At 40.2% G+C, this 288,358-nt stretch overlaps 1 protein-coding gene and 1 long non-coding RNA gene across 3 annotated transcripts; one reads left to right on the top strand and one right to left on the bottom strand.

Annotated features, from left to right (window-relative positions):
* The first annotated feature begins 70,379 nt into the window (after positions 1 to 70,379).
* On the top strand, positions 70,380 to 71,275 carry LOC116718169 (uncharacterized). The gene is made up of 2 exons (XR_004338891.1): positions 70,380 to 70,773; positions 70,929 to 71,275. It is a non-coding gene; the product is annotated as an uncharacterized LOC116718169 (long non-coding RNA).
* Positions 71,276 to 111,503: 40,228 nt separating this feature from the next.
* cdh8 (cadherin 8) lies at positions 111,504 to 276,502 on the bottom strand. 2 transcript variants are annotated; one of them, XM_032560617.1, is made up of 12 exons: positions 276,093 to 276,502; positions 273,885 to 274,454; positions 204,182 to 204,476; positions 161,877 to 161,996; positions 151,303 to 151,470; positions 150,883 to 151,070; positions 141,455 to 141,702; positions 130,451 to 130,587; positions 124,152 to 124,273; positions 122,133 to 122,250; positions 116,647 to 116,898; positions 111,504 to 115,508 (listed from the first exon to the last, which is right to left on the bottom strand). In XM_032560617.1, exons 2-12 carry the CDS (start codon positions 274,143 to 274,145, stop codon positions 115,021 to 115,023), a joined length of 2,397 nt encoding a protein of 798 aa, XP_032416508.1. In that variant the 5' UTR covers positions 274,146 to 274,454; positions 276,093 to 276,502; the 3' UTR covers positions 111,504 to 115,020. The 2 variants fall into 2 exon arrangements, with proteins under 2 accessions (XP_032416508.1, XP_032416507.1); XM_032560616.1 differs by having other exon boundaries at positions 111,504 to 115,514; positions 276,093 to 276,501.
* Positions 276,503 to 288,358: the final 11,856 nt, after the last annotated feature.

The raw sequence follows: 288,358 nt of genomic DNA, 5'->3' as shown, positions 1-288,358 counted from the left end.
TTTGTCCCAGTCAGTTTGATTCTTTCATCATGTGGCCTCTTGTATGAGTCATTGTTGCACTATTGGAGTCATCTTGCTCAGTTACTGAAGGTAGAGTACTAACTACAGATTCTATTCAAGCGATTTGTTGACTCTAAAGGCCTGGTAAAAGTAAGACTGGAGGTTAACTTTCCAAGGAATGTTTTACTTGCAGTTAATTCATAAATTAGTGACGTGGTGACAGAATTGCTAAATTAGTTTTCCCTTATGTAATGAATGCATCATTTGGGACTGCATTTTGTATTCACTCTATTAGGAGTTACAAAATAGTACCTTAAGGGTAAAATAGTAAACACATGTTTAGCAGGGTAGGACTTTAACGTATTAATTTTGATTAATTAGGTAGAGTTTAGCGCATTAAAAATTTTAAAAGGTTCCAACTGGAACCTTTGTATTCACGTATTTCTGGTAGGTCCATGAATCTGACGCACAAGGGACATCCACAAACAACGACGAACGACAGAGACGCTACTCTTGGCCCACTGGGGGTTCACATCAAACATCAAATATCTTAGTTGTTGAACTTGTGAATTGAATTATTTAATCTGATCAATGCATTTACATTAAATCCATATTAACAGTTGCATAACTAATGTCACCCTTTTGTTACATTTTGAGATAAATAGATGGATGTCTTATCTATCCGTGTCGTTCCTTGTTTTTTCTAATTCCAGCCCAATAATGTACACCATATTTATGCGACAGATAATTGCAGTGGTGCTCATGTAATCTTGGCCGGAGGTGAATGCAGATTGGCTTGTCCCTGCATGTCCCTGGCTTACAGATCGGGTTTTTATCTGCAAGCCGTTTGCTCTTCCAGGATCTAATGAAGCTCCCTGAAAGGAGATTAAATGGCAGAGAGAGACAAAAACAATAACCATTACCAGTCACCTTCATTTTGTTTCAGCTGTTAACATCCCCGGAAGCCTTGCAGCAGCCACCGCTCACAATGCCTTGCACACATTAGTGTAAGAATGGAGCTGGCGAGCAAGTGGCACCGATAAAAAATTGACACGGAAATAAGAAATGGAGCGACACTACGGAGTAAATCCACGCGTAACCTTTATGCTGCTTGCGTTATTTACTCAGCACAAGACGCTGAAGAGGAAAGCGGAGTTGGTGGTGATGAAGACAAGTTTCCAATTGGAATGCGCCGCAAACATGTTGGAAACAGGTGTAGCAGATTTATTAGCGCTTTCAGTTGGAGCCTGATGCATCATCAATCATCATGCAGGGGGGTCCTGGGAAAAAAAATAGACATGGTCCCTTTACTACTGTCAACAGCTTTGACTTTGCTGTATGAGAGGAAACAAGGTGAACGCAGAAAACATTTACGTGACCAAGCAGTACTTCTTGGGCTTTTTCGCAGCAAAATATCATCTTAAGTAAAAACTTCAACCTTGAGTGAAAAAAGATTTACATCTAGTTTCTAATTATTCCCGTTTTCATTGGCCGTCTTCCAAAGCACTTAAGCGGAGATTAAAAGCACTGGGAGCAAACGTGTGACACAGTCTCATTAGGGATGAGCTTTTATTGTATCATTTATTGCGATACATTTCTTATCACAATAAGAATTTTGATTTATCTCTAAATTTCAAGTAACGATGTTTCATCCCTCAAAATGCCCGTATTGTAGGGATTGTCAATTTGATCATTTTCCCACTGTCTTTTCATTGAGTGTATCAATAAATATCACATAAATTTGAAAATATGATTAAAGGCGATTAGTGTGAGCAGGTTATTGATACAAATCCCACTTCTTGATGTGACTACCAAGAGCATTGTTTGTGTTGCTATGACTGTTGTACCATTCGCTCACCTAAAAAAGAAGAAATAAATGGTTCATATTGTCACTTTTTCACCATCACAAAATATCAATGCTTTAAGTCCATGTCGCCCTCCCCTGCATCACTCCTTTTAAGGCGACCATCTTGGTTTCCTAATTCACTCGGCTGCCCTGCTCCCTCTGAACATGTTCCCTTGAGGTAACAACGCGATCATTAAAATTATGCTAGCAGGTCATTTTGTGCCTAAACGAGGGCAAATGAGGTGTGTTATAATTAGGTTAATTTTCCTGAACTTTTAATGACTTTGAAATTACTTGCATTTATCTAATAACATTTGTAAAAAAAAAAAAAAAAAAACAAGATTTCCTTCAGCTTTAAAACTTGCATGATCCAATCTTAAGTACGCTTGGTAACTTTGTTTATTGCTGTAGCTACTGATACAGGATGTCATTTTATAGGCAAGGACAGCATTGCTGTTCTTCAGACACTAATTTAAGAAAGAGATTTAAGTTGACTTGCATAAGAACAATGAAAGAGAGGAAAGAGTCAAAAAGCGCTTCTATGAACGCGGTACCTTGTGTACCATGGGTTCCCCACCGAACATTACGGACAGCATTCCCCCAGGTTCCTCTGAAACATCACCCCCCCCCCAAATCAAAGCAGATGTCTTCAGCTTTCACAAGGCCTGGTTAATCAAACCAAGAGTGCTGGTCCAAAGAGACTTCTGAGCAGTGCTGCGTGTTTAACCTAGCCACTTCCCAATCAGTCCCCAAAGCATAGACATGCCTGAGGAAAGTGAAATACATGTACCCCCCCCCCCACAATCTGCCCCTAACTGGGTGTGATTGGTGACGAGAGGGTGAACAGTGTCCACTGTGCATTCAGTGGCTGAGATTTGGAATTGTTTAGCATTTTTTCAGGATGTTTCCCAAGGTTTGCTTTTCATTTCATGTGACATGAATTATTGAAAAAGTCAGAAAAGCAGTGCAACAGGAGTAAGTGCTGTGCTACATATGCTAGCTAATTCATTAGAAAAGGGGAGAAGGGTGAGTCTGACGTTTAAAAAAGGAGTTTATGAGAGATTCACATGTCAAACGGTGACACAGAGGATTTTTTTTAGAAATGTCACATCTGTCGAAAACTAAACTTCTACTAATTTTCAAAATATAATAAAAGGAGATACAGCAAGAGTGCAGACATGATCTAAATCTGAAAGCTGAGTTCATGTGAACTGAGTTCATGTAGAGTTCAAGATGGTCATTTAATTATCCTTAACTACACACTCTGGTGAAAATGCAGTTTGGGTTTATTTTGCCTAATCATTCCTGGGTCAAATATGGACCAATCCAGACCTGGGCAGATTGAACACAACAAGGTTTGGTTAACCGCAAGTCAACATAATAAAAAAAAAAATTAAACTGGGGTATTTTCTAAAGAAATACCCCAGAGAATCTCTGTAAGGAGTCATTTTTGTGAATACTAAATCCTAATCAAGGAGGAGGGTAGGAAATATGACATTAAAAATGATGGAAAGTAACAATATGTCAGATTTTATACATCTAATTGAGTATTTGTCTACAATGATGTAGAAAGATTCACAGAAGACCTTGCTAGGTATCTTATATTGTAATATTCAATTTAAACACCAGCTAATCCTGGCTGCCATAAATTTTTTGCCATGTCAAAAAATTCTGATATGAATTTCATGTGGGATTTGCTTCAGCATTGAACTTTAACCTCCAGATTGTCTGTTTATCTTTGAATATTCATCCCAATATACACGAACTATATAAAACATAAAAATAGTTCAAAGATGTGACAGACCACGATGATCCACAAAAGGCACTAAACCAAGATAATACACTTTCTGCTATATGCGGCCATACGTGCTAGCATAGAAAGCTATAGTAGCTTTAAGGTTTAGCTACAGCTCTTTCTTTGAAACCGTCAAGGATGGTTTACTTATGAGGAGATAAGCAAGCGAGTCCTTCATTTTGATGCATAGGCACAAACAATGGTTGTATATAGAGGTTACTGAGGTTGTAAGACTGATGTAGCCCATACTCTTGGTGACACAAGCTAGCTAACATACTGTTCTTGTTGGAAACTAGCTAGCTAGCTAACATGCTGTTCTTGTTAGAAACTAGCTAGCTAGCGTAATACTGTTCTTGTTAGAAACTAGCTAGCTAGCTAACATGCTGTTCTTGTTAGAAACTAGCTAGCTAGCTAACATACTGTTCTTGTTCGAAACTAGCTAGCTAGCGTAATACTGTTCTTGTTAGAAACTAGCTAGCTAGCTAACATACTGTTCTTGTTGGAAAAGAAGATTAAAAGACGAACAGCAACATTTTAGTCTGGAGGTAATTTTAATGGCATAATCCAACCAGTTATGTCTTTTTTTATATATATATATACAGTATAACTTTTGCTGCATCAAGATTCCAGGTCAACTGGTAAGAAGCGGCCGCCTGCTTGAAACCTCCTGAAAACATTTACACACACACCCCACCGTGTTCTGACTGCTTTAATAGGCACAAGCCCGACTGAGGTTTTGTGCAAATTTTTATAGGGCGCTTAACAATGATGGATAGGCATCATAAATTTTAACAAGGTGCTGATTTATTGTGCTGTGCTTTGATTTACTGTATTTTCTCTGCTTGTTAAAAGAACAATGTGGAACAATTACACCAAAAGAGACGGAGAAAACAAGCCACACCAAAATGCACTCTTTCCCCCAATCCAGAAGCAAATCACGGCTGTATCAGTTGGCTGGAGCTTTCAGGGGAAAACTGGCAACTTGAGCACCACTCAGCCAAACCGTTATTCTTCAACTCCAAATTCCATCAGGAAAACAACCACACCACTGCATGTTTATTTATTTATTTACTCAATTTGCTCTCTGACTTCGGAGATATATATTTGAAACAAATGTTGTATTCTTTGTTTCAAGCACATTGCTTCATGAGGCATAGCCTGTTCCATTACAGAAAAAACAATTTTTAATGTTTTGATGCTATTCTGAAATTTGGCACAAGTCGTCATTTAGCATAACTTATTCCTTCATATTTGTTCCGTTTTCTGAACTGTGTCTTTTGTCACCTTAATGAAGGCACTGTGCTTCTTTTACAAGGAAAAAAATAACTGAAAGGAAAATATATATGGTTTTCAGAGCTAAAAGACAATTATCCCTGATAGAGGATAGACTTTAAAGAAAGTTGTAAAGAAGAATCCACATTAATGTTTTTTGTTAAGTTTTCTGGCTTTTAGAAATAATTTCTGTAATTTTAGCTAACCAAAAACGAGAACATTTTGATCTGATTGAACTTTGTACACAGGGATAAAATTGTGTACATCTGTTTATTCTGGACAAGTAAATATCTGGTTTCAACTGTATGCGTTTGTCAATTATGAAATATGATTGGAGTCTGTAAATATTTACAGAATACATTTTGACTGATGGGTTTCTGCTGGTCATTTTAGAGGTTGAAATAAAAAAAAAAGAAATATTGAAATAATTTACCTGATTCATTTGTAAATAGTTTCTTTTTTAGATTTGTCATTTTCAATTTTTATTATCTTATTTTTTTCACTTTTTAAGTTGAATTGTATACATTTTTTTTTATTTCCAGTGCTGCTTCAACAGTTTCACTCAAACAACTTTTCAGTCTTCCAGCGTTCAAAACTTCAGGCAACAGTGATCATTTAATACAGATCATGAACAAGGAACAGCAAATGATCAATAAGTACTGCAACATCAGAAAGACTTTAAAAAAAAAAAAAAACAACAGATTTTACACAAACAAAATGACCCATATTCAGTTTTTTAACAGAATTTAAGATGTAGCTATTTCTCCTATAATAGATCAGACTTTTAATTCTCGGTCACACTGACCTGCGGAACTACGGTAGCCCATTACCACCATAAAAGAAAAAAAAGAAAAACCCGATGGGAAATCATAATTTTGAGTTTTAAAGTCATAAATATGAGATATAAAGTCATAATTTTTACTTTCACTCATAATTCTTAGATTCAGAGAGATAATTATGAGATAAAAAAAAATCATAATTTTGAGGCACAAAATTATAACCATTATCCAAGCGAGGCTGCCCACTCCCCCAAGAATATTACAGCATGTATTAATTGTAGGTGTTCACAGTTAATGTTATTGATTTTATTAGCCTGTTAAAGTAATACCAGATCCTGTAGTCAGCTGTTTCTGGCCCAAAGTTGTGACTGCTCTACTTTTCACTCTCTCTCAAACTAGGTATGTGGCAGATGTGATTGTTGTATATTTGTTTAGTGGGGGCAGAGACTTGTTTGAACGTTATCACTTTAATGTAAACACTGGATTTTAATAAGCTGAACTTAACTATTATTACATTTTAAGTAATAAAACGTAATATCTGGATGCACCAATCCAGCTTATTCACTTTTGATACCGACACCGATATCTGAGGCGTAGTATCGGCTAATAATGGTCCGATCCGATACAGAAAAATCAGTGAATTGAATTGTCTGTGCTTTTTTTAAGCACAGACATAAATGTATGGAATAAAATTTATTTGCTAACTCTGCATTAGTACAGCACGCTTAAATACACCAGTAGCTTCACAAGCTACTGTAGGTCAAACATGTAAAAATAACTTTAATCGTTTCAGTCATTGCAATTAGGAGTAGAACAGCCAATGGAAAACAAATAAAGAAAGTGAAACTGATAATAGGTTGTCTAACTTAGTCAAATAAACTGCAACAAACAGTTGCAAATGGTTCAGAAAGTGCAATGAGAAATTCTAAATATAATGGAAAATTAATTATAAAGCGTGACGTCACTCAGAGCACAAAGTGTAGAATTGGACTGAACAGATCTGCCCTTATGGATCGGGAATGTCGTCACAGAAACCCGATCCAGAATTATTTCAATATTGGGACCGATGCAGATATTAATATCAGGTCTCTAATTTTCAACATCGATAATAGTCGACTTCTCGGGCACGACATTTAGCAAATGTGAATTATGTTCTATTTTCTTTTAAGCATAGATCTGGTTTTCCTGTATTTTTGCAGATGTGCTCCATATGATGTAACAGGTATTGTAAACTCAACTTCAAACTGTATTATGTCCCCTTTTTACTTCTTCTTCTTTCTTTTTTTTGACTGAAGTTGTCCTGCAGTCCTTGCAGCCAATTTTATTCAAAGCTTAAAATTCAGAACATGCCAAGAGCTTGAGGTAATAATTCCACTCTGCATTACAATCCAGCAGCAGAAGCTACAGACCCAACCTGCTTCCTGTGAACACTCCAGGCTGCCGGTGGTTTTTGTGGGGGGATTTGGGAGAGGGGGCTGTCTCCTCTCTGCACCCGTTGGCCCTTTAAATATCAAGCAGGTATAGTTTGAATGCCACCACCTGTCTCATTACTGTTGCTGATCATGTGCATCTCCACAGTGCTGCCGTTTCACCTCGTTCAAACATCTGATTTCAACGCTGCGGTTGAACAAAACTGCCTTTAGATGCGATGTCGCCGGCCTCCCCAGGCACCAGATCTAAATCCAGCAGAACGACCCCCGCGGTGTGTTAGAACTGAAAGTTCCCAGCGTGAATCCACCACGGAAAGAATAAAAAAACAAAAAAAACAATCTGCTGCGTAGATTTGATGCTAGCATATCAACAGGGAGTGCGGTCTCCAAGGAGATTTTCTGCATTGTGTTTTGGAGAACAAAGGGAAGCCTCACAAGGAATTAGTATGTAGCCTTTTAAGTCGACTTGTAATTTATTATTGAATTTTTGCATGAATAACACATCAGAATCTGTCAGATTTTCTCTTTATTTTTTTTTTAACTACAACTCCATGTCGGGATCAGTTGCACCAAAGCCGTGGTTATTTAACCCAGCTAGTATCACCAGATCAGTATTTCCATTTTAAAATTGTTGCTATAACCACAACTTGCTGGCTTTTTTTTTGGTATTCTTTTTGTAATTGTTTGGTTATATTATTCCTTTTAACTTTATTCATCATGACACTGTAACTTCACAGCTGGAAGGTACGGAAAATTGAGTCAAATATCCTCAGCATAAAATGTAAAGTACTTCTATTACCATTTTTGAAATCTTTTGCTGGTGCAAAAGGTTTACATAAAGATTTTAAACCCTTGCATATTTTTTTTTCCCCAATTTTTGTAACAGAAGAACCACAACGTGATGTTGGATCTATGTTATTTGTGTTTTCCGTAACGGATCAACACAATATAGAGCATTTACTGTGTGTGGAATGACAGAAAAGGACGAAGGGCCCCAACTCAAAGTTGCTCAACTGCAAGCATCAAGATTTGAGTCAGTAATGGACATGTTGACTCGCTGGTGTTGTGCACACGTAGCCGGATATCTGGAAAAACAAACACATTTTTATGCTGCTTTGGCCTTTCATCCACATGAAGAGTCTGTTTTATATCACTAAAAATATTTATAAAAACTCTGACCAAAGTGGAGACTTGAGAAAACTAAGACTTAGACTCCTGCCATTACAGTCTGCAACAAATAATGCGTCAATAAATCTACATACTTGCCCAGCATGATTCATAATCAACATCATCTTGTAGCTGTATTCTAATACGCTCTCTAAAAGTAGTTCAACCTAAATATCTGTATAAATATTAAATATTTATATTTAATTAAATATCAAAGGAACTTCCTGGCACCAAGTTTAAAACCTCACAGGAAGTTGTAATTGTTTTGAAGCAATTTCATTGGCTGACGTAGGTTTTAGTTTTGTGCTGCACTGCCCCCTATGGGTCTGGCATGTTTACAAACAAGTTCAGAGACATTTCTTTGAAACTGACCCGTCGACGTGCCCAAAATATTCAAGGTCCTAATTATTGTTATTATTATTCCGTGAATAACTGTATCAAGAACTAGATAGAAAAGTGATTTTTTATTTTCTTTTTTGTGTTTTTTTTTTTCCAGGAAGAAAAAAACAATAATGACATAAACTGGGGCTAATTCTGAAGTGTAGTGTCAAAAAAAAAAAAAAGAAGAAGAAGAACAGAAACCCTCTCATGCTGCAGGGTGAGGGGCACACAGGAAGAATTTGAAAGACATCAAAACTTCCTGCTTCCACCGACAGACCAGAGGCCAATGAGATTACGGAGCAGGAAGGTTTGGAAAATATCAAATCTTTATTTCAATATTTTTCAAGTTCCTCTGCCAAATTATCACAAGAGAAGCAATAATGCCCCTGAGTCGGAAAACATGATTAAGACTTTTTTTCCTCCCCCATTTCAACAGAGAGCTCCTAAAATCTGATGCAGATTCTTCTCTTTTTTTTAATCAACACCACAGGAGGTGGGTTTTTTTCCATGTAGCTCCCTTAAAGTAGATAAGTATGCCAGGTTTGAGCATCCCCTCAACATAGTGTGGGGTTTTAATAACATACATGGCTTGGTCCTGGAACTGCCACATCTCATGAGAAGTGCATGAATACCAAGCATGGCGAGTCGTGTTGCCTATTTTTACACAACATTATTACATTTTTGCCGAATTTGCATGTCATTTTACGCCGCGCTCCACGCCGGAATAACATATGTAAATGTCAACGCGACGCCACAGTGTCGTCCTGGCGCCCGGCCGCCCAGGAAGGTAACCGGAAACGTCATCCTTCAAGCGGCAAAAAAAAAAAGAAAGAAAAGAAATTAAAATCACAGTATTTCTATTGTAGAGAAAGCAGCATTATGCCTGACAGTAAAACTAACCGCAAACATCACCACCTCCATGTTCACACGACTTACTTCAGTGCGTATTAAACACGCCGCTCCTGACACAGAAAGCGCGGCGCGTTTTCTGTGCGTTAATAAAAACACGGTGTACATCAGAACGGTACAGAGGAGAGACGGCAGAGCTGTCTCGTTCTATATAGAACTGAGTTTTTATCCCCCGTTGAGGTGCCCTCTCGTCTCTTTGTTATGTGTGTATTTTCTCTCTCCTTCTCTCGCTGTCACTCCTCACCCTCCCCTCCGCCGTCTTTCCCTGCATGGTGTGATATGTCTTTTTTTTTTTTTGTTCTTCTTCTTCTTTTCCTCCCCTCTCTGTCAGATAGGTGGTCTCTGGAGTTCAGAAATAGAGAGGAGTATCAGAAGTTCGCACCTCATTACTGACGGCAGATGAAAGTAAAACCGCCCGGATCAAAACCTCTCTTAATTGCATTAAAACGAGACAAACAATGGTATTTATTAGAGGCAGGAGCAGGTTGCTGGTGCCCTTCTGTATTTACACCCCCAACTCTGCTGTCAACAGGATGCAAGGATACAAAAAAAAAGAAGAAGAAGAAGAAAAAGCTTCTGTTCTTTGAGTCTTTTGTTTACTTTGCTTATGAAGGGAAGCGTGATTGGATTTTCTACAGCTTCTCGGTGGTAACAGAGGCAGACCGGGCCGCAGATATCTGGAGGATTATTGATGTTTCTGTACATAACAATCAAGCACATAATTCTTTAATCTGAGAGAGTTATTATCTAAACTCCAGTTATCATATTTTCAGAAGCTATACTCTGTTTGTTCCCTGCTTATTTATGCTAATTTGCTCGGCTCATTTTGTCTTCATTAGTAACCTTCTTTGGTATTTACATAATCAGTATGTAGGCAGTTTATGTGAGACTTCTACACTTCATAACTTGCTGCGAGGCGTTTAAAAGAACAGTTTAATAAGGTAAAATTAAACTTGAATTAAATTTTTAAGGTAAAAAAAAGAAAACAATTATCCTTTATAACAGGTTCTTCCAGAGTTCTCTTCAGCTGCTTCCTGGCATCGTACTCTCTTTTACTTGGCCTCTAGGTGGACGGCCATGTTTTTGTAGGTCTTTCCATTTCTGTGCCAGGGATTGGACTGAACATCTCTGTGAGATGCTAAAGCTTGGGATTTTGTTTTATGTCATAACCTGCCTATAAACTGACAGCGGCAAGCACAGACAACTATAAAAAGTTAGTTGTGCGACCCCTAAAGCACTAATCACAAACTTTAGTTCAACATTGTATTTGGTGGAAGCTAATGCTAAAGCACTAACCTTGGTGGTACCCACCACGTGTCAAATAGCTGCAATTCCATTAGCTATAAAATTGCGCAACTGTCATTAGGAAAATGAATTTGCTTAATGGAGATATGCTAATTTCGAAAAAGCAAGCAGAGGTTTCTCTATAGTCTGTACAAAGCAAAGCGTAGAACAAGGAGCCGGTGTTTACCAGGCTAGTTTTACAGACATTCTTTTGAAAATGTCTCAACAAATCAGCTTGAAATTTAGGAAACTCATCTTCACAAGGCTTTTCCAGTCTTCTACGGTGGGGATGGAGGCTCATCACTTCCCATGACTGGGTTCTCGAACATTATTATTATTCCTGAGTATCATTTAACTTATCCTTCAATTCATTCCAATCCACACTTACTAATTAATTTACTAAATGACATTGATAGAAAAACAGCGTCTTCAGTCAGAGGCTTCTTCAAATTGGTTTCAATACGAATTTTCCCGCTACAGGAGATCTCTCCCTCCCATGGCCGTCACCATCTACAAAAACTCTTTAATTAAATCAGCTGCAACAACATTTAATTTTCCCTTTGGGATATTGAAGTATTCTTGAATTGAATTTGAATTTTTATGATGGGTGAATCCTGTACCTGCTGAGCCACTGAGCTGTGTCCTCTGCAGAGGAAGGTGTAAATCTCTGTTTGACATTTTTCCAAGTCTTTCCTTGTGTTTGCACATGAAGATCATCTTTCTGCTGCATGATGTTTGATCCGGGAGCCTTCATCTGCTTGTTGGTGTCCCTGTGGGATGGGAAACTATGCGAGTGGGTGTGTGCGTGTGTGTGTGTGTGTGTGAGAGAGAGCAAGAGAGGTAGTTCATCTCAAAATTGTCAATTCTTGTTTGTTTCTTTCATTTCTGCCACAAAGGCGGAGGTAGTGATGTGTGATTTATGCAGCGGAAATGCTGCGTGCGTTTCAACGTATCGTTATACGTAATTGTGTTTCCTTGATCTCCATTCAATTCCGTTGAAATTAATTTAGCAAAACCAGATTAAAATGCTCTTTTAAACTGAATGTGCTGACTTTCTCTTGTGGTAATTTTATGTCATCATGTGTTCAAAAGCCGAGCCACTCTTTATAAAATCACAGTTTATTGTCAGGTGAACAACAAAACCAAGAGAAAGTGTGTTTTAGAACTTATTCTACATTTGTGCTATGAAGTGTTATTTATCCAGAACAGTTCAGCTGAAACAAATGTTAGGGAGAAAGCTCTGTCTAAAGATTTTTTTATTTGACACCGGATGAAGAAAATAAATCTGACAGCATGATGCTACAGCTAGCATTTTGTTTGTACCCTTCTCCTGACTGGTGCATTTGGTCAAAGTGTCATTTTAGGGGTCTGTTCACTTTTTCAGTTGCTGCTCCGTTTTTGAGCAGATTGTTTCAGTTGGATTTTATAGGATAATTGTCTTATTGCATGTGAAAAATAATAAATAATATGTATTGGTCTCATTTCGAACATAATATGGAGGACAGATCCAGACAAAATTGGCAATAAATCTAAAAATGAATAAATAGCTTACTAAAGTAACTAATATGTTAAATGTCAAAAATAAAAGATATCATGAGGAAAATAAAAAAGTAATGTATGTTTAAAAAAAATGACAGTAAATAAAAAATTTAGAGTACAGAATATGGGAAAAAATTAGAAAAAAAACCATATGAAATAAGATTAAAGTAAATAAAGAAATTATATTAAATAAATACCGAAATTAACATAAAAATTCAAAAAACAAAAAAATTTACTAAAACAATAGGGTTGGAAATAAAATGGGAAATTAAATGGTAGTAAAAATTAAAACTCTTAAATGATCATTTATGTTAGATTGTACAACCAAATTTGGTGGGAAAAAAATCTTATATTTTTATTTTTGGATGCAATATTTGGCACGTGAATTACTTTATGATCTGTCCTCCATGACCATGAACCATCCATTTCAACAGGAGTGTGTGGAGTTTACCGAGCCGACATGTGTTTTTTGTTTTCAAGTACAAACACTTAATTTAATCTAATCTAATTTTTTTGTTGTTGTTTCTGGTCTGACTCCATCCACAACGATTTCTCCCCAAGTAGAAGTTTCCTAATAGCTGACAATGAAACATTATCCTAACCGCAACGCAGTAGAAACTCTATTTAGCAATTTCTTAACAGAAAACATTCTCGAGAGTCAAATTTAGAAAAAAAAGAAAAGAAAAAGAACGGGATACAATACAGTAATACTAAACTTTAAACAAAGCATGCCCACAGAGGTCATTAGAAAGCAGCTCTTTTCTTGGCGTAATTACGAAACAGCAATTACAGTAACCGTGGAGGCCAAGGAAGAATGAGAAAAAGAACCGCCACAAAAAAAAAAAAAAAAAAAAAGGCAAATGAAAGCGCTCATCTGACTGCACAAGACCTTCAGGAGGATTCGGCAGACTCTGGAGTGCTGGCGCATTGTTCCGTCGTGCATCACATCTCTAAAAATGTGACCTTCAAAGAAGAAAAACACCAGAGGTGAAAAAAAAATCCATTAAATTAAGGTGGATGTATGTTTAAGCTAAAGGGGCTTTATAGAACATTTGTGGAAGAAGGCTATAGTGTGTTTAAAGAAAAGGAAAATTGGTTCAGAATTTCAATAAGTTTTTCAATAACTTATCGAAAAACATTTTTGTCTTCATCTACACAGAAAACAACTACGGCAGAAAATTGAATGAAGAATGCACATCAGCTGGAGTTTCGATTAAAGTTTTCATAAAGTCGGGTTCCAGTTGCCAGGATGGCTTTTCAATGTATTTTGGAACATTTCTTCACGACTCCAAGCATATTGTTTGGGGAACTTTGTGAGTTCACCCAAAACTTTTCCTGGGACTGTGCTGTAAATTACTCAATCCCAGTAATTTACCGTACCGGAATTTAGCGTTTTTGAAAAAAACAAGACCAAGAATATATTTTGCACTCAAAATACCACAGAAAGTGATTTTCAAACGACTGGAGCAGTTTTTCTCAAACTGTGGTGGTCCGCGGGCGCCCTCTAGTGGTCCGTAAACACCCAGTTGTTTGCCGTGACGTTGGCTCAAAGTGCGACGCTTACAGCTAGCTTACCAAAGGATTGACTTGAAAAATGATAATGGATAAGTGACTTAAAATCAGGTCACTGGGAGATATTAGTGGAAAAACAACGGCAGGAATAATTATATGATCGGAAGAATTTATGAATTTATGCAGTAATAATTTTCAGTCTTTCAGGGTGAATTGCAGAACTTTTGTTTCTACTGTGACAGAATGCCACCAGAACGCAGATCTACCCTTACCAAAAAGTAGTTAATTTAATAAGGGCATTAAGAAATTTCATTTCATTTCATGTCAGGTTGTAGATATTAAGATGATGTGTTATTGCGAGGGCAGTTTCAAGTTAAGTGGTCCGTGAGTCTTTGTTAAATGGGTAAAGTGGTCCTGCTCTAGGAGAACCTTAAAACAATGCTGTCACTCATAAAAGCTCTCGTTGTCTATGGATCCTGGTTGGAGGTTCATTGGGTTAAAAAGCTGGTATTGCTTCTTTTACTGCCTCTACATGCTGGCTAATAACGAGAAATTACAAATTCAATGTCTCCATACAGTCAGACGGACTCTTTTTTTTTTTTTTTTTTTCCAGTTTTTGCGGCGCTAGTGGCTCGCATTTTTTGAGACACTAGGCAGACAGGAAAGAGGGTGAGGAGAGGGTGGAGGACATGCGGCAAAGGTCGCTGGGACCTTTGCCGATATACAGTATATATATATATATATATATATATATATATATATATGTCCCAAATTGTGTATCAATGTATGAAGGCGTGTGTGTTTGTGAGGGTGACTTTAGTGTCAAGCGCTTTGAGTGATCAAAATGATTGGAAAAGCGCTGTGTAAGTTCACTCCATTTACAGCGAGCAATAAAGAAACAAATAATTAAGATGTTGTTTTGATGTTAAAAAGCTTCTTTGTTGGTTCCCAAGGTCACATCTCTCCAGCATAAAGCTACAGTATCATGTCTGCTCCTCTGCACAAAGGCCTGACGTCGTGAACATGTCAGCATGCTCCCCCAGGCTCCTACTAGGATTCAGATAGTAAAACACAACAACTTCGTAGTGAAAGTTTCCTCCATTCTCAAAACCACTGGGAGACTCTGGCTCTCCATTACTCATGATGGGGAACACAGCATGCTCTTGGGTTTATACAAAAGACCTCACCAAGAACCTGCAAAAACCATCCAGGTTCTTACTGGTTCTTTTATTTATTTATTTTTTTTTTTACCATTATAGAAGGTTCTTTCTACAGCATAAATTCCCCATAACTGGTGGGGGAAAAAATACCTGGATTTTCGGAAACGTCACACCAGGAGTTCACATATCAAAACTGATAAAGATGATGGTTCCTCCAATAAGACAAAAAAATATACAAAATGGATCAACCAGAGAAAACAGAGGATATCCTCATGATGTCACCTTTTTGCTTTACCTAAAATGTCACTAAAAACAACAACATTTGATCGGACATAACACACAATTTGTGAAAAACGTCCTGTTTCAAAGAGAAAAAAAATAAGCTCAAAGTTTTAATGATTTGCTCTTTTACAACAGCAAACAGGCAAACAGCTGTCTAATGTAATAAATCAGTTTAATCATCGGTTTGATTACCTTTGTATTACTGACTGGGTACGCTGTTTCCACCCTCGTGCAAATTGTGTTTTCTTATTAGCCTTTATAGTCTGTTAATGTCAATGACATTTTAAGCTGCAGAATGCATTAAACCGTGAAAACGTTCTAAAGTTTAAACAGCTTCAGCTCCTGTTTTCTAAACGCTCATCAGCCGCTAAACACTGAACTTTAATGAGCAGGTATGATCCTCGCCAGGCTGTATTTGTCTAAATGAGTCTGAAATCGGCGACTTGAGCTCGTTGTCAGAGACACCTTCAGAATTCGCCTGGTTACAAAATGGAGTCCGTTATGTGCAACTGATTTCAGAATAAATACAGATGTTTTGTAAAGGAAAAACCTTAGGCAGAGCTACGCAATAAAACAAAACCCCAAACTTTGAACATGTCAGGAATCAACGAAGAAGAAGAAGAAGACATACCACTGTATGAGCCAAGAGTTGATGTTGATGGCAGCATCATGCTGTGGGATTGATTTTCTTCAGCAGGAGCAGGGCAGTTGTTTGCAGTTGATGAAGTTGTTTTTCCAAACCTGTAGGGAACAGTCAGAACTGTAATGTAAACGCTTAGATCAAATCACATTAATGTGTTACAACAGTCTAGTTAAATAGTCACTTGAAAAACTGACACGCACACACACACGCCGACACACGCCATCCAATCTAACTGAGCCCAACTGGTTTGCAACTGCAATTACAGCACAGAGGGCTTTTAATTCAAATCCAAAGTTGTTTGCAAAAGAATCTAAAAACTGTACGCCATTTTTCTTCCTCTTCACTATCACACTACTTTTTGTGGATCTGTTGCATAAACTTGTGTAATGACGAACTATTTCGGTAGGTAGTGTATACTAGAAATAGTGTGTACTTTAAAGGGGCATTGTTGCGTGTTTTTCAGCCACCATGGCACCATTTCATAGTCCAATAAACTAACTACATCACTTTCAGATGTTAAAAAAATCTAATGCGACTTAAAAGAAATTTTATTTTGTAATTTAACATCTTGAAATTGGGCCTCTGTTGCTTTAAAAACTCCTGTTCTTTCTGAAACTCCGCCTTCAGGAAGTCATCCCAACATGGCTCCTCTATTAATCCTTTAACAACGTTTTTAATCAGCATTTCACTGTGAAGCAGCTCCTATAATGAGCTCAGCTGATGCGGAGTTTCGCCAGGTGTTGCTAATTACTGCTGGCTAGTCTGAAGGAGCTGCTCTGGGAGCCCTGGAACCTTGGAAACTGCAGCTAGGAGGAGGAGCTTCATCCTCAAAGGCGGAGCTAGGTCCACCCAGGCGTTTTACACAACTGATTGGTTGCCACGGGAAATTACAGGATTTCTCAAACAGGCATGAAAAAAATTAAAGCAACATTCCTGGTATGCTTTTGATGAGGGGATAACATAACATGAAGTAAAACAAAAAAAAATTCAATTTTACATGATATTGCCCTTAATTATTTTCTCCCTTTCTGATTCTGACTCTGCAGAACTTTCACCTTGGCTGCTGATGGAAAACCTTGGAAAACTCTACATTATGTCCAACATGCTATTAACTAAATCTTACAAAGAGCTTTTCTTTGTCTGCAAGACCAAAGAAAAGCCAAAATCAGCTGCAGACTTTGTTGGTTTGCACACAGCTGAGTTATACATAGCCCTCTAAAAATAAATGTGATGTGACTTGACCTTAGCTGCTGCTTTTCCTGGGGGTCACTCGCAGGATTTACTTAGCCTGAGTCACTGGCAAAGTCCCAACGATGACGTGCGCAAAAGTGTGTTTATGCATATTCATTATCTGCAGCAAAACATTCGAGCTGCGCAGCACAGCCGGCCGACGGCGAGCGCCCGCACGTAGCCGTGCTGCTCATCCCGCACAGACGTGAGCGCGAGCTTTCATTCGCCCACATCACAGAAGGAACGTTTTAAGATGTGTCTAAGGGAGAGCAGCTGTTTCTAACCGCACCGCTCCGGCGAAACCAATACCATCAGCGGGTAACATACGTGTCTGGTGTTTTCTGTTCCAGTTTTAATTACATGGTGTAATATCACTCTCATTACAGCAGAACAAATGTCACCTTCGTTTGAAGAAGAATTAATCTGATTTTCACATTTTGTTTTCTTCTGTGCTACAAACCATTTCTTTTTTGTTATTATTATTTTACTTAATTACTTAATCGAATTTATCTGTGTGACCAGTTTGCCTCCACCTGAGTCCCCTCCTACGCGCTTGTTTCTGAACAGGCTGCTCAGACAGGGGCAGCGGCTGCAGTGTGGTACAACCCTGTGGTGAATGAAAGCTCCGCATGCCGTTTTGACGCCTTGTCTTGTCATTTAGATGACTGGATGATCAGATAAGTGATCGGAGAATAACAGAAGGAAGTCTCGAGAAGCATTCAAGAACAGCTTGACTTGTGGCATCTTCCAGTGCTGTTGTAGAACATTTTTTGTTGTAGAACATTTTTTGTCTTCTGTCAGGGACAAAACAACAAATTTTCCCCCCCTTCTACCGTGTTGTCTATACTTAAGTGAATAATTTTTTTAACATTCACTTAAGTCTTATTATGTAAAAGTTATCTCAGTTACCTTACGTCTTTGTTAAACATTTCCTAGACTTCAGATGTTGCCGTTCTGTTTGTTCAATCAGGAGGACATAGTTCTTGTTATTTCTCCGAAGCCAGTTTTGTCTTTTCTGAGACTTGCTGCGCCTCCCTCCATCCAAATGTATATTATCTTTTGGCATCCCACAGGGTTCAATTTTAGGCTTTCTTTATATTGTTTCTGTATTTCCTCTCACTTTAGCCTGGCAAAAAGGGTCCAGAGCAGGCCTGGACTCTCGACTACTCAAACTACTGCTTGCTTGAGGCGCAGATTCTGAAGTCTTCAAATTTACTCAATCTCTAACATTTGGCCATGATCTGTGTAACGCCCCACCTCGATCGTGGAGGAAGCTACATTATGAAGTTCATCGGAAATTGCGTCCGCTGTAAAGAGAAGTGCCTAACTGAACAAGATGGCTGCTAATGAGAGAGGGGCATCAACATTTTTGCCAGAAATACAATTTCTTAAGCATTCCTTTTGCTCTGACTTTGATTTCTAACTATTGGGAAGCAAGAACTACAAAGGACAGCATCGTTGTGCTTCGGGGAGCTAACGCTAACTGATGTTTTGAGGTGAATTAGCAGAACTTCAAGGACAGCGGATGCTTTGTATTACAGAGGCGCCTCAGCCCTTTTCAGATGCTTTTCATAAGAACATTTCGAACAAGTATGTTTCACTTTTCTTTCATTTCACAATTTACAACTTTTTTTTTTTTTGCTATATTACATGCAATTTTTTAGAAAATATACTGAACACACACGTTAGATGTTAAAAACACAAACACAAAATGTTATAACAAACCCCTACAAGATTAAGATAAAACACTGATTGAGAAGAACTGATAATGATATTCAAAATTTCTAGCTAAAGACGAGCTTCAGTCGTAGTGCATTGAGGGCTCTGGGACTGCAAAAGGACAAACCGCTTATAAAAAATGGCAAAGATGGCACCGGAGGAATCTGGCCTTGGTCTGACGGCTGATTTTCTTCACCTCTAGTTAAATGAATAAAATATGTTTGCAGTAAACAGGCTAAAACCTTGGTTGGGAAGTTTAAGACAGAGATTGGGCCAACCTTCTCTTTTATTCCTCAGTGTTTTATTTTGTTTTGTTTTTTTTTCTGATGAATGAATCAGACACTGCAAACACTGCAATGGAATCTGGTCCGGTTGGTCTCCATGGATATGAACCTGGTGGGTTTTTCTTCCCCACCACAGGCCTTGTTTTTATTAAGGCTCACCTGGGCAACCAACAAAACGGTCGGTCATTGATTTTGCTGCCGAGTTAGGGATGTGGGAGTGTGAGGGAATAGGATGGATTTGGTTCTATGGACACCTGCCCTAAGTAATCGAGGTGAGAGGGACAGAGACTGGAGATGGACCGATTCAATATTAATATCTGTATCAGCCCCGATGTTGAAAAAAATGATCGTGACAAAGTGACCAATCTATAAGGGTAGCTCTATTGAGTCTAATTACATATTTTTGCTCTGAGCGATGTCATACATTAGTATTTGACATTATATTTATAATTCCTAATTGCACTTTCTGAACCATTTCACAGAAGGTTTGTTTCAGTTTACCTTTAAGTGTTTGACCAAGGTGGTGTACCAATTGTTTTTGTCAGTTTATTTTTTTTTTAATTTTCCATTGACTGTTCCAGTCCTAACTGCACTGACTGTACAAATTAAAGTTGTTTTTAAAAGTTTGACCAAGCTTGTGATGCTATTATTGCATTTAAGTGTGCTGTACTGATGCAGATGATAAAAAAAAGTATAATTCTGTACATTTAGCTTTAAAAAAAGAAACGAAACATTTTCAGTCAATTCAGCACCGATTTTCTGTATCAAATCGGTATCGGCCAAAGCTAAACCTCAGATATCTGTATCAGTATCGGAAGTGAAAAAAGTGGATAACCTTTGACCCTAATAAGGAAACGAAGTGAAAACTAACGTGTCACACTTAACCGCTGGCTTAGCATTCAAGTCAACTATTCTCCGTCTTTATCAAGTGACATCTACTTATGGAATTAACATCTCCTTCCACGTTCACCTCGGTCTTCATTAGGCTTTGTACTCTCCACCGACTTCGGGGCGCAGATCTCCCTCCCCTGAGATGCGAACGGGAGGGGATTTCTGTAGCGGCATTCATCGCCGAGGTGCCGGTGTCATTTGAAAAAGCACACGGCTCTGCCTCCGCCTGCCCTCTGAGAGGACCGGTACAGGTGGATCATCTCTGTTCTCCGCTCTCTCCGCCGGGACCCCGGCTGTCTGCTCCATGACTCGCTTTCACCGTCAAGCAGAACAGAATAATCCCTGCAGTAAAAGCCTTGCACCGAGAGTTCACGCTTTTCTCCTCTCACTTGATGCCTGCAATACAGCCCTGTTGAGTTCATTTTCTGGCTGTGGGGAGAAGAAAAAAAAAAGAAAAAAGGTGGGGAGGTTCAGGTGCATTCTGTTTTCATCACTGACTGTAACAAATGGAGGCAAAAGGCAGAGAAAAACAAAACAAAAGAAAAACTAGATAAGCCCAGCGGAGGAATATAAGTAGAAAGAATGTGTCAGTTGTTGGCAAACGGGGAGAAACAGATTGGCTTCTTTCTTTGGCAATAAAGGTAATACGTTAAAAGGGCCCATCTGTCTTATTAGGTTCCAAAGCACAAAACTCACACAAACTCACCCCAACACACACACACACACACGCAGTGTTAAATGTGAACGCACCAAAATGCGACATTTTCTGCTAAAGTTTCAGAAATGTCACTGTCAGTCTGCTTGGTGAAATTAATTATCATCAAACCGTCAAATAAATAAAATTCAACTGAATTTATTTAATTGATGACCCTACTTGTATTGTATAAATACTTGCATAATGAAACCATTGCAATTTAGTTTTTAGTGTCATAAAAATCTCCAAATCTTTTGTAATTATTTTATTGATTTAAAAAAATCTGGGAACATTTATTAGATCCTATTTACATTTCTAAGAAATTTCAGGTCATGGCAGAAAGGCCGACACAGAACACAGTGTGTCTAAGAAGACATGAAGTTAAGTTGAGACGATCAGACCAAGCAAACGGTGAAACAGCCGACAGGCTCAACAAACGTAGCATGAAAACACGGACGCTGTTTGGCCACACCAAACGGCATCAACATAATGACGGTTTCTTATGAAATTGCAGACTAACCACCAAAACTGTATCCCAAGATTCAACACCTTAGGCGCTGGTCAACCCAACACTGCTTTAGCTAAAATACTGCAGAAATGTTAAAAAATTACATTGAAAATGTCAAAATTTGTACAGAAACATAAAGATAGATAGAATCCTAAATAACCTATTTAGCCAGTTTATCAGCAAAGAAAGGATTTGGAGGAACACTGTGAGGAAAGGCTTTTCTAAAGTCCACAACTGCTTATATGTCAGAGATGTCAGATTCAGCAGGTTTGACCTCACTTTATTTACAATGGTCGCTTATGCAGGGAAAGTGCTATATGTAGCATTTTTTAAAATTTATTTATTTATTATTACTTTTTATAAACCTTTGCCACAAGCACTTGAATATGTGTATTTATGGTCACGCTTTTAGTTTTTCTGTGTACTTCGGCAGTCAAGCAACGATATTTCGTTGCCAAATTCAATGTTGTGTCTTTGTGTAGTGAAAATGCAGTAAGTCTGTAGATGCAGAGGTGGGAATGCTTGAGCTGTGGTGAGAAAGGAAGGTTTGATATGTTAGTGTGTGTAACAAATCGATATGAGTTTCATTTTCTGTGTTGAACCTTTTCATGCTATTTGACATACACACGTAAGGGGAAAAGCAGAGTTTTTGATGAGTCATTAACACAAAAGTATTACTTTTCGATTTCATACTGGCAAAAATTTATCTCGAATTGCCATAATGCAAAATGCAAAAAAATGAAATTGGTACTTCAGCCCCTCTGGTGGTGGAGAATAACAATTCATTTTTTTGTGTGTGCAATAATATCTCGTTTTTGCCGCTTGTGTCCAGGTCCCAGACTACTAAATGACATCATCTCCGGCCTCAAAGTCACCCAAGCCCGACGTCGCATCTGCTTTAATCCCGCCTGCCAATCCTGCATGCCACAATTATTTAGAATGTTTTTGCTTATTTCCATAATGAAGGGGTTAATTATGCTCATGAGACGCCCCAACGATCTTGTCTTGACTGTCGAGGACACAGCTGTAGGTCTGCGAGCTAAATCATGCGCTAAATGTGTCACGTAGAATTAGACCCATTTGGCCTGGTCTAACGGTGGGCTGTTTGCAGAGCAATGGGCCCGGGCAGCTGTCTGGCTGTGGTCAAGTCAGGTGGGAGTGGGGAGGGGGAGCGGATCTCAGTTTTCACCGATTGGGCTGAACGAGACGCAGCATCTCAAGCAGATTATCCACTGTATCTTCAGAATCAGGTGAATGGTAAAATTTTTGAGCAACCATAAATTTTATTGGAAGTACAATTATGAAAATCTGAGGCTTGCTGAGTTTTTTTTTCTTTTTGGCGTACCCATCTACATGAGAATGACACAGAAATCCCATGAAGGGCTTCCAGAATGACACAAAATAAAAGGGAAAAATTATCTCTATGCCTTTATAAACAATTTCTATATATTAAAGAGTACTTCAACTATATTTGCTTGCTAGGTACAGTGAATAAAATGGTTGTATATCTATGAAGGAGTGTTTCTCAAACAAATCATAAGCCTGAATGAAGTATAAACACATCCCTCATGGGTAGAAGATAACAACAATCAGCTTGCAAATGAAAGGTCAAACTACTGGAAATCAGAACACAATCAGATTTATCTTTACTGGTATAAACGTACTAGAAGTACAAACTTTTCCAAAAAACTAGAATACAAATGAATCCTGGCTCACACACCATGTTCATACTCTTCAAAGTTCTTGGGTATAAAACATTCACCCATGGCCCTTTTACACTAGCACCCAGCAACATGGATAGGGCCATCTCGACTCAATTCTTCACAGGTTGGGTGGTTTTCATTAACAGTAACCGCTCTAGTGGGTGGGGTCGTCATAAAGTCCAAAAAGTGGCGCAAAGTGAACCTCACTTCCAGTCAGCAGTACAGCACACGTTGGTGTGGTTCGGTACGCTATTTTGTCTGTTTCCATCATAAAAACTCCCCGTATGATCGCATACCACTGCACACTGCACCATTCCTGGGAAACCTTCATTTGTAGATCCATAAGACAACAGCAAAGTTAGAGTGGGGCTACTGTGTCACATAACACAGTCGTTGACAGCAGACAGAAAAACACTGTTTGCGTCAAACATGAGATACTAGTGCTTTATGTTTGTCATCGAAGTATGTTGGCATTTGGTTTTAACCCCGTCTGGCCAGTGAGAAGCTAACTAGTGGAAACTCTGTCCTGAATACACCGGACTGTAGAATAATACACTGAAATGCAACTTCTGCCGTACCGCTCGGTGGAAACTCAGCATCATTTACTCCAAAGGTTCTTTGTATCCAAGTGGCCAAAATGATCTCATGTCTGACCTTCAAGCATTTGCTCGAAGAAGTTGATTTTGGAGTACTGGGCTTTCTGTTTGTTAGTATGGTAATGTAAAACTGTAGAAGATGACAGTGGTATTCCAGCAGTATCCTCTTAATGGCGAGCTTAAACCTTGCTGCTTCCTTTAATTCAGGGGTGCCCAAAGTGGGTCCTCGAGGGCCGGCATCCTGCACGTTTTAGTTCTCTCCCTGGTGGTACCAACAACCTTTTCAGCATGTCAGCGTTCTTCTTAGGCCTCCTAACAAGCCATAATTTAATCCAGGTGCGTTAAACCAGGGAGAGAACTAAAACATGCAGGATGCCGGCCCTCCAGGACCGACTTTGGGCACCCCTGCTTTAATTCCTTCAAATTGGTTCAATAGTACGCTATCAACTCAACAAGAATTTAGATGTAGGTGCTTTCATTATAAATGTTCTTTCAAAGAAACATCATGAATTATTTTAGCTGTTGAAGGAAGGAGCTCTCGAAGTACTTCTGCAGAAGCGTCGAACAGAAAACACTCTGTTGCTGAGTTACGATGTTGTGAAGGGGATGCTCTGGGTTTCCCATTATGTTCTTCATTTCATCAAGCGTCCTTCTTTTTACAGTATGCTCCTGAGGTTCCAAAACACAACCAGATTCTAGCACTATGAACCGGTTCAGATTGTTTGAGTCAATGTCTCTGAGGTAAATATCCCAGCAGCTGACTGCAGATGAGATTTTTCACTCCACAACGGCTTTAGAGAAAATGTGCAAGATCTTTCTGCAAACACTGAAGGATCTAAGCTCCTTCTACAGTACAGTACAGGCTGCCCTGTCTACTCACATCAACAGCAATACTATTTTTGTGTCCCGGCTGTTGTCCACGTTAAACTCAGAGGTATTTACATCAATTTACTGCCTCCACTTCTACTTTCATGATAAAAATGGCATTGAACATATTCCTGCATCTCCAAAAATCCACGATAATCCCCTTTTGTCTTTTTCAAATTCAAGATAAGAGGATTGCTCCCACACAATGCCAAAATGTTCTCCTCCAGCTCTCTTTACTCAGTCTCTTGTCCATCTCTGAAACACTCGACAAGCACAGAGTCTTCTGAGTGCTTCTGCAGATGGCAGGAATCTGATTTGTACTGGAAATCTGAAGTGCACAGAGTAAAAAAAAACAAAAAAACAGAACAGAACAGCCCCCTGTAGTGCTCTCCTTGGCAAAAAAAATCATAGGCCAGGTTGTAAAACTTCAAAATTCCTTCTATGTACACTTTTTTGTAACCAATAAAGAAGGAATAAAATGTGCGGTTTAGCCAGGACTGTAGAAGACTTTCCCCAACTTCTGCAAATGTATCATTCCTTTTAGGTCTTAAGTGAATTCCCCACACTTAAGACTCAAAATTGGTCAAATCCAAGAACTTTCTTTTTTTTTTTTACAAGTTCTGCTGCTGCATTTCAGTCAAATTAAATGAATGAGCTGATAGTCTACAGGTGACAGGGCAGCTTTGCTATACAAAGAGGATATCTGGACAAGGTGTCCTAATCGCTTGATTGGCTTTAATAAATCAAGGTTGCATCTGGCATCAAAGTACACAGGTTGTATTAATAAAATATGAGCCTGCTGAATGACCTTCAGCAATTTGGATTAGTTGCATAGGTGTATGAGTGTAAATCTAAGTGTGTGGGGGTGTGTGTACTTGTTCAGCTATTTTTTAACCCCCATTTCTGGCATATTTACTAACCTTCTGAAGTGTGTCTTACGTGGACCAAAGTCCAGTCCTAATATGGTGAAACCCCTTTGTTTAGTTTTAGGGATGGTTTAGAGGTTTAGTGTGAATGAAGTTACAGTTCAGGCTATGAGTAGACTAGTACTAGGTGTGGCCTTGTATTTGTTGCATTGTAAGGACCACATTCCTAACACATACTTCGTTGTGGAGATCCAATGCTCTTTGTTTGGACCAGAGCTTGGTCTCCATGAGGAGGATTGGTGATTTTGGGTTAGGTTTTGGATTAAAGTAAGGCTTAGAGTTAGGTATGTACCGGTAATGATTAGGTGTAAGGTAAGGGTCAGGTTAAGGCTTTAGAAATGGAAAGTCTTTGTAAAGACAGTGACATGATTATGTTTATCCTTGTATTTGACACATTATTAGGACAATATTTCAAACACAAGCTACTTTGTGGGACCAACTGCTCCTTATGGGGGCTCCATAAAATCAAGTGCTGTTTTGGGTTGCGTTTAGGACTAAGGTATAAATGGAGTTTGGTAATAGTTAGGTTTAGGGTAAGAGTCAGGCGACAGAAATGAATGGCAGATGAATGGAAGTCAATGCAAAGTTCTTGTGAAGATAGAAAAACATACTGTATGTGTGTGTATGGAGAAGGCGTGCATGGAGTTGGTGTATGTTCAAGTTTGTCAACTGAAATTGCCAAGACGCTAAGAAAGCAATAAGAGAAGTAACCTTGCAGCACTCATCCCCAAGAGCAGCAAGGGGCCAAAAAGCCTCGATTCGCAGAAGCCATAGCAGCCCCAGGCAGACAGACACCAGGCTCCCCCACAGAGTATTCATTCGCCCAACATTGAGGCAGGTCGGGAGGGAAGCACAGGAGCAGCAGCCCCCAGGCCAGAGAGGCAGAGAGAGAGAAACCCCCATACCCAACACCACAACCCCAAAGGAAGGTCAAGCAATTTAGAAATACTTCCTCATTGAGTAAAATTCTGTTTGTTTATATGGTGGCAAATTACAAATGGCACCTTACAGGGAACATTAAAACATAAACAGATCCAGGTTGCATGCAGAACTATTTCAGCAAAATAATTCAGTCATGTAGACAGATTGGCATACTATTGGCTGGTATTTGCAAATCAGAATTTAGACTTTCCGTGGCACTGATTGGCTGAAGCGTGCAGGTAAGGAAAATTGGGATGTTAGCTTTTAGCCAAGATGGTTTCCACTGTCATATTAATGTGTATTAAGGTATATTTGGTATTTAAACTATAGAAATAAGCACTTGAGTTTTTCAAGGTGTCTCAAGTATTTGCAGATTATACAGATTCATGGGTGGTAGTGGTAGGAAATACTACTATAAATGAGGGATGCACGATATTGGCTTTTTGGTTGATATCCGATATACTAAAACTTATTTGGCTGATAACCAATACCAATACCAATACTTTTTCCTATACCTACTTACTGAAACTATATGGCTTCCTCTACTGTGGAATTAAAGTACTGCATTATTTTGTCAATTGAGCCTGCTATCAAATGCAAATGCTAAAAGAAAGACTGAAAATGATGCAACACTTTCAACTTGTATTATGTTTAATGTCAGGTTTATTCATGACATTTACTCTAAGACAATGACAACACTCAAACAATGCAAATTTGACATTGTGCTGCAGGCACAATTGTCACTGGTTTGTCATATAAACACAACAAATTTCATATCTGAGTTATATTGACGGAATGGCCGGTGTCCGATATAAAATTTTATAGCAAATATCGGCCAATACCGATACCATGCGGATAATATTATGTACAGCTAAATTAAATTTTGGAAAATCAATCTTCGAATGATCGCAGTTCTATAATTTATTTTCTTTCACCTCTTGAGCAAGAACAGTCTGTTTTCTTTAAAAAACATGACACTTATGTTGAGCATGAGTGTGTGAGTGACTGTAGACTTATTATTGCATCTGTATTCTAGGTTTTGTTCATCAGTCCAAAGGCTGTTTTATCATTTGGTTCAATCTAGGTGTATAAGTAAACCTCAAATTGGTGGTGTGTTTTTTTTTTGTTTGTTTGTTTAACCCCTCCAGGGGGTCTTTTTGTGGGCTCTAGAGTCCCTTTTCATGAAGTAGGCTGACAGGAAAGGGGGAAGGAGAGGGGGGAAGACATGCGGTAAACGTCGCTGGGTCCGGGAGTCGAACCCACAACAGCCGCATCGAGGACTTGAGGCCTCCAAATGTGGGTCGCGCTAACCCCTACGCCACCACGGCACGCCCCTGGTGGTGTGTTTTAAGGCTTATACTTTTGATACAGTCAGTTATAAATTTATAACTGAATTTATTCATAATAATAAAAAAACTTCCTTTGACTGCAATTTGAACTGCTGATAACAGAGATACAAGGAGATAAAAGGAGAACAACAACTAGTAACCTTGTCAAATTAATGAGACACAAATAGTAATGATGCTGTTGGAGAAGAAGGTGACTCTACAGAACAGAAAAAAAAGATAGATATACTGAATGTTATTTATTCTGTATTTTCAAATATGAACAAGATGACAGCAAATAAAGCAGCAGTGATGACTGGAATTGTTTCATTGGCAAGCCTTTGGAAAAAAAGGAAGTCATCCAAATGAGACATCGTTTCTGACAGTACAGGGAACAGCAGCACACTGTACTGCGGCGGTGTGTCTCCTATAGGTTTTAATTTTCATCTGTACTATCACATTTCTACAAAATGTAATTCATTTTGTCGGAGCAGAAAACATAAAGAGTCTTCATGCTCCATTTCTTGCAACTGTTAGGTGTTTTGATGCTATTACAGCAATTAATCAATTCCACTATTAGTGATAATTTCAGAGGATTAATTGGCTGTTTTGCTGAAAATACAGCTATATTTCTTTCCTTTAATCACAAATCTCATCTCTTTTTTTTTTTACATTCTAAATGTTGGAGGCTGGAAACAGAATTAACATTCCCTTCAGTTTCGAGTCCAAATACTCGAGTGAAGGTTCCTTATTTTGTTGTGCTGTTCTCTGTGCTGATGCAAATTGCCAAGAGATTTCCGTATGAAGATACAAGCTGATGACATATTAACCAGTTGACGCTCCAAGGTATAGTCTTACTTTTTGATCTGAATAAATATGTGAAAAGAAACGAGGAGCAAAGCATTTAACGCTGTTGTTTTCTGCCAAACACTCAAGCAGAGCAAAATCCCAAGCTGATTAAAACGAAATGAGAACAGGAAAAGACGACGCCCAGAGCCTGGTGCAAGTTAAATCACAACAGTTTCTCTGCCTTCGCCGCGAGTTTACTCTGCTAAACTGAGCGAACGCCTCATCATCAGGTGTGTGAGTTTAGAAGTATGTCCCTTCTGTCTCTCTGTCCACTCTGACATAAAGAGTTGCTGCTAGTTAAAGGGTTAATATATTATGTGCTTTCCAGCCTCACAGTATCGTTTTATAGCACAATCAACTACATATGCTACATTCAGTTGTAATAAAAATGTCGCAAATATCAAATATGACTTAGAAAAAATTTGACTTAAAATTGGGCCTCTGTCTCTTTAAGAAATTCTTGCTCTTTCTGAAACTCCACCTCCTCTACTAAACCTTTATCAGCATTTTTACTAGTGCACTGAGAAGTTGCTCCTATCATGAGCTCAGCAGTTCCACCTGCTATTTGCTAATTGCTGATGGCTAGTCTGAAGGAGCTGAGTGGGTCCACCCAGGCGGTTTGCACAGCCGTAAGGTTGCCACGGGAGATTTAAGGGATTTTTCAAACATGCATAAAAGAATGAAGTCAATACTGCAGGCATGTTTTGATGAGGAAATTATATTATAACATGGCGTTATAATATACAGACTACTGCCCCTTTAAACGGGAGGTAAAAGCTTTTCACCTAAACTTTGGTGTATAAAGTGCAAATATTTCCCAATATATAAGTGTTAATATACCTGGTGCGAAAATAAATGACACCTGAAGATGAAGCTGGGAAAAATGTATAGGTTTGAACCTGTATGTACAATTTCTGCAACATCAACTGTTGCAGAAATTGATGAAGTTAGGTAGGGAAGTACTACCTAACTTCCCTTTTTAAAGCTGAAAGCTTAATGTTTTAAAGACATTTTAATCTTCAATATGAGTTTATCCTGTTTTCTTTTAACAAAAGTCAGACATTGGTTCGGTTACCGATGCTACAATCTACCATCCCAACCTTGGACTTGTTTCCGTCTACAGTCTAATAGCTTGTTCATGAGGTTTTCTAAAGTGAGCGCTGTCTTCTGATGAGAATTAAAAAGTAGAAACTCCACAGACGCAGGCTGGAGGCCAAATGGGAGTCGTGATTTGGTCCACCTCTATCTGGATTCACCCAACAGACGCTTCTATTCATACTTACAAGTGACTCTCGAACCAATGAGTGGATCAGGACTAATGTGGGGCTCTGTGGCCGTCCCAAGAACACTTCAACATGCGGTTGCACTAAAGCCGGGAATTAAACCACCAATTTTCTGATTAGGGACAATCACTCTTTTGTCATCAGCTACAGCTGCCTAGCCAAGGTAAAACAGCAGATACACAAAACTCATATTATTATCATGAAGCCAGAAGACATATTTAGCCATGGTTCAGTACTTTCTAATGATAACGTAGTTAGCTGTTAATAATTCATTATGTTTAAAACGGTGATTAGTGCCGTTTCTTACATAAAAAAATAAAAAAGCTACTATGTGGTTGGTTAAAACTACATGCACCTTCTTGCCACTTTTTTAGATACAGCTGTTCAATTGCTTGTTCGCACAAACAGCCAATCACACGGAGACTTTTTATTCTCCTGCTATACTATGAGCAGGCTATTGAGACATGCACTGCTTGTCAAAATAAAGGCACTTCCTGTTCAGTTCATTCAGACATTGAATGTTCTCCCTCGTTTATGGTGTATGTTGCATCACACAATACAGCAATAGGACCTTTAACTGTGTTCACTATTTAGATGTGACAGCGCAAGTTATACATGGAAATGAAATAATTCAGATAATAATCCTCTGACTCAGGGAAGAGACAAAACAAAAAAACCTAACCTCTGTATGGAAGCGAATACATTGAACGAATGGACAATGTGAATATGGGGATCAAGAAATCAAAAAATAATATTAAGCTAAACAAAATATATAAATATCAACTAAATGGAAACATTTTTATTCATTTAGAAATTCATATCTGCAAATATAACTCTATAGATATCAGCGTTATCACTAGTAGATAAGACATAAAGCTGCTCTGCGGGTGGATTTAAATATTCTATGACTAAACGGTAATTGTTGTCAAATATTAAAATGAGCAGATTAAAAGATAACTGTTATACTTTAAAGCTGTAAATAAGGTCTAAGGATAAATAGTACCAGATTATGATTCAGAGCTCAAGGACAATGCAGCTTCTGATACTGCATGAGAAAATGTCTCACTGTTGGAGATTTGACCTGTGAACTCTGATGATTAAGACTAACAAACATTATTGGGTAACACTTTATTTGACGGGTTGTGAATAAGACCGTCGTGACACCGTCATAAACATGACATAACACCTGTCATGAACATGAGGAAGTCTTCATGAATTCGGTAAATCATGACACTTTTAATACAAAGTTGACATTATTCAAAATGTCTTTGTTTTGACAACTTGACATTTATCAAGAAATCATGCTCTGACTGATTACAGCTAAAGTTTAATCAGTAATACTGATAAGTATGACCAATTATTGTATAATTGCTAAGTCAAAACAAGTTAAGGCCATAATTATTTAGACCTCATTTTTTCAAACTTAAATGTACGTTCACAGTTTGAAACTGTTTTTATGGAATTGCCATTAGTGACAAAATTAAATGAGACCACTGTACTGAAGACCATTGAAAACCAGGTTATTCCACCAGATATGGATTTCTGAACTCTTCCTGAGTTGAAACATCAATATTGTTGCTTCTAAATGAATATGAACTTGATTTCTTTGCCTTCTTTGAGGTCTGAAAGCACGGCATCTTTTTTATTATTTTGACCATTTCTCATTTTCTGCAAATAAATACGAAATTTTTGCTTGGCATTTCAGAGACATGTTGTCAGTAGTTCATAGAATAAAATACCAATGTTAATTTTACTCAAACATATACACTGTACCTATAAAGATTAAAATCAGACAAACTGAGAATTTTAAGTGGTCTCTTTGTTCCCAGAGCTGTATATACTATTAGATACATACGTGTAAATCTCCCAATAATTAAATGCATCATAAAATTATTGAAAACATAATTAAATTTGCTGTGTTTGACAGTTTCAATTATTTAATCAGAGCCATGATTTTCTGCTTATTTCAGGAGCCATGGAATAAATAAATACACTGTGAAATAAATATAATTTTTAAAAAGGTCTTCTGAAATAGAATATTTATAATATTTAAGAACATTATTTAAAAAGGTGTATTTAATTACTTCATGGAACATTTAATTATTTAATTGCAAATTTCATGATTTCATAATATATTTATTGATGTATTTAAGAACGTAATGATATTTAATGTAAATTTAATTACTTAAATAATTTCATGATATATTGAATAATTTATTGATGTATTTGATAATGTAGTGATGCATTTAATTATTGAGTGGTAAATTTAGTTATGTAGATAATTTTATGATACATTTAATTAATTAATGGGATATTTACAGGCATGTATTTCATGGTATACTTATTTAATTTTGTCACCTCTAGCCCTCCATACGTTTAAACCAGAGAGAATCTGGGGAGGCATCTACAGATCAGGACTTTCCACCTCAATTATCTATATATCAAAATAAAAGCATCCAATCACATTGATTTTCTGCTTTTAAATAGTTCAGTAATCTTTTGTGGTTTCTTTTTACAAACAAACTTAAAAGAACTGAAATGTAAATTGGATAAGTTTGGGTTTAACTGGAGACAATATAATTAAAAATAAGATCTGAGAAACAAACAAAAGTAAAACCAGTTCTTCCTGGAAGAGCTCTGGGAGTAAAGAGTTCACCCTCACCCAGATTTTAAGGTTTGTTGTCCAACAACATTAATAGTCCTCAGGCAGAGCCACCTAACCTTGTTTCTGTCATTACCTTGACCAAGTTCCTGAAAAGTAGCAAAAAAGCTCGGCCACCTTCGTCCAGAAGTCAGCGACCGGACCACGGAAGCCGAGACAAGCTGGCTTTAAATTAAGATAAAGTGTCACAACCGAGCTCGGTGTTCCAGTTATAACCTCCCCGCAGGTCAGAGGTCACACCTGGACTATTCTTTCTCTGCTTCGCCTCAGCATCGCCTCTACTGTCGAGGTCGGTCCCAGAAGGGCACCGGCGTTCGCCCTCGTACGGTCACCCTGACCAGGAAAAAATCTGGCACTCAACGTTTCCTGGGAACCAGAAGAGGAACGCCTTAGCTGTCGAATCGTCTCGGAACGTGAAGGCTCTTTCACCGGCGCACTGATTTCAAAACTCTGTTATTTAATGAAACGTAGGATGTGCGAGCTCCTCTTTTTTTTCCGCTCCCGGGTGACATGTCAGACGTAGTCCGCCTTCTCGATATTCAGATGATGTTTTTAAATGACACACTTTAAGATATCCAGGACTTGTCAGTCTTCTTCAGTTTGCTTTAGAGACGCGTCTTTTGTGTCTGGAGAAAATCGGATGAAAGCGTCCAAGAAAAAAAGGAGAAGAATAAAAATAACTGTTTCAACAGTAAGTCAGAGACACTGAAAGGAGGCAGAGGATGACTAACCTATAATAATTAGCTCTTTATTCCTTAGCCTGTAGCTTTGTAGATTTAATTTAACCACTGAAATAACGAAATTAATTTACAAAAATTAACAGAGTGTCCTTAAATATTGGTAATAAGAGATGTATGATATTCCGGAGCAGAAATAAAGAGTTGAAGGAACTTAGATACAAAAAAATAAATAAATAAAAAATTATTTTTGGGTGTTCCCATTGATGAACAGTTGTCATGGAAATTTTATATGAACTATAGAAAAGTTAAAACAAATTCCAAAGCTTTGCTGATTTAAATAAAAAAAAGGAATTACTAAACCAAAAGGCCTGGTATATTTTGTAACTTACTGATTATTTCACATCTGACATATTGTGTGGAAGTGTTGGGTATTACCTGTAAAACATATTTGGATTAGATTTTTCTTCTACAGAAAACATCTGGTAGTCATAAGAGAAAGTGGCTACAGCGATCAGACAAAACCCAATATTCACACAGTTCAACTTATTGAAAATGTACAAGTTGATAGAATACAATCGATTCAGAAAGCAAAGTAAGCCAGGTGGAAAGTAAATTTCAGCCAAAAAAATAACTCTGACATTTTCGGGGAAACAAAAAGAACTTGGAAATTTCTGAATTTGAAAAGTCAAATATTTTTGACTTTTGGACATTTTCAGAGCTCCACGATTTTGGACTTTTGAAACTCAGAAATTTCCAAGTTTCAAAGTTAAAAAAGGGCACATTAAACAAGATCTTAAAACACTGTACAACAACATAGCAACAACCCCTATTAATCAAGAATCTAATTGGATCCTACTATATCATTGCCATCATGCGGGGAAATGCAAAGCAAATATAATCTATATTTTCCTCAACAGGTATAAAGTTTCTGTTTCTGCTGCTGACAGTCCTGGAGGGCTGAGCTGATCTGAGACTGTAGCTGTTAAACAGACCAGAGGAGAGAAGGTCAAAGGTTATAAAGTTATGAAATAAGCAAATTTGCTGCCATTTTACTAATTAATCCCTAATAATATCTATTTAACCTCTAGAATAACTTGGCTGCAGACTGATTTATAGATCCAAAAAGCTCAAAGGGGTAAACGCTATATAATTGTTTGATGTTAAACCTCTGAGATCCAGAATTATAAGACTGAGATATCAAGGCAAAGAAAACTCGGTAGCTGCTGGTCGGGGCCCTCCAGACCCCTACCAGCAATAACAGATAAAAGGGGCAGGGTCTCAAGCCCCCTTCGTTCCCCCCTCTGCACGTGCCTGAATGAAAAGAACATAAAATCAAGTGATTCTCTTTTTACAGCAGTGTTTGTATTTTAGTTTAAATAATGATGGTGAGCCACTGATATCAGCAGATGAGTTACTAAAAAACACTTCAGCGATGGAAAGAGAGGCAGAAAAGTGTTTGAGATACTTTAACAGATGAAACCTGGACAGTTCTTTCAGCCTGCAGGGTGCCTTGTTGCTGATAAGCCTTCTCTGACATGAGGGATTTCTCGCTTTACCGTCATGCATATAGAGTATTGTTTTGCAAAATGTGTGTGGGGGGGACACTAAAGAAATCTATTTCCCCTTCACTGCTGGGTGCCCAGCGTCGATGTGAGCTCCAAAGATACACGCATTATCGCAGAGAGGAAATGGATGAGTCGAAGTTGAAACAAGGAGCAAGCAGCGTGTCCTTCCCCCCGTCGATGTTTCCCGTAGCAATGCCTCCATTGCCCATCAGCCGACTTGCAATCTCCTTCTGCTCGGATGGGTCCCGCTGAGAGGGGCTGATGCATATGCATGCCAGTCGATATGTTCAAACCTGCCTTCTTGGCGGGTCATCCCGAATCATCTCGGTAAAAAAAGGACGTTACGGAAAGGCGAGGGGGAGAGCAGCCGGCTGTTTCGAAGTCACAGTCGATCGGCTAGCGGACAGCAGACACTGTGGCCACGCAAAGCAGCATGTGTTTTCCATCATTCTGGCCAGTAGTAGTAGAAGGTGTTGCTATTCGGCTTTTTTGTCAATGGTGGTTTAGTGAGAACAGGAGAGCGTAAGATACGACAACACCCATCAGGTCGAGCCACATTGTGAATGTGGAATGGAAAAGGGGCTTCAGGGAGTTTTCATACCTGATAGTCTGGTAGACTCTGTTCGATTGAGGGACCAGCTACAGATTAGGGTCTTCCATCTCAACGATTTATATCAATATCAATAAAAGCATTCAATCACATTAATCATCTGCTTTTAAATAGTTCAATCATCTTTTGTGATTTCCTATCCTACCTTTTAGAAACAAACTGCTTGGTTGAATTAAAACAACTGGAATGTAAATTGAATAAGTTTGACCTTATCTTTGGTAAATAACCAAACAAACTAAAGTGAATGTTTTGCCCTTAGCTACAAAGAACTCTGTTCCATCAAAAAATGTTGCAGAGGTATTGAAAATGCTATCTAGTATTTCTGTCAGAATCTGTATTGAGACTGAAATTTTACTATCATTTCAAGTTTATTCTCCAGAGCACAGAAGTGAAGGAGCAAATGATTTCTTTTTGCCGAAATTCAATCTGACCTCATCCCAGCTTTAAACTACTGTAATATGATGATGCCCTTTACAGCCACTGAGTGTCTAAATAAAAGAAGCGCTCTGTATTTTAGAAATAACTGGCTGCATGTGCAGTTTTTATGAGCTGAATGAAGGTCGCTTCTTTCATTGATTTATTTGAATCATTTTAGCCCGAGGATATACAACTACCCAGTGTCTCTCAACAGAGAACGGGAGACCCTATATGGCTCCACGCTTGAATACCGAATGTGACAGGGTTGCCGTAAATGAAAGGAATTGCTGGACACTTTCTCACTTGACGAGGGCTGAAAGAATCAAGTATTCTTAAATGCACTTTGCAGCCGTCGAATCTGGAGATTTCTATTTGGGTTTTAAAGTGAAAAAGCAAATGAAGACAACCTGAACTTATCCTGAATAATCCCATCACTGTGGTGTTATGTCAGCAGGGCAAGTTGTCAAAAAATACACACAAACTTAGTCATTTACATGTTTGCTTGTTTTCTTGTTCTTGAAGGTTTCAGACATGTTTACTATTCATCTATTTATCATTTCATTCTTGTTAGGATTTGACCAACAGGATCAGAATCCTTAAAGCTATAAGTGCAAAAAAGTGAAACTTTACAAATAGTATTAAACACATTGCTTTGCAAAATTCCTTTTTCACATTAAACTTTCTCACATTTTGTCAAGTTACAGCAACAAACTAGTGTGTTTCAAGGGGATTTTATGTCAGAGATGAAACAAGGACACAAGTGTGAAGTAGAAGGAAAGGATTCATGGTTTTTATTATATTTTTACTGTTAAAACTGAAAATGAATTTACTCTCTGTAAAAATTCATAATTTGTAAATAAATAAAGACCCTAATGAAGGCTGTGTGAAAGTTTAAATCAGGGTTATGTTATGATCCAAATCTAGTCACCAGGTCATGACTGGAGAAATGAAAGTTGTATTGTCTTTACATGCTTGACCAAGCTTGTGGCGCTATCGGTGTATTTAAACGTGCTGTACTGCTGAAGAGTTATCAAATTGATTTGGAATTCAATTCATTCATGTCTGTGTTTAAAAAACGAAACACTTTAAGTCAATTCAGTGACGCTTTTGTGTATTGAATCAGTTTTTGGCCGATACTAAACCTCAGATAACTGTATTGTATCGAAATTGAAAAAAACGTACACCTGTGCATCCCTAATATCTTGTTTGATAAAAATGTGTGTATATGTCAAGACAGTCATTTTAAATTCTTCATTCATTTCAAACCCAACAAGAAAACTACATCCTACGAAGCTTTGTTTGAAGACAAACCAGAAAAGCTGTTGCAGGCTATTCTGAATGAGAAACTGGTTTAGGTAAGTTCTTCTCTCCCTTTGGCTTCCTCTGAACACTTCATGTGGCGTCTTGTGTCGAGCCCCTTCTCCCCCCTTTAGTGTTTCAGGTTGCTCATATAGAAAGTGAAGCCCTGCTGCTGGTGCGCGAGGCAGAAGCCACTCTACCAATTTCAACCCCTCTCCCCCCCTCCGTACCCAGAGCTGCATCACCCAGCAGCTCCTCTGTGTGTGTGCTCCCCTTCCTTCCAGACTCCACTTTCAGCTCCCATCCCTCCTGGCCTTTCAACGCTGAAATGACCTTCCCCTCCTGCTCACCACTCCAAGGCTTGCATCATGTTCTTTTTACCACTACCTGACTCGCTTCGCTATAATTAACCAACATGACAAATTTGTGACTGAAGTGACAACAATCTTGACCAGGGATCAAAACCCGCCTCAGGATTTTCTCGTTCGTAAACACAAGTGCGCTGAAACTGCCGACACTATTTTGCCACACGTGCCTAAGCTAATATTGCCGGGTTCATGCGGCTGCAGTGACAGGTAAGCCAGCACTTGTGAAAGAAGTGGCTGATAAATTGCTTTTGCATTATCTGAACTGCTTCTGAAAAGGACACACAGAGTGACATTTTCATTAATGTGACACCGCTATCAGAGGGGGAAAATATCCGACTGCAATCTCTGGAGTAACGAAATAAACGTCTTTTACTTTATATTGTACCAAATCAAAAAATAAAGGTGATGCATTATTTTGAGCTGGCTCTGTGAGTTAGGCTATTGCATAAACTGTTGTGCTGCTAGTATGAGGATTTTATAAGTTAGTGCTCCAGTTGTTCTTAAGTTAATGTCTTACCGCTCTAAACTTAGATTTTGAGACGTTAGAACATCATGTAAAACCACATGTAATTAAAAACTTGTTGGTAATATGATACTATATATTTACATTAGCTTTTTTAACGGCAGGTTATGAGTACGTTTGTATTATGTTAACAAGGTTGTGTTTTTAGTCTTAGTAATCATTTTATATAGGTTTTTCATATTGTGTGCGACCCTGAATGGTATCCAATGGCCTAACCAGCTCAATATGAAAAATCAGAACAGGAAACGACATGAAAGCCTCTGAAGACGACGCTGGGAGCAACGTCCTTCTTCACAAAATGTAAACACAAATGGAAGGATGTCAGAATTTAGATGTAGTAAAGTATCATTTTTGTCGCTGGTTCAAGACCATGAGTCACTTCTCCCATAAGCACTAGACTCTGTCGTTTGTTTTGGTTAGATTTAACCCGATTCCCCTGCGCTATAGTCCACTTCCTGCTTTTGCAGCAGTCTCCAGTTCACTTGGAAGTCACATAGGCATTCAGACCTCATCAGGGTTCAGTTTAACCTGATTCGCGACCTAGGTTTGTAGGCTGGACTAGAGTTTACTGGTTTGGTCCGCATCAGAGTTCAATTGCACATTCACACCTCCCCAAATGAACCGGACTTTCAAAGCAAACAAATTAGTTTGATTGAAGCAGAATAGACAGGGATTGCGTGAATGCTCCCTAAACTGTAATGGATTAAAATCATACATTTTACACAATGTCCCTGTGGTAAAGCCAGCACAGGTCAGTGAGCATGAGTACAATGCCAAGATCACCAATCCAATGATGAAGCACTGAGGTGAAAACATCATGCTTTGAGGATATTTCTCTGCAAAGGGAACCACTGAGCCGGATTGATGATGGATGTATTCCTAAATTTTGGGCAACCACCTCCTTGCTAGGTCTTCCCATCAATGACCAAAAACACAGAGCATGCGTAACAAAGGAGTTTCTCTGTAAGCATTTCAAGGTCCTGGAGTGGCCCTGCTAGTCTCCAGACCTGAAACCAAGAGAACATTTTGGAGGGAGGTGGACGTCTATGTTGCCCAGCAACAGACCTGAAACATGAAAGATCTGGAGCAGATCTGTGTGAAGGAGAGGACCAACATCTCTGCTGCTTTGTGAGAATTTGGATAGAAGCTACAAGAAAAATCTGACCTCTGAAATTGCTAGCAAAGCTTTCCAAATATTAAGGTATATTAAATGCAATAAAAGGTGAATTATTTAAAAATCACACAGTGAGATTTTCTGGATTGTCTGTCACAGCTCAGGTGTAGCTATGACAAATTACAGACCTTCGTCCTTTTTAAGAGGACGAAGGTGAATCAAATACTTGTTTCCTACTCTATTTCACCTTGTCTTAAATTACGGGTTGTGCGTCATGAATCTACAATATCATGACCACATCTAAAATTACGGTGTCGATGATTGTAGGTGGGTTAGTTTCTCTGGAATTAAATTTAAAAAGGACAACTTCTTAAAGGGTAGTTGACAATATTTATGTCAGTCATGTATTTGTTCAATGGCTTCATACACTGGAGCATTAGCCATGTTAAGCTTTGACCGTTTATCAGTCAGTATTCATTTAAAAAGTTTGAACCATGACAGGAGGCATTATTCAGTTCTCTCCACACAGAGATCTTTCTTGTCAGGATTATATGGCTACAGAATGGCAATGCACCAGGCTACGCTATTATACCTATGAAGAACACTAATGATCTACCTCAGGGGCGAGCATACACCCGAGTAATTTATTGGAGCTGGCAGGACTCTACCGGTTAATACCCTCCATCAACGGTCCACATGGAAATGTAAAAAGGCTCGTTGTGCACACGTCACTCTCTTCCCTTTACTTACCTCTTTCTCATGGCGTTTCTAGTGATTGTTCCTTTTGTTGCCCCCCCTGCCCTTAAATACCACATGCCACTTGACAGGGCTGCAAATGATGTGTTGATGGGAGCTGAGGGTTCGTGTCAGTTCCTTGTTGGCTTCTTAGTAGGAAATGAGAGGTCTGCCTCGGGAGGCCGCCTTGGTAACAACCAGACACCTCCCCCTACCTGCCACCCCTCGCTTGTTAATTCCTCTCACTGCTGCGACGGACATACGCCGCACTCGGAGTGACGAGAAAAACCACCCCCCCAAAATACTGTCACCATCATCGCCTTACCCTTCCTTTCCTCCCTTTCCCTCTCTTCTGAGCCGCTGAGGTGACAGGTCATAAATCCCTACAGACATGGGCGTGGGCGTTTTAGCGAGCAGGATGGGGATGACGAAGATGATGGGGAGTAGAAAGAAAGGGAGAGAGGGGTTGGTAACTGCAACAGAAACCTGAAGGAGATTTCTCCTCATGCATAGAGAGCTGTTTCCCCCTCACCGAAAATGTCTCCCTTGGGGTTTCTAGTGCCAACTCACTGCATGCAAAGTAGTCTCCCGCTCTCTCTCCCTCTCTTGCTCTCGCCCTCTCCGTGGAAATGGGGGACGGGGTCTTAGGGAACTTTATGGCACAGGATAAAAACCGAGGAGCAGCATCTCATGGAATTCGCCACCCTCCCTATCATCCAGATGATCCCGAATGCCAATTACCCTCCCTCGACTCCGAGGGGAGCGGCCTGTCACTCAGGATGCGGCTCGTGCTTGTGGGGCATTGATAGGTTTTGCTACGGGAAGAGTCAAAACCTATAATATATCACTGCTGACTGCGGGGCTGTAGAAGAGACATGGCCATGATGGTTAAAGGCATGGACGGTCGGAAGGAAGAAAAAAAAAAACCACGCCTACACCTTTTTGCAGTCGTACATGCAAAGGCAGGTCAAAGACTGTCGCGGTTCCAACATTTAAAACTTTCCTTCATAACTGCATTTTAAAAATCATTGATAGGGGGAGAAAAAAAAACATTTTAATGTGAGTATTAAACAAAGTGTAGACAAATAAAATCGAGTGAGAGATACCAGAGGGGTTGACTGGGAAAAGAAAACCATAAAGGTCAAAAAATTTTAGAGCTGAATAAATTTGATTTGCATAACTTTGGAATCGGGCGTCGGGTCTCTGCTTAACCTCGAGGCATCAAATGATGATTTCATCTACATTCTTTTGCGAAAACCCGCTTAAATGACTTTGTAATTTGAAAGGGCTCCTGCATACATTGTCAATCATGACTGGGAATGGTTTTCACTCTAAAGAAACATAAATGCTTTGCAAAGATTGTACTTGATTAGCAAAGTCAAATAACTCGATCTTTTGGACGTTTCTCTTCAGCACACTGATTTTTGTCCTTTTTTTTGGATCAGAAAGCTCTGTGTACTTTCTTATGTTTCTTATTCACCTTTTCTCATGTTAAAACTGCCGATGTCAGTCTATGTTTACTTTGTTGAACCTTTTTTTGCTTGAAATAGAGCTGCAAGGCTTTTGAATAATGTCTCGCTTTGAGCATCTTGAGAGCTTTTGTTGGTTTTCTTGCTTAATAGCTCAAGCTCAGTATGATGAAGAGCGTCTGTGAGCAGACATTTTCAAGCCACAGATTCTCAGTTGGATTTAGATCAGAACTTTGACTGGGCCATTCAAACACCCAGGTACGCTTTCATCTAAACGTTTCCATTGTAGCTGTGGTTGTATGCTTAGGGTCGTGCTGGAAGTTCAATCCACGGTCTCAGATCATTTCCAGGCTCTTATCAAGTTTTCTTCAAGGTTTTGCCCTCATTTAGCTTCATCTCCCATGTTTTGGAGACGTCAAGAAAGTCAGTATAGATTAAAGTTTTTTGGCCACCTGGGGGCGCTCAGAACACTGACCGTTCATCCCCAGATGGTCAGATAGAGCCATCAAAACAAAAGTGGAGCAAACCTAAAGCAACTCACAAACCACAATGATGAGTCTGCAAACACTTGAGAACCCCTATAAAAACACTTCTAATTGCCTATTTTAATAGTTCTTACACCAAATTCTTATTTATTATTTATTTATTTATTAACAGTGCCTGTTTGCAATGCTAATATGTTTGTATGTTAGAGAACATTCAATACAATATATGAGAAAAAAAATAAATTAGCAGTACTTCATAATTCATATTGCAGTGGCCAGCATTAATAAATGATTTTGACGAAGTTTTTACACTATAAGTTCGAATGATTCTTAGCCCAGTGAACTAACTTTATAGAAGTAAAGCTCCCATAAACCTACGGATGCACAAGCTTGGAAGGTCAGCAGCTATTTAACTAGCTTATATTGAGTTGTAAAGGTTAGAGCTGGGAATGTCAGCCTCAGGCTAATTACCAAATATGACCTATATATGCTTATGCAGTAAATTTACACCACTGGTTTTTATCATAAGGCTAAGGTGCGACTTCATTAAATCACATTTCTCCTTTTTTGCTTAACAGTCATATTATTTAACCATTACTGTCTGTACATCAAACAAATCAGTCTCCCGTTTACTGAGAGGCATTTCAACCAGAACATCAACATAATGGGAGTTTTTCCACTGCAGAAGGTTTTGGGGAAATATGAGGTGGGAGGAACCTTTTCCAGCCATATCACCAACTATCCCAACATTCCTTCATGTTTGTTTGTGGATGATGACGGATGGATCCTGTGGTGCGTTAGTGCTGGAACTTAATATGTCGTTGTGCGTTAATATCCACAAAAAAAAACAGAGTCATTTTGGTTTTAGTGTCACCGTGTTTGCAAGGATTCACAAAAAACGAGAACGTTTGTAATAAATAATGTCACCAATAATATTCAAATTTAACAGCTGAACATTCTAGCTTTGGAAAATATTCATGAAAAAAATTGAGGCATAAGATTGTTTCACGAGCAGGGCAGCCATTAACGTCTTCAATGGTGGATCAAATTATTTAGGGGAGGAATTTGTTGAGTTAATGACTGTTGAGGAACATATGATGGAATTCCTTTAATTTGTGTTACATTAACAAATACCTGCAAATAGATCAGGAGTTAAACAGAGCACCTACAGACATTAACAAGCTCCTAAGCTGAATGAGTAACCAGCAATTAAAAGTAAATGGACTGAATTATATAAGGCTTTTCTAGTCAAACCAACAATCACAAGAGTCACATTCACCAAGCCTCACACACACTTACCAGCAAGTGTCCAAGTGATACACAGATCACTTGGACACTTGCCTTTTTGTGCCATGCCCAGGGGAACATCAACACATAAGGAAGCTGAGACTGAACAGCAACAATCTAGTCAGTGGGCTACTGTAGCGTAGGCTGCTCCAATACATGCTAACAGTGCAAAAAGGACACAAGAAGCAATATTTGCTGGACTTATCCAAAACGCCACTATCACATGTAGATGTGTTGCAGCTAAAAGATGCATGTATTCGTCTGACAGCTGAACATTTGTGATAGTTTTTGTTTGTTCATGATTCCATAAGTTTTTGTTCAACTGTAAAAAAAAAAAAAAAAAAAGCCCTTATAATTATATAATTTCATCTATTTTCAATGCAGACTTTGTGAGTTGGTGGAGTTCATGTCGTCAGGGATCACAAAGACAGAAAGTTAATCTGGTAAATAATGTACCGGTAACTTTGCGTCATGTCTGTGATTTATTACCGGTATTGTTTACCTTGATTTGATTTATTTATGTAAAGACTAAGCAGCGCTTCAGAGCCGTGATCCAGTCAGTGATTGTCTCCGGGCAGAACGCTCGGTCCCCAGCAGTCCTAAGCTGATTTAAACCTGCATTAATGAAATGAAATGTCACAAAAAGTTGTTTTTTTTCTCTATAAAATATCAGTACATTTCAAAAACTTTAAAAGGAATACATCAAAATGAAATTCATGCTTTCTTCTTTTTTTTTTTCCCCAGCACTGACATTTCGTTGCTCAAGCTGATGTCAGGCCGGCCTGTGTTATCCCTCTCCTTATCTTATTTTTCCCCCCCCCTACCCCTTTTTCTAAATTCAAACAGCACTTTTGTTATCAGTCATTTTTGTGCACAGATGCTACCCAGATCCCTCTATGTATTGCCATTTCGTCTTTATTGCCAGCCAGCTTATCCGCCACTGATGGAATTGTTAAAAAGCAGATATGAGCAAAATCTAGAAGGACCGGGCTTTGTCGGCGAGGCGCGTCCCCCAACCCCCCCACCCCATCAGATGAGAGCAGGCCGATAAGAATCTAAGCAACGCCTGCAGGTCGTGTCACTCTATGCATAACAATCTGCGGCTGTTTGGCTGGAGAGAAAAAAAAACCCAGAAAAGAGATGGGCGGCAAGGGCTCACAGGAAGGAAAAAAACAAAAAAGGGCGAGTGTTTTGGTGATAAATATGTATAAGGTGTCCTGCCTCTCCTTTTTGGCAAACCCGAATGATCAATATTGCACAGCACTCTGTTTGAAACAAAGAGACAAATCAAGGTCTTGTTTGTTCTGTTTGCAGATATTTGCAGGTTCAGAAGGGTTGGTGTGTGTGTGTGTGGGTGTGTGTGTATAGAGATGCTGCCCTCAGCTCAGAAAATGTGCATAACTTTACGTTTAGTTAAATTAAATGTGCAGGTGATATAGGTACTTGAATTGCCCGTTTATTTACAGTTTCCACCTCCACTTGTTTTGTTTTGATTTTATGTGACGGAACAACACAAAGTTGGAATGTGGAGAAGAAATCCACAGCTAGCGTTCACCGCGCTTCACTTTTTTCACGTTTTGTTGCACTATAGCATTTTTCCAAAAATTGCATTAAACAATCTCCTCAAAATTGGACACATACAGTAAATGCCCCATTATGACAATGTGGGAAATGTTTTTGGAGCTTTTTCCAAATCTGTTAGACACAGACAACCAAGAAATCACATTTACATAAATATTCACAGCCTTTCCTTAATACTGTGCTGATCCACCATGGCCTCAAGTCTTTTTCAATCTGCTGCCTTCAGTTCACCTGACTTTAGGGAGTCTGACCCGTTCTCCTCTTTGTTGTTCTTCTCCAGATCCATCTGGTCGGAGAAGTCTGTCAGCCATTTTCAGATTTCTCCAGAGACAGTTGGGTCCTGTGAAGGTCTTGGCCACTCCAGGACCTTCACACAGTGGTTCTGAAGTCTCTCTTTAGAGATCTTGGCCATGAGCTTTAGGGCGTGGTTCTCAAAAAAAAAAGGGTTCTGCTTCCACCGTGCTTCACTATAGGGACGGTGGAGCTTCCTCCAAACATGACGCCTGGCATTCACACCAAAGACTTCAATCTTGTCTCATCAGGCTAGAGAATCTTGTTCCTCCTGCTCTAAGAGTCCTTCAGGAGCTTTTAGGTAAACTCCAGATAGGCGGCCATGTTCCTCTTATTAAGGTGAGGCTTTCTGGTCGCTCTACCATCCAGGCCTGATTGGTGGATTGCTGAAGATGGTTGTCCTTCTGGAAGGTTCTCGCTCTTACAGAGTGACCATTGGTTTCCTCCTGGACTAAGACTCTTCTCCCGTCTAGTTTAGATGGCTAGCCAGCTCTAGGAAGAGTCCTGCTGGTTCCAAACTTCTTCAATTTACAATGGAAATGACTATCAATGAAAAACTACCATACCATACCAACTGAGTCCTACCATTAAAAAACAACTTTTAATTCCAAACTCCTAAATCACTGAGTTTGCTGGTCACAAAAAGCCCTAGAAGAACTCTAAAGATTCTGTTTTTGTTTTTAAGGGATGCTTTCAGAAGCAATTACATCTTCATTCATCACCTGTAGCTCTGCTGTGAATGAAATCTCTAAGAGACTCAACATGCAGAATATACTTTTTACTTAAGCAAAGAATCAACTGTCTCCTGATTCAGGGGTCAATAGTTGCTATTATCTCTATTTTAAAATCTTTGTATCCACTTTTATGACGATGATACAAACAACTACAAAGAAAACAGACCGTCAGTAAACTGTTCATTTACTGATAGAAATCAGTAAATGAACATAAGATTGAACATAAGAATCAATCTGGATTGTTACATGGATCATTACAGGGACTTTTCTGTTTTGTTATTCAAATGTAATTTTTTTTTTTCCCCAAAGCAGAAACTTGGAATTTGCCTAATCAGTTAAGTAAAAAAAAAAAATATATATATAATAGGCAACACAAACCCTAGCTTATTATGGTAATACAATTTAGTGATTGTATTACAATTTAGTGATTTGTCATTTGAGCAATCTGTGTGTTTTTAAGCGTGGCTGAGGTTTCCTGTTCCCCGACTTAGAAATTAAATACTTAACAGCAGTGTGTTGGACTCCACTCATAATACGCAACATATAACAGAATAACCATTTTCCATCAACTCTGCTGGTTTCACTTTTAACACAAACATTCTCTTAACTATCTAAAAGGAGGTGTTTGTAAAATAATGTAATTTTTCAGAAACCATTGATTTTCTCTCTAAAAAAAAAGATGAACGTGGGTATGATCTTCATTTTTATGACAGCAGGTAAAAAAAAAACTACTGCTTTGCTCAGTTTTACCAAAGCCTGTGAATCAGCAAATAAAAGTGGAACCTGAATGGTTTTAGAACATTATGACTTCAAATTAAGTCAAAACTGCATTACATTATTAACAAATTAATTAATACATCAGATGATTCATCTGAACCCAATCCGTGCAGTTAGATTAAACATATGGTTCTGTCTCAAATTAAAGTAAGGGTTTAATTAGACTTGCATATTATTATGTTAGAATGGTGGCGTTCGGGTCATTAATTCTGAACCGTTCTGGCCTGCTGTTAAATCAGGAACGTGGGCACATCTTTCAAAAGAAAAGACCTGCTAAGAATAGGAGAGTTTCTCTACGTACAGGACGTTTTAATCTTGTGCCTTTCACAATGTATGAAAAGTTTCCTGTAGCAAAACAATGCCTGGGTATAAGAGGATAGACTCCCTATAAAACCAAGTTAAATGCATCACCTAAAATAACACACATTCAGTCCTGTCTACTTCAAACTTATAAACCACTAAGCATCCAGCCTAAAAACAAATGTATGTAATAATAAGGACCGGGGATGTTGCATGTTTATTTCGAATAGATTGTAACATGTTAAGAGTTTTAGCAGAATTAAATGTCTTTTTTCTTCCTTCCTTTTAAGTTTTGAGGTTGAAAATGTCTTTTCACATTCACATGTTTCTGGTACGTACGTAAATCTGTCCCACAGGTGACATCTGCAAACGACAGAGATGGACAACAAAGCCGCTTCTCTCGGCCCACCGCGATTAGGTTTTGCTTCTTAAAACAATCTGAAGCAACTCATTCAAAACAGCCGTGGTCACTCCGCTTTCTTTTAACTTGCGTTTGTTTTTGCCTAGAAAGTCTGATTCGTTTGGGAAGATGTGAATTCGTAATCAAACTCTGATGCGGACCAAAAAACTGAGCTCTACAAACCTCCGTCTCGGTTTGTGTGTATGCCAAGAGGACTGAAGCTCGCTCCAAAGACAGGAAGTGGACTGTAGAGCAGAGCATTCTGGGTAAATACACCCAAAACAAACACACATGCCTCAAACTAGAAAGAGAAATGGCTTGTGGTCTTTGGTAAAGAGAAATCCTACAAGCGTTAAAATCTGACCCCACTCCATTTCTTACATTTCGTGATGAAGCAAGTTGCGCTGAGTGTCTTCTTCAGAGGTTTTCATATTGTGGTTTCTGGTGCAACGCCACCGCAGGGCGGAACAGGTTTCCCAAAAGGTTTGGATTGTTTGCCACAGAGCAGTGTGAACGAGAACCGCACCAGATGGAAATGTAACAAATGTTGCAATTTTGTCCCCAATCGAAACGAGTCAACCAGACTATCAGGTGTGTAAAGTAAATTACAAATTATGAAGCATTTCTATTTTAGGAGGATGAGGCAAAATCCTAAAGTTCAATGATTTCCTTTCAATGATGGAACATCTCATGGAAACATTTATCAACACTTAATTGCTGATGTCTGATTTTGGAGAAAAAGAAGGGAAAGCAAAAGGAAAACGTTACAAAATGATGTGTTTATGTTTATGTACATGTCAAGGAATCAGGGCACTATAGTTTGCCTTTGGCATTCATTTAGAGGAAATGAATGCCATTTCCTCTAAAGTTTGTTTCTTCCTCTGCGGTCACTCAAGACACATTTGCTGTCTGACTCTGGAAATGCCTGCTGTATGCAACCAAAGGGAAAATGCGCCACCTACGTAAAAAAATACTTGTTTTCTTGGCTGCTGCTGCTGAACATCTGAAAGCCAGTTGCTTTGACCTTTGGCTCGCGTCACCACACCGTCCTCCAGCGCGCTCAGGTAGAGTTCCGTCAGGGAGGAAGATAGGAGCTGGCATGCTGAACAGCCTCGAACAAAACGGGCCTTTAATGGCACGGAGCAACGCAAGCATTTGATCAATAGAGACAGTTGCCTGTAAAGGTCAGAGAGGACTGTTGGTAAACACGCTGAAGTGAAATTTGTGATGAAGCTTGACTTTCCAACTTGATCCACGCTCGGCACCCTCCTGGCGCTTTGTGCCTGGGGAGCCGATCTGTGAAAAAGTTTGTGCCCCTTTGTAGATTTCTTCTTTTTGGCTTTTTTTTTTTTTTTTTGTCACACGTAAAACATGGTCTATGCATTTTATGTTGCTTTGTATGTTTGGAATGCCTGGCTGACCCTTCTGTTTGGTGAAATCTCAAAACCGGGAATTTTGATTTGCAGTTCAGATTTATGGATGTTAACGATGTTGTTTCTAATCTATTTTGAGGAAAAATCTGTTGCTTTGAGACGTTTCAACCTGCTTCATGTCAGACAAATTCTGTTTAGCTGATTTCTTCATCTAACAGGCCCAGCATAAATCAGGTCTAGCTTGAAAAGTCTGATTAAACCCCATGAATTCATGATTTGACGAGAGATATTAAGCCACGATGTTTGGTGTTCTTAAACACTGAAGTGAGACAAAACCAGGAGAAATCAGTGAGGAGAAACACACTGTCATTGCACTGCATGTCGGCTCTGCTGCTGTGCAGCTTTGTTCCAACACAACTGAGGAGCAAACACACGAAATGTCAAGAAACAAAGACAAGATTAATCAGTTTGACTTTGACACACCTCCAGTGTCTTAGCAGGAAGAAAAACACTCCGACTGTCTGTTAAATGACAGAATTAATGTCTGGCAGAATGACGTTTGACCTACATTTGGCCTAATTATAATCTGTTCCTCTTACTTTATTTATGCTCTTAGATGCTTGGTTGCATAAGATGTTAGCGACCTAGCTAAAGAACATAAAAGTATTTATTGGTAATTAGAAAAAGCAGCAAATTTATTTTGTTAAACGTCGCTGTTATATTATAGCTTAAAGTTTAAATGCGTCTTGTGATATTTTCCAATATATTTGTGATTGCAGTTGCTTTAAGAATTTTGTTCCTCAGTTTAATAACTGAGGAGGTTAATATCTTTACTTGGCTGCATTATATCAATTGCCGTCTTCTTTGGTGTATAGCTCTTGAGAAAATACAGTTGAGAAAATATGTTTACATGCACAACATAAAAACATGTTTTAAAAAAAAGCTGATTCAGTTAATGGAAACGGTGATTTTCCTTTCCTCAGGTGAAGCCGCCCAGATGGCTTTTGCTTTCGAGTCTTGAAAATGTGCAGCTATGAGAGCAGAGCAGAAATGGTCAACCTTGCATTAGAAAATGTAGCTCAAAAATGAGTTAAAATGGCCATAATTGAGGTCATTTCTGCTGTGGGTTGCAACATCCTGGAGTAAAAAATAAAAAAAAGTCCAACCCAGGTGTGACTAATGCTCAAAACAGATTGGAAACTTGGAGAAGTTGGCGTTTAAGTAGTTCGTCTTCTGCTGCACACAGAGGACTCCCGTTGAGATCTAAAAGGAGAGTGTTTGACTTGGTTATTATCAGCAAGTTTGTTAGAAATGTAAAGAAAAACAACTATAACCCTCAGCTTTAGCTAGTTTAGATTATAACCAGCTTTCCAATGACTGCATCAGCGCAGACTTTCAAAGCAAAGTCTGCAAATCGTTCATCTGTTGTGTATTTAATTCCACACATATTTGCTGAAGAAAATATTGTCTTATTTCTCCAACATAGTCAGGAGCCACAGATAAATACCAGATCCCTGGATTTTCCCTCAGATATTGAGATGAGAACGACACCAACAACATAAACCGAAGACATTTTCTTCACATACATGCATTCCAAAAAAAGGAAAAACTATGCTTCACCTTCACAAAGCGGGTTTCTTGGAGTTGTACTGACTTCTGAGAAACTCTCTTGTAAGAAAGATCACTCCATTCAAAGAATAAGTTATTGAGGGAAAAGCTGAAAACGTAGCACTCTTGGGACTTTTCAAAGTGGGTAAATAAAACGCATAAAAAATGAATCATCCAAATCAAGTCTAAGGTCAGGAAAGACACATCTTTAGTGTTTCCAGTTCTTATCTCGTTTTCACATTACAAAGAGCTGAGTGTTTAAGCCAAAATGTCTCAAAAGTAGAATTTTGTTCAAGTGTGTGTTTTAATTGGTCTGATTAAGACTACCATAGAAACAGGGTCGTAATGGAAACTGACAAATTCAGCGACCCCGGGATTCCACACATAGAAATCAAAGCTGTTTAGTCCTCAGGTAACGAACACACCAAACGAAGTCTTTGACGGATTCATTTCCTCTCTCACTGATCCAGACTGATTCTAAAGTTCAGCAGTCAGACCTTTTGGGCTGTGGAAGTCCTTCGTTAGATCTCCTATTGAGTGCTTGAATCACGCAACCAAAAGTTGTTTTTTTTTAACAGTATTTTCAGGTTGAATCTTCTGTGTTTTTTAGCTGAGAAATCACACTGTGTGAAATAAACTTAAAATGTTAGTTTGGATATTGTGAAGTTGGGTTCTGGAAGTCATTACCTTACCTGGTGCGGAAAGATGTCCAACTACCTTCACTTTATTGGAAAACTAAATCTATTCCTGAAGCGATGAAAAGCTAACTAAATAACCATTTGCAAATCAACATTGAAAGGTTGTCGGGAACTTTTTTTGAATAAATGAGACCTAGAAACAACACAAACACACAATTTTTCTGGCACAGCTAGCAGTCTGACGCAAAATCTTAGTCTACTGCCTTCTTGGTAGAGCAAGAGAAGCAGATTCTGCGGATTGAACAGGGTCAAAGGAAACAGCAGCAAATTTAACAACGCCCTCTTGTGAAATTGTAGACTCAATACGAAATGAAAGCGTTCTATCCCTCTGATATGAACATTTTCAATTGGACTATATTGTTTGCTTGCACCACTCCCAGGAATAATTTACTTTTTAATAAGCTGATGGCAATCTTACATCTTTCTACAACAGTTGAGGGAACTATTACAGAGAATACCTTCACAGAACCGCACATCAAAACATTTCAGTCTAACCTTTAACGGCAGATTTAGAGATGAATAAAGAAGAAAAAAAACTTGGGTTATTCTTCTTTTAATGCTGCCGTTTATGCTATGCTGGCAGTCCATACCTGTTTCTTTATTACTGCCATCATTAGAATTTAACATGGTGACCATATTCCCATCATCCTAATGTGTCATAAAGAGAGAATCACTTTAGATTTAATAAGCTGTTAAGAAAAAACTGCTAAATATTCATAGAAACCGTCACCACAGGACTCTTTGTCTTTATTTCTCATCGACAATTTATGTCACATGACTGTAACTGACATGTAGAGGTACAAAACAGTGAAGGACAACATATACAATGTCATAGATGTAACAGGTTTAAATGTCGTTTAAATTGTAGGTATTTCACTTTTGTTGCAGAGGCCTTACCAATTCTCCATTTTCTTTTTGCTTTTGCTTCTTTTTGACTGAGACAGATTTGATTTTCTCCCAATGAAAGAAAAATCTAAAGCTGATATCCAAAGTACAGGCTGACTCTCTGATCTTAAGACGGCTTGCGCTAAAATGATCTGATAATTTCAACAGCAACTGTCTTGTAGTTGGTTTAATCCAACAATAAAAACCCCCACATATACCAACTCTACAGTTTTCAGTGTAAATAGGTTAATTTCATAATGTTTCTCTAAACTAAACACCATGTAAGTAAGTGTATTTTATGTATATATCACATTTAACAGGTCGGAAAGCCACAAAGGGCTTTATGATAAAAACAAACATTAAATGCCAAGAAGATAAAAATATAAAATATTTAATAGTTTACCTTTTTGTTCATTTCATTTTACCATTACTTCTACGCTATTCACCTCTTTCTGTTTATAAGTCTTTATTTTCTTAAATTGCTTCATCTGATGAAGTTCCATATCTAAACCCTGACCACTGTAGGTTCCAGCCTATGTTCGTGGTTTAAAATGGCAGTGAAGGACAGATCACTCTGGAAATTATAGTTTGTAAAAGAGTGTGATGCTTACATGAAAAATGTGTAGTAGTCTTTCAGTTAACTTTTTTTTTTTTTTTTATGTTTTAGGCAAGTGATCGTAATGTAACGCCTGATCGGTATTCTCCTGTGTGAAAATATAAAATGCACAGACTTCCCAGCAGAAATCAACACAGAAATGATTTTAAGAAAAGAAAACTCAATGGTCAATAGTCACATTTCCTTCTTTTTTTTTGTAGAACGCTTTGTGAGCCGACATAATGAACTACTGAGCAGGCATTGTGTGGCTCAAATTTCATGAGGAGACATTTAAAGGTGAGAGAACAGTGTGGAACCCTGCCAACACTTTCGTCAAGGTGGAGCCCTCTACTTAAAAGGCAGCGGACTGCGAGACATTACCACATGACGCCCTCCACCATATGCAAGAAGTTTCCTCTAAGAACAGATGCAGGTCGACAGCCGAGCATATGTATTACTCCTTCATTAATGATGTATAATCATGGAAGTAATGGCGGAAGCACTGAAATCGCCATGTGAACCGCAACAACATAATTCTAAATTAGGTGCACATGCATAAAAGATGTACCGGATGCCTTCCCTCACATGCTCCTGTGAGTCTGTGAGCAACACGGCGGTGATTTATGTATGTGCCTATAATCGGTAACGCTTTTCAAGGGTAGACTAAGTGACAACTTTATGGTAAAGCCCTCACTTTTCAGAGACTTGGTGAAATGTTCGAGACCCTAAAATCTGCCTTAATGGAAATAACAGTGCAATGTGGCAGCCAGTATTTGTTCTGACAAAGTCTGACTCAACCTCCCTAACCGCCCCATCCCAGCGTAGCGATCACTTTCCCTCAACACAAACTAAATGTCAACTCATAAAGCCCTACCTACAGCGGCTGGGAGATTATATTTCTTAGAGTTACTTAGAGTCAGAGTGAAACGACTTAAGTCTGATTTGTGCTGTAGCGTAATGATGTCATGCAGATTTACGGCAACCTTTAGCGAAGGGAGAGATCTTCAGTGCAGTCGGGAGTTAAGGATGCTGTGCAAGTTACATTTATTCCGTCTCAGTTTTGTTTCTCATTTTAATCTTGCAACAATCTTCCTTCATATGTAGGTGAATGCTTTTTCACTGCACTCAATTAAGTGCTAGAAAGTGTTTGCTAAGATGATTGTTTTATTTTATCAACTGACTCTCTTTGACGATAAAGTCCGATGAAGGGCAAGCAACACTGGTTAATGTTCAGACCTTTCATTAAAGACTATGCTACAATATCAAAGAACAGAACATTGATATACTTTACTACCTCCCCATTTGGGGCTGGTAGAACAAGAGAGTGTATGCAGAAAACTTCTGTATATATAGATGTGACTGTGTTTCTGTCATTAGGGTGAACATGAAAAACAGTGAAACACATTTGCCGAAAAAGTTCTGATGTAGAAAACTTTCCCATCCAGTGGTGGGTTTGTTCCTCATCAGAGGCATGAAACGGGGGAAATTTTCCAGTCCAACCTTCCAGCATGAAGGAAGAGGACTGACGGACTGAGGTGGCCGTTGAGAGACACTCCAGGTGGGGATGGGAGTGGTGGTAAGATCCCATCCAATGGTAGAGCTGTGCTTTAACAAAAATATGAAATTTCAAAGTCTAAACCTCTAGCTTGTAGTAGAAGACTCTCTCTAATTTTCTGAGATGTGTGGTCCATGCTAGTTCACAACCTCTACATGTTGTTTATTACAGCTATACAGTATGTAGAGTCAACATTCTCACAAAATTCCCTCTTTGTGAAGCTTGGTTGATTCACTCCAAACCAAAGTTTGCTCAAAATTTAAATGACAATTGTATGAAAACAGATAATACGCTCCGCCTGTGTGGCTTGGTCATAAATACTTCAAGCAGTGCTTGCATGCCCATATGGTAACCTGGCTGAAAGAATGGTTGCAATGCATTTCACTGCCACAATGTCACCTTTCATACCTGCCGGCAGAGCTATGCTCAGGCTCCTTGCACAAACTTCCTGTGGTTTGTCAGAAATCAGTCTAGGTCAGTTTAGGTGCTGGGACAGACTGGCGACCTGTCCAGGGTGACCCCGCCTCTCGCCCGGAACATTAGCTGAAGACACCAGCACCTCCCGACCCCACTAGGGACAAGGGTGTTAGAAAATGGATGGATGGATGGATGGATGGATGGACAGCCTAGGTGCAATTTGGAGGTGTGTGCCCTGTTCTTAATTAGTCAGCCGTATGAGTAGGAACAGTACGTACAAGTACCGCTCAAAAAACTTGAATATTATGTAAAAATTCAATTGCAATTTTCGGCATTCATTCGAGTGAAATTCAGATTTTGCATCCATTTTATCACCTTCCTAAAATAATGGCCTATGTCATTTTATTGCCAAGAGTTTTTTTTTTTTTTCTAGTTTTTTTTGCCCAAATCATCTTTTGGAAAAAAAAAATGACAAGAGATAATTTTAGAAAAATTGTCTATACCCGCTTATCCTTGCAGGATCAGTGGGGGGCCGGTGTCTATAACCAGCGGTCACTAGGCAAGACGCAGGATATACATTTCCATTTTAGGTCACATTCAGCTTGTGTGCCTGGATAACAATCTCCTCCATGTTTACAGTGACTAAGTAGTCTGTGTAGAGCCCAAAATGCCCGTAATTCTTTTCAGTTCTAAAACTACTCGCTCAGATGTGATAACTAGGGGGGTATAACTGTGTTAGTGTGACCTGAAGCACAGTTCCTGATGTCTTCCAAAAGAACCACGCTTGCCCTCAGCCCAGTGTGGTGAAATACTGTCCGAACATTGCAGGGATGTCCTGGGATTGATGATTATCTCCACACTGTAGGAGGTTTTCCATAGTTGCTGTTTATCCAACCTCATTTTGGAAGGTATGTTCTTGGTCATGTGGGAGCAGTCTATCTGACTTGAAATGCTGAAAACCAATCACATTGTGGCCCAAAGACACTTTTTTTTTTGCCATTGTTGTTTTCACTACTCATTGTAAGGTTTTCTGTTCTTTACAAGGACAGCACACAGATAAAGACAGACAACAAAATGTATTACTAGAAATACTCCATTCAAAGGAGTTTGTAATAAATATACAAATACCAGAATTTACAGTGGGAATCAGCTGAATAAGCAAGTAAATACTGGCCTTTATCAAATAACTCATTTGTAATGAAAATGCCTATTGAACAAAAACACATTCCTGTCTTCATACTTGAACTATTACCCAGTATTGCTTTAATTTTACTGCACCGGCAGAAAGGTATCGATGATCAGACAAAATTTATCAAGATCTCACAAGCTCTGTTGTTCCCCAAGTTATTGTTAGCAGCATCAGGCTGATACGAACCTCAAGCTTTAAAAATATATTACACATTTGTCCTGACAAATTGGGAGCAGTTTCTTAGTATTCTGAAAATTGGAATAACTAATACTCATTAAAGCATTATGATGGAAGAGAGCAGAGGTAGTTCTGTTCGCAGAAATAAACAACAATGGTAGTAATGTTTTTTTTAGAAACCTAATTTCCTTCTATCGCATGTCATGAAAAGCTTCAGCATTTGCATATTCACTAAAACTTGACTAGTGTAGCTTTACATTAAAACCTTTTCAGACCTCAACATAAAAACAGCTCAGTAGAAAAGGTAATTTAAAAATCAGATTAATGCTGGAGATAAACATCAATAAATCTGAGGAAGTAAGAGAGACTCAAGGCTGGTAGTTTAACCTCAAGAGGTGCAAATTTATTGTTAATTAAATTAAGAAATTTATCTTTCACCAAAACATCGAAGGAAATCAGGGTCAATTATTGATTAGTGGTTGGTCTGCTCCCCATCCAATCTTTACGCCGGCTTTATCCACCTCATGCTAAGTTCACACAGCAAGATGTTTATGACAATTTCTGTCCCGATTTTCCTGTTTCGACAATCTTAAAGACACCCTGATTATCGAGATGACTATTTCCATATGTGGTGAGCTAAGAGTGTTCTTGTCCTCTTGGTAGGACTTTGGGACGTCTCCGATCTAAAACTCAGGGATTTTTTAAATATTGGATTTTTTTGTCTAATGTTGTAGCTTGAGTGGTATTCCCTGAGCCAGAAAGTGACAGAAATACAGAGAGGAATTACAGATAAAGAAGGCAAAACAAATGCCAGTGTGGCTCAGAAAGTCCAAGAGATATTTTTTTTCTATTGTTATTTGTCTGTTAAACATTGTTCGCAAACTGTGTGTTGCTCATGCTGTGTGGCTCAACACCATACAACCAAACTTGTTGTACCAAAGATTGTTGGGTGGGGTGGGGGGTGGGGGGTGGGGGGTGGGGGGGGGGGGGGGGGGGGGGGGGGTATCGTAATGTGTGTAGTCTCAGCTTTTGAAAAATTGGTTCACAATTTTAAAATCTTGCTGTCTGAACCAGACCTTAAGGGTACGGCTTGAACTTGGTCAACATTGATCCACCATTGTTAATGTTCTAAAAGACAAGTAAAGAAATGACAGCCTTCTGTATGGACTAGCTGGCTTCACGGTTTGAGGGTGGAATTCCACTATAACAAAAACACACTGGTACTAACACAAGAATCATCTATCTATTGTCTAAGCGATTTTCCTTGCTTTTCCCTGATTTTTAGATGGGAGAAGTCCAAGAGTCACAGGGAGGTTGGTGTCTTTCTTTATCAGTCATTGGGTACACCCTGGACAACTCATACAAGTTCACCTTAGGCACCTTCAGAAAAAATAAGGACACCCTACTGAGTTCCACTCAATGTCTTCTTTCATCATTCGCAAAACCCCATTGAGTCTTTCAGTGACTTCTGAAAGAAGCTACTGACTTATGATTAATAAATTATGACATATGATTTATAATTCATATAGGACATATACATACTGAGACAGATACCAAGTTAGATAGCTGAATATCTAGAGGACCTATTGAAGTTCCTTACCCTGTGGGATATGGCCAACACAAGGGACATGGGAAAGGAAGAAATTTTAGCAAACCAGGGTACACTATCCCTGAACTGCTAAACTAATATGTTTTTCTGTTATTTATTGGTTCTTTTCAATGGCATGCAGCAACCCAACAGTGTCTCGGTGAAACCTCGGTGGGATTAAGAGGCAACGGATGCGACTGCCGCTTGATTTGTGACAAAGTGATCACCATTGTTAACAAGCTCCAGATCCTGGAGTTCCGCTCCCTCATTGGCTACATAAAAAATGCAACAGTCGCCGAGGTGTGTTGCACATGTTGCATGTTGTACGTAGTTATTTTCTGCTACTGATCTCGGCGAGCAGGAGGGGGAAAAGAACAGAGGAGGCTTGAAAAACAGCCATGGGGGGTCCCGCCCTTCCCTGCCGAGAATGTTATGAACTTGTCTGGGAGACGGAGATGTAGGTCCCATGGCTAATACAATATTTATTATTCTCGTCGCTCCAGCTGTAGACACAAACAATGTATAATGGATCAAATATCTTTCCTAAACAAGCCTCTCATAACCTTCACCTCAAGGGTGCATGCTATCTGTTCCTTTTCGAGCACTTCCTTAATTGCGTGTGCATGTCGCCAGACAGAAGTTGGGGATCAAAACGGTCAAAAGGTCCCGGTTACCATTCTGCTGCGAATGCATTAATGCGGCAGTGAGTGAGAGCACATCTGACAACGGGTGCATCTTGTCTTCCATTCCCACGTTTGCCTGGAGTAAGAGCACATCTTCAAAGGCATGGAGAGCTTGTTTTGAACTACAAGCAGGTTTGCCTTCTCCCATTCTTTGTTCTGCTAATCATCCCTTGGGCACACACCTTCCATAATAAAGGATGGAACAACAAGCCGTTATCTTGTGAGGAAACAGGAAAATAGATATCCCCAATGTGCATAATTTAGTGCTGCTCTCATTTTTATTTAGCAGTCATCCGAGGGAATCAGGCTGCTCGTTTTTAGGAGGGCGGAGACCGAGCCAGGGTCGGGTTTGAACGGGGTGTAGACGGGACGCAAAAACGGCTCATTCTTTTCTATGTCTTTATTATGTAGCACGACAGGTAAGCCAATTTTTGTTTTATGCTCGCCGTGCCAAACCATGACGCCTCATGTCATCATTAGTTACTAGAAACTTAAGCTGCCAGGCAGGAGCCGGGACGCTGCGAGATTTACCAGCGTAAATACAAAACACATCAAGTGATTTCATACTGCGGGAGCAGACGCCGTGCTTCCAGAAATCCATGCAGATTCATTAGGCATGTTGTGGTGTTTTTCGCAGGCTGGCATGATTCAGATAAGGATGCCCCAACATTTGTGGGGGTGTGCGGGTGTGTGTGTCTGCGTGAAGGAGAGCGAGAGAGAGAGATTAAGAACGAGAAAGGGAGTCACTACCAGTGCAAGTGATAGAGATTGAGTCAGACTTGGCTTACCTGTGGCAGACTGCTGCACATTGACTTACTGGGAGGGCAAAGCCGCCACGCTCAGCCGCTAAGCCACACACTAGCTGTCTCTCACATGTGCCCGCACACACTCACATTCAAACCTACACACACTCACTCACTCCTCTCCCAAACTCCACATGCTGAAGACAGCTCCACAGCTGGGCAAAACAGCCCTGAGACATAAAGGAAGGAAGAAAAAAAAAAAAAACCTACCTGAAACAAGACGCTGCACACATGATTCTGCTCTGACTTTTCACACTGTGTACAGAACATGTCTACATTGGGTGAACACACAGATGTGTGCCTTTTGAACAAGCTTCAACTGGCAAGAGGATGTGATTTAAAGGCATCTGCTAACATTGATTTAAAATGAACAAGCTGAAAAAATATCCACAATTAAGTTTTCATATATATATATATATATATATATATATATATATATATACACAGTACAGACCAAAAGTTTGGACACACTTTCTCATTGAATTCAATGAGAAAGTGTGTCCAAACATTTGGTCTGAACTGATTACAGAACAAAAGTTTGGACACAAAGTTGTGTCCAAACATTTGGTCTGTACTGTATATATGTAGGCGCGTTGAGCCTAAGTATACACTTATTAATACATAGTTTCACTCTTAATATTTATGAATAAATACTACTGCTGGGACATTAATTTTGATTACATAACTAACTCACTAAAATGTTTTGTACAACTAATTACATTATTATTTTTTAAACACTCAGATCGGAAATTTCCAAAGAAGGATTTTTTTGTGTTAGGGATTTTCATGCAACAACAAAGTGTTTTCAGTCAGGGGTTTCTTTAGAGCCGCTGTAATACTGTCCTCAACAGGAGATCATTCCTTCACACAGTATCTACAACAGATCTTTGAAGACACGTGTAGACGTTGCAGCAACATTTCATTTCCATAAGGGATTAATAAAGTGTTTTGGAATATAATTAAATTTGAATTGAATTGAGTATCTTTTCATTTCTGGTGATTCAATCTAAACATGTTCTTGTTGTTCTGAGAAAGAGAATTTGATGGTTATTCCTTAAGTATAATTTAATTTGCTAAAAAAAACACAACTTTTATTTAATTTCATTTTACAGCGCTACAAGATTAAAGCGTTTGAAGTGCTTAATAGCAGCGAGCTGAAGCTAAAAATTGCCCATCACACCGCATCTCATTTAACACTTTGCCATCAACTAAATCACCCCCCAAAAAACTCTGCCTCTGAAAATTCCCTTTGCGAGAATGTCAATTTGCAAACTCACTTTCAATTGAACTCTCAATGTCAAGGCACTACCGTTTTGAGTTGTAAATAGTGACAGGATTCTAATAAACAATCTGCCATGCTTCACCCTTTGTTAATAACCAACTTTCAGCTGGTGTCAATCTTAATACAAAACCCCAATTATCCAGGCCCTTACTGGAGTGGAAAGAATTAGCTTTTCCATACTGGCTGAGTTGGAGGAGCCTCACTCCTCGGCTGGAGTCATGTGAAGAGTGTTTTCTATTTGTTTCACTAAAGCTGCGTTGCTGCTTATTCACATGTATTCACATCTCTGTGGTTCGCCTCATTGTTAAATCCTGAATTTTTCTGGATTCACGTGGGGGAGTTTGAGTGAAATTTGTGTTCTCATATGCAAGGTGCAACTTAAATTCAGATATCGGTGCAAAGGCTGCATCACTGGGAGTGATTGTGTCAAAAAAAAACAACAGCTGATTATTCATAAATGAATGTATTATTGAGAGGGGAATGTTATGTATTGTCCAGGCACATAGTGCCATTTTATAGCACAATCAAGTAACTATGTTGCCTTCAGTTGTTATAAAAATGATAAATATATCAAAAGTAACTTAAATTATTTGACTTTGCAGTTTGCCCTTTTGAAATTCACCTGTCTCATGAGAGCCCTTAATGTGTTAAACAGAGTTGAAAACCTAAACAACAGATTAAAAACAGATATATTTATTCAATCATTTAGCCGAAAAAGAGGTTTTGATTTGAAAGAGGTTGCTCATTTGTTGTTGTATAGTTTGATTAAAATGCTGTTAATTTCAATTAATTAGAGAACCTGCAATTAAATACAAAAAAGTTTTTTAATCGAATCCCACCATTAAAAATAACCTTATGGTTATGACCAAAGCTAACTTCTATCTTAAGTCAAAGGAAATCTAAAAAATGTTAGAAAACTTGATGCAAATTGGTATTTTAAAAATCCTAAAAAGATTGTTAAAAATGTATTAGATGGTTATTTATAGAGAAGCCATTCATTAGTTAAACAGAAAATGCAGCTGTTGTGTTTGAAACAGACTGGAATCTGCAAGGCATTTCCAGTTCATATCACTTGACCATCTGATACACAAAAGCAGTGTAAAAAAAATTAAAGAAATATTATAGAGCTTCAAGCGTACACCATTTTATAATTGAATTTTAAACTGCCTTACTTTTCTGTGAGGTAGTTAGCCTGACCAGAAACTCTTTTCAGGTTCTGTTCTCAGCAGATGTTCCACATAGGAAGATCACTGATGAAGCTCTGCCTTCAACCCTCTTTTTCCCATGTAAATATTCATCGGGTACTGTGTAAATAAAAACTCAATGTGAAAAAGTTGGCATTTTAACTCGCTCATAAAATAGCATTAGCATGAATTGCTGTGTTGTTGAAACTGGACTTGGATTAATATAGCATAAGTCCCTTTGGGTTGTGGCCCCTGTCAGAATGGTTGTTGCAGGACCAACTAATCTGGATTTATTTTAAATAAGGTAGATAAAAGGATTCATATCTATGAAAGATACTTAATGCAGGTAACTCTTCATAACCTTTTAACAGAACCATACAGAACAAGCAGCAAGAAAGAAAACACACAAAAAAAGGTTTGGTCAATCATTCTTGTATGTAGACATATAGTACTGACATTTAAAATCAGCTGAACATTCTTCATCCCTCACCCAACCCAACATCAGAATGGAGAGAAAGAAGAATTTAAGTGACATTAAACATAACAGAACCTCCTGCTGATCTACTGCGATTTGAACAGGGGACCGTCTCTAAGTTTTATAACTGATGGCCAGAAACCAGAGAAAATATCTAGTGAGTGGCACTTGGGTAGATCAGAATGCCTGGTTGATTGTAAGGTTAGAAAAGAATGGACAGAGTGGTTTGGGTAGAGGTAATTGTAGCTCAAATAACAACTTGTTACAACTGAGGTATGTAGAATACTGTGATTGGATGGTGCCTCTCCTGTTAGAACGGGCAACTGAATGTCACACAGAAACACCAAAACTGGACAATATGCCTGGAAAACTGTTGGTCAAATGAGATGGTAGAGTTAACATTTGGGATAAATTTGGTAAAAAGTATCTATTCTGCTTTCTATCAGAGATCCAGGCTGGCGTTAGAGGTGGCATGGTGCGAGAGGACACTTTGGTCCTCTGAGTACCAAATTAAAATTTGTAAATGCCACAGCCTACCTCAGTATTGTTGCTTATCACAATCCCTTCGGCAACCACACCAATTCATCTACCAGTTGCTAGGTGTAATAGGATAATGCGCCATGTTTCAAGAATCAAAATGGTTTCAATGAGTTCTCTGGTCCCCATTGGACTGCACAGTCAGTGCTGCAAAAAGTGGGTATGTAGGGTAAGCCATGCATAGGGGCACTGGGCTAGAGTGGGCGCCAAAACGTTGGCGGAAAAAGTATTCCTATATGGCAATTTCTGTATTTAACTGCTGTTAGTGCATGACTAAATGATATGATCGATACCTCCGCTCCTTCACCTCCCCTTCACTCGTGACTCCCTTACACACACAAAGGTTCTGCAATTTTATTCATTTATATTGTGTTGTCATGGTCAGCATGTGTGTGCAGCAGACAAAGCAGCTGTACGACGCGATCCTGTCAATATGGACGTAATCTTTGATCAAAGGCATTCACACAACTGCTGTACACACTGAACATCTCCACTGATATAACACAGCCCAGGGCGCACACAGGTTATTTTCCGCTATTTTGTTTTTTACAGCAGAGTTGATTAGGCCATGAACGGGCACTGCATAATTTCTTCAAGTGTTTTGAAAAATTACTTACAACACTTCTCAGTAAGTATGAATTAATGTGGAAAACTTTAAGAGAATTAGAGAGTATTATGAGTAAGGACCTCTCTCTTCTAAATGAAGGCCATTTTCCCGCATTTAAGAATCAAATGCTTCATTCGTGATGAACCCATTTCAATCACAACCATATTCTTCGCTCTACAAACCGCTTTAATGACATCAATACAAAGAACACTGCTCTACTTTCGGTGAGGACAAGTGCATCTGTGAGGGCTGTGCATGTGAATGACGGGCTTCATTTAGGTATGTGAAGAGGACGTGGGCATTAGTTCTCTTAGCAAACTAAATATTGTAAAGCCACCACAGAAGATTCCCCTTGGATTAAATCACAAAACACTGAATGCCAAGACTTTTTTCCCCATTTCTCTACTGCATTGTGACAGCAGATAAAGATTTCATGAAGGAGGCGAGGTTTGGAAAGTGTCAATGTCACAAGAATCTTGCCAACTATTGGAATCATGAATACAAAGCACTGTCTCCTTTTATTAGCAGACAGACCAGTGAACATGCTTCTATGGCATGTTTGGTCATTTTTTTAAAGATCAGGTGTAAATAATTAGCTCTTTTTGTAAGATGAGAAAGGGAAGACAAATGTCAAAGAGATTTATTGCTAAAAGACAAAGAAATAAAATATATGACCTTGCTCGCTGTTGTAAAAGGGAGCAAAGGACATTCTCTCCCTTGTCCAGAAACATAAGAGTATAAGGCTTTGGGCTGTTTACTGGCTTCCTGCCGTTGCCATTGCAAAGGTGCAGCTGCCTCCTGAGATATTCCACACATGACATTTATCCAGGGGAGGGCAGTGACAGATGCTTCAAAGCAGCTTTGTGGAAGGGCCAAGAAATGCCCCTCGTCACGTTAGATAAGGCTGCAGACTTATCTTATTAACCTAGGTGGGGCTGCTGCCGTGTTGAATAGCACATAGCAGCGGCCAGCTCACACCTGCCTGGCCGGCGGGGAGCTGCCTCACAGCACACGGCGCCCAGACGAGGAAGGAAAATAAGACGGCGCGTGACAAAGACCGTCCATGTGAATCCGTGCGATCATGTGTTGACGCGGACATCTTGCTTTGTACGTCCTGAATAATGTTTGGGAAAGCCTGGGAAGCTGCAATCCTGGAAGGGTAGAAAAGCATCATATGCTTGATGATGCAATCTTTGCAGCGTGGAAAAACCACATGTTCTCATACACTTTTTTTTTTCCCACCTCACTGTCTGAATCAGTCTGGAGTTTTCTTGTCTTAGGTCAGTTTGATTTACCAAACTAATTTTTCTTTGCTATAAGACAGAATAATGAGATTCATTATCTGGTGTCTCTGCCTCCAAACTGCTTTAACTGAAGTTGTTTTTGATACATTGCTTCAGTGTTTCCACCAGTTCTTTCTTATGAAACACACCAGTGTCTCCTACAACAAGACACACCCACAACAAAAAGCTGCCACTACCTCAATTCACAAATCGGGATAATGTTCTCAGAAATGTCAGCTTACCTTTTCTTATCCAAAAATAACAATAGCCACTATGGCCAAACCACAGAAAGCAGAACGTGTCAAAAAATTTAAGTCTTAGTCCTTGTACTCACTTGCTCTTTCCCTACAGGCCAGCTAGCATGGACACCAGTGTAGACAAACATTAGGTTGCTTCTTCACCAATAGCATAGCTGCAGAAAATTGGCAAATGTCAGCTTGTGCGTACTGTGTGAGCAGCACATACACGAGAATGATTAGCAGCACTAAGACCCTCCTCCTGGCTCTGATTGGTTGTTCCTAACTGGCTGCAATGTATTTCTAGAAATGACATGATGGTCACAAACGGAAGGCAGAGAAGCTCAATATTTTCCTAGATTATCTGTCTCATATTCTACTGACAGGACATAGTGACAGTTTTAATAAATATGAAAACAAATACATTTTTTATAAAAGTTCCCTACTGCAACTTTCTAACCTTTCTAATACAGGAATATAAAGTTTTCTGAGCTTTCCCCAATTTATCTAAAGTCATAGGCAACTTACATTGTGTAAAAAACCTGAGTTTATACAAGAAAAAAAATCTCAATCTGTAATTTAGCATTTTTGATAAATGTTGATTAACTTACCAACCAAAAACTTAGTCTGATCTAATGTCAGAGTGCTGGTCGGTCTGTTGTGTCAGCAGTAAATGCTGCATAAACAGAACATGGACCTTGGAAAGCCTCCAAAGGTAAGTCAAACTATTCCACAAGCTGAAGGATAAAATCATTGCAGCCTTAAAAATCTCCCATGTCAAAAATCTGAAAGTATTTGGACTGATGAAATTTCGTCTGAAGGATGAGAAAGTGATTTGCTGACACATTTGTTATATCTAATATCAGCCTCAGAAAGGAAAAAAAACTATGTGCTCTACAAAACAACGAAAAAGACGGCTTTGCAAGTATTTCTCTGACAGCTAAATAAAAAAATAAAAGGAAATCATACATCTGCTTCTCCTTGATTAATGCCGTGCAATAAACAGTGATTATTCTCCCAGGTTCCTCTGGGAAAGCCACGATGTGCTGCGAATGCACAATGCGCCGTGATTGATAACTGTGAATAGAAGCAAAGAAAGAAAACTAATCAAACAGCAAATAATGTTGTCTGTCTCCCTGATCTCCCTCATGCGCTCGCCTTCACGGCGCAGTCAGTACCTCTGAGGATCTGATGCGTTTATTCAGCTACAAACCAACTCATTCTCCACAGTAGCTCCTCCAAGTTTTTTGAAAATCAATTTCAAACAATTTCATTTCACAAACGACATCAGAGGTAGTGGCTGAGCTACGGAGCAAACCGGCTCGCCGGACGCGTTTGAGACGAGTTGAGCTCCTGATGAACTTCATGCATTTCAGTTTATTGATCAACAAAATTTGGCTTTTTTTTTTTTTTTTACCAAATACGTACAAAACAAAAACTCCGTAAACGTCAGTGTGACAACTGAATTTTCTAAAAATAATGCAAATGAAATAAAAATATTTAACATAAAAGAAGTGACTGCATAAATATTCACCCCCTCTAAGTCAGTATCCTTTGGCTGCAATCACAGCACAGAGTCTGTGCGGATAGGTCCCAATCAGGACGCTCATCTGGACGCTGCCATTTAAAAAGCTTGTCTGTGTAGCTTTAGCTGGATGCTTCGGATCGTTTTCTTGTTTTCCAAAGTCGCAGTTCTCTTGTTAGGGTGAACTGAACTCCGTGAGATGCTCCCGGCCTTAGAGAATTTCTGTGTCCATCTCCTCACTTCTACTTTTCAATAACCTTCTCTCTGATTGGTTGGAGTGTTCTTGACTCTTCCTGCTATAATGGTAGCCAGGAATGCTGATTCATCAGTGAATGAACCTTCCAGACACAGGAGTCTTTGTCTGAGACGCACCATCTAACTGTACACAGGTGATTTCCATTGCTCTCATTGTGAAACTGCTAGCACCTCTCTTGAATTAAGTCACATTTAAAGAGGTGAATAATTATGCAATCTCTTGTTTTATGGTAAACATTTTTCATTTAGAATTTAATAGAATTTTAATTAGTTTGAAGAAAAGGTTAAAGTTCTCTAAGCTAGTTACTTGAACACATTAGCAGTCCTTGCTCTTTTGTTTAGTGTACCGCCACTTTGTTTACTTCTAGCACATCCACCATCTTGGCTTTTATCTACCAAGTCCCTTCTCTGACCTCATGTTATTTTGTCCACCATTTTCTCAGTGACATCTAGCACACATATCTTGTTTACCACCTTGTCTCTCAGCTAAAACACAGATATTCTGTTTTTGTTACTAAATGTCTTTTTGCTTCAGTAGTTTTAGTTGAAAATTACTGGTTTAGCGATAGTCACATAAGCCATAATAATTTCCCTTCACTTCACACTTATGCTTTGTTTTGATCTATCATATTAAATCCTAGAAAGCCACATTAAAACTTGTGGTAATAACATGACAAAATGTCAGGAATTTCAAACGGCATCAGTCCTTTTGCAAGGACTGCAATAGGAGTCACAAATCTAATGTCAGCCGCAAAAATCTGCTTCCCGTTTATTTTGGTTTAATGCCTAATTAAGATTCTGGGCTGAAATATCTAAGGTTGTTGAAAACCCCATGATTTGCTTTTGAAGTGAGCATTCCCGAATGTCCTTTCTGTGACATCTCAAAAAAAATGGTGACTGATGATTTTCAGGTTGAGCTAGCAAAAAAAAAAAGAAAAAAGCCTCAAACCTCCAAAGACTCAATCTGTGACCTGTTAAATCTGATTAATATTCACCAGTAAATGTGCCTTGGGAAAATAATTTGATATGAATATTGACAGGGTTTTTCTAGGAGAGGTCATGAAAATGTCTAATTTTCTGTCTCATTTAACCATTGCTCTCTCTTGAAATGCGCCAACTGAGAGCATTTTGGTGAATTTATTCTCTCACACAGTTGTGGAGGAATTTGGGCCAAACAGTCTCAAAACATGACTTCAGTTCATTTATATTTGGGAGATTTACCATCATTCTCAAAAGAATCTGTCATAGCATTTTGGTCAAGGTGATGCCTGAATGGGTCTTTTTTTATTTTTTACACATTCACACCAGACCTGCTAAGTCCATTTTAATCCAAAGTCTCAAAAGTCTGGTTTATCTGAGGAGAAGCAAACTCTGGTCCATCTAAAAACCTCTGTCTTAGTTTGGTTGAAGTGAACTCTAGTGCGGTTCCAATGCATATGTGAACACCAAGTGGACCAGAGACCGCTCCAAAAGAAGGAATCAAGCTATGTGCATGGCATTCTGGGTAAATACCACCAAAACAAACATGCGAGTCTAGCGCTAATGGGAGAAATGTCTCTTGGTTAAAGAAGAAGACGGAAGTTGCGCTCAATGTCTTCTTCTGAGATTTTTGTGTCGTTTTTGGCACAACGCCGCCACAGACCGAGGGTAAACAAGTTGCTCAAAGGATTTTGTTTGTTTGACACAGTGCAACATGAAATCAAATCGAACCAGCTGAAAATTTATCAAATGTTGCAATTTTGCAACACAGTGTAGCAGACTATCAGGTGTGAAAACATCCTTAATGCACATTTGAAGCTGTGTTTTGGATTGTTGTCCTGCATATAATCTTGTATTAATGCATATCAGTTGTATTAATGGCTTCACATTTGACTCCAGATAGTTGACATGATAAGTCCAAATCATGATCCCTCCACCACTGTACCTTACAGTGAGTGCATATAGAAGGAGTGACTATAGCAGATGACTCTACCTTTTTCTGCATTAGCAGGGCCGGGCCATGGCACAGGCAGTATAAGCAAATGCTAAGGGCACCAGGAGTACAGGGGACGCCATTCAAACAGGATACAAACAAAAACACTTTTTTGAAAACATTGGTAGTAGTATAATTTCTTTATATGAAAGAGTCTACACCATTTTAACTGCCTTGCATTAAATAATCTAATAATTTAATTAAATTTAATAATAATCATACTTTGCCTAACTGTCCACTGCCCCTTCTTCTCCAATAGTTGTTTAGTTCTGTAACTCACCCTACTTATCAGGTGAGTTACAAAGACAATAGAAGTGGTAAAAAAGAAGAAAATCTGACAGAAGCAGGTTTAGTTATTTAGGAGAGTGTGGCGTTATCTTGCTGTTGTTAGCAGCTAGGCTAGCTAGTGGAACAAAAAGCCACTAGCTAGCCTAGCTGGTAATCAAATTGAGACTTGCTAGTTCCAACTTTACCTAACTTGTTTGGTTGCTTTTGTCTTTCTTGTTCAGTGGGTGTTACCAGTACATTTATTTCTACATTTTCACTTTGTTAGTTAATGTCTGCCCCTCACAATTATGTTAGCCTATATCCAGAACAAACTTAGAAAGTATCATCTAATTAACAATCCTGAACAAGAACCAAACATAGAGAACCAACATTTAGCTTTATGTTGCACAAATTAACCCAGAACAACTGGAACTAACATTTAGTTTCATACTTACTAATAAAATCAAACATGGAGAACCAACATCTAGTTTTATCAGAACAAGAATCTAGAGAAACTCCTATTACTTTATAAATTATGGACCACTTATTGTTATTCTTATTAAACATGGGGAACCAATATGTAGTTATACTTTTAACTTTTTGTCTTTCTTTTGGTTTGTTGTTTTCTTTGCATTTCCTTCTAATTCATGTAAAGCACTTTGAACTGCCTTGTTGCTGAAAATGGGCTATATAAAAAAATGACCTAACCTAGCTTAGATCTTTGCTAACTTCTGTTACCAGGTGTGGAAACTAACCAGTTCCATTTACTCCGGTTACTTTAAGTTTAGTTTGTGGCTGCAAATAAAATCTCGCCTCGGGCGCCAAAGTGGTCTTGGCCGGGGCCGGGGTTGGGTTAGCATTGTATTCGTGAGATCCCACACGGAGACAGAAGGCTAGGTGGGAGGGGATAAGGAGACAGAAAGAGCAATTTGTACTTCTCCGCCCACAGCGCTGCCAGCTCGGTGATGTGGAGGTCAGCGTGTGACTAACCTATGAGCTGTGGCCGGGCTGCCCTTTCTGTCTCACTGCACCTGTTTCACCACATTAAACACTTCACATGTTCCTCAGGGTCCCGGCTCCACGGCGGCCTCAGAAACACGCTTACGCATACGCAGAAAAACTCGCTCTCAGAAAAAACCGCAGACGAATACGGGACTGCTGGCAAACTGGGCAGGAATGGAGGTTGGCCAGAACAAAGATGATTTATTGAGTAAAGGTTATTCTGTCTCCAAGATGCTAATTGTTCTGTCAAGAATATTCATCTGCTAGGAGCTGGAAAGGGCAAGCATTCATTTTGTTTGCTAGAAGACGAGTTCTCTTGCAGTGTATTACAGTAGTTACTCTATGTGAATACGGTGCTGCCTTCAATTTTGTGAATGTAAAGTTTTCTGTATTTCAGCAAGAATGTGAGCCTAAAAAAAGTACACATTTACCAAGAGGAACTAACTCCAGTTAAATAAAAACACAACTTTTCAACTTCAAACATGCTACTCTATGGTTTAGTAATTAAAAATGAGGAAAAAAAATTAAGTACAAACTTTTTTTTTCTTTTTTAAGGAAGGCATTTTTGCTTTGTGGTTTGAAATGAATGAGTCGAAATTCAAATTAGCTTAGATTTTTTTAAAATAAAAACAACATTTCAACCAAAGTGACATAAAAAAAATATTTACATTTCTGCTCACCCATTTACAAAAGACAAGAACATCAGTTATTTCATATTTAAAGTTATTTTTTAGCTTAAAAGAATAATCAAATACTTTGTTTCCTAAATGTTTCTGTTGAAAACATCCGATACCGACGTTCGCATTGATCATAGTATTGGAAAAAGAAAAGAAGCTACTTATTTTTATTTATTTATTTTTTTTAAATCAGAGCATCAATCTCATGACCCACTTTCTCTGGGAATTCTTTGGAAATAAAAATGTCTAATATAAGCTACTGTAATTTTGAATTCCTTGTTCCAGCAGAATAATAAATTGACAAAACAAGCAAAGTAAAAGAATCCGGCCCAACAGGAAGACCCCATGCTGTGATGTTTTTTAGACAAATTTTATGCCCGTTTTTTTGGCACATGAAGATTTGCAAGTGTAACCAGGATCATTTTCTATATTAGATTTAGTTTATTTATTTTATTTTCCATTTTGTTAGATTTATTTTTTAAAGGGTTACTTAAACATTTTTTCCTCTTCCCCTTAATTTATTTAACACCAACCAGGCGAGAACAATAGTGTTCTCGCGTGGCTCTGACGTCATGTGACAGCTGCACATCAGCGTCCTAAATTGACAGCACAGTTTATATGGCTGCAAATCGCAGCTTAGGCAGGAAACGCTGCGGGACTCTGATGTGCAGGTAGGCTTCTGGTCTGTTCCCGACGAGGTTTTCAGATCTCTATTGTCTGTTTTTCAATCGTGTATGTCTGTTAACTTGCAGCCGGGTGATTACTCAACCAAACGTTGCAAGAATCACGATTAGTCAAGAGGGAACTGGTGAGTGTTTGGTAGGGAGCTAGTATGCTAGCACTAGTCTTCCAGCCTGTTGTGATTGTATATTGATTTGTTGCGTAACAATATTGGTTGCATAAGTTATATTTACTTATGAAACGTCTGCACATGTAACTGATTAATTAGGTCTGTTTATACAGGCCAGGTGCGTTGCAGATCCCTCGCGCAAGGAGTGGCTGGAGGGATCTTGACAATAGCAAGGATTGTCTGGTTTCACTGACCAGACTGGCGAGCTAAAATAAGCAGGATACCGAAACACAAGACTTATCATCTGGGAATATTCTTCCGACCTAATTGGAGGATCAGCTCAAGTCCCCATTGAAGGAAGTGGATTATTTTGGGGGTTTTTTTCATCATCAACAAAGACTGGTGGACGTCCTTGGTATAAGGAACTTTAACTTGTTTTTCCTTTACACTATGGACTAATGTGTATATATATTGTATATATATTGTAAATACTAAATACAACTCACCAATTTGCACCATCTTACTGTCTCTGTGCTTTACAAATTGCCATCTCCTCCAGTAGCCGAACCTAGCTAGACTTTAAGAACTGTTTGGATAAATTTTAATTCGGATTATTTAAAATCTTGTTAATCCTTGAACGCAATGTGGGTTACACAAGATTGTGATTTTTTTCTTTTTCCTCTTTTACACAACTGCTGTCTCTTGTCCTTCAAGAGCTGATTAATCAAAATCCTTCTCTGTGATAAAAATGCATATTTTTAGGGGTGTTTTGGGGGGATTTTAAAGACTCGTGAAAAAGCTCACCTGATCAGGCATCAGAACATTGTATTTTGCTGGCCAAGGCTAAAAAATGGAAATAAAAGAGAAATGATGAAGAACCTTTTCACCTGCTAACTGATGTTAAGGTCATGAGAGAAAGATTAATTTCTGGCCAGGCTTTTAATTATCATTATTTGACCCTGCTTTCATGATCTCCATATAATTGTGAAACTGTTCATTTTTTTTAAGACAGCCTTTTCACTTGAGACTTTCTCCTTCCACTGCTGCAGAATGGTCCCCTAATGGCCGACAATCAGCAAAGTAAGAGAAGCGTTCACTGTAGTTAAGAGGCACAGTCTACAAAAACAGTCCGACTAACTGAACTGGTTCAGAGAGAACTCTAAAGACCAGATATTGTCTTGGACTGAAACAAAGCTAGATTTTGGAGTCAAGGTTTCAGATTTTCAGTTCAGTTGTTGGGAAACTTAAAAAATATTTTTTTAAAAAGATTAAATCATGTTTGCCATCGAATTCGTGCAGAAGACAATAGATTTTGCAATTTGATCTGTCATTGCGTGTTTTCAAATGCCCTTGGATTTTGCAAAGGATGAAGTTTTCCCATTTTCTTGCTAATGAATCCAATGAATAAACATTTCTCTTTCACGTTTCAGAAAGAATCACTCGGCGGTGTCACTGATATTTTATTCATCATTTTCCGATTTATACTGATGCTAATGTTTCCACAATACAGTGGACTGTAGACGTATTCATCGCCCTGTGCCTTTTTCCATGTCTTTGTAATGTTTCAACAAAGTTCAATGTATTTCACTGGGATCTTCCGTGATAGACAAAATTGCACTTTGTTTTGATGCTGAAGAAAAACATCAAAATGTGTGGCAGAGAGCTAACTGAGCATCTTTCATTTGTAAGGTCTGAGCAAGACGAGTCAAAGTGTTGGGTGTCCCTGGCTTCTATTTGTAAAAAAGCTTAAGAGTAAGACATAAGGTTGATTCTTGGGTTTGGCAGCCGACTGTTCGGGGGGCCGGCTGGAATAAATGGCTCTCAGTGGGAACAGTAGGTTGGTCCCTTTGCCACAGGCTGGCTCTCAGTTAAAGAGACAACTCTGTCAGAATGTGTGGCCAGTAATGAGGGCCACACAGCTCACACTTACACCGTTAAGCCTTAAGGTTAAATGATATGACGGTCTCTAACTAAGTCTCTTTTTTTTTTTTTTGCCTTAAAGGTCAGCTGAATATTTTATTGCCAGCCAGGCTCGACAGTGTATTGAAATGGTAATGTTAATACCACTATAGGACAGCCTCAGTGAGGGAGGTCTATGGAAAGGTCAGCCAGTCTCCCAACAACTCCCCCCTCTCACACATGTACACACACCTTCATAACAACTAACTCAGACACGTGCGGCAGGAGCATAACAACACATTGAATCACGCCGGTGTAACTGCCTGCACTTTCATCACTCTGGCCCTTTTCTTTTCTAACTTACTCCGTGTTACACTCCAATCCCCAGTTTCATTTCGCACCATCATTAGAGCTCAAGACAATTTCCTAGCCGGAGTCCCGCTCACGGACGTGGAATGAAAATCGCTGCGTGATTGCAGCGGAGGATGTGAGCTGAAGGGTAATATCTGGAGTTGTGACAAGTTAAGGCATATTTCTGCTTTAATGCGGGAGGCTGGTCGGCGAAAAGTGACCCTGAAAGCCACGTTTCATTGTCGAGCGAATTTTTTTTTTTAGAGCAAATGTATTGCAAACACAGAAATGACTTGAACGGAGGAATTTCTGCGGCATTCTGTCATCTCTACGATAATTGGCCGAGTTTGTATCAGCAAATTTTCTCAGATGGGAAAAAGGACGCATAAGTTAATAATGTTAAAAAAGGGGAACGTTTTGTTCAATAATCTTGAATAAACAATATTAATTTGACAGCGAAATTCCTTATTTTCACTTTCACATGTTAAGCTGCCGTCTCACAAACTTTTGCTCAAAAACTCTAAAAAGTTCTGTTTGCTTTACAAATTGGCCCAAAAACATGACTTTGGAGTCATATTTCACACTTTTTGCACAAGTGCTTCTTGCTACATTTCAAATCTTCTTGATTGCCTGAACTCTCTGAACACAACAGGCAAGAACCCAAAGAAGGCAGTGATATCAACCTAATGGGTTTGATACACGGGGAGCGACGAACGATAACCAAAGGCCAAAGTTTTCCGCCACTTGAGGTGAACTCAACACATGGGATGCCATGGCGATAGCAGCGACAAAAGTTCCTTGCCAGCCGTTGTGCCTACAACTTACATGTACAAGCTCGAAATTTCACATGCAGAAATTTCTTTGGTCACTTGGCTGGAGGAGGGAAAGTGATTGTTGCCTCATTGCCCAACTTCCATAGGAAATGAATAGAGGGAGAGCAACGTCGCCTCCTGTGTGTCGAGCCCATAACGTCTGTTCCCTTCTGTTAGCACTTCTTTCAAATGCACAAGCATCATTAAATCTGAGCACAGAATGCTCAGAACATGCTTTTGAAGCAAACACAATGTTTTTCAGTCAGAGAGTTTTGCGTGAGGGCAGCATGACTATTCCGTGTCTATGTTAATGTCCGTTTTGTCAGTTGTAAATGTGTTTGGTTTTTTTTGTTAAAGAAACATTTAAGCATTGGTAGTGTACTTTTTTTCCCCCCACCAACCCAGTTCCATTCCACAAAATGTTTGTTCTGTATTTCTAGCAAATTTCTTTCAGAAATTTCCACGCTCTGCCTCTGAAAAACGGACTGTACCTTGGTTCCAACTGTGAGCTGGACAAGATTAAAGAAGCACTTTCATCAGGAGCCGGACTCACGGTTATTAAGATCAAAGATCAGCTATAAAACATAACACTAGCATTAATAAATAGTCAGACCATACTAACAATAAAGTAAAGCAAGCCAATCATCTTTTCTTTTCCCACTCTTTATTTTCATAACCCCAAAGAGTCACCGCTCTGCATAAAGCTGTGCTTACAGCCACTATTTTCTGCTGAATCTATAAACAACATTGAATTAAGCTGGTGATATGGAGGCATCTGCTTGTATAGATCCTGAGGTAAATAATGGGATTTGTGTGATAAATTATCTTCTTGCACTATGATCCTCCTCAAATATTTGCTATAAAACAGACAGGGCAATGTGTTGATGCGTTTATAGTGACATGACGGTGTGGCTCATGGCCGCTTCTCTGGGCGTCTTCCATAAAACCAGTTCAGACTTGAGCCTAGCACCAACCCGGGTGCTTGACTCAACTTCAGTGCAACAATCCTAAAATAACATAGTTCCTCACTACATGCCCTGCTTATCATTTATTGGGTAAAACTAAATTTGAATTAGCGCCTGTTTTTTTTTTTTTTTTTTTTTCAACAGCAACCCAACAAAATTTTGTGACAATCTCACGCGAGGTTTTTTTTTCTTTTGTTTTTTTTTATATATAATTTGATTTAACATGAGAGATAGGTTGAACAAATAACTACCATCAAACAGGACTGCTAGTCGCAGCAGAAAATCACCCTGATGAAGACCAAGCTTGGTCTCCATGTGCTGATCAGTATTGATTGTTTTTATGGCAATATAAAATAAAGGTAATTGAAGGACATTTCGACTGCTCCTCAGTGTACCTCTGGTCATTGTTATGGCCGCTTGCTCTGTTCACCCTTTTCCAAAAGTAAGAAACCTCATGCATGACCTATTACGAATTTTTGGCTCTGCTTTTGAGAACTTACAGTACATCTGTGCTAATTGAACAAGAAAGTCAGAAGACAATTGGAACAGAATTCAGTAGCAACTTCATGTTTCATATCAATATCGTGTAGTTGCTACCCGGATATCAAAATCATAGTAAATCTAAAACTCGGAGAAAGGATTTCTGTTTGACTTTTTAAGAGAAAGATTTTTTTTTTTGCTTAATTAAAAATAAGCAGTAAGTTCAATTGATTTTAATATCTAAAGTAAAAGCAAATTTTGGTGCACCAGCATGTGCTTTTGAGTGAAGCCACAGTTAACAGAAGCGGTCCTGTTAACTATGAAATGAAAGGGAATACAGAAAGTGTGCTTATTAAAAGATAAATACTTTGTTTTGTAACAAACATTTTCCATTTTAAGAAGAAGTTAAAAAAAAAAGAGATTTTGTCAGCAATAATTTTAAAATGAACAAGTCTCTTTCTGCATTAATTGCCTGTGCTAGGAGTGGGGAAAAAAAAAAAAAAAGGATTCAGTCCCTGGTCGCAAATCCACACTTTGGGCACTATTTCTTTACACTTAATCTGTTACAATGAAAATGGGGATGAAACAGTGTCCTGTTTTTGTGGCTACGAGGAAGGATTTTTGGTCTCATAATTCATCATCTCCAAAAACTAACTCAACTCTGGGACTACATTCAGGGATTCTTCAGTTTGAAGTCATTCCATTTGGTGAGCTGCTCAGATTTGCGGGGGATTTGTAAGTCACAAAACAATCTTAGAACAGAATTATTCTCCAGCCACTCCATATTTATGTCTCTGTATTCATTCCAACAAACTTCCAATCATGATCCAGCCGTTCTGTGTACCCCCAAAGACGAGTGTAGAAACTATTTCTGCATTAGCTCTTAGTTTGGCTGCACAACCAGCACAATAATTGACATAATTTAATTAAGAGCGTTAGAAAGTTTGGCTAAAAACCTTCCAGATAAAAATGAATACATCGGCAGTACAGCAGCGCAATATTACAAAAAGAAACCTGTAAATATGAGTAAAATGTTAGAGAAGCAAAGTTATTCTTAGACAAAACACATGAAGCTATCGTTTGACTTCTGATAAGAACTTCTGAGCTTTACAATGGCTACTCATCGTACCACCAAAACTGCTACGACTAAGTCATAAAATAACTCCATTCTGAAAAATTATTCTAAGTATAACCGTATGTACAGCTCAGGATGTTTGAAATCTGACACTGTTAAATGATTATTGGTAAATATCTTACCTGCAGTAGATAAAACACTTGGAAACTTCAGTTAGTATCAATCTAGATAAGTTGATCCAGGAGGCTAAAGCTAACGGCTAATCCATCTACAGTCTAATCCCAACACATCATAGAAATTTATCTGAAAACTCTATGATCAACATTTTACACCAGTGTCACATTCACACTGGACACTTGTTTAAAGACAAGCTAATGATTACTAGCATAAGGAAGTTGTTCGATCATAGATATAACTCATTAACAAGAAATCAACGATTAAACCGATAACTTACAAGACCCGTTAGAGTTGACCAGAAAGGTTGTAAACTAGAACTTCATTTCCTCTTGGCTTCAGCGGAAATGACCACCAAACACTAAAATAACAACGGTAGAAAGGGGTCCTAAAGTAGGGTTTACTTAAACTGCTACGATGCTTCTGATGACCAAATTGTTTTAGAAGATGAAGTTCAGTTTAATTTGGGCATTGACTTAATGAGCTAATGTTGATTTATACAAAATGAAGATGGTAAAATGGTTATTATCATGTCAGATCATTTCTGCTCCTCACCTCAAAAGTCCAGAAATGTTACTTCAACAGGTCAAGTCTCAACACGCCTGAAGATTAGTTATGTTATTTTTTTTAGGCTGCAGTCGCCTTTATTGAGCAGGAAATAGGGAGAAGAAGACAAATGAAACCCAGGACAACTCTGTCGAGGTCCACAGCCACTCAACGCCCAGGATTAGTGGAATTTTTGTAGAATATGTAAAGTATTTTAGAACAGGATCACAGTTTTTGTTTGGAAAAGATGTAATCCAGTCACTTATATTTTGATGCACACTGGTGGCGGTTGTTACAAGATTAAGCTATTTTTCCACCCATTCAATAAAAATAAATGTATTCATAATTCATATTGGATTTGACGTGTCTGTTCAATTTCAGTTTTATGCCTCTACAGTCTTAGGTGTTTCTAAAACTAAAAAAGAAAGGCTCTTTCCCCACAAAATGTTTTATCTAGAATTTTTTGTCTTTCCTTTTATGTTTTTTGGTAGAGTGGTTGCTTAAGTGTACCTGTTCCTTCCTTCCTTCCTTCCTTCCTTCCTTCCTTCCATCCATCCATCCATCCATCCATCCATCCATCCATCCATCCATCCATCCATCCATCCATCCATCCATCCATCCATCCATCCATCCATCCATCCATCCATCCATCCATCCATCCATCCATCCATCCATCCATCCATCCATCCATCCATCCATCTCTGTTTATTTACACAGTACAAATTCACAAGGCACTTTTCAAAAAACGTGAATTCAATCCAATCAGACAGACATTCCAATTGATTGTCGTCAAAAATCAATGCAGTCAAGTTCTGTTTATTATTCAAATTGGTTTAAAAGGTTTTCTATTTAAGGAAACTCAGCAGATTATGTCAAGTCATTGCCTTGTAGCGTCACTCTTGGACGAGAACATAGCAACAGTCAAAGATCGCTAGCCTTGTGTCGTACTTGGCAGCAATCTTTCATACCGAGCGCGCACTGTAACGCATCTGTAAATAAAAATGTTACAAATGATTGAAATGACGAAATAAATACTAAAACTACTATAGCAAGCACTGGTCCAGTTGAGCTAAAGGTTCCTTCTGCCAGAATCCGCAGGGTTCCCATAGAGTGACTCAGTGGGTAGAAGCCATTTTGGTGAGCGGTGGATCTTTCACCGTTGACGTTTGCCAGCATTTATGCTAAAGAAAGATTCTGCGGTATTATAAAGAAGAATAAAACATTCTCTAAATTTTCAATTTCTGCCCAAGCTGCTGCTGTATTGCTTGGGACGTACAATATTTCCTCTGTAATGTGAGCTATGGGGAAGATAAATAAACAGTAGACAGTCATTGTTTGGTCAATAGGCAGGGAATCATTAAACTTTTATGGCCATGTTTTAATCCCCTTGAAAATTGCAGATTTCACCCACTCAAAACGTGCGCACACACACACACACACACTCTCCATCCCTCTCTTCATCCCTCACCTCCCTCCATTTGATTTTGTCTGGGGTCAGCAAAGCTTCCTTTGCTCTCTTCCTCATGGATGCGTTCCAGGCTGAGTTTTCACATATGCTAGGTGGTGGGGAAAGTTGCTGACGCTCGTGTAACAATGTGGAGCCCCGTAGAGCACATCTGTGATTTCAGCCCTCAATGAGACCATGCTGAGCAGCAGAAATTAACCTACTCTTATACACACTGGTGGAACGCTAGATTTAGAAGTCTATTTGTCATGAATACCACCAAGCTTATTCTTTCTTTAGCTCCACAAACAGGAAGATACATTTGTGTAAAACTTTAGGGTTGCAGAAGGAAATCTGGAGAGATACTCCCTTCGCTCAACGACGGAGTTGGATTTACTTTATCCAGCCACGTTGAAGTGTGCTATAAACAAGCCAGGTCAGCGAATATCTGAAGTAAAGCAGTCAATAATTGCCCGAGCCACAAAGCAAGGCAGCAATTACGTTTTCACTGCATCTTTTCATGTCAATGATGCTTTTATGTGTCTAAGTAAAACAAAGACCATCTGGAGAGGGACGCACTACTCATAAAGTTTAATATCATGGCATTATGGCTCCTTAATGTCTTGATAGGGTGATATGGCTTATTTTGTAAAAGTGTACCCATCATAAAATTGCAAATACATTCAATGTTAATATTTTTTATTTATTTATTTATTTTTAAAGAACAATCAGTTGTTTCACAGTTTGTGGCACCACTGGCAAAAATGCATTAAAAAATATCTATAGAATTCAGTTGTACTTTTTTTTTAAGTTAAAATACATGATGACTTTCTGTTTTAAATGGTTTAAACATAATGCACTTATCTAAAACCCATATTGGTGCTCTTTTAGTTATTTAGCATTGATGATAAAAAATTTTAAAAAATGTATTTTTGTGATTCGCTTTAGACAGCTCAGGTTAAGACTGAGCTTTTAGGTAACAAATACTTTGGGTCGGTTTATTATGCAACAAAATATAAAAAATGTGGCAAAAGAATTGGGTTATCCGGATGCAATATCGGAAATCGGCCAGTAAAACGAGTATCAAATTATATCAGCCTGCATCTCAAAACTCTGTAAGAACTTCGCTCCAGCATTTAGTCCGCCCCAGCAATTCTATCCAGCACAGCTTGTATCCCACATACTGTACATGTACATTGATTAATAATAAATGGGTCAGTTGTTCCCATACCTTTTGCTGTTGACTACTGTTCTCTGTGCGAATTATATCACTTGATCAAGCCTTTCTGACATTCCACACTACAAAACAAGCAACAAAACTATCCATGATTTATACTGATGTCATATCGCATCAGTCCATTATTTGTCTTTCTGTATGCTTCACCCTGTTAGGATGTTATAGAAGACTACAGTCCTATTGGGGAATACACAAGCTACTTATGCCAGAGATACGTGTATATGCTGCTTCTAACTTTAAGATTATTTCTTAAAGTCTTCTTCTTATACTTCTGAATTTTTGTTTTTAACTACTGTATGAGTGTTCTCACAGGTTGAAGTTTTCTAAAACTGTCAGTGTGCCACTGTAAAAAACCAATGAATTTTTCCGAAAACATTTTTTTATCTTCACAAGAGTGCCAGTAACTGTTGCAATTATTGTTCAATAAAAAAATGTTTGACCAACATTCCAAAATACCTTGAGATTCCCTTCATTTTACACATTGCTAATTCAGGACTTGTATGCATTCGGGCCTTCAACATGGCTCTACAGCAGCGTTTGTTGCCCTTGCTTTTGAGCTGATGCAAACAATAAGAGTGCCACAAAAGTACACACCATAATTTTCATTCAAAGTGACAAGCTTAGTCTACAGCAAGCAGATCTTGCTTGTTCTTCCCAGAAACACACACAATTCGCAGACTGTGACGTGCCACACGGGGCAACAAGTCACGAAAAAAAAAAGAAAAAAAACAGAACGCGCTGACCAGTCTGCAAGACAGCTGGCGGCTCACTCTTCAATCCTGCTGCATGGGCTGACATCTGCCGTCCAGTCAGAAATAATGAACTAGTCTAATTGTCTCATTAAGTCGCGACTGTCAGAAATTGTTGTCCAACACAGCCTGCAGAAAGCAGTGCATTGTCATCGCCTCCTGTCACATCATGTTGTGATTGTTTACGGGAACGTCGCCCCAGATAAAATGGTAAGTTACTAGAGATGACTCTAGTCCTGCATTTGTCCATTTAAAGACACATTTATAGAGCTAGATATTAATAGAAGAAAATGTAGGTATCCAAAAATAGTATTGGAAATGACATGAAACGTCACTTGACTTTATGACAATGACTGGTGAAAGTTGACTCACCTTTATTTTTTGGGTTTCCAACCAAACAGTTGGGTTTCCCACAGAGATGTATGCAAGCCTAGACAAATAACGGGAGTACGCTCATTTGCAATAATCAAGAAAAACTGTTTAATTTTGGCTCCAGTGGAAGGGTTTTTTCTCAGCCTTTATGAGGAATGATTCTTTTAATGCCTTATTGTGACGCATTATGTACATCACAGTCAAACCTTAGTGACTTGGTAAAATCAGATCCAATCATTTCAAACTTCAACAGAGTCCACGCCTCCAGCTAGCTATTATTTCTAAATAGCCAAGGGTAGAGACCCTTTGTACGAATCAAACAGTAGAAAAAAAAAAAGTTCGGATTCTACCAGGCTAACTACACAGTAGATAGAAATCCTTCACACCACATACAAACTCAGGGTTTTATGGAAGCGTTTTGACTTTCATTTCTAGGTCAAAGGACTTAAAATTTATCACAGTATAGAACCAATATGGGGTTCTTGTCCAAGGACAGAGGCCTAAAGGTGCCCTGGAGTTTGTTACCAGCAGCATTGCAGGGACAAAGTGTTTTACAATGTGTTTGGACGCAATTTATCATGCCCACTTGTATGTAGGAATGTGCCTACCATTTTAACTACTGAACTTTAGTGCAGACAAAAATAGCCAAGGACACATTCACATTTTAATATGGAAATATTTGGCTTTAGTAGCCAAATATTTTCATTTATGAATACATTCTCATCTGCGTGACAAAATGTGCTCCTGAATCCGGTAAACGTGGCACCCAAAAGTTCCTCCACACCAGCACTGCGGCCACACATATTCAGATCAATAAGACAAATAGGGCCAGCCTGAAAACAATGAGATTGCAGCCCAAGAACTCCATGAACCTATTTATAACCAAGGCTTTGTCCATCGGAATAATGATCCCACAGCAAGGCTGAGACATCTCCCCAGGCTGGGATCCATATCCGTGTTAAGACTGCCACTGCTGCAGCCAAACACATGCCAGGAGCTGGAAAATAACCCCCGGCAGGGGCTTTTGTCGTGTCTTACACATTATTCAAACATGCGCGGTGGGTTTCATCAATCTTCAGAGTGCCGCAAAGGTTACTGGTTGCTTCAAAACTCCAAAAACCTTGACTTCATTAAATCTGATAAGCTTTTATCTTCGAGTATGTTGCAGATAGGATCAGAGTCGACGGGGACGTGGTTATTACAGGAATAAATTCCACATATCTAATTCATGGAGGCTAAGCAAAGTAAAAAGGAGAATACACTTCAGAGGAATAGTTCGACATAAGTGTTTCATTTATGCGCGGAGTAATGTGGTTTTCTGGGAAGACGAGGCACTTAAATATTAGTAAATTCGATAGATGGTCTCATCCACTGTGGTCTCTATGAGAAACCAAACACAGAAAATTGAATTATATACTGTTGGTTTTGTCTTTATTTCCATAATGTAGACCTTTAATGGAATTACTTCACTAAGAGCAGAATTTTCATTTATCATTTGAAATTCAGATGGGTGCATCATGGGGAAAGTTGCTGACAAAATTGAAACACATAAAAGTGAAACACAAGGCTGTTTCAGCCCATTTAATTAGAGGCGGCAGAGGGGGACAGGAAGAGAGCGGGCCCATAAAGACATACAGAATTCCCACAGAACAATATTAATAATTACTGGGGAAGGGGAGGGGTTTCTTCCAAACAATGATGTGGAAGATTAAGGCTAAATGTTTGGCTTGATTACTATTATGTCTGTATTTTTCTTATAGGGACAAATACAGGGTGACAGACAGAGCTATTGGATTTATAATGCATCACGCTAATATACTCGCACAGCCCGATCATTGGAGCCACGGCCAAAGCTCTGACATATCGATCAAACAAGGATAACTCAGGGTTAATGTGTCTTTTTCTTCCTCTCCCTGCTCTGTATGGATAGATGGTATGATGTTTAACTTGCTGCAAATTAGTTTCTTTCATTTCCTCAGAGGGTATACTGCAAACAAGATTCAAACCGTATTTATGTTGCCGAAGAGACCATAGGGGGATACATTGATGGTATTTTTACAGCCCGTTTCGTTTTCATTTGAAGAAAGGATTTCTACAAAGTTTAAGTCGCACAGTGCTTTACCAAAGTGTTTACACGCCTTGAACTTTTCATCATATTTAATCAAATTACAAAGGAGATCGACCAGCGGGAGCTGGCACATCATTGTGAAGTGGCTGGTAAACGGACTATGGTTTACAAAAGTTATGACGTACAAGTGGGCTTCTGCCGGTTTGTCCAGCGAAACGACGGGAGAACGCAGACACGACAGAGACAGGTGAACAGCGGTGAGACGATTCCATAAGGAAAACATGAGCAATTTACAGACTTGACACCAATACCAGAGAGAGAGCAACACAAGAATCCAGCAACGGACAATGACGACGTAAACCTGGTGAGTACAATCAACAGAATGAATGGCAGCTGAAAGGAGCCGAGGAGAGATAAATAATAAAACGCAGAATGATCATTGAAGGGGCTGAATCAAAAGGACATAAAGATCTACTACAAAAAAAACTCTAAACAGAAAACAAAACACAAGAAAGAACCTTGAATCTCACAAGAAATATTAATAATGGATGAATCTGAAAAAAATCCAAAAATACAAGGACAAGTGGTACCCAAAAACACAAACACCTCTGGATCACGACACACAGACACTTCTACTTTTATAAAAATAAAACCACTCATGAGCTCTGATCATCATTGTGTTTTTAGGGTTGTTGTCCAGATGGAAGGTGAACCTCTTCCCAAGTCTCAGACCTGGATTGCACTGCTTCGCTGAACCAATCATCTCATTAACTCTGACCAGCCTTCCCCTCTCTATACGGTGTTGGTTTACAATTAGTGTGCAGTACAAAAAGATTTTAGCCTGGACTTTGCCTTCCTACATAATCCCGCTCGTTTCTCATCTCCCTACAGTGCTCCGTCTGGGCTTTCTCCCACTGAAATGAATTTCTCCGGTATAAAGTCAGTCAGAACAGAAGGAAATGTTCTGAACGATGTTTTTCTGCACTACATTTTAGAATTGCAGTTTACCTGTGGTTTAATAAATGGTGACGTTAGAAGCTAACAAAGCTGATCAGTTCGTATTGACCATGCTATTAAATACTGGATTAGCATTAGCAGCCACAGCGTCCAGACAAGCATTTCTCTCTTTCCAGTGGAGAATGGTTGTTTGCAGCACACACAATTTCCGGTAAGGTTCTTCGCGTCAAACTGGCAAACACTAGCAATTGGGTAAAATTTTAAATTTCAACAGAGTCCACGCCTTCAGCAAGCAATCATTTCTCAATAGCTGGGAACCCATAGAACAAGGGACTGGTTTTCACCAGGCTAAAAAAATATATATACATTTTTGTCTAAAAATTAGCTCCAACATTGGCCTTATGGCTGCTTGTGTTTACCTTTCTCAGTCTGTCAGTTCAGGTGTATCGATCCTGGGAAAAATAAATACAAATTGAGGCTTATCAGCTCATATAATAAATAAATTATATAAATTAAAAGACCTACTAGATAGTTTTATATTTAACAAATGATAAAAAAAATAATAATTTAGAACAGCTAGATCAAAATCAAGATCTAGAATTAATTTCTAACATTCTAGATCTATTATAAGCAGGGGGAAAAAACGTAGTCTGAGTGTAATTCCTGCTTCAGTTTTTGTTATTGTGAAAGGTTTTGGTCTATTTTTTTCCTACATTTTTCCCCTTAAAATTACTTTAGGATTTACTTCAACTTTTTCAGCAATTTTTTGAGTTGAGTTGGGATCATGTGGAAGGTTTCTAGGTGATTCCAAAGCAAGCCCAATGTGTTATCCTTCCACCACTCTGCTTGACGATTGGTCGATTGGACATTCTTCTTAAAAGCTGATTTTTGGTTTTACCAAAGTATGTCTAAAATAGAGGGAATAGCTCAATTTGGTCTAAACTATCTGCAGACTGTGTGAGTTTTGCAGCTCAGTTGTAAATCTGCCAACCTTAATCATGACTCTTTTTTTCCCTTGACAGGCCTGATAAACAAGCCCAACTTGTACAGTCTTTTTTCTAACTGTGCCATCTTGAACTTTTAAATTTCACCAGTGAAGGTTTGTGGAACCCGAGATGCGGCTCCTGCGGTTTTCTTGGCTCTCTCTCTCTGTGAGTTTTGCAGTTTGACCTTGGAGTGAACTTGCTGGAACATTCACTCCTGAGAGGACTGGCAACAGTCTTGAATGTTTTCCAATTGCACATAATCTTTCTCACTGTGGAGTGATGGACCATAAATTGCTTGGAAATGGCCTCATGCACCTTCCCAGACTGACATACAGCAACATCGCCTCTCTGACATAATTGCTGTTGCCTCTACACCTTTTTACTGCGTTAACACACACTCGACTGCTTCACACCATTGCTGATGATCAGTAATTGAACTGCATTTGATTAGAGGGATTGGCTGCTTCTTCTGCTCCTAATTTATACGAAGGATTAAAGAATGACTGTAGTTTTTTTGTGTTTCCTCCCTCTGCCCCCCCCCAACATGCATTTTAGCTTAGTTTCTACTGAAACAGAGAATGAGGACATGGTAATATGGTACATAATTCTAATACATGTTGGTGTAGTGTTAACACTAAAATTGGGAGTCCAAACCAAATACACAAACATCTGAATAGAAGGATACTCAACAGAAAGTACTTACCCTGTATAGAGCACAGTAAGTGTCAATAATGAAGAACCCAAACTATTAAGAAGAAAACAAAAAACCAAAACACACTCATGGATCATGACTCCATTTATGCTATGACTATACTGGAAAATTCAAATTTTACTCTCAGTAGGCCATAAGAGCATAATGCAACAACAATGTCTCTGTACATAAAATAATTTTAGCGAGGCAGTCACTTTGACCAGCCTGCGTTGTCATTAGTACAACTGTTACATAATAGTTGGGATCTATGCAAGGCGTTGGTTCATGTTTCCTCTCTGAGCAGTGCTTTGTTCTAATTAAATGCATTACGTCTGGGCTGCAACAACAGAATCATTGAACATACAGACTAATTTCGGTCGCTCATTAGTCCCGTTTTCTGTCCGTCCGCGGATGGCCTCTTTAGACAAACAATATGGAAAATCTTTTAGATGAATTCAGCCGTGAATGAAAAACAAATATTCGCCGCCGGTCCCACTGCCACAGAGCAGAGGAGCTTGGGTTTCACAGACACAAGAGTTACGGAGATCTGTTTTCAGGATGTTGTTGCCGTGTCGTGTATTTAATGAGCTGAATCTAGTTGTTGCCTACTTTATCAACAGGGGACTGGTGACACGCCTTTACAATGATGGAAGGCATAATTTAGACATAAGCAATACCCAAATTCACCATTATTTGGTCAAAGCTTGGTGATCTGGCATCATCACATGTATTAATTGCAGGCTTATAACCTGGTTCATGTCAGACGATGCTATAAGTAGGGGTGGGAGATGTCGCCAAGAAACAATATCACGGTATATTTATTTAAGTACCTTGATAACGATATCAAGGTACTTGACAGATTCAACTTAAATTGGCAGAAAATGACAATATTTTACATTTTCTGCTTTTTTTTTCACTTTCTACTTTTATTGGATTTAGCCAAATGTGTAACTTAAAAACAGTGATTTTCTTTCTAGTTTCATTTATAAAACAGTCACCTGAATCAAAAATAGTATATTCATATATCCTTGGAATATTTTCAAAAATCTCAGAGCATGTTTAATGCACCAAAGAAAATACAATATATAAATAAATGTAAATATTTAATTCATTAAACTTTCACATATCTGTTTTGTATCCCCAGCAGTCACCATTTGGATTTCGTTTCCAATAATGAGTGACTTCTATCAAATATTTTCTTTAAGAAATATCTGATACGGGACAGAGCAATAAGCACCTACAACTCTCACTTCTACCGACTGTTTTACATGTTCAAAATTTAGCAGACGTAGCCGCAGCTAGCTCGCTTCTGCCATGTTTCTGAGTAATCGCCTTATTCTTGCTTTTTTGGTGCTGTTGAAACGGACAGAAAATGTTTCTCCTGTTTCATGCAACTCTGTGGCTTTGAACCTTGCGCTAAGCTTCGAGTTACTTACTTTTTTGGGAATACGTCTGCACAGGTCAGGCTTGGTAAAATGACATCATTTAATATTGCGATGTAAAATTTTTCACCGGTGTTGCCGTAAACGAGACGATACGGCACAGGCCTAAATGTTAGCCAAACTATTTCAAAAGTACCGACTGATATGGTAAAACAAACTGAGTCTGAACTATTTCACAAGCACACACAGTCATATTCAATACACTAGAATATACAGTATGTGTACAGTCATATTCAATACACTAGAATATATGTGCTGGTAAACTGAATATAAAAAAAATCTATATTCCGTTTGCATAACTCTGTACATGGAATTAATTCAAACTTAAGTGTCCATTTCCTGTTTTTATAAGTCCTTCAAATTGTATGCTGTGTAATACTGTGCAGTGGGAAAAGAGCAGTTTAGCTGAATCACTAAAAACCCAAACTTACCATGACACTGATGGCCTTGAGGAATGCATGAGGATTTCTGACTGCAGCCATAAATGTTTTGCAAATACAAATCTATATTTTTCTCTCAGTCTCCAAATCATCTGATAGAAAGGTAACACAACGGGGCGGCTTTTCTAACCCCCCCTTCCAACACAACGTGTTCCAAATCTTAAAATTCAACAGAGGCCCTTTTTGTTTTTCCAAGCTGTCACAAATTCTGAAACGGATGATTTATTTTTCACACGATTACATGAAAAAAAAAACAAAAAAAAAAAACTCGCACCCGGTGCAAGGTACAAGCTCCTGAGTTTGAACCATCATCAGAAGAGCATTTACAAGTTGTGACAGGTAAAAAAAAAAAAGATCCCAGATTTGGAGTTATCAGGTTGTGGTGATGCAGTTTCTTTCTTCTTTTTTTTTTTGCTGCCATAATCCATATTACCTATTTAATGATTTAAAAAGAAAAACCATTTGTGGAACATCTTTGGTTAATCTTCAACAGGATAGTAATAAGACTGCACGTATGAAAGGAATGCCACAGCATTTTATTTTTTTCCCCCCCATTTCTTCATTTTAGAAAATTAGTTTTGTTGACACTAAATAACACAAAATGTGTGAAACTTAAGACGTAGCGAACACAAATTGAAGCGGGTTCAGAAAGGTAGTGTGCACGAAGCGCAGAAGGCTACAAACACACCAGCATACTTAGCCAATCAGACGACGTCTTCTTCCTTTCTACTCTGCAGCCCGTTACCCCAATTCATGGCACATTCATCTCAGCAATCAGTTTGCACCTTCTACTCTCTCCAAGAGTTGCATTTGAGAAAGGCAGAAAAAGAAAATCTGTCTTAACCCAGAAGAACACAATTAAAACTGAAGAGGGACTCCGATATTATGATGTTTTCTTCTGTATCTCTCATCCCTTTGTAGAGATCACAAGGATGAATCTTGTAATCTAGTTTGAAAATTGATCCCTGCAGTTGTGTTTTTGTCCTGAATAAAATTCGTTTTCGCAAAAGAAATCATGCAGAGCACACGGTGTACTGGACACACATCAGGCACAACATTATGACTAGTGACGAATAACATAGGATATCTCCGTAACATGGCATTTGTTAGTGGGTAGTATACATTATCCCCAAAGTTGATGTGGTCTGACCCAAGAAGAAGGGAAGAAGGGTGTTTTGTTTTAAAAGTCAGAGATCTAAACTGGAAATGACATCACATCCAAGCTAGCTAGAGGTTTGGTAACGCATTGCACTCATAGTGGACCAGTCCAAGATAAGCACTAGACATCTAATAGTTTCCACCAAGAGAAATGAAATGTGTGAATTACTGAATACTGAACACATTATTGGATAGCTCCAGAAGAAAAGCAATTAAAAGCAGACTTTGTTTACAAATATTGAAAAGAAATTAGCCAGAAAAATATAGATCTCTTTCTCGCTTTAAAAAAAAAGAAGAAAAAAAAGGAACACGTGAGTTCAGTTCCTTAGCGATGTTGCCGCCCGTGTAGTGCTGTGTATCGTATCTTACTTTTTGGATTGCGAAACGTAGGCACTGGGGAATGACGTCCCGGCTGGCCACACTGTTTACACCCCGTCCACATGGGCGCGGCATGACGTCACTGCTGACGAAACCAGAGTCACCAGAAAACCAATCTGAGTAAAGAGCAGAGAGTAAATCACTCCGTCTCTGTTCAATCAATATGAGACATCATATCATAGTGCAATACCATGAAATGCAATCAGCAGTGATTAACTGTGGATTATTTTTTAGTGTTGAGGCAAAAATACACACAACTTAAAATACAACGCATAACTTAGAAATTAGTCAAAATTGTCAGAATTTATTATAAATCAGGCATCTTAAAACATTTTACCTTTTCAGTTTCTTCCAATAGTTCCAATTAATGAATGAACATTTATTATTTAAACCAAAATCCGCCTATATAAACCTTAACATAGCAACTATGAACGGTATGTACTGTATTTGTACTGAATAAATATGTGTAAAAAGCACCCTCAGTCATTGTAGAGCTAATTTCTAGCATTTTAAATGACATAATAGACCTTTAGCATTAGCAACCCTGGCTAGCATTAGCACCCTTAGCATTTTTATACTTACACTACACCGATTTAAAACACACCAAAGCATTTAAAACACATTAGGAGAAAGTGCGATAAACTTTTGTATATAGATGTGTCCCGTTGTCTGGCAGGTTACAGTGTAGCTTAAGTTAAGTGAATTAAGTGAACTCAGCTGAGTTATTCACTCCACAAGTGCTCACCGCTGTCCTGTGTACTTGGGTCAGTGTAGAAAATAGCATCCCTCAGTCAGAATATGGGGATAAAGACTAACCACACTTGTTAAGCTCAAGTAAGTAAAAACGATGAGCGTCCCCTACTGGACACCCCAGATATTACAACTTATATTACAGGTAGGTATTTAGTAGCCCTACGTTTTTGCCAACCGAAAAGAAAAAAAAGAAGTAGCTCAACGTTTCATGTGGGTGCTAGCTGCTTTCAGCAAAAAGACTAATTAAAAGGTATTTCTTTCTGTTTCATTTAAAACTTAAGAAACACATTCACAGATATATAGCACTTTGCTAGCCACTGGTTCTTCAAGACACAAAATCATCAAGTCAAGAAAAGTTTATTTGCAAAGCACCTTTCAGCAACAAGGCAGTTCAGAGTGTTTTATATAATAAAAATGTTATACAGTCATCACTTACAAACAAACATTATATTTTGACAAATATCAAAGTCATCAAGAAAATACACGTCAAATATATTGATCACCACTTACTGCTAATCAAAGGTAATTCGGAAGAGGTGGATTTTAAGCCTCAATTTAAAGGAACTCAGTGTTTCAGCTGTTTTGCGGTTTTCTGGAGGTTTGTTCCAGATTTGTGGTGCATAGAATCTGAATGCCGCTTTGTCCATGTTTGATTATGGTTCTGGCTCAGACGTTTTATGCAGTTTCTGTGTTTTCACTGTGTTGGTTTTTTTTCTTCTGCATAGCAGCCATGTTGGACATTAAAGTCGGGGCTGCTCTCTAGACTTCACTCCAGTGGAAATTCTGGCTTCAGGCGAGGCTTTTGTTGTGAATCCAACTGGAAGCTCAAAAAATATCTGACTTCCAAAATCAAACAGACCAAATCATAAGATCCTGAGATCTGGCTTGGAAACGTTCTTCATCTCTGTACTTCGTCTGTTTGATGTTTACATTACTGCCACCTTCTGGCACAAAAGGGAGAATTAAAAAAAAGTATCTAAACCGATCTACTCCAGTTTGAAACGTACACCTGCTTCTGTGTTCCCAAAAACCTGATCTAAATATGTTATATTCCATGTTTTACATTGTTATTGTATGCGATAGTTTTATTTATATTCAGCCATATTTTTTTATGGTTTTTTTTGTGATTAAGGTTTTTGTTTATCTGTATAAATAGATTGTACTCGCTTTAACTACCAAGTCCGTACCACAATCATCTCACCAATATATCGTTTACTGCTTTTGCACAATCGAGTTACATTTTAATAAAAAGTGGAACAACGTTTTTTTTTCTTTCCTTTAAAAACTCTCTAAACCTCATTCATCAAACCTGAATCCAAGTGTTTTTTTTATTTTTTTTAATGAAAGTAGAACACAGTTTATATCCCTAGAGGTGTCGTGTTTGCTCTCTCGCTGATCACCATCGCACTCCCATTACTCATAGCAGCATGCCAGACTGGCATCTGTTGAGTAGGAGCCCCACTTCTACAAGTTTAGAGGGGCCTGTTTGCCTTTATAGTGGCCTTGAACTGTAAAGCAGAGAGCATGTTTTATTCAGATTTCAGACTGACTTGGAATCGGGTTCCCTTTACGTCCATCTGCAGCAGAGAGATAGCCAGCGATTGATGCACAATCAAGGGAGAAGGGTTTCAGTGAAGTGGAAATCATTTCTCTTTCTCTACCTGTCTGTCTTTTGGTCTCTTTTCCTTCTGCTTTATTGCTAAAAAAAAAAAAATCTGTTATGCTTCACCCAATTGTCTGCCTGGCCTTATCTCTGTTTCACTTTCTCATGCACACGACTGTGGACGGTTCAGGATGATTTGGGTTACTTAAGGAAAGCCCACTGAAGGGAAAAAAAGATATCTAGTGAGTCTGTTACCGAAGAAAGAGACAGAATTAAAGTGGAGGTAGTAGGGCAGTCGAATGGAAAAGGGAAGAATCGGTAGAGATGGTTAAGGTTCTGTACAAAGAGCAGAAGAGAAGTGCAGTTGTCCCTAGGGACATAATTAGGCCTAAGAAGGGTAATCATTGGACATGAAATACAACCCCTCTCTGAATTAACACATAACCTCATCCCTTCCCTGCCTGGAGGACAGAGGACCCTGTAATCATTTCTGTGGCGTCACATCACCTCTAAAGAGCTCGTGGAGAGGCATCGGACAGAGACACCATGAGGTAAAAATCCACACGGTTTCTGTCAGTGTCTTTCTGAGATGCGCTGAGCTTGAGGCAAGGGAGAAATTGATAAGCAAGAGAGGTAGAGGAACTGTGGTTGAGACGGAATCAGAACACTATATGTCTACATAGATACAATTATTACGGGCATGAATGTTGGACCAAGTTTTTAACTCCAGTGATTTCAACTGAAGCTGTCTTTCTTTAGGGTGGAATAATTATACAAACAAATCTCTTGTAGAACATGGCACAGAAGTTACAAGTTATTGTGATTTTTCAGGAATCAAAACAGGGTCACAATATCACATACAGTATAGTGAATTATATCAGACCCAGAGCTCATACCATGCCTCTGGTTTATGGTGTGCCTCTCATACCATAAACAAGTTTTATTATTTCTTCTCTGGGTCGGCATTCAGGTCAGAGTCCAGGAGAGGTGGTTTCAAAACTCTTTGGAGACTTCACCTTGACGATCTAGAACCCTGCAAGATGTAGTAGTTGAGGATTTGAGGGTTCTATTACCAGGGATTTCTTCACCCACAGGACCATATTGAGGGTAATACTCTATATACGGGGCATCGTGTTGCGCTGTGGTTAGAGCAGACGCCCCCTGTAGGCTTCAGACCTTGACAAAGTCATGCAAAGTTTGACTCCAGTCCTTTATTCCTTTGCCACATGTCTTTCCCCCATTCTCTCTAACCTCTTTCCTGTCGCATTACGCTCAAGTAAAGGTAACTAGTGCCAAAAAGATTCTAAGAATAAAAAAAAAAAACACTGGGAATAAAGACATCACAGAGCAGGGCAGTCCAATGATCGCCTTTCACCATTGGAAAGTAAGAGGAGAGTCCAGCTACATGAAGCAGAGTTCAACAGGTTTTACATCAAGATGCTGTTCTAGGCTTGAATAGCTTTAGTGATAGGCTCCTTTTAGCACAAATTGCTCACAACAATGCTCTTTTCCAACGTCCCACCAGATCGTTTTATGACCTCCAGTAGGCCGAGTGAGGCAGTTTTGTCATCCTGTTGTGTGCGGATGCTACTTGTGCGTCAGATTTATGGCCGTACCGGAAACACGGTTTCAAGGACAAGGATTCTGGTCGGAACTTATGTTTGTAAAACAAAATGTGTTACAATTATCAGCGTGTTAAAATCTATGTAATTAATAAATAAACTTAACACCTTAAAGTTCCGTCCCTACTACTTACATGCACCCAGAACAGCCGACAGCCTTGTCTGGGCCCTGAACAAGACTGTCGGCTGTCGGCCATTCTGTAAGTAATAGAAAATTAATTATATTTATAATTTACTGTAGATCCCTCTTCTATCTATTCCACACTTCTAACTTTTTTCGTTTCTGTAGTTTAGAACAGGATTTAGATAGCATTCCTGTCATAAATAAGTCCATCATGTGCATCTGATTCTTTGTTTAAACTAAAACAGGTCTGTAAACATATGACCTTCATATAGAGCAGGCTTCATCTCCTGCCTGCCTATGATTGAGATTGGGTCCCAGTGTCCCCCTGCTGTTTCCTTGCGTGTCGTTTGCCAACTCACCAGGACTGTTTTTGGACATGCTCTTCATGGCCATGTTGGAAATTGTGCAATCTCTTAGCGAGAGTGCATATTTGTGATGATGTGCAACCATTAAAACATGCATCAGATTGAAAAATAAAAATATGTGTTCCTTTAAATTAAACTTCAGTTCTCCTTGAGGAGATCGCATGGCTTTAATGATGCATGGATCTGAGATTAGCCCGTAAGGTATCTGAAACAAGCTGCTGGTGACCTGAATAGTGTATGTTTTTAGGGTCAACGCAGCAGGGAATGTGTAAACTCGACAGAAATTCGGCTCAACCGGTGTTCTGTGTCTCTTGACGCCAAGATTTGGCCTGCAGTAACCAAAGCCCTCTTTCTTTCTTTTTTATCTTCCCCCTACTATCGCTCCATCTCCATGTCTTTGCTTCTTTGTCTCCATCTTCAAATGCCTCTCTTTCTGCCAGTCCCTCCTGCTATCTTGCCCAGCCCACCCCCCCTACCCGCCCGCTGACTTGGCGTCCCTCGGCTCCATCGCATCTTTCTCTCCTCTTCTCGTAAAATACAATATTTATCTCAGTCTGTTTGAGTTCACTCACCCTTATCATTGGGTGTGCTCCCAGTGGCTCTGAGGTGGATTAGTCCAGGACTCATTGACATTACATTGGCCATGAAATATGCATATCACGATCAAAGGTGGTGACAAGAGAGGCGGCATCTCTACAAGAGCCCGCAACCTGGAGCTGACGGGCTCCTTGAAGCTAAGTGTCTGTGAATCACACCGCGCCAAAGCCCAAACATTAAAAATAAATCACACATATACAGCATTATTCAACGGTGATTTGTGGACATGGGAGAGTTTGTGTGTGGGGGTGTACGTGTGTGTGTGTGTGTGTGTGTGAGAAAGCCTCTAAATGTATCTTTCTCTCTCACACAGCCACAGAATACTTTGATTTGGAGTGGAATTTAATGGTATTGATCGTTTATAACGGAGCTCTGCAGGGGATAAGTAGCAGACATCTTCTTTTTTTTTTAACCTGAGGCTCCAGATGAGATGCCTGGCAGCTCATTCAGGCCCCACATCAAAACACCTAAGCAAATGCATAATACATTTTGAGGAGCTTCAGGGGGATATTAGTCTAAAACCAGCAGGATTACAAACCAAACAACAAGCAAACATACACAATGTCTGAAAATACAGCCCCGTTTGAAGTGAAATGTTATGAGAAATGGCTGGTGATCTTTTCCCCATGACAAAACAGAACTCCTACAGCTGCTAAAATCTGATGCTACTCCATTTTTGTTTATATTTTGTGAAGTCGCTCACATCTTCTTCTGATGTTTTGTGTGGCTTCCTTCACTGGTGCAGCGCCACCACAGGCCAGGAGGTGAACAGGTTTTTCAAATTGTTTGGTTGGTTTGCCACAGTGCAGGGTGAAAGCAAACCGCAGAAGCTCAAAATCTAACAAATTTTGCAACTTTGTCCCCAGTCAAAGCATGTTTACTGGACTATCAGGAGTGAAAACACCCTAAAGGGTGGGTAATTAAAATCTTACTATTTTTATTTTACAAAACGTTTTGAAAACCTCCATCCATCCATGGTCTATTAACCTAAAATCCTCAAAATGCCTACAAGTTTGTGGTCAAACTAAGAAGATCTGAAAAAGTAAAGTGGTTGTAAAAACTCCTGCAAGGCACTGAGTTTTAAATGGATTTAAAGCTAATTTTTTAATGAAGGAACTTGGAGCCTTGTTAAGAAAAATTTATCATGAAGGGGTTTTATTATTTAAACGTCTCTAATAAGCCAAGTTTATTCTGTAGAAGGAGTTGAAGCCAAAGGCATGCCAGATGGGGATTAAAGGGAATGTCTGTTTTTACATGGCACAAACTGTTGCCCATCACTCATATGACTGGTTTGTCTTCACATCTTGTGCGCATAGACTTCTGTTTAAACAGGAAAGGAGGGTCTAAAGTAAAGTTAGAGTGCTTTAGATACGTAGAGACAGAGGTGGATTAAACGGTAGATGAAGGAAATACTCTGAACAACTCAACTTTTTTGCATAGTATAGGGAAAACTGACAGTCACATCACCCCGATAGAAAACTTTGTCATTAGCTAAACAAGCCAACAATGACTAAGCATGAGTCACAGCTTTAAGCAAACTCCTGGCAGCATCTTTGGGATTTATACAACTAAGCTCACTCTTGAAATACTTTTGAGTCAAGATTTTTATAAGTGGTACAGTATAAAATGCAACATTAAATTTGCCTGAAAAAGATGAGTGGATACAACTTGACTTTGGTCAAGGATTTGCTAAAATGTCATTGAAGTAGCTCAAGAACGTTTGGGTGCATTATGAAGTCACAATGTTGGCTTTGAATGAATTTAGTGGATTTAATTATGTTTTCCAAGCCACTTAGTTTATATAGATTTATATAGATTGAGGGCCTTTTGAGATAAAAAAAACATTTTAAAAATTAATAGTTCATAGTTAATTAGTGTGTTGTGTGATATTGGAGATCAGCCAGGAAGGTATCCACTACCTTCAGCAGGAAGTGGAGAAGGTGAGAGAAAGTTTTTGTTTTTTGAAACAACTATTTGATCTGTCACAAAAAAATAAAAGCTTCATCCAAAGGTGGGTGGTAACTAATTATATTTACTCAAGTAACGTTTTGGAAAAATGTAACTTTTAGGAGTAGTTTTATGACTTTTTACCAGCTGTCATTTTCTGCTGCCTGTCATTTTCTGCTAAGCCCTAATTGTTAGGACTTAAAATTAGACATAATGTGTTGTTTTATATACGTTTGTTATGGATATGTACCAGAATATAAAATGTATATTTTGTGGGAATTTTTATTCATTAAGTTATTCTTCAACGTTTTTAGAAACTATAAAATGTGTTGCCAAATTTGTGGGCCCACTTGGAGAGATATCGGGTCTGCTTGTATCAACCTCAGAACAAAGGACTGTCTTTAAAGAAATAATTTTCTTATAGTGTTTACATCAAACTATCCATATTTGGATAAGTCTAAATGGGTTAGACATTTTCAAATGAGCTATTTCTACCTAATGTAGAGCATACTTGACAATAAAAAACACAAATAATCTTTTTTGTATTGTATTTGTAAGTAAATTCAGGAAGGTGACCTTAGACAACATATTTCAAGAATGATTTAGAATGAATTTGACGTTGTCTTCTCTTTTACAAATGCTATATATTTCTTTTTTTTTTTAGCAAATCACCATTGCAATCTTTTGTTAAACACTTAAATTCGTCCAAGCTGCTTTTTTTATTTCCTTAGTGCTGCATTTTCTTTTTGTTGTTTTGCTTCTTTAGTTTAAATTTGGTTGTCATATAAGCTACCACAATGGGGAGGCTTTTTTGATTGACTTTCCTTTGATTTGTCTAAACTTGCACTGACTCAGGCAGCTAGCGCCCATAGCAAACTGCATCCATCTGTCACATAAGTAAGTTTAACTGGAAACAAAAGGCAGTTCTAAATAGTTCTCTGCCAAAGATCCATACACAAACAGACACTACAAACATAGTACTCCACGCTTTGAAATGACAGTATGGTTAGAAGTCTCTTCATCCTGATTTTAGTGTCTCCAGAAAGGCAGTTTTTTTTATTTCTGTGGAAACTTCTCATGCTGTGGCAGTGCGTGGCTCTGTTGGATGATTGGTAAAAGTCAGTGCCCCTTGAACTTCTCATTATTTTTGTCACATTTCAGCCACAAACTGGGATTTTGTGTGAAAGATCAACACAAAGTAGTTCATTGCTGTGAACTAAGAGGGAAAAGGATATTTGGTTTTCGGGTTTCATGATAAACCCCTTCAAGTCTTGCCACAGTTTTGAAATTGACTGCGGTTTCATTTAGATCTGGACTTTAACTGGGCCATTTTGGTTTGTGGAATAACTACAATAAATTCACAAAGCACTGTATCTGATTTACAGTTGACTTACAGATTTAAACCTTTCTTTCTAACCTTCACACTTTAAATATTGACCATTGATTGCAACTAATGGATTGCTCATAAGTACATCTAAATCAGCTACTAAATGGACTATAGCCAGTTGCAAATCAATTAGGTTTCTTTGTGGTCTCTGTGAAGTTAAGCAGCCGTCTCATAGATCATCAGCACTGAGAAAACATCATTATCTTCTGATTACCTTCCCTCCCTTTTAGACTTTTCTGCCCTCTAAGGGAGCCTTCAGACTGAAACGTAGCAGAACATAGTTTTACGGTCCTGTTTTCGATAGTGTCTGGGTTTCTGACCTGACTGCATGGGGACCATTTATATATTTCACATTCTGCGAGATCTTACTTATTAGAGGCCAAGTTGTTCATCGCAGTTCGAGGTCAAAGTAAAGAGGGAGAAGGGGGACAGACTGGATAGAGTAAATAAGCTGTTTGCGTGATGCAGACACTTCATCAGAATTAGTACATCACAAATGGACTTGGGTAGAAATTTAGACATAAGGGGAAATCAGACTTTGGAGAAAGTAAGCTGACTGTGGTCATTTAAAATATATGGGTTAGTATTGCATTTTTCCACATATTTGATTTGGTTTCACTGGTTTAGCATAAAGCTAAGGGACTGAAGTCAAGATGTACATACAAACAGGCAGTGGTGGACACACTTATGCTAATCCGCTAATGTGCAAACAGCATAGCCAATTGTTCATTTAGCACTTAGCTGTTTTGCCAGCTTTGAAAACATTTAGCGCACTTAACACCCCCTAAATTAATTTTTCTAGTTAAATTCTAAACTGCATTTTGTTTGGCTGTTTTGTAAACTTTTAGTGCCAAAGTTTTGGTTATTGACCTCTAAGAATTATTCAAGTAGTTAGCCGTTTATATTCATTAATTATTAATTATAGAACATGTACAAGTTATGATGTCAAAATTAAATTAATGCTCCAGGGTTGTAGTCTTTCAATAGCAAATATAATTTGAATTAAGGTTAGCGCTTTAGCATTAGCTTCCACTAAATACCCTTTTGTAGTCAGTGATGGTATAGTTACTTTGAAAAAGTAACTTTAATCAGATTACTGATTACTCCTTCAAAAAGTAACTTAGAGTACTGATTAGTTGATTTGGAAAGTAACTAAGTTACCCTAAAAGTAATTAATGATCTCACACTCTGGTGAATTTCACTATGACATTTCTTTAAACAAAAATGAAGCCAACATGCAGATGGAGTGTGAAAAGTAAAGCTTCATGTAATAATTTGAAGAGCCAGCAGCAATAACTGAATTGTGTTATGTTTCAGTGAGTACAACATTTTTACCTTATACACTGCCACATGTTGAACTCTTGATTTGCTTCAAACCACAGTAATATTGACATGTTTTCATCCATGCGCTGAACACGGTTTATTCCATAGAAGAAGAAAGAAAAACAAAAAGCAGCCCCAGTATGGCAGGTTGTTTCCATAAAGTAACGGGGCTTTAATAACTTCCAACAGAGCATTGTCAAACAAAGATAATCCAAACAGAGCCTTGTGCATCTGCTCATGAGACCCAGCAGGACCACGTTGCTTTTCTAACACAAACAGCTGCAGAGGGGAAGGGAGGGTGGAGGAGTGGAGGCAGAGCGGTTCAGTTCAGGAACACATTCAGTTCCAGGCAGCTTGTTGGATGAACCTGAGACAGTGGCGCACTGCAAAAACAGCAAGACATTTGTGGCACAGGTCTGCTGGCTGCACTGTCTACCAACAGAGGTGCTAATTAATGATAATTGCAAAAGGGGGTCAATTAAACTCTCCACGGTGCCTGATTAGAGCCAGTGTGTTAGCGACCAGCGAATCAAAACAGCAGCCATCATCCCCCCTCTGCTGAAACCACGGCTCAGATTCGGTGCTGCTGTTTCAGATTTGTGGCTAACAGTGCCTTGCTGAAGTATTCTTGTCCCTTAGATTTCAAGTTTTTTTCACCTCAGCATCAAAGTATTTCATTAAGGTTTCAGTTGACAGACAAGCTCAGCGTAGATTAAAGCCGTAAAGTAGAGGAAAAATGATACATTTAAAAATATTTTTCAAATAAAACCCTGAAAAGTGCTTTTTTGGTGCCCCCCCCCACCCCCTCTTTTACTGCTACATTCTCAAGAAAATAATGCAATGAGTTGTCTTCAGAGTGAATAGTACATCTGTGTGTAATTTGATCTCATTATAAATCCAGCTAGTCTGTGGTTAGAGAACATTTGGGAACAAACAGCATCATGAAGAGATGCTGGGTTCCTCCTCATGCTTCCACCTGGACAACAACGTTGACCATGTAGCCAGAGATACAATGAAATGGCTTAGATCCATTTAGATCCAAGCATATTAATAAGATGGAATGACCCAGTCAAAGTCCAGACCTAAATCTAATAAACTGGGTACCTGAAGGTTTCAAATTTAAGAATTTTAAAGACTTCTTTAATGCTAAATTAAAGACCAAAATGGCTTAGGGGATGGTATTATCCTTGATGGTGTACTACCATCAAAGACAATATGTGAGTCACACCATGAGACACCTTCAGGTTTAGTTTTTGTCTGTGTTGTTGAACATAGAGTGATAAAAGTGCTCTGTTGTTCAATAGCTGTTTAAAACTGAAAACAGGGATCTATTGAATGCGATGCCACAGGATCAAAACTGTAAGATTTTGCTTGTGGCTCTTAGCAGCAACTTTGTGCTAAGAGATCTTAAACATTTTTTACCCTAACCCTCACACCTCACCTCATATGGGTTGGCAACAGAAGTGAGCCAGTGGCAAAAACGAACGTCGTCCAGCCGACTGCCGATAAAAATCCACTTAACCATAGAAGCACCAAAGCTAGTTAGCAAATGTATAATAGCAGCTAGTTGCCGTTAGCCTCTGCTTACAACTCAAACTTTTACCTGATAGAAATGTCTACTGAATAAACACACAACACACAAGTAATTAAGAGATTAAATCAAATTCAAATTTAAAAATACTTTATTGATCCCAAAGGGAAATTAAATGTTGTAACTCAATTCCTAGTCTTCAAAGAGTCGTAGACGGTGATGACTGATGACTCGTAGCGGTCTGCTTTACAGTGTATTACAAATAGTCCTGACTCGACAAAATGTAAGACGTGTGAAGACATATTGCTTACAATATGGCAAATGTAAGTTGCCGTATTTAAGGGCAACTTACATTTTTAAAAACACCTTAAGACAATTTAAAGCTTTAATCTTAGATACATGAATTTTAGACTTTTTAATAGGGCTGCACAGATTTTTGGCCGATCCTCGATTGCCGATCTTTAAAAAGCCTGACCTGCCTGCCGATTCTGATTTTGGCCGATAATTTTTGTTTTTTTTAGTCTGACGTGTTGCTTAATATCGAAAAAAAAGTTGCTGAGTTGGCAAAAATGTCTTCATGTTTGTTAACTGCAAACATGCAGACATGACCTGGTGGGCCAGTCTGTGAGTCAAACCTCTCTCACAGTGAGAGCAGAAAAGGACAGTGGCTGATTTTTATCTTTGCTGAGCTAAATAAGATCAGTGGATACGATCGGCTTCACATGTAAATATTGGCCGATCTTCCAAAATTAAGGAAACTGGCGCCGATGAATTGGTGCAAACCTATTTTTTAAGGATATGCAGACACTTTGATATTGAAAACGTTGCAAGAAATTCAAATGAATGTTGCTGAAAAATGTCCAGCTAATACGACTAAGATGTTATTGTCTAATTCTCTTTACAGACATATTAGTCTGTACAGTAGAAGTGGAAAGCTGGTCGTGACATACCACAAAATAATCTCCACAACACAATTATGCTGTATTTTGTGCCGTTAGAGCAAAATTCCAAGAAAATTCGCTGCAGGTTGTGGCAGTAATGGAACAAAAATGTGAAAAAGTTTAAGAAGCTTCAATGATCTTGAAAGGTACTGAATATTTTTTTTTTTAACATTTTGAACACAATACTCTAAGATTGTCTTGCTCATGTCTCTGTGTATATAATATCCACCTACACTGCAGGTAAGGATGCTGGCAAACAAAACAAAGCAGTATGGATTGTTTTTTTTGGCATTGTTGGGATTCAGCGAGAAAGCCTAACGATAACTGTGGAGAAAGAAAACGGTTGTTTTGTGGCTGTATTTACAGGCAACCGTGGGTCAAGCAAAAGCAGAGGGGGGAAAAAAAAAGAGTTTTGTCTTCACTGGATGTCAAAGTTTGCTGAATTAGCGTTGGTCCTGCAGTTCTTCCTGTCAACACAAAAAAACAGCTAACAGAATGAATTAGAAAAGCAGCAGAGACCACATGGTGTTTATGTGGTTTGATGGTTCAGCAACCAATGGCGAAAACACAAGATTGGTTAGACCATTAGTTTGATTTCTTTCCCTGCTCTGAACTTTTAGTGGCCCCCGCAAAATCCTCTGCCCTTCCCTAAAATAAACATCAACACTGCCTGCCTTTAATCTTGCTGGATATCTATTTGAATTTTGCTTAAAAAAAATAAAAATAAAAAATCCACATATTTCACTATATGCACCTGCATGCTGTTTGCTTTGATTTTCTTTTGTAATGATGTTGTGGAGCATTTTGTGCAGCAACTTCAGGAGATCAAAGTCGACTAAATTAAACATGTAAACACTGTTTGATGGAATATAATTAAAAAGTTAAGGTTATCCTGTCTGAATAAGTTCAATCGTAATTAGGTGATAGATTCATATAATAAAAGAAATTGGTTTATTTGTTAATTCCATTGGGACGTTGTTACTGCAGGAAAGGTGAAGAATTCATTTGTCAAAGAGAAACCGCGCACATCTTCCTCTTAAATGTATGGGCGCTTTGGGCTAATGAAAAAGTACAAAGCATCTCTGAGCAGGGCTGTGAATTACATTATAAAAATATAGTTCATCAACCTCATTACTAAATTCTGAAATAGCAACTTGCAGGGATTCAAAGAGCCTAAAAATACCTGGGGCTGCTAAATAAGATTACACACCTAATGAACGGCTTTTTTTTTTTTTTTTTTTTTTTTTGTGGCTTTTCCTTCAAGCTAGTTTTTTTAGGTTTGGACATCAACGTTTTTTTTATTTTATTTTTTGCCTATTCTTTGTAAAAAGCTCAATCTTAATTAACCTGACACACCTGCAGGTTTCATGGTTAGTGTGACATATTAAGAACCGCCGAATAGATGGTAAAAGCAACGGCGAAATATTTATTTGATTAACATCTTACTGATTGTCTTTTATGAGCGGCGCTGTCTATGTGGGGTGCTGATGTATTTTCCTTCTGTCAATTGCATCCTCATCAGTTTGTCTAAAAATGTATCATCAATACCGAGTTTTGTTTCATTTAACTGCTTGCTAAATTAAACAATATAACAATATAATTTGGCATGCAGCCAAATTATATACAATATTTCAGAAAAGAAGTCCTCAAATTGACTTGGTGGTGGTTGTGTGGTGCAGTGTTAGCAGTTCTTCACACACTGCAGTGTGAGTGCGGGTCGGGAACTTCTTCCATGTTCACCATCTCCCCCCGTTTATGTCTAGTAAACTTTAAATGATGCTGCCTGTCACTCAACCAAAAGACACATTTGCGGAGAACATGGCTAACAGTTGCCTCATCCACAGAATATTCCACATCAGTTGTTGATCTCTGCAAAAACAAAGTTGACTCAAGCTACCCAATGCTAATCAATGCTACTCAGTGTTTCTCAATGTTACTGTAACGTGCTTCGGGCACATTATGATTATTTTTGCTTATTTTTTTCTTTCTAGATTGTTTTGTACCGACTTTAGTTGAGTGACTTTTGTTTAATATACTTTGGTGTTTGGATAATTCCTTTTTGTAATGTAATTGGTCTTGTTAATTTGTGGCGCTGTTGGACCGCCTATAAATAGGCTGGGTTTCGACATGTTTGGAGTCGGCTCTTCTGCTCGCTCCACCACCACCACCTAGGATGCGTCCTGACGCGTTGCGCTCATGTCCCCCAGTAGCTGTCGGCCGCAGCTGACGTCTCCAGCCTGCCATGCGATATTTTTGTTAGCCTTTGTTTGTTTGCCGTTTTTCGTTGTGATTTTGGCCTGGTGGGACCGCTTGTCCTGTTTTTGATTCTTTCTTTTGCAGTAGATTCCTGTTTGCCATAGTCCTGTACTAGCAGGGGCTTCCACGGCCCTGTATAGGGTTGGCCCCCTGCCGTACCGTTTTGTTCTTTTTGATCGGCTCACCAGGTCCACCTTTCTGTTAATACTTCTGGGGATTTTTCTTTGTTCCTTTCTTTGTTTTGGGACACGGGGAACTGAGGACGTTTAATTCTCTCTCTTTCCTCCACAGAGAAGTAAAGCAGCTGAACCAAAAGAAAAGTTCAATAGAGATTTAAAATAAAATAATTTTTTGAACCCTCAGTTTTGCCTATGTGTCCTCAAATATGTTGTGACCTTGTTGGACGTAACAGCTGCCCAATGCTACCTTCTGGCCGACTTTTATGGTTTCGTCAGACTGAGATCTTCAAGTTTTGTTTGAAAATTTCCCTTCCACTAAATTAAGCAGAACCTATTGAGCCTATGCCATAATGAAGGTTGTTCCTACCTACATTTGCACATCATTTATATTTAAAGAGACAGTTACAAAAAAAAGATAAAACATTTTTTTTTTGTACTGACTGTGGCAGCACCCAATTTTGGGTTGAGAGGTGTTACGGGCTATTTGGCAAAAACTAAAACTGAAGATGTATAAGTAATTTTTAGTCTCGTTTTATTGGCCACACCAAGTTCTGATTGCTGCCAGACATAGAAACTTACTTGCATGCAAACCGGTCATACAACAGGCAGTAGGATGAAAGATTTAAAACACCAACACATCATGTTGTAAAGAAATTCATGAACACATCATCAATCTTTAAAGGGTTCCAAAGCTATTTGCAATCCATTAATGACAAATGGAGAAGACAAGAGAGCTTACTGGTCGAAGCTTGCCTACAAAATTACTCCAGAAGGACATCAACTCATCTAGGAGGTCACAAAGAAGCCAAAACGTCTGATGCACTGCAGGCCCTTCTTGCAGCAGGTAAAGTCAGTGTTCAACAAGAAGAACGACATCAGCGAGAGGTTCAAGGTGAAAACCACAGCTGACCTCGGAGAACATAAAGGCCTGTCTTACATTTACCAAAAACTCATCTTGATGATTCCAAAGACTTCTGGGAAAATATTCCGAGGTCTGACGAGACAAAAGTGGACCAAGTGTGCGTCTTAGTACTTCTGATTTAAAGGCAACAATTTTTCAGAAAACAAGTCATCAAATTTTTGATTTTGATTTTTGCTGATCTGCTTCTTCAGGATTTGGATAACTTGACCTAATTGATGAAATCACTAATTCTGCTTTCTGACACAAAAATCTCAAAAAAGAATATCTGGTCATCAACTAGTCACCTTATGCCTCAAGTTATGCAGTAAGACAAATTATCCACAGCACTCCTATTGTTCAAACATAATGTGAAAGAAGCTGTTCACACTTGAAAAACTACTGGTTGAATAATAACTCTGTTTGAATCATTGTCTAATATTATAAATGTTTGACAGAAGCATTTGATGGACCAGTAATTTACTTTTTAACAAAAAGCCTGGTTCTTACATTTACTTACTTACTGTACATTTCCTTACTTTTAGTCCATTTTAAAAAAAATAATCATTTAAAAACTGCTTTTCGTAATTACTCAACTTAAGACTTAAGACAAGACTTGTGGGATTGTAAAGTCAGGAAGTTTTACAACCTAAATTCTAACAGCTAAGACTGAGAGTTTAAGAGAGGAGCTAGCAAATTCTTACACTTTAGTTTTTATCTCTTGGCATTTGGAGATAATCTAACCCTTAAGTGGTCCAGTGGTACTAAGAGACACACACAAGAGAAGAGGAGGCAAGCGGGTAGACACGGAGGGAACACTGCAGCCATTTCTCTGAATTCGGAACGCAGAACAGCTTTCTTAATTTGCATTCACCAAAGTTTGTTTGTAATTGAGGGCATCTCTGGGAGGCAACAGTAATTATACTTGCTGCGCCGCACGAGCCGGAGCCACAGGCCCGCTATAAAAAATCTGGCACATATCAGCCGGGAACAACGAGCACAAGGTTGTCACCCAAGGGACATTTCCATTACGTGACAAAAGTGTGTAGGTAATTTGATTTACTGTTTAGTTTCGCAACCCCTGTCAGACCCGCAGCCATACGCAGCAGTGGGAGTGCATGAAGATTGACTACAAATGAGAGAACTGACCTGCCAGGGCTGCACATTTCCAAAAAACAATTTGAGCTATCATTTAGCTAGAGATTAGTTGGTAAAATGTGTTTCATGGCTGATTTCTGACTAACGTACCAGGTGTATGAAGATAATAGCCTCTGGGTTTGACTTTACCTCCAGCGCCAGAGGGCAAAGGCATCTTGAATGCCACCTTGGCTCGTGTTTTGGCAAGTCTTGGGAAAGAAGAGGACAACGTCTGCTGCAATGTGGAATCTAATGATAAGACTTCATTTTTACCATTAAATCGATTTAATAACTTCTGCATTCCTTTATTTGCAACCAGTGTTAACTATACACATAGTTGTGTGAGCGTACTACGATCAAAGACTCCTGCATGGATTAAAACCCGTTTGAAGACTTTCAGTAATTAGTACAACACCGAGCTTTTATTTGTAAAACTCCTCAAGATGAGAAGAAGTTAAAGGATACTAATCTTTATCGAGACTGACAAAAATGAGACTGTGCCGAAAGAAAAATGGAAATAGTTTAAAAAGGCAGAGAAAAAAAAAACTAACAAAAAAAAAACACCCTAGTACTTTCCAGGGGAGGCCGGATGAAGGTTCTGAGTTACCACTGCAGATGTTCTGAAGATTTCAAAAATAACCTCATATTCTCAGAGCCAGTGGTAGCCAGGAAGAGCAAAGAAAAGACGGCAACCACAACCGAGAACGAGCAGAGCGTGACCGGTCCTAAAGAGTTGGCCTTTCAATAAATACATTCGTCCAGTCAAGGGAAAGATGGAACCAGAGGTCGCGCTAGACTTTTTTATTCTCCGTCATTTTGACTGACAGCATTAAAAAAAATTGGTCATGTTCTATTTTTACCCGTCAAATTATAATCATATTAACATTAGGCTATTTAGCCACATTTTTATACGGTTTAGTTAATATTCACCTAGTTGAACCGTGAATCCAGATTCTATCTCACATAAAGCAGGTGAACTCATCTAACATTTTCTCCATAGTGACAAAAACACTGACTGTGGCCCCAATAACTTATAATAAATTAAATGAAATGACTCCACTTAAATGACCAGCACTTCACCTGCTGCGGTCTGAACCCACAGCCTCACAAATTCCTCCTGGTCACATATGCAGAAAAATCTGCGCTGGTTCATCGGTCAGTTGGATCCGTCTGATCCAAACCGATCATTTGAACTCTGCGAGCTTTTTAGCCTGTGCGCCGTCCGGACGTTGCGCTTTTACGGGGATTTTTTTTTTTTTTTTTTTTTTGCGTGGTTTCGATTCCCCGAAACGGACAGATGCGCAGGAGGGTCACGTCTTCCAGCTCCATTTGTTAAAACCGCAGGATGAGTTCAGTTTAATTCTTTGCAGCGGAAAAGCCCCGTCCTCATTGGTTGTGCAGCGGACTACGCATAGCTAACTGACACACCTTTATTTATTTCCTCAAGATAAAGTGGCTCCTCTGTTTAGACTATAAATGGATTAACACAACGTTGAAAACTCTTTATTTTTCTCTGTTCTGTATGTACTGGAGACTGGAATTAAACGAGCCATTTTAACCAAAAGTTTGGAACGCGCTTCTGGACTGGACGCTCCAAAGCCCATGTGCACCAGTCAAGGGTTTGAATTATAACCTGTCAAATGACGGACGGGCTTCAAATTTTCCCGTCGTTTAAAAAAATAACCGGTCAAATACGGAAAATATTCAGTTAACGCGACCTCTGGATGGAACCCACTTGTATCGAGGCAAGAGTGATCCTAAAATAAATAGAAGTGGAATAAATGAAGGATAGATTAAATATTCTGAAAATGATGGGTGATAATTAGATTGAATTTATTTAGTTTTTAGTCTACTCGAAGCTCTCAATGACCTCACAAACCGATACGTAGGTTGGTAGGCAATCGGTGGTTAAATGCCTTGACCAGAGGCATATCAACATGTGGCAGGAAGAAAATAGTATTGAACAGACAACTTTCAGATTGCAAGTCCACCAGCCTTTCCACTGAGTAAACCAAAAGTAAAGCAAAAGTAGGGAGTCAACGAGTAGATATTGTCAGAACCAATAGAAAGAATAAAATTGCAAAGATCCTGGTATGTATCAGGGTAATGGGCCCTAACAATGAAATTCAGTTTGAATGCCTCAGGCAACAATGTTGAAGAAGAAGAAGAAGAAGAAGAAGAAGAAGGGAAAAAAGATCACCATGGAAGGTTAAGCCACTGCATGGCATGCGACATAATCAGAAGAAAAACATGGCTGATTTTAGAAATCCCGCCAACAATTAGAGAAGGCTCCATTGAGGGCCAGCGCCGCAACGCTAATTACGGCAGTCTAAGTACAAGCAGTTCCAAGGCACAGCCAGAGCATGATGGGAAGCGCTAAAATGGTGGCAGACAAAGTGTAACGCCATTATTAAATGGCTGCGTAGGCTTGAACTCTCAAAGGTTTGGTGGGATCCGTCACATGGATGGTCCACGTTGACTGTACTAAAATTTTGTGGGACAGAAAAAGGCAGTGATATCCTAAGCAACTGAAACATCAAGTAACACGAGAAGGTTATAGATGCATTAAGGACTCAAAGACAAAATGAAGAAAGTGTGAAATGTTAAGGACCCAGTGTCCTTACAGCACCAGGGCCTGTGAGAACCTCAGTCTCCTGCTGCAGTACAGGCAGTGAGTACAGTAAACAAATGAAACTATCTTTGGTGGTGACAAAAAGTCCCTAGAATAGTCATTAAATTTGCTGCACTTCCTCATCAGTGTGACCCCAATTTATCTTGAACAATTCTGGCAATTTAATGTCACCAGTAGACCTAAAGGACATGTTTTTGGAAGGCAGGAAGAAAACCAGATTACCCAGAGAAAACCTACATAGGTAGAGGTGAAAAAACCCCAATTGGGATTTGAACCCAGGACCTTCTTGCTGTAAACCAGCAGTGCTACAAACCACCTCCCCACAGCCGGCAGTTTAGGCTGACATAGCCAAACAACTTTCAGCCAAGCTGTGTTCAAAGCTGCTTTCTTTTAGTAGTTTTTAATTTACTGTATCTTTTCAATTAACAGATAAAGCAAATCCTTGATACAGCAAGTTTTCAGAGCAAGTAAACAACTTCAATAAAACAAAATAAAACATAGGCTTGAAAACCTCAGTTTCAAATGAGAAGGTGCCGGAACAAGGAAAAGAAACGTTGAGAGCTTACGTGCCGCTTTCTTTCCTCCAGGGTTCCCAGTGAAAAGTCTTGATGCTTTTGAGATGCAGATTAGCATTAGAGCAGATAACCTGTTACAGTTTTAAAGTTGGTTAGATATCTAAGCTTGACAAAATCTGTTAAAGCAGTGGACAGGCAACATACATGGAGTCTAATGCAACTGCTTTTGTTTTTTCCCACAGACTCTAACAATGCTTTTGCACACCAGAGAGTTTATGTGGCACACAGGCCACTTTGATAGAATAGTGGAGGTAAATTAATACTGTTTTGTGTTTTTGTGTGTGTGTGTGTGTGTGCTATTTACTAGTTGTACTAGTGTGTGTCTGACGTGGTTGCTGAGGGTCAACATCACTCCGCTGTTGCAAGGTGACGACGGTTGTGGAACGGATGTTTGTGTGCTTTATTTTCTAACGGCTGTGTAGCGATACAGCTAACTGAGTTACAATTATTAAATTAAAATGTTGTGGACTCAATCACAATATCTCGTTTGATTGTTTGCCACCGTTACATTTACAGATCACATTAATCAATGATAGCCTCTGCTATTAATCTTGCAGTATGCCGGTCACATAGGTCACAGGTGTCAAACTCCAGTCCTCGAGGGCCGCTGTCCTGCAGTTTTTAGATGTGCCACAGGTACAAAACACTGGAATGAAATGGCTTAATTTCCTCCTCCTTGTGTAGATCAGTTCTCCAGAGTCTTAATGACCTAATTATTCTACTCAGGTGTGGTGCAGCAGAGGCACATCTAAACGTTGCAGGACGCCGGCCCTTCAGGACTGGAGTTTGACACTCCTGGGCTAGGTGGAAGGGAATACTAGCATTTTAAAGGCCTTTGCCTTTATAGTTAAAACAAATTGTACACCAAATTAAATTGGTAATCTATGACAAACTACCCAATACTTAGTCCTACTTTTTTCCCAAAGCCGCCCTAATCTGTTTGCTAGATCCCTAAAGGTGCAATGTGCTTCCTCTTCTTCTTCTTTGTCATATTGGTGGTTGGCAAACAACTGAAGGATCACATGACAAAAACCCCACAAAAATTTAAAATTAAATCCTTTTATACAACTTACACTGTTTTATAAAAGTAAAACATAGCCTGATATCCTCTATTTCACAAATCTTTCTGCAATAAATCAACAGTGTCCAATTTCATTTTCATATCACTCATCTTCTCCACAAACACATTTTCCCTTCTGAGCTATTCAGTCCAGTGGGCCCAATTCTAAGGTGTATTTTTTTTGCATATGTTGGCCAGGCTATACGGAGGAGATTCTTTTTAAGTCCTTAATCTTGTGAAGTGGGGCTTATTTTGTCAAACTAACAGATATTCAACTAAATTGAGTTGTGGAGAATTTGGAGGCCAAGTCAACTTCTCAAAATTGCTGTTAAATGTCACCTTACAGAAATAAACCCCAGCTACCACTGGCTCTATTAAAATGTGTTCATGATCTGCAGCAGTGCTTCGGTAGCTGGTATATGCCAAAGTAACATCCAAATGGATCTCAGGACCCAAGAGTTTTCCCAGGCAAAAACATTACATTGCCACTGCCAGCTTACCTTGTTCCCACAGTGGATACTTGTGCCATATGTTTTCCAGGTAAAGAGTGCACCTGCACCTGTCCAACCATGTGTTGTAAAATTTAATCACACCAGGCCACCTTCTTCCGTTGCTCTGTGGTACAGCTCTGATAATCACGCTCCCAGCGGTGGACACTGCTAATTAAAGTTAGCTGTGCTAACCCTAAAGCAATTATCATAAACATTTGTCCCACCAACACAGTATTTAGCAGAGGCTAATACTAAAGTGCTAACTTCAATTCAAATTGTACCTACTTTTGAAAGAGTACAACCCTTGACATTATTTAAAAATAGACATAATGTCTATTTTGACATTATGATGCCCTTAGACATTGTATTTAAGTTTATAACTTGTTCTCTTCTGTCTGTGTTTTATTTTTTTTTTCTCTGTTTCTGGTTTCAGATACATTCTGAGCGGAAAAAGATAATGAGACAGGAAGCAGAAGTGCTGCATAAACTGTTTTCACTCACTTCAAAATAAGGGAATAAATATAAAGTCTAACTACTTGGAACATTTTTAACAGTTGGTCCAACTTTACTCAACTGAAAATTTACAAAATTATTTAACAAAATGATCGCTTTAGAATTTATCTAGAAAAATGAATATAGGCAAACCTAAGTATGTTAAACGTTTTGAAAGCTATCTAAAGCGCTAACCAAAAAATTAGCTTTGCTGTTAGCGGATTAGAGGAGATGTACCTATCACTGCATTTGTAAGATGACTTTTTTAAGGTTATACACCCCCATATGCAACAAACCACAGTATACTGTGTATCTGATTTCATTTGATCAAAACCAGCATTGAATTCCTAAGCAATCTGAGCCACAGTAGCTCAAAACAAAGCAGCAATACGTTCACTTTCCTACCCACTAACAGCTGGCATGATGAAGTGGTAATTACATACTATCCTATCATGTCGGATCAGAGTGGAGACTCTCAAGATTCAATCAGTCCAGGCATGCCGACTTTGTTCAACAGTCATGAAGTTGTCAAGACTCACCGTGATGACTGCTCATTATTGGTGACCATTAACTGAAACTGAAGGGCAATAAAAAAAAGATGAAGAATCCAACACATTCAGCAATATTTATAAAAATATATTTCACAAAGTAGGAAACAATACAGGGTGTCTTAGATTACAGTACAGGGAGTAAATAATTGAACATACACATTTATAAGCATTAAAGCACAGTAGAAAATATGATCTGCATGTAGAACTATCCCATATATATTGTTTCGTCTACTAAGAACTGCCAGAATACTGTATCAGTACAAACTGAGTATGCACGCAGCTGCAGTGCCATTGAAATTGTCATTATGTGCAAGAGCTAACGTGCAGAGACAAAACCTACCACCTCATCGAAAGCTAATGACGTTAGCAGTAACTCTATGTACAGAACAAGACTTTTTTTTTTAATTGGTATCATACAGTGTGAGCACAATATGCACATAATCTCAATCAGTGTTTTCATTTTTCTTGGGCTAATGTGATCTGCATTTGCTAAATGAGGTTTGATGTTTGAAGAAAGTCACACACCTGGGTCCTAATTGGACTGTTGTGCTCAGAGGCTCACTTGTTGTACCCTTGGACGTGGCTTGGGTTGCATTTTATTCTCAATCAGCATATGTCAGAAATATCATAGTACCATCTTACTATTATTAATCACTATCAGTAAGTTCCTCTGTTTTGTTTGAGCAACCTTAAAGCTCGAGTGTGCCTGTTTACATCTAGTCTGTGTCATCACTAGGCATGGGCCGGTATGAGAATCTCGATACGATAACTTTGAGTAAAATACTGATGGTTTCATTGTATAGCACTAGACATGTTTTGCTGTATGAGAGTGGAAACAATAAGAACACATCAACATCTTAACTCAGTAAATCTAATGGAACTACTGACATTAAAGTTTCATCAGTCGTGGGCAACAAAGAAAGCATCATCGATAGGCAAAAGAAGGTGAATACGATGGATGAACATTCATCCATCCATTGTCCAACTTCAGTTGCAGTTGGGCGAGAGGCTAAAGAAAACCAGGAACAGGTTGCCAGTCCATCACAGGCCAATGTAGACACACACACACACGGATACCTTAGAAGAATTTAGTAAGGCCAATTAATCTACCAGTCATGTGTTTGGATTGGATGGAAAAGTATATTATGGTAATGAAAGCTTTATGATGTCTCTTTTATGGCAAAAGTAGCTGCATGTGTTGCTCAGGTGTCATTTTGACCCTTACTTTCACACAGACCATTTTCAACTTTCAAGCGAATGCATGAAGATGCATTCGCTTGGATGTTTCATTATATTTCTAAAGGGATTCAAGTTGAATGATTGACTAGGTGATTCTTGTACTTTCTCTAAAACTAATTCAGCTTCTTTGGCCATATGTTGTTTAAAAATCCACTCTCATTTCATCTTCACTTTCTGGCACATTTCTCTGTTGAGCCTCCCATTAAATATTTGACTTCCGACAATGCCATATGCTAAACGAAGGCGGCGTTCCCACCTCCAGACTTCACTGTTGGTTTGGTTTTGTTTAGGATTTGTACAGGACCCATTTCTTTTCCAAAACGCGGACTGTGCAAAGACATCCACAGATTATAAAGTTGGTCTCAAAATACTAAGGCTATATTCTTCATTTACTTCATCAGTTCATTTACTTCAAAAGTAGCAAACTTTTGAAGTGACTTTCAGCAGGTTTTTCTTACACAAAGCATGGCGGTTTCAGTTCTCTTTCCTGATTGTTTTTTTTTTCCCCATTCCTCCATAATAAATATAGCCAAGAGCACCAGGTTGAGGCTGATTTATGGTTCTGTATTTACTGTTCCTTACACTGTAGCATTATTGCCACAATGCTACTTGGAGGAGCATTTATATCCTTAGAAATATATCTGTAACCAATGCCATTAGCATGTTTTGTACTAATAGCATAGGTTAGTCTTAGCCTGGCAATTGAAACCAGTCGTTTCTCAATAGTCGAGTGTCCAGACCTTCTGTACAAAGTAAAGCAGTAAAACATAAAATAAGGGGCTAGTATTTTAGCCATTTTGATCTTTGGCAACAGGGCAGTAGGAGACCTTTAGAAAAGCCATAAATTTGCGCTACAAACAGTTTATATCGATTTGCTATTAAGTGCTAACAGATTTTATATAATTTCCTGGATTTGTGTCTTTTTGCAGCTTTTTCATGGTTAACTTCTCCTCTGTCATGTCGTGATATTGTACAATTAAATTCATGGATTAAGTGTGTGGATGTTGTTACTGACATCTGGTCTGAATTTCACGTCAGTAGGCCTACCAGAAATAAAAGTACAGAGGAAAAACATTGATGTGTTCAATGCATCAAAGGAGACGAAGGTCTTTCAGCCAGCTGACGGGCAGCGCATGTTGAAATGTGGGAAAGAGGCAGCATTGCATTACTCAATGCTCCGCACAGTCAAAGGAAACCTTCAGATCCAATAGACTTTCAAGCTACAGAACTTCGGCGTACGTTTGTTAAAAAGCCCATGCCTAATCATCACCTGCAAGAATTCACGATATGATTTGGCTGCTATTAAACTGTGATCAAGTGTTTCGGAAAAACAAAAACATGTATGTGAAATCATCTAAACACACTCATTTCAAATAGCACAGGGGGGAGAAGGGGAGAAATGAAGACTTAAGAACAGATATACAAAAACCGATAGAACAGGAATGAAGAATCAACAAGTCTCTTGTCAAAAAACAGTAGATTACAATTGTATTTAATGTTGCTTCTGTAAAAAGAAGGCCTCAAAAGTTTCTACATTTCTGTTTTTTGTCTTTATGTCAGTCTTTTATAGGCTAGTAACACTTGCGACCCACACCTGTAGCATGTAAATACAAAGAGTTGTATAAAGCGAGCCTCCCGGGGCTTTCGGATAGTCTAGAAATGTAGTCACCGGAGAACATATCAAATTATGACAATTTCACCTTAAAGCCAATCCTTTGTTAGTCCTTTTGCTTGATTTCCAAACCACATATACATTCATCATTGTTATGTAGTCCAGGTATTGCTTTTTCATTTGTCAGCCCCTTCATCTCTCCGGTAGGGGGCCGTTGGGAGACTCAGAAGGTCCCACTGCAGCTTCTGTAGTCCAGCTCGGTGTCCAGGGAGAACAGGGTAACGGTGACCGGTCGGTCGATCTTCGCGGAACCAACCGTCGGTTTGGTAACTACCAGAAATGCCAGGGTTTTGTCTGCTACCTGCAGTCACAGCAAATGACAAACACCCGAAGTACTGCTAGACACTCCACACTGAATCTAAGGTACACTCCACAAGAATCTCCTAATAAAGACATTGTTTGGCTCGACAAGTACATTGCGCTTGACATAGTGGATGACGACTGCTAAACCTCACTCTAAAAAGAATACAAAAAGGTGGCCGCTCTTTATTAATGTTTTTTTTTGTTGTTGTTGATTTTTATTTTTATTTTGAAACACGTTTCTATGAGCCAGCAAACCCTAGCGTTTAATACACAAATATGTCGAAAGCAAAAAAAAGAAGAAAAGAAGAAAAACTTAGAAAGGTCTTTTTTTTTCTTTCCTTTTTTTCCCTAACAGACCAAAGGTCAGGTTTCGCGGTCGCTTTCGCCCACAGAGTAGAGCTCCCCGAGTCTTCTGAAGCGCGGGCCCCACTCTCTGAGATAGTCATAGTTCTGGTCCGAGTCCGACGACGCCGTCTCCAGCGAGCTGAGGGAGCCGGCGACCGACCCCCGGCCCTCGTACCCGTAGATCTGGATGGAGTCGTACGGCGGGGCCGTCGGGTCGTTGTCGGCTTCGTGAAGACGCACATTGATGAACTCGTCCACATCCACGCCGTTCGGGCCCGAGTGCTGCCCCGCCCGGGGCATGAACTGCAGGTCCGGCTTGATGTCCTTGCGCGGCAGGTAGCCGTTGATGCCGTCTGGGTTCTGCAGCGTGGCGATGTCGAACGCCTCGGTGTCCTCCTCGCCGCCGCCTTCGTCGTCGTAGCGGATAATGTTCTCCCTCACGTCTTCGTCGTCCTTGATGATCAGGGGTTCGTTCTTGTGTCTCCTCAAGGTCACAAATAGTACTACTATTACTGTCCGAAAAAGAAGGTGGAATGGAATAAGAGAACGGAAGAAGGAAACGAAGAAATCTCGGTCAAGCTTTACCAAACACAAAATCTGAACATTTATGTAAGACACAGAGCCTTGTAAAGTACCAATGTCTTCTGAAATTCATAAAACTCACTGAATGAATTCTATTGGGATTTTATGTGATGGACCAACACAATGACTTTTTTTCCCACTGTGAAGTGTAAAAAAAAGATTAAAATGATGAAAAGCATGGCGTTTAGTTGTATTCAGCCTCTCTTACTCTGATACCCGTAAAGGGACAGTGTAAGAGAACAGAATCATTTTGTTGCACAATAAAGGAACTATGTTAACTTCAGTTGTTATAAAATGCAATATATATCAAATATGACAAAATAAATTTCACTTAATAATTTTACACCTTGAAATTAGGTGACTGTCTCTTTAAAAAATTCCTGCTCTTTCTGAAACTCCGCCTTCAGGAAGTCATCACAACATGGCTTCTCTATTAACCCTTTAACAATGTTTTTACCAGAACTGGACTGAGAAGTAGATCACATAATGAGCTCCACTGATGTGAAGTTCCACCAGGTGTTTGCTAATTGTTGCTGGCTAGTCTGAAGGAGCTGAGTGCGGTAGGGCTGCTCTGTGAGGTGGAAGCCTGGAAAAGCCTCAAAGGCGGGGCTAGGTCCACCGAGGCATTTTGCACAGCCGAATGGTTGCCAACGGAGACTAAAGAATTTCTCAAACATGCATGAAAGAACCATGCATGTTTCTTTCATGCATGGTTCATGAGCTAAGAAAAACAATGATTTAAATTATACTGCCCCTTTAAGAAATGCTGTCCATCAAATCTGAATTTGCTTTTTTGCAAAGAAGGAATATGAAAAACATCAGTCTGTGTATGTACAAAGCTTATAGAGGTATACTCCAGATGATGATAGGATGTGTGGCTGAGTATGTAAGCATGTCCTAATCTTCTGAATTTTTTTAAAATTTTAACTACTAATATTAAAAAGAAACACCTTAAAATAGAACAGAGTTTGTGGGTATGACATGACAAAGGAGAGAGCTCAATTTCAGTGGGATGGCGAAAATGTAAATCAACGTCACTTTATAAAAACAGAAATAGATCACCTAGCAAGAGTATGATGCAAGCCAAGATGGCGATGAGCGCCCCCATACTGAGACCGATGGGAAGGACGTAGGCCTCCACGTTGCAGGACTGGACCACTAAATCTCTACTGCACCCACAGACCCGGATGGTCAAGGTGTTGGTGCTGCTCATCGGCGGATGGCCTTGGTCCGACACAACAATCGGCAGGAAGTAGATCTCCTGCTTCTGTCGCCGGAAGCCATCATGCTTGGCGACGACGCTGATCGAGTTGTCTGTCAAAGAGAGAAAGAGAGAGGAAACGGGTGAATTTAAAAATTCATTTTCAGAGAAGGACGTGTGAAAATCCCAGACTCCAATCCCACCTCAGATCAGAATCAGTGGCGAGTGAGGGTAAACTAATTTCACATCCACCATCACCAGGCTTTTAAGAATGTCTCACATTTTATTGCGCCATTCTTCTTCTTTGTTCTCGCTTCTTGTTTGAGGAATTGTCTGAAATTCAATCGAAGGAAGGCGGCGCCGGAGCTCGCTGCTCCTCCTGCACTCCGAAAACCGGCGGCGGCGATTGCGGGACGGCGGCGGGCGACGCCGGCAGAGAGGAGACAGTGGCACATGTCGACCCAGAAAGGTGCCAGCTGCTCTTTGATGACACTCCTGTGAAGCTGTCTGCTCATTAGCTGGCACTTCTTACCCGGCTCACATTATCAAGCACTTGCATTCCCACAAGAATCCACTCCTGGCAATCTTATTGAAAACCTACAAGATGTCTGATAGTCTAACCTTTGCCTCGTCGCTCGAGGGCGTGCCGAAGAAGGAGGATGGAAATCACAGGGACTCGTCATGTAGAGGAGAGGAAAAAAGCCCAGAGCCGTTTTGCATTGAAGTTTTGCATTGACAGAGAGAACTCAATCAAAGACGGAACGCTTCATGATAGCATCACTTGCTTTTGCACAATCTGTAATTGATGTGAACATATGTTCGGATTTATTTTCTTACAAGTGCTGCCACTAAGTGGTACACTCTGCTTTGTGAGCGCCAGCATGCCCTACTTCATTTGAATCGCTCCGCACTCCACACACAGCAGGCAAGGGTAAACTATATCCTGTAAACTGTTAGGGTATGTCCCAGTATACAGGTCATCCCCATCGCCTTTCTTAAATACTGTTGGCAAAAATAGAACAAAGCATCTCCTGCCTGTCAGCTCAGCCGCAGACAGAGTTGTGTAGGTTACCTTCAAAACACAATGTACTGACAAGAACGCTGCTTTTCAGTCTTCTTTCACATAAAAGGCCACAAAAACGGTGTTCATTCTCCAAGCACATTAGGTTCAAATGAACACGGCGCACCTTGAAAGTTAAAAGCAGAGCTCCGTTCAGATTAGGATTTCAGCTATAAAAAGCTCAATGTGACAGCAAAAGTGCTGTCACAAAAGTACAAGTAAAAATATCCAACACAATACATCATGCAATGATGTATTGTATGCAACAAAAAAAGAAAAGAAAAAAAAAAGAACGACTTAATTGGATTACAAATTTAAGAAAACGGAGAGTGGGGAAAGATTTATATTTAAATCTAATTTTGACTTTGAAGCACTTCCATACTTTTGCTTAAAGGTCACAAGGGGTTACGCTTTTTTGTCCCAGTTAATTCACAAGAGGTCAATTCATACAAATTACATGAAATTGTGAAAAAGAAAGTATGCTAAAGCAACAAGAAGTCAAATACTCTCAATAGAAATCAAAATTTGACTTAAAATATAACAAATAGTTATTTAACATGGGTTTGTATACAACTATTGCCTGTTGGTGCATATTTTACACATAATGAGATACATCGGGGGTAGTTTAGTGTCAACTAGAGGTCAGTCTATAACTAATTATGCAACAATTCATATTTCTATTACATGCTAAATGTAAAATAATAATCTCTGCTTCATTTAGAACCTGTTTAATTGCAAAAACCCACATTTTCGTAATATGTATAACTGTAAATAAATCAAGGAAGTAAGGGACAAAAATTCATGATATTGTGTATTTAAAAAAATCATCCGCTGTCTAATAAAATAAAAAGCAAATATTTAAGACTAAATTTTTGTCTTCCGCTCCAAAAAAGATGTTTTCCTTTTGAATTTTACTATTAACTCACTTAGAGATAACATTTGATTCAATGTAGAGTTTTTTTGGTTCTAAAAGTTTGATTTTCAGTTCAAAATGAAAAAGAGTGCTGTACCTTCCAGTCCCCCAGTGTGCTGCTTCCACCGCTCAATTAAAGGAAAGCTAACACTACAGGTACAGGAACTATTAGTGCTTTAAATTAAAATACTATACCTTCAATTGGTTAAACTACAGAATGTCTTAAATTCCTGCTTGCAAATGTCTCTACAGAACTACTGTTTATTGAAATGTTCAGGGATACATCTAAAACCCTCAACAATTGGCTATCTTGTCTTATAAATTTGAATTTTTTGCAGCCTTGCCTTTTTCTTGAGGGTTTTTTGCCGTTTCTGTTTCTTATAACGGCATGTTGTTGAGTTCTTTCTTAACTAGAGAACGCCGTCTCAGAGTATACAGCATCTTGTTTTCAGCTAGTCGGAATCTTAGCCGTTTTCCTGTTGGCTGACAACCCTTAACCTCTTCACTGTGTAAACCCTACAATTAGATTCATCATCGCAAACAAAAGCCACGTACAGAGGCTGACAGAGGCCCTGATGCTCTTCACTCAAGTGTCTCCCACAGCTGCCTGTTCAGATAGAAATAGCCACTGGAGTGCAGGGGGATACGGTGCAACGGGCTCCTTTTCTCTGTTTGGAATTAACAATATTATATACAAGTGGCAGGTGTAGTGTGGTGTGGTGTGTTGATGCGCTGCATTGAGTTGAAGCGCAACACAACACATTTACTGTGGCTTTAGAAAAGTCAGAGGGGGGGGAAATGAAGGCGTTTTGTTGTTCGGTCTAATGCACGCCTGTTCTTTCGTTTGCGGCGGGGAAACATTTTTTATGGACTACACCGCTTTGAAAAATATTCATGCGCCTTGAAATTGTTGCTCGTCATAGCGGAAGCCACAGAGATCGAGAGCTGTAATGGGATTTCATGTGATGGATCAACACAAAGTAGTGCATAATTGTGGAAGTGGAAGGAAAATGACGCATGTTTTTCAGGGGGTTTTTTTCTCCCCACATAAAAAAACATAAAAGTGTGTGGTGTGCCCTTGGATTCAACACATCAGAGTCAAAACTTTGTTAAATCACATTTCACTGCAATCCCAACTACGAGTTGTTTTGGGGTATGTCTCTGTAAGCGTCGAGATCTAGGGATGGAAATCGTTGTAAAAGATTATAAGCTCAGTCAGATTGAATGGAGAGCAGTAGGTGAACATCACTTTTCAAGTTTTGCCTCAGATTCTGCCAGTGGATTCAGGTCTGGGCTTTGACTGGGCTAAATGATTTGTCATAAACTGTTCCAAAGCTCTGGTTAGGGTCATTGCCGTCCGCTAAAGCGAAGATTGTTAAAGCCTCCAACAGGTTTTGATTGTCCTGTAGCTCCTTGAGAGTTACTGACTGTCTCTTTGCTGCTTCTCCGGCCTGTCTATTGAGGTGGACAGCCAGGTATGGGTAGGCTTCTAGTTGGGCAATAGATGGAGACATTGGTTCAGAAGCTAGTCTTACTTCAAATCTCTCCATGACTTTCTCCCTGACATGAACTGCTGTGTTCCTTGGACTCTATAGACCCGTCTCCATGTCTCACTCTAGCCTGCTAATGTCTGGTTCAATTCCAGCCAAACTGGTTGAGTCTCCATTGGTCTGAAGTGAGTCTTTCACACCATGTGAGTGGTCCAGGAGATGTGGTCAACGCTCTATGGATGTCATCTTGCTGCTTGTATCCTTGGGTGTGCATGTTCTCTGAAATCTCTTTATATTTATTCATGGTGAGTTGCCCCATTCAGTGGACGCTGTTTGCACTCTTCCATCACAAAAACGTTTGGATCTTAAGGTCTGACCATGAAATTATCTTTGTGTAGTTTGCCATCTTGCCATCTATTACGGCCTTGTCACAAATTGAAATTGAAGATGGCGGACGGGATGTATTTATTGACGTAAATCCAATCAATGAATGCCGTTTGCTGCGACTCGAATCGCTGGCGCTCAACACCCCGTTAGGTCCGGCCAGCACCATCCCTGACGTGGTTCCAAAAGACGTGGGAGAACCGCTCAGCATCTGGAAATGCAGACGAATCCGGCCGGGAATGACTGGGGAAGATTGGGTTGGAGCCATGCCCTAGGGAGGTAGTTTATGATGCAGGTTGTTCTCTAACAAAACTTCTGAGGTTTTCCCAAAACAGCTGACTTTCAATTACAACCATGTTACCTCCAGTTACTACTTAGGTGAGGTCTGAGGGGAATTAGTTACACTGGAATTTAATTAGAAGCATTAGAGTAATAGGTCTTGAATATAAATGCTTCTTACACTTTTATTTGCGAAAGCTACTTCAGAATTGCTCACTACTTTGATTTAGTCTGTCACATAAAATCCTAACTATTAGAATATATTGAAGTTTGCGATTGAAACATGATAAAATGCTAAAACAAACAATTAATTGGTGAGAAACTATAAAAGATCAGAAATGATTGCACTTCAAACACAACCTGCGACCCTTTCTGTTTTATTCACAGCAGAACTCAAGTCTTTATTTCAGGATATTTGCACACATGACAAGAAAAATGGATTTGGTTTGTGCCTCACTTTAGTTGTCTCTGCTTGATATGCTAGAAAAAGAGTGATATACTTTTCCCTGGCTATTTTTATGCTTCCTGTGATTACCCTGATGCCATGCTCCTGCCCGCTGAGTACCTATTACAAAGTAAGAGGTTTTTATTTCGGACAGAAGACAGTGAGTCCACTTTATGACCTGATTTCTATGTACTTTCCACCATCTGAGAGAGGTTGCTGTAAGTTAGCCTGCAGCTTCTGCAACCAAACAGAAGGCTAGTACCATATGAGGAGGGGTTTTTTTTTTTGCCCCGAGCTGAAACATTACACGTCATTTGGAACACAGCCTGTTCAGAGCCAGTAGTGGAAGAAAAAAAAAAAAAAAAAACGAAAGCAGAAAAAGGAGGAATGGAATTAAGACAAGAGAAAATGGCACATAAAGCAATCAGAATATTTAGCAAATAAATGTAGCACCATCTGCTGCGAAACGGCTCCTAGGATGTCACCCTACATTGAGCTGCAAGACTGCCACGGAAAGCCATTTGGATCCCACTCATTTAGTTTGCCTCAAAATGCACTGGGGAGTGAACGAGAAGCTGGTGTCCAAACAATTTCACATCTGCTAATTGTGAGCTACACTGATCCACCAGATTTCATCTGTGGTACGGTTAATACGCCGTGGGCAAGAGACAAGACTTGGAGACGGGAGATGGGGGCGGGGGGTTCACTCAGAGACACTTCGGTCGTTCTCCCACGGAAACAGCTGATTTCCAGGAGACTGATTTGGTTTTCCTCACCTTGGTTGTGTTTGATGGTGAAGTTGGGGTTGCTCTGCGCCTCTTGGACCAGGCGGTAGTCGAATCTGTGACCCTGGCTCGGGTCGTCTTTGTCGACGGCGCTGACGGTGTGAATCACCTGTGTTGAAAACAAGACGAGAGGATACACAAAGCAGACAGGGCAAAGCCATTAGAGACCACAGCCTGCTCATTCTGTCTTTACCTCTGGATCACATAATTGGAACCAATTACACTATATAAAAAGACAAATAAACCTGTTTAACACACGGCATCATAAGAAAAGGAACGTCATGAGGAAGTATTGTAGCAACATCTTAAGAAACCAGGAAGGACATTAAAATTTGGAAGCAAAAAATATCTTCCAAACATGATGGATGTGAGAAAAACTATTTGCCAGGTGTATAAGGATGACAAAGACCATCACAAAGACCTGATATCAGTTCCTTAGAATATTAAAGGGTAGAGCTGGACCCCCTTTCCTTTCAATTCACTATCAAATACAGGCCACTAGAACCAATAAAACCTTTAAAAAAGACCATCTATGTCAGGAGGAATGGGCCAAGCATCCAAGAAAACTATTAGAAGATTGTGAAGGGATACCCAAAAATGTCTTATGCAGCTTAAAAAGAAATATCTACCAAATACTAAAGAAATGTTTGCAAAGTTAGACATTAAAAGTATTAAAAAATTCCCTAAAACTATAAATTTATTCCAAGAAGACCGGGTCATTGTTGAAAATGTACATAAACTAAACAATGAAGTCACAGCAAAAGTAATAAAAAAACATTTTGCACCCTTGATCACAATATAAATGCACAATTCAGAACTGGAGCAGCTCAAACCTGAACGTGCTAATGTCAAAAAAGACAAAACAATTTCACAACTGCGGTGTTTGACTTAAATAAGAAACGCAACTAAAATCAGACATGAATAAGTTTGTATTAAAAAACATGCCTCCTCCATCATTCTCCAATCACTTCCTTTTGTCATCTTCTTTGTGGTTTGTTCCAGTGGCAACGCCTGCTTGTTGATTATGTGAATTGTTTGTTGCTAAAAAAAGTTTCCATTGCAGTTTTGCAAAAAAAAACAAAAAAGAACCCACCTCATCATAGCGCCAAAACCTTTTTCAAATTTATTTTGTAAACGTCAAATTGCTCAACAATATGGTGAACTAAAACTCAGCCATAGTTTGCAGACATCAAGTGACGTTTCCACAACACCTCCTACATTTTCTCACATTTACCTCCGCATAATTCATTTTTATTTTTTAATATGCCAGCCTACGTGGCAAAACAGAAAACAGGGATTAGCTTTTGGTTTTTCCCCGGCCCCAGAAATATTTCACAAATCCCACTCGGTGAACCCGATGTTGTCTTCTCTCGTGAGCTGAATGCATCGCTGCACTCCTACTGCTTATTCCTGATGTTTATGAGTATTATCAGTGAGCTCCTTTCCAGCTTGACACACTTTCAGGCTCCTGGACCTATCTGTTAATCTGTCCTCACGGGTCTTCCCAGGTTGCCCGTCCCGATGATTGATTGGAAATTTAAATTCGGGACCTGCAGGACAGTTTCTCTTTTTCTCCGCTTCCTTTTTTCCCCCCCACTCTTCCCCCTTTGAATAAAGCTCCCTATTGTACGCACACAGTTGCCCTGAATGAGGGCGATTGATGAGAAGGAGAATACTAAGTACTTGTCCAGGATTTTTTTTTTTTTTTGGCTAGGGAAAGCATTGTGCCATCTGGAGGCAGACATGAAAGACAGTCTTGAATTATGATCCCCTCTGATCAATCCTGACTGCGCTCATTTTCCGTTCGCTCGGTGCGCGCCGTGTGGAGGGAGGCCCGTTTCAGAGAGAAAAGGTCTGTACTCCCACCTCTGTGGTTTCCCAGCGAAATAAATAGGCTGTAATTCATTGGGCCCAATCATTACAGGGGAGGAGAGGGAGAAAAGGAAAAAGGACAGAGAGTAAGAAAGTGATAGATCGCTGCTTTGATGAATGAGTCATTTCTTTCCTTACCTGTCCAGGTTTCCCATTTTCGCACAGATAGGCCTCGTATTCAGTGGCAAACTCAGGGGCATTGTCGTTAATGTCCATTACTCTGATGGCCACAATTGCTCTTGATATCTGACTGTGGTTTCCTATTATGGTTCAATAGACAGATGGATGGGATGAAAAGAGGGAGAGAGTAGAGGAAAAGTAGCAATGAATAAGCAGGAATCAGAAAAAAGACGCTTCAATTTCGGCTGCATGCATTCTGCGACCTGGTCTTAATTTGTTTATTATTTGCTTTATCTTCGTTTGTCCTTTTTTCCCGGCTTCTGGGAGAACGGAGGACGAGACAACCGTTTCAGCAAATACAAAAAGCAAAAAAAGTAAAGAAAAAAAAAAACATGCGGGCATCAGATTTTAAAATGGTTTTAGAGAATCCCCCGTACACTATGATGTTTAAAACATGAGGAGTAAAATCATGCATATTAAGGAGCCATTTGTAACTCAAGTCTGGAGAAGAAGAAAAAAGAAACAAGAAAAGGCCATTTAATCAGGTGAGGTTTGGAGAGAAAATATTCATCACTGATAACTGACAGTCACGTTCAAGAGGCCATGTGAATTTATTTATTCATCAGTGGAGCAATTGGCAACTTTTCAAGCAGTTAATTATTCCTTTAACCCCCAAAGAAAACTTCCCCCACTGGAGCCAATGAAACTTTTTTGAGTTCAATTATTTTATTTTATCTTTTTTTACCCTTTTGTCTGAATTAATGTTTGTACACAGAAGTTATTACAATTGACTTACATAAACGTAGTTGCTAGGCTGATTTTTTTAATTTAAAGTTTCAGCAATTTTTACCCATACCACAAAAAGCCCCACAAAAAAACCCAAACAAAACAAAATAGACAAAAAACCAAGCTTGCTAAAGGACACTGAAATATCGAAGGTTTTCAGAGGCAAATTATATTGGACTATGGATGTAAAACTTGCTGAGGACAAACTATTTTATTAGAGTACATTAAGTAGACCCGTGTGGATGTAAAACTATCCTTTTTGTTTAACGTTGCTCTGTTCTGTCAATGATATGAGGTTTCAAGTGACGAGTTGGAAGTTATTTTGCTTTTCCAAGTGTTTTCACAAATGCGTTAACTTTGTCTGCAGTTAAGATTGTATCCTGCATTGGCATACATCGCTGGAATCTCAAGAATCTTAGATTTTTAGTAAAATACAACATATACAGTATATAATACAATATATGTACATAGAAAGAGCATTGCAAAAAAAATAAAAAAAAATCTCCCTCCCTCCTCCCTTCCTCAATAACACAGCTAATGTTCTTAAGTCCCACTCATGGGCCATAAGTATGCTAATGTCTATTTTTAATTAATGCAATATTTAAACTAACAAACATTTTGAAGATCCTTGATAAACATTCTAGTTACTGGAATCCAATGTTTTTTAGCTTGCCCAGTGCAGTTTTCTAACTGCTAACCAGAAAAACTAACCAGAAACTAAAAAATGCTATCTTTGTCTCATTAGCTTATACAGCTAAGTGCTACCACGTTAAGCTAGCCCACAACCCTGTTTAATGTGGAGGTTGCTACTTCAGGAAGACTCAAATTGAGCTATTTTCAGTACCAGTAGGGTGTTTAAAACAGTAAAGCTTTCCTTTAAAAGGAAACTGTTTTTCTTTCCACATAGCGGTCTAGCTGGTTATTCATCCTGCTTGATATTAGCAGGTACTCGTCACGTTGCACCTTTGCTTTTTCTTTTTGGATGTTTTTGGTGTGAAAAAGAACCGTCTGCCACACATCACCTATTTGTACCCACTCTTGGGATGTTTTGTTAATTCGATGAAGGAGCTAATTGATCCTGGGCGCAATTCCATAGATGCTAGCCAAGCTAAACCTCTAACATTGATTTGATTTTTTTTTTTTTTTGTTCCTTTCAACCTCTCCCTGTTATAGAAAGTAGAGCTTTAGAAAAGCTGGCAGTACTTTGGAAATCTTTGAGTGTACATGTGTCCTCTTTGAGGAATAAAGCTATCAGGCTAATCACAAATTCAAGACGCTAAAAGACAGTTTCAAATGTCAACTCTGAATCATGTCGTCTGCCTCACAGCGACTGCTCCCTCACATACACAGTCAGACATCGTCTCTGCTTCTTAAATAAAAAATTAATGACCTCTTAGCAAGGCTGGATAAAAGATGTCGAGCGCTGTTTAATTATAGCTCTTAAGCAGAAATTGGAATCAGCAGTTAGAAGCTTTACAGAAACCGGAGATCAGAAATCGACCAACTACCTCGGCGCATCTCTCTCTCTTTTTATTTATTTTTTTAAAAACTGGGTGAATTTGAACAAACTGTTGAGTTTAAAAAAGCCGGTATATTTTACTACTATAATATTTTATCCTACAGTATTATTAGGATGCTGCTGGTGCATCAGTTCACTATAGCAGAGAATTTCACATGGTAACAATAGACTGCATTACCAGGACCTGACAGGGTTTGATAGTTACACACCATGAGAGGAGTACAAATGTCACAGTGGGCATAGACGAGAGTCTATAGAACAGATTATTGTCACCAAGACGGATCACACCGAGGGAGGACTATCATATCGCCGAGCATTACAGAACCTGATGACATCTCTGTCTGCCATGCAGACACAGGTACAGGTACCCCAAAGGAAACTTATCAAATGGAAATCATTTGGTACACAGGCAGACCACCTATGGCTCTGGAAATGATTCGGTTTGGCAGGTTTATAACTGGCAACACACACAGGTGGAGGCATCATGGATGGTTTTTTTCCTGCCTAATCAAGTTTGGTATAAACTAGAAGAGCGGTTCCAAAATTGTACGTCAGCAGCAGTAATTGTTAACATAGGGAAAAAAAAGTGTTCTAAGTATATTAAAAAACACTTCTACAAAAACTACACAGCCTGCATCTACCTGAAATACTGCCATGCTGTAGAGCCATATTTGGAACATTTAACACTCCTTTTTATCACTGCTTTTGTTTTTTTCTTTTTCATTTCTTTAGCTCTTACATATGGATGGTTACACATAATGACCTGCACTGTAAGTACAGTAGACCCCCCGCCTATTCATGGTTCAGTATTCATAGATTCACCTATTCACAGATTTTCTGACAGTAACTTTAAACTGTTTGTGAAAATCTCACCTATTTGTAGGTTTTTGTGCATGTTCTCCAAAGTACTTAAAAGAAAATACAACTAACGGAGCTGAAATTTCTAGGCGCAATACTTCACACACTATTGGCTGGCATTTGGTAGGCAGCCAATCCAGGAGGGCCATTCGTTTTTCTCAATGCCGATTGGCTGTATCCCCAAGAGTGGAAGTAAGAAAGACTGTAGATATTAGCTTCTGTGGAGCTACTAATTACCACAAACATCTCTTTTTTTTTTTTTTTTTGTTTGCTAACATCACTTTTGGCAAAAAAAAAAAGAATTACGCCATTATTTTAGGAAGGTGAATATATAAAATCATCGCGATACTGTGAAACTGTGTTTAGCGCCATAGCATGAGAATCTCATTCTGACTCATAGATCATAGTAATAAAGTCATAGCACATTTTCTGAACTCATTTGGTTTTTGAAGGCAACAACGGTCGCATTCTTTTGTCGTAACATGAACATGTTGCCACACATACTGCATTAATACAACTGCAGTTGGTAGGAATCCTGGGATTAGTCGATTTGATCTGCATTTCTTGTCTTTCAACAAACGAATGAAACCAAAGATAAGATAAGATAAGATTTATTTGTCATTGTCATCAACAGATTACAATGAGATTGAGATTTGCAAAGCGGAGAGCGGGGGCCCTTGAAAGTCGAGGCCCTCCGCCTATCTAAAAGGCAAGTTGAAAAAGAGGTAAACAGCAAGGTGAGTAGAAACTGACAGTCGGATAGACAGTGATAGATGGATTAAAGTGGAGAGAGAGGAGGGGACCCAATCCTCACCAGCCCCCTCTCCACCCTCCCCCAAGCAGACAGGGAATAGAATCTGATTAGTCAGACGTCAACTGGTGCGAGGCGGCAGAACGATCCTCAGTTTGGGTGGCAAATGGCACCAGGATAGAGCCGGGGAAACACATCTATTCCCTTTCACGCCAGAGGAGACACCGCCTTCTACTCTCCGAGCGTGAAGAATAGCAAAAACCGCTGTATTCATTTTGGCAAATTCCTATTAGGTGCTTTTAGAGATGCCACTATCTCAAGCCACAGTTACTTTGCCAAGGGGCAGGAAGACATGCCTGCAGTGTACGGAGGGGCGGGGGCTTACGACGTGACAAGGCGACGGGGGCTTATCGAGTGAAACACATTCGGCTCGCTCGAAAAGGGGACGCCGCGTCGATTGCGGGGAATTCGTCTTTAACTCCACGGCCAAAAACATTGTGACAGTGTTTGGGGCTTTGATTTATTCCAACAATTAACGAGTGTTTCCTTTGATTAAAGGAAGAACGGGACGGGACCAGAACGAGAAGCAAGGGAGAGACACGGCAGAAGCAGACAGAAAAGTTACAAGCTGAGTCAATTTCTATCCCAATAGCTTAAAGGGGTACATTAAGCTTTATCACATCATACAGCCCCCCTGAAACAATCTGTATGCAAATAAAGCTTTGCGTACGGTTGAAGCTGTTTGTAGCTCTGCCGGCAAGATTTTCTACATCGTCAGTGACTTTTTTTGTGCTTCGCAGATGTTCTTTAATCTGTAATGGATGCCTGGCGTTTGGAGCAATCCACTCCGGAGCATGTCTTTAAAACAGTCTATTTGATATGTCTTAATGTTATTGCACTTCCACAAATTGAGCGCTGGGCCGTTTAATTCAATCAAAACTCAGCAAATTAACGCGTTTAATGCCTCTGCGGAGTCACGGGCTAATTGTTTGTGCCGTGCTCCCGGAGCGGTTAAACTGTTTAACGGAGGATTTCCAGCAGTAGGTCAGCGATTCCTTTAACTGAGAGGAGTTCCAAAAATAAAAAATAAAAAAAAGAGGAGAGAACATGTTCCGTCTGTCTGTTTTTTGTTTTTTTTTAATCTTGCATGCCGATGAGTGTCTAATTGATGACTTGCAGAACCGCATAGGACAATGGGATGAGAAACACTTTTAGCTCGTTTTTACAAAATAATTAGGAACATAGAGTAGAATATTCTCCTACTTTACATTACATACATTAAGTGTTTACAAATAAACACTTAAAGTATGCTTTGGATATGTTCACCTTCAAAGAGTAACTAATTCAAAATGAACCCTAAACTTAAAAACTAATTCTTGTTTCATTGCCTTAAATAATAAGGTCTTCTTGTATTCATTTATTTGCCCATTGATTTTTCATTACTCTTTACTTTAGATTTGATGCAGTACTTCATCCCCCACTGACTTTATTGTCAACCTTTTGCTGTTGGACCTTTCAATCAGTGAAAAACTCTGATCATCATTTGTGGTTTATTATGTATGATAATTGTAACTGAATATAAGATACTCATTTTTCAGTAAGACAACTTTTTCCGTAGAGGTACATCGAGTCAGTTAGTATTTGATACAAATGGATATTTTTTTATATAAAGTCTATGCTAATGTTAGACAGTAGGATATAATTTTTTGAAAAGAAAAGCAGATTAAACATACAGCTCTGCTTTCGTAGTGCGGTTCCGTGAAGTTATCAGTAATAGTTTTTTAATGCAGTAAAAAAGCTTTTAGCCAATGCAAATGCGTCCTCAAAGTGGTGGAAAGCTAACAAGCTAAGAACGTGTACACAGCATCAAACTGCCTCATGAGCTAATTTGAATAAAACCTTGGCTGATTTGGACTTCGGTCCCATCCACAGGACAAGGTTTTCTTTCTTTTTTTAACTGTAAAGTTTTAGTTTTTTCTCCACGTCTTTTTAAATGGGTTCCAAAGGGAAAATTTAATAATGTGGACTAATGTGGCCGGTGAACATGGTCAGGTTAGCTCAACCTCTAACCGATAACCTCAAATGTGTATGACATTTTTTTCTCTCTCTTTAGACTGTTACAGTGTTGTCTTGTATTCTCTCTACTGTTCTTACTCTGATGCAGCTGATCTGGTGGATTAACTCTTCATCCTCTTCCTACATGTAAAACTATATCCTAAGATAATTTCACATAACTTCCCTTAAAAAAACCCCTTTAAATATCCCTTTAATTGGGATCTGTAAATTTGCAGAACATTTTCCTCAGCTATTATTTCAAAGTGTTTGGAAGTACACAGCCCTCCTTCAGCAGCTAAGTAACAGCTTTGTGTGGCACCAGGACTCGCCCCGCCCGCCCCTACTTACTGACTTCTGTAGCGGTTACTGTGATGTTGTGCCACATATCCGTCTCCCGGTCCAGCGGCTTGGCCAGCGTGATGTTCCCGTCGTCCACATTGATGTTGAACTGCCTCTCCAGATCCGTGTGCCGATCGATGAAGTACCTGAGAAGAAACGCAAACATCAGAAATTCGAGCCGGACCGCTGGAGCGAGCAGCTCCACTCGAGCATCTTCTGAGGTCCCTCCGGTTGCCGCGGCCGACGGGGAACCCCGCTCATCGAGAGGAACCTGTAGATCAGTGGGCATGTAAAACGCCGACAAATCAATAATTATCATCTGAGGAATAATTATGGCCTTCACATGAGCAGCACGGCAGCCTAATGACGTCTCTGAAGCGCTCCATTTCCAATCACACACACACACGCACGCACACACACAAAACAAAGCAACCATTAGCACATCTGAGTGTGTGTCAGGGTAAGAGATGTGCTGCTGTTAACCCTGTTTGGCATCTCCCAACACTCAATGGCTCCCAAAGGCTTTGAATTAATGAGTTAGGACAGCAAAGTGTCACACACAACACAACAGGGTGGGTGTGTGTGTGTCAGGGTGTGGGGGTGAGCGATAATGGATAGAATTGAGATTAACCAATGGCCTGTGTGTTAAGAGTGTTCTTGTTTGGATTTTAGCAGCAATGTGTTGATGTTAGCCAGGGGCCATTATGGGATTCTCACAGTTTGAGAAGCTTAACTGAAAACAAAATCCAGGTTTCAAGGTAGTAAACAAAGGTTTTCAATCAAATATGCCATATTATGTAAAAACCACAAAAAGCAACACCTCTGAAGGCTGCAGCTGGAATAACACAGCCTGTAAGAGTCTAGTATGTCAGATTTTTTTGTGGTGTTGATACACAACTACAGCCAAAAATACAGAATACTCATTTAGTTGTTTTTTTGTTGTTGTTGTTTTTGTTTTTTAGCATATTATAAAGTAAAGCAACCTACTTCTGCTTACTGCTTGGCAATAAGACAACTATTCCAGTGGTGGGCATACTTCCGCTAATTGTGAAGCTAAGTATGTGGTTCCCGCTTTAGCGGTTTTACTAACTTTGAATGTATTTAGCACATACACCTTCCCCTAAAATCACTCTTGTGGATAAATTTAAAGAATTCATCAACATTAGAAATGACCAAAGTCAAGCATGGACTTGGATAGAAATTTGGACCTAATGCCAATCAGCAGGTTTACTCAGCGAACAAACTTCAGGGAAATTAAAGTGTCTGTGGTATTTAAAATACATGGTTAGGTGTTGTATTTATATGTATTTGATTTTGTTTCACTGGTTTAGCTTGAGGCTAGATCTAAAAGCTGCACTGAGGTACTGAACTGCAGATGCACATACAGCTGACAGTGGTGGGCAGCTAATTACTCAGCTAACGTCAAAAAACACTTCATGCACTTGGCTTCCACCAAATTCATGTTTCCAGATCATTTCTAATCCGCTAATTTACTTGGCTGTTCTGTAACCTTTCAGTTGAATAAAGTTTGACATCAGTGTTGACGTTTTGCTTAGCTGTTAGCGATTCTACAAGCACTTGGATGTTTAAGTTAAAGAAAATTTATTGAGTAAGTTACAGGTACAGCAAAAAAACCCGAACGAAGTAAACAGAAAAATACAAACAACCAGAGGTGTTATTAAACAAAAGCATGCAAACATTTTCCATATCAATTGTTTTAAGAGCTTTTCTGTTTGTACTGCTCACGTCCTCCACTGTGATGCAGTGCAGCAAATTACATTTATTTTGTACCCAGAATGCATCGCTGCAGAACAGTAAGCAGTTTAAACTCCACTGATGTCCTGGGATACTTTCTGACCAAAGCCCTATGGTGGGTATCAACAACGCTGAATTTAGCGCTTTAGCAGTAGCTTCTGCTGAATACCACCTTGGTATAGCCCTTTAGTGTTAGCGGGAGTAATGTTGATGACTAGCGCTGTAGGGTTAGCACAGCTAATGTTTTAGTTAGCGGTGCCCACCACTGTAGAAATCTGACAGGAAATATTTTCATCTATGTAGAGCTGTTACTCTTATGTCTATACTGTTTTAAAACTACAGTTAGCAAGCTAGAACTAGCATTTCTGCTACAACTCAACACAACCCGAGTAACCAAGCAGCTAGCCCAACAAAATAACCAGCTCATATGATTTTACTCCAACTGTTGGACCGTAGCTACTGCATAATGGAAAAAAATGGGTTATTTGCTCTGTTGATGGGAACATTTTTATTCTCAGGTGGACATTTTTCCAACAATTTGGATCTGTGACCCACTGATTTATTTTTCCGAAATGTTTACGACTTTGACGCAAGGGCTGGTAGAATTTATAAACTCTGCAAAGAAACACTAAAGCAGAGGGTATGTAATTGGAATGCACAAAAAACAAAAAAAGAAAAAAGAAGGATTCTTCCGGAGCTACTTGAAGGTGTGAAATTGCTCTTTCATGTTGGAGCGCGCATGGCCGCCAATTCCCGGGACAAGCCCACACAAAAACTGCCTCGAAAGGAATCTGTCATTATGGGTCATCTTTGGTTTCCACACGTCGCGCTCGCCATTGTGCGCGGCTGTCACAAACAGCCTACTTGCCACTGGAAAAACCCCCCCCAAAAAACAACCAAAGAACAAAAATACACACACACACGCATGTAGCCGCAGTGATTCACGTGAGCTAATTACACCGTGTACCGCACAACTGTTTCCAAACCCCCCGATTCCCCAGCCTCCCTCCAGGGGGACACGCTGTCTCCGTTCATCTCGCGCCGTCTCACTCTCATGTCCTCCTTCACAGTCGACACCTTTTTTTTTTTTTTCTGTTCAATCCAGATGGGTCTCGCGCTCTTCCCATTCACACACACACCCTTTCTAACACTTGCACCCTGCTGCCCCCTGTTTTCATTCTTTTTCCTCCCTCAACCTGGGTTTCATACCATCTCACATTGGAGCTGATTATATCAGCGCAGACCTGTTGGCAGGAGCTCGGCTGTATTTTACTTGAAGAAATAAAAAAAAGAGGGGGTGAAAGAGGACAGAGGCGAAAAGAAAAAAAAAAGAAAAAAAAATGGAGAAAGAACACCAGACAAACTCTCAACAACTGTTTATGTGAAGGAGGGTGCTGCTTATTCAAGAATGGCAGGGAATGAAATAAATAAACCACTGGCCCAGATTCCAATTGTTGGGGAGATGTACCGAGGCGTGACATTTCCATTTTTGAGATGAAATGGTGTAAAATCCTCCAGACGGCAGGGCTGGTAGAGGTCCATGAGGATCCTCCCCCTCACCCCCCAACCCGCATCCCCTCTGTCTGTGCCCCAACACTTCCCAACCCCTCCAGCCTTACGCCCTGCAGACGCAGAGCACTTTCAAGACAGGCAGACAGCAGCAAGCCACCTGGGAGCAGCCGCTCTCCTGCAGACTGAGTGGATCCCAGTCAGGCTCTGACAGCCTCACGTGGAGGCAAGGAGACAGACCCTGAAATGTTCTGCCACCTGCCACTCACGCTGACAACGTGACGTGCAAAGAATTAAAAGCAAAAAAAAAAAAAAAAAAAACATAAAAAAAAAAAAAAATCATTTCCGACTTTTACAGACTCTGCTGGCGTGCGTTGTTGCCTCGTTTTTCTCTCTCTCTCTCTCTCTGGACAGAGTCATTAAAAGCCGATCGGCGAACATGCTAAACGTAACGGCCGGGCAACTGAGCCCAAATATTCAAAACATTTGGGCTCAGTTGCCCGGCCGTTACGTTTAGCATGTTCACTGTTTTGAATATTTGGGCTCAGTTGAATGACTCGGCTAAGATCTATTCAGCTTCCTCCCATCTTAGGGAAATCAGAAAGCTTGGTATAAAAGCTGCTCTTTTTTGTAACCGTGGAGATGGTTATTTGTTTTATTTACATTTCAATGCACAGCTTTCCTCCCAGACTACTTGTCAGTTAAACAGGACATCTCTCTCTGTTGGAGCTTCTGCGGGTTGCAGTCTTTAAGCCTCATTAACTATGCTGCCTGTCAGCAACTCACTTAGATTTCCATCAAAGCTTCCTTGTTATAAAACACTTCTACTCTGTCTGTAAAAATAAGTAATTTCACAGGCAAAAAAATTGCATCCCATATTAAAGAGCGTACAACAAAGGTGTTGCATTGAATTCTACATTTAATTCAAATTCAGTTAAAAAAAACTTTACTCGAAAGGGAAATGTTACTGTCTCTGGTAACAGTCAGTCGCGCAGCACGTCTGAAGAGGCCTCTGACTGAAGAATGTTGCTGTATGACAGTTTCATGACTATAAAATAATGATATGCGTGGAGCTCAGGCAGGTTCTGATGATATTTCACAGTGAAGTCCTGGATGACATCATCAGTTGGCTAGCACGGCTAATCCACCTCATTTGCTTTTGCCGCGCCTCTTTAACATAAGATAATAAGATAAGATCATTTTATTAGTCTCCCATAGGAGAAATTTGTCTTGGAAGCAGGGGCAAAACTGCGATAAAACAATAAAAGCTCATCCAAAAGGACAATAACCATAAATAAATACATAAAACAAAAAATACATAAAAGCACTAATGTCAGATCGGCAGTACATCCCCATAACCATTTCCATTCACATATAATACATCTTCTACATGCTACTCTTGGTCACCGTCTGGACCTCCTATTACTCTGTCCAGGCGCCGCCAGTCTGTCATTTGCCAGGTTAATGGAAAGTGGTACAAATGAATGTTTCAGATAGTCATATTTGCACAGAGGGATCCTGAACCTTCTCCCTGAATTCATGAGGACATATTCTGATGCGAGCACATGTGACCCATCAGACAAGATGTTCTGAGCTCGCCTGATGGTCGCCTGCTCAAACAGGTGCTGTGGAGAAGATGGATCCAGAGTGTTGATGATCTTACTCGCCATCTTCACCAGACTTTGAATTTGAGTTTTTAATTTAACAGTAACATTTCTAAACCAATAGCCCTATAACAGAACAACATTATGATTTTAGAAACGCCACACAATCAAAGTCGTCTAAGAAAATAGAGATGCTGGTGAACCTTGGCGCATGTGAGTGCCGACTCAGATCGCCATCTATGTACACACCTAAATATTTGAAAGATGTGACCTGTTTGATGGAGGAGCCATGTCTGGCTATGGGACTCCAGTCACTGATTGATTTAGGATCCAGAAATAAATCAACAGTTTTTGAGGTGTTTATCTGTAGCTTATGAGAGTCACACCAAAAAACAAACTTATCTCCGGCAGCTTTATGACTGTCAGGATTGTCTAAGACTCAAAATAACAGTATCATCTGAAAATGTTATAATATACTGATTGGGTTGAGAACTGACACATTCATTTGTGTACAAAATAAAAAGGTAAGGCGAACTGACGCAACCTTGGGGGGCCCCGGTGCTACTTAACTTGGAATCAGAGAGAACTGAATTGTATTTTACTTGTGGAGATCTTTTTTGATAAAAATAGAGTAAAGAGTAATAGATTGTTTGAACTTCCTCATTCTCTCTAATGCTAATCAGCTGACGACTCAGTCGCAGTCGGTTATAAAGTAATGAACTAAGTAGTTATTCATCTTTATCAGTTAAACAACAGTTATTTAAGTATGCTATTGGATACAAAACACAGAAGTGTCCTGCTCTATATTTCCGTTTGCGCTGCAAGTTTAAGCAGGTAGGAGAACATCTGTGTGTGCCTTTGAGGTTTAGGTCTTTAGACTATGAATATATATTATTGTTTGCGTCCCAGTGGTCATACAATTTGGAGGAGGAGGGGGGGAAAGATCAAGCCTATTTTTTTTATTTTTTGTCCATAGAGAACAAAATGCCCGTGACATTTCCTGCTTGCTATTAGGCCAGTAATTCCTCCGGGAGGATCACAGATGTAGGACTAATTTAGCCGTAGCCTGAATGCTGACCATTTATGTTTGTACACCGTATTTTATTCAGGTTGGCTCCCAAGCCAGAGGGAGGGTCCAAACTAATCTATATAGAACATAAGAAAAAATATGAAAAAATATTATCAAAAAGGAATGTACCAGTGGGAGAGAATAAAAAAAAAGCCAACATTGAATATCTTTTTCTTTTTTCAAACCTGGCTCATGTACTTGTAATACCATATGCTGCGTGTCAGCTGTCCACTAACATAGCCTAGAAACAAGCTATTATGTTCCTAGAAATCCACGCAGACACAGGGAGGGGATGAGGGTCGGGGGGGAAGAAATGAATAAAAAACAGAGCGGAAAAAAATACCTGTATGGTCGATAGTTTTGGTGGAAATTAAACTCACGGTTTCTTCTTTAAAACCCAGAAGTTTCTTTCAGACAGTCCTAGAGACTGCCAGATGTCACATTGCTTTTTATCTGTTATCAGTCAGGTAGAAAACGAAAGAGCACAGGCTCTGGGGAGAAACAGCTCTGGGGGAGTATTTCATGAGAGCACCTGAAAGGTTATTGGTTGGATGCATTAAGTACAGCTGAGGGGTTGTTTGTCTCCTGAGTGGAATGAGGACATGGCAGCCCACCAGAGCACTCGCCCCCAAGTGTTTTAGATTCAGTCTGGCTTGGCCTGGTCCGGGCGGAGGGGTGGGGGGGATTAAGACAGCGAGCGATTCTAATCAGAGGGGGTCGAGTCGAGAGCTATCGCGAATGATAGCTGGACGGCATCAACAGTAATGCTGGTATATTTTCTTGGTGCTTTTCATGAACAGGTCAGTCTTTACAAACTACTCTCACTGTCCAGGAGACAGAAAAATATGTTGTCTTAATAGTCTGGTATAGATTTTTTTTAAAAAGTAAATTGTTTGCCGTTTTTATTTTTTGAAAGTTTTTAATCGAGTGCAAAAGTATCTCTACCCCATGAACTTTTCAACTTTTTTGTTTTCTATATTACAAATTTAAGCTTCTGTATATTTTACTGGGATTTTGTTTGATAGACCAACCTATAGTTGTTTATAATTGTGAAGAGGAATGAAAATAATGCACAGTTCCTTACATTTTTGACATACAAAAATTAGGGACAGGACTTTAAATGAATTTCAATTAATTAATTACATCAATTTCAATGGGTAAAATTTGACCCTTTGTATGTAAAGGTTCCAGCTCGGGACCTTTACATACAAAGATCCAGAGCTGGAACCTTTGCATTCAGGTGTTTCTGGTACACCCGTATATCTGACGGACAAGCGACATCTGCGAACAGCAATAGACAACAAAGCTGCTTATCTTGGCCCAGTGGGGTTCATTTTTGCTTTAAAAAAATGATCTGATGGGAAGCTATTGTTCAAGCAAAGCTATTCAATTCCTAATACAGCATCTCAATGCTAAACATGTAGCAGCAACACAGACGTCCCCAATGCTAACGTCAGCGTCCACAGCTCATATTTCTATGAAAGTTTCATGAGTGGTCAGGGGTTTTCTGAAACACTGGAGAGCTGAATGGTTAGAATAACACTTTACTCCAATCTGACTAATCTAAATGACAGATTAAAAACAAAAAATATCTTTTTTTTTGGTTTTGTTAAGCTCATATGTCTATTTATTCAATAGCAAAAAGAGGTTTTGAATTGAGAAAGTTCAGTCAAAACTTTCAAGAACTTCCATTCGTTGCAGTAACAACTTCAAGTCTTTTGGGATTATGGGAATGTGGGCATAAACCCGCCGACAGACACTCACACCCTGGGCTCCCCTATGAGCAGCCGCTGGAAGTTTAAAACTCTAACATGGTGAGTACATCCAGAAAAAGAAAAAAATCTCTTTAGCTGACAAGTCAAACAGCAAAGCAGTCGGAAGGACTTTGCCTACCAGGCACTTGGACAGGAAAAAAAGGGAATGCAGAAGGAAGCCACATGCTAGCTGCTGTAATGCTACAAGCTAAAGCTACGGCACTGATGTTTGAGAGCAACTGAAAAATGTGGGCAAAGCTCCTATATCAACGGCGAAGTAGTAAACCTCTGTCTACACCAGCTTTACAGACGCAGATGGGAAAATGCTACTCAGCTGACGACTCAAGTCGGTTACTAAATAGTGAAGAAACAAAACAAACCAGTCTAAGCTACTCTACTGCTGTAGTTGATCACAAAAACATAATATACAAAATTACCAGAAACAAAATGGTACAGTACAGCTGCTAAATACATCTACATTGATCATATTCTTGTTTACAAGAATCTGTGGATTAAAAAAAAGTTTTTTTTTAATGGTTGGTTTGAAACAACTTATTTTAGAACAGAATGGTCTTTTTTTTGTCCCTCTGCAGTTAAAAGTAGTTTTACTCCTTAGAGAGGAAACTGACTGGTAAATGGAAGCAAAAACTGAAGATAAGAAGATGTATTAAAATAAAATATTTGCACAAGTGACTCAGAAGGTGAAGAACTCCATTAGAACAGAACAGAAATGTCCTTTAATGTCCACAGTGGGGAAAATCAAGTGTACCAGCAGCAAGTAGATTTTTGTTGTCTTCACTTTGTGTTTGTCACGTAAAATACGCCACAGCTGGTAGCTCTGACATGAAAACGTGAAAAAGTTGAATGGTTATAAATACATTTCTACATATCTTGTAGATCAATCTATATCTTTGTCCGGAATAGATAACCTGTTTGATTGTCACTTTTGGAAACTGAGCATATTTGCATAAATCTGACGAACAGAAGAAATCCGAACAAATGTAGGCGTACTGTTACTTACCCTGAATGTAATGTAATTCAATTGTAAAGGCGAGCCTGGCGTCAGAGCACATGCTAAAATATTCACTGTTGTTTCTCATATTTAGTTTAAATTTTTTTTTTCTTAGGTTTTATGGAAAAAATATTAGATCTGAATACATAAAAGCCCGTGAAGACAAAAACATCATAACCGAACAGGCGTATTTATCCTCCTTACAGAATCATATCTAATAATGGCAGAGCCAAAGTTTGAGTTTTGGCTTGTTATCTGGCGAGGGTTTCCCCCCCCGCCCTCAGGCTGTTCATTATTAAGAAACACCTGTGATGTTATAAAAAGGCTTCGCTGAGGGTACGGCTCTCTTTCAGCCAGTATATTTTGTAGGATTAAAATCTCCCGGCCCTGTAATCATTTTATCAGCGCGGCGCTCAGACTTACAGGCTAATACAAAGCGTGACTGGAAGTACAATCAAACTGTCTTTGAGGTTTAGGCTGATGCATCGTCTCAGGGCCTCCGCACGACAATACTTTGTCTCATCTCACCCCCCGTCGACAGCCCCAAAGAAAACACTCAACATCTGTGATGGATGCTCTCGAAATCATCCGCCTGAGGGCGGAGGTAGCAAGCGAAACGCACACTTTTAAATTACGTTTAAGCGTGCCAACGTACGTTTCTGTACACAAAACGAGTAGCGAGCCAAAATGGGAAATATGTTAGTGAAAAATATGTTAGTGAAAAATATGTTAGTGAAAGTGGAATCTTAACAGGGAGATCTTGCTAAGCGAACATCGGATTAACTGACCGTTTGTGAGCGTGACCAACTTTTTAAGTGACGTCAAAGCGGCCTGCGTGTGTTTTAAAGCAATCCCAAGGATGAAAGACACCTGCAGGCTGCCCATCAGTGTGGGAAGGCTTTCGAGTCCACCACTCCAGGTGAGAAAGAGTATACACAATTAAAAAGTGAACATTTAAGAAAGTTTGAGATCTTTGAAGGTGTAGAGATCCCAGACAAACCACTCCAAAGTTAGAGCTCGCATTTTTGTTTTCGGGTTTCGGATCGTTTTCAGGTCAGATTGGTAATCGGTCAAAAAATGCATTTGTAACCTTTTTCAGATTAATAGACATTGACTGATAAAATACTTTTTCATGCCACTTTTAAAATAAGTTTAAAATATTTCGGCAGAGTCAGGACTAAAAAATCAAAAGTTTCAGTATTTTAAGGCCTTAATTCTATTCAGGCAACCCTGTCTATAAGGATGGCAGCACATGACCCAGTTTAAGCTGTTTATATGCGGGCAGATTTATAGCTGCAAATGCACAAAAACTTCTCAGCAGCAGGGTGATGCCATCTGCAGTCACACTCATTCATTATTTAATCACTTCCTCCTTCAATAGGAACGGGGGAAAAAAACCAAAATCAAAAAACAGAGCATGTTTGTTGAACTTTGTGAAGCACCGAATTTGATATAAAGTAAATTTTTTGTAAAGAATACATTTGTTTTCCTCCTTTAGATACATCTACAACACAAACATCTAGGAATGTATGTGTTGAACTTTGAGAAAAGATTCTAAAGATGTTGTATCACAGAGAGGAGAAGGCGTGCTGCCACCTGAGGGCTGGATTCCTCCATGTGGCAATTTCATCTCTATACATGAGAATGCTGCCAGAAATGCGAAAGAGGAGGGGAAAAAACAGGAAAAAAGAAGCAAAAGTAGAATGGACCAGTCCTGCTCTATAGCATCAACCAATCTCTGAAACCCAGCCTGCTCTCTGCTCGCCAGGCAATTACACACAACCTGTTGAGTGTTGTACCGGGAATGCGGTCAGCAAGTCACTGGAGAATTAATGAAATGCCAAAGTGGAGGGAGAGAAATTGCCTGTATAACCTGTCCTCAAGGTGCCCTTGTGGTATTTCCAAGAATAAGTCACACAAGAGGAGAAGGTACTCTGTTCCGGCACACTGGAAGAGAAAGTTGGGTTTTCTTTCACTCGTAATCGACTACTTCTTTTTTCTTTTTCTTTTGTCTTCCCTCCATCATCCCTGGAAATGACCGCAATCACGGAGGTCGCTTCCTCACCACCTGAGACACTTCCACGTTTTCCAAAGGTCAGGGAAGCGAAGAACTTTTATTGGATGCCTCGGTGTCAACCCCTTTATTAAAACAAGTCATTATAGCCCGAGAAAGACCTTCCTCCGGTTTTTACTAAAAGCGATATTAAAGAGCTTTTTCTTTCACAGGTTGCCATGGCAAGGCAGTGGCAGACGGTCCGGCGGTGAAAGCTAAGGGCTCAGTCGTTAGCTAGCGGTTGGCGGCGGCCTTACCTGACGAGGCTCCCGGAGGAGTCCGGATCCCTGGCGGCTACCCTCCCGATCACCGTGGCGACGGGGGCATTCTCCTTCACTTCCAGTAGGTACATGGGCTTGGAGAAGACCGGAGGCTCGTCGGCATCCTCCACCACTATCTTGATCGTGGCCGTGTCCTTGAAGGGCCCGCCGCTGCCGGGCTCCGAGCGGACGTTGGTGGCCTCCACCTTCAGTGTGTAGGCTTTCTTGCTCTCATAGTCCAGAGGCTGGAAGGAGAACACGGAGACAGAGGGTCAAAGAGACGCTCGTCCTCAACTCACATCAGTCCCACGGTAAAATGTATAAGACGGGGACTTCTCTGGTTATCGAACAGAGTAGGTGTTTAAATGTGATGTCACTGTCTTAATCTGTTGTTGTTTGGACTTTTTAATTTAATTTGCTTTCCTTTCCTTTTTTCATCATTTCTTTGCTTATTTTTGTTTTTGCTTAGCTTTTGTCATTTTAATTATTTCTTGTGTTCATCTACTCTTCCTTCGACTAGTGTTTCTTTCTGCTTAGATACTCACACTCCACCCTTTTGTTCTTTGACCACTGACGGGTTTCAGTGTGTAATGTATCCCAATTCTCCGGAATGATCTTTCGCCCCGCTCCCCTCATCCACACTTGGGCTGAGCCTGCATCCAGGCCGAACTTCGGGTCCCTTTTATTTTCATATCCTACATAAATTCAATTGTCTTTTGAAGTAATAAAATGACTAATGTGTCCACATGTGTAAATACAGCTGTTCTTAGAAGGCTTCAGATTCTGTTAGAGAAGATCACTGAATAAACATCATCGTGAAAACCAAAAAACACAGGAAAACAATCAATGGGAACGACGTAGCTAAGTTTAGTTCAGGTTAGGTTTTTGAACAATATTCCAAGCTTTGGGGCAAGCTCACCAACACAACTATTAGTTTGGTTATCTTACATTTTCTTTCAGGTTTTCTCTCCATATAAGCTACATTTAGTCTGGAGGAGGGAGTGTTTAGTTGCTACCAACAACTAAACGTTCTCCCCCTCCTCCTACTAACTTTCTACTTTTCATTAACATAGATAGTTCTCCTGGCTACAGGTCAGTGACTTAAACCCAATGTTTTTGGCTAGTTCTAAGCAAAATTTGTAGTAAAAATCAGAAAAGATTTTTTGGGGGAATCTGCTGATTTTGTATGAATTTGGTAGATTTGTGGAAAACTGGAGGGACTGACTGATGTAATTTGGAGTTTGAGAGTCAAACTCAAGGCCCCCTGAGCCTTGAGTTTGACACACGTACCCTACAATACTGTAAAAAGTTAAAAATGTTGGTCCAATGCTAGCTGCTGGATGTATTCATTTAGAAGAGTTGGACAACACATTCTATGTGATAAAGAGAATTGTGTGACTCCAGTCTTGACTTTGATCAGACAGTAACATCCGTTTTCAAAGCTGCAAACGCTGAAAATAAACAGCAATTCTGAACAACTTGAAGGAAGAAAGTTTCTGCTCACGCTTACAGCGACAGTAAATTAACAGTTTCATACTGCTGTCAACCAGCCCACACACACGCGCGCGCGCACACTCCCACGCACGCAAACACACAGACATCTGCTAATTTTAGACCATCAAGAAACAGTGTAATTTACCAAAGAGAAAATAATTTACTGCACTGGTGATGTAAGCGCGTCTGACACATCTGTTTAATTCCTTCCTCCAACTGATGTTCAGTATTTTCTTTACTGATGGCTCGTCATTAATATTTAAAAAGGGAGAGGAGAGATTTTTAGCCCCCTGGCATATCCGAGGACTGTTACAATTTCATTCTGAATCACCTCTGGTCAGTTTTATACTAGTAGAATAATGGGATCAAGTCACTTCCACACTCCATAACCAGGATTTATAGGGAAATCAAAACGGGTCTTGCCGCTTGAGGGGAACGGGGGCGGGAGGGAAGAGGAGAATTGAACAAAACGAGAAATGCTGGAGCAGTTGGGATCGTCCCCCAGGTGGAGGATGGGGGGGCCAGGTCGCTTGCTGCAACAGAGGAGGGGGGCAGGTGGGCGGATGTGGAGGTGAGGTCGGGGGAAAGCTGACAGCGACCCGGGGCTTCGACTTCCACGCTGCTTCAGCTCTGACATCAGGGCCGTCGTAAAGAGACCAAAGCCCCCAAAGCCTCTCCAAGCCCCACTCCTCCACGGTCGGAGGAGTTCCTTGGAACTCCCTCATTATTAACCTCCCCCTGCACCGCACCTCATCACACTCCTTTTCTCTCGCCCGGTCTCCTCTTCTGTCCTTCCCTTTCTTTCCCTCAAATCCTACAGTGTGTGTGCAGAGAGAGAGAAAAAAAAAACAACTAGCGAGAAGTAGAATCCAGGGATGAAAGCATAAGCATGTGCATGGATGACACCTGATAGAAAGGTTTTATAGCTTTGATTGTCTATACACACACCTTGTGTTGCAATTTCAGGGTTTCTCCAGCACTCACTGACTCAATGTAGTTTTTAAGACTTTAAGATCATCATGAACATTGCTAGCTAGCTTTTGTGATAGCTAGCTAGTGTATAGATATAAACACATGTATATACAAGTCAATAAATGCCCGAGCTATGCAATAAGTGCATAGCTCTGGAAAAAATGAAGACACCACTGCACTGAACCCCTTTGAAAACCTCGTGGCTTTTCCACCAAATATTGATTTCTGAATTCTTCCTGAGTTCAAACATTGGTATTGTTGTTTCTAAATGAATATGAACTTGTTTTCTTTGCATTATTTGAGGTCTGAAAGCACTGCACCTTTTTCGTTATTTTGACAATTTCTCATTTTCTGCTTGGAATTTCAGGGACATGTTGTCTGTAGTTCATAGAATAAAAGAACAATGTTCATTTTATTCAAACATATACATATAAAAAGTCAAGTCAGAGAACTGATCATTTTAAGTGGTCTTTTAATTTTTTCCAGAGCTGTATATACGTTTATATGAATGTATACTATGGCCTCCAAAACTATAGGGGTGCATCAATAAATGGGCGATCGGCCGATATTTACATGTGAGACAGGTCTGATGTAGCTCTGCAAAGGTATGAAAATCAGCTGCTGTTCTCTTTTGTACTGCCCAGACAGAGCTGACTGTAGCCTACTGTTATATTTAGCCACTTTTCAGGCAAAAACAGTCGTTATTGGCCAAAATCTTAATTGGCAGATTGGGCTTTTCAAAGGTCAGTAATCGGGCATTGGCCAATTAAGCTGCAATTGCAGGTGTAAAAGGCGGCTTTATGGATGCAGAACAGGACCAAAGAGAGAAGTTCAAACTGTCCCATCCATCGATCATAGCGGCCTTGGATCGTTTCCACGACCATCTGTCTCTCTGCTTGGCTTTCTATCCATACAGTCAGACAGAGAGTCAAAAAGGAGCGGTGAAAGCGAATGAGGTGGATTAGCAGTGCTTGTCAACGACTGCAGGACGTGTTACTGTGAAATATACTGAGCTGTTAGCATGTCATGAGACTGCTACGTCATAAAGCAACAGTCCTCAGAGTCTTTGTAGGCTTTTTTGATCCTTCCTGCCATCACCATCCACATTGATTCTTTGAAGATACTGAACTGAACTGTGCTGTAATATGTAGAAACAACAACTGTAACACTACCCTGATCCAGTTTATTTTAGGTTAAAGTGGACCCACCCTTAGAGGCAGAGACCCCCATGCATTACTCTAAGCAGACATAGCTGCTGTGGACTCAGCGATTATACATTTAGTGTTTTTAAGAATTTCATTTGAGTAGTAATGGAGCGTTTGTGTGAACTGCTTGTCATCAAAGCAAAAAAAAAAACAAAAAAACAACCAAGCTTCAAATTGATTCAGTTAAAGCGCCACGCCATGCTTAGCTTCCCCGGTATGAAAGCCGCGCGCCGATGTTCTCACATGACAACATGTGGAAACAACTCATTACGTTGGTTTGGACGGAGTAGCAGAGAGCTGGAAGGGAGACGAAGAGAGGGAGGGCAGTTCTTTCACTGTTGCTGGCAAATTTAATTATACCATATTCACTTTAAAAGAAAACACGGTGGTAAACAGCTTCTTTAATTACCCCAGCTACTTTAATTAAAAATAATTTTCACTATCAATTACCAAATCAAATAAAGCATCTGTACAAGCTGCGTTTTGCGCCGCGCCGCATAATATCCTGTTCGCCGAGTCAGAACAGAAAGTCCTATTTTGACCTTGTGAAAATTATTAATTCATTAAACAAACACTGGCAGGGCTGAATAATCCGGGGAGGTTATATTGTTATTAGCATGCATGGTGCTGCTGTCACACTGCTGCTGCTGATTATTAAGAGATTCACAAGTGCAAAAGGAGCAAAGTACAGTTATCAGACGTGCTGCTGTGAAAGCCGTGTTTCTGTAGACCCTCACACTGTGTCGGCTAAACAGGCATTTAACTGCGTGAATTAACTGGCATACAAAGAACAAATATTAAATATGTTTTCTGAATTTCTAACCCCTTTATTGGTGGAATGAGAGACAAAAGTCTGTTTGTTTGTTTTTTTTTTGGAAAATAATAGAGTTGGGATGTGAAAAAGACAACCAAAATTTATTTGCTATTGTTTTTTTGCCAGGAATTTTATTAATAATTTTACTTCTTTTTCTGGCAAAAAGAAGTAGCAAAATAAAATGGGTTCTCTGAACAGTTTTTTTTGTTGTTGACAGTTTTAAAGACTGTCAAAAGAACCTATTTTTTTTATCATAATTTTATTTTAAAAATTGTGATTTTCTGGAGAGGGTTTCTTTTTCTGAGTCTGGGAGTGTCAACAACTTCACGCTGATCAGAGTTTGTATTTTCACCATTCCAAATATGAAACTTGGTAAACTGATAGTTAATAGTATTTAGAAACTATAGGGTAAGGCTTTCATCAAGAAGAAGAAAATTATTTTTAAAAAGTTTTTAAAAAAAACTGGTAATCAAATTGCAATGTTATTTTTTTAAATGTATTTTAAATAGGAGGAAGTGGAAATGTCCCAAAGGATACGCCCTGCAGTTTGCATCAACACAGCCAAACTTATTACTGAATGCATAAAAAACATACAAATTATATCTAAGGACCTAATTATCACATTCAAAAGGCAGAAAATATAGTTATGACATTCTGTTGTAAAAACTATGTTGTCAGTGCAGACTGTTCATTGTCTAAAGTAAACAGTCTGATGTTAAACCTCACCTTGACCTTTGACACAGTTGACCATCTGATCTTACTTGGCAGGTTGAGGCAGTGGCCCGATGGATCAGGATCTTCTTTACTGTTTTGTTCATATCTTTCTTTGCTTAATCTGTGTTGCTTTGCTATAGGCTTTCCTTAAGCCACCGTCACTTTGGTGTACCTCAGGGTTCTGTTTTGGTGCCCTGTTTCTAGTTTACTTGCTCTCTCTTCAGAAACCTTTGAGTACTTTTCAAAATGTCTCACATCACTGATACGCAGAGGATATTCAATTGTATGTCTACTTTAGGGCTTATGAGGTACAAACATGCTTTAGATCACAGGTGTCAAACTCCAGTCCTCAAGGGCCGGCGTCCTGCAACTTTTAGATGTGCCTCTGCTGCACCACACCTGAATAGAATAATTAGGTCATTATCAAGGCTCTGGAGAACTGATCTACACAAGGAGGAGGTCATTAAGCCATTTCATTCCAGTGTTTTGTACCTGTGGCACATCTAAAAACTGCAGGACAGCAGCCCTTGAGGTCTGGAGTTTGCATAAAGCATGGGTGCTTTATACAGTCTAAGGCAGGGATGTCAAACTGCTTTAGACTGTATAAAGACTAAAAATGTTCCCAAATTAAATGAAGACAAAACTGAAGGTCTTGTATGCCTTCCAGAAAAACATCTCTAATAATGAAAACTCTTCGTACTTTGACCTTTTATGCCAAGATTTCTATCAGGAACTTTTGGGTAATTGTGACTCTGGCTTTACTTTCATCATGTTCAGTCTCTGATTTGGCTCATGTGTTTATCACTTACAAAATATATCTTATCCCCAGCAGGTACCTTGAATCATGTGATCAAGGTGTTTGGTCGTGCTGAAGACTGAGGACGACAGAACGTTTTCAGCAGTAGCTCCAGAACTCTGGACCGTTCTGTCCTCTAGTGACGGGTCGGTGGACTCTGTTGAGCCTTTTAAATAACAACTAAAAACTCATTGTTTTACAATGGCTTTTAATTTAATTATTCAACGCTCTTATGATTTAATGCTTTTAGCGTTTTTATGCACTGCATTTTACGGTCTATGTCTTTAAAATGCTATACCAATAAGGTTTTACTTACTTACCTACTTAACAATGTGAATTAACTTCTTGTTTCTTAAGAGGAAGCGAGTCACGTAGTGACAGAGACACATTCTTGTCGCCACTGAGCAAACATCCCCCATGCATGTTACCCGACAACCCCACTGTGTCTTTCTTTGGCCTCAGTCAAGCGTTAGCATCAAATCAGCATGTACACGCAGGCCATTTAGAGACTTGAAAGTTCACCGCTGGCTGCAGGGGTGAAAGCTCAGCATGCCTCTAACATCCCCCGACAGGCCTGGGGGCTAGCAGATAAAAAGCTTAGAACTCATACAGAAAAGGATTTCTGCCCCGCTCTCGCCCATCTCTGCTCTTAGATCAATAAGATTTCATCTCGCCATAAATACCTTAAATAATTGAAATGTTGATTTAGATGGAAGTTACAGTTACAGCTACTGGAGAATATTTCCTCCTGTCCAGGGCTAAAACAAAAATCTATACCTTTCCTTTTGGTTTTAGGTATTCATACCCCTCGAACATTTTCACATTTTTACTGTTACACTAGCTGCGTTTCCATTGACGATATAATTGCGCAATTTGACATTTCGAGGAGAAATTTGCTTAATTAAAATGGGGCAATTTAAAAATAAAAACCTGTTCTTTGATTAGACGTTTTGGCGCTAGGATGAGGTGTTTCATTGTTTGTTTATTTCATAAAATTGCAATGGAAGCGCGTTTGTTGTATCACACAAGTCACATGATCAACAACCGGATGTTGCCGCTGGCGCAAAAACACAAAGAAGACGACGCCCGGAAGTTGTTGGAGGAGGATGTTTTCCAATGACTTATCGCGTGAACAAAACTTATCCACATTTGAATTGCATTTCTTACTTAATGTAAATGCCATTTGTGAAACTGTGTTTTTTTGACATAAGGGGAAGATGAACAAAGTTGTAAACAAACTGTTGACACACCTGTAACAGACAGAGAGCACCACGTTTAGCAAAGATTTGCATCAAGACTTTGACTGGGTCGTTCTAACACATGAATGTGATTCATCTAAATCGTTCCATTTTAGCTCTGCCAGAGTGTTTATTTTTGCTGCCTTACTGGAAGGTGAATCTCACAGCAAGTCTAAAGTTTTTTAGTTTATTGTATCTCCACTGAACTGAGCAGGTTCCCCTTTGCTGCTGACGCCCTCTTGCATGCTGCCACTACCATCGGCCACAGTGGGATCGATCTGATAGGGGTGATGCACTGTTTTGTCTACCAGACACGGCAAACACAGATCAAAACGTTCAGTTTCAGTCTCATCTCACCAGACCACCAAAGCAAACGCAGGAAATGTTTGCAGTGTCCCGTACATGCCTCGTGGCAAACTGCAACTGGAAGCCCATATGGCTCTGCTGGGGTAATGAACAGGCATTGTACGCAGGCATCAAACTCAGAGGCCAACAAAGACGAAGCAGAGCCGGCCCCGAAAAAGTCTCTCTTTCTGCAGAACATGATTCCAGAAACAACAAGGAGATGTGACATTTGCTTTGTCGACAGTTGGAGATCTCATGATTTTAGTGTCACATTTGTTTTGCAGAGCTCATATTGTCTGCAGTGGCATTGTGTTGTTGTCCCGGAAGATTGCCTTAACTCTTATACCTCCCACCTCCTACGCGGTTCATTGTTCACACGTCCACAAAGTCGCTCGACATGTCCTTGGGGTAATGTTGTTGTATGTGACAACACAATGCCATTCCAGATTTGAGTGATGCTCAGCTGCTCTTAGCAGACACTGAAGCAGCTCTGACTCAGGACCTTAGGTCTCGTATCCATCTGTCATGCATACCGCACACAGGCATGCATATAGAATTTAAACACTCAAAAATGTGTTTTATTTACAAGAAATATCAGTCAAGACCAGCTATTTTCTTACAATCTGACAAGGTATTACCATTTTAAGCTTTAGTTCTGTGCATAATACAAAATTATTTTTTTAGTTAGCCACTGATAAGCGATAACATCTGAAGCTCTTGGCCTGAAGGAAAAACTTCTTCTTCTTTAGTGTAATTTTATAACTGCTAGTGTTACATAATCTTGTAGCATGATGGCTGGCAATATTAAATGTCACGATATTTCTTGTCAAGGTGACGTTTGCCTAGCGAAGCGCTAACTAACCCATCGGTTGAAGTAAGCACCATCTTTATATATGGACATTACAGATATAAAGAACACGGAACAGATTTTTAAATACACATGTTGTGATTTTGTAAAACGTTCATTCTATTTGTGAAACCTCAAAAAGGGAATTTCAAATCCTTTCTAGGCCCAAGAAAACTTAAGGAAAATGGTGAATCTAAAGATAATGCTAAATTCTTGTCACTTTCTCATGAAACCCAGTATTGTTTATAGTCTCGTCTTTATGTAATGAAGCACATTCTGCAGTAAAAATAACATCAGTTCTTTATGGGGATTTTTGACCTTTCTTCCAAAACTGTTTGTGAGGTCAAACACTGATGTTGGATGAACATGCATGATTCTCTATCTCTGTTCTAACAGATCCCATAGGTGTTCTGTTGAGTTGGGGTCAAGTTCCACCACACCCAATTCTCCAATCAGTTGAATTAAGGGGTTGAAAGCAACTTCTATAAAAAAAAAACTGTTCAACACCTTACACCACTTTGAACCAACCTCTACATTTGATGCAATGCATCCAGACAAATGCTGGTCTCCTGGTGACTGCCAAACCCAGTCCAAGAGACAAGAGTCTTCACTCCAAACAGGACGTTTCTACTGCTTTTGCTTGCGATGAATTCCATTGGACTTAGTGATGTAAGGCTTGAATGTAGTTACTTATCCACGTGAACCCGTTTCATAATTTTTTTATGCAGTAATTTTATGGACAAGTCTAAAGTCCAAAGGTCTGTTGCTATTGAATCGGCTGAAATATGGTAGCCTTGGTGCACTACTTAGGGTGCAAGCTGTTGGATTTTATACCTCATTGGCTAAGAAAGTGACTGGAACAATTTTGATGGGATGAACAAATATTTTTGACAGTTAAAAAAAAAAATTACACTACTCAGAGACACTTGAGTAGTTTTTGAAATAACATGACCTATCCAAAATATCCAGAGAGAAGAAGGTTTTAACTTTTGTTTCTTACCTTTCTTAGCCTAAGAATCCCGTCTTGCGTTTGTGCGTCGGTGATGATCTCGAACGTGCCCTGGTCATCTCCCTCTATGATGTTGTACGTTGACTTTGCGTTCTCGCCGATGTCTCGATCGGTCGCCTTCACCTTGCCGCCTGTCTTCCCTATCGGAAGGTCCTCAGGGATCCCAAACTCGTACAAGCCTACAGAGGAAAATGAATAGCCACTGGGTTTTCCAGAAACCCTAATGAAATTACCAAAATTACACAGACGTGGGCACATTGTGATATATTACAGCAGTTAGCACAATTGCCTTCCAAGGAGTTGCTTGATGACATTGCCTAGGAAGCATTTATTTTGCCTAATTATAAGAAATACGCACATGGAGCATCTTTTTATTGGATTTGTGTCTTTGGAGAATGTAAAGTGCCTTACTTTTGGAGAACTTGGGTGGATTGTCGTTTATGTCTGTAAGCATGATGGTCACTGTGGTCGTCCCGGACAAGCCGCCCATATGACCCCCCATGTCTTTAGCCTGGATGACCACAAAGTACTCCTCTTTCACCTCCCGATCCATCCCATGGAGAGCGATTTTTATGGTAGCTGGAGGAGGAAACAGTTCATAACACACAATTAACAACATGACTGATATACTCTGCACATGAAATTAATGACGCTCAAGGAAGCGAAGGGCGAAGATTAAAGCCCAGCGGTAACCTTCGCTACCATCCGGGGTTATGCTGGGTCTCGACGGCGAAAAGCAAAGAAGTCACACTAAGCAGGGAGACCGAATTCTCCGCCAGTCCTCGTCGTTTTCTAAAGAGTGTCGCCTGCGAGCGCGTAGAAAGGTTGGTCGTGACTGATCCGGTCCCAGTCCTGAGAATCAGCTGTTTGTTTTCCAATGAGTTGTTCCCGCCGTCTGCAGTCATTTGTATTCTGATTGAGTGTGAATTATGCTGTCTGTCTTGTATAATCTTGAATATTGTATGCAGAACGGACCTTATTGACTCTGCCGCAGTGCTGAATATAAAAAGGGCTCAGCACCGGCATATATGGATAATCCACTCAGGAAACAGAGTCCTGCAAGATCATCAAATGAATATAAAACCCCTCATAAAAGCCCGGCTTTGGCATGACACCCTGCCTTGGTCTTCAGCTCCCCCAGACAATGATAATATGCTTGGCTATGATGAGAAACATGGGAGGGGTTAGGCAGTTGCCTGCTTGTTTTCCCCATAGATAGCTGGGGGGGTTTTCTGCCTCTCTCTTTTTCGCTCAGAAAGGTAACACAATTCAAGGGCACTTTTATTTTGGAGGTCAAACACAAAAGCGATTTTCTAAATAAATGCAGAGGTGAGGAATATGAATTGCAATATGACTGCACTGGAGGAATGGGTAATTCATGGTAAACTTCTTCCAGTCTTGGTGGGTTGTTGGATCAACACAACTCTTCTTTATTTATTTCAAATATTTTGCTCTTAGACGTCTAACTAGTATTTTTTTTAAAAGTTTTAACCATTTACAGTTCCTTGGAAAGGTTTTTAGACCTACTTTATATAAATATGAACACAATTTGTAAAACATTTCAATGGGATTTTATACAATGAATAGAACAGAATAGAAATATCTTTTAATGCCTCACTCAGATGGAAATTCAGATGTAAAAGCAACATTGAAGTATGTAGGTTAAAAAAGTGTTCAAAATATATATTAAAAAACAAAGAATAAAAATAATAATAATGAACTATTTACCAGTGTATTGCAACTTTTACAGTAACAATATACTGTACCAGATTATGACATAGCATTTTCCGATCCAAGGGATGTGGAACTGAATATGATTACTTATTTTTTTAAAACACATGCATTTACAAATGAAAAATAAAAAATGTGCAATAACAGAAATGATTTTTGGCTTTGGTCTGGACATTCGTATGAATATTTTCTAGAGCAACAGCTTCCACAAAAACCCCACAGTGGTTTTTAAACATATATTTTAAAAGTTAAAGAAAGAATTGGAAAACTAAATGAACCACCTTCCTACAATATTTTTAGCCTATATATACGTATATATATATATATATATATATATATATATATATATATATATATATAGTACAGACCAAAAGTTTGGACACACCTTCTCATTGAATTCAATGAGAAAGTGTGTCCAAACTTTTGGTATATATATATATATATATATATATATATATATATATATATATATATATATATATACAGTATATATATAAAGAAAACCAGATGTACCTGGAAATATTCTTTTATTTGGTGACTAAAATCTTCAATTATTTCATGTGGGGAAAAATGAAACCTGTTGTGACTATTTTTTAAACAAAATATGGCATGTAAAGTAATAAAGAAAATACTTTTGTATTTTATTTTTTTTAAAAGCCAGACCTTTTAATATTATAAAACGTTTTTCTCTGAGTGTTGTCTAGTTTTTCCAACTTATAAGCAGAAATGATGTTTTTTTTTTTTTTTGTGTGTTGGTTTATGAGTTCCTTAACATGACATTCTGGTCCTTCAGAAATAAAATACCGGCACATATCTAGGCTACCTAACCTCATCAGTCAATATTGTCTGTAAACATAACAGGCAAATCTCATCTTGTTTGATATCATCAACCAATCAGAATCCAACTGCCAGCTAAATCTGACATTTACAGTTTATTAATGTTTATCTTCTCATTTTAAATGAATTGTAAGCAGTTTAAAAAAAAGTGTATCCACTCAAAACTCAGCTATGTAGACCTAATGAAAAATATGTTATTCTCAGATGACCAGAGACCGTCATGGAACTATTTCAAAGAAGGAAGATGAATTCTGATTCAACATTCAGAGGAGAAATTCTACCATTTATGTGAACACAGCTCACATAAATAGCTGTGAAAAGTTGGTAAAAGAAAAAGACCAAAAGCTATGCGAATGCTTTTACTTATTAACCACTCCTATCAACACAATGGCTCCGTTGCACAAGTAGATCTGATAATTAAAAATTGTGTTATTATGTATAATTGCTCTGTTTCCCAACATGATATTGTCAAAGCGCAGGAGAATGTTTTCATCTTTCAAAAACAGCCCAGCTGTTGTTTTCCACTGAACAAGGCTAAAAATGACTCACTGCAGCGAGTGGCTTCATCAAAAGTCTTCGTTTGTTGCCTTTCATTGGGCATCTAAAATCCACAATTATGAGTATTTTTATTTTTTTCCACGTTACTTCCAGTCTAATACATTGTGTATGATTAATGTAACATGAGTATGGAGCTGGATTTGACTCAGTCTCAGGGTTCCAACATGAATCCGTGAATTACATAAAGTCCCATGCAAAAGTATTTGTTTCACAACCTGAATCTTTAATATCTGTTGTTAGGATTTTTTGTTTGAAAGTGGAGCGCCGGGCGTGCCGTGGTGGCGGCGGGGTTAGCGCGACCCACATTCAGGCAAAACGTAGCCTCGACGCGGCTGTCGCGGGTTCAACTCCCGGACCCGACAACATTTACCGCATGTCTTCCCCTCTCTCTCCTTCCCCCTTTCCTGTCAGCCTACTTTGAAAAAGGGACACTAGAGCCCACAAAAAAAAAAAAACCCTTGCGGGGCGATAAAAAAAAAAAAAAAAAGAAAGTGGAGCGCCATTGTGAATTAATAGGTGAAGTTATACGTGGTTTTCAAAGTTACACCACAGATCACTTGAATTCCAACACTTGCTGCCTTGACAATCTGCCAACAGGTTGTTTTTTTTTTTTTAAGTGTTGCACTTTGTATGGCTTTAGAACTTTTAGTAAATACATCGTTGCTTTCAAGTATCTTCAGTGCCTAAAGCGTGTGATTCAGTCACTTGAAGGAAAAAGAAAAGTCTAGACAGGTCACTTCTGAGGAGCTATAGGCCTGTATCAAACCTACCGTTTATCATACAGAATGATATTTTTCAACTGTATTTTCTCCAGATGCTAATGATGTTTGCACACCTGATAGTTTGGTGGACTCGGTTCAATCGAACCAGATTTGCTGCGTTTGTTACATTTTCAGCTGCACTGTGTCAAACCAACCAAACCCTTAGAAAAACTTGTTCCCCTCCTCGCCTGTGGTGGCGCTGCACCAAGAACCACTGAAGGAAGTGACACAAAAGAACTCTGAAGACGACACTCTACACAATGTATTTCTTCGAGAAATGTAATCAAAAAAGACATGGCGCCATTTTTTAGCGGTTGTAGGATTTCTCTTTTGCCTTTGGGAAAAGACCAAGAGACATTTCTGGCGCTGGACTCGCATGTTTGCTTCTGGTTGTATTTACCCAGAATGCCCTGTGCTGTAGTAAACTGCCTGCTTTTGGAGCGGTCTCCGACATTCACATATGAATTCGAACCACATAAGAGTTCATTTCAACCGAGGTTTGTCGACGGACCAGAGTTTGTTCCACATCAGACTTTTATTCCAATCACACCTCTCAAAATGAACCGGACTTTCTAGCCAAACGAACCAGAGTTCTCAGGCGTTTGATTTGTGCGACAGAAAATGTTTCATTGCTGAGAAGTGACTTTCTAATTGCTCACGCTTGTATATTTTTTAGGACACTGGTTGCAGCTGTTGATCTCTTATCACTGAATCAAACCTTCACCAAAACACCGCAGGATTTCCACTTTACGCTCCCACAACGATGTGTTGTGAAGACCAGCTTCGTAATGCTGAATAAAACCTGAAGACTCCTCCCTAAGCCACTAATCCGTCTTCGTAGCACCGCTCAAAACCGTGCTCCTCCTTGGCTCTCGGGTCTATTCCCTTTTCAAAGCGTCTCCTGTTGAAACATTTCTGTCATTCTTATCAAGAGGTTTTTTGTTGGTCTGCCACAGGCCTTTTCTTTACATGCCAAATGACAAGCAAAGAGGCCACACCTGTATAACGGTTAATCCCTTTTGATCCGGTGAACACAAGGACACTGTCTTAAATAAAGCTGTTCTTCTCACAATATTTTTAAGCCTCTTAAGTTAAACCTTAAATTCTACTCCAGATTGGGTGTTTCATTTCACGTACATTGTTTATGTTCAACGCAGATTTAACACAATGGCACAAAGCAATAAAAGCCCAGTGTTTTGTTTCTCTTCAAGTCAAGGTTTCGCCTGTAAAGTAGGAGATTTTACACAAAAAGACGCAGTTTAATCATTGACTTTAAAAGAAAAAATTACTTTCAAATTCAACCATTTAAGTAAACATGGCCTTTTTATGCATTCTGGGTCTTTGTTTTGTGTAATGTTGAATGTTGGGTTCTTGAAAAAGAATTTCAGTGCGTTAGTATTAGTCATTTAACAAACGTGCCGACCCTTACGTAAAACTAAATGTTTAATTAGTTCCAAATCTAATCAGTTTGTATTGATTTGGATTTAACTTTAATAATAAAAGGCAAAACCCAACTAAAAATCATCTCCAAATGTGAAAATCACAACAAGGAAAAAGTTAATAAAAAGTTGAACACTTAACAAAGTGACAGGGTTTGAAAGGCAGGTGACACTTTCTAAACACCTGATGTATTTATTTCGTCCAGATTTGGCAACGCATTGCAGAGTGGTAATAAAAGTGAAAAAAATAGTGTAAAAAGCATGTCACCTCCAGCCGTTCTTGCATTGCTTTGGTGTGGAGTGCTGACGTATTCTTATTCAGATTCCATACACTCTGACATCTGTACCATATGTGCAGACGGTACATATGGTACAATTTTCTTCTAATGTATTCTATTTATATCCAAATTAGAAAATGCACAAGCAACATTGTAGTACACTTACTCACACTCAAGAATAAGAAGGTAGGCCAGCCTCCCTTCTGTGAAGAGCAACACAAACAAGACACTTAGTGTCTCTCTCATACACACACACACACACACCCTCAGACTTCCTACAAGCAGCAACACTCTCATCACTGTTGATCATCATTAATTATTCAAATTAATTCCTAATCACCGAGAAGGGAAGACAGACAAACACTCATTTCCATAGATATTTTCCTCAACTTTTCCTTATTTTCTTCTTTTTTTTTCTTTCTTACTTCATCGACCATTAACCAAGTGATGAATTGAGGGTGTGATGTTTGTTTATTTATTGAACCCATTTCATTTCCGACGTGTCGCTGCGAGTGTCAAACGCATTCTAATGGTTGTTTTCTTCTTACCTTTTATTTCCCATTAACATTTATCAAAACATCTGGCTCACTTGAATGAGCCATCTGCGACGGCAACAAAACGTGAATGCTAATCGTCAGGAACGTCCATTCAGCGCGCTTCCGCACCGCCGCAGCTCTGGGACGGCCACACCTACTGAACGCCGGGGTTCCAATTCCCTCTGTTGATGCCAGCGCTCCTTCTGATTATGTACATAAATCCGGAAGCTGCCTTTCGTCAAAGTTGTTTATTGTGTTCTGTTTTTCCAAAGTTACGAGCCGTCATTTTCCATCTCATCCCTTATTAATGTGATTCCGCCGTCATTTAATCACATTGCTTACAGACACGTGCTTAAAAAGTCGGCTGAGAAAGCAATTAGAGATCCAATCTGGAATCTGTTTTGAGTTAGGTTTATGAACCGTGATGTGTCGGAGTTTGTGAAAGGGAGAAGTAATTATTAATATTACTTTTGGAATTCATCACAGTGACGTTACAGAACACAGCGCCGTGTGAGAGCCGGCCCGTTTGGAGTTTAGGATGAGCAGTCAGCTGAAGGAAGCTCCGCTTTCACACGTCCTGTTGACGGACCACATATTACTAATGAGTACATGCTGAGCTGGATGACTCGGATGTTATGTCATTCGTGTAGCTTAGTGTCACAGAATGAGCTGGTGAGCAGAATCTGGTGATTTTCAGCTCGACTGGGCTTGAGCAGTGACCAGCTGGTCTGAAACTTAAACTGACAAAAAAAATCTATTTTAGTATGTTTTCTTTTTATGGTCTGTGAATGCCCCATTAAGGCCCCATCGACATGTTTTGTTTTTTTTTTCTAAAACGTGCAGTCGCTTTCCAAAACTCCCATTGGAAGTGACCGTTTCCAGGAATGTTTTCGTTCACATGGAAACACAGAAAACGACTCCGGATGCTATTTTTGCTTCCCCAGAGCCTGAAAGTCGTCATGCGCACACGTAAGGTTAGCGGTGAACACAGCAAGAAAACTACAGGATTTTCAGTTTTTTGTAAACCTTCTCATTTCAGTCAGATAGAACAGCCTACAGACGATTTCTTGACGTTAATAAATGAGGTTTTGCTGCTGGATCAGAGCCACGACCATGTAATCCGCTGTTGTTGTTGCTCTGTATGTCGAGTTTGGGGTAAAAGGTCGGGTTAGAGGTTGGGTGTTAAGATGTCAACATTTTCATAAAAAAAGGTGTTTTTACTTTTTTTTTCATGATTTTAAAATGGTGAAAAACTTTGCCATTTTAGAAATAAACTTTCCCACACAAACAGGCCTTTGCTTCATCAAATAAGCTGCTGTAGTCAATTTCCATTCATCAGTCAGTCTGTCTAGAAAAATTATTACCCAGTAAAAAATTTTTTATCTCCCAACTTTTCTGATGAGAAAATGACTATTTTTCTACTATGTTATCTTTACATTTTGTGACAAAATGTGTCATGTGTCAAAATGTGACACATCCGCTGTGTGTCTTCTTCAGATGGTTTTATATTGTTTCCTTCAGTGGTTCTTGTTGCAGCGCCACCACAGGCGAGGGGATGAACAGCTTTTCAAAGAGTTTGGTTTCTTTGACACACTGCAGTGTGAAAGCAGGGTTTCCCCCAGAAACTTGCGAAGCCCGGTGGGACGCTCGGCAGTCATTCATTCAGCAGCCCGCCGAGTTTTTGAGTTAAACAATGTTTAAAGTTGACAGGAAATTTGAAAATATCACTTAATAGTAATGTGTTATTGAAAGACTATAAGATTAATACCTGAACACCAACTATCTAGTCTTAAAAAGGCACTGAATAACCCCCCCCCCCAAAAAAAACCCAAAATTAAATAAACAATGCTAAGCCTGGTGGGGGCACAAGTAAAGCCTGGTGGCCCGCCAGGCTTATAAAGCACTGGGGGAAACCCTGGAACGTGAATGGTAGCAGCTGAACATGTAACAAATGTTAGCCTACCAGACTGCGAGGTGTGAAAACTAACTTCCATTCAAAATGCTGGATGAACCGTTTGCTGTTCATGATTAACCAGTCTTAAATCTTCATGTCTTCTATTTGTCTTTCATCATAGTCAATTTTAATTTTTTATTTTCTTTTTAAATCACAACAGTGACACATTATTTTTCTGCGGCGCCTCCAGTTCGGCCCAGCTGCCCCAGTAACAGTGATGTCTGCCCCAGCATAAGGGCTTATGTTCTGAAGCGTGCTTGAGTGAGCAGCTGGAGCGGGAAGCCATAGACGAAGGGAGGGGGGAGGCAGTGAGGGGGGGAGGGGGGCTGGTTGCGCCTGGCAGCCTGAGTTAGCGCCAGCCCCACGCAGCGATAATCTATAAGCGTTTCACGAAACAGATGGGCCGAGTTACCTGCAGTCCTGTTGTTGTTGCACAACTTTTCAAGCAATAAACCAACACTGTCAGCTCCCCCTTTAGCACGCATTTGATAATGTCGTCCCTTATGGGCCCGCTGAACGCTGCTCCTGCCAAACAACCATGTAGGAATGGCGGCGAACAACATGTTGGTCGATGCACAAGCCATCAAAGAAGTGGTTTGTCATGGATTTTTTTCTCTCTTTTTTTTTTTTATAGAACGAATACACTTTTAATGTAATTGGGGAGGGGAATCATCATCTTTGGGCCAGAAGGCGAGGAAGCTGTTGGGTTTCCACCTGCTGATGGTCTGCAACCTGTAGAACCCAGAGACGTGTAGCTTTAACTCAGGTTCTTTCACCCTGTGGTTCTTGCAGTTTATACGTACTGTATTAAATATATATATATACAGTATATACTGTATATATATGCTCCCCAGGAAATGTCCTCAGTTTTTGATATTTTTGATGCACGTTTGAGATAATCAAACTAATTTGAATATCGGACAGATGTAATAGGAGTACATACAAAATGCAGATGTCAAATGATTGGGAAAACAAGCCCTTTTCAAATCAACCTGACCCTATTGCAATAAATAAATGCCTCCTCATTCTAATAACTGGTTGTGTCTTTTAAACCAAATTTTGACCCAATGTTCTTTGTAGAATTGTTTTAATTCAGCCAAATTCGAAGACTTTTAAACCTGAATCGCCTGCTGCAGGAAAAGAAATACTTTGTACACCTGCAGCTTTACAGCATTGACTCAGAGGGGCTAAATATGAATGGAAAACATATGAGACTAGGGTGGAGGTTCACCATTAAGCATTCGAATTTACAATTACCTTCTAGTTTGTGTTTGTCTGCAGCATGAATCGAAATACAATGACGTTTGTAGTGGTAAAGTCACATGTAAAAACTTTCAAAACTATTTCTATTGCAATGGTTTAAATTGGTTCCACCTTACATATATATCACTGTTTAGAACACACTGTCTGCAATGCGATTACAATGAAAAAACAGCCTTGTTTGTTCTCTTAGTTCATTTGTCTAGAAAGTCCGGTTCGTTTGGGGAGATGTGAATGCAAAATCAAACTGAACGAAAACATGAACTCTTGTTCACCTACAAACCTCGGTCTCGGTTTGGTTGAAGCGAACTTTGGCGCCATTCAGATGTGGACGTCAAGTGAACCAGAGACCACTCCAAAACAAGGAAGTGGGCTATAGGCCAGGGCATTCTGGGTAAATAAAACCAAAATAGCACTAAGAAGAGAAATGCCTCATGGCCTTTCACCAAAAGAGAGAGAAATCCTCCAACCACTGAAATGTGATGGAACTTTCATTTACATTTTGTAAAGGCCTGTAAATGCTCAGTGTCTTCTTCAGAGGTTTATCCTACAGTCCATTCCAGCAGCGCCACCACAGGTAAGGGGGGGGACAGGTTTTTCAAAGAATGTGATTGGTTTTACTCAGTTCAGTGTGAAAGTGAACAGCAGCAGCTGAAAATGGAACAAATATTGCGGTTTTGGTCCCCAATAGAACGAGTCTACCGGACTACCAGGTGGGAAAACACCCTTAACCTCAGGAAGTGAGGTTGCAAATCCCTTAAAATCTTAAAACGGACTAAATTACTCTTACGAGATGTCATAAGCCAGGCAAAGTGTATGCTAATACCGTTTACAGCTCACTTATTACAGGAAGGCTTCTCATCCAAACCTGCTACCTGCCTTCTTGTTTTGAAATCTTAGGAGAAACTTTTCCGAACCAGTAAAAACTCACCCTTTGACCTTAAATGACCTTATTGGCTCATACAGCAAAAAGGAAGCAGCTAATATGTTTGCATACTGAAATGTGCAGGAAGATTTTCCCCAGCAAGAGTGTTAAAAAGAAAGACTATTGAAATAATCCTGAGATGTAATCAGGATCTCACTGTGAAAGCCTGTTTCTTTCTTTCTTTCTCTTTTTTTTTTTGCTCCCATTATGGGTGTGGCTTTTATTCATTACGTTTTGTACGACATTACACTCCCCATTGGTTAGAAACTGACAAAGGACCTCCACACTCTATTAGAAGCTCCCATTAAGTCAAATGAAACAACATTTCTGTCTCTCAGAGATTTTCGCGCGGCCTTACCAAGCCAGGCATAACAGCATAAAGAGCTGGTTCCATGGAGGTATCCTCCTTTATGCCGTCCTTTCAGCAGCCGCAGTGATTAAAGTGGGCTTCGTGCTTAAGGTACAGGCATATAATTCACTGCATAGTGCTTGTGATGAATTTGAAATGGCAGTCTCACTGGAGGAAAGCGAAGTACTCCAAAAACCCTGGTTACGGCAAATACACGAAAACCCCACGATTTAAAAAGGGTGTACTTTCTTTTTATCTGGACTGCAGGTGGAATAGAAACCCCACTGACATCGTCAGCGCCCAGACAATCGAGATTAAGCTTTCAAAAACACCCAACAAGCAGAAAAGTGAACTCACCAGAGTTTGGGTCCACGGAGAAGTACGGCTGTCCGTCCAGTATGCTGTAGACCAGCTTGGCGCTGTTCCCGTACACCGGATCGTCGGCATCCGTGGCCGTTACCCTGGTAACCGGGGTACCTGCGGCGCGGGAGAATGGAGTTATGCGGACAGCTGCTCTACAAGCAATCAGGTTCTGTACATTGAGACGTGGTTGTGCTGAGCCAATCAGGATGAGACGATTGGACCCAACGTGGGGTTGATTGGTTCAAATGTCAGGACCCTTTTTATTTATTTTTATTTTTTGCAATGTGCTTCAAGTGAAGAAGTAAACTCTACGGCTTAGTTTTTAGGTAAAAAAAAAATGCAAATAAATAAAAACATCTGGATTTATCATCCAATCATGACTGAAAAGAACAACGTGGTCAAAAGTGAAGGAGATTGGTTTGTGTTGATCCCTTTCAGTGCCAGGCTTTTAAGGATACAGTAACTGTGGTTAATCAACATGATTTGTCAGAATAATAAGCAGTGCTTTTTTATAATTCTTCTAAAGCTTTTATGCAAATGTGCAATTTGAATTCCTTAAAACCCATCAAAGAGGTCACATCATTTGGTTTAACTTAATTCATTGTGGTGAACATCATACATTACACAACATGATAATTATTTCGAAACAATTATAATTTTATGTATTTATTTCTTAGGTTTACTTGACAGGGACAAACACACAATAACACAGACAAACTGAATGAAACAACAGCCCATGTCTGCAGAATGGCAACTATTTGGATACGGCTGAAAAACCACCTCATCCTCGTGCAAAAACTTTTTACCTCTAAAGGTTTTTTTTTTTTTTTACTTTTCATTGAGCAGGTTTATTTTAGTAATTTCAAGTTGCACAATTTTATGGTTAATGGAAACGCAGCTGTTGATATTGAGAAGCCACGATGACAGTCCTAGTTGGCCGAGATGTTTGGACAAGCAGAGTACAAATATCAGCAACACCTAGAATATTTGGAAGATGAGCTTCATTTCATTTCGCTTCAATGGAGAAACAGTAGAACAGATGATGAGGGTACCAGGTAACCAGACTTCTTTTAAGTTTGATATATGCAGGATTTTTACAACAGAATGCAACATTTGCTTGATTGTGCTATAAAATGGTACTATGTTCCTACATTTAAATATATAAAAATGCATTAGATTGTAGCACCTCTTCTTCATTGTTCACTCATGCATTTTTGTATGATACATAATTATAAGACGCACTATTGTCCGTGTTGTTTTTGTCTTTACAAATACAATGGCTACAGATATTATCCATTTCCCTTACACAACCGATTCTCAGCAGCGGAAATCAGGTTCTTTAATACAATGGCTTTATTATATTTGTCGAAAATATATGCGAGGACCTTGATCAGTATTCCGTCTCCACCAAGTGCTCAAGGCAAATCAGGGAAGAGATTAGTGCCAATTCAGTCCACCTTTCAGAGCTGCATTATCCGCTGTGCGGAGACAAAAAGCCCCTCAGAATCTGAATTTAAATATATTATTAACCCAATTAAACCCAGCCAGTTCTGGATTCGTGCTGACCCACCTCCCCAGCGTTCGGCGCAAGGATGTGAGCGCGTGACAAGAAAGAGAGAAACAGGAAGCTGGCGGCATGATGGCGGGCGACACGCTGGCAGGAATGCTGCAGACGGTATGGTAATTGTTTCCCTGAAAGATGTTTAGAGGGGTCCTGACAACAAAGGGAGATGTCCCTCAACGCGGGCGGCCCGGGTCCTGCCACAGGCGGCTGAATCTGCCAGCTGCAGATGAGGTGTCTTGTATAGACTCGTGCCAGGTATGGGGTTTGGTTCCAGCGCTTTGAGTCAACGAGTTTAAATATGGATTTTTAAAAAAAAGAGAGGAGAGAATGATTGCTAAATGGAAGTCTCTCTGAAGATTAGAATTACGTTGTAAAAATGGATTCCTAACAGATTTTTTTTTTTAAATAATAAATGTCAGCCTACTATAAAATAAGTTTATGTACCGTACAGTGTAAAAACTCGATACTTGGCTGAGGCTCCTTTCACATAAATTACTGCGTCAATGTGGCATTGTGACATGGAGGCCATCAGCATGAGGCTCTGCTGAGGTGTTCAGGAAACCCTGTTATTCTGGCCTTCCTAAGCAATTCCTCTCAATTCTCATCTCCCGTCAGGGATTTCTCCCATTGACGGGGATTTCACAGGTAGAATTTCCAATGGGCCAATCAGCAAACAGAAGGAGAAATTGTGAACGATGACGTAGATTTTCTGCACTGTTTTCGATTTGTAGTCTGCCTGTAGATTTAGTAACGGCAGTGGATGAGGGGAACGAAGTTGCTCAGTCCATGTTGGCCACGCCTCCACATATTAAATCAATATTGACATCGGCCTCGTTTGGCTTGGCAAACCTCTCTTTGCTTTGGGGCATCGTTGTTTATTAGACTTCATAGCTTTGAACTGCTGCATTACAAATGTCGCGACCAAACGTTAGCGTAGGGCTGGACGATATGACCGAAAAACTTATCATGATATAAATAAAAAGAGTGAGTCAGTGACTGTCTGGGCCAAAAATAACATTTCTGTATCAAAATATGTCTAGTGGCATCAAGTAATACTTACATTTTCTGAGCAACTGAATTTGAGAAGACATAATCTTTCAAATCTATAGAAATAAAAGCTTGAAATACGTGTATCTATATAATTGTCCAGTTCCTTAATTGAATTGCTGAAAACAATTATCTTTGTATTCAAATGTACTGGACCATAAATGTATTCTGATGACAAAGTTTGAGCCAGCTTCAGTAGGCAACATTAAAACTTTTACATCTAACATCCTAATGAAACTATTTAATCACAGGTAAAACAAAAATGCTCCTATCCTCAGCTTAAAAACACAAAGGATCATTTCCACATCCATGCCCGAGTTTTTCCCCCACTTACATACACAATCGGTTTCCTGTGCCGTCAGCTACACGCGTCAAGGATTGATTAATAGTCACCGCCGTGTCTGCGGTATTGTAACAGCAAAACAGAGCAAAAGCCACCTTTGCACTCTAACTGGAGTAGCAGTTTCACTGTTGCAACCCAATTATTTCACAGTGAGGGAGCCTCAAGTGGTCCTCTGAGACAGAGGTGTTCCAGTAATTCATAGTCTTATGATGACCCACGCTGTTGTGTTGCCAAAGCTTACCGTGTAGATTTCGCGGCGCTTGTCATACGCCGTGCCTTTTGCAGTGTTTTAGATCAGCGCAGATCAATGTGCTGTTTTTCCCTCTTTGCTTCTTCTTGCTGCACTACAGCGTTGGCGAAAATAAGAAAAATACATTACGGCGTATCAGCTGCTGAGTTTTTCTTCTCTGCTCCAAGGAAGATGACTTACCCTGCTTTACAAACAAGGTGGCTTCATCTATTATCAACAAAAGCAGGACGTTTGTTATCCAAAAATATCACGGATTTAAATTTAAACTTCTGAAAGTAAGACGTTCGTGTTTACAATCTCCTGGTTTGCATTCGAAGCTTGAATAAATAAAAGTTCATGGTTATCAGCTGAGTTTCCACGACATTGTGCGCAGAAATCTGCGATATTCTGCTAATGTAAAAAACAAAACAAAAATAAAACAAAAATTCACGACTGCAAAGCTTGCTGTCTGAAGCTGTTAAAATTATGTGTTTCATAATTATTACACTTGTTTTCTGGAGGAAGGCTTATTTTGTGTTTTTTACCCAATTCTTCCCAGTAACATGTTGTAGGTCAAAAGCGAACAACTTTTTGTTGTATATTATTAACTTTACAATACCACTATGAATTCTTTTATGGAAACTACACACTTATGGGATTTAGTTTGCAGCCTACTGACAAAAAATGGCGTTTTTCCATTTGTGTCAAACAATTTTTCCATCAATGTTTTTTTTATTTATGTGCATTTGGAAGTGTTTTCGCGTTACAAAAGGTTGGTGGCAATGACAAAATTCAAATTGATGTCCGCTATTTCACAAAAAGGTTTTTACGCTCGCCTGAGGTAGTTTTCAGGCTTTTCAGAAAAAGAGTTAATGCACTAAAAGGAAGAAGAAGACGCATTTACCGAATAAGTTCCAATGTAACAAACTTATTTGTTATGTTTTAAAGAATAAGCATAACTTATGCAGCAAAGCGCAAGTGACCAGCAAAACTTTGCTGATCACTTTGCATGAAACTTGGAAAAAAATGTCCACATGTAAATCTCCAGCACAGATTTTTCTGAGATGTGTTCTATGCTAGTTTTTGACAGTCTATTTTCGGTTTATTACAACTGTCCGTAGCATCGACATCTGAAAAAATGCATAGCCTGGATGATTCGTTCCAAACCAGAAAATGTAAACCCACTTAATTCGCATTTTCTTTTTCGGGACATTTTAAAAGTTCGCTCAAAATTCACATGACAGGTGGATGAAACACAGCTACTCATTTGTGGTGTCTCTGTACAGATACCTATTGAATCAAATTATACAGCCCACAGGACGGGAAGTTTATTTTTGCGTTAGTCAAGCTGAGGTCATTAAAATAGTTATCCACTACTTATAAAGCACGACTTGTAACCAATCCACAAAACCTTGCTTAAAAAAAAGAAATCCAGTCATTCTCACACCTGACATGTTATCCTAAAGTTTCCTCCAGATGTGTTTATTTAGTTGGTAAACTGTACTCTCAGCCGTTTAAGAGAACGTAAGATACGTTGTCGTTATCTGAATCCCACGAAATGTGTGCTTTAATCCAAATTGGAGACTTCGTGTTGCATTTTGGAGAAGCAAATAATATCCTTGGTGTCGTATGTGTTTGCCAGTTGTCAAATGAATCGACAGCCAAGGAAATTGCACCGCCCCAGTTTCAGAGATACAGAGTCTAATCTGCTTCAAAGTTAAATTGCTGCTACTACAGAGAAAAGAGGAGAGCCATCTACGCCTTCCTAATTATGAAAAGCACTTTAGTCCTTATATAGTGTGTTGGAATACAGCATACTGGCTTAATAAATTTAGTTACACTATGGATTGAAGTACAGAAAGAGGGGGTTCAGAATAAAAGAAAAGTCTTCATAAAAACAGTAGAATCAGCGAAGCATGAAATAACTCCCTCTTTCTTTCCCTCCCACAGGGGTAAAATGTTCTTCACTGCCCCTGATAACAAATAAAAAAGAAGGATTAGGAAAGCCAGTGTTTTGGTCCTATTTCAAATCAGCTCAGATTAGCTCGTCTTTCCCCCTGATGATCCATAGAAATTTCAGGGACACTGCTGAGATGGATGTAGCTGTAGGGGACGCGGCGGGCACACAAACCGGACCGTAGGAGGAATATTGTCTCTGGCTTTTATTTGGAGCCTGTAGCGCCGTGGCGATTACCACAATAGCGACACAACACCTACCATATAAACTTCCAGGGATGGAAAGCTGAATGGGTGTTTAAAACAAAAAAAACGGTGCAGGAAAGAAGTAGCTCTGTGCGGCGCCTGAAGAAAAGTGCGACGTGAATGAAAACACGGTTCATGTTTAAGGAAGCATTCACACCAGCCCTGTTTGGTCTGCTTTAATAGAACTCTGGTTCGTTTGTCCGGGAAGTACGTTTTGTTTGGGGAGGTGTGAATGTAACCAAACTCTGATGCGGATCAAATAAACGGATTCTGGTCCGTCTAAAAACCAAGGTTTCCGTTTGGTTGAAGTGAACTCTGGTGCGGTTCAAATGCATACGTGAACTCCAAGTGGATCAAAGACCGCTCCAAGAGCGGGACGCGGACTAGCTCGATAAAAACCAGAACCTTGTTTTATGCTTCCCTTCGCACAGAGAGCCGAGACCCTTAGCTATTCAGAAACATTTGCTTGCTGGAGGCGTGGAATCTGTTGAAGTTAAAAATTGTACCCAATCACTAACGCTTGAGCATGACGTATGAAATCCACTAGTTTGATCCTATGAAACTTGCCGGTAATTGCCTGTGCTGTAAGCAACCAGCTACCACCACTGGCAACAGAGAAGTGCTGAACAAAACAACTTTTAATGTTAATTCCATTCCACATTGGAATTGTGACCAATGTGGACAACAGGCAGACTGCATTTCTAAAACGGCGCAGAAAATTAACATCGTCGTTCACAACTTCTGCATCTATTCGCTGATTGGTCAGGTAGACATTTAATTCAGTGGGAGAAAGCCCAGGCTGTGCTGTGTAGCAAGATTTGAATCGAGCGGAACAGCCTAAGAAGGCAACGGCCAGGCTACAAGGCTACTATAGTGCAGGAAATTCTGGGTAAATACAACCAAAACCAATGTGCTAGCGGGAGAAATGTCTCGTGGTCTTTTACCAAAGATGGAAGAGAAATCCTACAACCGCTAAAACCTGATGCCACACCATTTCTGTTTGCATTTCATGAAGAAGGAAGTTGCTCTCAGCGTCTTCTTCAGAGGTTCTCATGTCGTTTCCTTTAGTAGTTCTTGGTGTAGTTCCACCACAGGCGAAGAGGGGAATTGTTTTTCAAAGGGCTTGGTTTGGTTGACAGAGTGCAGCGTGAAAGAAAACCGCATCAGCTGAAAATGTAAAATGTTGCAACGTTGGTTCCCAATCAAACTGAGCCTAATGGACAAACAGATGGGAAACGACCCAGATGAGTGAAATTATGCAGTGCTAAGAGATTTATTCTTTATTTCCTTTTGCATTTAGATCATCAAGCTAATTTTATTGTTCACTAAATATTACATGAGTCAATACAAACACTAATTTTCAAATTATTATTTAATTCATTAAGAGAAATAAAGCTTTTCCAAACCAACCAGGCCCTCTGGGAAAATGTATCTCTGCGCTTGGTTAAATTATGAGTCAACTGTAGTTAATCTACATTTTTTGAGCTCAGTTTCACAAGCTAAACCCAGGCATGATTATTTTCTGACCTGCAGATGTAATAAATACTTTAAATATAACCTGTCTGGTGGCTAGACCATATGAGAAACCAACAGATTATTGAAAAAAAATACAAAATTGTTAGAAAAAGAAAGTCATTAACATCTACCAGTACAAAGACAATTAGTACAAAGACATTTTTAAACCTTTTGGGGTGTCTAAAACAAAGTGGTGATCCTACACAGGAGACCAAACGAGTCCAAGTTTATATTAATTATTCAACCAAAAGGTCACGGAACAACCCAGACCAACTAAGGTCAAAGTTCATGATTTAGCAATAAAGACACTGGGAGAGATTTGCCAAAAGAAATCTTGACGATCCGCAAGGCTTGATGGAATATTCTGTGAAGTGATGAGAGGAACCTTCTGGACACGTTTGAGTAAGGCTAACTTCCTGAACATTTCAGAAACAGACCATGATTCTGTCAGTCAAACAAGATAGTGGAAGCGTTACAATCTAAAACACAAAAGCTTACCATGTGTTTTGTATAGTTTCTACTGCAAATATCTTAGCTCACTTCAAAAAGGACCAAACTAACTTACAAGTAACTTTTCAGCAGGATGTAGGAGCTTGTTTTAAGTTAATAATTCCTTAATATTGATTAAAAAAGTAGTAGTTCCACTGGGAGATTATTTCACTTTTAACATGGGAAAATAGCTTGTTCTAAGTGAAATCATTTTCCAGTGGAACTGGTACTTTAATTGATTTTTTAAATCAATATTAAGGAATCACCTGTTTAAGATAAGCAGCTGCTGTACCTTGCTGAAAAGTTACTTCTAAGTTAGTTTTGTCCTATTTCAAGTGTACTAAGATATTTGCACTAGAAGCTACACAAAAATACTTAAAATTTGTGCTTTTGAAGTGTACAAAATGAACCAATCAGAAGTAAGGTACCTGAGCCCCTCCAGCGTGCTGCCACCATTAGTGTCCCAAATTTCAAAGCTCCATTTGATATTTATTATCACTATTTAGAGAACTGCACAGTGGTGCAGTTGGTAGCACTGTTGCCTTGCAGCAAGAAGGTCCTGGGTTTGATGCTTTCGGGGTCTTTCTGCATGGAGTTTGCATGTTCTCCCTGTGCATGCGTGGGTTCTCTCCGGGTACTCCAGCTTCCTCCCACAGTCCAAAAACATGACTGTCAGGTTAATTGGTCTCTCTAAATTCTCCCTAGGTGTGAGTGTGTGTGTGTGTGCATAGTTGTTTGCGACAGACTGGTGACCTGTCCAGGGTGACCCCGCCTCTCGCCTGGAAAGTAGCTGGAGACAGACACCGGTAATCCTCCCGGCCCCATTAGGGACAAAGGGTGAACAGAAAATGGATGGATGGATGGAGAAATAGATGGATATTTAGAGAACACTGATATTTATTTAGATAATATCAATAGTTTAATTCATGTACAGTTGAACCATGTATCTTTTTTCTTCCATTTCAAAAGTGTTCGCTGCTTTTGTGTTGGTCTACAACATGAAATCCCAATAAAAACATTGAGGTATTTCCAGTTCCGACATGAACAAACGTGGGTAAAAGTTCAAGCGGCATGAATAATTTGGACTCCAAGTTCACTTAGAACAAGTCTCTCTCTCTGTCGGATTTGGACCACGCCCCCCCTCACCCCACCGGGTGACACACGTTGGGCATTTGTGGAAATTACAGCCTGCCGTTCTGGTTGTTTACCCGCGCTAAGTGTAACGCCATTAATCATGTGCTGAAGTTCCCAGGATTTAACGCCACGGCAATAATTTAAACACGCATCATTTTCAAAGGACACCATTACTGTACATAAACCATTTACATCAAATTTACAGCTGCTGTTCCACTGCTTCAAGGGCATTCGGTGGCTAAAGGGCCTTCGTAATAAAGACACGGAGGACTGGGGGGGGGGGGGGGGGGGGGGGGGAGAATCTAGACTTATGTTTTATCAACCGGCAGAAATAATAGCGCCAACGCTTCCCATTTACTCTTACACTGGCTGGGTGAAAGGAAATCAATAGGTATCTTTCCCGAACCGGAGAGGGTGTAAATTGGGAGGGTAGGCAGCTCCGTGTGACGCACAACGGCCGAGGAAGGACACTGCAGCTTGTTTCTGGAGCCACGGTTTCATCCGCTCACTTCCTGCGGTGGTATAGCAGGGATAATCAAACAGGAAGTCATAAAGACTTGGCTTTGAGCCATCAGGATGCTCGTTTGCAAACACTTACTTTACACTGCGGGGCGGCACAAAAGGGAAATGAACTCGCTAATTAGGCAGAGTAGTTGTCGGCATCTTCATCGCCAAATTCAGATTTTCATTATGTTTCCACAACGTTTTTTTCTTTTTTCTTATTATTATTTTCATATATGTTAATATGAATGACAGGCTTAGAGAATTTTTTATTTTTATTTTGAAATTGCTAGATTAAAGGCATAATGTTAACAGCATAAAGACACAATGTCACCACGAGAAAGTTGTAAAATTACTAGAAAAAAAAGTCATTTTGATGAGAGGATGGCGAAGTTATCAAGATGTGATGCGACCAACTGGTCCAGTCTGTGATTCCTTCTGAGAACATATCATCTGCTCAGCCCTACTGATAATTTGATGCCGATATGTTAAATGATTAAATACGTCCTATTTGTAAAACCAATACCAGAGTAAACTTCACAAGATGTTTAACGTTCCTCATTTTAGTTTGTTTGTATTGAATTTTTGGTGAGGATCATATAATTACTACTTTATTCTCCTAATGTTGCGACTTTTTTCAGGTAATATTATGAGTTCATTTTCATATTATTTCAACTTCATTGTCATACGACTTTTTTTCTTTTGATAACTGAGACTTTATTATGGTAATATGACCGATTTTGTATCATATTTTTTCTCATCTTATTACAGCTTTATTCTCATATAAATTTTGTCATGCAACTATTTCTATAATATTACAACTTTTTTCTTGTGTTATCATGACTTTATTCTTGTAACATGAGTTTATTCTCATATTATTATAATGACCTTTTACTTGTAATTTTTTTTCTTAGTCTGGTGCTAAGACTCCGTCGTAGATATTACTATGACTTTATACTCATAACATTAAGAGTCAATTCTCGTGCGACTTTTTTTCCCACAATATTATGACTATTTCTTGTATTTAGTTTATTATCTTAGCTTTACCCTAATTCTCAGTCGTACAATATAGACAGCACAGACAATAAAACAAAATCTCTATCTCTGTTTAGATAAAATTGTGCTCTAGGGATTTCTTTACGTGATTTAAAATCTTTACATTTCGTTATGATTCCACAATGTCAGTTTCGGTGTCGACAAAGCAAAAGGTGATGCTTTTAAAACGTTTTAGAAGCGTGTCAGCTCTCTTCTCTTTCGACTAGAGAACATAAGATGTTCTCTTTCCATCCAATCTGCTCAGAATTTGCTTAAACAAGTCAGCAAAGTGAACCACAGGGAAGAACTCCCAGCTCAAGCAGCGGCCTACTCAAATCACTCCAAACAACGTGTCATTACAGTTCATTTGCTAGCGCCGGGTTGCAACATCTCTCCTTCAGAGCCTTCTGTGTAGCTAGCTAGCGCGGCTCCAGCTAGCGGCGCTCCCCTCGGCCCCGGACCCGGCTCCGAGGCGTGAAGGACGGCAGACAGGAGGGAGCGGAGGAGGCATTCATATGTATGCAGGCACTGAGCCATAGAGGAAGGGTATCACTGAGGCATGAGCGGGGCTGTGGGCTGCCTGAGACGTGGGGCTAACGGTTCCCCACTGCGAGACCTACCTGGATAAAACAATACTGTTCATGTCTGACTGGCTTTACGCTGCAGGGGTTGCAGGAGAGAGGGAGAAACACGGGATAAATAGGCGCAGAGGGCAGAGGTGTACAGTCATGAGCAAAAAAAAAAAAAAAATGTTTTATTTTTTACATGCCAGAAGAAAAAGGACCATATTTATATTAAAATATGTTATTTTTAATGAAAAAATGCTGAAAGTGGTTTCTACCTCTTATGTTTCTATTCTAACTAATCACAGAAGCTTGGAGTAAGTTTTACTCCTCTTACAATTATTTTTCCTGCTGAAACAAAATGATTTTTTTGTAGTTTCCACAAGCTTCCTTATTAGCATTGTAATGTTAAACACAAGTCTGCTACTGTTGAAAGGGTTCTGGACCCTCCTCATGACAAAGCGTTTGATAATTAACTCGACTTTATTTTTACACAACAACCAGAAAAGAACACAGAGCTTTTCCATAAGAGGAGATGCTAGGCGCTAAAAATGAGTCATCCACTTATTGCTCCTTCTCAAGGACAACTGGAAGTGTTTTTTAGCTAATGTCATTTGAAAGATAATCACAAAATATGCTTGTAGAATGTTCAAGAAAAATGTTACTTTAAACACAAAACACTGAAGAAATGTGTTTTCGTCGTTTTCCGGAACATCGCCCTCGAACATTGTGTGTGATTTATGCTGGAAGAAGGTCTCCCAACATTTCTTCATGTACTAACAAGGCTTCATCTTCCATTTAATAAGCAATCTGACAGCACAGAACTCGCCATGAACAGAGGATGGAGGTGAACTGTAACTCCGCCTCCTGAAGTCATCCCACCTTGGCTTTTGTTGCCAAAAACAAAGTATTTAAGTTTTAGAGAAATGTACCCCTGGAATGTTTTGTAGAAGTGCTTCACGAAGTGCTATTAATGTATTATATTTTGGAGCTTTAAATTCAGCTCTCCTTTAGCATAAGGGCTAATGTTAGCAATGAAGCACAGCTGGGCCCTGCAGGAAGTAGCAAAAGTAGATTTTCTAAACTCAAAAGGTTCTGTCATGGAAACATTAGTAAGGGAGCTTAATTTTGGAATTTTTGACACTTTACTGTATAACCTTCTATATGAATGAAAAAATATATTTACCTCCTCCTCCAAAGCAGAGTTTCCTTTAATTAGCATTTTGCATTCTGTGTTTTGACCAGCAGGGGAAACCTTCTGTAAATGTGGTCCAAACTGACATGATAGCGTCACACAGTTGTAGCAGATTTGTTGGTTTCCTGTTGGTTTTGTTGGTTGTTGTTCTAAAACAGGAACAGTGACTTGACTTGTTCAATAAACCAGTTTGAAATCAACACAATTGTATTTTCTTCTTTTTTTATTTTTACCCCAATGTGAAGATTTTCTGTTTTGTAGAAATTTGAAAATGTTTTATTTTGCATGAATTTTGAATATTTTCCTGACTTCAATAAACTGTACATAAAACTTAATGTTTCTCATTTACACTCACTTAAATAATTTATATTAAAAGAATGAACACTGTAAAATTGTAAAAAAAAAAAAAAGTTGATTTAACTTAGAAATGAGATAAAAAGTTATAAAAAAAATTTAACATTTTATGTTAAGTCACCTTAATGTAATAATGTAAAAACTAAATAATATATATTGGGGCAACTTTTTAAGAATTTTATCTGAACAAATAATTTTTCAATTAATCTAATTGCTAGTTGATATTTGGATTGATTTAATTGAAATTGTATCAATAGTTTTTCTTAAATATTTTGGACTATACAGTTGAAGCAACAAGGAAACTGGACAGAAAAGGTGAGTCAGCAAAAAAAATGTTTTACAGTGTAGGCATCTGAAGTTATGGTAACTGAGGGCATTAATATCAGCAGCAATACTCAGATTCACTGTGGCATTTAAATGGTGCTCAGTTTGTGACATGGAGCCAAAAATGTGTCAAGATAGACCCGACACCTCTTCACCACTTCCACCAACCAGAACCAATGATGGAAGACAGGATGGATTCTTGCTGTGTTGTCGTTTACTGATTCTCACCCGACCATCTGGCATCTCAAACTTCCTCTGGCTGACAGTGTGATCATGTGCTTTCCTTCGACTATTCTGTTCAAGCTGTGCTAAAAGGAGTTAGCCAATGAGTGAAGCTATTTAAGCCTAATATAGCATCTCAATGCTAAACATGTAGCAGCAGCGAAACGTCCTCCATGCTAATGTCTGTCACAGCACGTTTCTAAAAGAGTTTTTGTTTTTTTTTCCAAAGAGGTTCCTGAAACACATGAAAGCCGAATGGGTAAAATAACACTTTACAGCAATTTGATGGTTTTATAACATAAATGACAGATTAATAACAATAAATATCTTTGTTGCTGAGCTCATGTCTTTTTACTCAATAATTTAGCAGCAAAAAGGTTGTTTTTTTAGTCAAAATGCTCCTTATTTTGTTGATATATCATTTAAAATGCAATTAATGGGTGCTGTGGTGGCGCAGGGGCAAAGCATAACCCACGTTGAGGCCTTAGTCCTTGTAGCGGTGGTCGTAGGTTCGATTCCCGGCCTGGCGACATTTGCCGCATGTCTTCCCCCTTTCTGATTACCCTGTTTCCTGTCAAACTACTTTCAAATAAAGGCCACTAGAGCCAACAAAACCTTTAAAAAAATAAAATAAAAAAATAAAAATAAATAAAATGCAATTAATTGCAATGAATTCATTAGAGACCTTGTCGTTAACTCCATTGAAAGTTTTTATCAAGCCCTGCCACTACAGAACAGAACAAACTAAACAGCCATATCTTTACTCTCACATGAATCTGAATCAGTTTCCTCTATTTTTATTTTACAAAATATTTGTTTTCATTGCTTCAAGTGAAACGTTCAGGAATTGTTCTTTTTGTCAGAAATCATATCACAATTCTTGACCGTCAGCAGAGTTTGTGTTTTATTTATCAGTGTTACAGAGAATGGCAGAACACATGGACCCAGATGCTGTCGTCCCTCCTCCAGCATGCCACTGGACAGCCTAACTGGACCGCGCTGCTTCGCTTCACTTCAATGAGTTTGCAACATTTCTTTTTCCAACAACAAAAAAAAGAAGGAAACCCAAACATTTAAGCTAGGAAAGGATTTTTTGCTTCTTTCTTCCAGCAGGTGCGGGAACTTTATCTAATGAATCCTAGTGTAGTTAAAAAAAAAAAGCATGACGGTAACTGCTTGGACACGTCCAACCCTTAATCTCTCTTCTGCCTTTCTAGGTCAGAAAGACGGCATGCCAAACTCCAAACTCCCTCTTTTTTTTTTTCTCTCCCTCCTAACGTGGCTGGTCTGTGGCGCTGGACTGTCCCCAGACAGCGCCACTGCGGTGACAGGAAAGTGATTATGTATCGATCATGATCACATAGACACTGGTGTGGCTCCCTCTTTGGCTGCAGGGCTGAGAGGATAATAGCTCAGACGTGAAGACTGACAGCCAATCTCTCCAGGCTGAGCCGCCAGCTCTATTTTTGGACGGTCCCACCTATGTGATTGAAATGCGTGCGCACGGATCGGAGGGTTGGGGGGGGGGGGCGACGTTTGAATTAAGAGACGATTAGCCGAGGAGAGAAAGAGAGAATCGTCGGACATGAACTGCAGCGCAGTGCCGGAGGAGAAAACTCTGAACGACGAAGAAAACAGTTGTAGCAAGGTGGAGGAAACAAGCGTATCCATCTGTCCGTCTGTCTGTCCATCCCTCCCTTTCAGTTCTCACACAGCAGAAGATGACACACTTGGAGCGCCGCCGGCTGATTCTCTCACCACACTCCACGCCAGTATCGGATTCCTTGGCTTGCAGATGGGCATTAATAGCAACAGTGCAGTTGGGCATTAAGGAAAACCCTCAAACAAATGAGCACGCTCATAAACAACTGGCAAACTTTCATTGTTTGTGCCAGCCCAGCCCGAAGCCTCCCTCCCCCTTTATGTGGAACAATTTCCTGCTGACGTTTCTATAGAGCTCAGCCGGTGAATGAAACTACACTGCTTTGATAAGATATTCATACCAGACTTTATTTTATTATTATTATTTTACAGCGTTTTGTCATGTTTCAGTCACAAACTTCCATGTGTTTTAGTTGGATTTAATGCTGGTAGAGGTGGGATTAAAGCTTTATCACGGTATTTTGTGGTGCTACTGTGATAACAATGAAAGTGGCGATAAGAACTGATTATTACTTCTGTTTTTAGGTAACTCTGACTCTAACTCAATCATAGTCCCACAAACACAAACACCCTTGTTGGGAAACATAACCATGTGTAACACACTTCTTTAGGACAGCAGTCACACAAAGTAGTGTGATTTGTATCATTAAACTGCAATGATAAATCTAAATCCTTATCATGACAGGAAATTTATCCCGATACGTGATAAACGATACAATAAATGATCAACCCAAAGTGGAGCATAAATGTGACATAAAAAGATTAAAAAAAATTTTTTTTTTTTTATCAAATACAAGCCTTAAAAGTGGGACGTGCCTTTTTTATTCACCCGCCCTGGTTTCAAACCATGAAATAACATAGTTGTTAATTATTACCTCCTGCCTCGCTCCAAAACAAGGTATAAAAAAATAACTTGAGTCATACAGCATCTGTCAGAAACGGTGCTTCAAAAATGCCAACAATGCATAAAGCAGAAGACAAAGATCTGTTTTCAAATGGCTTTTATATGAAACCAAAGTCCAGCCATCTCAGGTCCAAAGCAAGAGTTCCAGAGTCTGGGGGCCACTGAACAGAACGCTCCGTCTCCTTTTGTCATCATCCTAATATGAGGAACCATCAGCAGACCCAGATCACAGGACATGGAGGACCTGCCAGGGACATGTGGCTGCTGAAGCCCTCTGATATCTTAGTCAATAAAAGAATCTTAAATTGCAATAAAACAACCCGGAAGCCAACGTAGCAACAAGATTGGAGTCCTGTGAAAATTTCGCTTAGAGGCCTGGCAGCTGCATTTTAAATCATTTGCAGCCGTTCTAAGGAGGCATTGCTAAGCCCTGTGTTTAGTGCATCGCAATAACCTCATAGTAATAAAACAAAATCATGCATATTTAATTCCAGTTCATTATGTGAGACAATGAAACTTAGTTTGGCAATATTTTTCAGATGTTAAAAGCAGGAATGCACCAAAGACATTTACTGTACGTCTACAGTAAAACCACAATCAAAGGCTATGTTATGGCTTTTTAAGAAGCCATAACAGCCATAAAGAAGATTTTGCCAAAGAAGCAAGAGCTCCAACTGTCTCTTTTATCCCAGATACGTATTTTTGTGGTACTCTGATAAATGTTTAAGTTTTGTCCTCATTTAGCTGAAGAAAATTGCCACCATTTAACAGAGTCTATACACATAAACAAGCTGTGTAGTTTATACATCTCATTTAGGTGTACAACTGAATATCATCTGCATAGCAGTGACAACAGATGACTTTAAAGGTTGACAGAATCTGACCAAGGGGGAGCAAACACAACAAAAACAGCAGAGGCCTCAACACAGGACCTCGGGGTACACCATAACGGACTGGGTAAGGAGAAGAAACCATAAGTGAAAGACATGTTTGTTAGCATTAGCTTCTGCTAATTATTAGGTTGGTATAGTGCTTTAGCGTTAGCAGAGTTTGGGTATTATTAGTTTTTGAGCTAACAAAACTCAAAATACTCAAAATCTGAAACCATGATTGAAAGGTTTGTTCTTTAGAATTACCTTTTGCTAATTACTATGTTGGTATAGTGTTTTAGCGTTAGCAGAGCTAATGTTTATGATTAGTGCCTTAGGATTCGTGCAGCTAACTTTTTAGCTAGTGGTACTCACCACTGCCAATCCAATAGATTAAGGTGTTAGGTTTCCTATGTGTGCATACTTCAGCAAAGACCTCTATCTATAACTCACATGGTGACAAACTAGATCTCCACACTATATCAGCATGTGTTGCAGAAAACAGGAAGTCAGGGTAACTAATCCAAGGTAGGCGAGACAAGGGAGAAAAAACCCATCATGCTCCTCCTAAGACCATCAGTTTTCATAACTGGACTAATGCATACTCATGCTAAAATGCATGTTTCAGCAGGCCTGCAGAACGCAGCTGAGGAATGGGGTGGTGGGAGAAATGAATGAATAAGTAACACCCTGCAGAGGCTGAGAAGATAAGAAAATATGTTTATATCAGCTGCTAACACACTTTTAAAAATTAGACTTGGGCAAATCCAGCATGGGGCCAGCGTGGAGGGCTTCCAACAACAATAATAATAATAATAATAATAATAATAATAATAATAATAATAATAATAATAAACGTATACTACATCTTCAAGATAAGATATGGTTGTCAGCATCCAAGAAATAATTCCCCAGAGGCAGCGATGGATAAGGGACAGCGCACTTTTGATAAGTAAGAGGATCGTCACACTTAAGCACTTACATTGCCATTGTTGTAGTACAATTACTAGTCTTTTATAAGACAGAGAGGGAGCCGTCACAGAGAAGCCGGGAATGGTGTTGGCGTGTAGGGGTGTGTGTGTGTGAGTTTTGAGCACTGCATGTGTCTGCTGTGTGCATGACATCCTCCTTTCAAACCGTCAGCTACCGCCTTGACAAGCCATTTGCAGGAACGGCAGGAACAAAATAATTAAGAGGGTCTTTTGTTCCCCGCTGATGGCCGTGACATGCGGCGCCATTTTTAAAGGGTTGTGTCATTGATTTGCTTTAATTAGTTCATAGGCAATGTGTGCAACATGCAGATAGGGTTCAGGACTGGAAGTCGAGAACGGAAAATTGGGCCCTTCACATGTTTAATTGCTCCCAAGGCGTTCGCAATGGCAAGGTAATAACAAAGAGTAAGGCAAAGTATATTGTCTAATGAACAACTTTATCATGGGTAAATGAACAAAATGTTGCTTAATTTGAGAACTTTGCCACAGGGGCAAAGGCGTTTAATGTGAATTATGCTTTCTCCACACACACAAAAAAGAGAGGAAACCATTTCAGCACAATTCAAAACAGCGAGGCGGACTGAATGTGCAGTTAGAAGTGGTACGGCGCAGGATCAGTCGCAACCTTAAACAACCTTAAAAAATAATGTTTTGACATTGTAACCAGAAACTATAATGTATTTTATCAAGACTTAAAGTTTCAACTCAAAATAGAACATTCAATAGGCAGACATGGTAACCCTCAAGAATCTGCACCGCATGGTTTAAAAAAGAGAAAATATGCTAGCACGGGGTTTTTAAAGTGTTTGGTGTGCCTCCCATAGGGGGCGCCAGAGTTTTTCAGGAAAAACAATGACCCAGACAAAGTGTCTGCGAACATTTATACAACTTCACCAAGCCTATGCCAGAGACAAAACGGAGAGATTTTTAGTACCAAAAGCTAAGGCGAGTAAAATTAAATTCACAGTTCACGAATTAAACCGCGTGTTTAATTCACCCCATTGCGCTGAAAACGGTCATCACTTTAGCAAGTTATGGCATGTTTTACACTGCTGGTGCAGCAAACAACTACAATAAAAAGAATTAAAAGTGCGTAGGCAAGTATGGTCGGTAACCATTTAGCATCACAAATAGTTTGGAGTAATCAAAAAATGGCAAAGAAACACAATAAATGTGCAGCTTTACTTCTTTTAATCAAAACTTAATGCTGAAAGTTCTGACAACTTTAGGATGGGTCAAGTCAAAGGCCGCCGAGAGGGGCAGTGTGACTGGATGTGGGCGAGTAACACAAGTCCAGCAATGTAAATCGGGAAATTCTTTATTTTTATAACATTTAAAGGAATAATTGGGCTGCTCTTGTTGTGCAGCACCAGGCATTTTTCAGAGAGACATATTATTCCTCTACTCTGGTGTAAATAGATTCATTGATTCATTCAACCACTGCGGATCAGTCTGGCCTGCTGTTGCATATGGTGTGCACATATCATATTTCACTACAACAGCCATGCTAAGAACAGGAGGAGTTCTAGCCAATTAAGTTAAGAGAGGTTTCTATTTTTACACCATGTAGGGAGTCTTAATACTCTAGTACCAGATTACTGCTGTGATTGGACGATGAGCAACATGAGGAAATAATTTGTCTCTCAAAGATAATGAACTGTATGGCAGAGGTGGGGAAAAAAACTGTTTTTTTTCCCCCAAGATGGTTGAACAAGTTAAGTAAAATTAGCGAACGCTTTGTTTTGCAGAGAGATTCTAAGGGTTAAAAAGGATCTCAGTGTACAAAGTTATCAGTCAAGAAGAGGCTGCAAAAAGCACATATCAACAAAATCACTAGTTTTGGAACGACTGACGGATTTTGAACACCTGGCACTCTGAAGATGGCTGCAGATGTCCTCACAGTCTGGCAGATTTGGATGATTTTTTCCTAACAGAGTGGTGAAATACAAACAAGTCAAGACGACCCTTCCAAAGAACACTGCATTTACAGTAAAAAAGAAAAAAAAAACTATTAGCTTGAGGACGTCCACACAGCTAGTTCAGTTTTACCAGACCATGTCAGCAGGTGTGTGAAAGTTACTGAAGGACAAAGTGACTTCTGAAATACGCTCTTTTGGGCAAATGAGGTGAAATTCAAGATGTTTTGAGATTATTCTCATAAAAGCTGCTAAGCATGGTGGGAAAATTGAGATTATTTGCACCTAAAGTTACCATGAAATCCTCTGAATTTCAAAGTATCTTAGCATCAAACACAAACTTGAACCCCCGAGTGGGTCCAAACCGATTCCTAGAGAAAACCGACAACAACCGAGCGGCTGGAAGGGAGAAGAATCAAATCTAGCTATCAGGCTATAGGAGAATATTATTACTAAAACAAATCTCTGAAGAAATACTGTAAAGGTTGTCTCAGATTCTGACTCACTGATGTATGAAGCAAATAAGGTCAAATAGAAGGCGATTACTTCAAGTTATTGCTGCTAAAGGTGGTCAAACAAGACTTTTTTTTCATTACCGTAATTCTACATATGATAGATCAGTTCTTTATTGGCTTGTTATTGCAGCACAGTAAGAAAATATACCCAATTTAATATAATACAACTGAATATTAATAAAACTACAGACAAAAGAAAACAAGAGGAAATAAAAACGTCATCATTTTTTGACAGCATTTATTTTTCCTTTGAGATAAATCTTGTCTCGAGATCTTGAGAAAATGATGCTGCTCTGTCTTCTCAGTTCAAAAATACTTGATTACTGTGATATATACAGTATATATATATATATATATATATATATATATATATATATATATATATATATACACACACACACACGCCCACACACATTGGGTTCTGCCCTCCTAAACATTCTGCTTGAGAATGGTCTAAGCACACACTGTGCAGTTTCCCTATTGATCTATCAAGTTGGAGCTACACGCAGTGCGATAGGATCAAATCTTCCTGCCAACCATCAGGCCACATCAGTAGGGAGAAAAAGAACAGAAGATAACTCAGCGATGTACCTGTGAAACTCAGACAGAAAGAGAAAGGAAAAACGAGCTGGCTCCAAGCAGACTGGCAGAAAGCTTGCTGATTCAACACGGGAGACGAACACTACAGATCCAATCCACAGAGCCGAGGCTTTTGCGTCAGATCAGACTCAGTAGACTCAGCCACGACTTTAAAAGTCTTGGAAGCGCATTTTAAATCAACTTCCTGCTGCTAGTTTAAAGACAAGAATAAAAGCTACATTTTATTCTATTCACTTCTCTTTTTTTCCCCTGTTTGAAACATTTTTTTTTTAATCAGTGTTTCAAGCTAGTGAGCAGAGTCTGTTAGCATGCTGCTTCATACCATTTATTGTTCGCTCATGTTCATTGGAGAAGCAATACTGTCACGGTTGGAGCAATTTTCTGGATCTTTACCCTTCATTTCAAAAGCCCATTTCTGAGGTCAGACACTGATGTTGGACAAGAAGCTCTTCTTTTTAATTCCACCCAAACGGGCTCTATGAGGTTGCGGTCACATGTACTCAAACCAAACTCACTCATTCATGTCTTTAAAGCCATTGCTTTCTGCACCAGAGCTCAAGTGTGTTACAACAGGAATATACCGTCACTAAACTGTTCCCAAATGGTTGTTGGAAGGAAATGGTGCAAAACATGTTCATAGTGTCACAATTCATCACTCCAAATATCATCCAATGCTTTGAAATGTTCTTGGTTTGGATGCTAGTCAGACATTGAGACCCGTCCCATGAAGCTCTTCATACACTAGAGCTAATCTAAAGGTAGGTTACTTGGCCGCCACTTCCAATTGCTTCTAGATTGTTATATTATCACTAACTGTTATATTACATTACTAACTGTTCACTGTAGAAGATTAAGTACTGAGGAAATTTAATCTCTAGACCTACTGTAGTTGTAGAGGCAGCTGCTTCTACAAACCTCCTTTCACAAAGGTTTGTAGAGGCAGCTTACATACCTAGGTGTTGGACATTGCACACCAGTTGCCATAGAAATGATTGGATCACCTAAATCCAATGACTAGGGTGGGTGAGCAAAACACATTTGGCAACAAAGTGCATTTCCAGTTGTCATTTCCAGGCCATTACATGGTAATTCAGGGACACACAGGACACACTCAGTTCTATGGGTAACTTTAAGTGGTCAGTGCTGGTCTTAGGACTGTGGGAGAAAGTCAGAGTACCTTGGAAACAACCCAAGCACTTACAGGGAGAATATGTAAACTTTATACAGAAAGGGCTGCAAGGCAACAGGAAATTAAACACGTACTGGCAACATGATGGTGCCCAAACTAAAGCCATGCATGAAAGTCCTTCCACTTCAGACTTTGTTGTGTTACCCTGGTCATTGCCTTCCTACGCGATTCCGCTTGATTCTCATCTCCCTTCAGTGCTCCGTCTGGCATTTCTTCCACTTTAATACAAAAGATCTTCCAAAAATTCAAAGGCCACTGGAATCTTTAACAAGCTACAACATCACTAGATTGTTTCCTTAGTTACATTTTATCCAGTTCTTGCAGGCTGAAGTTGTAAAATAGCTAAAACCAACTCTTCACAACGTCTGAGTGACAGCAACAGAATGAAATGTCTCGCCTGTAGCCTCAACAATTGTCCCGTCTGAAAGTAATGGGCAACAAAAGTCCTCCACATCCTCAAGTTTCTCAGTTTTTCCTCTTTTTTTTCACTGAGCACTTTCTAAGCAACTCACTCTGTCATCTGACAGCCGTCCCGGAGCGCAGAGGGTTAAAGAGTTTTCCCAGAGGAATCCTGAAGCCTACTTTGTGACTGGTGGCTTAATGTCTCCGTCAGCCGGTGAGAGCGGCACTCCGCTGCCGCCTGACAAGCAATCCATCACAGAGAACACACAGACAGAGAGCTGCATGCAGCCGCTACAGTGTGTCTGCACAACAAAAGTACACGGCAACGGCGCAGGGCCGACAACTCGCATCAGCGCCCGTATCCATCCGTGATGCTGATAGACGTACATTAATGCGGTAGTTAGGGCGCTGACAGTCACGAATCTCTGGGAAACTGACATGAGCACAAACTCCAAATCCTCCCAGGTTCCTTTTTTTTTCTCTGTGTGTTTTATTTTTGCATAACTCTGCTTGTGTTGATGCAAGTTGTATGTCCTTTGGTCAGGTTGTGTATTTTAGGTCTTTAGGTCAAAAGGGTTGTCGTTCCATTACTCTTTTGTCTGCTTATTGCATTTTTGGACTCTTTGCTATTGGACTGTGAACGAACTCAGAGGGATTATTTGCATGTCTGCTCATGAAAGGGATGACGGTGTTATGTGCTTATGCGTTTGATGTGACGATATCGAAAACTGACACCAGCCAACAGCCGTCTTTCTGTTGCAACCCTCTGTAATATTTCTCCATCATATTTTCAAGACTATCTCAATCTCGTCTTTCTGCAATATTGATCATTGACCTAATTCGCCTTCTCCAAGCGAAAGCTGTCTGATTTCCCCTAATCTGAATTCTGTGCGCTCATGTTCTGCATTCATTCTTTCGTTCTTGCCTTTCATTCCAGAATCTGCATCAATCCAAGCAAAGCTTAAGGTTTAGAGTCTACTGCAACTTGTCTAGACCAGCGGTCTGCAACCTTAATAATCTAAAACCTTTCTGCTCTTCAGCTGAACAGAAACAAAACTGAAGTTATTATCTTTGGACCGATCAGAATGCAGTTTCAATTATTCCAGCTAGAATCTAGAGATCAGGCCTGAAATCTGGGTCAGGACTCTGACCTGAACCTTCAGAGACACATAAAGACGATTGGAAAGTCTGCCTTCTATCATCTGAAGAACATTTCCAGGATTTGAGGGCTAATATCCCAACAAGAGTTAGAGAAACTCATTCATGTGTTTATCTTTAGTCGCATTTACTAGTGTCTTGATTGGTCTGTCTAAAAAAAAAAAAATCAATTAGATATCTTCGACTGATCCAGAACGCTGCTGCTGGTGTTCTCACTAAAACCGGGAAGCCATGCATAACAGTCCTTCCACTGGCTCCCGGTAGCTTAGAGAATATACTTTAAGATGCTGCTGTTAGTTTATAAGTCACTGAACGGCTTCTCACCACAACAGACTAAAGATCTGCTGCTGTTGTATCAACCATCCAGAACCTCTCAGGTCTTCTGGTTCTGGTTCTGCTCTGCATCCCCAGAACCAGAACCAAACATGGAGAAGCAGCATTCAGCTTCTATGCACCACAAATCTGGAACAAACTTCCAAAAAACTAGAAAACAGCCAAAACACTGAGTTCCTTTAAATCTAGACTAAAAACCCACCTGTTGATTCATAATAACTGGAACATTAATTAATATATTTGATGTGTATCTGATTGACGACTTTGATGAAGGCATTTGACAAACTGTAATGTTTATTGTTTGTTTCATATTTCACTACTGTATTATGTTTTTATGGTATAAAGCACTTTGAACCGCCTTGCTGCCGAGATGCGACAATAAACATTAAACTTGACTCGACTTAAACAGCCATTTTTTCTCCCAGTCCAACTAAATCAAACTCAATAAGAGCTAAATCAAACTCAATAAGAGCTAAATCAAACTCAACATGAAAAGAGACAATGAATAATATCATATATTTAAAATATCATCTACAGGAAATTAAAATTTAAAATAAAGGAATTGTCCCTTTAAGTAAAAGTCAAAAATGATTTTGGTCTTAGTCAACTAAAATGAAAACAAAAAAACGGCTGTATTTAGTCTTGTTTTAATGTTAATATATGGTCCTAACTCTCACACTGTAACAAAGCTGCAGCAAAAAAAAAAAAAAAAGATTCTACAGAGAATCACAATTCCTAGTCCTAGGAATTCTGAATTGATTCAAGACGCTCAAAAATCGATTTTAAAATGTGTTGATGTCGTACATCTTCGCTGCTCCCATTTTCAAGTATACTGCATATTGCATTACACGTCTGCTTGCCCACTTTATGCATTTGTAATATTTCTTTGTTATTTTTTTAGTAAAAAAAAAAAAAAAAAACCCAGGCAGCTAAGCTAATATAATAGTGGTAATTTGAGTTACAGAGTTTTATGCACAAACCCATTTTTTGTTCAAATATAAACCGGTGGATTTTGACAAAGCATGAAACCTTATAGAATTGTTCTGTTTGCTTTTGAGTAGAAAACTTAGTTCCTGAATCAAATATCATTTCTGAATTGAATCCTGACCAGAATCAAATTGCTAAACACTGAAAGAAAGATGGAAAGCATCTCCACATTGCATGTTGAAGACGTCCATTAGCTGAAGGAATATTAAAATGAGTCATTTCATGAAAAAAATATGATGTTTGAGTCAAGGTGGGTTAAATGTAAGGGAGCTACAGAATACAGAATGGAAGACGATCTGGGAGTTCAATTGACCTCTTGGTAGTTCTGCTGTTGAGAGATGAGAATTCAACACGGTTAGGATAATGTGTGATATATGGTGAGGAAAAATAACATTTTAAAATAAATATAACAATAGATGGTTACATAACTGTCTTTAGATGAGCATTTTCATGGCATCAAGCGACACAGGGAGAGGGGCAAAACAAAGGGACCTCATAGAGTCAGGCTTCCCCCCAAAACACGGTGGTCCACCAGGCAGATAAAGCCGGAAAATGACAGAGGGAACAGTGAATTTACACTCCCAGAAATCCACAGGTCTGTTTACTCCCCAAGAAGCAGAGTGAAATTTTTAAAGGGCTATCTCTGCAGCGTGCTGGAGAGCAGATTCACCCAATTACACAGCAGCTCCCAGTGTGACATAGCAAAACCCGCTGTAGGATTCGGTGGGTGTGTGTGACTGCGGGGGTGGGGTGTGTGTGTGTGTGTGTGTGCTGACACCAGGCTGTGACTGTGGTAGAACCACAGACTGACTAAATCCATACTGCAGCGCTGAGAGCAGTGCAGCTGCCAATGCCACAGTACGCAGTCAGAGCGCATGGCGGCTGTCGCATATCAGCAAGTCGACGTGGCGCGGATATGGAACGGGTTCCAAAAATACAACACAGAACCCCTCCACGTGTAAGGTCCATTCTAATTAAGAAGAAATAAAGCGACTCAGAGCTCCGGCCATACTTTTTGATGCGACAGAAAGCAATAAAAACACCTAAAATGGGTCTTTTCTTAAACTTTTTACCTTCATTGTATCAGACAGGTGAGGCACAGCCAGGCGACTTCTTTAGTTAATGGGACAGACATCAAGCGAAGGGCCACGCTCTCCGAGGAGATTTGATCCGTTCGTCTTATCAGCTTCTTTTTCAAATGGCCTTGCTGTGCCGACCTTTATGCCCCTCTCCTCGCTTTATTCTCTGCCGGTGATTGGATGGGCCTCTCTACTGTAGTCTCAAATCTCCGCCACCTTGATGAATGTGTTCCAGCCCCTCGTTTGTGCAGGCCTAACCGATCCTTCTCCAAACTCCAAACCCGACAGCAGCGAGCCGCACTAATCGAGCCACTGGCCTATTCCACAGGTGCGGACAATCGCCAGGATTCCAACAGGCTTTCTGTGAGAAGGTTTCATACTTTTCCAAAGTTTTTTTTTGTTTTTAGAGGTCAGTCAATCAGTACACTCTTAGGCTAAGCAAAAGGGGACAGTAGTTGAGTTTTCAAATCTTTATGAAGGTAGATAAGATCAGTTTTTAAGATTGGTTTCTCATGCAAGTATTGTCCGATTGCCAACTCAAAATTAAGGGAATTTATCTATGCGCTCCTACTTGTTTTGCTGCTGATTTGAAGTTAGACTGAAGTGTAGCCACAACAGTTCACTACAAATTTGCCGTTGTACCTTCACATTTGGAGTCTTTCATTGAGTGGCTGTATGAAAAATGGATGAGCCAATGGATGGAACCTTTATAGCCCCGGCATACTTTATGCAAAGTGCCAAAATCAGTTCTCATTGACGCAGAATGGGTGACGAAAACCGCTTCCTTTTGTTCGCCGAGAGGCATTTTGCTGAATTCATCACCAGGTTTATTCATTGACTGTTCAGCTTTGGATGAATTATGTTGGAGCATTTAGAATGTATGTGAGTAATCTGATGCTTCAAAACTATTTTTATGCTCTATTTACTTTTTACCTATCTTGGCCAAAAAAAACATCTTAAAGTAATTCTGAACTTTTCCAGACTGTGTAGGAGCCATTACTCCCAAATAAGTAAACATATTACCTGCTAATGTGGTTACAGTACCACCATCCTTTCTCATCAGCCATTTTCCCCTCCGTTCTTTTGCAGTTTAATCAGGTATATGGTTCTTTGTGAAAGCAAATGTAACTTTAAAGACTGTCGTCATGACTTTCAGTTGAAACCAAATGCTGATTTAATTTTAGGTTCTGAGCCCTGCAGGATCTAAATAGTATGTTTGGTACCTAAGACAATTAATAATGTATACATTTAGGGATGAGAGCATGTGAATCTTGCTCCTGCTGTTCAGCACTGTAAAATTCCCCAAAGCTTGACACAGTTTTACAAACACACACAGCCACTGAACACTACCTCCAGTTTGTGGGCGTGTGCATGTGTGTGTCGGTCTTTTTCAAGTGGGAGTGACGCTTGTACAAACTACAGCAACAAATGGAGGAAAAGAAGCAAAATGGGATGGATGCACAGCCAGAAAGGTACACCAAGAAAAGGCCTTACAACGCCACATTAAATATCTACAACACTTGCTGAATAATTAATAGCCGCGTTCAGGCAGTGTACTGAGGAATGAGAATGAGAACACTTCCTGGCATCTTAGCAGATATGAGTAAGCATTTGTCAGGTCAGAATGTGCAAAACTGGATCCCTCTCAGTTTACCTGCTGTGGGGAGACGGTCCCACCCATACGGTCCTCACTGCTAAACAGTCCCTGTTACTCTTGACAGATGGCTAAATGAGGTTTTGAATTCAGTTTTCATACTTTTGAAAACAGAAAGTTTCCAAGCACAGGTGGGCACACTTTCGCTAATCTTCTAATGCAGCGTTTCCCAATTCCGGTCCTCAGGCCTCCCTGCCCTGCATGTTTTAGGTGTTTCCCTTCTGCTACACACCTGGATTGAATATATGGGTGATCAACAGGTTTCTGCAGCACTTGATGGTCATGCAATCATTTGAATCAGCTGCTCTGGAATAGAGGCACATCTAAAACATGCAGAGCAGGGAGGCCTGAGGACCGGAATTGGGAAACGCTGTTCTAATGCGCTACTTAGCTGAGCTACTGTTTTGGTTAGCGCTCTGACATTTTTGCCAACTTTGGAAAATGTTTTGGATACTTAAGTTGACCTGAATTAACTTTTCCACAAATTTACTTGGCTGATTTGTGAACTCTCAGTTCAATAAAGTTTGACATCTGCGTTGACGTTTTAGTTGCAAACGGTTAAGAATCCATCAACTAGTTAATTGTTTATACTCATGCTCTTATTTTGAAAGGGAGCAAAAAGAGTTTGTGCAGCAGCTCTGTTTCCTCTTCTCACATTCTATATTGTCTCTCTCAAGAAACTTTATTGGGCAAATATTAAGTATGTAACAAACAAAACAGGAATACAGAAAAATATAACACATGAACAAACAACATAGCTTAATTAAATACAGGCAAAAATTCGCAGAAAGGAACTGGTTTGAGAACCTCTGAGTTTCTTCTTCTTGTGACACATGGTCGGCATCAGCATGGTTGAACATAGCAATTTAGCATTAGCTTCTGCTAACTACCATGCTGGTGTAGCATTAGTGGAGCTTATGTTCATGATTAGTGCTTCAGGGTTAGCATATCTAACTTTTTAGTTAGCTATTCTTTCCAAGGCACTGTATATGACAGTGTGCTTTACATGAAGAAAAAAATTTAGATTTCTTCCATAAGATTTTTGATGAGAAGCTATATCGTTATCCTGAAGCATTCAAGATTAAAATTACACACAGATAAAATATATCCCTGTAATTTAAGGAGGCAGATGGGCAGTTCGTGTTCATGTCTTGTCTAAGTGGGACAATGATCTAGATTTTTTTTTTCTCCACAAAGACATGATCCATGTGATCTAAATGAAAGCAGCTGTTGGTCTTAACACCAAACTTCTGCAACAAAGTGTGCGTATGGCCGAAGAATGTCACGTTTCGACAGCGCCAGACAGCACAGCACTCATCCTTTGACACGGAGTAGAAACTTTTGGTATTTCAGTTCAAACAACTTCTGAGTCTAATTGTTTAATAGATGCAAAACAATACGTGGTAATGGTAAAGTTTTGAGAACAAACGCTGCAATCACCGTCGTCCGACCAGCTGCCCTCTCGTCCTCGGAGGCAGTTCCTCCATGATTCAATCAGCCATTGACCAAAGGTAAGAACAGAAATCAGCTATATCATACAGACATCATTCTAACCGTATTATTGCCGTCTGGGGCAACTCAAAGCCTGACCTAATCACCGTTATACTCCTTCTATCATATTCATCTGCGTTTGCCTTTTTGCTTACAGCCTGGAGCTTGCTTTCTGGAAATTCACCAGTCACTTGCGATGATGGATTGCCCCTCAGCCCGTTATGGAGATCATAGTAAATAATTTCAATTTAATGGTCAGAATATATATCAAAGTTCACAGAAGAGCAGATAAATCAAACAGCAATTGAGACACGAAGGGAGGCACGAGCAAATGTTTGGTTCCTGAAGTTACGGCGATTCTGCCGACTAGGGAGGAAAACCTTTACTGGAATATTGACTTAAATACTTTTAAGCTATTACATCAAACTTTTCTGAATGTATAATGTCCATGACTGAGAGGAATCCAAACTTTGCATTTAAATGAAAAAAGAAACAAACCAACTTATCAATATAAATTCAATTTCTAAAGTTGCTTATGTCATCAGTGAGGTGATTGTGCTTACATCCAGCAGCCAATGGGAACGCAATTTAGAATTTCCACTTTACCTTAGCTGTTTTAGTATTGTGGGAATAAACCAGATTAAGTGGAGAATCTTCGTTTCTTTATAGGTGATTGTTCTGGCATGGGAGACTAGCGCCTACCTGTAATGGTCGTAGCATGAAAGGCGGTACACACCGGACAAACAAACATGGATGTATATGACAACAACTGAGGGCAATTTCTGAGAGACCAATTCAGCTAAAAGTCATGTTTTAGAATATGGAAGAACGCAGAATCAACCCGTCCTTGAATGGGGGAACTTTGAAACTCAATGTAGAAAGACTCCCAAACCAAGACTTTCTCACTACAAATTCAACACAAAAAAAAACACATCACAGTGCAGCAAAATTTAGAAAAAGCTACAGCTTCTGTAGATTTTGAGGTTTCACCTCAGTAGACATTGTGTTTACACTGATGTTTAGACGTCTAAATCAATTGCAGTCAAACTGCTCTGTCTATATTTTATGATATTTATGTTCAATGGACCTTTGTAACTTGGTTAAGCAGAAGTAAAAAGTACACTTCTCAGATTTGGCTCTGGCTGTCAACGGTGACAACAAGACATTTCATCTGCATTTCATTTTCTCCCTCATTCCCTTACAGCTCAAGCATGAAGATATTCCCTCTATAATTATGCAACTCTGTTTATTAAAAAGAAGTTGTTTGTTTTAGGTCGTCTCTTCTATGCCGTTGCTAAACTCTGAGTACGCCTTCTGTCGCACTAATTCACGACTGTGGCTTTTTGATTTTCAAAACAAGCCCAAAAATGTTACATAAAATAGAGCTACCTCAATAAAGACTGATTAAAAGCTTTTGAATAAAGCCAACCTTGGTGACTCCACTTTGCAGAAGTTTGCTCAATATTGTCTTATAAGGGAATAAATTTCAGGTTGTACTTGACGCACTATTGGCTGGGGCTTGTGAAGCAGCCAATCCAGGAGTGCAATTTATTTTTGCTAGAAGCAAAATAACTGGAGTCATTTTCACATGTAACTAAATGTTTTGCTGAAAGGACATATATGTCTTTGCAATGCTCCCTTGATTTTTATACCTCAGGTTTCAGCGGCGGACAAAGAGCCAAAATACAAGAATACTAGGAACTTCCTCTAGAAATTATTATAACGGTCTATTTTAACAGTTAAAACAAGATCAAATTAACCTTAATACGCATTCATACAGAGAGTGGAAATGCTTTTAGCACTACCACAGAAGCTAATAGCTACCAGCTGCACTATCTGCACTACTGCGGGTTCAGCCAATCAGAGCCAAGGAAAATAAATGTCAATCCTAGATTGGCTGCTTTGCAAATGCCAGCCAATAGTTTCTTCAGGCAGCATTGTATCGAGGTGTCTTAAAGCTGCATTTTCTGTCAAATATGTTAGAAATGCGCAATGGAAAAATCCACAAATAGGCAAATTCTAGGCAAATAATTTTGAGTAACAAAAATACACAAATACTGAACCACGAATACACGACAATCCACTGCAGTTCCTTTGTATTAGAATGAAAGAACACAGTTCTGCTGTGTTAAGACAAGGTGACATCCATTTCATTTCAGTTAAATATTTTCTTATATTTAAAAATGAACTGATCATCTTGGGATGAAAGTTCAATTTCCAATCAGTTCCTTCAAGTTGCCAAATCTTTACGAGTTAAATTGGCAAAAAAACAAAACAAAAAAAAAACATAAGGAACCTGGTAAGTTTTGGTACAAGACTAAAAATATTTCCTGACTCTATTAATTCAGATGACAACTGATAATGTGGGAAATATCGCATATACATAAATGCTTATAGATTTTCTCAGTCACGTTTGCAGGTATGTAAGCATAAAGCTGTGAGGAAGACTCATTATGTGATTGATATCTGAAGGGCTCTATGTTGTCACTTTAGCTGATTAATATCTGATGTTTGAACGAGGCGATGTCCAATACAAACTCGCAGGCTGCGGCACACAGCCCCTCTTAATCTCCTTTAGTAATAAATAATTAACTGAGTTGACAAAAATTTGTTCATCAAACATTTAGAAACTGCACAACTAGCCGGAAAAATTTCTGACGTGAAAACCTGTACTTTTACATCTTCATTTGAAGAAATCTTCTGTATAACAGAAGATGGAAAAATCCATCTTGTGTGCACATGGGAAAATAGCGTCTTCTGCATGAATTCCAACTTCAATTCCTTAAAATAGCGGCAACTTAAATTAGTCCAGCTGACAGCTACCGCATTCACTCAATCATTTCCATAAGTACCTTTACCCTCGCTGCCCATTAGTGGCTTTTAGAAAGCATTACGGAGCCTTCCGATGACACGCCGGAGCGAGTCCGCTCCTCTTCTCCCCTGCACGACGCGGGGACGATCTGCCCTTGTTTTCCTCTCTCAGATTGATTAACTGACCTTGATGCAACGATCGGCAGCCTGACAGCGAAAGATGAGACTTCCACGCGTCCCGAAGCCGCACAGAAAATTTCGGAGAGAGATCATTAATTGGAGAGGGTGCCGTGACAGCTTATGTGCGCGTAAATAAAAACTAATTTTATTTTTCTTATCACCCCTACGGTTTGTCGCGTCTTGCAGATTTTCATTCTTTACTTTAGATTGTTTTTCTTTCTATTTTATTGTTTTGGGTTTTTGTTTTCTTACTCCTGCTGACCCTGGTGCATGAAATTCTCTTAATAACTTCTGCTCCCTAGCAACATGGAGGGGAGGGGGGCCTTAGTGACAAGTCCTGTTATTCACATTGTTGTCCTAGCCATTAAAAGAAAAAAAAAAGAGCTTGTGTGTAAGCTCGCTCATGAATAAACGCTCTCATTTACCTTCCCCTTCATAAACTTTATTATTTTCCCCCCATTTCATTTTTTTTCCTCCGCTTTTTACCTTGTGGGCACAGCACAGACGCATGGGGGGGGGGGGGGGGGGGGGGGGGGGAAGGCAACTTTGTTTGAAAAACGACCCTATGGCGAAGGAGAAGGCGCCTTTTTGTCCTTAGTCTCATTGAGAGTCTTTTGCTATTCATCGGGCCGCGGCGGCAGCGGCAGCAGCTAGAGAGGCAATCTCATGCAGATCACACTGAAGGGCTTCATTACCTAGAAGCCAGCCACTGTTTTGTTCTCCCTCAAGGGAAGAGCCAATGAGAGAGCATTAGTTTAGCAAAGGAGAAGTGAGACGGAGGGAGAAGTTGAAGAAAAGATGAAGCGGTGGATGTTTGAGGTTGGGGTGAGTCAAAAAGGCTCCACGGGGAAAAAAAAAGTGACACCTCAGCGACGGTGTCTTCACGTCCGCAGCTGCTAGCGGCTTTGTGCTGGTGCAGAGGGAGGCGTGCGGATCGGTGGACATGTGCGTGTGACACAGGAGGGCTGGCAGGGGACACTTTGCTGCTGTGTGTTTCTGCCTGCATGCAAAGGGGGAAAAAAAAAATAAAAATCTCCTCCCTCTCCCCCCCCCCCCTCCCCCCCCGGGGCTTTAAAGGGCTCATATTACTCTGTCTGGACCAAGAGTGATGATGTTCCATGCATAATTTAGCACTACATTGGATAATAAATAACATTTGATGAATTAGTAATGCAGATTTGTGTGATGTGGAGCATCTGTGACTGTGTTATGTGTTTTTAATTGTTCTCTCTCTTTTGCAGGGTTTTGCAAAAGTATTCGACCCACTGAACTTTTCCATATTTTGTCATATTGCTACGACAACCTTCACCGTATTTTGCTGGAGTTGTATGTGTTAGATCAACATAAAGCACATTGTAGACAAGATAAAGGAAAAGACTTTAATGTTCCTCATAGATTCTCATCATGTTTTCGTCTTAAGCTAATTCGTTGTAACTTCTGGCTGTATGTTAAGGATTCTGTTGGAGGTAGCAATGCACCAATCCACTGTTTTCACTTATGATACCGATATCTGAGGTTTAGTATCGGCCGATACTAATCCAATCAATACCGATCTTAAAAACTGTCCCAAATTGACTTAAAATGTGTATGTAGACAGAGGAAAGGCTTGTAGCCGCTCAACCTCTCACGGTAAACTAATCTAGGTTAACTAACTCACTCTTGGGTTACCTAGCAACAACCCGTTGAGTAAACTGTGCAGCAGCCAGCCGCAGTCGAACATTATTCCACATACAGTTTACAAAGCAGCTGAGTAAATTACCGCTTTAGAATTTATCTGGTGAAATTAACTTAGGGGATGCTAAGCGTGCTAAACATTTTCAAAGTTAGCAAAAACGTTAAGCAAAAAATTAGCTCCACTATTAGCGCATTAGCAGGATTTCTGAAGCAATCCCACCACTGCCACTGGAAATACATGACTGTTATCTTTTAAACACCGTGAAATTAAACAAAGCTAACCAGTTTTAGCAAGCAGATCTGTCTGTCTATCTGCTTTTGTTTTCGCACGTTGCACTCTGTGTTTTGGATCAATAGAGGAAAAGCTGAGATATTTTCAGACCATTTCATGCTTGACTTGAGCCAGATGTTCTATAAATAAAAGCTGCCCGGATATAGTGAGGAACACGGCTATTTTATCCCGATCTCTCTGCGCGTCTTCAGCACATGTTGGCCTCGCAAAAGTCTGAGTCTGGGTGCATTAAAAGCAGCGTAGCTTGAGTAAACGGCTGCAGCATTTCGGGGTCACAGCAACCCACCAGTACGAGAGCAACATTTATAGTGCGTCTTTTATCTACCATTTCTCTGCTGAGCTTTGGACCGCGGGGCTAAGAGAGTGGGCTTCTAGTGTCTGTGTCTCTCTCTTCTCTGATCCTCGACTCCGGTCTGCAGCTTGGCAGATGGGCTGAGTGGCAGGGGGGTGTGCAGGGGGGTGGGCTCCTGGCCCTTTAACACAGTGGGCAGCTGGGGCCGGTGCTGAGCTGGAGCGCGTCTGATGAGCGGCGCTTCAGACAGCGGCTGCGATTACGTTGGTGGGCTGCTCTGAGGCCGCGCGCGGGGGGCGAGTGGAGGTCAGAACGGTGAACAGGGCCAAGGCTCGGACTCTCTCAGGCCCAGCAGCCTGCGCCAGCGCGCCAGACTGCTGTTTGCCGCGGCCGTGCTAAATGGGGATAGGACAGGCCTTGGAGGCAGAGAGGAGTTAACTGACATGCTGGAGATTCTCTGTAAATAACCCACTGCTCCTATCTATCTCACCTCATTTGGCAACAGCATCTGAGCTGTGCTCCTGTGTGTACCAGTCCAATTCTGTGTGTGCGGGCGTGTTGAAGATGTAGGCTTAGTTTTAGCCGGCTCCGTTTGTATCTTGAGTTACTCATCAGTTAGCCACTCTCTCCTTGTCAGTAAGCTAACGGCTAATTCTGGTTAGTCAGACTAAGTCAGGGAAAATCTGTTAAATACCATAAAGATACTCTGAAGATTTAAACCTAAAAGTAAATTCATTTAAACAGCTCTCTATCTTCTCACTGTGGCGCATGGGCAGTGACGTTCACTTTTCGATTGAGAGCTTTAAGAGGTCCATCAAACAAGGAGTTACAATAGAAGCACAGAAGCATGGTTGTTGTTTTTGAATCCATTTTTATACGCCAGTCAGGTCTGGGCATTATTGCTGTTATTTAATGTTTTTTCTTTATTTGATTTCTTGCAGAAGCCATCCACGGTTGCCTCATTTGAGCGATTTATTATGGTATTTCATCTGTTTTCATTGTAAAAGCGACCAATCAGACTGATCCGTACCAAACTATTTCTGGGCTCCCTTCAGTTATAGGCCCGTAGGAAAAAATAGAAATCGAAATAGCCTTTACTGTCCCACAGATGGGAAATTGAGGTAGAACAGTACGATATGGTTTGGGTGGAACTACTGGTGCCACACGATGCCGTTCATTCATTGGGGAACAAAAACACATCACTGTGTGCAACAAGCACGAGACATGCTAATCCGTCATGTTTGTTATCACACGAGTATGACACGATGTTCGGTGCTTGGGTTTAACCCGGTGAGAATCCAAACGCTCTCCTGAATTCGTTGGACCTTAAAATGGCGTACCGAACAACTCCAACCCGTTTAGCCCAAGAGCCACGTCTGGACTTGAACCCCAGATGACTCCTGGCTACAGTTGCAGCGAAAGGTGTTTCTACAAAGTATGGACTGTAGGTGAGCTGATTACATATGAACATCACAGTTACCAAAGTTTTGTACTGGAAACATTTATGGAACCCATTCATCTTTTGTTCTCACTTCACACACTTGTGCTAGTCAAGCCAAGTCAAGTTTATCTGCATAGCAACAAGGCAGTTCAAAGGGCTTTACACCATGAAAACATCAGTCAGTCACCAGCTATGAAACAAGCAATAAACAATGCATTTTGCCAAATCATCATACATCAAATATGTACAATCAATATTCCATTTACTACTAATCAAAGGCAGCTAATGTGTTTTTTAACCTTGACTTAAAGGAACTCAGTATTTCCAGAAGACCAGAAGACCTCAGAGGTCTGGAAGCTTGATAACAGATCTTTATTGTATCTGTTGTCAACAGATACAATCCATTTGGTGTTAAGCCAGTCAGTGATTTTAAAGTTTGTTCTCTGAGCTACAGGGAGCCAGTGGAAGGACTGTAGAACTGGAGTGATGTGCTCTATCTTCCCGGTTTTAGTGAATAACATGTCTGTGCTATTTTGTGTTGCTCCATCATGTAAAATCCTATAACATGTTTCTCGTTGACAAAATGTGAAAAGGTTCAGAGGGGGCTTATATCGAAAAAACTATTTCCCAGCTTTGATGAAACGTGGTGCAGCGTAAAACGATGCGGTGATCGCAGTGAGCTCTCTGCAGCCTGCTGAAAGCGGCTCTGATAAAGGTCTGCAACTTGCTCATTTCCATACGTCGCATCTTGATCAAGTCCGCTCATTCATCGTCCAAATCTGTGATGACAAGCCTTTACTTATTTTCTCAGCTGCCGGTGGTGATGAAACCATAATCAGAAACATCATTAAGATCCTCCGCAGACGGCCGTGCCTGTTAGTCCTGTTACCCGCGCCCATAATAGCTCTGAAAATGCAAATCAACTCCAGGTAATCTATTAATGTCACTTCGGTTTTATGTCTCCGCTCCAATTTAGCGGATCCTGACACTTTTGGCGAGGATCCGCGCCTCGGTGCAGGTATTCATCTTGCTGCGGTTTCAGGGAGGGCGGGCCATCTGTCGGCGAGCCCCGCTTATTAATCGGCCTGATAATGAAGCGCACTCGCAGCCCCACACTCCTGGGGCGTCTGTCTCTCCCTTGCACACGTCTTTTTTGTGCTGCAGAACAACTTTCACCAAGTTTGCTTCGCAGCGGAGCAATTATTGTCATTCGCACCCCCTCGTAGCGCGCCGAGGAGGGCCCGGCGACCTCCTCCTAATTACCTGAAGCATCACTTCCAGCAGACTTTGTAATTTCCATCTACATCACAACCCCGCTTGTTAGCTGCAGACGGTGGCAGAGCCTCATAATTCCGGGCATATGGCCGACAAACATACAAGGGAATTTGTCAGCTTGTACTGGCCTTAAAGTCGAAGACCCCATTAACGGGCAAAACAGGATCCACTAATCCTGTGAGATCTGTGCAATCAGTGCCAAAGAAAACACATTAATATCGCGGGCGGGCTTGCAGCCGTAAGCAATAAACTTGCTTTAACTGCAGTGACACTGAGGCATAAATACAAAATGAATACATTCACACAGCTAACAACGTTGGCTAAGCACGCAGAGATATCAAGTACTAATCAGCTGGGAGGAAATAAACAGGTTTTTTTCTTTTTATTTCCCTGAAGATTAGAAGCAGAGAAAATTACCTAAACCTTGGATGCTTAAAACGTACGCAACAAAAAAAATAAAATAAATAAATAAGAGCTTGACAACCTGGAAGATTTTCTGTAAGTGATTAAAGCTTTACTAATTAATATTTTATTCCAAATGAAAGGTTAAATTAGCATGTGGGATGTGGGTTTATCGTTGATAAAGCCTTCTCACTGAATTATAACAACTCCCTCAGTTACAGTGTGGAGGAATATACATAACAGGCCAATGCATCAAAAACACTAAGATGTGAATATAGCACACTTGCTTTTGGTTGAATATATACAGTGAACTAGGAAAACCTAAAGAAACACTCCAAACATGGTTAGACTTCTAATTAAAAAGCAAGTAAATAAATATTGTGGAAAAAAATGTTTCCCAAGGAGTGTTTGTAGTAGAGTCTCTGTGAAAAACACCTGGGTCAGTATGAGACTCTTACTGCACAGTGACCCTGAATCAAACTACAGAGGTGTCTGTATTTACGGAAAAATCTCACGGTAAGATGTGATCTAATTTTTTTATATTGTAACAAACAGTGGTGAGTTCACTTCTGCTAAAACGCTAATAGCGAAGCTAATTAGCTCTTTAGCTTCCCTTACATCAGTTTTTATGTTTAAATCCTAAAACGCAAATTTACGTGGCTGTTTTGTAAGCTTCCAGTTGAATAAGGTTCGAGTTTTGAGAGGAAGTTTTGGCTGTCGACTTAAGAATTCTTCAAGTAGTTAGATGCTTATCTTTACACTTATGTTTTGAAGAGCTGTTTGTGTCGTAGTCCTGTTTCCTCTATATGCTAGGAAACATAAATACAATATCTAAGGGTATTACAGGACATTAAGCTTATAATCTTAAAATTGGGTTGTGGTCTTTCAAGGGCAGATATAATTTGAATTTAAGTTAGCGCTTTTGCTAACGTAGTGCTTTAGCGTTAGCAAAACTAATGTTTATGAGGCCCCTACCTAGGATCCTAATAGGCTAATATTACAACAAAGAGCCATCATAACCTCAAAGACGTCAAAAGCTTCGAGTAGTTGGTCATGCTAATGTCTACACGAACAAAGTCTAGAAGGCTAAAGTGTGATTGGGATTAAGACTCATAAGTATACTTTTAACGCTTTTTGTTTTACAGTTTTCTCTCCATTTGTCCTTTTTAGCTTGAATTTGACATTTTATAATATTTTAGTACATAATAAACCGGTAATAATGGCTCCAGCGAAGACAACAAACACAGACTTTTTGTAAATCTCAGTTTTTCTCAGCAATACTTCTGAATCTTTCACCAAAACCAAAACGCAAGATTAGATAAAGGTTGAAACGGACAATCATTCCTTATTGAGTTTCGTGGAGTGTGTCAAAGGTGCATTCCCTATATTTGGAAAAAAGCCTGACAAAACAATCTTATAGAACCCAGCTCAATAGATCAAGGTTAGTGGCAGCCCCACAAGCCTTCCTGAGACCTCGTTTATGGAAAACCCTCAATCATTTTCAGAGTAAACTAATTAGAGTTACCCCAATTAAGTTAACTTTTTGCCAGATTCCTGAGCTAATTTGGCTGCTGGTAAGTTTTAGATTTTTAATTTTGACGCAGCTTTATTCTACCGGGTCATTAATCTTCATGAATTTCTCCAGTGGAAGAGTAATGCACCAGAAATAAACCAATAAGTGGAACATCAACCGGGTCTAGTAAACGAGGACTACCAGAAAATAGTTGGTAGCCTTCTCCGTAACTAAAATGTTGTTTTTTTTGGATCCATTCCACCCTTTAACATTATTAGCTCATAAAAGATCCTATCACAGAAAGCCAACTGATAGCAGATATACCCAGGCCGCTTACGCTAATGACATCTAATTTTATTCCGGCAAACCATTTCCCCTCCAGCGAAGTGATGGCCTTTACTCCCCCCCTTTCTGCTCCCCCGTCTTTGTTGCACTGTACTTAGACGGACGATGTGCTTCACAGTGATAGTCACCTCCATTCTTCGCCATTCAGGGGAATGAAAGTCAGGGAAAAGTCACAGAAAGCCACACGTCTTATCCGACTAGCTCTTTTAAAGGAAGAACAAAAGGTCTTTCTCCTTCATTTCCCATTAACCTCTGTGCTCCTCAGCGCACAGGAAACACGGCAACCTCAGCGGCCCATGTCACATATCTCATCTGGCTGTGGGGGAAACGCTTCCTTTGGTGGATGCTGACATTCAATACGAGGGTGGGTTAGGGGGTGGGAGGGAGGTTCTATCTAGCTGTAGTCCTTGACAGATAAAGGTGGGCGTTGATATTTGTCTCGGTCTTGCCGATACCGCGCAGATACACTCTCGATAAGTGCCGTATGGCCAAAGACACTGATGAAGTCTGGAGTGGAGCTGACAAGCTCTCTAAGTGGATAACATCGTCAGGAGAAGCGGGCTGTTATGGCCTCGGATTAGATTTTTTGATCGTTCGACGCAGGTGGGGCACATCGTCCCTCTCAACGCCATCCCAACCCGGCGAGCCGTCTTCTCTCGCATGCCGTAATTACATTTGAATACTCCCCACTTTCTGTCTGAGGTTTTTAATTTGCGTGCGGCAGACTTCACTAGAGTCTGTTTATCCCGGCTCCGCTTCTCGTGGACTTTATTAGTCCCCAACGCGGGTCGACACACTTCCAGTAGTCCGCAGAGTCCAACGCGCATTCTCAATTTGACGGTGATGAAGAGGAAACGCTGCTGGAAGGAAAGCTGGGGGGTTATGAATACGAGACGGGAGAGATGAATGACTGTTTTTGTTTAGTTTGTCCGGAGCGTCTTCCCATAATGCCGCAGCACATGAAAACTTAACCAGAGGAAAACCCGAAGCTGAGAGGAGGGGGTGAAAAAAGGCTTTCAAGCAAACAACTGAGCATCCGTGAATGTTTAATTAATCAGTAGTGACAAAAGGGAACAACAGTCAACAAAGAGATGCCGATTTCCATTTCTTATGCATTATTCCCACCGGCAAATCACAGAGTGCTGTCAACTGCCACTTTACACTCTACCCCGTCTTCACGGTTGTCTCTGCTCTGAACTGCCAAAACCCCTCAGAGAGCCCGAGTTCTGCTCAACCCGAGATCCTAAAGCCTAGAGCAGTGAGGATCACGTAGCAGAGTTCAGACAAAAAGAGTTCACTGTTCCTCTGTGTTTACATGGATACTTTTACAGCATCTTTTGTTCCTTTTTGCTTCCAAGCACAGCGGCGGCTAATAAGAATCAGCTAAAGGCGTCAGGAGCAAACTGGAGCTAAATCCCCGCCGTCTCGTAGAAACGATGCAAAAGGCTGCATTGTACAGATGGGATTTATCCAAACAGATTCCGTTACATACCTAACACCATCTGCCCTAGAATGTTATGTCACCTCCATGACAGGTTACAAGAGGCAGCTCAATGAAGAAACACAATAACAAGCGCATAACGCCAGGCAACAGACCTCAGCTCTCTCGGCGAGTTCCTCCAATGTCAAAACCGCATCAAGACAAGCACTGATCGCCTTTTTCCTGCTGATGGGAACATTTTTCTGCAAGACCCTTTGCTCCTGCGAGGTCAGTGGTGAGGTAACACTGAAGCAAAGTTAAATAGCAAAATGATCCAGTGACGGGAATTCTTCCCCGCCTGTATGAGCAACACATTATCATCCTACAGTGGTCATGTAAATGCAGGAAGTGAGAATATAGCAATTCATTAGCAGGCAATACAGTGTCTAAAGGAACGTGTCTACAGGTTTATGTGGCAGTTGTATAATGGTACTCTATAGCTACTCTGTCATTTAGGTTGCTTTTCCATTAGAAGGCCTCCTACAGCTGTACAAACTATGATTCAGGCTGTTTTGTTGTTGAGTACGGACAGTTCCACCTCTCTGCGGTCCAGACATAAAAAGCAGTTATTGTGCCACTGCCAATAGCGGCTTCGTCATATCACCTTAAGGAAAAATGCACACATCAGTGACTACTCTATGGTTGCTTGGCATTTCAAGGATATTAGCCAGAGAAATGAATGACAGCAACAAGAAGAAAATGTTTAAGGATAGCTAGTTAGTGGAATTATAGTCTTTAAGGAGTCATGTTAGCTAAAATGTTGACAGAAACCTGAACGCTAAGGTCTTTAGAAAAACAAGTATCTCTGCCATGCTGTTTGAAAAAATAATGTAATACACATGGCATCGGATTCAGAAAAGTTTTCATTCACATGAATCTGCATAAATATGTCTCTGAACATTGTTTTTACATGCCAAACCTATAGGGGGCAGTGTAGTGCAAAGCTAAAATCCTCTGTCAGCCAATCAGATTGCTTCAAAACAACCACCACTTCCTGTTGGGAATTAAACATGACACTAAGAGATTAATTTGTGTGGACAGATAGATAGACAGAAAGATGGGCTGAACTACTTTTATATTAAAATAAAAAGTTATAGAGTTGCTTTTATAAATTTCCACTTTGGTTGGAGTTTTTATGAATAACTACTTTTAGTGATATTAAACTGAGTTTTCGAATAAAAGTCCTAAGCGCATAAGAGTGCATTTGTTTTTCCAGATATCTAGCTAGGTGTGGACTAGGTCACACCTAGCCTAGTCCACACAGACTAGATGTGAATCCATATTTCAAATTTGTAGAGTTGCTATTTAATTGGTGATGTGCTTTGTCTTTATCAATTTACCACTATTAATGGTTAGCATAGTGGTGTCCTGGTAGGTCATAGTTCATAAACAGTACGACTAATACTGGTGGTGTTTCAAATCTTTCTACAAATACCTGAGGAGTGTGAAAATGAACTTAGAATAAGATGACTGAATACATATGCACAGCACAATTGTCACACATTACAACCACCGATATGTTAAAATGTGAAACATTTCAAAGTACTTTTGCAAGGCACTGTATAAAGTTAACAACTGCTAGAAAAGCATGGATTGTAATTACAGCGGACACTTGGTGTTTGTGGAAGTTATTGACGACAGCTGCCCACAAACAGCTGGAATCTGCAAATGTCTGAGATGCCTTCTAAACACGCTTACAATAACCTAGTTTAATTATTCAAACACTAACTCTATCTTGACTTGCATTAATACACACAGTGGAAAGTGTCTCAGCACAACCACCGTAGTGCCAACAGTTTGGCCATGTTTTGCATATTTGCATGTCTTTGTAGATAAGCTGTTTACAGAGGGCCAACTTTGAACTGGGTTTGATCTTGACCCCAGTTGTGAGGTCTCAGCACTGAGCTGTGGGTTGAAGTCTCAGAGATTTTACTCGATTCATCATTCTTGTGCTTTCCCTGGCCAAAAATGCTCATCACAGACACTTCTTCCCTCTTGTTCTGATTCTCTCATTATTTTTGTGAGATAGCCCATTAGAGATCAGCAGTCTTGGAAACCTCACACACTGATTAGGGCTGCCGCACAAGGCAAGAGGTTAGAAATTAGGTCGGTGAACTGTGACTTACCAACAGCAGACATTTCGGGAACAGACGCGCGGTACGGGCCTTCGATGAACTGCGGCGGATTGTCGTTTATGTCCTGGACTTTGATGATAAACTCGGACGGTGGCTCCAAAGGCTCGTCTGTGTCGGCGTTAACGACCTGGGCTGTTAGCGTGTACTCCGCTTTCTCCTCGCGGTCCAGCCTCTTCATGGCGTGGATGTCACCTGTTAACTCGTTGATGGCGAAGATGGTGCCTGCCCCCTCGCCTGCCAGGACATATTTGATGTTCTTGTTGCCCACATCCAAGTCTGTGTGTAGCTGCAATCAAAAGGACAGGTAAGAGGTCATGTCAGGAAGACGACGGGAGAAATAAATCAGGTTCACCTTTCAGTATGTGGCAGAGTTACAGCGATATTCATGTGTTTAACTTGGAAATCTGCATTAAAAAAAAGAATGTTCACACATCCTCTCCATCTGATCCTGAGTCAGCTTGACTTCATTTATTTTTTGCAAAGAAGAGTCGACAAAAGTTCTGTGGAAAGCTGGTAGACTTACTGTATATCCCAAAAGACTTACAGATGTAATTTCAACAGAAGGTGGCGTTCAAGCAGGAGGCTAAACACAAACACACATTTCTCCAATTTTTCTTCATAAATTCTTTTTTCAAAACATCTATCCTTTACTTTTTACTTCAATATTTTTACCCTTTGTGGTTGTCTTTCAAAAAAAAACATTATTGAGCTCATATTGAAGTTCGCAATAGGGAAAATAAAATGGAAATGTAGTCATTAGTGGGGCATGGGTATCTTTCAAGTTTTGTGCACATCCAGGTAAAGTTTCTGACATGACTGTAATATGTTGTTGTTTCTGCTGCGCTCCGCTGAAAGAAATGTTGCCCAGATACTAAACGTGGCCCAACATTGCCTACGCTTAGCTAAATGAGGCCCGCTGGGGACAATAAGTTTATAAGTAGCGCTGGAAATGGACCATAGCCTACATAGTTCCTCGTTATACATCAACAATGCATCACACAAGAACGCAATACCAGGTAGAATGCTCCCTGAAGTCTACAATTCACAGAACAGAGAGGCCCGGTTGTGGCCTGGTTATATATACAGTATGACAGGGCAAGAATCAGAAGTCCATAAAAAAATAAAATTGAAGAGGAATCATTCCTCGTTCATTCGCTCAAATAAACAGTCCAAAAGTCGGTGGACGGTGCTGCATGCTCCTCATTATTTTTGTGATTACGGTTTCATTAGTTCACTAAAGCTGCATTACATGCTAAGCTGAGTGGTTAGATCCCACTCGCTGCACAGCCTGGTATAACTAATGAGGCTGACAGAGCTGTGTAAGGCGAGGAGGAGAAAGCCTGAGCTGGGCTGGGTTAAAAAAGTTAAAGCTACAGGAGGGAAAAAAAAGAGAGAAAGGAAAAACAGGGAAATGGAAGGAAACATGAGAAGGAAGCAGTATACAAAAGCAAAGACGTTTGACTTTATTCAACTAAATACATATAGCACTTGCTCTACTATGAGCCTCCTTTCATATAAGCCTCCTGATCTGTGATGTGAGTGATTTTTAGAGAGGGGGGAAAAAGACAGAGCTGGGTGTTCCTGGGGTTTCGGCTGCCAGCTCTCACCTTTCAGATGGTGTTTCGTTAATGTGCGTGCCTCTCAAAAGAGGTGAACGCGCAACGAGCTCATGGGCATGAATCAAAACATCTGAATTCAGCAGCTTTAATTTCATCGCCCTGCCGGCGTTTCGGCGGGGGACTCCTGTGGGAGCGCAGCCGGGGTGCAGAGTAGTGAGGCGGGGATCCGTCGGCGAAAATCCCGACCCCTGGAGCCCTCCCCGCGCTGCGTTCACGCCGGCCAGCTTTTTTGCTTTTGCCGTCTCCGAGGTGTTGTTTGAAGACACTGACGAAGCACATTCGCTTAAATTGTCACACCTTGCACTTTTGTTTTCCTAATTGTGCCATCATTTCACATGAATGATGTAGCTCATTAGCACAAATGCCTTACAACATCCTGCACACTGAGAAACTCCAAATGAGCTCAAATTGATGATGGTCTGTCATCTTTTTCCCCCCATGTTTATACTCTGTGTGGCTACTTGTCTGTACACGCATACATGCAAGTCAATGTTTTCGTCACAGGGGTTGAGTTAGATGGGAAACATTGTATTCAACTCAAATAAAGAACTGAGAAAATGTTTCTGCAACTATTAGGCTTTTATCGTTTGTGTCTGACATCTTGTATACACGTTGAAAAATGAATATCTCCACCGCATTGCTTTACCAATAATATTGTACACATGGGATCGGTTTTCAGAAAAGTTTTATTCAACATGAAAAGTTTTCATCAAGTTTTCATCAACATATTTAAAACAACGCCACTGAGCGCTGCTTTAAATATGCCAAACCCATAGAGGGCAGTGTATCGCAAAGATAAAATCTATCAGCCAATCAAAATGCCTCAAACCAACCACAACTTCCTGTTAGGAATTAAACATGGCGCATCATTTGTGTGGACAGACATAACGGGTTGAACTACTTCTAAATGGCGTATTAGAATATAATAAAAACACAAGATGATGTCGATTGGGTCTTGTGTCAAAGAAAGCACGTGAATATATTGGCACGTTATTCGTTGCCGATATATCCATGGGACCCTACATCTCCATTTTGCCATGAACTCACCCAAACACAAATACAGAGTTATGTCAAGTCTCAACGTTGGTTGGAGTTTTCATAAATAATGATTTTTAGTGATATTAAACAGTTTTTTCTGTAGATGAAAGGTTAAAACGCATAAAAAAGGATTTTGTTTCCCAAACTAAATGCATTTAGTCGCATCGCAGTTGAGGAATTTTGACCTGCTGTTCTTTGCAGAATGGTTTTGATTCATCCACACTGAAGGGTTTCCAAGCATGAAGGTTGAATCTGGCGAGGGTTCTCCATAATCTTCATTTTGTTTTGGTGAGCCATTCAGAGAAGCGGTTGCTAGTTTACCTCAGAACGTAAACTAGCATTGGTTGAGATGAAGCTCATAAACTGAAGGCCAGAAATTCTCCTCCAACATTCAGCTGTAGAGAGAAGAGTTCACGCATTCCATCAACTCCAGTAAATTGTCCAGTGAAAGTATGATTTTTGCTTATTGACAGCTTTAACCAAGTTTTTTTTCTTCTTAGACGAGAGTTATAATTTACCTCATTTTCCTCAAATCTTTGGACGACACTGTCACACATATTGTTTGTTTTCAGGAAGTTATTTATTCTTCTCCTCTATATTAGTCTGCATTTAAGTTTCTTGTTTGGCGACCTGGAGTATCCGCAGCACATAAGAAAGCACTGTTGCCCAGCAAAGTAGCTATTTGTTGTCCTTGAAGTTGCTAGATGACGTCATTGCCTAAATTGCATATGTGCGATCCAGGCAGCGGAAGAACGGAATATCATCTTGGGCAAAACAAAAAATGATTAGGAATACTCTAAATATGTTTATATATAAATAAACTTTATAAAATAAATTATTTAATAATGTTAATGGTTTGCCTGAACTCCAATAACAGAAGGAAGTTGTAAGTCACTTTAGAAAAAAAGTTTCTAAAAGGTTCTTAAAAGTCGTCAAATGTACCGACAAATTTGCTAAGTTGGCAACTTTGCAAGACATAACTTGATGTGTAAGAAAAAATACATTTTACCCATGTTACCTTAGGGGTTTTATAGTAGTCAGACATGGGTGTAGCTAGAATAACAAAAACATTTTTTGTTAAATTTCAAAGTCATGAGTCAATGGGGTGGGTAAGATTTGACAAACTGTAGAACCAGGTTGGTTTGGATACATTTTTCATCATATGAAAAAAGATTTTTCATCCACTCAAGTTATCTTTGTCCAATATGAAATACTTCTTCAAACCACTCCATATGTGGCAAAGCTCAATAATAGGAAGGAAGTCATTCTGAACTACTATGGGTTAAAAATTCTTGTCCATTCCAAAAAAATGATTATAAAACATAATAGTGGAGACAAGTTGTCTATTGCAAGAAGCCTTTGATCTACATCTTTAAATTCCTCATTGATGATTCCCAACGGTGCTGAGAGTGGTGGACAGTTTCTACATTTACAGTTTCATGAGAAAGCCCGATCTGCTGATTGCTACTCCCAGGAGAGCTGATATGCAAACCTTTAATTGATAAGGTTTGTTGTTTTCAAAGTCACGTCCAAAGTATTGATTTTAATGCCTCTGTTTGTTTTGGCATTACGAACACAGTGATGTGTTTGTTGAGCATTTTTGCTGAAGGGTGAGTCACCCTTTGACCTCTCAAGTTTGAAAAATCGTTCTTATCTTGAGTGTAAAATGTGTTATCAGTGGAATATCTCTAAGTCTCTAAGTATTTACACACACAGTGAGCCTGCAGCCAAGAAAATGATTCAGATTGGTTATAACTACTCAGGAGAAACTCGACGGCTTTTAGTTAACTCTTCAAACCCTTTAAAATGTTAATATCCACAAAAATGTCCAAGGTCAAAAAGAAATCCAATTTACCTCTGAAGTCAGAAATTAAATCATCAAATCCAACTTCACTGTGTTCCAGTTGCAAGCTGGAGGGCCGGCGGGACTTACTCAGTTTTGTGCTCAACTCATATCAGCTGCAGCAGTCAATAACAGTTTGGGCATGTAAATATTGCAACATAATATTTAAAGATATTTTTATGATATACAAGTTTGACAAAAAAAAAAAAACTGTTCATTTCTCCAGCTATAACAAATCATTAAATGCATAGGAGTTACATTGGATCTCAGGTCAGCGTTTCCATGAAGTTCTGAGTTGGCAAAACTGTAAAAACATTGATGGAAACACGTCTTGTGAGTCCATTACACGTGTTTCAGCTTCCTTAGTACCACTGTTACTGGTTCCTGCTGTGCCAGGTTTATCTTGCAGACTATCAGACTCTGCTCTTGGGTTAAATGTGTGAGCTGAGGAATCTAAGAAAAAAAATTTCTCTTGTCAGAAAGCGAACATACACCGCTATGCTGGGCAAAGAGATGACATCTCTCCAACCAAAACACACTTTTGAGAAGTGGGGGCAATTTCAAAGGCTGTTATTTTCATCTTCATTGTGACTCAGCTTACAACACCGCATAGATGTCTCAGTGGCTTAGTGCCCGCATTATAGTTGGCGACTTGCAAAAAACACAAAGGCCGGATGAATCTTCTCCATTACAAAGGGGCACGTCGTGTTCTTTCTTTTGGAAATGAAAAGTCACACTTTCAGTCATCGTTTTGTCAGAAGCTGTGACTTCTCTGAACATTGAGGCGAGGTTGCTGTAACTAGCCGCAGCTCTCAACGCTCCTCTGCAGGACTCCGGTCGGCCACTTCTTAGACAGCCTTCACACTGGAATGCCCAAATGGTCATCAAAGAGTACAATTACAGATAGATGGGGGGGGGGGAAAGGAAGAAGACCATCACAGGTCCTGGTCATTAGGCGAGTTGCCTGGGAAACTCCAACACCACCAACAACCGGTGACATTCGCTCCGGCATCCAGGAAGCAAGCAGATAACAGATGACAGGAGAACGCAGTTGCAATACGCCATGCAGACTTTTGAACACGGGGTAAACAAAGCTAACGCGCCCACTGGCATGCCGTTATTGATTTGGTATTTGGCAAGAGGCAATATTAATAGAGATGCTAGCAGTCGACATTCGGTAAAGGCAAACCAGACTTCAAATAGGAACTGAGACGTAATGCCGCCGTCTTCCAGGGGGTTTCGTTCGCTTTGTAAACAGGGAATTCATTATTCGGTGAGAGAAAATGTAATTCATCACATGGCATCAGTGAGTGCGGCGGGTGTGTTCAGGCTGGAAAGGTTTTATTGACTCCTTCGCCGACCGCAGCCTCTGCTGTTGAAAAGACAGACATCCATACATTCTGCGACTGCAGCTCAGACTGATGAAGTAAGCCTTTGATGAATGAAGACGGGTTGTTTTTTTTTTTTTCCTTCCCTAGCAGGGCTCTCCGCCGTCGCATACAAATGCGTGTGCACACCTCCCGACTGCAGCTCCCAATCAGGCGGGGGCTCGAATTGGGACTGCTTATCCTGCCGGGCGGAGGAGGAAATATGTCAGCCCCGAGCTGAAGATGAGCCTTTACAGCAATCACTTGAACAATCACCATCCTAATGAGATAGATTCAACAGATTCCACTCCCACATGCCCAAACCCACTCCCCGTCACGGGGCTGGATTCCTCTCCGTGTTGCCCCCGCTGGAAGAACTAATGATTTTGCTCCTTGTCAGGCCAAATGCTAGTTAGGACATGCGCTCCTCCTATGTACGTACCAGCAGGGCCGAAGATGGAGAGGCAGACTGAAAGTGAAGAGGAAGAGGGAGGAGAGGCTGTCACTGTGATGAAGAACAGACTGCACACAGCGCGTCAGGCCGCCGTCTCCAACCTCGACCTCGGTTAGTATTTAGAGGGGGTCGGAGATTGCCTCTGTTGCCACATTGATTTGGACAAAGCGTTTAGAAGTGATGGAGGAAACTAGACTTGAGTGAGAGTACCGATGAAGAAATCACTGCATTTAGGATTAGAATTTGAATTTACACAAGAAATATCAAAAACAAATCTGATATCACCTAATCTTACTAACTTGTTGTTCCACTGTTAGCAAGGGATGCTTTTAAAGGGGCAGCATTATGTGAAATGTACTTTTTTGAGCTTAAGATCATGTTGTATTGTTATTCCATCATCAAAAACGTAGATGTTTGAGAAATACTTTCATCTTTAATACTTCTCAATGCAACGCTGGTAAAAAAAAACCTTGTTAAAGGGCAAATAAAGGAGAAAGGCTGAGATGACTTCCTGAAGGCGGAGCTTTAGAAAGAGCAGGAGTTTTTAAAGAGACAGAGGCCCAATTTCAAGGTGTTAAATTAGGAAGTCAAATTTCCCTTAAGTCACATACAACATATACAGTATATACAGTATATACAGCATTTGTATAACAGTTATTTGATTGTGCCCTAAAATGCCACTAATGCTCATATGTCTATTTATTCAGCAAATTAGCAGCAAATGTTGCTTCTTTTGTCAATACATAGTTTTTGATTAATTGTGATTGATTACAGGCTCAGCAATTAACTCTCAACTTAAATGCATGAGCTACAAATCACTTTTTTCTGTCTACATGAGAACAGAGGCAGAAGGCGGAAGTGCTTAAGTACAGTTACCTCTGAACATCTGCTTTACGGTGTGTTGGCTCTAAATGTCACGTTCAGTGCAGCACCGACACAAAAAACAAAGACAGTCTCATTAAACTTAGGTTATATAACACTGAAGACTTCATATAAGGGGAAATGACATATTATCCATTAAATATGGACCAGATGCATGTTGTTATGTAAAGTGTATGGGGACCCTGGGGCCATGCACAGTTTCAAGCTGGTTTGCACAGCACCTTTTTGTTGCAGCCAGATGTTGACTTTTTATATTCAGCTCAGCCGGTCGTTATGTGCCCTACTTTTCCCCCTCATTTGGTCAGCGTAATCCAGCTCCACAGAACAAATCCAAAAAAAAAAAAAAAAAGTTCATTGGAGACAGCTTCACACTGCAGCGAGGAAATCAACAGCGGGTAATTCATTGCCAAAACGGATAAAATTAGAGCTTCTGTGCCGCCTTCGGCAACCGCAGCCCAAATAGTTACTCCGGATAGATTCTGCTCAAACACGTCTGGAAATTAATTGTACTTCCTCCCATTTGTTGGATTTTGACTCTTCTAATTACATGTACATGAATAATCTGTAATTCTAAATATTGCAATAACATTTTGAATGTACGGAACAGATGGCGCGATGCATGATATATGATACGCTTAGCTATTCTTGGGAACATTTTCCCTGCAGTATGTCTCGTGGCACACAGCGGTTTATCAAATTGGACACAAAAGTTCCCTTCGGTTGTGAAACTGCTGTAGATTTTACTGGAGGAAGCTATGCAGTAGTAGTGACGGAAGTGAAAAATAAATATGATATACATAAGTGAAAACAACAAAAAAGAAGAAGCTTCTTTTAGAACTAAAACCATTGAAATGTTCTCACCTCTTCCACTCTTGCCAATACAAACGAGGTCAACTGTAAAGGTGTTAAGTAAACTGATTTTCCTCTACGACTGCCGGAGTTGTTTGCCGAGAAAACACGGCGATTTTCATGACTCGCGCAGATTGAAGGAGACTTAAAATGCCGGGTTATCTGCTGTGCTTTTGCCACAGGGCCACAGAGGGATAGAATCAGCAGAGATTTGCAAGCATCTTTTGCAGGAGGGCGATAATCAATACCGCTTCTGTGTGAGGTCGGTCACAGTATTAATGGAGGCCAGAGAAGAGGAACGGGTTCCTTGCATGTCTTCCTGTTCGTTTATTACCAGTGCAGACACTCGCGCTTTATAGAGACAATGGGAGAGAGACGTTTGGCGCGGCCCCGCCACAAGCAAAGGTGGTGGTCCATAATTGAAGCCAGGGCAACTCAGAAAAGGTACAGTAATTACAATCAGCACTGATGCCATCTCCACAGTCACGCTCAAATACCTTGTAGACTTTTTTTTTCTTTTTTTTTTTTAGAGTGAATCAGTGGAACTCTTTTTTTTTTTTTACCCACTGCTTACATCCTCCATTTATTTTTCTCTTGGACGACTATGAATTAATGAGACAAACCCAAAAAAAAAATAAAAATTGCTGGATCTGTGTGCAATCTGTGCCAAGGTCGATCCGAGCTAATGTGTTCCGCGTCCATCCCTGCACTCTGAGCAATTGTGCGCGTGTGGCATTCATTGCCGCCGGCGCTTTATTGCTTCTGGAGAATAAGTCAAAGTCAAAGCAGCTACCTTCTGTATACGAGGGCAACGCAATTAGATTTAGCCACCCATGAAAAGCGTTTTGCTAGTAAGTCTGGAAAAAAAAAAAAAGATGCAAGGATGCATTTTAACCGTCGGACAACATGGAGTTACCGTGGAACCGTGGGTAGGGAGACGGGCCCCGGGGCCGCTGTCGATTCACATTGCTGTGTTTTGGTGTCAAGCTCTGACCTTTCACCTTCATCAGGCTCATGAGGCCTATCATTACCTGATACTGACATGCTGATGATGGGTAGCATTAGACCTTTTTAACCTGATTTTGACCCAAGTGTAAATTTTAGATCCGACACATTATTTAAATAGATTTTAATGCATTAAAAACTTAAATGTTATTAATCATTTATTTTTGTCTTGCGTCTAAAACTCCTGAGTAGGAACCTTTGTATTTGAGTGTTTCTGGTACACCCATAAAGCTGACACACAAGTCAAATTTAAACACAAATTTCAACAAAGGTGGTGCTTTTTTAAAATTTCATCTTTTGAAATGGTTGCATAAAACACACAAAATCAATTTTATAAATTAGTATGTAGTAGTTGTACACAATACAAAATATAGGAATATCGAATTTCAGCATTGTGTGTTTAGACAGCATGCAATCCAAATCTATGAGAAATATGGGTAATGCATACAATTTTTATATATATATTTATATAAACAGAGGTCTGTTTCCAGAAATGCTTTAATTTTCCATGGAAACACAAAAAAAGCTGTTTTTACTTTATTTTTACTCCCCCAGACCTGTAAGTGGCGCCAGAGAGACTCTATAGGCACCCTTCTGTCAAAATTTAATCGGAGTTTGATGGATGAGTGATTAATGACCCGTGACTAATTGATTTTAATTTCCGGTCACATGATGCCCCTCCCCCCATCCGGTCACATGATGCCCCTCCCCCCATCCGGTCACATGATGCCCCTCCCCCCATCCGGTCACATGATGCCCCTCCCCCCATCCGGTCACATGACCCCCAGGATGTCTCATGACCTCAGCGTGCTTAGCACGTGTTACAATATATTCCCGCTAATTTCAATTCAACCAATAGAAACAGAGACAGGCTCCGAGTTTTATGAGTAATACAATTAAAGTATAAAAAACAATAAGTGATAAATAATCAAGAATAATATACGATATAATATATTTAAATAGAATGTTGTAATTAACTCCGGTTTTGCTCACCAAGCCGTTCGTGTTTGTGTCCAGGCAGAATACTGTACAGAGATGTCCCTCAGGATGTCTCAATGCCATACAGTGTTTAAGGGGAACTCCTTCTGACCTCTATGAGTTTGAATTAGCCGATAGAAGCAGAGACAAGGGGTTCGGTGTTAGAAAATCATTAGTAACATACAATATATTATATTGAAATAGAATGTTGTAATTAACTCCGGTTTTGCTCACCAAGCCGTTCATGTTTGTGCGTGTATCCGGGGAGAATACTGGGCATACATGTCCCTGAGGATGTCTCAACGCCATACAGTGTTTAAGGGGAACTCCGCGTGACACGTGTGGCTATGTATATTCCGATCATCTCAATAGGGTCTCTATCGGGGGTTGATTGATATGATGTTAACGCCAGCACAGGATTCATTCTCGTGACTTTAGGGAGGGTGGGGGTGGGAGGCCCCATGACAGTGCTGTTCACCAGGCCATTTGTGTGTGCGTGTGTGTGTGTGTGTGAGCGTGTGTCCGGGGAGAATACTGGGCACATATGTTCCTGAGGATGTCTCAACGCCATACAGTGTTTAAGGGGAACACCGCGTGACACGTGTGGCTCTGTATATTTCCGATCATCTCAATAGGGTCTCTATCGGGGGTTGATTGATATGATGTTAACGCCAGCACAGGATTCATTCTCGTGACTTTAGCGAGGAGGCCCCACGACAATATTGCTCACCAGGCCATTTATGTGTGTGTGTGTGTGTGTGGGTGTGTGTGTGTGTGTGTATAAAGACATATAGAAACAAAAGTCCCCTCTTGATGGGGTGGGTGTGCTTGTCCAAGCAGATGAATGGACAGAAACCTCTTAGGCCTCTTTAAAAGGAGCTAGCATCTCTACGGAGAAGAACCACAGCTCTGCACGACGTCAAGTGACTTCTGGTACAACAGAATTTTTTTTTAGACTTGTAAACTTATTAATTTTCTTTAAAGAAGTATTATTTTGAATTATGTCTGACTTTTCAGGAAGATCTGCATTTTTAAGTTCCCAGGTTCTTTCAGGGTTGTTTAATCGTAAGTAAATTCAATTCTTAAATTATCTTTCTCTAATCATATACTGTACATTTATATATATATAGAAATGCATCATGCTTAATAATGATTTTCTTATTTTTAGATGCAGCCTCAGAAGATCCAAACATCATCTTAGAATCGGAATTTATAAGCGGTAAGTATGTTTTCAGCATAGCTTTTCCTTTTTTCTTTTTAGTCAGAGTTGTAACATAATTTAAAATATTATTTGCTTACAGATCTTGCAAATACTCAGGAGACACACCAGGATCTTACAGGCTTAAACAAGACAATCGGTAATTTATTTTCCTTTTTTCTTTTTAGTCAGAGTTGTAACATAATTTAAAATATTATTTGCTTACAGATCTTGCAAATACTCAGGAGACACACCAGGATCTTACAGGATTAAACAAGACAATCGGTAATTTAGTACCTCTGTAACCAGAATTCTAAAAAGCGGGAAAATAAAAACTAATATCCATTTACTATGTATCTATCTTCTTACAGATGTCCAGGACAACCACAGAAAGTACCGCTTGTCGCTGAATAAGAAAAGAAATCACTCTGAACCTATCAGAACATCGCCTCACACAGTGAATGCAGCTGTGACACAATCCGGTTCTGCTATTACAGGAATACAGAGTAAGTTTTTTTTCTTCTAAATAATAACCTATTTGAACCAATCAGGAAACTGATTTTTTTTTCATTTTACAGGCTTACCCCCTGATGAAGATGATGTAATCATTATTTCATCTGAATCAGAAGACGAACTTGTGGCAGACTTGCCTTCAGGGCAGAGATTTGATTTCAGCCCCGTCACGCCTCCTCCCACGCCACGGGAAGCTGCCGAAGCAAGGCCAGAACCTGAAGCGGAGCCAGAATCGTTACCTGAACCGGAACCAGATCAGCTACCTGAGAGGTCTACTAATTCTCTCCGCCTATGTAAGTTTAATTATTTGTTTTAGATAATAAAGATATATACCTTAAATGCTTCTCATGTCTGATTCCAATGCAAGTCCCTATTTTCAAACTCTTATTTTAAATGGAAAGAAAGATATATATCCGTAACAGAAACGCTAATAAAGTTTGTCTTTATAACACCTCAAAATGCGAAATATGGGGAGGGGTGTGAATATTTTTCTACACTGGGAACATGTTACTCAAGCCACCCCGACACACAGAGACAGAGACAGCAGAGGGGAGGGGTGTGTGTATGTGTGTCCAGGGGTGTGTAGGGCTGTGTGTGTGTGTGTGTGTGTGTATGTGTGTGTCCAGGGCTGTGTGTGTGTATGTGTGTGTCCAGGGCTGTGTGTGTGTGTGTGTGTCCAGGGGTGTGTAGGGCTGTGTGTGTGTGTGTGTGTGGGTGTGTCGGTGTGCATGCGCTTTTTTGTCTCCAGGACATAACAGCCGATGGTCAGGGGTGAGTGACCCCCTCCCCTGCAGAAGATCCCTTGCTCTCTCTGTGCGTGTGTATGTCTAATGATTGTGCCATGATGTAATAAAAATTAGTTTGTGTGTATTTATTTCCCCACACACCATAATTTAAAAAATAAATAAATAAATACATAAATGCTTTTTCAGTAAAGTATTGTTTAGAATTAAAGCAGCCTTACCTAAATGATTGTAATCACATTAAATATATTCCACAGCTTTCAACGCTCGTGACATACGAAAGAGGCTCGCTTCAGAAAATCTACAAGCGAGAGTTGTTTTGCTGGACGGGTTGATTACAGGTACATTATTTGAATCTATCTAGTAAAATCACATCTCATAACTGATAGAAGTTTATTCCTAATTTTTTATTCCTAATTATTTATTACAGAATCTTTTCTACTTCTGGACCGACCTCCAGCTCGAAAAAGACGACAAGCTCTGGCTCGCAACCAAGAAAAAGTTAAAATCCTGCTACAAGCGATCAGAACAGTGCTGCAAAATGTTTCCTCCGATGCAAAGGTGATTGTGAAATGATCCATGTATGATTTGTCTCTTATAACTCAGTAAAGAATGGAAGACCAACAAGCTAGAGTTGAATCATCTCAATCAGATTATTCTCAACAAATAGCTGACAATATCCAAACTCTGCAAACACTTGCATTAGCATTGAATACTGGGGGAAATGACTTTTCACAGAGCCCTGCTCTTAGCCCTGCTAGATCATCAATCTCTGATATTTTAAACGCATCTGAACTCTCAGACTATTTCAGACAAATTAATGACGCCGTTCACGGTTTAAATGACTACATATCTCCGCAAAACTCACCGGCTGCCTCATCTGCGTTGGATGAAACTTTTCAAAATACAGAACCTCAATCAGATTATTCCCAACAAATTATTAATTCCATCCAGATTCTACAAACAATCGCTTCAGCTTTTAATACCGGGGGAAATGACTTTACACAGAGCCCTGCTCTTAGCCCTGCTAGATCACCAATCTCTGATATTTTAAACACATCTGAAGTCTCAGACTATTTCAGACAAATTGACGATGCAGTCCGCGGTTTAAATAACTGTATATCTCCGCAAAACTCACCCGTTGGTTCACCGGCTACTTCGTCTAGCATTTCATTAGATGAAGGTTTTCAAAATACAGAATCTGTGTTACCATCTGAAACAGTTTCTGCAGCAAATGATCAAGCACAGCAGCAACAGCAGCGAGGAGGTAATCTAGATCAAAATCAGAGAATTGAACGTCAGCGTTTCAATAACATTGAAATAAGGAGATCGTTATCAATCGCGCCTCCAACCCAAGCTGTACCTGACATTGCTGAATTCTACACCACAGTTATGAATGTTTTAACTGATCTGGTAATTGATGCAAGATCAATAGCTGAACGTAATGACTTTGTACAGTTAGAATTAGTGTGGGGTGATATTTCTCATCACATAAATATCTCTGTTACTGATAACGACGCAATCCTGCCTGCATTTGAAGAATTTTTAGATGAGCTCGTTCAATCTAATGCAGAGCTGCCCTCAGAAAGTAATTTGGAGCTGATTCTTCAGATAGTCAAGAATCCTACAGGAGGCGTAAAACGCAAGGCTGAAAGAACATTGGAATGTGAATTGATTAATAAGAAGAGGCGTCACCTGTATATTGTAGAAAATACAGGAAATAAATTGTGTTTTGCTACCAGCCTGGCACATGTAGCTCACCCTGAATTTACAGATAAACAAGCTCTTGAACAGGGAAGAAAGTGGCAGCATCAGGCAGGTCTAACTGATCAGACAGCGGTTACATTCAGCGACGTCGCAAAGTTTGAAAACATTCTACAAAGAAAAATTGTAGTGTTTCATCGAACCTCAAAAGATAGGGCTTTATCTAAATTTGAAACAGATTTCCAAAATCGTTCAAATCCCTGCTTTCTCCTCCTCCATAATAATCACTTCTATGGCATTAGGAATCTTGCAGGTTTTACCGGGTCGAGATATATTTGCAGATTTTGTTACGGCGGTTATAATAATTCTAACACCCATCATTGCCAAGGTTACTGTGGTGTCTGCAGTTGTTACAGTTGCACGCAATTGCAGTACAATCCAGTACACTGCGATGACTGTAACAGAATATGTCGAAACTCTACATGCTTCGATAGGCACAAAGAACCTCGCAACAGACCTCATGCTGAAATGCTTGTAAGTGATTGCGAGACGATCAAATTTTGTTCTACGTGTAAAAGGTTGTATCGCGTTCCTATGAACAAAGAGAAAACTTTACACATATGCGAATCAAAATGTGTCATCTGCGGTGAAAAAAATCTACCTCCTGGTACAGATGTAACTCTTAACGATCATCAATGCTACATTCAAACCAGTACTATTGATGACAAACTTCATGACAAACTAGTGTTTTACGATTTTGAAACATTTGTCGATCAGAGCGGCGTACATAAACCCTTTCTAGTCTGTTCAAAATCTGTGAAAGGTGTTGAATGGCACGCTTATGGCCTGGATTGTGCACAGCAATTCCTTCTTCATTTTCGAAGACCAATGTTTAAGGGACACACTTTCATCGCACATAATGCACGTGGGTTTGATAGTTATTTAATACTTAACTCTATGGTGCAGTTAGGTATCAAGCCTTTTCTAATCATGCAAGGAGGAAAAGTTCTTTGTTTTACAGACCCCGATTACAAATTGAAATTCATTGATAGCCTGTCATTTCTGACTATGAAACTGAGTGCCATGCCGAAAGCACTGGGCTTCCATGACCGCTCGAAAGGATATTTTCCCCACAAATTTTCCGCTGAAGAGCATCTCAAGTATGTGGGTGTGTTTCCTCCTTTAGATTCGTACGGCGTCAAACTTATGAATCCTGATGAGAGGCAGAAAATTACTGATTGGTACGGTGAAGCATCCAAAGGCATTTTTGACTTTGAGAAAGAATCCCTGCATTATTGCAAAAATGATGTGGACATTCTTTTTCAAGGTTGTGTTAAATTCAGAGAGGAGTTTTTTAAGGAGACAAATGTGGATCCCTTTAAGAGCATCACAATTGCTTCTGCGTGCATGCAGGTTTTTGTGACCAATTTTCTTCCAGAGAAATCCTTGGCGATCCCATCCGCTGTAGATTACAGGCGTGGGTCCAAAACTTTCTCCAATGCTTCAATTCAGTGGCTAGAGTGGAAGATGGACAGTGAGAACTTACATATTGAGCACGCGCTAAACTCGGGCGAACGCAAAATCGGACCCTATTTTGTCGACGGATTCGCAGTAATCTCAGGTTTAGCCACCGTATTCTCTTTCAACGGGTGTCTTTACCATGCCTGCCCTCGGTGTTTCAAGCAGACTGAAATGTGTCCTTTGAGAAAAGTACCGTTTGAACAAATTTATGCAGCTACGGTTGAAAGATCTAAGATTCTGCAAGCCGTTTATGGTGTTCGAGTCGAGACTGTGTGGGAACATGAGTGGGATGAAATGAAAAAGTCTGATCCAGGGGTAATCAGATTCCTGGAAAAATTTGATGCGCCAGAACCTTTGGTCCCACGGAACGCTCTGTACGGAGGTCGAACTTGTGCTCTAAAGCTCAGGTACACAGCTGGACCGGGTGAGTCTGTGCATTATGTGGACTTCACATCTCTCTACCCTTATGTAAATGCTACGTGTGAATATCCGTTAGGTCACCCCACCCTCATTTACAAAGATTTCGATGATCCCGTCAACTATTTTGGTTTTATCAGAGCTACCGTTTATCCTCCACGAGGCCTGTTTTTTCCAGTTCTACCCTACAAGACATCTAGGGGTAAGCTAGTTTTCACTCTTTGCCGCACATGTGCAGATATTAACAATCAATCAGGGATCTGCACCCATGAGGACGAGGCTCGATCTCTGACAGGTGTTTGGGTGAGTGCGGAGTTTCAAAAAGCATTGCAATGTGGTTATCGTCTTGGAAAAATCACTGAGGTCTGGCATTTTGAGAGAAGCAGTAGCTCGATCTTTAAAGGCTACATTCACACCTTTTTGAAGGGGAAACAGGAAGCCAGCGGTTATCCCCCTGAAGCGATGGATCAGGAGAGCAGGTTGAAATATGTGAGAGATTATCAAATTAATCAAGGTATTCAACTAGATGCTGGGAAAATTGAGGTGAACCCTGCTAAAAGACAAGTAGCTAAACTGTGTCTCAATAGCTTCTGGGGAAAGTTTGCGCAAAGAAATGATCTCTCTCAGACCAGCTTTGTAAGTGATCCTGATGAATATTTCAATTTTTTTTTCTCAGGTAAATACGTGGTGAAGTACTTTCACTTTATCAACCCTGAAACCTGTCTGATCCAGTGGAATTACAGCAAACGTTGCATCGTTCGTCCTAACAAATCAAATAATATTTTCATCGCAGCATTTACCACAGCTTATGCTCGTTTAAAACTTTTCAGCTGTCTGGAGCGTGTGCAGGATAAGATTCTCTACATAGACACAGACAGCCTGATCTATGTGGTAAAAGATGGTGAGAGTCCTCTAGAACTGGGAAATTATCTCGGTGATTTAACCGACGAATTAGGAGGTGACACCATTCAGGAATTTGTAGCAGCGGGGCCTAAAAGTTATGCTTACCAAACCAAAAATCAAAAGAACGTGGTGATCCGGGTGAAAGGCATCACTCAAACGTATGAGTGCAGCGAGAGAGTCAATTTTGACAGCATCAGAGAGCTGGTGGGAGGGTACTTAGAGGGGTCCCGACACGGTGTTATCAAAACACCGCAACACACCATAAAACGCGATAAAAAAGGGTTCGTTTTAAGAAACGCGACATTTCTTAAAAGGTTTCAGGTTGTGTATGACAAACGCAGGCTTTTTCCTGATGGTTCAACTCTACCTTTTGGTTATTAGAGTTTAAGAGACAAGGAAAAAATAAAAAAATAAAAATGTCTTATTCCAACGATGTTCAAGAGGTATACTTTGACCCTAGATTCAAATCACCTTTCTCATGTATGATCGTTGGGGCTAGTGGTTGTGGAAAATCATACTTTGTAGGGAAAATGTTGCAAAATCTTGAGCATGTGATGAATGTTGTACCGGACAATATTGTTTGGATTTTTACTTCTTTTCAACCATTATATGCTGAATTGCAAAAACTGAATAAAAATATTAAATTTGTGGAAGGACTGCCTGCTTTTTTCGATGACGAAGATTTATTCCCTGTGAATCAAAGTCACTTGGTCATTTTGGATGATGTCATTTTCCAGGCTTCTAACCACCCTGAAGTAGCCAAATTGTTCACCCAATATCGACATCATAGAAATATGTCTGTTCTATATCTCACCCAGAATGTATTTCAGCAGGGAAAATACAGCCGCACCATTAGTCTCAACAGTAATTATATGGTGCTCTTTAAGAACCCTCGAGATAAATTACAGGTGGATATACTAGCGCGTCAAGTCTTCCCATCAGCTAAAGCAAGTTTCCTGGAGAGTTTTGAAGATGCAACCAAAGAAGCTCATGGATATTTAATCGTAGATCTTACTCCTAGCTGCCCAGAACGTTACAGGTTAAGGACGGGGATATTACCCGGTGAATGGCCAGTGGTGTATGTACCTAAATCAAAGTAAGTCAGAATGTCTGCACGCATAAAAAGGAATGCTCCGATGCTCAGGGCTCTTTACCAGGCCACCCCTCAGAAGCGTAAAGATATTTTAGCTCATTGCTCACCGGATTTTCTTAAAACTTTATGTGAGATTGCTCTGAACATTCTAAAAGGAAATATTAAACTAACACCTTCTCAACACCGGAAATTGAAAAAGCAGCGAAAAATTATCAGACTGTTGGCCGATAAAAGAACCGGATTAAAGCGTAAACAGCTGGCTCTTAAAAGTCAAGGAGGAGGATTTATTCTCCCCCTGCTAGCTGCTCTGACTCCGTTAATAGGAAACTTAGTGGGCGGAATCCTCAGCAGATAGAACAAAAGCAATGGCTCTTAAAACATCTCAAAAGATGTTTCTCATCTCACCTCATCAGTTTAAACATTTGAACTCCTCAAAGACTTCAATCAGAGATGCGGCGGAGGAGGATCTGGATTCTCAAATGAGAGCCATTTTGAATGAATCAGGGCTCACTGCATACGAGAAAATTAAGAAATATGATGCTTTGCTACAAAGATCTCTATCTTTAATCAAGCAAGGTCAACTAGAAGAGCCACAGTTATCTGTGACTGTGCAGCGTACCAAGGATGATCCTGAACTTAGAAACCGTGAAGATGATTCTATTCATAAAACTACCGAATTGGATGAAACTGCTAATGAAGTTGTGAAAGCGCTTCCTGAAAGAGATCGTAAAAATGCTGAATACATTTTGAAAAAGCTGTCCAAAAGTAACAGCGGTTGGACATCTAAAGCAGAATTTGTTTATAAAGGAAATGTCACGAAAGGTTCTCATTTGGTTGATTTACTCAAAAACCTTCTGCTTCCGTTTAAAAGAAAATCCCAAAGCCTCCTGCCTGCAGGATGGACCGATTTCCTTTCCACACTGGATGAATTAAATTTCCCGGTATCGTCTGTTAATAATCCACAAGCTCGTGAACAATATTTGCGTGTCAAGACAGACGGTGTCAAAATCCCTTCCAGAAGAGAAAAAAAGAAGATTATCCTATCCCCTAAATTTGATTTTGGGGATGAGGTGACGGGTGTAAAAAGTACGCGTAAAAAGAAATTTATCTTATCCCCTAAATTTGATCTACAGAATAAGATCAGAAACAGACAAAGTACGCGTAAAAGAACAAAACCATCACGTTGGATTGCTTTTACTCCATAAACTCTCTGACAACAATTCTTTTTTTTCCAATAAAATATTTTATTAAAGAATTTTTCAGGTGTACAGTCTCTTGTTTTAATACAATAATATTAGAAAATCACGTTAACAATTTGTGACAATCTTTAAACATTTGCATAGAACATGTTCCGTGGTGAAAAGAACAAAACCTTTGGTTTTTTACACAGCGTTGATATTTTTTCACAAAATCTGAAACCATGACATCGTTTTTTTTCACATCACCGGGGTATGAATCAAGCACTTGTTGCATTGATAAACCACATGCTCTATTACATAAGTAATAAACACAATGATGACCGCAGACAACAGACAGAGTATCTTGAAGTTGATTATTATGATATATTATTTTTGAAGACCTGTCTTTCAAAAATTTTACGATGCTTGTTGGATAGAAATCAAAGTCTGGCCTAAAGCCGTAGGAGTCAAAAAACGTGGCAATCCCGTTCCCTTCCAAAGTAAGAGCTAGCCAGTGTTCTCCGGGCATGTGAGCAGGATGTGTGTTCACAATAAAATATGCGGGTCCTGCATACTCGTGTGAGAGCAAAGACAGTTCATCGCATGCCCAAACTCCGCAAAATACTTTCCCCAACAGCTGGTGTAGCAGACTCTCAAGTTGATGATTATTCATGATTAATAATAATCCACCAAAACCTCTCTTTTAGAATTGATCTCCAGAATAGAATCGTAACACGTATATACGATTAGCGTGGTCGTGTGTGGTAATGGGACTCTGAACCGGATCTCTAACCTCAAGTTTCCGTTAGAAACCGGTGATAGAGCTTCTGTGTCCTCTCCAGGGTTGAGATTAAAGACAAACAGTGAGTATCCCTGGTTAAAATCAGTTCGGTCTATGCTCAGCGGAAGGTCTTTAAGATGACGGCCTGATGCAGAGAATATGTTGTAAAATTCTCTGACCGATATTCCTTGGTTGAATTGGGGCTGGAAAGCTTTGCCCGGGATCTGTTTGCCCTCCTGGCACAGAGCCAAGTACTCAACGTCCATATGTTTAAAATGAAAAGGTGACAAGTCCCTTCTTCCTGTGAAGGCCTCGTGATGAACCATTCCCAGAACTATATACTTTGGTATAGCCCCCAAAAATAGGTTCTCCTGAGTACATATTCTTGAGTTTTCAGGGATAGAATATGTTTTAACATTAACTCTGGAAAGTGGGTACAACGCATTTCCCCGCATTAAAGCAGAAGCGTGTCCTAAACGGACCGCGGGAGAAACCGATACTTTTTTCACAAAAAGAGAAGCCCCCAAAATTTTCAATCGAAAAGTTGAGTCACGGGCTCCCATCAGACAAAATGCATCGCTGGCTCTTGTTAATTTAATCCTTAAATCCACAGAATTAAGCAGCACCCTCTCACAGAAAAATATATCAGCATGCAGTGCCCCCAACAGGTGCACTTCTCTGGACTCAGCGGTGAAGGAGGCCCTTTTATTTAAACCCTGGTTTGGACCATTATTTACAACTATAGAGTCTATGGCTCCCGCTGTATCTTTGTAAAAAAGACCTGCGCTAAATTGGCTTCTCAGCGTATCTTGAGAGAAATTAAGTAAAGTTTCAATCACTGCCCTGTAAGGGTGGGTGGAACTCGACTGAGATATCAGCCGGTCTCCCAACGTGACGTCGCATTGGGAAAATATTGTGTTAAGAGGATAATTAATTAATCCCACAGCAGCGTCATTAGCCAGGTTGCTACCATCGGCGTTGGTGATCTTGATGCGTAGATGAAGCAGGGTGTCGTTTAAGTCCAGATATTTCTCTCCTCCCGGGATCATAAATTCGATAGGACCGTTGTCCGTAAGAGCTGACAGCGGTAAAATTTCAGTGTAGACCTTGTCCTCTATAGATAGCTGAGTCATAGGGGCTGAAAATAAGTCTAATTCGGCTAAAGTGCATTCCGGTGATTTGTGATGCAAAAGAGCCATGTTTTATTGAAATATATCTTTGCTAGGAACAGAGTTCCTCGCTTTAGCCTTCCTTCTCCCGTTTGATTTCTTTCGCTTCAGTGCTCTACGTATTTGTAAGTTTCGCGCACGCTCTCCCGGTGGGCGCGTCCTTGCTCTTCTTGACAGAACCATAATTCCTGACCCTTCTTGACCCTCTTTAGAACCAGATATTTTATTCATAGCTTTGCCTAGAACATCAGTGGCAATATTGGCGGCTGCTCTTTTTAAGTGAGGTTTAGCCAGGGCGAAACCTGATTTGACTAGGGGTGACACAAATCTGAATAATCTTGAGAATACCGCCCCTATACCTCTGCCGTACATCACCGGCGCCCCATAGAAACCAGGTAACGTGCCCCCTACCTGATTATGGTAATAATGTACAAACCGGTGAGGATCATCTCTCAGATTTATCTGACTCATGTTACCTAAGATTTATACAGTTCTTCTGTTAAGGTAAATACTCTCTTTCACGCTGCGAGGGTGAGCCCGTATGAATGATGACCTTATCATCAGCCGTATTTTATACGAATGTTTCTCATCGAAGTTCATACAGTTATTATCTCAGGCTTCCTCGTGACCTCACAGGTCGAAAATGTAATTTCACGATTGCCTTTCCATAGGTAAAATTTATCGGAACGTTCTGGTCTGATTTCAGTTCTATTTGAATAGATTCGATATGTTTCCGCGCCACAGGAAGATAATCGGGGGGGTTAAAGGTTTGAGTGATTATATCACCGAATTTACCATCCACTTTAACCGTACGCAGCAAAGGAGCATAACTATCCCCCACTATTTGCTGTTCGACCACGTCGCTGTAACAATAAATCATGTAAAATCCTGCTTGCATGTCCGTTGGTTGAGAAGCTTTTCTATCAAAAGTTAACCATTTTCCAGGTTCCATGCCGAGCATGTAAGCAATCGGAGCATGGAAACGTATTTGATATTGTCCTCCTGCTTGAAAGAATAATTTATTTACGAACGCGTAAATCGGTTCAAAGTAAATGTCGGATTTTATTTCTCTAAGGATAGGTTCGATTTCTCCAACCAGATGTGTCGTGTTTTTGTAGTGTCCGGGAGTAATACTTTGCCGAAACACCTTTTTCACTTTTCTTTCCCTCCATTCAAAGTAAGCTGATTCTTCCGGGACATTATACCAGGTGTGAGGATAAGAAATCTCTGTCAAGGCAACTTGCCAGGAACCTTCTAAATTAATATGCTGCGCTAAATTCACACGAAAACTTGAAATGGTATTATCCTTAAAAACATTTAAACCCGCGTTTGAGGGTAAAGTAACGTAGAACCCTTCAATTTTTATAGTTTTAATACTTGCATGGTAGCTGTGGTTGTAGCTTTTCACCAAGTCTTGCACAACATCGACGTAACGACGGGTATTATTAGCGGTGAAATATCTCCACATTCTTGTTTTTAACGTACGATTAAACCTTTCAATCACTGAGGCTTTTGTTTCGCTTGCTGTGGCAAAATGCTCAATGCCGTGCTTTTTCATTAAAGCTTTAAATTTTTGGTTAAAAAATTCTTTACCCGCATCTGTTTGCAATTTTTTAGGAGTCTGACTATCTTTGAAAATGGATGCAAAGGCTTTTACCACTTCATCCGCAGTCTTCCTCTTTAAAATTCGTACGTATGCTCTTTTAGAAAATATGTCAATGACTGTTAATAAGTAATTATAACCATCATTTTCCTCAGTCAAAGCTTGCATGTCACAAAGGTCTGCTTGAAACTGTTTTAAAGGCCTCGTGACAAAAACTCTGTTTCTTGGGAAATTTATGCGTGCAGGTTTATGCAAAGTATAAGTGTCTTGTTCCGATAAAAAACCTTGTACTTTTTCCACCTTAACCTTCTTTCCCGTTTCATCCTCCAGACCTCTTTTCAGTCTCTCTATTCCTCCTAAACTACCGGGATGTGATGGAGTGTAATATACCGTCTTCATTAACCTTTTCTCCGCCATCCTTATGTCAACTGCTTTGGTGAGCGGATGTTAAATAATGAGAAAACAAGATCATGGTACAAAGGATTTATTCTTCCTTTAATAGTAAGAAATCACAAACAGTACAATTATTTACTAGAAATTACAATTAAATGTTTTAACGATAATACGTGTATAAAGATATATTTAATGCTAGTCAATCAGTCATAAAACACAGGTAAAGGATAATGAATAAAATACTTAAACATGCTAAATAAGATGAAAAAAAAGGATAATAGATGTACGAATTAAATACTTAAACATGCTAGATAAGATGAAGAAAAGGATAATACTTAAACTAAATCTATAGAACTAGAAAAATACAAGTCAGAACAGAAGAGAGATTACTTTTCATTCAGAGTGTAACACTCTGAAACAGAACGAAGCTGGTTGAGTTTTTCATCAGTGGACATGCTTTGATACATGTCGTTAATTGCAGTCTGGATTCCGAATGCCGATTTCAGTTCGTGTAAAACTGTTTCTGCAATCATCTTCACTTTTGCATCCTCAACCTGTATGTGGCGCTGTTTCAGCAGTTTCTGGACAGCCGGTATGAATCGTGGAGTCAGGAGTCGCTGTGTGATGCGATGAAAGTGGAGTTGGTAATATTCTTCCTCCGGTATTTCCAGGCACTGATGCTGTCGCTGGCTTGGGTGATCTGTTTTGCACCCGTAGCAGGTTTCCTTGACATATTTGGCACAAATTAAACTGAATAGATGTAGTAAGGCTGTTTTTACACCACCAATCAGCGTGCTCGGTATCCATCCATCAATTTCATCTTCTTGTTGAATTGGAGAAGGTGGAGGTTCAGAGTAGCCGGTTGCATGCTCTCCAGAATTCTCTGCTGCCGGTGCTGGGGGTTGGGGGTAGATGGAAGCAGGTTCCCCAGAGTACTCTGCTGCTGCTGCTGTCGGAGGGATACCCTCTTCAGCTAGAGTACTCGGTATCAGAAATTTTGTAGGAGAGAGTGCCGGAGATGATGCTGATGAGGAAGAGTATAAAACAGGAGAAGGCGGGTAATATGGACCCATGTTGTAGCTTCCAGGAGACGGAGGAGTGAAGAGGCTCTCTGTAGAATAACTGGGCTCACCCCAGTTTGATCCCCATAGTCCATAGCTCCTTACTTCTTCCATTCTAAAGGTCTGGTGTCAGAAGTCCCCGCAGCGCTCTCATTATATAGGGTAGAGGGGGGGCGGGTCCTCAGAAGAGGGTCGGGCCAGAAGAGGATGGTAGGACAGGAAATGTCAGAGTTTTCTTCACTGACAAAATATCGAGCCAGCAGCGAGATTTTCGGAACAGTTCTGAAATCCGATCCCCGACTTCCGTCATTTTCTCAGACCAGGCCTCAAATGGGAGAGCCAGCATGGTTCTGAATACACCACAGTCCACATTGAAAGCCTCCAACACAAACAGGTCTGGGGAATTCAGGCTCTCGCCCCTCCGTCTGCTCGCCCTTAAGGACCAGCGCCCAGATTCTGTAGTTTTCGATTCCCACACTGCGCTGAAGAGAATTTGTCCCTTTCCAATTTCAGTATCAGTCGGGAAACACTGTCTTCTGGTTTTCTTTGCAGATCGAGGTTCAGCCTCATCTTCTCTTGTATTTCGCTCTAAGACCAATTCCATATCTTCATTGGCACGAGGAATTGCAAGCCTTAGCACTGCCCAGTCATTATAGGTGAGGCTGCATGTATCCGATATCGGTGAAAGCTCCTCATCCTTGTCCAGCTGGTACAGGTAAAGCTCTCCGGTCTCATAACGGAAAACATAACCCCATGACCCCCATAGACCATGAGGTTTTAAAGACCAGTCTGCCTTGAGGGATCCAAGTACCGGGCTCTGCACGCGGCACAGATAAAATTTCGATTTCTTTGGGGCATCCGCTCTAGGCCCGGAGTTGTCATAGATGGATATCGGGGTCTCGCATAGAAGAGACGTTCCGCCTGTCACTATTTCTCTTTTATCCACAGTATTTGAGGCAGATGCATCAGGTGACGAAGGTGAGCTTACAGGTTTATCCAACACTGGGCCCAAATCCGGTTTCACTGCTATTGGGATCTCATATACAACAGCACGTTCTTCTTCAGCAAGCAAGTATTTGTTCATTAACGGTGTTGACTTCATCATCTTAGCGAATGTCTTAGGGCTAGGTAACTTCGAATCCGTATCAGCTGATGCAGAGGAGGTAGGTCCATTTTTCTCAGCAGCAGGATGAACTCGTTTAGTTCCATTCATTGTAAAGTTCTTGAACAACTCTTACAAGTAGAGTGCTTGATTTTTCCAGCATTACTTATAGCAGAAACAGTAAAGGTCAAACCCCCCTGTCTCGGTTTCTATTGGTTGAATTGAAATTAGCGGGAATATATTGTAACACGTGCTAAGCACGCTGAGGTCATGAGACATCCGGGGGGTCATGTGACCGGATGGGGGGAGGGGCATCATGTGACCGGATGGGGGGAGGGGTATCATGTGACCGGATGGGGGGGGGGGGGGGGGGGGGCATCATGTGACCGGATGGGGGGAGGGGCATCATGTGACCGGAAATTAAAATCAATTAGTCACGGGTCATTAATCACTCATCCATCAAACTCCGATTAAAATTTGACAGAAGGGTGCCTATAGAGTCTCTCTGGCGCCAAACATAGAGTCAGTTGTAAACATGACAAGAAAGCAAGAACGCCAAACAACGAAGCACGAGTAGACACTTTTAGGTTAAGCGAAGTCGAGCTCCTTTGTGTCACAATAGGTTATGAAATTAAAACTACAAGATGAACATGTACTCAACCATTGTCGTTGTTGGGCTAATACCTCAAAATCTTTACAAAAAAAGTCGTTTTCGCACTTGAGAAATTTTCAATCTAGAACCTGTTAAAAAAAATGTTAGGGTCCTCAAAAATGTTGTTTCCGCGTGGACGAACTGTTTATAACCTCCTTGCAGTCTCATAAAACAAAGAAAAGAAAAAAAAACAAACAAGAACCTTCCCGTCTGGACATTGGCCTAACATTAATTTGAACGAGAAAAGTCGAGTCAAGCTCCATCCATGCTCACCATGTGGTTAATTATAAAGAGAGAACAGGACAAAGTCATTCTGTTAAAGAATAAAGATGGGCTCTGAAAGCAACAAGAGTCTTCCACTGACTACAAAGAGAGAGAGACGGGGAGAGAGAGATGGATTACCAGATTTAAATACAAGAATGTCAGAAAAAAATCTCAAAGAGAAGCTGAATCTGTGTCTCAAAGATGTTGGAGACCGCGTTGATGAGCGCCGAATTCGGAAAATGAAAATATCCTTCAGAATGGGATCAACAATAAGCCTGTGTTCCTGTATTCAGCTGTGCTCTTTGTAAGAAAGAACTGCATCAAAATCAGGCTTTTATAAAAACACTAATAAACTAAAATATTGCTTATTGACACCGAAAGCTTCCAGAAATGCAAAAACAGGCCAATAAAGGAACCGCTTGACACGCAGACGAGATGAATCCTTTACAAGAACCGAACTTCCTGTTGCCGCTCTTGGCTACATCGTGACATGGGTATGGAAATTCAGTTCACATCCGCTCATTCTGTTCCTATTGTTCGGCAGGAGCACAATCAGGTCGTTCATTTGCGTTTGGCCTCTTAACACCAGAAAACGAGTCCACTTCACAGCGGCGCCACATGTGTGCTGCGAAGAGTTCAGCAGCCCGCCAAGAAAAAGCGGTAATTTCAGCAAAACAAACAGCAGGAAAAAAAAAACCCGAAGAAAAAGAGGCATTGTGAAGAATAAAGAGACCCGCGCTGGGAGCGCGCGCAAATGAGCCCAGCTACTGGGGCTGCTGGTCCCACGCTGCGTCCTAAAACAGAGAGGGGAGTTCTTGGTGTTAACCTCACCTACTGTCATTACCCTACCTGTGGGCATCGGCGCTCATCTGTACACACAGCGTGCCGAAACGTGGGTGGAGGGAGTGGGGCGCTAAGCAAAACAAGCTTAATCAACGAGCACAACAGTTTTCTCTTTCTTTCTGTGCGGCTGTCCTAATCAAATCAAGGAATGAGATTGATTTCACGAGGTGCAGATGGATTCCGTAGCAAGTCTAATTCAATGTGCCGCCTCTCCACTATGATGCGTGTTTTCTCGGCCCAGATGGCGCTGCTCGGGTTTGTGATTCACGTTTTAGTGTTTTATCCTCTCGCGCTCTCCTTTCTTTCACAAGCTTTAGATTTTTTTTTTTCCCGCCTTTCTTCGCTCGCGGTTTAGCCACGAAGTAAACGAGCGTTGACGTGGACGAGTGTCACAAACTCATCTGTCAAGCAGCTGATGGTGTGATCTTGATAAATGTAGGGAGCAACACACACGCCCACTGGTGAGTTTCGTGGTGCAAGTGTCGAAGAGTGAAAGCTAACTGAATCAGTAAATGAACAAGTTACCAGTCTCAATGAAACCCAAAGTCGTTCGTACGCGGGGAAGATTTAGCTGTAAACGCTACAAGGTTAGGAGAAGTTGGTGAAAGCTCAATGAAAGGGCTATATTAGTGTGTTCACCAATCTAATAAAGGTTTCATAAGTCACAAATTATGTTCCACATATTCTGCCTTTAGTGTGAAATAACTTTTCATTTTTGAAGAGGCTAAACTTTCAAGTTTTTAAACCAGAGCAAATTGAAGATGCTCAAGGGCGTGAAAAATTGGGTAGTTATTTGTCAAATCGGAAGCCAAACACCTAAGTATAAATTTATAAAGTACGTTTATATTTGGAGTCACATTCAGTTGCAGTAAACTCTGTCAAAATTCACCAAATGTATGTCACCAACAGATATTTTATGCCAACCATTTTTGTTGATAAATGTTAAGGAAGAAAGTACGAGTTGTGTGTGACGAACCAAAGGGTGCTAGTTGTTAGCCTATGAATGGCTATCTCTAGCTAATCTAATGCTAACTCTAGCCTGTCCATGCTAATAGTCAGCAGAGGGGGTAGGTGGTGGGTGACCAGGCTAGGCATGCTAATTACCAGTCTCTCCAAAGTTAGCGCAAATGAGTTATCGCTTTCTGAATTGCCTTCACCGGCCACTCCATTAATGGTGCTGTCCGATCAGTAACCAGCTTTGGTTACTGAACAAGGAAGTAGCCACTTCTACTCCTGTAACAAGGAAGTAGCCACCGCTGGGGGCGTAATAGTCTTAATTTTGGTGCCAATATCATGCTGGCTAAAGTATCAACCAGTCAGCAAAAACACTTGGTCAATATTGGCTGTTTCAGGATGACACTGGCCTTAAACACACAGTTGAAGTGTGCGTCAAATGTCTTAATCAAGAGTCTGATAGGGAATTTTTGAAGAGAGCTAAACATTAGGGTGATGGCACAGAGGCTTTCCTACTTCAAAGACTTAGAGATCATCATAAAGGATAAATGGAGACATGCAAAACACTTTCAGGAACTATGAAGACTGTTTGGCTGCTGTAATAGCCAATAAATCCTTTTGATTATTGAAAAGGGTATAATTAATTTTAGAAATGACATTTTTTGTTCTAAAATAAATTAAAACTAAGACATTTGTTTTTTTAAACCCACAATGACCCTCTTTGTATATCTTTTGGGAAATGCCTGTTTTGTTTCCTATGAGAAATAAACTTGTTGATTCAATGAAAATGCCTTCACATCTATCTGTTGGGTGCATGAATCTCTATAACTGTATACTTTTCTTCATATTACAGTTAAGCATAAGTATCTGAATGATCTAATACAGCCTACACTCTTGTCTATGCTCTTTTCATGGTTATGTAAAAGTCTTGGAGAAATAATTATATATTACCATACCATACCAATGGCGATGTTGTCGACTCATACTGTAGAGACATCAAGCACGGAAGACACATATTCTGTATAAATGTGAACAGTTATGGAAAAATAAAGCACTTCACAGTGAGTTAATGTCTTACAGCATGTATAATTAAACAGAAACAAACCTGATCAAAAACGAAGCCAAACCTTGTCGATGAAACATCCAAATTCAGATTTCCCTTTGCCCTCCAATAAGCCTAATTCCAAATGTATTTCATATAGAGTATATATAGACATGCTCAAATTTCCATAATTGGGAGGGCACGCAGCGGCGGAGCCACTGTGCGAGGCTTATTCCTGTGGAGAAATGCAGATGTGCTCCACTGTGCCTGTTGGAGCTGTCAAAGTCATTGTTCTCAACCTGAGAAGTCTTGCAAATTAGCTGGTTCCAATGCCAGCTGCCGGCGCCGGCAAGGCATGCATTGCTGGTGTGGAAGGCTTCTGCAGGTAGCGAACACAATGACTCTTCTGTATGGAGGCTTGGGTAATGGGCTCTGACAGCTTTAGCTAAGCACTTTTGTTTGTCTTCGTGCAAGTTCTTCCGCGGTGCTCTTTGTGAAGAATGGCACTACAGGCAACTGCATTATTACGTTTATTGCGCGCGCGCCTTAATGAAACGCCGTCGCTCCAGTCCCTGTTTTTCCAGTGCGAATTGCAATTTTTTATTCTTATTTTTTTACCCGAGCAGAAGTTAAACTTTTGCTGATTTATTTTTTTCTTCTGCACAAGAAACTCACGGCAACTTCCAAACTTATTTTCCCCCCGTTACTTATCTCATTAGTGCATCTCTTGCTTTTCTTTCAATGCAGGTTGATGGAAAACAGGTTTTGCTCATGCCTTGGAATAAAAGACAGTGCAAATGAGGGCTTTATTGGCCATATTAATAATCATCTGCGCCTTTTCCCTTTGAGAGGCCTGTGATATCGAGTATCATTAGACATGCAAATAACAGCTCCATTTTCCCGTCCCTCGGATTAGGACGGAAAGAGAGAAAAATGAAGAAGAGGCATGGCGGTGGCAGAAACAATTAAGCCATCCTCTTCGCGGAAGCACTTGGCAGCCGGCTTCAGACTGGTAAAGGGGGGAAAGCGGGTGGGAAGTGGGGGGCGGCCGGGGGTCCACTGGCTGAGCGAGTCAACACGTTTTGCCGAAACGAGCATGCAGTTGCACCGAGCGTCGCTTTAAGATGTCAGATCACCTTGGAATGGATGCCAGACACCAGCACAATCGTGTCGTGATGCCACTGCTCCGAAGTGGGGTTGTGCAGAAAAACCGAGAGGCAGAGGAGAACAAAAGGAGCAAGAAGAGGAGAGGAAAGGTAAACAAGAGGAATGAGGCAGAGAAATCTGGATTTCTTTCATTGTGGCGGACAGTGACAACGTGTTCCTTTTATCTCTGCACCTCATTCCAGATGGGTGGCTATACACTGCACTGACACTTCTCACTGGCTTGGTCCTTTTGCTAAAAGACTCAGACTATTAATTGCAGGTTCACTTTTTAGGCTGAATGAAAAAAAAAAAACGGGTTAAATGTACATGCAGTGCTTTGAAAAAGTACAAGTACAGCTAAAAAAATATTAATAACCTGGAAAAGTTCCTGATTTTTTATCTCTTATCTCAGGAAGCGAAGCTATTATATTATCTAGATCCATCCATCTTCATTATCTGTTAGCCATAATCATCACAATTACTAGAAATAAAGCCTTGAAATATTTCACTGTGTATCCAGTGTATCTACTATATATACCATATGTTCCAGGCTATAAGTCACAGGCTATAAGTTTTATTCAGAGTTTGGCTGGTTCTGCAACTTATAGTCCAGAACGACTGATATGTGTTTTTTTCCCCCTTTTACTGATGACTTAAATATTCATTCATACTGACAGACATGAACCACGGATTAAATGTTACCGTCTGCAGCCACAAGAAAAGCTGATGGCAGGCTGAAAGCTAGAGATGGAGGAACGACTCCACAGTTGGGTACATAAAGAAAGTTCTGCCAGTGTTCTGACAATCTGTGCTCCCTCATCAGGTTTTTCTTCCGTAGCACGTTTAGATGTCTATTTCTGTCTGTCAGTGAGCCCTTTCAAAACTGCTGGAACACCTGATGAAGCTTGTGAACGTAACGCAGCAGTTACGTTTGCACACTGATAACTGCAAAGGGGATGAAAATCAATAACTTTGCAGGCAGACCTTAGTGATGTTACCGCTTCATGCAACAACAGCCTCTATCATGCCAGTTTACCACATGCGTCTCCGCTCTGCTGCGCACTTCGCTGGCAGACTGGAGATGTTCCTGACCGTCCTGACCTCCAGCACAAACATCAGTGTGTCAAAAACCGCCAGCAGACTTCTGAGCCAAAGTCAACTTTGTTGAGTTTATTTCCAATAAACTCACAGAAACTATATGTCATTAAGGTCATATCATACTACTGTATTTTCTGACTGAAGTGCAGAAAATATGGTGGTATGCAAGTTTCACTTTCCAAAATAAGGGACAAAGTGAGAATTATCATCCAGAATACACGTGAAACAGTGGTAAACCTTCTCATTAGTGGCCATCCTACCAAATTACTCCTGGAGTGCATCAACAATTCATCCAGAAGGTCAGAAATGATCCCAGAAGCATATCTATAGCACAGCAGGTCTCACTTGATGACCAGAAACAAATTGGTCTATTTACGCCAAAACACCTTGATGAGGCCATAACTTGAGAAATGTGGGACCTTTTGGAAGGTGCGCATCCTGTTAAATGTGGTGTAAAGCATCATCATATTGAGTATAATATCCTGGAGCTGCTTTAGTGAGTCAGGAATGGATGTTTTGCTGTAATTGAAATCACCATGACTTCCACCTTGTCTTAGAAAACCCTGGAGGAGAATATCTGGCTATTTTGTGACCTTAAACTCAAACGCACTTGGGTTAGTCAGCAGAACGATCCAAAGCACACCTGCTTCTGCTTTCTCAGATGGTTGGTCCAGGCTAGTTTGCAACCTCTATATCGTTTTGAAGCCTGGTTGAACCAGCAGTTGGAAACACGCATAATATGCATTTTGTTTTTTGGGACAAAATGCATATTATAATATGCATTTTTGAATGCATGAGAGAATTTTGAATTTCACTCAAAATTCACATTACAATTAGATAGAAATGGTGGTACAAGCAGTCATCACTTTCCAGTAGTAATTCCTGTTTTCCATTGAGTCCAATTGGTTTGCATAGCTTATTTTCCTTTAACTGAGATCATTTTAGAAAACTGCTTTTTGTATTTACTCAGCTTTTCTTTGATATTAAAATGAGCTTAATGATCTGAAACATTTAGCTATGCAAAAAAATAGTAAGGGAGCAAATGTATAACTAAATATATATATATATATATGTTTTTTTTTAAGGTAGTTACTCTTCTCTGTGCTCGCCTTGAAATTGCCTCTCATAACCCATTTCCCTGATTCCCCTGTTACCTTCACTTCATTTCCAAGTTATCCTCATCTTTCTACATCTTGGTACCGCTTAACGAAGCTTCCAGTGGTAGAAATAAATCAATCCCTGTCTGGTAAAAGGTTACCAAACAAAAAGTAAGAAAACAGGCTAGGTCTTGGGGGTATTAACCAGCAGCAGAATAATAAGGATTCTGTTGAGATAAAGAGAAGGTAGGTCCTCTCTGTATGTTTTATAAAGCATAGTAAAATATTCAAGGTGTGAAATCTGCAGGAGATAAAACAGATGAAAAGGCAGACTGTGTTTAGTTCATCGTCCCGGGCCATAAGGGCAGCGGTAGAGTGTCTAGGTCACTTCCTCTCTGTTTTCTGCTTTATCACTCCTCTCTCTCTCCCTTCACTGCGTTCAGTCTTACCATTGGTAATGTCAGCAGGGATTTCACGGCACGGTGCCGGTGCATCGGCCGGGCCGTGCATGTCTCCCTACCTGCGATTTACATCAGAGAGGAGGCTCGGGGGGGAATTCTCCAAGCCAGCACAGGAAAGGATGGCAGTGGAGGTGAGGCAGAGGGATGAGGTGAGGCGGATGAGGCTATTGCCCTTGGGCCTGACATAGTAAGGCACTCCAACAATGACTTCGTCCGTCACTCGACTGAGAGACGTTTTCACAGTAAACTCTACGAGCATGAGCGCATGCAGACCCGCCGGCTTCAATGTCACTCTGTTCTGACGGCAAACAGGTTGGGTAGTTATGTAGCTGTAAGTTTACAACAACATGCACTTATTAAGGCTGCTTACTTTAAACCAAACTATTCTGTATAACTAGTAACTAGTCTTGGGCTGGTATGAGATTTCACCAGTATTACAGTGATATTTATACAAATAAGTAAAACAACCAATGTCATGATTTCTGTGTTTATTTAAAACCATAAGCAGCAATTACTTTTACTCAACAATAAAAATATTGATATAAAAAAATTGCACTCTCCAGATCTCAGCCAAGCTTCCTCCCTACTGGGATGAATTTTCTGAGTTCTAGTTTGGTTTAACTAGGGACGTGTTAAAAATGTGAACACAATCACTTTTGTCACACTTAAAAGTGCAAACTGGAACCTTTGTATTGTGTTTCTAGTACGTCCGTAAATCTGATACACATCCGCTAACAGCAATGGACGGTTGAGCCTCTACTCTTGGCCCAATTGGGCTTAAACTTTTGTTTAAAAAATAAAATAAAATCCAATAGGATGCTGGAAAAGACATATGTATTTTTATTTATTTATTTTTATATATAAAAAAAGAGTTTTGAATTAAAAATGTTCTTTGTTTTGTTGCTTTATTTTTCACATGAAATTATTTATGGATCCAACTTGGCAAAATGTTTGAATCTAGTCCCACCACCAGTTTTTACACTGGTAAATGTTATGGAAGAGAGAAGGAGCCAAAAACTGGTTCTGGGAAAAGATTCATATAGCTGTTGGAGGCGCTGTAGACTGAGAAATGCCGTGTCACTGCATGTTTTGTGTCAATTCTCAAACCTGTCAAGAATCATTTTGGCTAAAAATAAAAAAATATCAAAAATTCCTTCATTACGCCACTGTATTGGCTTTGCCTCGATTATTGGTTTGTTTTATTCAGGCCGTCTGGTGTCTGTGCGTATCTTAGAACCTCTAATTTACGAACACGTTACAAATCTATTTATTTCATCTGGAGACCTGAACAACTGACCCTTACTTTCTCCTGCAGCATTCACTGTGTGTCCTTCATTATGGCAGATTGATAGCATCCTGCTGTTGCTCACCATTAGCCCTACAGGCCTTAAAGGCTGCGACTGTCAGCTGCTCAGAATGTCAGGAGGGAGTGTAAACATGTGTCTCTGTTGTCTTCCCGATATGTGATACACCGTCTGCTCTGCTCAACCCTGTCAAGGATTTTGTCACTCAATTCCACATGTTGACTTTACGCCAAGTGTGTCAGTGTGAAAGGCAACACTAATTGGCTGTCTGTGGGTCTAGAATCACCTTTTTGTGTTGTTCTGACATCAGCTGTGCTTCTTACTCAACGATTTAGACCAAATGTTTAGGAAATCTGAATTATCAAGAGCTGGTTTAAACTGAGGAGGATGTTTTTTTTCAGAAATGGAAGTATATTAAAAAACAAACTAGCTAATATTTGTTTGGTAGTGTCAGAATTGGTTTTAAGAATTGTTCTTGACAAATGATACTTTTGTTAATTTAGTTTTGTTATCTTTTGTACATTTAGGCTAATACTAACCCTGGTTAAAAATAAAAAAACAAAAAACAGCTCCTTACTACGATTTGCTTCGTATAAAGAGTCTGAACCATCAGCTATTGAGAAACGATTGCTTGCTGGCGGCATGGACTCCGTTGAAGTTCGAAACGATTGGATAACATCCAATCGTTGTCCAATGTAGTTCCAATGTAGTCCAACTCTACATTGGACTAGCTAAACACTAGGGTTTAGCTGTTAGCCCAATGAAGCTAACTGGAAATTGTGTGTGTTGTAAACAATCCCATAAGGAGTAAGGCCATGACATCAATGCCAGCAATAAAATATCTTAAACATTGATGTTATTCCGATTTTAATTGCTGAACATTTGGATGGGTGGCTAACATGAATTACCTTCAACGCTTTGTTTGCTCTGTCTGCTGATTGGCCTGGTAGAAACTAGAGAAATCGAGCTCAAAGGGAGAAATCCCAGACGGCGTGCTAAGGGGAGATGAGAAACGAGCGGAAGTGCGCAGGAACGCAATGACCAGGCTAGTCCGACACTGCTAATGGTCAAATATTCATCTATAATACACAGTAATTTCTTACAGTATCCTCTACACTACTTTTGAGATTAATGACACAGCCCAGATAATTGTGAGCTACTAAACTTTAAACATTCTGGTGTGATTTTCTAAGTTTGCTGAGATAGCACACATAAAGAACATCAGATCAAAGGTCTCTGGCAGCCTCACTTGCAACTGGACAGTATTTTATTTTTGCCTTCTTCTCTGTATATTTACTCCTCGGTTTCCTTTGTTGCCTGAGTGATTCTTATTGCTGTAATCCTCTCTTTTCCTGCGACTCTTTCACCAAAGCTTTCCATTACTTTGAGCTCTGCCTCAGTTCTGTCTGCTTCCTGAAGTCACGTTTATGGACCTTCTGGTTTCCTGACTGTCTTGGATTTTTACAAGATATTCAGTCTTAAAATGTTGTGTACCAAATGTGGCAGGAGTGGCTCAGGAAGTTGTATGGAATTCATACAACTTTGTCGGCATCAGGAGACTCGTACTTCAGGGTTTTAAACGGTTTCTGTGGCTTTAACACTGGAAAAATATCAAACAGCGTTTAAATTAAAGGTATGACTAATTATAATCTGCATTTTCAAAGCTCTCTAATGTAGTGTTGGACTATATCATCTAAAATACTCCATGAGTGTGATCAAATTTGAAATAGGTTTTATCTAAATATGCCCAAAAAGACATTTTTCCAAACAGCAAAATAAAAAGCCAACTTTAGAACATAATAGTAGCAATAATAACAACATTAAGTTAGATAAATATGTTTTTCCAAGTCCAGATCTGCTGCAAAATCACATAAAACCCTAATTCAAAAAGTACAGAACACTGAAATGAAATATTTGTGGGACCCCTGTGTGACAGTCTTCCTCGCGGTTTCTTCTGACTGTTTATTTTGAAACAGTTTAAAGACAAACTGTAGGAAGGAAATGCTTCTACTAACAACTTCTTACAGGAAACAACATGGGGACAGTCAGGAAGTCAACACAGCCACCGCTTTCTTCAACGGTTTGCAGTACAACCAGTACTTTTTTTTTTTCTCCCTTTAACTGAGAGGAGGCAACCTGAAAACAGGACAACCAGTCAAAACTGGCTGAAAATAATTTCCATATAGCTATATTTTTTATTATTATTATTTTTTGTCCCTCCAGACGTGGCAGAAAATTTGCTCAACCTAAAACCCGTTTCACATGTCCGGTCCCAACCCGCGCGCGCTCTCTGTTCCACGTGTTAAATCCGTCGCGCCGTCGTGGCTGTCATGTCCGGAGCTAACGAGTCGCGACACGACGTTGAGGCGACATGCCGTTTGTCTCCCGTAATAAGACATGAGAGCCCGAAGACATCTGAAGGAAGTCAGCGCTGCTAAAACACTTCTTCCTGGAAAGACGCACAGTAAGGCTTGCCAGGAAGAGCTTTTTATTTATTTATTTAATTTTGTGTGTTTTTTTCTTCTTCCTTTCTTTTTTTTTTGCCTGTGCATGTTGGTGTGTGTGTGTGTGTGTGTGCGGGCGTGGGTGGGTGTGTGTGTGCGAGTCAATGAATGTAAGCACACTTGCCTCACGTCCCGGCGGCAGTGTGTTCGTGTGACGGATTGGTGTGGTTGTGTGCACATCCTAGCTTGATAAAATGCTCAGAAAACACAAGCTGTATGATGCGGTTTTGTGTGTGTGTGTGTGTGTGTGTCCTGATACAAGTCCCCCACCCCTCTCCCTCCTGCAGCTGACTAGTAGATAGATGCTGGCTGTCACACCTGCCTGACTTTGTTCCTGCCAGATGCGGAGGGGTCGCGGGGGAAAGAGCCCAAACACTCATCAATCTCAACCACTGTCCAACGTTCTCTGGGCTCCTGCGACGGCGCTCCAATATCCATTTAGCCGCTCCAGATGCTGGCAGGAATGCTTACGCGCACAGAAATGGGGTGGCCAAGCCTACTGACCTGCATCATCAGTATGAGTGGATGATCAAAAGAAAAAAAAGAAAGAAATCAGAGGACGCCACAGGACGGGGAGATCTGTGCGGTAAAGGAGCTTGTGATAAATGAGCATTAGACGTTGTGCTAACTCGCAGGTTGTCATTCTCAGTAGGCTGGCAGTAGAAGTAACTAAATTTGGTGTGAGACCTAAATACTGCTATTTGTAAGCTTCAATACAAACCAGAGGTCCATTCTTTTAATAACATTAACGTCTCAGTGGAGGAGCTTTAGAGTCAATTTGTAAAGTTTGTGCTTCTCAAGTACAAGTCCAGTCATTCTCCATTTTGGTTGTATATTTATTCGCAAATGACAGTGCATTGTAACACTTCTTTATATTTTGTGTGGTTCCACATTTTGCTACAGGCTCAAACTTCAGCGCATTTCATTGGGATTTGTGTGAAACAGCGACATGGAGTAAGAGACGATTGTTTGTTGGCCAATGCACTTTTCGCAGAGAATGCTAAAATAGAAGTTATGCTAAAATGAAACGCATGCTAACAGGGAAGTCATGGCAAACAATCATTTATGCTAAAAAGGATCTTAAACTAAACTATAATTTATGCTAACAAGGAAATTATGATAACACATACGTTGTTCTGAAACAAGTTTTGCTAAACTAGAATTTATGCTAAGAAGGAGCTATGCTGAAATAGCATTTGTCCTTAAACAGAAGTTATTTTTAGCATAATTTCCATTGTGGCTGTTATATTGACCCCTCTCGGCTATGATAGAAACAAAAAAGAATTGATCGCCTTCAAAACTTTTCATAAGTAACTGTCTTGTATGTGACTTGCATTTGTATTCAGCCCATTTATCCAGTGCAATCACTTCCTTTATGAAGTTAACTAGTTAGTAAATACTCTGACAGTATATCAGTGTAATTTATTCCAGGGAATAAATGGTGAACGTATCTGAGGTAACCAGAGGAAGAGTTCAAAACGTAACTTTTTAGCCTACACCATGCAAAATTCACAATGTATATCACTTAGAAACACAGGAATGGAAGCATCATGCTGTGGGCTTTCTTATCGTCAGCAGGGACAGGAAATCTGGCCAGAGTTCAAAACACGGCCATCTTAAAAGAAAGCCTTGTGACTAGGGTGTAACCTGAGCTACAATGGAATGGTTTAAAACAGAGCTAATTCAGATGTCGGAATGGCCTAATCAAAGTACAGGCCTAAATTTAAGTTGAATATTACGCCCTACCCAATATAGCTAAAGTTTGGTTCTTTACACACAAAAAAAACACTGAAGTTTGTGGCTGTAACGTGACTTAACGTGGAAAAGTTCAGGCGGTATGAATACTTTTAGCATGCTCACCTTTAGCCACTGAACCCTGGGTGGCTCCGTCAGTCATGAGACGTGCGCCCCGACAGATTTGAGCATCATACGGCAGAAGCAGGAAAAGCAATTTCCATCATTCTGGCTCGCGCCGAGTTTTAGCAATTCCCTTGATAGGAAGCGGCAGTCGTGAGTAGCCAATCCGCTAATGGGAGTCAGGGAGATGGAGATAGCAAATATAAACCTGACAAATAAATCTTATCCTGCTGGAGTTTTTCTTTTCTTTTTTTTTTTTCCTTTATCCCAAGCCAAAAAAAAAACAAAAAAAAAAACATAAAAATGTTTTTAATGAGCTTGCTGCCTCTGAAATATTTATGGGGAAAATATGCGGCGGCGGACAAACACACTGAGAGGAAAGTTAAGCGAGATGGAGAAAAAATAAAGAAGACTAGTTACTGTGTAATGTCTTTGGGAAACGGCGGATAATTCAAGTGCTGCTGTAATTATTGGTCACCTGCTGCTGCGGCGGGTCGCGTGTTTCAGAGGCATGTTTTCATAAAGCATTTTTTTCCCCCCTTTCATTCAGTGTGGGGACTCATGGTGGTAAAATGTGCCTCAGACAGTGACTGTGCGAAATTACCGCCTTCCTCTCAGCTGTGTCTCCTCTGCATTTCCACACTCAGCTCCCCCTTTCCTACCTTTTTCTTTTTTAGTTGTTAATTCCCTTCCCTTTCCCTCCCAGCGCTCTGTATCTCCTGAGGATGGCGAAATAATGTACACAAACATAAGAGGCAAGCGCCCGTGTTGTTTATGGTGGGAATGAGGAGAAAAGATTGTGAGAAAAAGAGAGAGAGAGAGAGAGGGAGGAAGAAATCATCACAGTGCGCATTTCCATTTCCGCACCCACTTTAATTGTGCAGAAATCAGAAAGTGGGGAGAATTCCCCCTCAGTATGCAGATGCACTTTGATGCTGTCACTCACGCGGCGTGCGGCTTTTGATTAGGCTTGTCTCTTTTGCACTGGAGGCTCATGACCACGCTTGGCAACCAGGAGCCATTAAAATTCCAGCGACTATGGCTCCCCCCTCCGTCTCTCCGCGTCTTTTTTGTCTCCCGCTCGCTCCCAACTGGGTCACCCCTCTGTGAAAGACTGGATGCTGAAGGTAACTCTGCTAATAAGTTGCAATTGTAATGCAAAGAAAAGAAGGGGTTGGAGTATTGGAAGAGGAAGAAATAAAAAAACATGAATTAAATAGGTGAAAACTCCGGAGGAGAATGATTTTAATATTGGTATATTACTTAGCGAACTTGGGTAACTTCCACAGAGTGTGGAGCAAACTCTGGAGAAGAAGAAGGTAGAGCCCGTTATATTTTTAGTTTCTACATTAGTTAATACTTTTATTGGCCTTAAATGAATAAGTATTTTTCATCCATTTAAAGAAGAACTAACAAGCTGAATAAATATATTATCCATCCATCATCAATTAGCCGCAATGGATGACAAACAAAGCAAAGGAAGTGACTATCCACAGTGAAACGGGTTCTGTACATATGGGCTAAAACGGCGTTCACAGAGGAAGAAGCCGTTGCTAAGCGCAACACCAGCATGCAGCGTGGGTACATAGCTCCAGAAGAAACACTTCAAGTTGACGACATCATAAGGAAAGATCATTATGTGGGAAAGATTGAAGCAACCTGAGAAAAAGAGTTAAAGCTGGGACACAAATGGGTCTCTCAAATGGATACTGAAATGGAAATTAGCTATAAAGAGGCTAAAAGATGTCAAAGAATGTTTTATAGTGGCCGTAGCAGAGAACTGGTCTCAGCTTAACAGACATCAACATGGAGAGCTGAAAACTCTTAAGTTTGTTCATATACAACATTTTCAGCAACATCTTAAACGCCAAATAGTCAGTAATTATGAAACAAGCAATCAATATTACATTTTTTCAAACACCATCATCAAAATCATCAAGCATATACACATCAAATATGCTGATCAATGTTCCACTTCCTACTAATCTGAGGCGGCTCTAAAGACGGGTTTTTCAGCCGCGACTTAAAGGAACTCAGAGTTTTGGATGTTTGAAAGCTGCTTCTTTATGTTTGTTAGAAGATTCTGGAACAATACCCAAAACATTTAAAACATGTTGTAAAATTTACTCTACCAAACACTAAGGAAGTCTATGTAAGTACAAACATCTTTTCTACATTTTGTGACATAACCACAGAATTCAGTGTTTTTCTGGGACTTTATGTGAAAACCACCACGAAGTGGTGCAAAATTGTTAAGTGGAAAGAAAATTATATACTATATTATATACTTTTTAATAATTATTTTATTATTAAAAATCTGAAAACACTGGCGTTTATACGAAGCCCCTCCCTGGTTCTACATCCTGTGTGGAACCACCTTCAGATGTGCTAGCTATAGCATCTTCTAGTGTTTGTCTCTGCTAGCTTTCTACTCTATGGGTTTTGCAAAAAACAAAAAAAAATGCTCAAGCTCTGCCAGATTGGATGGAGAGTATCTGTAAACAGGATTATTTTCATGCTTTACCACAGATCCTTTGTGGGATTTAGATCTGGACTTTGACTGGGCCATTCTAAATCATGACGTTTTGATGGAAATCTTCCCCGTTCCCAACCCAAACATTCTGTGCCACCAGCCATGAAAGCAAAACAAAAAAAGCTGGATCTTTTTTTGTTGTTTTTAAAAAAAATACTTTAAACAAACAGTCACTAACAGTTGACCTCTTTCTTTCATTTCTAGTTTTCCTAAATCTTTTTAGTCAGAATGCTTCATCTGCCCGGTAACCTCACTGTAAGGAGTGATAAATATATATCTCAAGTAAAATAAAAACTATGAAAACATTCTGTATTTGCCTTTATCTCACATCCCCAACAGATTTATTTGAAACCATTCTCTGACTTTATGAACTCCCATTTTAAAAGTAGATATTTTCAGATTTCTCCTGGCAGCGCGATACATAGGACTTCACAGGGCATCGCCGCAGTTTGATATTTTGCAGGGTCAATGAATTTTAATATGGGTGATATCAAACATTAAGTTGTGTGAACTTGAAATCCAACTTGATTTATATTCCCACTGTTGTTTTCTGAAGTGTACACAGCGACTGCGGTGAACTTCGGTACATGTTACCCAACTCCTTCGCACAACACGTTAAAATGTGAACGTATGGAATACAGATTGTGTTTCAGAAACAGTACGGTCCAGAATGACCTTTGTTATATTCATTTGTTCTTGCAAAGACATAAATGTGGATTTTTAAATTTTTTTTTGCATAACTTGGGTTTGTAATTATTGAACCCCTATTAGACAGAGCATTGGGTGACTGGAGCCTTCACACTGCTGTTGCTCTGGTGTGTTCACTGAAAATATCCGAACCTTAGAAAAAAAACAAAAAACATTAGAATCTTAGAAAGAACTCATTTTAGGTCCATTTCCTACCGGACCATTACTGGCATCGCTTCGGTTCTCGGCAAGCAGAAAACCCCATTAGAGACGGGGAAACTGTACCTGCAATTTAAATGCATATGCAACTGGAAGTGTATGAATGTGTTGCATATTCTGAGTTTTCAGCTTCCCTACAGAGAGCGAAATTGGCCATTTTATTAAGTACACTTCCTGCTTATCAGCCAATGAGGAGGCTGTGATGCATTTAGGCGTGAAGATCTGTTGAATTGTAAACTGAGCTTCAGAATGAGGGAGGAATGGGGTTTAAAATGGAAGCAAGCCCAGTATGAAAGCATAACCCGGCCCACAGACAAATATTGAAAAATTTCATCAAAGTGGGCGGAGTCCAGATACACTCAGAGGCGTGGCCAAGTGTGAGAGAGAGAGAGAGAGCGGAGGGGGTGTGGTCAAGACGAGGCTTAGTGACTTAGTGACTTTTACTTAGTGACTTTTCAAATCCCTGTAGTGACCTTTTTTTTTTTTTAAAAAAGTGACTAGCGACAAATCAAGCAACTTTTTTTCTCCGTTTTTGGAGAAAAAATGCTCGCAATTCCAACTCCTAACTCATTGTGGGGGCGTGTGACTGGGTGAGGTGGTTTTATACCCGAACCCGGGGCTGCGTCATAAACATCGACCAAGCTGTTCAGGAAAATTCAACTGCAATAGTCACCCTCCAACCCAAGGAGGGCAGCACTGAGACAGCTTTAGACCAGATATTGCAAAATTAAACAAACTTACACAAAATTTATACAGTTTATCTGAAAAAAAAAAGTTATTTGCAGTTTAGTTTCTTTTTAAGTGACTTTAAATATGACATGGATGTTAGTTTATGACAAGATAATCTGAATATTTCACAACATTAACCTGAAAGCTGATCTGACATTTTCAGTTGGGTTTGTTGAGGTCAGAGTTCAAGAGACAAACTCTGACTTCTCTTTTGAGAGGTCAAAGTTCCTGGTGGTGGGAGTGTTACGCTGTGAGAGATATTTTCTTGGCCCACTGTAGGACCCAAAGTACCAACTGAGCACCTGCAACCACAAGAATTAGAAGCTTGAGGGAAAATGCCGCAAATAGGAAAGGGAACGGCAAATATTCAGGCCACTAGGGGGAGTCGACCAACAATCATATGGGGCCAAACCATCAGTAAAAACTGGATGTGAGGCTTTGACAGGATGGCCAGAAGAAAGTTGGAGGAAGAAAGAAAATGTGTGTTATACTTCAATACCAAAGTGGGCAGAGTCCAGATACACTCAGAGGCGTGTGAGAGAGGCACCGTATAATGAAAGGCATAGTAGTATAGAACTGCAGCATAAAACCTACTCCAGGCTCCCCCTAGTGGTCTGGAGCACTCCCGTTCCATGTAGCAGCCTTTCACGCTTTCTGATTTTGCCATTTTCATCATTTTGATTCCATTTCCTGTGGTTGCAGCATTCTTCGGTTGCAGCATTTTTCATTGTTTGTTTTGCGGTTTGCGTCGTTCATGTGTCTGCTGCATGTTTCACCGTTTGCACCAGTCGCCCGCCGTACAAAAAGGGAGTAAAACCTGGAACTACAGTTGGCCTAATGGATCAAATAGAAATAGTAAGTGGTGGAGACAATATTTCATGTTGAACCAAGAAAAGTGTCAGGAAAATGTAGAAATCAACCATTATCTGTTTTTAACAATATTATCACATTGACATATTTTTCTGAAATCAAGCCGCCCTAATTCATAATTAAATGGTTAGTGAGTGTACTGGTAGAACCTTTTACACTGATTTGCATCATTTCGCTGCTGACATTTATAGAAATTGGTTTTAAAACACAGCAGGGTAAAACATATAGCAGCCAGCTGCTACGGTTTTCATCTTGTGATATCTTGACATTAGACCAATAAATAAATAGAAGTCTAACAACATATTTTCATTCTGACTATTGCGAGAGATAAAACCACAAGTCAGAAATAGATATGAAAAGCGTATTGGTGGTTGAGGCTGGTCATGAGGCCCTCGTTTAATTGGCTCATTAGCAGTGTTTGTGGACTTCAACCAGTGATAGTGTTTCAAGTGTTTGCTTCTGTTACTTTGAGGGTCAGAGGATAATAAGCATGGAAAAAACACTGATATTCAGAACACATATTGATGCGAATAAGCATGTGAGATATCCAAGAGTTCCCCCCAGCTTCCTGGAGGCAAATGGTTCTGCACGACATATCGGCTCTAATGTCGGTATTGGCAGATATTTGTCCTGTTTTTTTTTATACAAGTGCGATAAATAAGACTGTATTAACAACCAATATTTATTTCCATCTTGTTTCCATTTGTTTCTTGAGGTGGAGGAAGTTGGTCATGTGACATTTGCTTGGTCATGTGATAGTGATGGCGATGCAGCAAAGGATTGTGGGAAGTTTAACTGAAGCAGAGAAAAGAATGGTAAAGTCAGCGGTGTGGTTGTTTATTCAACGTGTGGAAAGGGTGTGTATAATACAAATAATATTGTTAAATATTGGCTATGATCCAGAGCAGCAATATTAATATTGGATAATCGCTATTGGCCCAAATTCTCGTGCCTGGTGCATCTCTAGATTTGAGTATAGCCTGACATGCTGCCACACAAACAGTTTTAAAGCAGTTCATCAACACGAGGCAACCACTCAAAAAGTACTTCCTATTCTACTTCAAAATAAGAGCCTCAAACATTTATATATGGAGCTCATAACACATACCGACAGAGACTGGATAGCTGTTTGCAAAAATGAAACTAAAAGAAATGTTTGATCGGACATTTGGAGAGCGACAGCGACAGCGAGCCGCGGAGCAGCGACACGAGACAAGCCGACCACAGACAGAGTGACACTTACAGAGAGGATGACACTTTCACTCCTCTGCACAGCCAGTCCTCCTCTCTGCCGTTGCCGAGTCCCGCAGACATCTTCCATGCACGCTGGGTGTCACAGCAGACGGATGAGTGGCTGCAGTGACACTATGCCATTTCCCATATTCGCGCTGAACTGTCACCATCGCCACCTCCTCCATGCCTTCCCGGGCCCTGCTGAGGCCCCCAATGCCCCAAGATTTACTCATAAACACACACGCACGCACAAACACATAGAAGAAGAAGGGATAGGCATATTCATACATTCACACTCTCTCAGGAACACCCCCCCTTCCCTGTGTCTGTGTGTGATTTACACTCAGCAGGGACCTGTGCAGCCAACCAACACTGGGAGACTGGTCTTCAGGCAAACTTAGTAAGACTAAATTCACTTCTCCTATAATTAAAGTGATGAAAATATGTCTTCTAAAGTATAAAGTACCAAATAAAAACAAACATCAAGTCAACCTTTTTTGGTTTCATAGGAAGTCACCAAGTAGATGACAAGAGGCGGTAAAAAGAAAACAGAAAATTAGCTATTTGCAGTGAGCATAAGGTGTAAGATGCTATTTAAAGGACAGGACATCAAGTCAGGACATGTCTGTGGTTCAGTCTGATATCAGAGATCAGGGGGACTTTAAGAAGAGAACAGGACGGCTAAAGGCATTACAGACCCCAATGTTCATGGGTATTAGGAACCAGAGCCACTCACGAGTTGCCAGTATCCTTAAATGCTTGAGACTCCCTCTGAAAGTGCTTATAACTGCTGGTTTTAATAATTCAGACACCAAATATGTGCATTAATATGCACAGCGGAAACTGTCTTAGCACTACCACAGCTCTTGAAGGTACAGCCAGTCGGAACAAAGTCAAATGAACACCAGAATGCTCCTGGACTGGCTGCTCTGCAAATGCTACTTAATAATCAAGCAGCATTAGGATTAGCTACATTAGCTCCTCAAGCTGCATTTTTATTTTCAAGGGGAAAATACCCAAATACTGAACCGCAAACAGAAATCATATCAATTCAAGAACTGAATCAGTGTAGAATGTTGCATTGACAGGAGCTTCCTGGAGGCAAATGGTTCTGCACGACATATCGGCTCTAATGTCGGTATTGGCCGATATTTGTCCTGTTTTTTTTATACAAGTGCGATAAATAAGACTGTATTAACAACCAATATTTATTTCCATCTTGTTTCCATTTGTTTCTTTAGGGGGAGGAAGTTGGTCATGTGACATTTGCTTGGTCATGTGATAGTGATAGCGATGCAGCAAAGGATTGTGGGAAGTTTAACTGAAGCAGAGAAAAGAATGGTAAAGTCAGCGGTGTGGTTGTTTATTCAACGTGTGGAAAGGGTGTGTATAATACAAATAATATTGTTAAATATTGGCTATGATCCAGAGCAGCAATATTAATATTGGATAATCGCTATTGGCTCAAATTCTCGTGCCGGGTGCATCTCTAGATTTGAGTATAGCCTGACATGCTGCCACATGCTGGAAGGTTCATCAACACGAGGCAACCACTCAAAAAATACTTCCTATCCTACTTCAAAATAAGAGCCTCAAACATTTATATATGGAGCCCATAACACATATAGACAGAGACTGGATAGCTGTTTGCAAAAATGACATCACTTTGAAGGAAAATGCTGTCATTTAATATCCCAAAATTTTATTAATCTAATAGCATCAGCTGGTTAAGACATTACAATTAATGAGAAACGGCCAAGAAACTGATTTCTATGTCTGTGTGTAAACCTGCCAACATTATTTTGCCTTTTTTCCCCCAAAACTGAACATTTAGGATTAGTGTCACAACAGTAACTGAATACACAATTCATCCCATATGTACACCCAAACACACACACACACACACACCCTTAAGCTGTGTCCCCAAGTGCTTTCCACTATAGCAGCAGTAATAATTATTAGGACAGTTGCAACCTATGCCAGGAAATTATCATAAGCAGCGTATTGCTCTTTTTTTTATCCTTTTTCTTCCTCATATCCCGACGATTGGATGCAACCCCCAAGACAACACACAACAAACAGAATATTCAAAAGAGGACGGAACTACAGTATGGGAAGGCAGAAAAACGTCTCGCTCTGAGAATTCAAGACTCGCCAGTGGCAAAGCTGCGCACGCTTACAAATCCAAATTTGCCACCAATTTGCTCTCGCTGGGATTTCTGGAGGGGGACGGCGGCTTGTTTGTGTCCTCCCGTACCCTCTCCCCCACATCCCTCTCACGCCCCTGTCAGAGACTTGGAAGGGCTCAGGAATTGCGGCTTATGGGAAGAACATGGAGAGTTACGATACAGAAGCAAAAGCACCTTCACCAGGACGGCAAAGCAACATCCGTACTCATCAACGCTCGTGCGTTAATACTCATTTTTAAAACCACTGTAATGGCCGTGGTAACCCCCCCCCCATCCCCATCACTTCATCACCACCACCAACATCCTCCTCCAGAAAACCACAGTTTTCAATTTCTGAGGTGAGAAAAGGACAGGGGGGTAAAAAGCCTCTTCCAGTGTAACATCTTTTCTACTTTATTACCAGTCCTGTGGGAGAATAGCGGGGCAGCGCTGCAGCCGAGCTATCTGTTTATATTTTCTTTACAAGACTATATTGGAATTATAATTGTGTTCTATGGCGCCTTCTTTTGGTGCCTTGCTCTGCTTAAAGGTCCTGTGGACCTGGGGAGATGAAGAAAAATGGACCCCTTTTGAGGAATTCGATTACTGAGGGAAGAAAATGCAGCTGCACACCGGCCTCCTCTGTTGTTTTTTCTTCTCTCTCTCTTTTTTCCTCCCCTTCTTCTCTCTTTTTTCCTCCAGGTGCCAATCTGTGGGGATGCTGGATATTAGAGCTGGAACGGCGCTGACGCAAACGGGCCGGAAAATAATTCCTTTGTGCAACAAAAGTGGGGAGAAAAGAGAATGTATGAGAGGAGGTTCATTCTGAATTAAATGGCTTAAGAAGCCTCCAACATGTTTCCTGCCGCTGACCCTGGACTCTGCCGCAGCGATATTAATTGCTTTATTGACTCGTGTGATGGCTGTTTGAGGTTTTTTTTGTTGTTTTTTTGTTCCTACCAGAAGTAAAGACGCTGCAGTGCTTTTTATGGAGAAGTGATGCCACGGGGATGCTATTCCCAAGTAGAAAACAAGTTGCAAAAACAAATAATAAACACAAATCTATGAAATCTTAAATTATTTCTCCGCACTTTTGAATGCAGCCTTTGATTCATAATTCAACACAGAGGATCACGTTGGAGTAGCTGAGTCTTTTGCATACAAGCAGCTACAGGCGGTCCTGGCTCTGTTTGACATCACTTATTCCAAAGAATATTTTCGAAACTCTTTTATTTTGTTCTTGAAAAATGAAATACAGAAAAAACAAAAAGAAAAGAAGAAAGTTTCATCGCTCGTCGCGACACAATGTAAAAGCCAGGTTACACGCACGCGGCCTAAATATTCCATCACTACATGGATAATTACTGATATTCTTGCAGCTCAACTACATTGCGTAGTGCACTCGAGTGAGACGGTGAATTTGTATCCTTAATAATGTTTGGAATTAATTAAAATGCAAAGCCACGAGCGCAGGGCGCAACCACAGGTGGCGGCGGAGAGAGCGCGGCGAGAACAGCCGCGACGGCTGCCTGCCTCAATCACTCACAACTTCTAATTTTATTATTACTCATATTAGATTTTTTTTTTGTCTTTTATTATTATTATTATTATTATTATTTTCTTTTTCAACTGCCATTACAATGAGATGGGTTTGTCATTTGTACACGACAATTTCCTGTGTGATGTTATTCTGTCAATAAGTAATTACTTGCTTGGTAAATTGCTGTGCAAAATGTTCATCGGAGGGGAGAAGATCCATATCAATTGTTCATTTGCATAATGCAAATGAATCCTGCGAGAGGGGAAAAAAACAACGCTGCTGCCGTCACTGACGGTTTGGATGCCAGAGATGCTGCTGGAGAAGCTGAAGTGACTTTAGTGAAGAGCAGCACAGAGGTCTACGCTGATGTGTCTCACTGGTTTTGGAAGTAAAGTCGCTGTCACTGCACTGTACTTATAACAGTGTTAGAGACTGAAGTATTGACATTTGGTGAAGTGTGTGTATTGGAATGAAGGGTATGAGGTTTGGTGTTCAGGGTGGATCTGTGGGTAGAGCAGGTGAGCGTTCCTGTGAAAATACTGTTACTAGTGCCAAAAACACCTTCAAAGACCAAATCACCATGGCCATGTTCACACATCAGGTCTTGGTGCTCTACAGTACAAACGGCGTACGATCCCAATGAGACCCTTCAGACATAGAGCAACCTAGATGTCACAAAGTGGCAAACAGTCTACGGAGGTAATAATAGACGCCACCATCTATGGATCGCTTTGAAAGTTATTCAGCAATGGAGCCGACGCTATCGTCACAAGATCATAGCAAGACGGAGAAGAAAAAAGACATTTTGTGGCTCCTTAGAAGCAACTTCTGCAGAGGACTCTGTTTGGATGCGTAGTTGAAACTAAGAGTGGTGTGATGGGGATTGGGATGTAATGCGCTTCACTGACAGAATTCTGTCATAATTACACGTCATTCACACCCCGATTTACCACGTCTGGCTTCTTCTGGTGTCGAATCATGACGCAAACTGTAGATGCTTTGAAAAAGAAAATCAGATTTAGTACCACATACAGAAGTGGCACAAATCAGATTTTTTTTAGGGAGTGAAAAGATCAGATATACAATATTAAAAAAATTCGGATTTGGGTTTAATTGCCTGCTGTGTGAACCTAGCCAACAATGGGGTGAATGTTTGAAGATCTGAGTCTCCCCCCCACCCCCAAGTGACTGAATTAGCTAAATGAATCAGAAATGAGGTCGGACTTTCTTCAGCTGGATGCACTCAAACCTTTCAATCAGTGGACGGTTTCAAAACTTCATCCGTGCCAGACGGTAAGTCATGCTAAGGTGGTGTTTGCCTAAGGTACATCTTCCTTCGACACTAAAACATGATGGAGATGTAAGGAGGTCTAATCTCCTGCCTCTCCCCTCCCCCCCTCCATATAGAATTTAGACTCCCAAAGAAAAACAGAAAGAAAATTGAAGAAAAACAGTATTTGACAACTGGAGCTAGGGTTTGTGAGTACTTATCCATTTGCTGACACATTAGCAGGGGATGAGCTTCCCGCCACTCCATTAGGCTTCCCGTTTATAGAGTAACACCATTTTAGCCTCCTGTTTACTTAATATGCAGGATCCGGCCCGTCTATTTGTTCCTAATCAACTGATAAGACGAAAGGCCTTTTCTGCGGCCCCCGGAGGATGTAAACCAAACTCCTAATGGTCATTAGTAGCAATTATGTCCCGTAACTGGCACGCCCCGGCCTGCTTTTGCTGCGTTTGCTGCTTAGACGCGTGTTGATCCAACGTGGACACGAGGGACCAGAACTCAGATTCAGAATATGCTTCCACACGCAGAAGCTAACAGCATCTCCCATTTACAAGTGGATAAGTTCACTTTCCCGTTTGACTCCCTGCTGTGATTGGGATACGTTCCAATCGGCGTACATGCATTCCATGCATTGACTGAGCGCTCGCAGTTTCTATCTGAAAGCCCAGTGACACCAGGCTGCTGCATGACTTCAGAGGAACCCTTCTATTCTCTGCCGCTTTTTGAAAGCATCTATTACACACCACTCCGACTGTAATGTAATTGCCGTGTTGTTCAAGACATCTTGAGGACACCCCATGAAGAAACAGTGTGAGTCCATCCCAGCATGCTGGGACACCTCGCAATTAGCCAGCTCCTTTTCATGCCGGAGCATCCAGGACTTGCCATTTTTATGCAGAACCACCAAGTTCAAACGGCCCTAATCCTCGGATCTGAACTGGAGGAGAATGTATTGATGAACACAAAACCTTGCACTAACAGACCCTTTCAACATGCAAAATTATGAATACCATTCATGCTTTTGTATATAACCACACGTAGGCAGTGCAGAAGTCCAGAACATATGAATCCTATGTTGACATGAAAAAAAAAAAATCTGGATTTGTCATGTCTTTGCAGAGTAAATACAAAAACCAACTTTTAAAATTTTAAATTTTCGACTTGGTCATTTGTTAAAAAATAACCCACACCTTTTAAAACATGATTAAGTGGTAATATGCAATATCTTTTAGTAAGCAGAGTTTAGTTTCAGCCAGATGAGACAAAAAAATAACTTCAGGACCTGTCTGACGATATGACCTGAACAAGTTCACCAAGGGGTGAGAAGTAGCCTGGTAAAAACCAGAGCCCTGTTATTGGCTTTTCTTCACACACAGTCTGGACCCTTGGCTATTGAGAAACGATTGCCTGCTAGAAAAACCTGGACTGTGTCAAAGTTTAGAAAGATTGGATCTGATTTTACCCAGTTGCTAACGTTTGGCCCTGACATATGTAATGTACCTAGAGGTAGGTGTTTATCATATTGTTTATCATTTATTGTGCTAAATTTCTTAGAAGAAATTTGATTTATTGTTGTCACAATGAATTCGAATGAATGATGTGTAAAACTGTCCATATTATTGGGATTCTTAGTTTGACTTATTTCTACTATTTAAAAAAGTATAGTATAAGTATTTACTTATTTAAAAAAAGAGTGTCAGTACATATATATATAAAAAAGTTCAAAATATAATTAAATCTTGTTACTGTGTGCAGCCTAGTGATACAAATCACACCACTTTTATGACTAATGTACTGCAGAAGTGAATTAAGACTGGGAATGTTTTTCATGAGCAACGATTGTTTGTGTGGAGCCATGATTGCTGTGACATACAGTCATAGCTGCACAGTTACCCAAAATTAAAGAATAAATAGTTCTTATCTTTATCGTAATCACATTAGAACTGGAAAATATTGTGACAAAACTGTAAATCCATATTGTCCACCCCTAAATTTGCCAGCTCAATCGCTATGCTATGAAGCTTACTGAAAAAACATGAACTGATTGGCCTGGGAGAAATTCTATCGGAGAAATTCCAGACGACTGAAGTGAGCTGCGAATCGAATTGCGTCAGAACACAACAGCCAGGCTAGGTGAGACTCAACATCAAGCCATTTCTACGGTTCTGGAAAGCTACACTGAGAGCAAGTAGCTACTTATGGAGAAATCTAGTGGTGAACCTTCCCAGAAGTCACCAGCCCATCAAAATTAGGACAAGAGGACAGCAATAACTCATCCAGAGATCACAAAAAACGGACACATGTAATTGCGAAAAAAAGGCAACAACAGAAGCTTGGTCTGATGAGGAACTCCAAAATTAACCCATCAATCAAAGGTTCTGGTTTTAAAGATATTGATGGCCTTAACTGGCAAGTAAAATCAAAACATCATCACGCTAAAAGTTACATTATCAGATGTGTGTGAACAGAAACACAAGTACATGTGCTTTTGTATTCAGCTGCGTAAACAGGGCTACACAAAAGCCTCTCTTTCTCTCTCACACACACACGCACACACACACACCCACAAGCCCCGGTGGTGACGGGGAGGGCCATTGTCAGAAAACTAATAAAGAGGCAGTGTTGCCGCGGTGCAGTAATTACACATCCTAGGATATCAGCACAGTATTTATAAAAACACCGGGCATCACCAAAGAAGAAAAGGTCATGGAGACAGACACAGCATTAGCATTTTGAATGTATACACACCGAGGATGAGCTGCAGGCGCGTCAGCGGGCGTGCACGGTTTCACTAACATTACAAAAAAAAAACCAAAAGAGATAATGTCATGTTTTCTTATCTGGCCACTCAAAGAAAGACATAGACCGTGTGGGTTTGTGTTTGCGTGCACATCCGTGTTTATGCGACCGTGCACCTGGGGAAACGGCGATAAACGTGGGCACGTCTTGGCAAAGTGGTGATTGGAGCTGACGCCTGCGTCTGTAAACACGGAGGGCCAATTGGGACGGAGGGAGACGCGGACCTGTGTGACCGATTCCGTCCAGATGGACCTACAATGGGTTGGCCCGAGTCGCCCAAACCGCCTCAACAGCAAATCGTTCAAAGATCCACGGAGCCGCCGCAACCTTGCTTCCTCACCACAGCTGCTCCCTTTCTTCGCCACGCTCGGTTGGGTTTTTTTTGTGACGCAGATAAAGCACAGAAAGTAACATAAAAGGGCACTGTGCCATTTGGCTGAGTTCCTTCTCTCAGAAGTGAGGAGGCTCATCTCTCGAGACTTACAGAGAGTGGGGGTTGGGGGAGTGGGGGTCCCTCTAAGACACCACTCCTTGTGTGTATTTGAGGTGCTAAAGTGTCTTTACATTTCTTGGGTTTCCTGCTTTGGTTCTTGAAAAATATTCTTTCCCAAAGGATAATATGGTTGACAAATTTGTGTTTGTGAATTTTTAATTCAGTTCAGTGTTCACACACACCAACCAGGCACCAAGTGAGATGTATGACTGCGCCCCTAAAGCCACAAACACATAGAAGCTGTTTTATCACAGGGATACAGGCGTCGCCACAGGCAATGTGCATGCATGGTTGGAGAGCAGAGTGTGGCGGCACCGGGACTGCTGGCGTAACACGCCGCTGAAATATTACAGATATTAACGAACAAAAGATTCATGGTGCCGCGGTTTAGACTTTCGTTTCAGCTTCCACCCACTTACATAGGTTGTGTATAGTGGGATTTCCCAATTGTCTGTAAGTGTGAGTTCGCTGTGCATGTCTATGCGTGTTGGGATGTGTGTTCAACTGTGAGAAACTGGCAGCCTGTGAAGGTGCAAATCTCCTGGTTTGTAAACTCCGGGTGGACTCCAGAAGTTCGGTAACCCTCTGTAGAATACTTACACATTAAGCTTTTACTTTTCAAAGAAATAAAGTCGCAGACCCTGACCGTGTTCTCCGGGGTGATCATATCGTTGGCTTAGATTGACAGTATTATGTAATTTGATTGTTGCAAATTGTGTGGGTGAGGTGTAATGTATTCTAGCTGTAAATTTCAGTGACCACACAGCCTGTAAACCAGCTGGTGGGCTGAAATTCTGAGTAGTTCTCGTTCCCACCTGCTGCTTGACATTTGAGCACTTTAATTGTTTCTCTCTGAAAAGACTCAGTCAACGGGTACACCCTGAGCTGAGGTTACTGGACTAAAACGCTTCTATTGACAAATCTGCCTTCCTTTTGTGTGGCACACACATGAAATATTAAGAGGGCCGCCATTGTTTAAGGCATTTTTTTTATTTTATTGCTAGCAAGGTAGGCTTCCACTTTCAGGAAATTCGGCTGAGTTCAACCTTTGTGCTTTCACTTTAATAAATGCCTTTCAAACCAAAGTGTGAATTAAACTTTGGGATTGTTGTAGAATGACAGTAATGACCACCAAGGCCTGATCAACTGCTTTACACAGAAGACAAGGAGGTCATTAAAGCTTCCGCTGCACATTTTTAATTCAGTTTCCATCATTTAAAGCCTCTTTCCTTTCAGTACATCTGAAAAATCCACAGTCAATGCCCATCCATCCAGCTTTTTGGGTTTGTACGAGATTGTTTTTTGTAGGGGTGACATGTTAAGGAGGGAATCTCGGATATCTTTCTTCCTAAAAATTATCCCCAATCAGAGTGAACATACAGTTCTTCCAGACGTTTTTGAGTCGCTGAGGAGTAATCCTTACCAGATGCCTGAAATTTCTCAACTGAGTGTTTTTGAAGTGGAGGCGCGGGAGCTGAACTTCGAGTTCTCATCAGGTGACTCAATGGTCAGATTGAAGTTGAACTGTTGACACGTGGTTTTGGGACGTTCAACTTCATGCACACAAGACACACCAAACGTAGCCTTGGAAATTCCTCCTGCTGACAGTGTACGCTGTCATGGTGTTTTGGCGTATGTGTGCTTTACAAAAGTAAAGAGAGCGATCACAGAAGAGAAGACCAACTTCACAAGTTCATAGGAAAAGGAAATAATGACAGACGACCTGCGCCCTTCAGCTGCAGAGGGCTGAGTCCACCAAGCCTATGGAAACGGCCTCTTTGTTATGGACCATTTCATATCGATGCATGTTAGGGTCTGGACTAAATCGAGAGCTTTGAGAGGAACATTTCACAACTCTATCACATCCCAAAGGACGTGTAGCTCCGTACTATATCAACAGTGAGTGGAAGTCTCTGTCAGTTGAATAACTTTTCACTTTTAGAGAAATTCAAGTCATAAAGACAGCATTCCTACCTCTAGATTTCAGGTGTTTTGCTTTTTAAATGCCTGTGGTGAGGAGTGAGCAGTGCCGTTAGCTGTTCTGCTACATGCTGCGGATGATCTTGGATCTCACAAGATGCATCAGGCCTCTTCCCACATTTATCCTCAAACCACTACTTTTGTTGTTATTATTTTTGTAGAGCTTTGTGTTTTTAGCAGGTATCCCTGACTCTGGGCTCATGTCTGTATCTTCAGCCCATTCTCCTACCCCCAACCGGTCAAGGCAGATGGTCAGCCTTCCTCCGTCTGGTTCTGCTGAAGATTTTCTTCCATTAAATATCCTCAGAAACACATGCTACTGACTATATGGTTTATAATTACTAATCAAAGAGACATTATCATCCATTGATTTTCTGAGCTAGATAACTTTTTTTCCATTTACAAATTGCCATATTTCTACAAAATAAAAAAAAACTCCCACTGGTTGTTAACAGTGTACCAAAGAAAGTATATCCAAACACTGGAGAGAGTAATGTCGAGATTTATATTGGCAGCAATATTCATGGTGAATGCAGATCATCTTGTACGTTTTCACATTCTTGCTTTAACTCATGTATACGGCAAAAGTGTGACACTGTGGCAACATCTATATAACTATTTTATCACGCTGTCAACATCTCATGCCACCCAATAAATTGTAAACAAACCAACCGCCTCTGTGCACAAGGCTTGTACCAAAGCAGAACAATTCACCAATTAGTAGGTCGCCATGGACACCTGGTCTGGAGGCAGGTTGAGCTCCCACATTTCAGTCAGCTGCAGCAATGGGAGCTGAGGCTCTGCTTCTACAAACTGTGGTACAGCAGTGTCATCACGGTTTATCTTCCCTAAGTGACTCAATCGTTCGGCCCGGGGTTCTGCCGAGAATCATATCAGTGTTTATATTCCTTAATAAAAGCACTCCAGCAGGTTTGACGCCCGTGTCCTAAAGTCATAAGTGGTCTTAGTAAAGCCGCATCCAACCTCAGTCAACCGTGCTCTTTCATCAAAACCACGTGCGAGGATGTTCCACTAATTGGATGCTCTATTATTCACGATAGCTGAAGTTTTCCTTGGAATGCTATGTTCCAACAATAGGGGAGCGTTGGTTGTAAGCAAAGATTTGTTAATATTTCATCAGATGGACCCATCCGTTCATGTCCACTCGCCGTGCACAACAAGAAGCGCTTGCGGCGAGGGATGAAAGCAATTAGGCGGACTTCGCCGACAGAAGGCCTCTGGCCCCTAAAAGCTTTTCACATGTTCCTGGCGTCCTCCATTCACTGCCCTCCGCGGCTCGTTTTCACAGCGGAGAGGGCCGACGTCCCCGTCCCTCGGTGTCGCATGTGGCACTGGCAGAGGACGCGCACACGACAGGCCTCTTTGAGCACAGTTTCAGCATCCAGTGCGCTCGGCCCTGATTCCCATAAAGCATTCATGATTCATCTGGATTTTATATTATAACGTTTTGAATTTTTCATGCTGCTCCCCCTTCCCCCAACCACCACCAGCACCCCATCCTACTTTCCACCACCACCCCTTTTTTTCTGATCTCGCTAGGGTAAAAAGGAAGACTTAATCAAACATCGGAGGAGGGAAAAAAAAGAATTCCAATGTGTCATTTTCACTCTCATACACACACCCACACACACACCCCCACACACCCACACACACCCCCGCACACTCACAGGGAAGAATGTGTTTTCATCACCACCACTTGCTTTTGTATATTTAAGGGTGTGTTTTTCTTTAAGACAGCTGATTCATAAGGAATGAGCTGGATGTATCAGAGAACTCTCAGGGTGTTTTCACACCTGATAGACCCGGTTTGACTGGGGACCAAAATTGCAACATTTGTTTCATTTTCAGTGCTGTAATTCACTTTCCCTCTGCGATGTGCTACATAGTCAAAACTAATGGAAAAACCTGTTCCACCTGTGGTGGCGCTGCACCAAGAACTACTGAAGGAAACGACATGAAAACCTCTGAAGAAGACACTTCTTCACAAAGTTGAAATAGAAATTGAGTGGCGTCAGATTTTAGCGGTTGCTAGATTTCTCTTTTGTCTTTGGCAAAACACCACGAGCCATTTCTCCTGTTAGCGCTAGACTCCTGCTTTTGTTTTGGTTGCGTTTACCCAGAATGCCCTGAACTATAGTTTGCCTCCTGGTTTTGGAGCGGTCTCTGGTCCCCTTGGCATTCACTTGAACTGAGACCCAGGTTTGTACCAGACCAGAGTTTCCTTTTTCGGTCCACATTAGAGTTCAATATTGCACATTCACATCTCACAAAACGAACCAGACTTTCTAAGCAAATAAAATAAAGTTTGATTAAATCGGACTAAGCAGAATGGTAGACTCGATTTAATTGGGGACCAAAATGGCAACATTTGCTGGGGTACACTTTACCACTGTATCATACAATCAAAGCCTTTGAAAAATCTGTGAAAACCTCTGTGGAAGACACTGAGCGCAATTTCCCTCTTCACAAAATGTAAACAAAAACGGAGTGATGTCTGATTGAAGGATTTTTCTTGTCCTTGGCCATTTCTCCCACCAGCACTAGACTGGTGGCCGTTTGGTCCTCTTCCTGTTTTTGGAGCGCTCTTCGATGGCATCTACATATACATTCGAACTGCATCAGAGATCACTTCAACCGAACCGAGGCCGAGGTTTGTAGGGGAACCAGAGTTCCCTTTTTTGGTCATCAGAGTTTGATTATGAATCCACACTTCACCAAACTAACCGGAGTTTCTCGACAAACAAACTAGAGTTCAATTAAAGTGAACTAAACAGTGTTGGTGTGAATGCACCATTAGACACACAAACACATGGAAATGATGCTATTAGAGGGACACAGGTGTCCTCTCCAGCCTCCAGGATAAAGTATGGGGAAGGTGGCGGTTCGTGTTCTGGCCTTTTGCACCCCATCTCCTCTCTATCCCCTATTATTCCAGCTATCTTTTTGTTCTTTCTGCAGAAAGGATCATTAAACTGAAATGATTCATTTGCGGGAAAGGTCAAAGCCACAGTCTGTTGGCACCCAGATACCAGAGTCGGGGACGGTTGCACAGAGTGAGAAGAGCTTGCAGAGAACAGGGCCATTGATTCTCCATATTTATTTTTTTTTTGTGATTGAGGTGAGCAACCCTGAGCATTCTGCTCAGGAGTGATGACAATCATCTTTAATGACTGTTACAGGTGAAGACACAGATCTCCAAGTAAATGTCACATCCTTTTCTTTACTGATGTTGCTTTTACTGTGTGAGGCGTTCATGGAGAGCGAAGAGGAGGAGCTCAGGGAGCAACTGATGAGAGGAAAAGAAAAGAGGACTGCTGTCTTTTAAGGGCCCGAAATAGGCTGTCCACCTCCCACCCCTTTTCACACCACACCATCCGTTTCCAGAACTGCCTCCTCATTGTCTCTCCTCCTCCAGCCCACGTGCGCTCCGAGCAAACCGCTGGAGCCCAATGCACATCCGCGAGCGCGCACACAATAGCAACATCCGTTCTTAAAGAGATTACTCCGGCAGTCCCGGCTTGGCTAATGGGACGCGTTTCGGAGCAGAGGCACGGGGATAAGCCGCCCGCAGCATTTCGCGTACGCTCGGATCCGTCAATAGGAGAGGAGCTTCCCAGGGAGTGGAGCCAAGCACGGAGCCCACGAGAGCACACGGATCCTGCAGGAATCCGGAGCCGCTTCTGCAGCCACGTCAGAGGCAGGGGCCAATTAGCAGGTTTCAGATAATCATAAGCTTTTTGATTTGAATAATCAGATTTGGGTAATCAGAACCTCATTTACAGTGGCTAATTCTCAACCACTGAATCGATGAGAACATGAGGTCCGTATTCTGATTGCATCTGAATCATTCTCCTCTTATTTTAAGCTTAGGAGTTTTTAAACATTATTACCTGGAATTTATTGTGGCAATAATAAATCTAAATTCTTATAAGAAATTTATCACGGTAGATGATACGATAAATATCCATGCCTACTTGAATTAAAAGACAAAAAAAGACAATCATGTAATGAATTTTAATTTTATATAAAGCAGAAATGCATATTTAATTCCTACAATTGTTAAAATTCTCGAATAATCTTTTGACATTGAGCTTGAGCTTAGTAGCAGTTCTAAGTAATTTTAAGCTTTGTACATATTTTTGTTAAAAAACAAATTTGTTATTTTGCCTTCCTGCTTATAAGTAATACCCAGAGCATAATAAGCTAATCTACGCTGCTTATCTGCCTGAAAGCCTTCAGTCATTTAATTCACATAGAAGACACTTATAGATTACTAGTTTTTCCAAACTATCCAAAGTTGAGCTGTGCTAGCCATGCAGAGCCTCTGCTGCAGTTTTGTTTATTTATTTTTTATCTGTACCACCCCAACATCTTTACTGGCGTGGTCTGGCCACCTCTATGAAATTTAATTTCACAAAACAATCTGTGGATACTGAACCAAAAACAGACGGGGCTCCACTCGTTCCTGGTGCTCGTGGATTTCAAAAAGGCCTGCTGATGCATATTTCCATTTAGCTAAAATTCTTACTAAATGCCTATTATCAAATCTAAAGGACATATTCAATAAATAATCTCTCTCTCTCACCATATATATAATCTGTTGGCAAAAGAAAAATATCACTTTTCAAAGTAAACGGTAAATAAAGGTAGTCAATAAGGCAATAAAACCTTGACATACCTTGACTTCAGTAACCCGGCATACGTTATTTAACAATTATTAAATTATCAACACAGGGCAAAACGCAGACAGATTTAAGTCTGTCACCGCTGCAAAGTCATCTCATAATTATATAAATTATACATCATTTAAATTTAGCAGCATCCTGCTTTAGGAGATCAACTCAGACAAGACAACCTGGCAGTCAGGTCTTTGAGGTGAACCACTTTAATTCCTATAAATTAGTTAGAGCAAAGTTCAAGGCAGAGAGCCAGATGATTTAGCCCAATAAGCGCTCTACCTCCACACAGCCAGCGCAGGCCAAGCCCCGGTGAGCGGCACAGAGCGAGGCGGGCGGGATGGAGATGAGAGGCGAGGGGAGGGGAGATAGTTAAGCGAGGGCAGGGAAGGAGATTTAGACTTAATGAGAGGTTGGCAATTCTCTCCAGTTTTTACATTTTATTTTAGCCCCGAAACAGCCGGACTCCGCTGACCGACAAACGCTGACAGGGGAGAGTGACAATCATAGCGACGCAGTCCTGGGTGCAGCCGTAAAGGGGAGGAGGTTTGGGGGGGGGGGGGGCATTTGCTAGGAATTAGCAGTGATGTAGAAGCTCGGGGAGAGCAGTCTCACGTCAGGCCCCCTTCACCGTACAACACGGATTTAATCATGCCAAGCCACAGATGTGACTGATAGCGGCAAGCTTGTTATTTTGCCCAGGGACTCTGAAGCCGTGTGAATTGATGTGCTTTCCTGTTAAATTATTATTGCAGCTGATGCATGTACACAGGAGAGCGCGGACGGAGCGTGCCTTCACATGATACGCCGAGCGGAAACCCGATTTCAACTCCCCTATGAAAACGAACAAGGGGAGGGGAAAAAACTGCAGCATGCAACAGAAAAGGCTGGAGTGAATTTTACAGTGAGTTGCGAAAGTATTCACGGTCCTTGAACTTTTACGCACTTGGTCATGTCAAAACAAAAGCGCAGGGTGTTCTGTTGGGTAGTGGAAGGAAGATGGTACATAGTTTTTATTTTTTTTATTTGCTTTTTCAAATGCACATCTTTAACTTGTGGCACAAATTTTTGTAAAATGCTGAGAATCAGCAAAGAGTTGCCACAGTAACTCTGGAGGAGTTACAGAGATACAAACTTTAGGTGGGATGTTCTGTACACAGGACAAACATTAACCATATACTGTAGGTAATAGCTCTGTGGGAAAATGTTTTGCTGAAAGAGAATCAAAGGAAGTTCTGGTTGCAGTTTGCAACGTCAGCTGATATCCAATGTTTGAGCCCAACGTACAAAATTGTTTGGCAAAAAAAAAAAAAGAGCTTGAACACACCATCCGTATTTTGATATCTTTCGGTGGCAGCATCATGCTGTGGAGACAGGTAAGCTGGTCAGATTTGATATGAGACAAATGGAGTAAAATACACGGCAATCCTGGAAGAGCGCCTGCTAGAGGCCGCAACACCGGGGTGACCCAACGTTTTGTCATGTGGGCAAAAATGAAATGAAATAATGAAAAACAGCTAAAATCAGGAAGTCTGCTCAGTCATAAACCAAATATAAAATACTCTAAATAAATAACCTGCCTGTTTACTGTGGAATTAAAGGGAAAATAAAAAGATAGGCTTTGAAAAGATGAATATTTTCTGGTGTATAACATTTTTTTATTAAAACATTTTAATTGATGCTAGGATTTTTGTTAATTTAAAAGAAAAAAAAAAAGAAAAACTCTCCATTCACATTAATCACCTGAGCAGGGGGACCAGATTTGTAGTGTTCTTGAACTGCAGTGAGGACCTCAAATGCCACTCAGCAGGCCCCTGCTGCTCTCACATTAAAGAGACTCGCCTCCAAGGAGGTCAACAAAACTAAAACTAAAACTGAACGGCCAGAGCTACAACTGAATGCTTTAGATCAATTCATTCAAAGGGTTGGCATGACGCAGTCAAAGTCCAAACCTACATCCAATTACGAATCGGCGATGAAACTTAAAAACTGAGGCTCAAAGAGACTCTCAGTTTGTTCTGACTGAGCTTGAGCTGTTTAGCAAACAGGAACGGATGCAGTCTGTCCACCCACACAGGAACACTTGCAGCTTGTGTATAATTAGCACTGTATCAATAAATTAACTCAGATTTTCTTCATTTTGGGCGATCGGCTGATATTTAATCGATCTTATCCGTCTCTGTAAAAGTTTCAAATCTGCCACCGTCTCCTTTTGCAGTGGTGTGACACTGACACACCCACTGGGTCACATCGGCACTGCAAAGTTAAAAATAATCACCCAGCCATAGCTAACTTAATGACTTTGTATCTATATTTAGTGACTTTTTATGGAAAATTATCGTTATTGGCCAAAATTAGAATCAAGATTTTTAAAGACTAGAGTTCGGCCAGAAAGCCACGAGTTCACCCCGACGCATAACGAGTTCATTCCAAATTTCTCCCATTTCTATTTGTGAAAAATATAGAAAACCACGTAGTTCTTTCTTCTACTTCACAATTAACCACTGCTTTGTGTTGGCCAATCACATAAAACCCTGATGAAACACACCGACTTGTATGGCTATGACGTGACAAAACGTGAGGCGCGAATAACTCCCATCATGCACCGCATTCTAAGAGTGACAGATATGCCAAAAGGTAAAAGAAAAAAAACGTGAGCCGCTTCAGCAGCGCCGCTAAATCACCGGAGACTGGCTGGTTAGAATAAAAACACTTCACAATAACATTTAGGATGCGGGTGATATCAGTGTATGGAGGGAGGAACGTAATAATGCCTGTGAGGATAAGGTCACCTGTAAATTCAGAGCGCCAGAGATTTCAACTTGCTCAAATGCGCACATAATGCGGTTTGGAGAGAAATCTCTCATAAATATGACCACGCTGACACCTCGGCAAATGTTTGCAAAGATACGGCTGCTATAAAGCCTGCCAGGCGCATTGTATTTACTGCTACACACACACACACACGCACACACCCACACACCTTCTTGTCTAAATACACTCCATCCAGGCCTGTGTCTGCTCATCTCATTCGAGTCTGTCTGGACTTGGACGCACACAGACATACCGGGCTTGTCGTTGATGGGAAGCCCGACGACGACACAAAGGCACGGACGACCTGTCAGGCTCTTCAAGGGCAGCGCTAATGCGATCCCACGGCTCCATCAGAGCCGTCCCCGCGCCCGGTGTTCTATTACGGACCGGGAGGGAGAGAGATTGGAAAGGAACGGGGGGGGAGACTGTGACCACGGTCCATTGATGTAATGGCCCCGCTGGCGTTGGTGATATACTATCCAGGTAGGGCCTTCTGGGAAAGAGGCGAGCCCACCGAGCCAGTCGAAAGGGGAAGGCAGAGAGAAGCAGCAGACTGAAAGCTGTTAGCATGTGTTTCTTTTTTTTTTTTTTTTTTCTTTTTTTAAATTACACATGAGGTAAGGACGCCGATCTGAGACTAGCAGCTCAATACGGATCTGTGTGGCACAGCTCGAAGGGAGATTATAGAGCTGTGGTGTTTTATTTCTTTATTTATTATTTTCCAGGAGCTGATGTGGGTGTGAGAAAGCAAATGGAACCAAGTCCAACAAAAACACTGATGGGCTTTTCCCTTTCCAGGATTTAATAACAGCTTTCCGATTCCACCCTCCCTCCGCAGCTTTTTGGAACCCGCGTCTAATTTCAGGCTGCGTTTCAGAACGTATTATATCCGAGCCAACGCTTGTAATTTACGTGTCATAATGGCTATCAATCACCGGCAATATTTCGGCTAATATTCTCATTAACTCCCACTCCTCATCCATCAATCAAAGGCAGAGCCAGACAGGAGGCTCAGCTGCGAAGGGAGCTGGATGTAGATAAAGGTGGGAGGGGGATCGGCGGCCGGGCTCTGATCTGCCAAGCATCAACTGGGGACTTTGTTTCCAGGCTCCGTTCAGGACCCTGGTCTCGCCTTTAAAGTTCCCATCTCTGCTGAACTCAACAATGTCACCGTACCACACCCCATCAGCCCCGGGGGCGAGCTTACTCTGGCTCAAGAGTCGCCCTCTCCATAATCACCAAGTCTGAGCTGGAGAGAGGAGGAGAGAGAGAGAGAGAGAGATGGAGTTGGGATTTACAGAGCATCACACATGTAGTCCCGGCAGTCCGAAGTGCATCAAGTCAGAATGTGATTGGTATCTGTTATGACATTAAAAAACCAACACAACCTGATTGAATTACTTTAGCTTTAAAGAGAGAAGCAACAATTATTCCTTCTGCTGCTAAAATCATACAAATCATTGATTATTACTGTGGACTGTTGACACTGACATTAGCATCGGGGACGTCTGCTGCTGCAGCAGTCTTTTCCAGCGTCCAATCAGATCGATTTTTAAAAGCCAAAAACATAGCAGGAAAAGCGGCTCTGTCGTCCATCTCTCCTATTTGCGGATGTGCGTTAGCATTACAGCCGTACCAGAAACACAATACAAAGGTTCCGGTTCTGGACTTTTGTATGCAAAAGAGAAAACTGCAATTAATTGCGTAGAAATTTTTTTAATCCCAGCCCTGGTTCTGTATGGACAAATTTTTCAGTATTTTACCTGTTGATCATCACTTAAGGAAAAACTGACCTGTTCTGCTTTGTGGCTGGTGCATCTGTCAGGGGTCAACCAATGTGACATTAGCTAACAGTCGTGGAGTAATGAAGATATCACGCCACAGTTTTGAACCAGCATTAAAGTTCGCGGTCCTTAGACCTCTAAGCAATGACTGTCAGAAAACAGACAAGTTGATTGGCAACAAGTTGACCAGTTGGGCTGCATTATGTTTTAACAAGCCAGAGAAAACACCAGCCATTAAAATGACTTTCAGCAGCACGGATGACACCAAGCGAAGTTTTAGTTTTTAACCCTCGGTTTACGTCAATACCGCTAACCAGGCCAAGTAGAGAGCATCAAACAGCAACGTCTGAAATGGGTTTTATACACTATCCTGGACAAAGCCGGCGCATTAACAGTCCAAAGCCAGGTGGTAAACACAAAACGACAAGCAATTAAAACCTCGACTCATATGAGCTGTGAAAATTTTACTTTATGAGATACAGAATCCAATAAATACATAAACACGCGCAAGGAGCAGCTGCTTTTACAACACACTGAACCAATTAAATCTCCCCGAGATCTTTTTATTGGTTTCACCTGAATGCACCACGTAAATTGAAAAATCTAAACTGAAACATTTCAAAGACGTCAGTCCCAGAAATGCCTCTTGAGTTCGTTTTTTATTTTTATTTTTTTATTTTTTTTGAAGGGAGCGCAGTCTACAAAATATCACCTTTAATTCCAGCAACAACAAAAAAAAGCACCCAGCAGACTTCCAGAACCGCTCCAGCCTGATGCTATCCCCCCCTCCGTCTGGTTGAGAATGCTCTCCTGCAGCTTGTTAAAAACGATAAATCCCATGTTCTTTTCCTCAGAACACATATGAGGAAAGACAAAGCCATTTCCCCCCCCCTTACAGACGTATCCATTTTCTTTGCTGAATCAGTAATCAAAGCCTTTTTCCTCTTTTTTTTGGTCTGCATCACTGTCACTCCCTGCAATCTCACACTTCAGTCTGAACTGATGAATATTAATGGTTGATTACCGATTCTCTTTGTGGAAACACACACACACACACGCACACACACACACACCCCCGCGCATGCACACACATATACACAATGCTGCAGCGGATGAAAGCGTTGGACAATGGGATGAAGGATCAGTCAGATTAGTGCATCTACACTCCATTTCAGTCCTGGAATCCATCATTAGCAAACCAAACAGGATCTGTGTTAAATGATCTGAAGTAAAGGAGTTTAGAGAAGTCATGTCTAGAAAAAAAAAAATGTAAAAAATCTCAGTGCAGACTACCATCAATCTGCCAGGCACTACAAAGGGCGAACACATCCGGATATCTCTTTGGTGCAAACGCAGCAATTTGCACGCTGTTTGTCTTTTGTTCCAACACAGTGTTTTGCCTTTAATGGCCTGGTGTAATCGAGTTGCGTCGCTGTATGTTTTAATAATTGAAGCAGCTCTTGACTGGAGAGGCTGAACGGCTGGAGGACGAGGCCGACGGCTCGGATCAGACGCAGAGTCTGGACCCGGGGGTTTCTTGGGGATAAAATCGTTTCCTGTTTTTTTGGACAAAAATCGCAATCTGAGCAGTTCGAGAGATTCTTATTGGGAGTCGTCTGATACCGATTCAGAGACAGCAGGTAGATAAAATGCTGCTGCAAACTTTAAAAAGCACCAGTCTGAGGACTTAAGAGTCTAAAACTTAATTCATATTCACTCTTTCCAGTTTGGGTATGCAAAGTTCTCCACATAGGATATTAAACAATTTCAGATTTAACCATTTTTCAAAGTAGTTTGTGTTTGATGTGTTAAAAATTAGGGTTAAACATCAAGGTTACAATTAGGTTTAGGTATTAAGAGCACCATAGCAAATCATTTCTGTAGCACAGACTGAGTGCTGGGGCCTCAGAATGACACCAGCTGTTTGATACTTTCTTCATATTTTAAAGTTTAAGGGAAGCAGAATTGGGACAAAATTAGACGGATGTGTTTCACAACCAGAAATAAGTTTAATAACCTTAAATTGATCCACATATACAGTCATATTCAATAAAGTTGTCAAATTAAAAGCACCTTTTAAAACTTGACAACCTTTAAACAAGTATTAAACATACTTTTCATTAAGTCTACATTTTTTATCTCATAAAAACGTTTCTTTTTCTTGCTCTGACATAATATTCCAATTTTTAAATGTCATCTATTCATTAACTGTCAGCAGAAAATCATCACAATTAGCATAAATTAACGGTAGAAAACATCCATTTGTGTGCAACTAATCTATGTAATGTGTTTCACGGGTGATAAAGTTCCTAAAATAAACCGACTTTTCAACAGTATTCTAATTTATTCAATGGTTCTGTAGTGCGAGTGTTTGGAAGTTAGTGTGGATCGGCGTTTGGAGAGGAAGCAACGAGAGTTTAACCAGCAGGTATCAATATCCAGTCGTCTCCGAGTTCCGGCCTACCAGCTCCTGCTCTGACCGATTCCAGAACTACAACACGTTAACCAGATAAAAATACATCCTGCATGTTCAGAAAAAAGATCAAATGACAGAAATATTCCCATACATGCATCAAAGCGTGACTCTAACCTCTATCCGATTATCCAAATGAAATGCATCAGGGGACAGGCTGTGGGTTGATGTGCTTACACACTGAAAACAGTGGGAGTTTTGATGCCTTCAATGGAGAGAAAGAAATCAGATTTTTCAGTATTTGCTATATAGATCACCATTAATGCATTAAAGCAGAATGTATGCTGTATGACCTTTTATCTGTTTTTTTTTTTTTTTTTTACTGAGACGACATCGAAGCAGCAAAAATTCTGGCTCTCCAAATCCTTGAGCCTGTACAGCTGCGGCTCATGGGCTCTCTGTCTGCTCCAGTCACATGCATGCTTCCTTCTTGCTTCTGGAGGACTGAGTCTGTCTGCTTTCCCACATTTGCCTATTTCTGTTCTTAATGATGGGATATTTCTGAAACACCTTTGGCTCATGATGAGTAATCCTTAAAATCCGCTCCAACTCTGTGTTCATTTTAAGCTACAGCCCAGCAACAAGCTTTCACAGCTGTCTCCCCGGCTTCACTTTAACAGGTACTGTATGTCTGCCTCGACCGACGCCAGCGGGACTGACGGGGGCTGACGAGCACGTCGCTCACTGAATCACAATGTCAGGAAACGGTGCGCTGAAGAAGAAAAGAGAAAGGGGGGGGAAAAAAAGAGGGCTTGGGGGCAGCGGTGGTGGTGCTGCCATGAGAGAGGGGTACTGTCATGGTTCGTAGTTGTCCGTCTCTGCCTTCCATACCTCACCCTCTTCAAACCCCCCTATCTACAGCTCTCCAGTCTTTATGCTAATGCTCTGTGGTAAGAGAAAACACAGCAGATGGAACCCTGGTATTAAAAAAAAAGAAAATCAATGGGATGATCTCTTCCTCACAAACACCGTCTCTTTCTCTGGTTCACTTCGTCGGCGTAGGTGAGAGGAGTCGGGTCACGGGCGCGGATTAGGGAGAAGGAGTCGAATTAAGGCTCGGAGTTTTGTGGCTATAAACAAACTCTCTGATGGAAGGAGTCCAACTTCTGCCTCGACTTCCTGGATAATTGTCTGCGGCAGACGCTGCGGAGGAAATCTAGCTAAACACCCAGAGAGCTATACGACCCATTTGAATCCCGCCTCCCACCCATTTGATTCATCTTTTAATTAAGCGTGAGAAACACGGGGAGGGAAAAAAGTGGAAGGAAAAGGAGACAGAGGTACCGAAAAGGGAGAGGGAGATTTATAGTCCTGAACCGATGCGGTGCCATCTTGGTCTAACTTATCTCGGCTCTGCCAGCCACACTCATGAGCACTTAACCTTGCAGTGAACGCAACCCATCATCAGCGCTTTGCAAAAGGGCTAGCTCTCGCTCACCCTCCCCCAGCACCCCTCCGTTCTGCACCCGGTCCTCACACTGTCCTTCATCAGGAAGGTACCTGTGACTAACCTGCCCTACAGTCAAGTTTCCGTTGCATTAGCAGAGGCCTTGACAGAGAGCATCCTTCACCATATGGACCGTAGAGTGTTTTTGTACCTGCTATTCCCTGTAGAACATTTTCAACTCAGTTAATCGCAAATTCTTCTCTCTCTCTTTTTCTTTTTTATAGAAAAAAACAGAGAAAAACATGATTATGTAACAGTTTGTCAGGTGATATGCTGAGCTTTCGACGCTCTGGATCCCACAGCTGTGGCGGAGACCTCGCGTTCCAAGCTCACGTGCGGACCCCGTGGCCCCCGCGAGTGTTTGTTTCCTCTTGCATCCTAATGAGCAGCCATTGTCGAATCCTGCGGAGGCTTGCCTAAATGACTCGGCTGAAAAATTAATGCGTCACTTAACAGCGTTTTTGTGTCGCGTTTGCACGATATTCCGAAAACACAGGTGCAAACCCCACGTGGTGGCCAATCTTTAATGGATGAGGCCATATGACAAGGTTTGGAACAGAGGACGATGCTTAAAGTAGTTACTTGGCCAGTGAGTCATACGCAACATTGGGGATACAAGCTTGCTGTCCAATTTGAGATTCTGGTAAACTGTTTGCAAAAGGCTATTACCAAGCGAGATCAAATATTGCGCCCGGTGGCCTGTGTCCCTGCTCCTGCCAGAGTGGTTGGATGATACTGCCGGGCGGGAGGGAAGGGAGGATGCCAGGCTGACTCTCCCCAGGTGAAAGTCAGCAAAGAGCTGTGAACAAGCTGCTTTGGCGGGGCCGGCCAACAGCCTTCCACCTCGACGCCGGGCCGGGGGGAGCAGGTGGCCCCGAGCTGCAGGACGGAAAATGGAACCTACCCTACGTGCTTCCTGTGCCATGCATAATCTGTAACGCATGCCTTCATGTGGCAAAGCGGGAAGAGGGAAGGTTCTTCCTGCAGAAACTGTGGGAAAAACTAGAAATCTGCTTCAAGGGCATACAAAGGCATAAGCTAAAAAACAGGAAAAAAAGTGAAAATATTGCCTGGATGTAGTTTAGATTGTGTCGGTATAGACCCCTGCCCTCCCCTGTCCTCTCTCGGCCTCAAATCTCCGTCTCCCCCTCCCTCTCCCCTCTTCGACACCCTGAGCCCTCCCACCACCCATTGGGAAGAGAGCGAAACAAGGAGGAAGACGGACCCATTCAGACGGGCCGAATTAATGTTTGCACACGATAAGCAAGCTTAATATAACGCTGACAATCACAAACACTCACCCTGCCAACCAGGATTGGATCCCGTCCAGAGAATTCCTCCAGCACAAACATTTGATTCCAAACCCATCCTCTCTTGGCGCGACTCAGTAATCTTTGTCCTTCGCCAAGACTGCTCGCCGCCGCCGCCGCCGACCCTCCGGTTTGTGCTGTTCTGGATTGGCCCCCCACGGGGGTCGTGGAAACGGAGGGGACGCAAGTAATCCACACCAGCAGCAAGGACATCCACAGATCCACCAGCATCTCCTCGGACCTCTTTGGCATCCTGTCGCTGCCTGATTTTTTTTTTTTTTTTTGCTTGTTTGACTGTTTGTTTTACTGGACTCTTCTTCTTCTTCTTCTCCTCCTCCTCTCTCCACCTCTTGCCCCGCCTCCCCCCTCCTCTCTCTTCAGATCAACAGCTCCTTCTTAGATAACAAGAAAAGGTTACTTGTGTCCTCTTAGAGCGGCGGAGCTTGCATTCATGGTGCGATAAAGGTCACCGGCGTGGCTTGGCGTGCCTCCATAGCAGTTGGCGAGGGGGGGTGAGGCTCTCTGCGTGGAGTCCATTGGCCGTTACTCCAAGGGGGAGACCTGAAAGGGAGCAATGAGAGTTTGTTAGTCTCTTCGGACTCGTGGAGGGTCGCGAGGAAGTCAAGGAAACATCTGAAGGAGTTCTGTGTGACAGTCATAGCTTAAGGGAGTGGAGAGGTGATTTGGGAGGGGAGAGCTGTAAGGAACAGCAGCGGCCCTGACCCGACATCCTCATCTAATTTTTCACCTTATCCTTCCTAGAACAAGAAGCACCGTACTCCTAGGCTCTCCGCCCCCTCCACACCCATAATCAGACTGCTGCGTTAGTAATCTGTCGTTCTGGGGGGATTATCCCGGTCAGATTTTGAGGACTCTCGTGTTTCCGTGTGATTGATGTTGTGACAGGTTGAGCACATTCACACACTGCAGGCAGATTCCTCAGACACCCTCTCCTCCTCGTCCTCTTCCTCCCCTGCTCTCTAAGTTCCAAGGTGAGGCAGGCGAGCGATGTCAACAGGACTGCAGCCCTCTGATATCGAAAGAAACCAGACGAGATTATTGCCAAAAAAAAAAAGGGTGCTGAGAGGAATGTTTACCCACTGAAGCAGATATGGAATATCACACCAGAAGTGTTCTGTCATGATAAGCATGAACACAAAGTTGATGTTTTTGAATATTTTCGAAGCAAATTCTCTAGCAATCTGATAAAGCAAAGCTGGTGTTCTTTAACTTTCACCAGCTGGATGTGATTTCATTAGACAGGAATAAAGACCAAAAAACTAATGCAGATGATTTCACTGAGCCCAGCAGATTGTTTCCAGTTCCCAGGAACTTTTACAGACCCAACAACGTAAGGCTACTGCATCTCCAAGGACAATTATTTTGAAGCCCAAAGCAACAGTACTGAAGTGTACATTGTGACCTGGAGACCAAAAATTACATATTACAAAAGGAGATATTAAAAAAAAATTCTCCTAGGACAAGATTTTACAAACAAATATTTAAATACAATCTGCACTGCGTTTCTCTACGTCTTGCATCCACTCCGGTTTGAACCTGAGCATGCATTTCAGCACCATGAGACAGAGGAACAGAGAGACAGAGGAACAGAGAGACAGAAGGACAGAGAGAAAGAGGGACAGAGGGACAGCTCCCTGGCGGGTGGCAGCCGCGTCCAGGCGGCTCAGGCGCCAACAGAGCGCCGGGCACCAGCCAGAGGAGCTGTCCAAGGTGGGGAAACGCACAAGCTTGATTTATTTATTTCCGTTATTGCTGCCGTTTCTAAATCAAATCCATGAAGTACGAGGCGCCGGGTTGAATCTGTACCATCTAACAGCGCGCTCTCTCTCTCACACTCTCTCTGAAGTTTCAGTCCGTCTTTGCGCATCAGCTGAGCGACTGGAGCGCACAAGCGGTCCGATTTGCGGGGGAATCATCCACATGCAGCCGGCATGCATGACAGGCGCAGGAAGGAGTTGTGGGGAGGAAAAAAAAATTTTTGAAAATAAATAAATAAATAAAATGATAAGCTAAGTTGCAGACCTTTCTGCAGACCTCCTGGGTTTGGGGACGGAATCTCTCAAACGAGCTCGGATAAGAGAAGAGAAGTCTTCTTCAGCCTCACCGTGTATGAAGGTGTCAGTCGCCCACCTGACGGGGCTTCGCTTTTTAATGCAACGGTGGCTCGCTTGTACTTACTCGTTAGTCTCGGATCCTTTCCCGCTGCTGCATTATTTTAGCGTGTTGCCTTCCAAAAAACGCCAAAAACTCCATTAGGGTTTTCCCTCCGAGATAAAAATAAATAAATAAATGAATAAATAAAAACCAAAATGTGCAAAACGAGCGCCTGGCCGACAACAAAAAATAAATAAAAAAAGAGAAAAAGAAAAAGAAATAAAGAAAATCCGTCCTGCAGTTTGTCAATGCGGAGCGACACGGTGTTGGTTGCGCGCAGTTAGAGGAGCTCCGACAGGCTGGCTGGCCGACTGGGGAAGTGAGGAGGAGATGGAGGAGAGAGCTGCACGCTGGAGGAGGAGAGGAGAGGAGGAGAGGAGCAGAGAGGGGGAGAAACCTCCCTCCGCTGCGCTCATTGGGTTGATGAGGAGTCGGGTCAACAGGCGCGCAAATGAACGAACGCACGGCGCTTCAGCACCGGCCACGGACGCAGAGTAATAATAATAATTATATTAATAATAATAATAACAACAATAATAAAAAAGGATATCGTCTCGCGTTCAAAGCGTCAGCTGTAGATATTTTTTTTAAAATGCGTCTTTATTCTCACTGTTACGCTTTTCTTTTCTTTTCTTTTTTTTTAACTGTTGGGGGGGAAACGGCGCGTGAGCTTTCTGACACGCAGAAAGCCGCGCGCGGCTGCTCATTTCCAGACATCTGATCGGGTTCACGCGCGACCAGATGGACACGCGCTGGAGGCTGAGGGAAAGAGGAGAACTCCTCTGTCCTTCCGGGTTTAACATGATGTTTGCGCCTTTTTTTGCATTTAAACAGGAAAAAACTCTTCACGTACATTAAATAAAACAGGAAAAAAAGGGGGAAAAAAACGAATTATTGGCTAGCAAAAGAGAAGTAGTGAGGGTACGGGAGGGGGTGAGGCTCTTATTAAGACCGTTAGTGAAAAGGTCATGGCTCATCATTGCGGGGATGAATTAAGAGTGCGCGTGCGTGGGTGTGTGTGTGTGTGTGTGTGTGAATGACAGCAGAGGGAATCATTTAGCTGCCCATAGAGGGAGCCCTCTAGTGTTTGTGTGGCTACTCGGCAGCAGTGAAGTCTCACCGTGGGGGAAATATCACATTCAGGGGCTTTAACTCTTTTCAGTTTGTCACATTAAAAACCCAAACTTCAAAATATATATATATATATATATATATATTGTTAATATGGTCGCCCAAGGTGGATCATAATTGTTACATGGAAGAAAAATGACACAGGGTTTTCATATTATAATCTGAAAAGTGTGGTGTGTATTTGTATCCTAAGTCAATACTCTGTAGAACAGGGGTCTCAAACTCCAGTCCTCGAGGGCCGCAGTCCTGCAACCTTTAGATGTGCCTCTGCTGCACCACAGCTGAATAGAATAATTAGGTCATTAGCAAGGCTCTGGAGAACTGATCTTCACCAGGAGGAGGTAATTAAGCCATTTCATTCCAGTGTTTTGTACCTGTGGCACATCTAAAAACTGTAGGTCTGCGGCCCTCGCGGACTGGAGTTTGAGACCCCTGCTGTAGAACCACGTTTCACCGCAGCTGCCATTGCAAGTGTTTTGGGCTTACAGCAGCTTTCATCTTTGCATGCTGCGCCTAACGATTATTTTAGTAATCGATTATTCTGTTGATTAATCGATTAATCGGGTTAATGTGACAGAATGGACACATTCTGCAGATTTTTCATATCTCCCACTTAAGTGTATTTTGTGCAATGTGAAAAATGTTGACCTATTTTGGGCTAAACCAGTAGCCGTCCAGTCAACAGATTCTCCCACCTGAGCGCCTGGGTCTTTGCAGCTCCTCCAGAGTTTGACTGGTGCTGCTTTTCTGATTAATAATCTCTGTTTAGGTTTCTAAATTACTTTGGCTAAAACTTCTGAAGAATCAACAACTGTTAGACATAACATGGATTTTCCACAAAGAATGACACTAAAAGCATGTTTAAGACCAATTTCTCTTGAATCTGTGGGGGGGTGACATCAATTTCCAGCCCACAGGGAAAAAAAATCTATTCATCTTTTTTGCTAAATTTGATGCTAATCTTTATTTTAAATCCTAAAATTAGAAATTAAATGACACCGTATTTCATAGAGGACTTTTTTGTTTCTTTTTTTCAGAAAGGCATGCGACATTTGTGGCTCTAAAGGAGTTTTATTTGGCTGGCCTGACAGCAAAAATGGATCTTTAGGTTGTAAAGGCTGCAGACCCGAGCTGTGAGACCTCCACACGACCGCTGTCGTAAGACTTTATGTAGGCATCAGGAGCAAAGCGGGCTCGACACTTAATATGTCACTCTTTGCAAAACGAATTTATCCGTAAAACTTCGTCTTCCACTTAAAAATGATCTGATATTGTTTGGGTCCAACATGCTAACGTGACAAGACGTTAAAAGATGTCAAAGCGTTGGATCCGCTCCAACGCGGCATGTACAAGGTGCTGTACATGGGATTTCATTTGAAATGCTGGTTATAAAAGACTTTGTCAGAGAACACAGCATGTTGTTGTGCTTCACCACCTTAAAACCCCAGACCTGTTCCTCAGAGGCTTTTCTCTTCTTTTCTTTTTATTCCGTTTTCCTCCTGGAGGCCTTTTGACCCAAATGCCAGAAATCCTAATTAGCAAAGACATCAAGTCGACCGTTATTTATTTCTGTACGATTTAATTCTCCTCCCACTCCCGCTTTGATGCCGCAGCTGCGTGTCAGGTGGGAATTCTCCAATCATCTTTCTTAAAAGCCCCCGCTGCATAATGCATGAGGCTGTAAATGTTGAGCCATGTTGCTCTTTCTCCATATGGATGAAGTCGTCATTGGCGGACGCGCGGGGCACGTCGGATATGGGTGGATGGACACGAATGTGTTATTTAACAAAACAATCAATAAATAAAATAAAGGAACTGCTCAGGGATCGCGGCTGATCTCGAATCGAAGTAAACAAAGAAGCACGTTGGAGCAACCGAAGCTGGTATTGCTTACATGCAGCCTCCCACACATGTACGGAGCATCTGGAACGTATTCACAGCCGCTCCACTTTTTACACATTGTCTTATGTTACAGACTTTCCTCGACATTCTTTACACAAATCCACCCCATTATGAATAAGAGTTTGAGTGCTTTGCTAATTTATTGAAAACAGAAAACAAGCAGCTCTAAACTGAACTGTTTACACAGATAATCCTTTGGATGTTTCTACAGCTTAAATGATATCCACTTGTCGTAAATTCAGTTAATTGGACTTTATTGGGAAAGGCACACATCTGCCTACATGAGGTCCTATGGTTGACAGCAGGTCAAAGGTCAAACACCAAGAAGGAAATCAAAGGAATTGTCTGTAGTCGTCCGAAACAGGATTGTCTTGGGGAGCCAATCTGTGGAAGGTTCCAGAGACATTTCTGCTACTTTAAGGTCCCAATGAGTTCAGCGACCTCCGTCATTGGTCAATGGAAGAAGTTTGGTTAGAAGCCACTGATCTAAACTGAGTGACCGGGAGAGAAGGATCCTACTCAGGGAGGAGACCAAGAAACCGATGGTCACTCTGTCAGAGCGAGAACCTTCCAGAAGGACAACCATCTTCAGCAATCCACCAATCAGGCCTGGATGGTAGAGCGACCAGAAAGCCTCTCCTTAATAAGAGGAACATGGCCGCCTATCTGGAGTTTACCTAAAAGCTCCTGAAGGACTCTTAGAGCAGGAGGAACAAGATTCTCTGGCCTGATGAGACCAAGATTGAAGTCTTTGGTGTGAATGCCAGGCGTCATGTTTGGAGGAAGCTCCACAATCCCTATAGTGAAGCACGGTGGTGACTGCATCATGCTATTGATATGTTTTGTAGCAGTAGGAAGTGACGGACTAGTCAGGAAAGATGAATGCAGCAATGTCCAGAGACATCCTGGATGAAAAACTGCTCCATAGCATCTGGACCTCAGACTTGAGCGACGGTTCATTTTTCAGCAGGATGACGACCCAAAGCTCATAGCCAAGGCATCTAGAGTGGCTTCAGAACCGCTGTGTGAATGTCCTAGAGTGGCCAAACTAGAGCTCAGACTTGAACATGATTGAATGTCTCTGGAGAAATTTGAAAATGGCTGACAGATGTCTCCATTCAACCTGACGGAGCTGCAGAAGAACTGTAAATAGGAGCAGGTCAAACTGCCTAAAGATACAGTAGGTGAGCTAAGCTGGTGGCATTGTTTTTAAAAGTACTGCCGGATTGAATTGCTGCCAACAAAGTATTAAGCAAAGGCTGTAAATACTTCCATAAAGGTCATTTGTTGGATTACTATTTCTAACAAACTTGCACAACACTTGAAATAAGGCTGGAACATAAACTGCGGAAGAAGTAAAGCACTGCAGGTATACATGAAGAACCTAACACAATCTAACAATAGTTTTACCTTTTTTGTACTGATTTCTGAAGTCAGGACATGTTCTGGGTAAATGCCCCATCGGTCGCAGGTGAATTCAGAATTAATAAATCATTTAAAAAAATCTCCTTCTGTGCAGAGATTTTTGTGCCAAAGAGATGGTTCACGCTTTAAATTAGAGATTAATTCCACTGACATGGCCCCTGCCAGTGATCAAAATATCAGACGGCTTTGAAAAAGGCAAAGTAAGTGAAGGGGAAATGGTCTTTAGAAGCCAAGCATTCTCAATCGATCATTAGTTGCCGCTTTGTCAGAGGTATTAATCACAGAGCTGTTGCAGGGCGAACCACAGACTGGCATGTCCACCAGTTACCGACACAGTCAGGGAGAGTTTGGTGCAGGACTTAACCGGTTTTGTTTGGCTTTAATTCGTTTACTCTTCTCAGCAGGCTCATTTTTAAACCCTGCTGTTCTGCCCCAAACTCCACTAGTTCAAATATTTTTTAAGAGAAATATATTTTCCCTTAAACATATTTGTAATTTATCCCACATTTATTAGAGAGTTCGCCATATAACTCCAGCTTAAACACTGCTGTTGTAACTTTGCTTCACATAATATCCCGAGTTTGCTTTATGGTAGCGCTGTGTTGCAGTTTACATCCATGTTTATGAATTTTTTAAAACTAACACTGTTGAAATATTTGGTACATTTAAAAGGCAAATTTCCTTTTGTTAAAAGGGACATTTCAGGTAAGTTACTTCTTTGTTTTTTGTTTCTTTGTTTATACTCACTATTGTTTGTGTCGTTGCTCAAATCCTACAGTTAGCGCAGGTGTATAATAGACATAAAATACGTAGATGTCTCATGGAGTGCGTCGATCCGTCGCCGCTATACGTCATAGTGTCCGCCATATTGGACGTCTTCTTCCTGTTCTTCGTCTTGGCGGTGGGCAAGAAATCTACAGGTGTGCATTACCACCACCTAGTGGTTCATGGTGGCTTAAAATAAATAAATAGATAGATTAGATAGATAGATAGATAGATAGATAGATAGATAGATAGATAGATAGATAGATAGATAGATAGATAGATAGATAGATAGATAGATAGATAGATAGATAGATAGATAGATAGATTTTCATATGGTTGAATGTTAAAAACAAACAATTTTGAGTCTAAACTCAACCTTGGCTGAGCTAATATTTAGCTATATGAAGCTAAACTTATTGAATAAATAACATCCATTCAAAAATTGTATCATGAAATATCCTTTGATATAACTCCATCAAGTCTGTTATAGTACAACTTTTGTTTCTCATATTGTTAGTTGGCTCCCTTAATGAAAGTGCTGTGCTCTCCAACCTTTGACAAATGGCACTGGGCTGCATTTTAATAACAGATCAAGCCTGGTCCTGTTTCAGGAATTTCCATCTTGGTGAGGATTAAGTCACAATACTTCACACTCTGTGTGCATAGTAGCTTTTGATTGGCTGGAGGGTGTCCATTATTTCTCATAAGTGACAGCTGCAAAGTAGTTTCACGACTGAAACTGCTTTTTAGCCATTCTAAATTAATGAGCTCGATCCACCATAATGACTGCCATCAGGTGGCTGTGGACAATGCAACATTAGGAATAAATGAAGTAAAAAAGGAAGCTGAATACTTAATAACACCAAGTGTAGTCCTTCACTGTATTTTCAATGTGACTAAAACATAGGTCCCAATGTTCTCTGAACTTTACTTGACCTGAGTGATCATCACATGCTGTGCTAATTAACTTGCTACTTTAGCCACCCATCAACAGTGAATGATACATCACTTTCTATTGACAGAGGATGGTGTTGTAGCTGGCTATCATATAAAACCCTTTTAGAATATATTTAGTTTTTCTTTACATATTTCATATTATTTTCTTCAAGGCCTCAATTACAAACTGTAGCACAGTAAGCCCACGCCATAACATAACCTTCACTATGTTCGGTAATGTTTCCTTATAAGAATATATGACTTAAGTTGCAATAACATGTGTTGAAATTATGTGCATCAAAGCCATAGGTCTGTAAATAGCCTCATTTTTTGAGAAACTTCAGTTTTATACGTCTCTCTCTCCCCAGTGGTGTTTTTGTTTGATTCGTTTCATTGGGCCACGGCTCAGTGTGCAGCATCTGGGGTAGGCTAGAAACCAACTCTTCACAATAGCTTCTAAATACTCCAAATCGTTCTTGTCTAACAATCTATAACCTGTTATGCTCCTCTCACCATGTCCAAACAGAAGCATTTATCAAATATCTTAATAATTACCGTTGTTGAAAGTGGAATTTCAACAATGTTAGCAGCTCTTTTGAAGCATTTGGAATAGCGCTGGTTTATGTGGGCAGTGCAAATGGGTAAATGAGCTGACGCTTTAAAAGGTTTAGCATATAAGCCATCTGGCCTTTGTCAGGTTCTTCACTTAAAACCCTAGTCTTTTTATATAAAGGGAAAGTTTGCTAGAGATGAAGTATATCCAAAAATCTATGCAGAATCCCAATTCATAATGTCAATGGAGATGAAACTTCATGGCAAAAAAAAAAAACTTCAGAAAAGTACAGATCCATGACAAACCACTTTTATGATGGCTTAAAAATACATACCTGAAAAAATTTAAATTTTTCAGCTACTATAGGTAAAATATGGAAGGAAATATATATATATTATAAATATTATCTGAAGGACAAAACAATGAAGCTTCTATAACTCTATCTTTGATAAAAAAATGAATGATTTTATGTTGAGCAACCAATACATTAAAATAATAAGTCAATTGGCAACACTCGTCACTGAGGTTCACCCCTGAAATTCTGAGTGTACACTTTATCCAAAACCTTAAATATCAGAAAAAACTTTCAACAATCAACACCAACAAGAATATGTTATGAATATCCCAAAAGTTGTTTTATCTATTTATTTTTTTAGATGAAGAGGTGCAGAGGGAAAAGATTAGCCCAAAATCCTGCCACCAATGTCCCCATCAGGATATTTGTTCCCCAATCCTGAGTCATTTAAAACTCAATTCCTGTCTGATACTGAAGATTGTTAGGTTACAGAGGTTTTGCTCTGTAAAACCCAACATTTTGGGTTTTACAGAGCACTACAGTAGAACCCAACATGTCGTCAAGGTTACATGGTTGTTGTGTAACTCATACTTTACTCACCAATGACCTTCTTAATACTTACTGTCTCTAGTATTTGTTTGAGAGCTGTAATATCCTGCTTCATCATGAGCTAATTGTAGGTACCAGAGTTATAATTTCCCAATGATGCGTCACCTGCAATTTATCATTTAAATTTATCTACTCAACAGACGTAACTCTACGTATTCCCCTACAGTCTAAAAAAAATACATTTCTCCTGCTGACAGAGTTTAGAAATAAGCTGTGGACATGCAAATAAAAGCTAAATAAAAGTCAAAATGAACACAACTGATTTTTCAAAAATAATCTTTTATTGGTTGAGTTTTTATGCCACCCACAAAGCCATGCCGCCCTGGGCATTCAGCCACATTGTCCAAATCATAAACCACACCAAGTACAAATACATACATAAGAATTACAATTTCTTTTGAAAAATACAACAAAGCTTAAGATTGTCGCATTCACTGAAGGTCACCTCAGTTATGAAAACATCAGCACATAAGAATGGAAACATATCTTAAATACAAGGTGGAACTTCATCGTCTAAAACCAAAGAATAAAAAGGAAACCTTGCGCAGCGGCTTTAAAAGGACAGGGGACCGCCGGGACCCACGCTCATTCACTTCCCCTCCCACAATTTCCCAGGTGACCCAGAGGTTTACACCGCCGTGGTTCCCCCCCGAGCCTCAAACGTGTTTTACTAATGTCCGGGCTATTTCCACAATCTGTAGGGCACCAGAAAGGTTAAAATGACACTATCAGTGAGTTACAGCACAATGCAGCCCGAGCTTTGCTTTGGTCTGTTAGATAAAGGTACGACTATGGAAGCTTTGAAACATTTATATATATATATATATATACAGTATATATATATATATATTTTTTTACCTCCTCTACATACATCCTCCGATCAACCTTGTTCTGCTGTCTTCGTCAACATAATATTTAAACAGCATCTCAGGCAAAGTGCTGTGTTTGATATGCATGTGGCAGGTAGACATGAAAAGCTTGTTGTTCGTTGTCGAGTGCTGCCCTCTTCATCTGACATCATATTATTAGCCAGGAGTGCCTGAGCTGGTTCCTTCCGTTCTGCCTCTTCTGGCTAAATTCATGCCGTTCCTTAAAAGTCATTTTCAGAGCTACTCTCAATTGTTTAAAAAGTCCAAAATATGCTAATCGCCTCTGACCCCCTGTGGAATCTTGAAACGTTGCATAAAAGTCACGCGGGAATTCATGTAAAATATGAGAAAATTCTATTTAAAATATAACCCCTATGCTTCAAAAGTCTGCACTTTCCTCTTTTCTAGGCGGCGTGTATGAAGGAGGTTGAACCCACTCGAAGTTGCCGGCGTTTCGGCGGCAGCCGCGCGTTGGAGCCGACCGCGGTCTAAGTACAACATGTGGCACATTAGCATTCCTAAAAGTCACACTTTAATTGGTTGCAGATTAAAGTTAATTGATTTAGCTGATAGTTTTAAGGCTCCTGGAGATAATTAAGTGCAGTGTTGAGAATTTTGATATGTTGACATTTTGAGAATGAACAACCTGTAACGTGTGGATACAACACAGCGTTAACTAACATCTTAATCATGCAAATTGAAAAACACGGCTGATTTAATTATCGCTGGTCCAATCATTGGTCCTCATTAATTACTTTGGGCTTATTTATTCATAATCACATATCTTTTCCACTTACTTCCCAATTATGCAGGACGGTCTCTCAGACTCCCGCTGATATAACAAACCCTAATTCTATTCCTGCTTCGTTAGAGGATGCATGTAATAGGACGCCGATGGGACGGAGGGACAAATGAGCATTCAAGGTTGAAGAGAAGCAGCAACATGACAGGGAAAAATGAATATATTAACAGGATTTCATACAGAAATGAGGCACACACTGAACTAATAGCACCACGACCAACTGGCCAACACCGAGTGTGTCCATCTTTAACCCCTCAAGCATCTCAGACCGATCAAAGAACGAATGAGGAACATCTGCTGGAACAACAGATCCTCCGTTGGGGGTCTGATCTCTGACGAGCTAGCTTGCGTCCCAAAGGGGAATCAGATCTCATCCGACCGGTACCCTGGGACAGCAGCGGTTTAAATCACACGCTTTGTTTCAGGTTCTGAGTCATTTCTGAGATACTGTAGGGAGTGTTGAGCACAAACATGTTGCAGGGAGGGATTTAGTGCAACGCCTGTCTGGTCTGGGTGAATTGAGCAGGACGGCATTGGCCCAGGCTAACGGGAACCCTATTTAATTGATTTTTACAAATGTTTCCACCATATCAGACTGGAAATGTTTCATATGTTCTTTACTTAGTAACTCTGCTAAGTACAGATTTTAATATATTTACATGGAAACTTAGTACGACTATAATCGGTGGCTATTTTGTAAACAGAGACTGCTTTAGGCAAGTAGGCACCTGCTAGGAGCTAGCTTCAGGCTCCAGGACTAACCAATCAGGGTTTAGAACAAATCCACAGGAGTAGAGCTTTCTACTCCTGACAGGACAATAACGGCTCATGAAACTTTAAAAGAACCTGAACTTCATAAACCTTAAGGACAGGCTCTCAAAGGGATTGCTGTGTTAGTACTCTCCTACTCTTTATATGTCTTTATGTCATGTATATATTCCAGATTTTTTTTTTAATAACAATTCCTTCTCTTGCTGGACATTCCACATCTCGGTGTAGTCACTGTGAAAAGTATGGCACGGGTGAAAAGGGTAGCAAACCAATAAATGAAAGCACAGAACAAAAATACTATATGATCATCTTAATTATAATTAGCAAAAGGCTTTATCTCATAAAAACTGCATATTGTTGTGAAGCAGTTCATGGTATACCAATGAATTAAACTCTGAAGGTCTTAGGCAGTATACTGTCAGAGTCTTGAGTGGATTGTGATTGCTGATTTTGTTCCATTGAAAACATTTTTGCTGTCAAAAGACAGTATAAGTCTTTTGACTCATCGGCAGTTCTTGAACACAGGGTTTAATTTTATAAATAAAGATAACAGAAACTATATTACTTTCATTTTCAAACGGAAAAGGTTTGAATTTCTCTCCTTTTCTTGCAGCTACAAACTCACTAAAGGGAACTGGCTGAAACATGAGCATGTACTGCACTAGCATCACCTTTAACCACAGTGTCACAACTTGCCGACACTTTTCATTACAGTTGAAAGTTTCGCAGCTTTTGTTCAGCTCGGTTCTGTTAATTCTGCATTGAACATGCTTTTTGTGTGAACCTCCTTGTTGTTTCTACACACACTTCCAGATGGCTCTCAAAACAAAACCAGAATGCAAGGTGCTGCAATTTTCAAAGAAGGCTTGAAATTTATATTCATTCTTATATCGCAATGCAGCTTGTGTCCTGCTCCCTGATGAAATCATACGAAATGTGGCAAATGTCTGTGTCGCACTTCCAAAGAAATGAGCATACCACACAACTCAGACAGTTGACTCCCCGCTCTTAATTCAAAATGATACTTCATGTCTCATCATAGTAACAAGACATGGGCATGAATATTTAAAGTGTTAAAGTATATATATATATATATATTTATTTATTTATTGTTAGCACAACTAAACTAAACATTTTGTTAACTGTTTAAATTCTTTGACTCGCCTCAAATCAGGAGCTAAATTGTTGAAATCTGGACACATCAAAACCAGTTGGATGCTAATTTGCTAATTTTCAGTTGCATGTTCTAATGTGAGGAACCACAACACAACATTTAACGCATAAAGGGGATGTATTATGAGGGGGCGGGGGGAATCAACATCATAATGTTATTCCCTCATCAAAACATACCTGGAGTGTTGCGTTCTTTCATGGAGGCTTGAGAAATCCTTTCATCTCCCATGGCAACCGACTGGGAGTGACCGAGGCGCAGCTCCTCCTCAGAGCTGCAGTTTTCCAAGCTTCTGCAACTCTTCCCTTCGTCCCTTCGACTTCCCCACTCATCTCCTTCAGACTAGCCAGCTGTAATTAGCAAACACCTGGTGGGACCACACATCAGCTGAGCTCATTATATGAGCTGCTTCTCAGTGCGACGTCGGTAAAAACGTTGGTAAAGGCTTAATAGAGAAGCCATGTTGTGATGACTTCCTGAAGGCAGAGCTTCAAAAAAGTTTTTAAAGAGACAGAGGCCTGTTTCAAGGTGGATTATTTCAAGGTGTTAAATTACAAAGTCAATTCATATTTGATACATACAACTGAAAGCAACATAGTTACTTGATTTTGCTCTAAAATGGAACTATATGCCTGGAAAATACATAATGCTGCCCCTTTCAATTAAAGTGGGTTTTGCATTTTCAACTCAGATCCACTTTTGAAAGTCCGCCCTTTCTATTCATTGACCGTACTAAAAGATTATTAATAAAAATAAAAAAACGCTTTAAAAAATGGAATCTGGAAACCTTGAGCTCATCCTACATCTGTACTTCTAAAAGCTTCTCAAAGTCCTGTCTGACTGCTTCTGGTTAAGAACTGCTTCTGGTCATCTTACAGTTAACACTCCGGTTTCATTCACCGCAGACACTGAATGTCACAGAAAGGAAGTCAATTGATATCGCTCTGTTTCGGCGAGGCAGCGGCTGTGGGTGAAGACGAGCGCTCACACAGGAAGTCTATGATTAGAGGAAGAAAGACATCAATAGACATTGATGGCCGTAAAGAATAGAGTGAGCGCCG

The sequence above is a fragment of the Xiphophorus hellerii genome, chromosome 4 (genome assembly GCF_003331165.1).
Source record: "Xiphophorus hellerii strain 12219 chromosome 4, Xiphophorus_hellerii-4.1, whole genome shotgun sequence".
NCBI lineage: Eukaryota > Metazoa > Chordata > Actinopteri > Cyprinodontiformes > Poeciliidae > Xiphophorus > Xiphophorus hellerii.
This window is presented reverse-complemented; position numbering and strand designations above follow the sequence as displayed.

Excerpts from the sequence above, each read along its gene's own strand:
- cdh8 (XM_032560616.1), bottom strand. The coding sequence starts at position 274,145 with ATGCCAAAGAGGTCCGAGGAGATGCTGGTGGATCTGTGGATGTCCTTG. Across the intron at positions 204,477-273,884 it reads ATCCAATCCTGGTTGGCAGG|CTACACACAGACTTGGATGT; the intron begins GTGAGTGTTTGT and ends TTTTGATTGCAG. Across the intron at positions 151,071-151,302 it reads TCCACCCAAGTTCTCCAAAA|GCTTGTACGAGTTTGGGATC; the intron begins GTAAGGCACTTT and ends TTTCCTCTGTAG.